At 45.3% G+C, this 224,030-nt stretch overlaps 8 protein-coding genes across 9 annotated transcripts; 6 read left to right on the plus strand and 2 right to left on the minus strand.

Annotated features, from left to right (window-relative positions):
- The first annotated feature begins 478 nt into the window (after nucleotides 1-478).
- On the plus strand, nucleotides 479-35,797 carry pparab (peroxisome proliferator-activated receptor alpha b). Its single transcript, XM_035427651.1, has 7 exons — nucleotides 479-683; nucleotides 20,273-20,515; nucleotides 23,403-23,560; nucleotides 28,074-28,212; nucleotides 31,469-31,671; nucleotides 34,383-34,836; nucleotides 35,470-35,797. The coding sequence occupies exons 2-7, from the start codon at nucleotides 20,308-20,310 to the stop codon at nucleotides 35,712-35,714; spliced, it is 1,407 nt and encodes a 468-aa protein (XP_035283542.1). The 5' UTR covers nucleotides 479-683; nucleotides 20,273-20,307; the 3' UTR covers nucleotides 35,715-35,797.
- A 6,669-nt stretch (nucleotides 35,798-42,466) lies between these two features.
- Nucleotides 42,467-44,701, plus strand: cdpf1 (cysteine rich DPF motif domain containing 1). The gene is made up of 3 exons (XM_035427568.1): nucleotides 42,467-42,799; nucleotides 42,898-43,009; nucleotides 43,227-44,701. The coding sequence occupies exons 1-3, from the start codon at nucleotides 42,684-42,686 to the stop codon at nucleotides 43,362-43,364; spliced, it is 366 nt and encodes a 121-aa protein (XP_035283459.1). The 5' UTR covers nucleotides 42,467-42,683; the 3' UTR covers nucleotides 43,365-44,701.
- A 131-nt stretch (nucleotides 44,702-44,832) lies between these two features.
- yars2 (tyrosyl-tRNA synthetase 2, mitochondrial) lies at nucleotides 44,833-48,346 on the plus strand. The gene is made up of 5 exons (XM_035427567.1): nucleotides 44,833-45,646; nucleotides 46,264-46,431; nucleotides 47,024-47,179; nucleotides 47,409-47,579; nucleotides 47,942-48,346. The coding sequence occupies exons 1-5, from the start codon at nucleotides 44,859-44,861 to the stop codon at nucleotides 48,099-48,101; spliced, it is 1,443 nt and encodes a 480-aa protein (XP_035283458.1). The 5' UTR covers nucleotides 44,833-44,858; the 3' UTR covers nucleotides 48,102-48,346.
- A 3,699-nt stretch (nucleotides 48,347-52,045) lies between these two features.
- LOC118232306 (cyclin-dependent kinase inhibitor 1B-like) lies at nucleotides 52,046-56,739 on the plus strand. 2 transcript variants are annotated; one of them, XM_035427193.1, is made up of 3 exons: nucleotides 52,046-53,262; nucleotides 53,909-54,039; nucleotides 55,193-56,739. In XM_035427193.1, the coding sequence occupies exons 1-2, from the start codon at nucleotides 52,788-52,790 to the stop codon at nucleotides 54,034-54,036; spliced, it is 603 nt and encodes a 200-aa protein (XP_035283084.1). In that variant the 5' UTR covers nucleotides 52,046-52,787; the 3' UTR covers nucleotides 54,037-54,039; nucleotides 55,193-56,739. The 2 variants fall into 2 exon arrangements, with proteins under 2 accessions (XP_035283084.1, XP_035283083.1); XM_035427192.1 differs by having other exon boundaries at nucleotides 52,050-53,262; nucleotides 55,188-56,739.
- A 20,130-nt stretch (nucleotides 56,740-76,869) lies between these two features.
- Nucleotides 76,870-207,429, minus strand: kcnq1.2 (potassium voltage-gated channel, KQT-like subfamily, member 1.2). The gene is made up of 20 exons (XM_035425258.1): nucleotides 207,259-207,429; nucleotides 203,352-204,041; nucleotides 193,787-193,877; nucleotides 187,448-187,574; nucleotides 186,616-186,694; nucleotides 185,867-185,963; nucleotides 183,254-183,394; nucleotides 180,169-180,279; nucleotides 179,408-179,503; nucleotides 178,061-178,189; nucleotides 177,315-177,477; nucleotides 173,591-173,617; nucleotides 171,860-171,913; nucleotides 170,932-171,046; nucleotides 168,219-168,287; nucleotides 116,518-116,593; nucleotides 115,762-115,856; nucleotides 114,633-114,673; nucleotides 113,564-113,625; nucleotides 76,870-77,532 (listed from the first exon to the last, which is right to left on the minus strand). The coding sequence occupies exons 2-20, from the start codon at nucleotides 203,828-203,830 to the stop codon at nucleotides 77,380-77,382; spliced, it is 2,205 nt and encodes a 734-aa protein (XP_035281149.1). The 5' UTR covers nucleotides 203,831-204,041; nucleotides 207,259-207,429; the 3' UTR covers nucleotides 76,870-77,379.
- On the plus strand, nucleotides 154,452-158,041 carry LOC118231450 (ADP-ribosylation factor-like protein 13B). Its single transcript, XM_035425257.1, has 8 exons — nucleotides 154,452-154,864; nucleotides 155,335-155,405; nucleotides 155,887-156,136; nucleotides 156,480-156,585; nucleotides 156,743-156,936; nucleotides 157,066-157,183; nucleotides 157,396-157,441; nucleotides 157,651-158,041. Exons 1-8 carry the CDS (start codon nucleotides 154,818-154,820, stop codon nucleotides 157,800-157,802), a joined length of 984 nt encoding a protein of 327 aa, XP_035281148.1. The 5' UTR covers nucleotides 154,452-154,817; the 3' UTR covers nucleotides 157,803-158,041.
- A 684-nt stretch (nucleotides 207,430-208,113) lies between the features above and the next one.
- mrps35 (mitochondrial ribosomal protein S35) lies at nucleotides 208,114-215,657 on the plus strand. The gene is made up of 8 exons (XM_035424910.1): nucleotides 208,114-208,294; nucleotides 208,556-208,608; nucleotides 208,729-208,896; nucleotides 209,244-209,304; nucleotides 209,455-209,594; nucleotides 211,710-211,819; nucleotides 212,027-212,096; nucleotides 215,044-215,657. Exons 1-8 carry the CDS (start codon nucleotides 208,147-208,149, stop codon nucleotides 215,332-215,334), a joined length of 1,041 nt encoding a protein of 346 aa, XP_035280801.1. The 5' UTR covers nucleotides 208,114-208,146; the 3' UTR covers nucleotides 215,335-215,657.
- A 1,691-nt stretch (nucleotides 215,658-217,348) lies between these two features.
- On the minus strand, nucleotides 217,349-221,572 carry LOC118232569 (mucin-2-like). Its single transcript, XM_035427633.1, has 5 exons — nucleotides 221,205-221,572; nucleotides 220,633-220,767; nucleotides 219,333-220,040; nucleotides 218,713-218,734; nucleotides 217,349-218,542 (listed from the first exon to the last, which is right to left on the minus strand). The coding sequence occupies exons 1-5, from the start codon at nucleotides 221,422-221,424 to the stop codon at nucleotides 217,885-217,887; spliced, it is 1,743 nt and encodes a 580-aa protein (XP_035283524.1). The 5' UTR covers nucleotides 221,425-221,572; the 3' UTR covers nucleotides 217,349-217,884.
- Nucleotides 221,573-224,030: the final 2,458 nt, after the last annotated feature.

The following is a 224,030-nucleotide window of genomic DNA, read 5'->3' on the forward strand; positions in this document are numbered from 1 at the left end:
ACAGTTTCATGTTTAGGTATAAACAGAAGTAAAGAGACCATGTTAGCATAGAAGGTGGACAATAAATTATAATTTCACTGTATATAGTGGGGTGTTTCAATATCCATTTTCACACACATCTTGCAACATTACAATGTAATGTTTTCTCTCAAATAAGCATTCTCATGCGATGCAAGTACCAGTTGCCTCCAGAGAAGCATTAATGCAGATTGTCCGTCATTAAAGCACCTCCATTTTTATTTCCCAGTCTCTAACATGCTGAATGGTGTGGGTAAAACGAACACCGTGGGCTGGTTATGAATGGGGCTCGACTGCATATCTCCGCTCTTGTCCCTTTCATTTAACTTCCCGACCAACTGCGCGAGCAACATGTCAATGTAGAGGGCGTCCTGCGCGAGGGGAAAACGGCTCGCGTTCCATTCGCTGAAATCATAGGTGTGTCAGTAGGTGTGTGCGTTCATCCCTCAAGCTGTCAATCATGTCGTCACTTCCGACGGACAGGGAGCGCTTGCAGTGCAGGATTTTGACAGCGGCACTGCTGTTCAGACAAACAAGGCCGTCTGTGAGGAACTGGCTTTTCCCTCCCCTTCTTCTCGGTCCTGCCGATGTAGGCATTGACAGCGCTGCAGTCCACCGCGATTCCGGACGATATGGCGGCTTCGAATCGGCCAGCCCTCTTTAAGGTAGTGACTCATATTTTAAATTAAGATTATTGCGGTGATTGATTTCAGTTTTAGTTTCAGATGTTGACGTATTCAGCAATGTCATAGCAATGTCTGAACATTTTATTTAGAAATTATTTAGAAATTTTGTTACGTTTCATGGCCAGCGTGCTCTTGAATCAATGAGCCACAATTGCAACTGGCTTGCTTGGCGGTTTTAGCGTGTTATCTTAATTGTTATGTAAGTAATTACAGACTTGTCGTGGCCACGCTCGGAGTATCAGTCAGATCCACCCGTTGCCGTAACCTTAGCTGGCTACATCTGTTAAATCTATTCTCAGTCCCAGTATTGTCACAGAGAACGTGTGAACAGTGCGTCTGCTTACCCGCTTAGCTATTCATAGCGTTTCTTATCGATCCTACTGAATTCAGTGGTTGTCGGCAGCACACTTGCTAGTTGCACACATGCCACAGCAACGTCAACATTTTGAGACTATTTTGTTCTCCCATTCAATGTGTAAAGATATCAGTGTCTTCGGTTTGTCCAAGTGTTGTTTTTTACGCATGTTTGTTGGAGACATACACAGATTGCGGCGTAATTCATGTATTTGCAGATGTTTAGAACCACGCATTCATGTTAATATGTATAACGCTGAATTAGCTCCTTTTTGTACGCGTATCTGTGTGTCGTTATTTTTATGTAGAAATTTTTAACACAGAGAATGCATGTGTATGGTTGCAGTAGGCTAATACAATATTTCACATTGGAGGGTCTCAGATACATCGTCCACAGAAGTGTTTCAGGTCTAATGCACAGGCGTTGCCCGTCGGTAATGTTGTATCCGAAAATGGGGTGAATTTAGGTCATCGCCACGCCAGATTTTTTTTGGGGGAAAGGCGCCGTTTTCTCCGCGAGCGCCCGCGGGATTCCCCTTCTCTACCCGCGTGGTGTTCGGTTACGTTCTGGTTATGACCCTTCTTAAAAGACTTCAAATGAATCGTCATCAGTGAGGGGGGCAACGTCATCATCACTGGTGTTCAGTCCTCCTGAGATACCAATGGGGTGTTTCACGAAGCAGGTTTACTGATTTAGCTGGATAACTGCATAACTGAGTAAAACCCAGAACAGCTCTTTTTACTTCAGTCCGTGTTCCAGATTTGGTACGGTTCCGGGTTTTACTCCGTGCAGTTAGCCAGCTAACTGAGTAATCCTGCTTTGTAGTAATACAGGCAACTGGACAGCGGTTAGTTGCGCTATGGGAGTGCAGTAGCTTCATAGCCATTGGTGAATGTATTTTAGACTGTCCGGACTGGAGGACATTTGAGATTAATTTACTTTCCCCCTTTTCTTTAATTTTGGAGAGGACTAATGATTTTGATCGTTTTATCGGGCTTTGTGTCGGGTGTGTAGGAGACTCTGCAGATGCATGGTCAGGAACTCAAGATTAGGGCCGCAAACCAACCGTCTCCTGCAGACCGGTTTTAGATTCACACTGTCCTCTCAGCACTTCGACCACAGAAACAAGGTCACGTGAATCATGATTCGTGCAGTTTCAGGGTGAGCTCATGTCAATGGTATTTCTGTGACACTTCAGTTTTCTGGGCCTGTTGCACGTAAAGTTATGCTAATCCAAATGGATTGGTGGTTTGTGCAGAGTTCGGTACAGTGTGGTCCTTAAGTATTTGGACTATGACACAATTCTTGTTGTTTTGGCTCTGTATTTAAAAAAAGAAAAACAATGGATACAAGGTTAAAGTGCGGATGGTAAGCTTTAATTGCACAATTGTCTGCTCAGCTGTTTTTTGGTCTGCTGTGTGTCTTTGCATCATTAGTTTGTGCACAAAGAAGCAAATAAAAGGTCTGGAGTTGATTCTAGGTGTGGAATTTGCATTTGGAGTCTGTTTCTATTGTTTCTCAGCATGGGGACCAGAAAAGTGTCAATGACAGTAAAACAGACCACAAGAGGTTGAAAAATCAGAAAAAAAATTGATCAGAGACATAGCCAAAGCATTGGGTGTGTCAAAATCAATGGATACATTAAGAGCAAGAACGCACTGGGGAACTCAGAAATAGCAAGCAACCTGGTAGACCACGGAAAACCACTGTAGTGAATGACAGGAGAATACTTTCAATGCAGGATGTAGGTGCAGAGGTGTCAAAAACTAAAATAAAGAAAAGACTACACCAATACCATCTCAAAGGTTTCACTGCAGGATGCAAACGACTGGTAAGCCTCAGGAACAGAATGGCCATGTTAGAGTTAACTAAAAAGTACATAAAAAACTGTAGAGTTCAGGAACAGTGTCTTATGGACAGATGGGATGAGTATTAACCTCTACCAAAGTGAGGAAAAGAGGAAAGTGTAGAGAAAGAAAGGAACTGCTCGTGATCCAAAGCACACCCCAAAATCTGTGAAACGTGGTGGAGGTAGTGTTATGTTTTGGGCAGGTCTGGCTGCCACTGGAACTGAGTCAGTTCAATTTATTGATGATGTGACTGCTGAGTGCTGACAGCAGCAGGATGAATGCTGAAGTGAAGATAAACAGCTTATCTGCTCAGATCCAACCGAAATCTTCAAAACTCATTGGATGGTGCTTCACCTTACAGCAGGACAATGACCCTAAACATTCTGCTGAAGCAACAAAGGAGTTTTTCAGGGGCAAGATGTGGAGCATCTGTCACCATGTTAATCGACTGTTCTGAATCCGACTGGACATGTGATTCACTTGCTGAAGATGAGACTGAAAGCAAAAAGCCCCCGAAACAAACAGGAACTGAAGATGTCTGCAGTCCAGACCTGGCAGAGCATCATCCGGGAAGATACCCAGCATCTGGTGATGTCTATGAGTCACAGACGTCGGGCAGTCGTCGTTTGCAAAGGCTTTACATTCAAGTACTAAATACGACAACTTTATTTAAGATTGTTTATTTGTCCAATCGCTTTTGATCCCCTACAATGGGCAAACTAGGCTATATATGAAAAGGGCTCTAATTCCTGCACGGATCACCCAATATGGATGTCAATACACTTCAATAAAATAATTAATTCAATTTAATTAATTAAAAAAAATTGAATAAAGATGACGCTTTGCACTTCAACCTCATATTCATTGTTTAATTTCACATCCAATGTGCTGGAGTACAGGGCCAAAACATCAAAAATTGTGTCACTGTTCAAATACCTACGCGCTGCACTGTAAGCTCATATCACGTTAGCTTGGGTTTAGCTTGAGTAAGGTTGTGGTGAATGTACTTGTATTGGGGTTAAGCTTAAAATGGACTGGATGTATCTATTTATGAAATGATGGCTTATATATACAGTGTCCACATATTTGTCAACACTTGTGTAAACAGCTGGGGAAATTGTAGAAATATGGAGGTGACTCCGTATTTGTTCCTGTGGATGCAATTGGCAGTTGGTGGGGTTGGGGGTGGGGCAGAGACATTATCATGGATGGAGAGGAGACCGTTTCCTTATCAGTCTGTTTTCTTTATTTCAACACACAGATCTGGAGTTCAGGAATCGGCTGGTTCTGACTTCAAGTAATGAGGTTATTTTGGCCATATATCCAAATGTTGGATTCTATATGCATTTGACCCTTTTATAGGGTTTTAACTGTCTTTTTACTCGCTCTGCTGCTTGGTTCTTTGTTTAAATATACACTCGATTATTATTATAAACTTTACTATTACATAGCTGCTACTAAAACAGCCCTTGGTTTTTAGGTTCATTTACTGTGTCACTGAACCCATCCTGAGCAGTTACTTTGCGGTTCATTACGGTCGTGCCATTTCGACCGTCTTTACAGATGGGCCTGCCTGTTTTTGCACTCTCCCGGTGCTGAATAGCGCAATTAGAGCAGCTGATCACACAGCTACATGGCCTCACCTCGCCTCATGAGCGTGACTGATGCGGCTTAATACTTACAGTTGGGTTTACTGCGATTGGCTGGGAAGCCTGAGCTACAAAATCCTGCTGTGTGCAAAGTCCACCCATTTCATTTGTACTGATTGCTGACTCTCAAGGTGTATTGCTGACTTTTAAGGTGGGGTGAGGTGGCTCTCTCCAGAAAACAGGGTTGGGTACCCCAGCAGAGCCTGTGGTTCTCCAGGACCAGGGCAGGGGATCCCTGGAACACTACCCGCGAATTTTGGCATCGCTGTTATCGTGTTTTTCAACTGGCTGGGGGGTGTTATCGGGGATGTTGTTGATGGGTCTGTAGTCCAGGCGTTGGCCTTCCGTAGGACACTAACATAGTTTATGTAACACACAAGTGGCATCTGAACTTAAGTTTGGTCGGGGGAAGGGGGGTCCGGATTTTCTCACATGGGTTTGTACTGAATAGCCAGGTCTTAGCCCTTCTCCTCTTACATTTATTGTACTAAATGGGTTATGTAACTAACTTTCAGCTTTCCCGTGTTAACTGACTCACCGTATTTTTCCCCGACAAAGCCACGTGAAGCTGTCTTTGTGTTCAAGGTTGGTGCGCTGGTTGAGTCACATATATGATGACATAAGCCTAATATTTGCCTTGTTGTTCCAGTGACCAATTGTAAGTCCTGGGAATGGGCTCTTGTGCTCTCCTGGTGCTTTTTGCTTTCTAGTGCATTCTAAAGGGTGAGTCGCGCAGGTTAAACACAGACACATTCTTTTAGTAACGGAGCATTCATTTTGACCATTAAGTTCCTGTGAATCATAATCCACTTCCTGTCCATGTCTCTTTATGTGGACCCACAACAATGTTTGTGAGCATATTTGCGTGCATGCATGTGTGTGTGTGTGTGTGCGCGTGTGAGTGTGTGTGTGTGTGTGTGTGTGTGTGTATATGTGTGTATATGTTTGCGCGCGTGTGTTAAACACTGTGACAGGGTCTCCCCCTCTCTGTCTCAGCTGTTCAGTGCTGGATAATAATAAATTATTCCACCTTGCTTAAGAGTCCCCGTGAGGAACCAGAGGAAGTAGACAGAAGCGAGCCACGTTTTCGGCACTTTAAACACCTGTTGGTCCGGAACCCGAAGGGCTACAGGGGTCAGGCAGATCACAGGATTGGGGTGGTATGTGTGCGGGGGTGTGGGGGGTATGTGTGCGGGGGTGTGGGGGGGTATGGTGCGGTCGTACATTTTCTGACTCTTTCATGGGACTCAGAGAATTCCAGCAGGCCTATATTATCCCAGAACCACCAGTATTTCAGCTTATATGGCTGAAATGTTTATAGATAAATAATATATAGTTCAATAATTTATCGCCCCCCCCCCCCCCATTTGGGACAGTCTTTGTCCCCTGCTTTCCTGTGTCCAGCGGATTTTATTGCTTTATTGTCACCCCAGTTTCCTCTGGAACATGTGATGTCAGCTACTGCTTTCTTAGCACACTGCAATGACCGAGTCAACTAGAGGGTTGGGGGGGGGGAAACAAAACGTGACTGAAAAAACCAAACGGCTGGATAAGACTCCTGTGAATAACCTGCGAAAGTCAAGCTGCTATATGGGAACCTTGCACCACAAATATCATTGGTTTTTATATGCAGTATAGATAAAGTGCTTGTTATTATTGTAAAGAAGTTTTGATAAAGAACCGGCCCCCATAGGTTGCAAATGTGGTGGGTTTCTGCTGGAGGACGCGGTCGGTGTCGAGTTCACTCTCCTGCAGTCTGACTGCAACGGCTGCGCACGTGCAGCAGTCTTCCGGTGCAGCAACCGCGCAGCTGGGCCAGCGGGGCCGCAGACTGTGAAAGAGAGCGCGTACGTCCTGCGCAGCTGCTTTTGTGGGGAGGGCTGATCTGCGGCTTCGAACAGAGCTTCGCTCAGACCGCTCTGTGATTGACACGGTGAACGAGAGTCGCTGCCTGTTCCCCCGGCTGTTTGTTTTTTTAGCACCGTGTCTGGCGAGAAGCCTCGCTGTGCAGCGCGAGGTGTGCAGACGCCTGGCGGCGGCTTCCCTCTCTGAGCAGAGCGCACACGCGGGGACGTGTTTCTCGCACGCCGACCAGACAATCCGTCCCTTTTCTCGGGAGGGTGCGAGTTTCGAATTTCACTGCCGGCGATGTGATTGAAACCCGGAATTTGAAACCTCCAATGAGCCCCGTTGTTAATTTCAGTTGAAAAGACAGAGGTGAGAGAGGAGGGGGGGGGGGGGGCGGGGAGAGAAAGAGGGAGAGAGAACAGAGAGAGAGGCACGTAGGCAGGTAGGCAGTTTTTTTTCTTGGTGAAACAGGATTAGCAGGTTTCGCTACCCGTTTCCAGCGGAGGGTATGACCTGCCGCAGCGAGGGTAAAAGCATGTGCCGTGCTTCTGCAGCTGGCTTGGACATGAAGTCACAAGTCCTACGGTGATTCAGGGCCTCCCCAATTTTCCCGAAATGTTTCCCTTGGCCTTACTACACGGCCCTCTGACAGGTGACAGATGGCTCCATCCTGCTACCCTTTAAGGAGCCTTCATGTGTCACAGAAACGCTTAGCTGCTCACATGCAGTTTTTAGGGTTTTTCAGGAAACAAAGACACTTCCCAGAACCTTCCATGTAATGACGGCTGACCACAGAACCCATAAATATCCAGTTTTGAATCAATTCTGACCAACCTTTCCTGTCTACTTTGCCTCTAAGTAAATATAACATTCTTTCACTGGGCGTAGTTGGCAGGAATCGATGAAAAACCTGAGAAACTGAACGCTTCTCGCAAAATGGCAGAGTGTTTGTGTAACATAAGAAGGTGTGAAACCGCGTTGGGAACTTCGTGCCTCTCCTGAAGCCGACCGGTCGGACGTGAGCCGTAGCTACATCGCTGTCGTACGCAGTTTCCCAACGACCGAGAGAGGTGGGGAGATGTTCCTCCATTCCTGGCTGTTATACTGAGGGTCTGTCTCTGTAGGTGCGAATGAGCGTTTTGTCCGCTAGCCCCCAGGCTGTGAGTAATGGGACAGGGTTATAGCCCCGTCGCTCCTGGCCTGTGGAATTCCTGTGTAACATAACCTGTAGTATCGTTTTTCACAGTCCTGAATCCTGTTGCTCGCCAAACCAAACAATGCATGTGCACACAAAACAATGTGCGTGCGCACATTGTTTAGTGTTTGCGCACGATTACTTTTGTAGAAATTTTGATGTCATCGTTTTCTCCCAGCTTAGAATTGTATGGACGCAGTCACTGTGTTCGAGCGCAGACGCGCATGCGCAGTCGATGCGTTCGAGCGCAGACGCGCGTGCGCAGTCGCTGTGTTCGAGCGCAGACGCGCGTGCGCAGTCGCTGTGTTCGAGCGCAGACGCGCGTGCGCAGTCACTGTGTTCGAGCGCAGACGCGCATGCGCAGTCACTGTGTTCGAGCGCAGACGCGCATGCGCAGTCGCTGTGTTCGAGCGCAGACGCGCATGCGCAGTCGCTGTGTTCGAGCGCAGACGCGCGTGCGCAGTCGCTGTGTTCGAGCACAGACGCGCATGCGCAGTCGCTGCGTTCGAGCGCAGACGCGCATGCGCAGTCGCTGCGTTCGAGCGCAGACGCGCATGCGCAGTCGCTTCGTCCGAGGAGTCTGCTGCACGGGCCACTGGAGCGGTCTGACTGCAGGCGGCCGTTTGATCCCTGGCCTTGGTCAGTTGGCCCCTCTGGTGCTGAATTTACATTATGCCCATACAGCAAGATACTGAAACAATGTAGGTTAAGCACCTTGCTCAAGGGTACAACAGCGTCCTTCCTGGGGCTCGAACCGAGCGCTTTAGTGGGACGAGCCACTTCGCTGCCCCCAGTGAAGGACTTTAACCCCTAATGGCCTGTGTGAGCTCCAGATATCGCCCCCAGGCTTAGCGTAAGCTGTGGCTCGGGAGATTGTCTGAGCTAATGGTAATGCGCACACATCCCACCTGAGCGCCATTGGCCGAGCGTTAGCATTAGTGCCCTTTGACCTCTGTAACTGGCGGGGGCGTGGCCTGGGGCAGTGTGACAGACACAGATCCGACAGCCCCTTGTTTGTGCAAACATGCCTGCGTCTGTCTGTCTCCCTTGCTTTCTCTCTCTCCTTCTCTCTCTCTCTCTCTGTTTCTTCCTTTGTCTTTCTCTGCCTCTCTCTCTCTCTCTCCGTGATGGCAGCAGGCTCTGCTGCGGGTTCGAGTGGACGGAGGAGTGAGACGAGACGCACCGTGCCGCCAGGAACGCGTTCTGTTCCGGATAAGAATGCCTCGCGAAGTCAATGTGATGTAATCTCCGTGTCACTTGACCTGCTTCCTCAGGCCACCTCATCTGCGGAGATAACAGTGAAAGAAGAGAACATGTCCCATAAACCCCCACTCACTAAGGAGACCAGTAAGAGAACGAGACAGGCCTCAACTTCCCCCTTCTTTAAAGAGCCAAATTCCTTTTCTGGCCAAATTATATATGTGTGTGTGTATGTGTGTGTGTATGTGTGTGTATGTGTGTGTGTGTGTGTGCTTGTGTGTGTGGAAGAGGAAGGGAAAACCATCGTAGCAGGAGATGTAGAAGGGAAAATGATGGTTTGTGGAGCACATGACAGCACTAAGTTGTTTTTCAGTCTCTCCGGTCTCACCTCCCACAATTCCATCCAACCACAAGGGGAGGGGGGTGACTGTAATCCAGCCTGTCTGTTTTTTGGGGTGGGGTGGGGGGTATAGAGAAAGCGTAGCAGAACCCCCACAGCTGTTTCACAGTAGGAACCATGCAGTGTGTTCTCCTAGCTTAGCTCCAGATAACTTGGCACAGACTTTATGCTCCCCCACACACACACACACACACATGCACATATGCACACATGCGCACTTACACAAATGCATGCACACACATGCACACAAACACGCACGCACACACACACATACACGTGTGCACACACACACACACACAAGAACACACACACTCATACATGCACGCACACACACACACAGGCACAACAAAACACACAGACACACATGCAGGCACGCACACACACACACACACATGCACACGCACAGGCTGTTTATGCTGTAATTGTCTCCAAAGGGAGAGGAGCTCTTTTGTTATTGAATTTGAATTTAGCATATTTTCCGACTCCCATGGCTGCGATCGCAGGCAGGGGAAATGGTGGCAGGAAAGAGCCACTCATGACCTGAACAGCAAGGACATCGCTGCACAGAATCCCCCCACCCCCCAGCTCCCCCCCTTTCCCCCCATTCCCCCCCACAGCCCCCCCCCCCTTACCCAGGCTCCTGGAGTGCAGCCAGTTAGTCCCCCCACTCCCCCCCCCCCCCCACCGCTGCCTGTTGGGCCCTGTAGTTTACTCCCCTCAGCTCACGGAGCTGCCAGATATAGCGTAGGCCCCGTGCCTATCCTAAAATGACCCCTGGCTTGCGGCTGCGTTCCCGGTGCTTACGGAGTGTCTGCTGTCTTAAGAGCGCCCTGCTAGCGGAGCACATGACTAGAGCCTCTGCAGCTGCCTGCGTAGGGGAAGGGGGACGGGGGGGGAGGCCTGGAGCTCAGCGGATTTGGGAATGTTATACTGAAAGGGAGAGCCCAGGAGCTGTGTGGATTTGGGAATATTATACTGAAAGAGAGATCTCAGAAGCAAAGTGGATTTGGGAGTGTTATACTGAAAGAGAGCCTTGCAGCTTGGGTGGATTTGGGAATGTTATACTGAAAGACAGAGCCTAGAAGCTTGGGTGGATTTGGGAATGTTATACTGGAAGACAGAGCCTAGAATCTTGGGTGGGTTTGGGAATGTTATACTGAAAGACAGAGCCAGAAGCTGTGCGGATTTGGGAATTGTATGGGTAAGGTCTGGGAATTTTCAGCACCAGTAGCCGCTGAGTGACCGCGGTTGGCCTCTTGGTTGGGCTCCACCGCGCAGAACTCTAACTGCAGCTTCACCGCTAAAGCCTACGCCGAATCCCGGCGTCGGCAGCGCGGTCTGGGCGCGCAAACCGGACGTTTCTCCGGGCGGACCGCATCGTTACGCTGCCCTGCTGAAACCCTGAGCGGCCATCGCCGCTTCGCTCCGGCCGGGACCGCAGCATTTCAAATACATGTGTACAAATAGCAAAATCATATGTGCATACTAATGCTCAAATACATTTAAAATGTGTGTCCTTGTATGTAGTCGTGGCCCTTGTTCTTTGCATGGTGTACAGTATACCCCTGTGCCACCTGCAGAGCAGCCTTCGACCCCCCTATCCCCCCCCCCCCCCCCCCTCATTTTTATTGTGGTTTATAGATGCGTTTTGGGGGGTATTTTGTCACAAAGCGCGGTTGAGTGCATTATAGCGTTCCTGGTGGATAACCCGAAAATGGATGCCTGTACTGAGCGTAATTGTGGGCCGTGAGTCTGAGGGTTTGAGCGCTTCTGACCGATTTGGAAATGTGCTGGACATCTGAGCCAAGTGCGAGCAAGAGATCACAGAGAGGGAGAGGAAGAGGGAAGAAAAAACATCTTGCCGTACAGAAAGTGAGCCTGGGCCCCGCGGTACGCGTGCGCTGGCAGTCCTGTGCCGTCATGTGACCTCCTCAGCCCAGATCTCGTTTTTTTTTTTTGTGGAGGATGGTGAACTGGTTTCAACCGGCGTTTGTCCTTATAAGTCCAATATGATTAAATGAACTGTGACCCAGGTCCTGAGGGCGCCAGAGTTGTGTCCAAACAAATATTTAACCAATGGATTCTGCTTATCTTTTGACCGGAGTCGATCATCATTCGTCGTTAACTTTGATTTTGCAAGTGAACGCGTGCGATTGTTCCTTGCATTGAGCTCACCAAGCAGTGTTTTCAAAGAAATGGCAGCTGCTTTTACAGTACGTTGCTTGTCAAACAGGAAAAATGTTGGTAGAATAGAATAGAATAGAATAGAATAGAATAGAATAGAATAGAATCGAAAATGGAAATGGAGTAGCTTAATTTTTCCCAGAGGGAACTTCTGGATCTAGTCCAACATTTCTCAGGTGAACTGTTGTCTTATTTGTCTTTATTACCAGACAGTGTGTGTGGACATTTTACATCAGATGAGTGTCATGACAAAATAAAGTGACGGGTCTTCAGACCTGATGCAGTTTCCCCCTGAAAGAGTAGATTGGCAAAGGTGTCTGACTTTAAGGTGAAAGAGCACAAATGTGTGATTTCAATGTTCTTATTTCTTAATTGAACATTCTAATGCTGATGTAACAACGTCCACCTGAAAGCAATGAGTTCCAGAACACTGGATTAGGATTTTGGAAAAACATTCCAAAGAACCTACTCTTTAAAGGGTTAAAGCGTAAGATCACGAATATGTGATTAGAAAATTCTTAACTGAACATTCTGAAACCCTCCTTCTACCCTACCCTCCGTAGCAACTGCATTGTGATGTCACAGCAGACCTGCAGAGCCAGGAAGACCCTGTGACACGCTATTAGTCACAATTTTAATTTTGTTTCCTCCTTCTCCCTCTCCCCTCCAGGCTTGTAACCGTGGTTCTCTATGATTCCCATTTCCTGCCTCTGATGTAATCACAGTGCTGGAGCCAGGTGTGGGGGCAAAGGTGGAGATGAGAGAGAGGCATATATATTCTCATGAAAGCTGACAATCGGCTTGTTTGTCAGAGCTATAAACATCTGTGTTGCTACCCTGGAATGCATTCCTTTTGTTTATTGGTCGTCGTGTTCCGGGGTTACATCGCACGGGCGGATGTTCGCGGTGGTGCGTCAGACCACTTCCCTGTCCATTCCGGCATCTCCAGCGTCATTGTGACTCCTTCTGCGTCAGTGGCGGGTAAGCAAGAAGCGGCTTGCCGCTCCCGCTCTGGGGTCTCGGAGGTCCCCTAGCGGGAGTGCGCGTTCGGTAGGGGTGACACAAGTGGTGGTGAGAACTTATAGCAGTGTCGGAAGAGGGGGGGCGTCACTGCCGTGTTCTTGTGCTTGTAAATCGGTCTTATGTTATGTCAGTCAGTCTCAGCCTTATGTGGTTTGTCACCCCTGACTGAACTTCCTCTGCTGTCGCCTAGTCACACGCCTCACCCCAGCTCGGCTCGAAACCCGCTGCGGCCAGTTTCTAAAGGCTGCGTCGTGTTTACCGAGCCCAGCTCAAGGCAGAGGGGTGAGGCGCGCGTATCTGCTATCCAGCGCTGACGTGCACAGCTGTTCAGAAAACGAAACCAGAATACTAGGCCGGACCAAAGGGCAGCTCCCTCTCCGGCCCGCCAGGAACGGAGCTGTACCCCTCTGCCCTGAGCTGGCTGTGGAGGTTTTCGGACGGCGCGCCGGGGGCGGACGGGGTAGGGTTAACCCCCTGAGCGAGCGCTTTTCCCGTGGGAGCGCTCCGGAGCCTCGGCGCGGCTGAATCACGGCCTAGCGCCCTGCGCGGCGCGGCCCCCGTCGTGTACTTTGATCCGGAACCGCGGCGGCTGAAGCACTCTGGCGGCCGCGGCGTGCGTGTGTGTGTGTGCGCTCGCTGATAAGTGCGGCGCGGTGTTTGCGCAGCGGTCACGGTAAACACGGGGCCAGGGAGAGAGGGGCCCCTTGAGAGCAAACAGGCCGGGCCAGGGCAGGGCAGGGCAGGGCAGGGCGGGCGGGCGGGGCGGGGGCCGGGGCCGATCCGCCCGGCCGCGCGGGATGGTCTGATCGCCCGGGCCCGCCTTGGCCGGGCCGAGGCCACCCGTGGGAATGGGCGTGCCGGCGGTTCGGACCACGGCGCGACGCGGTTAAACTTTAACCGGGGTCCGGTTAAAAGACCTCTCGTTTGCTCTGCTGGTCTAGTGGAGGACACTAGGAAACTGAATGTGTGTACCTGGTATTTTAATGCACCTTTCTCACTATGCCTGTACCTAGTATTTACATGCACATTTTACACTCTGTGTGTACCTGGTATTAGGGCGGCAGTGCAGTATAGTGGGCAAGGAGTTGGTCTCGTAACCTGAAGGTCGCAGGTTTGATTCCCCGCTAGGGCAGCATCTGCTAAATGCCTGTAATGTAATGGTATTTATATGCACATTTTACTGTGTGTACCTGGCATCAACATGCAGATGCCCAGGGAGATACGTAGGCTAATTTCATTTACATTTCATGTGTACATGCAGCTGGACATGTCAGTGAAGCGCTTCAAGTTCAAAACCAGGCTCACGGATACTAAGTCAGTGCCCCACCTGGGAATCTGTTCCTGGAAAATGGTTTTGTTATTTAGTGTAAGAAAAACACTCAGTGTGGGTGTAAAGTTAGATTAATTCAGCTTGCCACTCAACCTTGTGGTTACAGATTCAAATCCCGTACTCTTAAGCAAAGCTTACCTGAATGGAATCTTCTGAAGCCTCAGTAAATATCCAGCTGTGTGAAAACAATGAGCGTATCATTTTACCAGTAACATTGAATTATCAGGCCTTAACCTAGACTTGCTGAATTGGCTGAAATTTTCCGACCGAAGACAGGTGAGTGGGAGTGAGCGCTCCGTCCTGAGAGGCTCACGGGCGGAATTCTTGGCTGCTGTGTGTTTTCCAGCTGTTTTCCTGCTGACACACTGCATTTATCCCTGTTTCTCCAGCCAGGCTCCTGGCTCCTGAGTGAGACAGGTCCAAGCACATGCCGTCCTGTCCTTGGTATACTGCCAGAAAGTCTCACTGTACACACACAAACACGCACGCACACACGCGCACACACATACACACACACATACACGTGCACGCATGCACGCACGCATGCACATATGCACAGACGCACAAACATGCATATGCACGCATGCACTTGCACATGTGCACGGACTCACACACTCATGTACAGATGCACAGACACACACGCATGCACATACACACACACACACACATGCACAGATGCACAACCATGCACATTTACGCACTGACACACAGACACTCAAACGCAGACACACACACACACGTGTGCACACACCGATGCACAGGCACATACACACAAATGACCCCCCAACACACACTTGTGTACGTACATACACACACACACACCTTTCCCATCCTAGGCAGTGTCGTTGGTCTCCTTTCCCCTAAGCAGCTCAGAGCACTTAACCTAATTTTGCTCTGGATATGATGACAGGGTATTTGCACGTTTGCCTGGGGTCGACATCTCTGCTAACAAGTGCGGAACGTTCTGGTGCCTCTCCTTCGCGAATGCCTCTGTGGTGTCTGGGCTTCTCTTGTAAACCGTCTCTGCGCACGCCTGTGTTTGGCTTTGTAAGTAGCCCTGGGTGAGTGTCTGCTGCATGGACGTGTGCTGTAACATATGGAAATGAGTGTTGTGAGCTGGGAACCGTGAGGTAACGAGCTTCGTAATGTGAGCTAATGACTGTACTGCAATGCGCCCGGTGATCTTAATCTAATGAAGCACAATGCAATTTAATGTAATGGATGTAATTTAGTTTGCTGGGTGATGTATAGAAGTGTAATGTGATGGCTATAATGTAATGTGCCAAGTAATATAACATAAAAATGTGATCGTATGGGTTTTCTGGCTACATTCTATTTTAAAAATGAAATTGTTTTAAAACTAGCTAGGTAGCTTTGATTCAGATCTCATTGTTTTTGTTTGTTGTAACATCCGGTCTTCATATTCTTGCATCACTGAGTTAGTTAAAAAATATTTTTCTTGATTTAATTTTTTGTAATTTTTTTTTATTAAAATTTTTGGTGTTTTTTTAATGCAAGCTCAGCGGCACACATGCTCCACGTACCACAAACAGCTGGGGTTTTTTATGAATGAAGAACTTTTAACTGTGTTTTGATTGGTGCTATATAACTAAAGTTATTAATAATAATAATAATAATAATAATAATAATAATAATAATAATATTGTTATTATTGGGTAGTTAAAATGTGATCATACGGGGCAGTAAAAACATCCTACGGGGAAGTTCAAATGTGTTCGTACAGGGCAGTTAAAATATGATCCTGTGGGGCAATTAAAATATTGTACAGGGCAGATAAAATGTGATCTTATGGGCCAGTTAAAATATGATAGGATGAGGCAGCTAAAATGTGATTGTTTGGCATAGTTAAAATGTGATCATATGGGGCATTTAAAATATGATCATATGGGGCATCATATGGGGCAAATTTGATCTGATAAATACTGAGCAGTTATTTATGAGCCAACACTGAGCTCCATGGAGGTGGCTGTATCCTGAGCTTCGTGGATTAACCCTTTGCAGTACCACCTATAAGATCACCTTCACACCTCCACTGTGCTGTATTGGAGGTAATAGATATTATGCCATAGATATGTCTTCATTTTTACAAATAATTAATAAGACACTGGTCAGCTGGTGAATAATTTGTACTGCTGTAACTCGGTCAGGCCAAGTCGTGCTTTTAAACATGGCCGTGAGTGATGTTCCCTGCAAACAGGCGCTCTGGAAATAAATGGGTTCCCTCCCCCGTATCGAATTTCCTGTCATCGTCATGGTGATCCCGGCGGGGCTAATCTAGGAGAGTCTTTGTTGGTCCCTGGGGACGGGGGCCACCCCCCCCCCCCCCCACCGCGGTGGAGGACGCGGCGTTCGCGGTGACCTTGCGGTTCCTCGCTCCTCCCGTTTAATTGCGCTCAAGAACGCGCTGACCCCGGCGGGGGGGGGGGGGGGGTGACCCTGGCCCCGGGTTTGAATGAACCGGCTTGCCCTCTCCTAAGGCTGGGATTCCCTAAGTCCCGCTTTTGTCTGACCTTCCCGCCTGTGTGTTTGAGCTGTCCGACAGCAGCGGGAAGTCTCAGAGATGGATGAGTGTGTGTATGGATGGATGAGCGTGTGTTTGGAAGAGCGTGGGAGAGAGAACAATAGAAATGCGCTTTCTTCTGAGTCTTATCCATCCTTCTGTAACCAGAGATACGTTCAGTGATGTTTTAACTGCATTCTCCAAAAGGATGATATTGTTTTATTTTTGATCTTACAGTTAAAATGTCTTTCTTTTTCTCTACTCAATATGTAATTTGGACCAGGAATGTGGCACCGTAATAATAATAATAATAATAATAATAATATAAAAAATGTTTGACTTGAAGTCTGGTTAAATTCTATTTCAGTTTTGTCAATTAATGAAATGTACTTGAATTCAGTTGTAAAATGCCCACGGAACATAATGGCCATTTTTTCCATTCACAGATTGAATTTCAGTTGGTTTACTGAATTGACTGAATGGAAATGGAATCCGCTCCCACCCTCATAGCAGTAGCATTGCAGACGCATGCATGCTTTAACACTGGAGCAGGGGAAGGGTTAAGAGCTTTAGCCTCTGATAGCAGCGGCAGGCTGCACATGCTTTTTCCCCTCTTCTCATTTCATCACGAGCACACGGGCGACAGTCCAGGATTATGTTCCCACTCCCATTTGTAATCTTAAAATAATGTAATTACTGTCAGGGGGCACTGTCAGCATGAAGGAGTGCGGGGCTGCTCCTGTGTGTGTGTGCACGTGTGACTGAAAGTGTGTTTATGTGTGTGTGTGACTAGGTATGTATGTGTGTGTGTGTGTGTGTGTGTGCATATGCATACGTGTAACTGAGAGAGAGCATGTGTACGTGTGTATGTATATGTGTGTGTGTGACTGAGTATGTGTGTGTGTGTGTGTGTGCACCTGTGACTGAGAGTGTGTGTGTGTGTATGTAAATGAAGGTGTGTGTGTGAGAGAGAGAGAGAGAGAGAGACAGAGACAGAGTGCTTGTGTGTTGGGGGGATCTGAGAATACACTGTGATGAGATTGTCCTCATTATGATTGGCTGACCCACCCCAAGGTCACCTCACAGGCTCTGTGTTGATTGGCTGCTCCAGGCTCACTCTGCTCCTCTCCTTGCAGTTCTACTGGTCCCAGTAGCCCCATTAGATATATTAGGTAATGAGTGACTAATATGCCCCATTCCCCAGTTAATGACAAAATATATTCAGAAAAAATACACTAGACGACAAAAAAGTATCTGGACACCCCTTGGTCTGGGGCTGTTTTTCATGGTTTGGGCTAGGCTCCTTAGTTCCAGTGCAGACTGGATGCTACAGCATAAGATCACATTCTAGACGATTCTGTGCCTTTGGGGAAGGCCCTTTCCTGTTTCAACATGACAATGCCCCTGGGGACACAGCGAGGTCCATATAAAAATGGTTTCATTGAGAACGTTGTGAAGAACATGACTGACCTGCACAGAGCCCTGACCTCAACCACATCCAGCACCTTTGGGATCAGTTGGGAAGCCAACAGCGAACCAGGCCTAATCGTCCAATCAGTGCTCGACCTCACTAATGCTCGTCTGGCTGAGTGGAAGCAAATCCTTGCAGCAATGCTCCAATGTCTAGTATAAAGCCTTCCCAGAAGACTAGAGGTTGTTATAGCAGCAAAGAGTGGACCAATTCCATATTAATGCCCATAATTTTGGATGAGATGTTGGATGTCAGGTGTCCACATACATTTAGTTATATAGTGTACATTTTGTTTTTATTTTTCATTTGCGGTGAAGTTTTATTTTAATTAAAAATTGTTGCAGAGAGTAAAACGTCTGAGGCGAAATTAAATAACGAAATATGGGTCAATGTACATTAACTAGGGCAGGGATCTGTGTCAATACCACCCTATAATCCCTTCGCAAGTTTAATTCTGGGTGGATTTGAATGGATTTAGCCTATAGTGGGGAATGCTGAATTGTAAAATGGCAATATAACGTCTGGCAAAGATTCTGGAATCACTGGTCAATGATCATCTTAAGACATTTTTGTCTAGATTTTCCATGCTGAGCTCTTTTCGATCTGGCTTTAGGGTCGCAAATAGCATTATTACTGCTACTTCTCTTTTTAAAGTGATCTTGTGTCTGCATTGGATAACCAAAGCATTGCACTGCACTTTTTGTTGGTCTTTCCAAAGCCTTTGATACAGTGGATCATTCTTTACTGATGTTGAGGCTTGATTATGGTTCCAAAACTACCTGTCTGGCAGATTTCAGTGTGCAAAAATTAGCAATATCGATATTCAGTCATAATTTTTACATGTTACTGAAGGTGTACCCCAAGGATCAGTCTTGGGGCCTGTCTTGTTTACTGTTTATATCAAAGATATTGTGTTGGTGTGTGTGTGTGTGTGTGTGTGTGTGTGTGCATGCACGCACATGTGTGTGTGACTGAGCTGAAGCAGGATCCAGTAATAGCGTGTTCTGAGGAGCACAATATCTCCTCTGAATGTGCACGCTGCTGAATCAGCAAAATTACTGATATAAATTCATTTGAACAGGTGGCCGGGGGGAGGGGGGGAGATGGGGTGTATGGGAGGATAGGGTGAGGAGAGGATGTTCTTAGTGAAAAACATGCTCTTAAACTTCAACATCAGCTGATTGAGCTCACCCACTGGCTGATTAATTGATTAATGGAAAATGATAAATAGCAAACCTAAGATAGGCTATATGATATCATTTTTTTGCAATGTGCCATGTTGTATTTTATGCTGTAACGTCTTCCCCAGGGGTCCATTGAAAAAGTGATTTTTTTATCTCAATGGGACTCACCTGGATGAATGAACTATATACCCCGCACAAAGGTGCATCTTCCATGATTGACAGCTTGATGTGTTTTCACTATCCATCAATGGTTATTGGAGCGATTCTCTGTATTCATTTGCATGATATTAATAAGCCCGTAGCATGGTAGCAGTTTCGAAGCTTGGAAATCCCAGTGCCTTAGTTAGTACGATATTCAGTTTGGGATCCTGAAGTGCGAAGATGTTCACACAAAATGCCTTTCCGTGCTTCCAGAAGAACAGCTCACAGCGTTATCCAACGAAGGAGTTAAAGTTTACGCCAGGCCACTATAACCGCCTGTCACCAGTGACTATGTTGCTCTGAGTATGTTTATGAGTACAATCTTTGGCACTAACGTTTATTCTATTGTTGAGACGAGAGGAAGCGGCTGAGCTTTCACTGAGTAATACTTACACAGGGTGTGCCGCTCCTGGGGTGGATGTAACACAGAAAGCGCGCGTGTCCTGGCTGGAGGCTCGCTCTTTCCCAAGCAGAACGGGTTGATTTTGGATTTTTTCCTCGTGTAAACCGCCGGTAACACGAGGCGTTTTCTGCTCGGGGATATTCACCTGCTCTTAAACGCGTTGGCCAACGGGTGTGTGGGCTGAAGAGGAGTCAAGCTGCCGCAAAAAGCGAGCGGTTTGCTGCGCTGTCATCATCTGCTTCACCTGAATGCGCCTGTTATTTCACAACGTTTAATCATTTATGCTAACCCCCGAACCGCCGCCTGAACTGATTAACTGAGGCCGAGCGTATGGCCGTATACCAGAAAGGTTTTCCATTCGACAGGTTCTGTTACAACAGTGATTAACTGAACTGAGAGGTTGATTCAGAATGGAAAGCCCCAACTGTCTGTGCCTCTACTCACTCTGAATCTCAAATTCTGACTCATCTACAGGGAGGCTATTCTGAGTGTGTTTATTTAGGGATTTAGTTTATTTAGGAATTCTGTTTTTGTTCTCTTTCTCTTTCTTTCTTTCTTTCTTTCTTTCTTTCTTTCCCTCTCTCTGTCTATCTGTCAATCTGACTGTCTCTCTCCATTTTTTTTCATGGTGCCACTCTGTCCCCTTCCTTCTCTCTGTCCCTTTCAATTTATTTAACTTTCATCATGCATCATAAATCGCAAAAATGTTTGTAAAAATAAATGTTTTAATTGCATTTCTCTCTCTTCTCTGCAGTCTAATGAGTGAGACGGCCCTGGGCCCAGCCCATCATGGTGGACATGCAGAGGCAGTACAGCGCCCCCTCTCCTCTGGAGGACTCAGTGCTGGGCAGCCCGCTTTGTGGGGACCTTATCAAGGGGATGGAGGACCTGCAGGACCTCTCCCAGTCCATGGAGGAGGACGCACTCAGCTCCTTCGACGTGCCCGAGTACCCCTCCTCCGGCACCGGCTCGGGGTCCGAGGGCTCCGCTGGGCTCGGTACGGTATCTGTTCACACGCACGCACACATATACACACACGCACACACGCACACATGCACACATATACACACACATACACATGCACACATATACACACGCACACACGCACACACGCACACATGCACACATGCACACATATACACACACATACACATGCACACATATACATGCACGCACTCACACATGCACACATATACACACACATACACACATGCACACATACACACACATACACACGCACACACGCACACATATACACACACATACACACATGCACACATACACGCACGCACGCACACACGCACACATATACACACACATACACGCACGCATGCACACATATACACACACATACACACACGCAGACATGCACACATATACACACACATACACGCACGCACACATGCACACATATACACACACATACACACATGCACACATATACACACACATACACGCACATGCACACACATACACACACATACACACACACACGCACGCACACATATACACACACATACACACACGCACACACGCACACATGCACACATATACACACACATACACACACACACATGCATGCACATGCACCCACAGATGCATACTGTATATACACAAACATGCATGCACACACATACACACGCATAGGTACACAGATATATAATGTACACACACACACACCCACATATGCGCACAGACACTTACTGGGCATACACAAACATGCATGCACACACATGCATACGCACCCACACACACACACACACACACCGATACACTGAAATACATGAACATATAGGCTACTGTTCACACTGATACAGTCACACACACTCATATACACATTCATATATTGTTATACATTCCAACGCGTACACACATTGCTCAGTACGGCACCATCCACAGTCTGTTGGGATTAGGGTTACCCAAGTCTCGCACATGCACCTTTTCTGTTTTCTGTGGGGGTTTTTTGAGGGGAGGGCCAGGTGTGTTGCTGAGATCGTGTGCAGGGGCTGAAAGTTACCCCCTGGCGCTCCCCTCGCCTTGGTTCACCTGCATGAAAGTCGGGCAGAACAACCTATACACCTGTATTTTAAGCGTCTGGTTTTTTTGTTCTCATACGCAGTGGATTTCCTGCAGTCGCTGCCAAAGCCAAAAAACGTTTGCAGACCGTTTGGTAGCTGAGTAAAAACAATGAATCTTTTTCTGGTTCTCTGCAACCCAAGCCTTTCCCCACAGCTGTAGGTGAGGGTTAACAGCAGGACTGCCCTTACTGACATAACTCTTCAAATTCCTGTCCCACTGTTTTAATGCCCCAGGCCTCTCCATTTTTGTTGCTGATTCTTGAATTTTAAGACGTGCGGTGGACCAAGGTGATAATATCATGGAGAATCTGCAAACGTCTGAAGAGTGCATTTTTAGATCTTTTTTTGGGGGGGGGTGTGTGTCTGTAAAAGCCCCTGTGGGGGTGTTGCCGCGTGAATGCCTCGCTACCCCTCAGTTATCTGAGGGATGACACGCTTCTCCCAACAGCCGAAATGCGGAGCGGCGGGAGGGACAGGCCCGTACAGAGCGCCGTCCCGCCATCTCGCCGTCCCGCCTGCAGATGTTCATTCCACCCATCCTCCCTCTCCTCCGCTCACCTCCTCCTCTCTCTTCCCTCTCTTTTTAAACCTCCTTGTGACCGTCTCTCTCACTTCCTCCCTTATTAAAGCCCCTGTGGCATAATTTTTTAACAGTTACATATAAACTCCTAAAATGTTAGATCCTTTCCATTGTAGCAGATAAGACTGTAAACTTTGTGGAGCACAAAATGACCATTTATAAATCAGTTAGGGGGAAATTTTGATTACTAGGTGTTGATTAACTATTGTGAACTGGCTGGCTAGTTTTGGCAGATTTATTTTTTTTACTTTTGTTATTGTAGTAGGGAGAGGGACCAGAGTTGTTCTTTTTCGACATTCAGCAAGACGCTGCCTAGAGTATTGACCGAACTATAGAACGAAGTCTTCCGTTTGAAATGATTCTGACCTCCGGACATTTCATGTACACAGCGCACTCATGGCAGTGGACTGTGACCATTTTGTTTTGAGAGTTTCTATGCGCCCTGTGGCTACAGACTCCAGTGTGTTACACAAGACAACGGTTGCTTAATGCGTCATTTTCCGACAGAGCCAGTGTCCGTTTATTAGTCATCCATTTTAAGGTTTGGGCGTTTATCCAACTCCTGATCACCTACACTTATATTGGGTGTGGCTAGCATGCCGAGGTCGTATGGCAGAAAATCCGTTAGTAATCCGCAGGGTAAACATTGTTCCGGTGCAGTGTGCAGCTATGCTACACATCTCTTTATTTAGGCCCTGGCAGGGATATGGAAGGCCAGCTAGCTGCGGACTGTGAAGTGTGCAGGCAGGTGAGGACTGGTCGCTAGTGAGGGGATGGTAGTGAATTTCCATTGTTTTTAAACTCCCAGAATGCACTGCTGGGTTTGCCAATACCACAGAGCTCCTCAGGGCTATGTTTACACTTGTTACAGTCTGACTTTTTTTTTTTCATTTGAGTAATTTTCATGTTTGTCTAAGCCTCTGTTCCACTCCCTCTCTTCCAGGAAACAAACTAAATATTCCACAGCTGACCATGCGCAAATGCCTCTTAATTTGTACTTGTGTGCAGAAGAATGTGTGTGTGTCTGGGTGTGTGGGTGTCTGTGTGTGCATGCGCGCACGTGTGTGTGTGTGTGCGTGTGCTGTGTGTGTGTGTGTCTGTTGATGTGTGTGTGCGTGTCTGTGTCTGCATCTGTGTGTGCCTGCGCGTGCGTGTGTGTGCGCATGTGTCTGTGTTGATGCATGTGTATGCGTGTGTTAATGTGCGTGTGGTTGTGTCTCCTGCAGATGCTCTGACTCCAGCCTCCAGCCCCTCCTCGGGGGGCTGCGGGGGGCAGGCGGGGCAGGAGGAGTTCCCGTCGGGTCCCCTCACCCTGGAGTGCAGGGTGTGCGCCGACCGCGCCTCGGGGTACCACTACGGTGTGCACGCCTGCGAGGGCTGCAAGGTGAGTGTGCGACGAGCGTGTAGACCCTACGCACTGTACAGAACCAGCGTGTAGACCTTACACACTGTACAGAACCAGCGTGTAGACCTTACACACTGTAAAGAACCAGCGTGTAGACCTTACACACTGTACAGAACCAGTGTGTAGACCCTACGCACTGTACAGAGCCAGCGTGTAGACCTTACACACTGTACAGAACCAGCGTGTAGACCTTACACACTGTACAGAACCAGTGTGTAGACCCTACGCACTGTACAGAGCCAGCGTGTAGACTCTACGCACTGTACAGGGCCAGAGTGTAGACTCTACGCACTGTACAGAACCAGTGTGTAGACCCTACGCACTGTACAGAGCCAGTGTGTATACTTTACGCACTGTACAGAGTCAGTGTGTAGACCTTACGCACTGTACAGAACCAGCGTGTAGACCTTACACACTGTACAGGGCCAGCGTGTAGACCCTACGCACTGTACAGAACCAGCGTGTAGACCCTACGCACTGTAGAGAACCAGCGTGTAGACTTAATGCGTGATCACACAGCATGGTAGGCTAGCGCTGGGTCATCTGTGTGGCGTTCAGGGCAGTGTGTCATTTAGTGCGTTGTGCGGTCAGGTGACACGCTTGTTTCTCACTGCGCTGCCGCAAGTAGCGCGTGAGTTCGCCTGACGGGCTTGACGCTGTTTCCGTGGCGTCTCTGTTTACATGACCGCTATGTTCCAGCGCGGAGGGGAGGGGCCCGTGTCTGGGTTCAGCCAGGTCGGAATGGGGCAGTCACCTTCGCTACATTAAAAGGTTTAAAAACAGTCGAGGAGGACCATGTGATCATACCTGTACTGCCTGTAGTTTAGTTTTCCAGTGGCGCTGTGCCAGGACAGCCTAAAGACACATACTGTACATTAACTCTCCTCACGTTGTGCAAGTGCAGTGACTTGACGATAAGTAATTACATATTTGCACATTGATTTGTGGGCATGGTTGTTGAAACGTGTTATGCAGTGATGTTCACGGATAACAACAATGTGTCATGACTGACATTCATATTTATGGTCCATTTAGAAAGAAAGAGGATGATTCACTGACTGCAGATTTTGGCTTGCTTAATCAGAATGCACTTTATCTGAAATGACTATTGTCAATGTGGAAAACGATGAGGTTATCGCTCATTAAGCAATGATTATAGGGATATGTGCCAAAGGATGTTCTGTACTGTAAATACAGCACTGTAAACTGCCGTGTAGTTGTGTCTCTATGATTGACCAAAACTTCCTGACGTTAAGATCGCCGGAGCTGAATATCTGGTCGCCCTCCAGAATCTGTGGCCGTCCCCTCACTCTGGGTGTTACTCCAGTGGTGACCCTGGGTCCTGGTTTGTGCTTGTGTCCCTTCGAAGAGAAGGGAAAGATGTTCTCACGTCCTGAAAGCCAGGCCAGGCAGGGGGAATCTGTTGGTTTCCTCAGCTGTATTTTGAATCCCCCCTGGCCAGGCTACGCTTAACGTTGTTGTTTTCGTCACGCCAGCTTGTCGCCGTTCTCCGCGGTGGACGGAGTTCACGCCTGAACAGCCTGCGTGCCGTCTGTGTCCCGCTCGCTGGCTCACCCTGCGAAGACCTTGCGTTCCGGCGTGTGCCTGGAACAGAATCCGCATCGTAGCCGTGGCGACTGTGAGGGAGACGCGTAATTGGCTGTAGTGCCGCCCAGGGATTGGGGGGGGGTTCCGATCTGCGGGATTTTCCTTATCTCAGCTTGCAAGAGTGACCCCCCCCCCTCCCCCCCCTACTCCCACTGGTCAGTTGGGCACCTGTGCTTACCTGTCTGTGCTTTTCTGGTTGTACGGCAATGAGAGCAACCTAGAATTACAAGTGGACTGTCCAAAAAAAAAAAAAATTTTAAATCAAGGCTAGAAAAATATTCAAAGAACAAAAAAATATTTGAGTGTTATTGACATGACCTCTCTCCATGCAGAACAGGGGCAATGTAAGAGGAAATAACTCAACAATCCACAATACACGTGGCCTAATTATAATTTGGTGGCAGTGTAGTTAAACGGTTAGTTAATTGGACTTGTAACTCAGTGGTTGCAGGTTTGGACCCCAAGCTGGGGCAGTCCTATTGTAACTTTGAATAAGATACATGACCCGAGCTGCTTCTGTAATAATATTCAGCTCTATAAACAAAGATGGCTACTCCGAGAGAAAACTCCGCCTGCTTCCCTACTGACCAACCGTCTGATTCTATTTTGGACTTGACTTTGGATGACCTGACTGTAAGTACACAGACTAAGTTGTTATGATGGCCCATTAACCTTGTCTCCCTCCCCCCCCCGAACAAGAAGGGGTGACATTCTGGCCGTTCTCGCTCATACCGCGCATTTCGAGACGTCCCAGAGACCTTTTGACTTTGTTTACCACCGAGTCACAGATTAGCCGCACTGTATCTGGTGAAGGCGGGGTTCTTCACAATGGAAATGATCACACACACACACGTGCGGCTATGTTTAGCCCGCCAGCTCGTTTTGGCATCCGAGCGTCTCGTTGTCTGCGGGGGGGGGCGTGCGACGTTGTCTCCGCGGGCTCGTTAAAAGCGGGTTTGACGTTCGGCGTGCACGGAACATGCCTCTGGCGTGTTTGGGCTGTTTGGCGTGCTCCTGTGAGACTGCGCTCGTGTGCAGAATGTCGTAACCGTGTCGAGTGCAGAGGCGGTCTGGTTCTGCTGGAAATGCTAATTACCTCTTTTTTTTTATTAAAAAAAAAGAGAGCAGCCAGTCTGACCTCCTTTCCTCTTTTTTATTTTTTATTTCTTGCTTTATTTGGACGGGGAGAAAGCAGAAAGGGCGACAGACAGAGAAGAGATCAATCAAAGCTCAGAAGGTGCCGTAGTGGGGGAATTGAACCCACAGCCACGTAGGGGGACTTGTATATGGCTTGAGGACTGCACCGCACATGGTCATATCATTAATACTGTGTGTGTATGTGCATGTGAATAATACTGTGTGTATGTGTGTGTGTGTGTGTATAATACTGTGTGTGTGTGTGTGTGTGAATGAAACTGTCAGTGTGTCTGTCTAATGCCTCTGTGTATCCGGAGACCCATGTAATGTACGAATCCCTGGAGCAGTTCTACTGTATTGTTATCTTTGCAAGATATCCGGGCTCTTAGCAGTCCATGATAAAGTCAACATGTACACACACACTCACACACACACACAGGCACAGGCACAGGCACACACACACACACACTGTACAGTAGCTCCACACTTTTGCTCACATGATGCCACTTCATGCCTCCTCTGTGGTGACCTCTGGGAGTAAATAGAACTGGCAATGTGATTGCTGATGTCATCAACAAGTGCCCAATCACATTTTATTCTTTATCAGGCCCTGAGCGGGGGCCTCTTTGCTAAAACACACAGAACTGTATCTTTACAATAACCATACTCCAGACACACAGAGTAGTGTTTTTACTATAACCTTACTTGACACATACTGACCTTACTTTAACCTTACTCCACACATACTGAGCAGTTTCCTTACTTTAACCTTACTCCACACATACTGAACAGTGTCCTTACTTTAACCTTACTCCAAACATACTGAACAGTGTCCTTACTTTAACCTAACTCCACACATACTGAAGTGTCCTTACTTTAACCTAACTCCTCACATACTGAACAGTGACTTTACTCCAGGTTTATGACTGAGCATATCAGCTTAGTGGGTCAGTGACCTTGTAGCTGTAATTGCAAGGATTCTTGCGCTAACCTGTCTTTCATAACAATGGAAAAGGCCCCAGCATGTCGACAGCTAAATATGTTCTTCAGTTTTCCCTCTTCACCCTCCCCCCCCCTCATGTTTTTCTGTTCTTCCCAGCTGGCTATCATCACACGCTCTCGTTTACAGCGACCCCGCTTATGTTCTTTTCCCAGAATGCCGCTGTTCTGCGGCGGGGTGGAAAAATGGATGCGTAGCGTGTTTCCGCTCACATGATCCGCGTTTCGCAGACTGGTCTGACGCACCCGCAGTAATGACACCTTGTTCTTTTTTGCCGCTCTGCGGGTCCCGTGCGTTTATGGGAGCTGTTGTACAGCGGGGTAGGAGGGACTGTGATGAGCTGACAGCGTTGGCATAGCCTGTTCAGCTTGAATGTTCTGTATGTGGTTGTGACCACCATAACCTGGCAGCACTTTCTGTGCTCCTGGTTAAACCTAAAGCTGTTGCAAGGCCAGTGTTTCTTTCACCATCTATATGATTCCCCCCCCTTAGATCTGGGTTTAGTGTGTCATTTAACCCTCTAAGGTGCAAGATCACAAATATGTGTGGGAATGTTCTTAACTGAACATTCTAATGCGGATGTCACAATCACTACTGGTAAATGAAAGCAACAGAGTTCTAGAACACTGAAAGGTTTGAAAAAACATTCCAAAAACCTGCTCTGCAAAGGGGTTAAATATGTAACTCTTTAGATGTGGTTCCTGTACTCTCACACTGTGTCTCAGTATGATCTGGTTCCACCTGCAGGGCTTCTTCAGGAGGACAATCCGGCTGAAACTGGAATACGAGAAGTGCGAACGCAGCTGCAAGATCCAGAAGAAGAATCGCAATAAGTGCCAGTACTGCCGCTTCCAGAAGTGCCTGTCAGTGGGCATGTCCCACAACGGTGAGCCAATCCCGGCCGGCGGAACCCAGTCCCAGCCAATGGGAAGAACTTTTACTCGTGGGTAAATTAGGATTAGCAACAAAACCAGTAGCAAACGGAGATGACTGGGAAACTAACACTGACAAGTTTCTCTGGGAAGTTAGAATAGCTGCCTTTTTAATAAGAATAAAAAAAGTTATAAAGTTGCAGCCTTTCTTCGTGGAATTTGCATGTTCTCCCAAGTTCATGTGGGCTTCCTCCGTGTAGTCCGGTGTCCTCCCACAGTCCAAAGACATGCAGGTTTGGTTCATTGGAGAGTCTAAATTGCCCCTAGGTATAAGTGTGTGAGTGAATGGTAAGTGGATGGTCTGTGTGCCCTGCAATGGATTGGTGACGTGTCCAGGGTGTATTCCTGCCTCTTGCTCAATGCATGCTGGGATAGGCTCCAGCACCCCCTGCGACCCACCCTGACCAGGAATAAGCGGGTTAGATAAGGAATGGATGGATATAAAATTGTAAGTCATATTTCACACTCATATTAGCTTTTCTTTATGAATGTAGGTGTGAATAATAGAGTAACACCCATTCTTTTCTGTTTGAACAGTGTTTACACTGCTTTTGCTTTTCTCACTGCGGTCAGTGTTGACGCTAAAGCGAGCCTCAGGGCCTTTCTGAATACAGAGCTCTGTTCTTATTGATTCTGGATCCAGTTACTCTGCGGATAACAGAAAGGAGATTTTTTTGGAGGTGGTCTGTGGTCGGGTGACGGCAGTCGAACCCGCTCACCCCCATCTTAGGAGGATTACAGATGACCCCCGCCGATCTGCTGGTCATGTGACCCGTTGTATTTATACCTTGCTGTAACATAGGAGGTCACAGCCACTGTCAGCTGACATCTGTCAGTAGGGGAGCTGGGTGCACGGGGGAGAAGGTCATCTTTCCGAGCAGTAGGCAAACTCAATGACCTGTCACGTTCAGAAGCCCGTTCCACTTGTAATGATATGCTCCAGCTCCCCCCAACCCCACCCCCCTACCCCAGCCAGCAATAGCTCCGCCCAGAGGAATGCACCCTAGTCATCTTTACCCAAAATACGGGAGGGGCGCAGACAGTCACCTGTCCATCACAGTGCGCAGTTTTACACTTTAAGCAATTCAGCTCTTCTTAGCCAAATTGGGCTTACACAAGGGCCCATTCACATGGCTGGAGAGTTAGCACTGCAGCTTGAGATGGAAGATGGAACTGCAGTCAAGCCCGTGCCATCTTAGAGGCACGAGCCACAAGCCCTGCAAAACAAAGTGAGAGAATAGCTTGTCTTTTTTTTAATAAATGGAAAGGTGCGTGAACACACTTCCAGTAGAGTGGGAAACGTAAGCATAAGGCTGTATCAGTGTGTTGCTGTGGTGATGTGTCAGTGTGCAGGTGCTGTATCAGTGTGTTGCTGTGGTGATGTGTCAGTGTGCAGGTGCTGTATCAGTGTGTTGCTGTGGTGATGTGTCAGTGTGCAGGTGCTGTATCAGTGTGTTGCTGTAGTGATGTGTCAGTGTGCAGGTGCTGTATCAGTGTGTTTCTGTAGTGATGTGTCAGTGTGCAGGTGCTGTATCAGTGTGTTTCTGTAGTGATGTGTCAGTGTGCAGGTGCTGTATCAGTGTGTTTCTGTAGTGATGTGTCAGTGTGCAGGTGCTGTATCAGTGTGTTTCTGTAGTGATGTGTCAGTGTGCAGGTGCTGTATCAGTGTGTTGCTGTAGAGATGTGTCAGTGTGCAGGTGCTGTATCAGTGTGTTTCTGTAGTGATGTGTCAGTGTGCAGGTGCTGTATCAGTGTGTTTCTGTAGTGATGTGTCAGTGTGCAGGTGCTGTATCAGTGTGTTGCTGTAGTGATGTGTCAGTGTGCAGGTGCTGTATCAGTGTGTTGCTGTAGTGATGTGTCAGTGTGCAGGTGCTGTATCAGTGTGTTGCTGTAGTGATGTGTCAGTGTGCAGGTGCTGTATCAGTGTGTTTCTGTAGTGATGTGTCAGTGTGCAGGTGCTGTATCAGTGTGTTGCTGTAGTGATGTGTCAGTGTGCAGGTGCTATATCAGTGTGTTTCTGTAGTGATGTGTCAGTGTGCAGGTGCTGTATCAGTGTGTTTCTGTAGTGATGTGTCAGTGTGCAGGTGCTGTATCAGTGTGTTTCTGTAGTGATGTGTCGGTGTGCAGGTGCTGTATCATTGTGTTGCTGTAGTGATGTGTCAGTGTGCAGGTGCTGTATCAGTGTGTTTCTGTAGTGATGTGTCAGTGTGCAGGTGCTGTATCAGTGTGTTTCTGTAGTGATGTGTCGGTGTGCAGGTGCTGTATCATTGTGTTGCTGTAGTGATGTGTCAGTGTGCAGGTGCTGTATCAGTGTGTTGCTGTAGTGATGTGTCAGTGTGCAGGTGCTGTATCAGTGTGTTGCTGTAGTGATGTGTCAGTGTGCAGGTGCTGTATCAGTGTGTTTCTGTAGTGATGTGTCAGTGTGCAGGTGCTGTATCAGTGTGTTTCTGTAGTGATGTGTCAGTGTGCAGGTGCTGTATCAGTGTGTTGCTGTAGTGATGTGTCAGTGTGCAGGTGCTGTATCAGTGTGTTGCTGTGGTGATGTGGCAGTGTGCGGGTGCTGTATCAGTGTGTTGCTGTAGTGATGTGTCAGTGTGCAGGTGCTGTATCAGTGTGTTGCTGTAGTGATGTGTCAGTGTGCAGGTGCTGTATCAGTGTGTTGCTGTAGTGATGTGTCTGTGCAGGTGCTGTATCAGTGTGTTGATGTATTGATGTGTCAGTGTGCAGGTGCTGTATCAGTGTGTTTCTGTAGTGATGTGTCAGTGTGCAGGTGCTGTATCAGTGTGTTGCTGTAGTGATGTGTCAGTGTGCAGGTGCTGTATCAGTGTGTTGCTGTAGTGATGTGTCAGTGTGCAGGTGCTGTATCTCAGGGTGGATGGGTTCATTGTGTAGCGGGCCTAATCGGTTAGGCTCTGGGTTAAGCCGTCTGAGAGGGACGGGGCTGTTTTAGCACCGCTGGAACTCCTCTGTGGAAAAACAGCAGATGAAAAGAACCGGTGCTCAATTCATGAATCGAAAAAAAAAAATGTCCATAATATTCCATGTATGTGGATTTCAAAAATGAAATTAATTAATTTTAGTAATTTCTTGAGTTGTCTGAATTGAAATTCACTCCCAGCTCACTTTCACACACAATACTGGGGCTGACGGTGAGTGGCGTGTGTCTGTGGGGGTTACCCCCGGGACCTGACCTCTGCCGCCCCCCCGTAGCGATCCGTTTCGGGCGGATGCCCCAGTCGGAGAAGCTGAAGCTGAAGGCGGAGATTCTCACGGGGGAGAAGGGGGAGGAGGAGAACCCCCGGGTGGCCGATCAGAAGACGCTGGCCAAGCAGATCTACGACTCCTACCTGAAGAACTTCAACATGAACAAGTCCAAAGCGCGAAGCATACTGTCCGGCAAGACCAGCAATCCGGTGAGCCTCCTGGAACGTTCTGCACCTTTGTGTGTGTGCGTGTGCGTGTGCGTGTGTGTGTATGTGTGTGCACGTGTGCGCACACGTGTGAATGTTGAGTGTGTATGTGCTTGCGTGCATGGTCTCCTGAGCTTGTTGTTGTGTGTGTGTGTGTGTGCACTGAATGGTCTCCTGAGTTTGTTGTGTGTGTGTCTGCATGTCTGTGTGTCTGCGTGCATGTGTGTGAACGATCGGAGATTTATACGTGTAGCGCACTTCCAAGTCCAGGACGATTCACAGATGGTTAGGAAGCATAAGGACGAAGAAACCATATCTGCCATATGGAGGGAAAAAAGATATTTCATACAGTCTGTTCCATAATACTTACAAAGCGGGGGCCATCATTTGTCACGCTCTCCCAGTGTTGCATGAACAATCTCTTTAAATGCTCATGGGAACGCATCGCTTCCCGTAAGATGATTAAGGATGAGGGATTCCTCTGTCATATAACCAATTTGTACATTTAGGAATTCTTCTATCACATAATCTTTTTTCGTTGTCATAGTATCCGTGCTTCATTTAAACTTTTCTGGGGTGTGTTATTGGAGTGTTTTCAGATTTTACCAGCTTCTAAAGATAAAGTATTTCAGATACCTGTTTGGCCCATCTGATCCTGTCCCTAGACGGCTCACCTGGCTTGTCCACCCTACGTTATGTTTACAAAGTTAGAACTGGTCCCCTGGCGGCAGTATAACTGGTCCCTGAGGTTCTGGATCTGTTTCCTGGAGGAGCTGGAACTGGTCTCCTGAGGTGCTATAACTGGTCTCTTGAGGTTCTAGGGCTGGCAGTACCAATCCTGGCAATATAAACTCAGAGCCATGACCAGCACAGATTACTCCTGTTCATTTATAATGGTTGGCCACACATGGCTTATAGTACAGCAGTTAATTACCAATTCAGATGCTACTGTTGATTTTAGGCTGAGCAGAGAAAGCATTTTCAGGGCATCTTTGGCCTCAGACACATGCGCACACACACACACACACACACACACACGTCTAGCTCTTTTCTGCCTGTCATTCTACAGTAGGGCCTCTGGTCAGGTTTAATTAATTGAACTGAAAGGATTCATTTGAGTCTGTGCAGCAGAGTCCCAGGGGCTACAGTATTTCACTGCTCTCTCTTCCTGTTTCCTCTCTTCTGCTTGACTGCATGAAGGAAAACAAGGTCATGTGACGTGAAATACCACAAACCGAAACAGATCTTCTATCTCAACGACCACTGGCCAATATTTGTGTGATAGTGACTTATTTTATACAAAAGAGCAATTTAACAAATTTTACAGAGCATGCATGTTGGCTGCCAAAACATTTGTTTATGTATTGTGTGCATGTGCATGCATTTATGTCTGTGAATGTGCATGTGTATGTGTGGATTTGTTTGCACAAGTCTGTGTGTGCGCGTGTGTGTGTGTCTGTGTGTGTGTGTGTGTGCATGCATTTGTGTGTGTGTGTGCAAGTGTGTGTGTTTGAATCTGTGTGCGTGAGTGTGAGCTTAAATTTGTGTGAGCATGTACGTGAGTTTTGCATGTGTGTGTTTGTGTGTGCGCCCTTGCATTTGTTTGTGTGTGTATTTGTGAGTGTGTGTGTGTGAGTTTGAATGTGTGTGTGTGTCTGTGCATGAGTGTGCATGTGTGTGTGAGCTTATGCGTGAATATGCTGACTTGGCGTGCTCTGATATCTCAGTGGTACTTGGCTGCCTGTGTTAGACTGTGGAGGCGTGAGTGTGTGCACAGTTGTTTACAGTACAGGCTGCGAGCCTGCGCTCCTGAGCGTGCGGGCGCAGTATGAAATATCCACAAAAAGAACTATAAAAGGCCGGTAAACGTTTGTGGTCTATATTTATGTATTACAGTGTATATTTATGTATTTATGTATCAATGCTGAAGTGAACCATTTCATTGTTTTAACTAGGTGTTGCGTGCCAAAGCACTCACAGAGAGAAAACGGGAAAGTGGTGATCGTAGCGTATTTTTATAGTCTGAATCACCACCCCCACCCCCACCCTCTATCTTTGTGGGATGGGATATTTCTGATTTATGGTCCCCCTCCACCCCTAAAAAAAGAACAGAATGTATTCGGTGTAATTTATGGCCCGGGACGATCCCCGTTTCCTGTCTCGCTGCGGTCACTCCAGGCCAGGAGCTCCGCCGCTCGGTCCGTCATTGTTTTCCTTCCCCCCGGTAATAAACCTGCATGAAAACTCTGGCTACCGGGACACGCACTCCCCCCCCCGGGCTGCTTCTGCTTGACCACAGCTTTAATTGAACGTCGTTATAATTAAAAGGGGGTTATAATCTGAGCATTCAGCATAAGCGAATGGACCTGCTCTGCTACTCTAAAGTAGATATGGAAATATCAGTGAAAAACTAATTGAATTTGCTAGATTTGCTTGGTGATTTCTGTTTCTAAAAATGTAATTTTTCATGCCACAAAGTATAAAAGGTGATTTGTGCTAATAATCACCATTAATGTGTTTATTAGAGTTCTACAGACTCCAGGTAATTAAGAACAGTATTGATCTTCTTTGGCCCCTGGCAGCCCTTGTATCTATGGACATGTTCATTGATGAACTGATCCTGGATCAGTCTCCCTTGGCCATTGTTAGAATCAGTGCCCATATTTGTCAATGAATGCACTGATCCTGAAACAGTCTCCTCTGGCTCTTGGCAGCCCTTCGTCATCCACGACATGGACACCCTCCAGCTGGCCGAGCAGACGCTGGTGGCCAAGATGGTGGGGACGGCGGGGGGCCTGCAGAACCGGGAGGCCGAGGTCCGGCTCTTCCACTGCTGCCAGTGCACCTCCGTGGAGACGGTCACCGAGCTGACCGAGTTCGCCAAGTCGGTGCCGGGCTTCTCCGAGCTGGACCTCAACGACCAGGTGACCCTGCTCAAGTACGGCGTCTACGAGGCCATGTTCGCCATGCTGGCCTCCAGCATGAACAAGGACGGGCTGCTGGTCGCCTACGGCAACGGCTTCATCACCCGCGAGTTCCTGAAGAGCCTGCGGCGGCCCTTCAGCGACATGATGGAGCCCAAGTTCCAGTTCGCCATGAAGTTCAACGCCCTGGAGCTGGACGACAGCGACCTGGCGCTCTTCGTAGCCGCCATCATCTGCTGCGGAGGTATGGGGGGGGTGGAGGGCGTGGCCTCATGAGGGGCTTTTTTTAGGGTCTGCTGAAGTGCCCAAACCTGGTCCTGGAGAGCTGTAGGGTCTGCTGGTTTTCACTCAAGTGTAGCATTTAATTCATCAGTGAAAGTGCAGTTTAAATGGTTGGGGACCCCGGCAGAACACTCTGACTCTGTTGGGGATCCCAGCAGAACCATGTGACTCTCCAGGACCGGTGCTGGGGATCCCAGTAGAACTATGTGACTCTCCATGACCAGTGTTGGGGATCCCAGTAGAACTATGTGACTCTCCATGACCAGTGTTGGGGATCCCAGTAGAATTATGTAACTCTCCATGACCAGTGTTGGGGGAACTGCCTGCCTAAGAGCACACAGATAATCTGCTCCATTTTGTTAGCATTAAAATGAACGTGTCTCTTTACTATGTCAAAATAATTGTTTTGCTTAATGCCTGTATGCTTCTTGAGAATTAATTTAGTATTCGTATATTAACATTGTTTGACTTCAACACAGTGTCGTAAATTAACATACACGGTTACAAACTGACTAGATCTTGTGGACACCATTCTCCATTAGATTGCATTGTAACTGTCTTGTTCTTGTGACTTGTTCCACCGTCTTTGTCGTAGACCGGCCGGGCCTGGTGAACGTGCCGTACATCGAGCGCATGCAGGAGAACATCGTGCAGGTCCTCCAGCTCCACCTGCTGGCGAACCACCCGGACGACTCCTTCCTGTTCCCCAGGCTCCTGCAGAAACTGGCCGACCTAAGGCAGCTGGTGACGGAGCACGCCCAGCTGGTGCAGGAGATCAAGAAGACTGAGGACACCTCCCTCCACCCGCTCCTGCAGGAGATCTACAGGGACATGTACTGAGATGGGCGGGGGAAGGAGGAGAAGGAGAACCCGCACGGAAATGCACTGTGACCTCCGGGCCCATAGGGGGCTCACTCACAAGGACATGCGCAAGACCTCCACATGGGAGGCTGAGCAGACTGCTCTGCATCTATGGTGGTGTGGTTAGCCTTGGGGTTGGGCCTGCTGTGGATGGGCCTGCTGCAGATCAGAGTGCTGAAGGGAAGATGGGAAATGAGGAAATTAACTGATCTTCCCCTCAGGAGTTGGTGTCAGCCTCATACAGGGAAAATGGCCGGCTCTTCCTTACGGACTCTGACTGGCACCAGTGCCAGGGTTCTCCCAGCGCCGGGCACAGCCCGCCTGGCACCGGATTCTAATCCGGTTCGCACAGTAGAGACAGATCAGGAAGAAGAAGAAGAGAGAAGTGGCCACCAGCGCCGTAGAGACTCACTGTGGTGTGACTCCACCAGCGCCTCACACAAGCACCCTACAACGACTCCCTCTGTGACAAAGGATGTGTTTCCCCAAAGCATGACAGGAGATGTATAATATGTGTGTGTGTGTATGTGAGTGGTACTCATCTTGTGTATAGAAAGCGCAGTGTGCCAGGGTAAAGGATTTCACTCACACATACACAGATTATTCACACAAAACCCCCCACTGCACTGTGAATTTTTTCTTGACCGAAAGACCGACAAAAAACCCTGTGTCCCTTTTCCTTACAACTCCCAGAACATTGTAAAGCCACGAGAGATGTCAATCTAGCTTTTTCAGAGCCCCCAAGTGTCCTTTAAGTGGTCTCCCCCTCAGCTGTAAACTGGTGAATGTAACACACCATCGGGCTAGTCAAGCTGCAGCTCATCCCTAAGCCCAGGTTAACACTTTTACCACACGGAGCGTAGAATACCTGCATGTAAGGATGTGCCCTAGATGAACAAAGCAACAACCATTCAGGTTTTCGCCATTACTTTTTTTTCCAGAAGCACTTTAGTTTAGTTTTAGATTGCATACCCTGACCTCTGACCTCTGTTTTGCCATTGAAAATAATAGCATAGCATACCCCCCCCCCCCCCCCCCCCCCCCCCCCCCCGCCCCGCCCTCCCCGTGTAAGACCAGGATGCTCTGATCCTGAGTGCAATGAGATTCCCAGACTGCACAAAGCCGCTGATTCCAGGAGAGTGTGATCATGGACGACCTCGCTGGTGTACGCTCGTAACTCTGCACAGCCCCTGCATTAGGTCCTGGCAGCTGGCCCCCGTTGGCGGACGGAGTCTGCTCGGGAGTCCGTCTGCGCGTTTTTCCCATTTCCTGCCTAATTTTTCACTGTCCGTTAAGTCTGTTGTTATTTGTACTGGATCCCAAGCTACCTAAAAATCCCCTGGGTTTGTGCATGGGCTTGATAGTGCAGGACCCATATTCGTAAGGCATCTGAGTTGGAGAGCTGATCTAGGATCAGTTTTACCTTTAAGCTTGTATTGGGTGTGGTAAGGGTAATGCCAGGGGGAACCTGATCTTAGAACAGTGCTCCAACTCTGTGGCAGAAGAGTTTCCTTTCTGTACTTTTCTGCCAGTTCTCTTGGGGGGGAAAGTTTCTTTGAGGTTTGGGGCATTTAACTAATCTTCCAACCAAACATACATGCTCTCACTTCTACTTCATCCAAGACTTACTTTAAAAACAAAATGAATTATCATGCAATGTTTATACCCATCTTTAATAGTATGCACGCTCACATTTTAATACCAAATGGAAAGAAAGTCTTTTATGTTGTTTCTTGGAGTAGAAACTAACTAAAAAATGTTAAGGCTGTCTTTGAGGTTAAACTCATGGAAATATTTTTCTACCTTTTTAGAAGTTGTTTGTGTCCCCTTGATGTAAAGCAGACGTGTATTATTATTATCTAGCTTATTGCATCAGCATTAACATTAAGAGATAGTCTGCTCATAAGTAAGTGTGAAAGACTTGATATCTGACTGTTTGTTACCTCAGTAGAATTATTTTATCAGAACATGTGATTTTGATACTTAAGCTTCTTTTGATTGTAGCGCTAAGGGCTAGTACAAACTGAAACCGCATTATAACTTGTGCTAATAACTAATGCTGCTGGGCCAAGACCAGATCTCCAGACTATCTGCTGCGTGCGTTTCCTGTCTGCCTTCTCTGTCCTCGCCCCACCGTTCTTCAGCTATGCCTCAGGTGTGTCTGCTCTCATTTAACCTCAGGTGCGTCTGCACCCAATCAGCCATGTCTAGACGCAGTCAGCCTCAACCGTATTTTTACCCACATTCAGCTGCTATGCGCTAACTCAGGCTCAGCTGTGCGTGCACTCAGTCAACCTCAGGTGTGTCTGCACCCACTCGGCCAGGTCTAGACTCAGTCAGCCTCCAATGTCTTTTTACCCACATTCAGCTGCTCTGTGTTAATAGCCTCAGCTGTGCATGCCCTCATTCAACCTCAGGTGTATCTGTACCCACTCGGCCATGTCTAGACTCAGTCAGCTTCAACTGTCTTTTTACCCACATTCAGCTGCTCTGTGTTAACAGCCTAAGTTGTGTGTGCACTCAATCAAACTCAGGTGTGTCTACACTCACACAGTTTTGACTCCCTAATCCTCAATTGTCTCTACACTTAGCATCAGCTATGTCATATCCTCATTCAGCTTCAGCACAGTGCCTCTAGTGTCTCTGTAGAGTGGGTAGAAGAGGTTTTTCTACAGCTAGTGCAGTGAATGCACATTGGAATATGGTTCAGCAACCATTATATTTTTTTATTTTAATGGAAGAAGAGGGTTCTGGAGATTTTAGACATGTTTACAGAGATTTTAAATGCCCCTTTAAAAAAATTAATTGCCAGTCCACAACAGGAATAATTGTACAAGCCTGATTTAGGTCTACATATTAAAATATGCAGGTAATGTACAGAAACGGTTGCATCTAAATTTTTCTGTTAGATTTGGAGATTAAAAACAGCACCTCCTCTATCGTCACTAGCCATGCTACACAGAACTGCTGGAAGGTGTTAAATGCTATTTCATTTGATATTATGTTTGATCATGTAGGTTTGTAAGAATGAATTTACTTTCTGTAAGGGACTGACCATAAGGGACTGACCACAGTATTTCTTCCTTGATGTATTCCCAGGGATTTCAGCTGCTTTTTATCCACAGTGTTTGAAAATGTTTTTTTTGTTTTTTGTTTTTTTTAGACCATTTGGAAAAAAAATTTGAATTTTGTGTCCCTGCTCCTAAACAGTATACAAGGTACTACTGGGTAATTCAGTCTGTTTGTATCTTTCTCTTTTTTCTTTCTGTTAAAAGTGTTCAAATGATTTTGAAGAGCATTAACACTTGCTTCTGCACTACATAATATTTCCACAATTGTGTTATAATTTAGTTGGAACATATTCTTTATATACTGACACTAAAATATATGTGAAAATAAACAAATTATGTAAGCTCTGTAAGTACAATGTAAATAGAATGGTGATTAGCAAGAATATGTCCTTTTTCCGTAAAAAATGTAGTTGCATGGGGACATTCCTTTGCTGGTTCCCTGGCCAAACCCGCCAGTGAAGACCATTATATGATTTGTGAAGACTGGAGGTCATTTTTAGAGTTTGGAGAAATTGGTTAACAGACCAACCATGCTTTTTCTGGCCTGGAATTTGAATGTGGTTTAAAATTTCTTCTTTTTTTAAATTTCAGACCATCAATGTTAGAAATTCTGTAGCAGTGACTGAGTCTGTATTTCTTAGCATTTACTGTACATGTGTTTTGTTCAGCATTGCTTAAGTTTTTAAGTTTTCTGAAATGAAATGTATATGAAAAAAGAGAAAACTATAAGGATATGCATTTTAAAGTATGTCTAGGCTTCAAAGCTGGATTTCAAAACTAAAGCCTTCTAGGAACATCTAGACATTTTCTATTTACCCCAATATTCGGTGATACTGACTGTAGACACATTTAAAATGTAAAGGGTCTTTTTTGACGATACAGATAATCATACAATTGAAAAAATATGGGGTCTGGGCAAGCAAGAGTGCTAAGTCTTCAAGTTTAACAGCAGATTAGCCTGGGCGGACACACGTCCAATGGTTGATAGAAAAATAATGACAGCCAGCCCCCGGCATCCTGATAGGGCATGTTTAGGGATTGTCTGCTGTCCTGCAATCCCAGGCACAGGGTCATGCAGCAGTGAGGACGGTTATATGTTTTACAGTAATTCCTGCCTCTGCTGTGCACAGTCTGCAATGTGTGACCTGTCGTTTAGGCCCAGTCTAATGTCATGTCAGTGTTTGTTTTGATACTTACATTGAAAGAAAGAAAATCTGATCTGTGTCGCCTTCAGACAGACAAAAAATATTAAAAGAGGAAATGGATTCAGTGAGATGCAGTATATTTTCTATGACTGTCTATACTGGTCAGGGTACTGGGCCTGTACACAAAGTTGCTTGTTTGATTCACAGTTTGGGCACTGCTTACTTCACCTGAATTACTTAGTAAAATATCCAGCTGTGTAAATGGTTTGTATGTAAAAAATATAATCCAGGTCGGTCTGGATAAGAGCATCAACTAAATGCTGAAAAGGAAACATAACATTATGAATTAGTAGCGCTTGTGTTTTTTTTTTTTTTTTTTAAGCTTAGTTGGGGTGTATTTTGTGACTGTTGTCTCTGCGTTGTTCCCTAGCAGTCCGTTTCAGTTTAGTTCTTTTTTTCTCATGTGAGAAACCTTCCCAGTTTGCATTCAGGACAGTCAGCCCACTGTATTTATATATCAGGTTGATGCATACGCCATTTTATAGCATGGTATGCAGCTGGTGCAAGTTTCAGCCCTGTAGAATTCACGTGTTCCTGTTACGTGCAGTTCCAACAGTATGTTCTTGTTGGTGTAGTGCCACCACAGTCCCAAGCCGATGCAGTTATCAGGAGTCCACCGCACTGCTCAGTTGCTCATGCTATCTCAATTTTTCCTTAAAGACGTGAGTTACGGCTGCAGACTGCGTATGCATCCTTGGTGGAAATGTGCATGTGAGTGCGCAGCCGCACTCACCAAGTGAAGTCGTGCACCCTTATTATAAGACAAACCTTTTCTTAGCATACAAAACCATAAGGGATTCCACACTGTGCCTTCACAGCTGAAAATGCTATATGGTACGAAGTTGTATGTTAAATATATATGTTGCTCTCTCTCTCTCTCCAGCATGTTGTATGCCATGACAAATTGCAAAGACAGCCAGGGGATAAAAATGGAAGGGAACCACAACTGTGGAAAATGAGACGGTTAATAAACAAATTGCAGCCTCTCTTGACGTTAAGGTTAATGCCATTACCCGCTAACTCTGACAAAAAACAAGCACAGTGCCCAGTAGTATTTTTCTCTCCAGTACACTAAAGCTGAACTGTGTGAGAACGGCATGTAATGGGGACTGAGAACAACTTTATCTCAGGTTTACCAGCTATGCCACTGATGTATATCCAACCAGCCACTTAATACGAAATATTGAAGAAACTATAGCCTCAATGTTTTTTTTTTTTGTTTGATTAATTTTCAGTTTTCTTTGTTCTCACCTCTGCTCCCACCCACCCCCACCCCCCAACGCACACACACACACACACAAAATGAAGTTGTTTTGTGTTTCTTAATGTTTAAACCTACAAGGGATTTTTAAAGGTGTATCAGGGAATATTTGTCTTCCTGTGTGTATACTAGCTCAGGATACCTTTGGTACTGTTGACCTTATTTTCCTGCTCCTTTTTCTGTTTTCAATTTGAAACAGCCTGCCACCGCAGCACACACACACAAAAGATGATCAAATGCATACTGGATATCTGCACTTTATTTAATTCAGAAATGAATTTTAATTCCTAATATAATGAGAGAAATAAAATAATATGTGGGGCAGCAGCAATAGGAATCAGAGCTAACTTTTAATTGATCTCTCTCTCTCTCTCTCTCTCTCTCTCTCAGTTATTGGGAAATTATGCAGTGGTTTTCTAGCTAGCATCTGGAGATAGGACTGGCCAGTCCAGTCTGGCAAAGGTGGAATTGTTTAATCTTTAATTGTGGGTTAGTAACAGTTCTGTAAATGGTTGAAAATGTATCTTTAGACATGCAAACAAAACACAATTTGACATTAATGGATTTTAAATAAAACTTTTTGAAATTATACCTTGCATACCTGTAGTTTTTCCATTCTGAATGCTGAATTTATATCCTGATAAATACAATTTAAGGCTGATCCCACTATTCAATGCAAAATGGACACCCTCTATCACAACTAAATTTCTGTGAATATGATATTTGGTGTTTTGGTAGTATCCTAAATATAAAGTTATATTACTCATAAATAAGTACATCTTGAAGAACAGTCAGATCTTGTGTCTTCCAAAACTGTACAATCCTTGTTTAAATCACACTCCGATACACATTCAGAGTTCGTTGGTATATCCGTATCTCAACAAAAAATGTTTTCAACGTACAAAAATGCTGAGTTACGCATACAAAGCACTGTCTATAAGTCATTAATTAAAACTTGTAAAAGCTTGGCCTGCTATTAAAAGTACTGATATCAAACTGAGGCCAAGTCACAACAAACAATATTGGCTATCTTAGCTTACACAAATGAAACAAGTTCTATTCCAAAACAAATCCTACCCAGTGTCGCCTAAATTATTAATACACCAAACTCTCGGTGCTGTATAGGTATCGGCATTGCCCTTGGGCGACGGCGTACCTGAAAAAACACGTATCAAGTTCTCTATTCATATTGTCCAACCTGGCGTTCCGTAGTTAACCGGAAGAAAAGTATGCTGTTATTATTTTTATAACCTACAGATACCCACCGAAGTAAACGGATACAGTGTTATTAATACCGTCAACGGATATTTATTTTGTAACACTTCAATGCATCTCAGGGTTACTTCTGTTGTTTTTTTGCAAGCTTGCTGGCTTTAGACTAGATGAATAGGCAGGCGGTGGCGAATGCAACATGGAGCTGGGCGGTACGGAGGGGACCCCGCGTGGACTGTTCACTTGCGAGCTCTGTGAATTAACCACCCCTTTCACTTACTACGGACAAAAACCTCCAAATACCAGGGCTATTGTGTAAGTAATGACTTAAACCCGTGTCTACAGGCCTATTTTTCTTGCGTATATTGCATTTTTGGTCTGTTGTGATCTTATGAAATGTCTTGGATTCACAGGCTTCTGGAGGAATGTTACGTGATGAGGGATCCGTTCTGTCCGGAGAAGGAAAAGTTCTTGGTTCTCGGATCAACTTGCAGTCTGTGTCGCAAGACCGTCTGCGTCAGTGCAGTATGTTTTACTTGTTTAATCTAAGAACCACCTCCCATTTTAACTGTCCTTGCATAACACCAGAATTTTGGAACGCGTGTTATTCTGAAAGGCTTTGTATTGGGTGATACTGAATAGTCGTTCTGGTGTTTGCTTGATTGCAGGACGCAGAACAGCCTTCGCCAGCTGTTGCTGAATGGTCTTAAATCACTTATGGGTTTTTGTGTGGATCTTTCAGGACTGCAGTCTGTTCTACACTAAACGCTTCTGTCTGCGCTGCGTGAGGGAGCATCTGGATCAGTTTCCTCCTCAGATACAGGCGGAGCTGAGGAAGAAGAAGCCGACAGAGAAGACGTCAGATCTCGCGTCTAGCTGAGCTCCGAAACCGGCCCTGTCAGAGGGCAGCGGCGAAGACTACGGAGAGATCTGTGGACTTTTTCCTTCGATCAAACTTTATTGATGTAAATTCTTATGAACACAAACGATCCTGCATCTATTGGGAATTAATGGATTTTGAAAATGTCAGCTCTACATCATTTGCCTTTTTATTTTAATAATAAATTATCCTTTTTAACAAAGGTCAGGTGGAAAAATCTTGTATATGTTTCTGCGGAGCCTTAAAAATTGAAGATAGAGACCTGTGACGACTCGATTAGATTTTGGTTTCAGATTTCCCCAGCACCTTCTTTTAGAAGATGACTCCATAGGGCAATACTCCATGTTTACCACAGTGCAAAGAGACACATTTTCTCTCAAGAATCCTATGTGTATCTTTAGGTTCCTGTTTTTGCTTGGTGTAGGTTGTTATGCTACTGTTATTGTACTGACCTATTTTTAAGCAAGCTCTTATGCAGAGAAATGGCACGAACACAATAGCCCAGCTGAGATTCTGGTTGCAATCACAATTCCTGAACTGTTGCTACCCAAATGAACACATATTTTAGGTTTACAAACATGTGCTTATTTGCATTTTTATTTGTATTTAGTGTATTTACTGACTAAGGGTGAGGCCTGAAATACATTTATGAATTTGCAATAATGTAGGCCTACTGCCTTTTCAAAAACTGAAATTAATTACGGTTCTGGGACAGCAAACAATAAAAGCACTAGGCTACAGGTACATGTATGTGTGGGTGGAGTGTTCAAGTGACAAAGCACCTAGCCCCTTTTTCCCCATGTACCCCTTTGATCTGATTTTTTTAAAAAGAAGAAAAGAAAAAAACTTACATTGCAGGGCTCTGCAGTGCCCCCATTTTGGGGGCATATACTCCTAAAAATTGATGTGTGCTAACTTGAAAAATAATTTAGAAGCACATCTACTAATTGGGATGTATTAGTGTGCTCCTAAAATGTTCAACTTAGGAGCATGTGTGCTCCTTGGAAAAAAATGTTAGCATAGAGCCCTGCATTGTTTTCGTCATTAATGTTTATTTATTTTGGTAAAACATATTATGTACAATAACTGGGTGTGGTAAAAAAGAAAAGTTTTTCTTTTCTTACTTTGAGCACTATGCGCGGCCCTCCCATTGTATATAAACGACACTGTAGGCTATGTGGTGTTCATGTGCCCTTATCCATGAGAGCCATCTGCTGGCCAATGGGGTATATGAGCACAGATTAGTGCATATAAGATTGAGGCTGGGATCCTGATTGTCCTGACACAGAAATGCCGAAAAAAACAAACATAAATGTCTAGAGGTGAGATAGCTCTGATTTTACACAGTTCATGTTCATCGTTGTCATATATCTAAATATAAAGGAGAAAGTGTGTTAGAGAACGTTTCAGTAGGTGACGCTGACACCCCTCCATTTTAGGTGAATTACGCTGTCGTTAAAATGATACGCCCACTTCCGGGTCACACAGTTCAATATGGCGGCGCCTATGATAGCAAAGGGGTGGCGTTGGGCATGGAGGCACAGAGGTTTCATACTGAGTAAGAAAACTCGGTGTTTTTGCCTTAGGTCCGAATTCATCTCCACCACCAGTATTCGAAGCGGCCTTTTGTCTTCATTTAACAAACGAGGGATTATAAAAGATGCATTCCCTGATTCCGCCGCCCAAGTGGAACTTCCTCGGCTACTGCAGAATGCACCACAGACCGTGTATTGTGGATTCGACCCCACGGCCGACAGCCTGCACATTGGGAACTTGCTCGCTATAATCGGGCTCTTGCACTTCCGAAACGCCGGGCACAATGTAATTGCGCTCATCGGCGGGGCCACTGCTCAAATCGGGGATCCCAGCGGGAAAACGACCGAACGAGAAAAGCTGTCCAATGATGTCGTGGAGGACAACACGAAAGGCATCAGAGAGAACCTGCAGCGAATTTTTACCAACCATGAACTGTACTACTCCAACAGTGACAGTGGGCTAGGAACCTTTACCGTGCTGAATAACGCTAGCTGGTACCGCGGGTGGAACGTCGTGAATTTTTTGTCCGAAGTTGGCCGACATTTCCGGATGGGCACGCTGTTGAGTAGACATAGCGTTCAGACCCGACTGAAGAGCGCAGAGGGCATGAGTTTGACAGAATTCTCCTACCAGCTTTTTCAAGCCTATGACTTCTACCACCTGAACCAGTGCCACGACTGTAGGATACAGCTCGGCGGAACTGACCAGCTCGGCAACCTGATGTCCGGCCACGATTACATTCACAAGTAATGTTATAGTTATCTGATAAGTTGTATGGCATATTCTGTGGGGTGCTACGACCATTGGGCGAAGTATTTAACTGGAATTGTTTCTTTAAATTAAAATATCCAGTTGTGTCGGCCTAAATGGATTGTATGTGATATTTTATTAGCATCTGATAAATGCAGAAATGCATTAAGGCAAGTAAGTGATTTAGTTTCCTATAGACTGCTTGTCGGGGAAGTACATAGGCTATACTTGATAGACATCTTGTCATAGAAAGTTACTGTATCAACCCCCTGCAGATAATTCGAGCATTGCCCATCTTTGGGTAGAAGTTCTGGTTTCTTATTGTCTATGCTATGAATGTGGTCTTTTTGGCAAGGGTGGTTTGCTGCCTACATCTACACTGTTTTAGTTGCATATTAGACCACAGTAAGAATATACAGGGATGCAGATGCTGTCTTCATGAGTCTTTGTGGTTTTGTCAAAAAAAAAAAGGTGTACAAGTAAATGTTTTATCTTGTTAAAATACTCAAGAGCACACCAGCTCTTGTGCTAAATAGTCTAGAATTGGTTTTGAATGGTGCACTAACAAACAGTTGTGGTTTCATGCATCTTTTCATGTTTTCTGGTTTGTCAGGGTAACTGGGCGGGAAGTTTACGGCCTCACTGTTCCGCTGGTGACCAGCAGCACCGGGGACAAGCTGGGAAAGACTGGCGGTAACGCAGTGTGGCTCAGCCGGGACAGAACCTCGCCCTTTGAACTCTACCAGTACTTCCTACGGCAGCCGGACTCTGCTGTAGAAAAGTAGGTGTACTCTTGCGCTGTAAAAACTGTTTTTGTTTTTTTTTGTGGCACATTTTGTGTTTGAATGGTGCTGCCATAGCGCTGCACATGCCGCATGAGAACTGCTCACGCCATTGCTCGAAACCACCACCTCACTCAATTTATGGCCATTATTGTTCATTTTGGATAGCCTATATGTGGGAAAGCACAAGTTCTACATCGTTTGGTGTGCTAATTATGCTAATCATGTTCTGAATCTCGCAGTGTATCACTTTGTGATTTATGTTCATGCTATTATGACTGGCTGATTATGCTATATGAGGCTTACCCCTGAGACAGTGAGCCCAGAATCAGGTTTAACCAGATATCTGCACGTACTTTATGATGCATCGTTATGAGTCTTGTGTTGCAGGTCACATTGAGATTTTGTCAATATTAATGACAAATTTTTGGATACTGTGAGATTGATTTTAAAAAAGATATTCAGAATCAGGACATGTATTCATAAAGCAATTGAGTAAAAGTGCTCATCTTGGAGTTTTTCCTTATCGCTCATAATGGATATGGATAGAGAGTTTGCTTGGCCTGCATCTTACCTGCTCTCTGGCTGCAGGTACCTGAAGCTCTTCACCTTCCTATCCCTGGCGGAGGTAGACCAGGTGATTGACCTCCAGCGACAGGATCCAGGCAAAAGGCCGGCACAGAAACGGCTAGCGGCTGAGGTCACCAAACTCGTTCACGGCAAGGAGGGACTGGAGAGCGCTAAGAGGCAAGAACCCGACTGTTACCCAGGTTCCATCATTGAGTACTGACTGGGTTCTGTCTGCTGTTACTAGTTTTGAAGGGTTTCTGTATTCAGTTCTGACTAGGTTCTGTCTGCTGTTAGTTCTGGTGTTCTATATGCTGTTGTTGCAGTCATTGGGGTTCTGACCAGGCTCTGTGTGCTGTCTTCCTGTGTGTGTGTGTGTGTGCGTGTGTGCGTGTGCGCGCACCTGCAGGTGCACCAGCGCTCTGTTCCACAGCAGCCTGCAGGCCCTACAGCAGATGAGTGACTCGGAGCTGCAGGAGCTCTTCAGAGAGGCTCCTTTCTGTGAGCTGCTGCTGGAGCCCGGCACCACCGTGCTGGAGGCCTGCCGGCGTGTGGAGGCCGTTCCCCATGGAGCCCGGGGGTGAGGTCCCGCCCACTGACACACGCACACACGCTCACCAAAGCGCACGCGTATACGCTCACAGACGAGCATGTACGTAGGCCCACTGACACACGCATGCACGCTCACAGACGTGCACGCCCATACGCTCACACGCTCACAGACGCACATGCACGCCCAGTGCATAAATGCACAAATCCAGAAACTTGCATATATACAGAGCACACATTTGCAAATACTTGCATATGCACATGCATGCATTCACAGATACCTTTTGCTTGCATATGTGCATGTATGCACTCATACCTCTGCCACACAAACATCTGTGAGGCTGTTCGCGTGTGAATGCTCATTGTGTTGCCGCTGTCGTTGCCGCTGGGTAGGTACCGCATGGTGACTGAAGGGGGCGTCTGGATCAACCACAGCCGAGCGGACAACCCCGATCAGGTCCTGATTCCAGGCCAGCACATCCTGGCCAACGGCCTGACCCTCCTCCGCGTCGGCAAGAAGAACTTTTACATAATCAGGTGGCTGAACCTTTGAAACTGGAGGCGTTTCGTCCAATAAGGCTTTACCAGAGGCCAGGGGCATGCTGGGAACTGCTTATCCAGAGGTGTGGAAGTCAGGAAGATGGATTGTGAAATATCCCTGACCCTGGTTGTATAAAATGACCTCATCACTCTCTCTATTTATTTTATTTTTGCTACTTGCCTACCTTCATTGATGAAAATGAAGGGAACTGTAATCTAATGTGAGCTTGTTCATAAAATTGAAAGTTTAAAGTGAAACTTGCTGCAGCCCTGTTTTTCTGCATTCTGTTTGGGGTGTTTGTGAAGAGGTGGTGACGATAACGAGGATGAGGATTAGGTGAAGATCTTAATGTGCCATGAAAGTGGTATAAGTGGGACTGTGATCTGGTCTGATACATGACCCTGCTGGAGCCTATTGCAGAGGTGCCCATCTCTGATGCTGGAGAGCCACAGGGTCCTGCTGGGGTCCCCATCTCTGCTCCTGGAGAGCCACAGCGTCCTGTTGGGGTCCCCATCTCCGATCCTGGAGAGCCACAGGGTCCTGTTGGGGTCCCCATCTCCGATCCTGGAGAGCCACAGCGTCCTGTTGGGGTCCCCATCTCCGATCCTGGAGAGCCACAGGGTCCTGTTGGGGTCCCCATCTCCGATCCTGGAGAGCCACAGGGTCCTGTTGGGGTCCCAGTCTCCGATCTTGGAGAGCCACAGGGTCCTGTTGGGGTCCCCATCTCTGATCCTGGAGAGCCACAGGGTCCTACTGGGTTTTGTTTCACCTTCAAACTGGTTCAGACCCAAGATAACCAGCTCAGGTGAGTTACCTGTGGAATAAATGGTTTTATTTGACAAGTTAACATTGGAAACCTCTAGCTGTGTGGCTCTCCGGCACCAAGGTTGTGGAAACCTGTCTCGACTCTGTTAAATCTGTATGGTTTTCATTCCACCACTAGAGGTCAGTGACACTCTTTACACATGTTGGGAAAACTAAGACAAATATTTCTCCATGAATGAATACCAACCATGTACAAAGAACCAAAGTGATGAACTGGGAGATTTAGATAATAATTTTAAATGCAATTAAGTTGTACTGAAGATAAAAAAGCTTTTGGCACTTTAGATTGATAAATTATACAGGTAGTTGTACAGTTCACACATTTTTTCTGGATGAGCCTTTTGCCCATGCAGTTAAAATGGTGCTTTGTCCCTTACAAACATCCCACCTTTGTTAAAATATATAAAGAATGCTGTGTGTGGAGCGAAATCAGAGCTTATATTCATCTCAAATTTTAGCATTTAAAATATATATTATACACTGCATTTGGAATTATTGCTTGGAGGAAACTAACGTGTGACTAAGATAATATAGATAAATATGTCTAACTTCATATGTGACAGATGGGTTGTGCAGATAGCTCTGGGTCTATATCGTGATGAAATCACACTAAACACCAACAATTGTGGTCGTCTGTATGTTATGCGCGAAAGGGTCAATATTTAAAAAATGTAATTTGCTAGTTCAAAACAAAATCTTGTAGAACTATCTGATTACAAGGGTCATTACGAGAGCTTCCTGTCTGAGTGTGCAGGAAATAAAAGAAAGTGCAAAATAAAATTAGTTTCATTTTCAGAAATGTCTGCCGATAGTAAAAGGCCCCCAAAGGGGAAAAAAAAAGCATGGCTGGAGAAATGTAGGAGAGTGTCTACAGGTCTTGAACATTTATCTAAAAATATGTAAAATACAGCACATAACTACAGAGGGGCTAGAAGAGGGAAAGAAGGTTGCTTGTAAATATGCCAGTGCTTAGTAGTATATTGTTCATGTAAACAACTGTGGTGTTGGGGGGGGGGGGGGGGGGGGAACCCACTTCCTGATTGTAAATGAGAGTACATGAACCTGTGTGTGTGTGTCACAAATTAAATGCCATTTTCACTCCCATTGGCCATTGGATATAATGGACTGTAGTCCCTAAGGGGTTTAAGTATTTCAAAAATGATTTTGTGACCCAGATCTGCTGTTATAACTTTAGTGAAGATAAATATCTGTTCAAAGGTGTATAATAGTCTTTATGGAGTCACGACTGGTGGAAAGTGTTTTTAGGAAGACTTTTCTTTCTTATGAATAGGCCTAATTAATTTTTAACACGATTGGCCTGTTTGAATATAAGAAACAAGATTGCAGATAATGAATTGAACGCCTTATTCAACTAAAGGCATTATTGCTTACCCCCTCCCCACACACACACACACTAACAGCTGTTGTTGATTTACAGATATTGTTTCTTAATGTTTCTGTGGATAAAATCCACCCCCCCCCCCTTCCACAAAAGTCATGAGTTTGTATGTTTTTTAGATGGTAGCAAAGCCTACTGTCATTTTAAAATGAATGTGCTTGTGTGCATTTAACCTCACAGAGAAATACAAAATGGAGAATCTGTTTCATAATGGGAGATTTTTTTTTATTTTGCAGTACTCCACTGCCATGTCTCCTCGGACTATTGGGATGGGGGATGGGGGGGATGGGGGGGAGGGGGGGGGAGGGGGGGGGGGGTGGAACAAACTGGAAAGACTGATAAAAATTCCTATGAAGGATGGGCGAATGAAACGAGAGCAGGGAGAAACGCGGCAAAATGCGGCACTGTACAGTTACGACCGCAAGGTTGCAAATGAGAGCACCGTCAATAGAACACCCATTGTCTTCACAAATATGCAAAAGCTACAGAGGTTAGAGCTAGCACACCACCGCAAGACAAGCAAAACTATGTACCTTTTCTGAGAATGACCTCATCTTGCATATCGCACCATATTTCAACTTTGTAACCTCCAGGGGTTTGTAGCAAAACACTAGTCAGAAAATGAAAAAAAGGCCTTCTGCTGAAGGACTTCTTGTTCATTTTTAAAAACTGAAGCACAGTATTTGATGAAAATGAAACAAAGTTGGATACATTGTCAGATTTTGGCAACTTCTACGGAAATAATTTGAAGACCATTGCTACACTACACAATATGGTAAAGTTAACTTCAGACTGGTGATTATGTCAAAGGAGAAATTAATTCTGTTGAATTAGGTGAAAAATAAAGTATGGATTTGTTTTTTTGTTCTTGGTTACTGTAAATGGGTTGTAATTCCAACAGTATGCACTGGTGTAATTACGTAGAGAGTAATTTAAACTATTTTCACCAACTGATCACATGCTTAGAAATAAAATTTTAAAAATGTGTTAAATGCACAATTTAACACTTAATGGAAATGAGCTGTGCAAGAAAAGGGATAACGCATAAATGCTTTTTCCTAAGAAAATCAAATAGCAATATTGTAAAATTTGGTCAATCTGAGCCATGACAACATTGGAATGGAATATTATAATAAATGCAGCTTTTAAAACGTTATGCAATTAATATCAGTATATTCCAGTTTCGTACAATAAATGCACGCCTGTTCGCAACATATCGACTGTTAATTCGTTTTCTTTCGGCCATCATTAACCTGTATTTTTTTCTTTATTTAAAAAAAAAATTATTTTTTCCACTCACAAAATGTTATTTCCAGTCATAAACTACTGCTCAGTTCTTTTCTACAAAAAGCAGCTTCTTATGAACTTCATATCTATGAGTGTAATTCACAGTTGGATTATATATAGATTATTATATCCTATATATTTTATTTCAGATTCCCTCGCAAGTATGTAGCTTGGTGGTTTCGGGTATTTACTTTCTCAGAGAAGCTTTCCTTTCTTTAGTTTTATTTAAAATCAACTTTTGCATTCGTAGTTTGCTTTATCCGGTAGCACTGTGTAGTTATCCAGTGATATTGAGCGCGGTTGCAGTGGCCTGCGATGGCGCTCTTGCCCAGCTCTGCACCTTGTTTACGCTGCGGTCGTACTACGCTCGCCTGTATCTCTGATAGGCGAGTGACTCGCGCATAAACAGAGCGCTTAGATCATGGCAAGGTCGCGGCGACACGGCCCTTATTTTCATAAGTCACATCACGCATTAAGGTGGAATGTTAACCAGAAACCAAAAAAAGAACGGGGATTGGAAAAAGAGTAGCTTTCATGATTACTTAACATAACAGGCTGCGAATATGATCACGCTGTAAACCACGTTTTTGATGTTAATATAGTTTTGTTTTTTAATATATGCATTTAAACAATGTGTTGTTATTCCGACAGTTGTCCTATGATGTCCGAATTTTGGATTTTATTTTTTTACATTTGTTTTTCGTCAGAAAGGGTTCAACAATATTCTGAAACGTGTTCTGTTTTTTTTTCCTGTTAACTTTGTGGGCGTTAGAATGTTATGGGAGTTTAAGCTTGTATTTTCACCTTAAGAAACGTGGGCGTCTCCGTTCTCTTTAACCAATGAGTGCCTTTCTCTGTTTAAATAGCTTTCGCTGTCAATCACTTTTTTCCGAAGTCAGCCTCCCTTCAATCGCCATATTGGGTACTGAAAAGGCTCGTCTGTTTTTTTCTGCACTCTTACTACAAGACCGAATTGACAGGAGTGGCATTCGCAGCGCACTTTGTTTTGATGATCGCTGGAGATTGCTTTAACTCGCACTGTCGTATCGACTCGTGTATTGTTACAATTCAGCTTTACGCGTGGCATGCCTGCGTTTGCGTGTATCGCAGTCGGTTTTCGCCCGTTTTGGATCGCACTAAGTAGGTGGAAATACGCATTTTAATCGTTTGTTTTGTTGTTTTTTCGCATGCAGAAAATGTCAGATGTTCGTATTTCAAATGGGAGTCCACCTTTGGAAAGACCGGATGGCAGGCTGTTGGATCCCGCAAAGCCTTCAGCTTGCAGAATCCTCTTCGGGACGGGCAAAGAAGAGTCAACGAAGGATTTAAATGGACATTTGCGAGAGATGGAAGAGGAGATGTCCGCCAAGTACAATTTTGATTTTACCAAAGACAAGCCGCTCCAGCCCGGCAGATACAAGTGGCAGCTCGTTGATAGTAAAGATGTACCTGCGTTTTACAGCAGACAGCAAGGGGCACCGAAGGACATTTGTCTTTCTGGGAATAACAATGTGGATCTTAACGGGAATCATAATTGTCTTCTGGTGACTCCCTGTCAGAGCAACGAAGACAGGTTTACCGAGGAGAAAACGGAGAAGTCTGAAAGTGCAGTGGATTGTAAAGACCAACGCAGCGGGAAGAGAAAAAGACCAGCAAATCATGGTAACGCTAGACTATCTATTTAAACGCGGAATATTTTCACTGCAGTGGAATTTAACTAAAACCTTATTGGTAGGCTATTCGAGTTAACCTGCAAATGTCACAGAGTTGTATGACTGTTTACTAGCTGACGTTAGCTTAAAGTAGCGTAAAAAAGCGACGCCGTTGTACCATAAATATCAATATTTTTTATTCGCTTTAGATACATTGCTTGAAGCCAGTCCCGCATCTTAAAGTGTATGTATAGCGTGGTTTCTGAACGTATATGCCCAGTGATACAAAAGTCGCCAACATGTTGCAAGTTCGACAGGCATCACGGCGAAGTGCGCCGTGTGTGTGTGCGTGCATCTAGCCAGTCAAAGTTACGGGATAGCCGTGAAGTTCCCGTGACTTTGGCTTGATGCGAAATTAATCTAATATTACGCACAATGGGGATACCATCCTGTCCTGATGTTTTCCAAGGTTTGTACTACTGGGTGCGTGCAAGTCCAAACAAGGTGCACACTTGGAGCCTAGCTTTTGATTGATAGAAGTTAAAAAGGCAGCTATGGTTGTGTATTGTCATGCCATTTGGATAAATATGGGACTGGAATTAATAACATTATTTATGTTTGGCCAGCTAACCTGGATTGTTTCTTTTTTGTGTTAGACTCGTCCCCTCAAAATAAAAGGGCTCGCACCAGTTCGGATGAAGTTACTCGTACCCCAGCTCTGGCACGCTCGGTAGAACACACACCCAGGAAAACCAGTCCCAAGACACAGACACGAAACGTGTAAAAGGTAAGCTCACTCCCCTATTATTGACTAAGACAGCCGTGTCTAGTTTGTGATCGCGACTTATTTGGGTCGCGACTTGGCTGCGCGTGCAGCTTAAACTTTGTCTACCCAACGGTGTTTCAGATTGACATGTAGAGCGAATGTTAACGTACCTATCGGTCGTTGTCATATGTATGGTCTTACGGCCTATAAAGACCTCGTTAAATAATATCTAAACCGTCCTTAAATTCATAGTGTTAATATAGACCTGAAACGAGTTGTTAAAATGTACACTTGTAAAAAACAAATAACGGTAAAAATGCTTTTTTGGGATGTTTTGATGGTGAATAGTTGTTAATAAATGTTGCATGCTCACTCGGTGCAAGCCTACGAATGAACGGCGAAAAATGAATATTACCCGTGCTATCTGTGTAGCTCTTTAGAATGCATTGCATTTCAAGTGTTGGTAAGGTTATTTGATAGTTGGGAGGAAAACAGTTCGCTGCGTCATTATTCAAAGTAGCCTATGTTCATTTTCGCGATACAAGAAAGGGACCAATATAAGGGCAAGGTTAATTGCAGATATATTCTACGTTTAGATATTTGTAATGTTTCTAAAACCGAGACCAACATGCAGTACACGATTTACTACTCTCACTACTACTTCGCCGAGATTGAGTTTCCGAGTGACTGTAAACAAGCGTCGTCCACTGAATAGCGCTATAGTAACACGTCAGCACCTCGTTCTTTCACCAGCGGGGACTCGGGTTCGCTGCTGCTGTCTGGAAATGCTCAGGTGCCAGTAACGACGTGTCACTAAACTTTGTAAAATTGAAACCGCGTGCATCGTTTCTTCATTCACCGTGCTCGACTACGATACCATAGCCTATATGCTTAAAAGAAAGAAAATCTGTTTATGCATAGCTTACTTGTTGGTATAAATGTGTCTTATGTTGGACTTATTCATGTTCCTGTTCTCATACACTACACAAGGGATGTGATTGACTCGAATCATTTTTCTTGTGTTATTGTGATGCCTTGGCCTTTAACGGGTCGTGTTTCTGTTATCAGAATTGTTTTTCATACTTCATTGATCTCTTATCAATTATAAGAGGAATGTAGCTTGTTCTAATATATTTTTGTCCCCCCACTTTTCTTGACTTGTTCTACAGAGCAGATGTAATTCCCCTTTTCATCGAACTCTTCAGTCCTGGCTGACGGAAAGAGGAACTACATTTAATGAAAATACATATCGCTTCTCCCACGGATGGGGACGCTGTACAAGCACTGAATATAAACACTAAAGTTATGGCACTCGATTTAATGGAAAATAAAATAAAAGCAAACTGCCTCTAAAAGCAGTCGATGTAGCAGTGTGCAATTAGGGTGTTTCCTTTTTTGCTCAATGTATATTTACTACCTGTGTACATAGTTCCTCCTCATATGTAGCACATAAAAATTAAGAAAAATTCCTTTATATAAAACGGTGTGAATTTGATTTGACTTGAAGAATTGCAAATAGTTTTGTAAATGTTTTTTTTTTCTTTTCAAAATGCTGTCATTTTTTGAAGGTGGTGTGTGTTTTTTCTAAAGGCAATCTGCATAAAGAACACTTGCAAATTTGTTAATCAGGGTTTTGACAGTTCCCGAATATTGCGTATTCACTTGGTCACTGTTATGTGTCTTCACTATGTCCAAGTGAATCGCTGTACATTTTTTCTTTATTTTCCTTTGAAAAGCAGCTCATGATTCAGTAAAACTACAGGTTTGCCTCAAAATCCAACACAAGGCCCAAGAAATGGATTTGTGTTGTATTGAGAAGTAATGTCAGGACGTCTTCACTATGTATGGAGAAATATGTCTGATAACCACAGCATTAGTCCATTTTTCATATTCACTTGATTCAAAATGCCTATATATATATATATATATATATATATATATATTTGTTCTCTAGAGAGCTCTGCCTGAAATATTCAGGAGTTGAATAATTGAAGTTAATGTGTGAGGTCAAAATTTACAGTATTAATTTTACACCAGCCACTGGCTAATACACCGAAGTGTCCTGCTCGTGTTATTTAAACTTTTTTTGTTGTTGTAAATTTAGACCTTTTGATTTTGGTGAAATGTCCTACTGATTCAATACATTGTAAAATCATTTTGTAATATAAACAAATAATTTTTCCCCTCAATGTGCCAGGTCATGTGTATTCAGTGGTGTGCAGTTCAATATAAGAGCGGTAAATATGGTTAAGACAAAGGTTTTCTCGGTCCAGGGCTGACTGCACATTCCATAAAAAAATGTATGAATCCTGAATATGGCTCAACCTGTTGGCACTGTCTCCATTCGAAAAGGAAAGTGTCATGTTTCAAAAAGGAAGTTACACTGCCTGTGTATTTGTGTAAAACTTTGAAGTGTACCTGTGTACATAACGTTGTAAAAACACTGAGAAATTATACTAACTTATTTATGTCAAGCTTTTTCTTTCTTCTTCTTTTTTTTTTTTTTTTTTAGATAAATGGGTTTTTTGTTTATGGTTATTCCAAAGTGGCATTGTGCATTTTTTTATAAGCGCTTTTTTGTAGTTTCTCAATGTTTTTTTTTTTTTTAAATCATGTAAGGTTGCAGACTGAGCCTCAAAATATTTGACTTGTGCATTTTGTAATGTGTGTTTAAAAAAAATGTTGCAATCAATTAAAAAAAGGTGAAATTGAATTATCAGACAGCTGGCTTATGTTTGCCTTGGATATTGCAACATGGTTCATATTAACATGCATAATTATCTTAATTTTTTTAAACCACTTGTATAGGAATCCTGTTATTGCACATGGTAAGGTCATGCATATTTCCATGACATTGCATATCAGTCTATAAACATAGAAACAAGAGGCTTGTTCATTCGAAGAAATTTAACTCTTGGGAAAAATATTCATATAAAAATGTCAAATTCTGCAGTATTTTGTATTTAGGATATTGTTTTGAGAACATAGCTAGGGCTCCAGCCAGACACTTTGTCAATCCTGAGTGGTGTCAAGAGGAACAATTTGCCCAGCAAATGGTGTATAGACATTAAACGACTTGTACAGCTCATGCAAGAAAGGCTCAGACACGATTATTTCATAAGGCAGGACAGGCTAGAACGACAAATGATGCAAGATTTACACCTTATGTGTCGTCATGCTTTTTTTAAGCGTCCGTGCCAGAGGTTGCGCCCATACCGCACACTTCTATCTTGGCACAACCCGCCCACCCCCTCCGGTTAGTTACTGCAGTGCGTAAATGACAGAATCGTATTTTACTGCCAAGAACGATCACTCAGCACACGTGATGGAAAAGTATTCAGTTACGATACTATAGGCTACATTTACATGTAAGGCCAAATTAAATTAATATATGTATGCGAATATATCTATATTCAGACAACAGAATTGACGGATTGCAGGTCAGCTGACCTGAACAGCGAAGAGGCCACCAACTCAGAACCGACGAAATTTATTAGGCAATTGGTTAACAGTCGACATGTAGCCTAATGGCAGTAATGAAGGTAAAACAAAATCAAATATGATAACACATAACTACGTTTGAAATTAATGAAACGTGAAAAATGCTTGGTTTACACGCGGTAACATACAAACATAATATGTAATAGCCTATCTGACATGCAGAGTTTGATTATATCTATGGCTACAGGAAGAGATGGATTGACTTTAGTAGGCTACGACACAAAAAAAGGTTCCTCGTATATAGAGTGTAGGCTAGGCTTAACGCCTCATCTAGTGATAGCTATCATGTGAGCAGTCCGAAGTCAAGTAGGCTACATTAGCCTACTGTACGAACTACTATAGTAATGGAATTAAATTCCGTTAATAACATAAAAACACATACGAACCTCTCGTGGGTATTCATTTTAATGCAATAAAGGTTTGTGGCTTGTTCGTTCCAGGAACCAAAGTCAATAGCCTACTTGCCTAACTTGAATTTAGGCTATCGAACACAGGAATCGGTATTTGCATTTTTACCGGTGATAACCAATTAATATTAGTAACAGTGCTTTCACGTTGCATCTGAAGCACGTTATATTAGTCATACTGCTTCACTATTACCGCGCTTCTTTCAAGACAGGATTCACCAGAGGTCCTTGCAAGTTCTAAAGCGACCAAAAATTTAAACCCAGCCAACATCCCCACCCAATCTCCTCTTGTCTGCAAAACATATTCGCCCCAGTGCGTGAGTAAACCTATAGGCTACACAGCCTTTGGTGATACTTATCGATTATCTGTGTTCAAATCGCAATTTTTGGACGTAGAGTGTTATAATAAAAGGCAACAATCATAGCCTATGTAAATAGCATCTATTGAAAGAATCTACGAATTCGAACGGAGGAAAACAAAGGTACGTCATTCGGAAAAAAGAAAGAAATGGAATAGCTACTGACGTTACTGACATTGAGCTCATCCAATCAGAGACGACGTATGAAAAGCACACCACTTCAGACGACCACTAGCATTAGCCTCTTTCTTGCAGATTTACACAGTTTACATGCAGCCCTGCCAGAAAGCGGTACGGTGTGTACTTTGCTTGGAGCACATCCCGAGCAGTCACGTCCATTTTTCGCTGATGCAAGCAAAAAAAAAAAAAAAAAAAAAAAGCAAAGGTGTGGTTTTTTTGTCGTTTGCCCTCCGAAGTATCGAGGGGAGTATTGCAACTGAAAGCCGTTTTTGCCTGCAAGTATTGCGACTAACTCTGGCTGGTGACCGTTCCGAGAAGTGGGCACGAGTTTAGCTGAGTTCACTATTATTGTCCTCACGGCTGGTCGCTTAGTATTTGCGAGCGTGGTATTATCTGTGACGCTGCTTACTTTTTAAAAAGACATTATTTTGAAAACGGCATCAACGGTACATTTACCCCTCTTCCCCCTCCCTGACAACAATTGAAATCTGACAGTTGTTAGTGCAATCTTTGAATGCGGACGTGCGTCAATGTGTGATTCAGCAAGCCCCAGGGTCTAGACACCTGCTCTGACTTCCTGCTGATGGGATGGACCACTACATCAACTTTTAAAATTGTGACGCAGCAGTGATTTTTTTTAGCGATTTTGTAGTGAATTCAGGGGCCACCACTGTGGCAACTTTCACTGTAGCAAGTTTCTGTTTATGTTGCTTGGTTTGATCACATGTAGGCTTCCGTGCCACAATAAAGTAGCCTTTTTGTGATCTCTGTGAAGAAAAGTATACCGTAATGTTTGGGACAAATGGCTTCACAAGTGTTTGTGATTAGTGTTCAGTTACTTCCTTAGCGCAAGTATGAGAGCTTTCAGAATGTGGTCATTATTCTAGGCTTTTGACTGCCTTTGGACTCTATTATTGGTGCTTGTCATGAGGACCTGAGTTGTGTTGCCAACGAACATCAAGGAAGCCTGGCTGAGAAATAAGAAAAAACAAAACAAACAACAAAAAAGAAAAAAAAAAAGACAGTTTACATAGGGCAAACCTTAGGCTTACCAAAATCAACAGTTTGGAACATCATTAAAAACATTTCAGGCCAGCCCCCTAGTGGACAGGACGCCGGCGTCCTGAGATTGCTCAACTCAGACATTCAGTGCTTCTGCAACCAAACGATGAGTGCAAATGAATTCTGTGTTCTAGCTTTATCAGTAGACAATACATGACAACAAAGCCAAATATGGAGTTTCTAAGTGACACCACTGCCGTGTGGTTTGTCTACTTATCAAGCTAGAACACAGAGTTTGTTGTTTCCACTCGTAGTTTGGTTGCAGGAGCACTGAAGTCTGACTTGGGCAATGTCAGGACCCTGGATACGCATCTGAAACTAGCATGATACTGAACAATTGTATTTGGGACTAACTAATAGGCCTAGCTGTTACTATAGTGGCATTGTTAGTATACCCTGGGCAGTGTTAGCATAGTGGCTTGTAGTTGCCTGCTTGTTAAAATTCAAACCACTCACAATGAAATTGAGTGTCTTTCAAGAAGGTTACAAAATTCATATGCTGTAGTGTAAGAGTTCATAGGTGGCTCAGTCATGTGTTATGTTTGATGCACCAGTTTACCATAAAGCTAGAATATTGTCAACATTGTTCTGATGGTGGAATATTATTTTATTGTACATAATGTGGGGTATTGGTATATCCATGGAATATACTTATCATTTAGGACATGGACAATAGTCATTCAAATTTACTGTGTGCTGATATGTGCTAGATGAATGTAACATTTTGTAAAATGTCATCCCATCCCCATGCAACAAAAATTACATACTGTAGAGTACAGAAAAACATACAAGAATGATGAATGATTACATATGTAGGTACGTGTGCCACAGTGTGTCACAATGTTTTTGCATTATTTTTCAATGTGATATCAACGTGTTATCTTAAACCATCATAAAAAGCTAATTTATATCCTTTATATTGGACAAAAGCATTTTATTACATTTTAGAGAGGTTTTGGATAGGTTAACCAAACCCTAGTTCTAACCCTAATCATAATATTGTTCCCTTGGAGTCATCAAATAACAAATGATATGTCATTTGTCCACTAATTGGATGAAATTCTACTGATGAGATCTCAAAAACTATTAGAAAAACTAAGTATCATTAATTTCTAAACACATAAATGTGTTTGATTTATTATGAAGAATGCATTACATTGAAAAATATTTTAAAAATAGGGTTATGATGGTACATCCGAACATTGAACCATTTTGGATCATCCAAAATGAAAGCCTAATCCTCACGATAACCCCAAGGTCCTAAACATAACCCAAATCTTGACTCAACCCTAAAGGCTTCCGTATTCCTAACCCTAATCGTTCTGGAGTTCTACTGGATGTAATCGTCCAGGATTTGTTCAGAATTAATGTTTTCTCAGCTTGTGGCACATTGCACATGAAAACAATTAATTTTTTGTTCTACAGTTCCTTGTTTAGCAGTTAATTGGGAAGGTCTATAAAGGAACTAGCTACAGGCCATTTTCTTTTGACCAAACATGTTGTTTCATTAAATGCAAAGATGTTTGAGATGCATGCATATTTTTTAAAAATGCATGGTTTCAGAAGCAGGTTTCCTGTTGAAAACAAATAACATCTGTAGCCTCTTAGGTAATGTTCCAGTTAAGATTTAAACGGACCTGTTATAGAGGCGATATTCCAACTCCAATTCCAATATGGAGATGGTGTTTATGGTCCAGTAGGTGACACTCTTTCCACCTTTTCAAAGATCCAAATTTATATTTTAAATATTTTTAGGACAGTATTATATATTGTTTAAATAATCTTTCTTTTCATTCTTTTTTGTTTTTCTCAAAAAATATACATCAGACACACATATATTTAGCAGCATATTAAGCATCATTGCTGCAGCTTAAACAATTCATATTTGTACTTCCACCAAGAACGTGGTCTCTGCATTCCTATAAAATTAACGTAAGACGGTCATGTACACTATTCCCCCAACAAAATGCAACGAAATCTAACAAATAAGAGGTTGATCGGATTTGCTACTGATAATTTAACCCTAGTGATATGCAGACAGAAGATATGAGTTCTGGTAGATAATGGTACATTGATCCTGTGGATCAAAAGATGCATCTCTTGTTGCCAGCCAGTCACACAAGTGTGTAATCAAGTGCTGCTGTCATGCTGAGATAAGGAACAGCGTACTGCATGCAGTATCTTCTGACTGAAATTTCCAAGATTGTGTACGAGGTAAAGTGAACTTCTTGAAAAATGCAATTTCAACCAATCAAATGTAACAGAGGATATGATGTGATAATACCTCTTGTATCTTATAGGGTGTAGAAGAGGGAAACAAGCCAGCATTGAAATAATAATAATTAGATTGCGCTACAGTATCAGTTAGCTGCTTCGTGGATCCAGTAAGACAGTTGGTCTATTGTAGCAGCCTTATGCCTTTTTCAGTTCTCCCCAAGACTAGAAAAAAGATAAAGACACTACTTTAAATTCAAACCCCTTTTTCTTTGATGTATATGTAATATTGGGGGTTTGGAAATACCCTTCATAGGTAGGCCCAAAAAAAAGTGTGCAACAAGGCCGGCACATATTCAAACAGATGAAGACGGTGCAGGATAAAAAAGTTAATTGTTTGTTAACAAATCACTGGGACCATTGAAACGGCATATGGGTGTGTTGAAAGTAACACAAAAAGTGTGTTTGATATTAATGCATCCTTTTTGAGTGTGTAGTTAACATTTAAGATGGAGTCTATGAAATGCTGTGTACCCTGGGGACTCAAAACTAGCTGGCTCACTACCGTGTCTTTCCATGGAATCTGAATCAAGCACACAGCCTGCAGGTCAGGCCTTCCAAAAATTATATTGTCTCCCTGCGGTGATGTCACAACTTCTTAAAACAGAATCACGCCCATTGAAGGGTCTCCCTGTGTGGCGTTTTTCAAAGCTGTGCATAACGACAGGAGTTGCGGTGCAAAATAATTTACTGTTCACTTTTATTGTAACTTTACTTTTTTACCTTTTTATATTTACATAAAGTTCAAATGAAACACTGAGGCAGTTATTAGGTGCATGCATTTCAATTAAAAAAAAAACACTTTAAATTGATATCTGAAAATACTGTCACTGTTAAAAAAAAAACTGTCTCCAAATATAATTCAACAGCAAATAAATGGCTTCTTTTTCTATTTCATTTACTCAAACAGTGTTATAGATCAGTCACATGGGTTTTTGAGCCAGTTTTGTCTGCTGTGGATTTGTGAGACACTGGAAGTATGTATAGAGTGGGATGAGTGTTCAGTGTGTGTTTAAAAAAAAAAAAAAAAACCCCTCCATGACACACAGAGCTTGTACACAGTCCTGGGACTGTAAGCTGCAGTAAGAAAACGGTCAGAGAAACATGTTAAAACGATTGCTTACGCAAGGTCGCAGGTTCAGAAAGTTTAGAAACTGCTGTTCAATTGGCCAGAAGCCCCTGGAAAAAGAGAAAAGGGAGGGTACCTCCCTCCTGAAAAGACTGAAATCAGGAATGAAAATCTTTCCCGGAAATGTGAACAGAAGAGAACAGCAGAACCTGTCCTCGAAAATAAAGTGCTGTCGGCCAAACCCTTTGTATCTTGGTGTGGCTTAATCACTGTTCTTCTTGTGTTTCCCCATTCTACAGATAAGGACATTCTAAGGAATGGGAATCTGGTAGCAAATGCCTTGTGAACTGCTGCCTGATTTATATGCTGGTGTTCTCTCCTGGAAATGCAAAGATTCGGGCCTGTATTCTTAAAGAGCCTCTGGGTATGAACATTGCTCTAAGATCAGACTTCCCTCTTTCACGTCCAACCCTTATCCATTTTAAGTCGAAATACTGAACTCCTTCTCTGAGGCACTGTAAGATTATGGACCTTAGATGTAAAATTTTGCCTGGTGTAAAATGTCAGTTGTGGTGACCTACAAGCACGGATTCGCAAAGAGGTGAAACAAGTGGTAGGCATGGCCTCTTTTATGTTCAAGACAAAGAGGTTAGTGCTACTTTCTAGGGCAAGACATTTTAAAAAGAATAGAATAAAAAAAACTCCCAAAGTGATTTTTGCTTCTTAGAATGTTCAGGAAAGAATATGAGGGAATGTGAGTTTGGATGTTCTTCATCGCTTGTTATCATCAAATTATAATTGTGTTCTATCAATAATTAATCTTCTCTTGTAATGTGGACAGTACCCATATTGGGTTGGCCAGAACAATTCCAGGAATTATAATCAGTTTTAACAACTTTTTACGACGTTGCTAAACTGGTAAATATTATTTGACTAGTCAAAGTAGACCTGTACTATTTTTTGTGTTGAAATATTCAAATGAACGAAAGGAACATGAAGAAATTTTAGCATGAAAAAATATTCATATTTGTGACTGTACTTTAGGGGTGGCAAATCTTACCTCAGCAGACTCCTGCTTAACCCCATGTACCTGCTCAATTTACCCCCCCCCCCTCCCCCCCCCAGGCCAAGCTCAGGTACTAAATGTTCTTTTTAAATTCATTGATCAATCACTAAGTGTATTGATTTAGTGTGACTATATAAAGTACACCTGCCAGCCTGTTGACAGATAGAAGCACATTCTCCCTGTGACAGCTGTAATAAATGTATTTTAAAATTGGGTTACCTTACTACCCTGTATCCCCTGACGCAGCCATAAATTCATAACAGTTTCTTTTCTGTTCTTCTCTTTTTCCCGAGTAACTTTTCCTTTTGCACTTAGACTGAATAACATACTCATGAAACCTGGTCAAACAGACTACTGACAGAAAATATAAATGACCTCACAGTAGATTGACAGAAACTGCTTTTGGGCGGGGCCGGACGGCAGGCCCTCAAAACATCCAAGGCCTGCCTGTCATAGAAAGGGCATAAATCTAGGCCTACACTTCTAAAATACTGTCTGAAGCCCCACCTGACAGAGACACAAGAGGGAATGAGTTAGGTGGTTAAAACTAGTCGTGAATTCAAAACCTGCATTCTGCTTGTTTTATCTATTTATATATTTTTGCCTATCCATTCGGCCAGGTAGATCTTTTGGTTTCTTCATCAGGGCTGACCTGGAGAGTCTGCACTGGACTGTTCAGCCAATGAGAAGAGGGAGGGGAGGAGGGAGGAGGGAGGGGGGAGGGGGGAGGGGGGAGGGGAGGTTAGGTAGCCAGACGAAGAGATTTTGTAAGAATTTGATGAGGACACCTGTGTGTGCAAACACCCCAACTCTTAAGAGCAAAAAAAGAAAAGAAAATATGGTTTAAAAATTGGTTCAGAAAATATCATTCTTACGCCTGTGATACATCACACACGGTTGGAAAAATGTCTTGATGGCTGGCTGGAGCTTGGGCCTGGGACCGCGAGGCCAAACGGAGAGACCTCCGCACCGCGCGCAATCGTGGAACCGGGAGAGGGACGCCGTCCTCCCGCCACAAATGCGGTCTCGCTTCCTGTAGCCGCCGCTTAGACAATTCAGCACTGTTGTTCTGGACAGCGGGACTTGAACCCGTGCGCTAGCGGACGCGGGACGAGGCGTCCGCTCCGGGCCAAAGCAGACGGAGCGGCTGCCAGCGCGTCCATCAGCACTGGGACCGCGCGTTCCCGGGGGCCGGAAGCGAGGCCAAACCAAAACGAAGAACAAACAGAGAGGAGAGCGGAGGAGGAGGAGGAGGAGGAGGAGGAGGAGGGGCGGAGAGAGGGGTCCGTTTGCATGGCCCCCTGCTTGTGCGCATGCTGAAAAAACTGCCGCACTGTGCTCCCTTTCAATAATTAAAAATACAGCAATATGTGGAGATAAATTATATCACACATTTCTGAAAAAATATTGCAGTACTTTTATGCAATATATGGCCACATATAAAATGACTGCGGCTTTAAAAACATAGCAATATTTTTAAAAAATAGAATAGAAAAATTGGCCTGAAACATATTTATCATTTCACCTTCTGCATATTTATAAAAATGTATTAAATCCTTTATTTAACCAGGGAAGGTCCATTGCGAGCATGTTTTGCCCTGGGAGAAATGCCAGTGAGGGAGAACAGGGGAAAAGGCCCTGGAGCAGTTTCTTTTTTTGGGGGTTTAAGGGCTTTGCTTCAAGGGCCCAACAACAGAGTTCTTTCTTTTCATGTCCAACTTCATCTCTCCAGATACAAGTCAGCATCCCTATATGCCCACCAGGGGCTTAAACCAGCAACCCTACAGTTGCCAGTCAAACACCCTGCCACTAGGCTACTATTCTAGTAGTTTTTAAATCATTGGTCATACTTGATAAAGTGTTAATGAAGAACAAGAGGAACCTTTATTGTCATTTATTTCCCAAAGTCCTGCATTTCTGCCTTTCTCTAAATCTAGAGTGTGGAGGTGAATCATCCTTCAAACGAAGCATTTTCATTGTCTTACGCAAGACCTTTGGTTTGTTTCCCACAGACCACTTCAGAGAGCTCGGCAGTCTAAAGTACTGTAACTTCCTTGTTAGGAACACTTCAGTTTGTGAAGATTATCATTACAGTTTGGGAGAAACGGAGTAGTGTGCCAATGTAGAATTGAGAGACGTGGTAATTAATTCATAAAGAACATAATGTTGAGACAAAATGCAGAAAGAAAATTCATTTTGAGGATTTTAATACAAATGGCAAGCTGTGTGATTATGTCTGTAGGAGGGACACCACACAGGTGTTCCTTAAGCTAATATATCGCTTCAAAGCTGGTCACAATGAGCGTGCGGCTGTCAAATTGAGGAATCACAGGACCGTCCGTTTGACAAGACCGTCTGCATTCCTGTATAGATATCTGTGCAAGTTCTGGAATACGCTCCTTCAAGCTTTCACTGTTACATAACACTCACAGAAGCGTAAGACTGAAACTTGTCTCAGTGCCAGGACCCACATTATCATTTTTTGGCCACTGTAATGTAAGATAACTCCCCCTCCTCTGTCCCTCTACTGTTCCGCTTTTGCCTCTCAATTGTCCCTCTAGTGTCACTCTCCTGCTGCTCTATTGCCTCTCTACTATATATCTACTGTTGCTCTAGGGTATCTCTACTGTATCTATACTGTTGCTCTAGGGTATCTCTACTGTATCTATACTGTAGCTCTAGGGTATCTCTACTGTATCTATACTGTTGCTTTACGGTAACTCTCCTGTTGCTCTATTGCCCCTCTACTGTACCTGTATTTTTGCTCTAGGGTAACTCCACTGTTGATCTATTTCCCCCCTACTGTTCTTCTACTCTCCTTCTCCGTAACTGTGTCTTATGGTCTCATAAAATAACACAGTTAATGCTTAAAGAAGAAACTAACCTGAATTCAGAACGAAGGTGTGCCAGAATGTGTTTAAAACACACATAACAGGTGATTACTACAAACACCTCCCATACAGCTTTCGGTGTTGAAACCTAGCAGTACAGTATTTCACAACATAAAAGCTGTTTTTTTCCCTCCAAGTGGACCAGAGCTCATACAGTTTCCGATAATATTTAAATATAAAAACAAAAGAGGAATTTAAATTTTAAAGCATCATCTTGAAAGTACAGCTGAAAACACATCATGCAGAAACTGGTCATGTGGGAGAGGCGACAATGCCACTGTTTTCCTGTCTGATGGTATTTTTTACATGCACACTTAGACTAGAGGCAGAAAGTCACATGACACAGGTTAGCAGTGAAATAATGTGACTGAATAATAATAAACACTGAATAACGTGACCACTGCAAAATACTCGAATCATCTTGTTTAACCCTTTCAGGTATAAGATCACAGATGTGTGATTGCAATGCTCTTATCTGAACATTCTAATGCTGATGTAACAATTAATACTGGTAACTGAAACCAATGTTTCTGGAACACTGACTTAGAATTTTGAATATACATTCCAAAACACTTAACTCTTCATACTCTTCTAATTACCATGAGGGGACATCATACACTTTCTCAGTTCTAGCCAGGCCGAAATAGACCATTCGTATGTCGATCCGGGAGAGCGCTGGTCTGACACGTACTGTCATCTGTTGCCAGTCAGTGCCGTGCGGTTTTGCGCAGTTGTGATTCCTCGTGAAGTGAATAGTGATATCTTTCCTGTAAGCCACAGGTTCTGTAGTTCATAGAAAGCCTCTGTTTCCTCCTACATGTTTCCTTTTGCTGACCACAACTGTCGTCACCAGAAAACCCCTTCGTACCATTCGTTAGCCCGTTGAGGCCAAAACTCTGCAAACTCACAGCTGAATGTCTAAATATAACATATTAAACATGGTTGCACAAGCTTATCTGATGCAGATTCATATACATTTCAGCTCAGTCCCGAAGAGCAATTGAAAGTACCAATCGGCTTAATGATGGGCTGAAATAACATAGGGCTGAAATGTTGCGGTGTAATGTAATGTAATTCCTGTGCGTACAGAAGTGCATGCTAATTGGGGCGAGGATGCTAATTTGGTGATGGATGATAAATAATACAAATAAATGCTCACACCTGTTGGTTACCTGGCAACCCTTAGCAGTATCTCCTCAATGTCTCCAGAGCTTTGGCTTGGCTCAGCGTTGCCTTCGACATGCTAAATCCTGAGATCTGTAAAGATGCAGTGAAGAACATCCTGGTCTTTTACGCTCACTCACTATCTGATGAAATTTCCTGGAAATATAAAAAATACTATAAGCACACTTTCTGAGTTCTGTTGAAAACCAACAAAGGAGGTCAATTATAAGAAGGGAAGGAGAAGTATCAAGTGAAGATGCATTTCCTGAAATATATCACATTTGATCTTGGTGTTTTACTACTTATAGCCTTATGTGGTAAGCCAGTTATTCAGACCACATTACACATACATATTTGTGCAATGTATACATTTCAAGAGATGTAATTGTTCTTCAAAATGAACATTTTTAACAAAAGTTATACCTGGTAGTGTAGTACAATGGCTGAGGCACAGTGACTGATTTTTATTTTTATTTTAAACTCTTTTTGCGGTTGTAGGTTCAAATTCCAGGAGAGGAGAAGCTGGCCATTAACACCTGAACTGTTTCAGTAGCTGTCCAGATGCATATATTCATTTGTGAAGAAAAAGGCTGTGCAAGCCACTCTGGAAAAGGTGCTTGCTATGAAAATTAATAATAACAGGAATACTGAGAATGTGAGCAAGGATGTTCTGTGGTCAGCCATTTGGTGTCTGATGTTAAGACTGCTCATGAATGTCTGCTTTGCTTTGACCAGTTTGTTGATATACAAACAGGCCAGACTCAACACCATGACTCAACCACCCCCCCCCCCCCCCGCCACACCTCATCACAATTGACACCCCTAGTTAAGCACGTATGCTCTGGCGAATGTGTTCACTAGTTCGCCAGCTGTACACAACAGAGGAAGCAGCTACGCATGTGCTGGTAGATCACACAGATAAGCATCTGGACTTCCCTGAAATCATCTTCTCTGTAGTTGCAGAAGTTGTAGTAGTATTATTAGCCAACCCCGTGGATGCGACCGTTGTGCTACTTCCACTGCTTTGACGTAAAATGGAAGACTCAGAAACCCAGAAAAAGACATTTGTTCTCTGACTCAGGAGAAATGTAACAAATAATGAAACAGTATTGGCTCTTTTTCACATTAAATGCATAAGGCATCCCATTTAGATGATATTTTCATTATGATGGGTAAGTCTGTCTGTCTGAATGCAGTCTAATTAAAGCTAAATGTTGTCTGAGGTGAATAAGAACTGTCTCTCGTCCTGATGTGTGAGAGTTAGTATATATCTGAAATAACTTTAAATTCATAACGTTTTCACTGAAACGTGTTGCCAGTGGTGGTCCTTGCCTATTTGGTGCCCTAGACAAAATTCAACCGCTCTTCCCCAGAACTTCAAAATGCAATTTAATTTTCTGACATAAATCTATGAAAATATAATTATAAATAGGGGGAAGAATCTCATCACAAATTTGATATTACCCACATTCAATATTTTTCAGCACAGAATTCCAAAGGCCACATTAAAGTGATATTTCACTTAATTTCAATTGTTTCTACATGGGTATTAGCTCCCATTCACTCCCATTCATTTTTTAGCGCTGTGCTTTAAAACTTCATTTTGGCAAGGTCTTGAAAATGGCCAGGAGTGAATGGGAGCTGTGACATGGTGAAGAGATTTAGTTGTTGTTCGATCCAAACATTAGAATGGATAATCCAAGTGTGGTCCAAGCGACTTTGACCATAGTATGATAGTTCGATAGTAGTAGTTCCTGCATCTCAGGAACAGGTGCCCTCCTGGGAGTACAGTCTCCACAGTTTACAGAGAACGGTGTGATTCTCGTGAGAAGCAGTCCTGTGGGCAATAACACATAGTTAATTAGAGAGGTCAAAGGAGAACGAGCAGGCTTGTTCAAGCTTACAGAAGGGCAGTTAAATAATAATAATTAAAAGTAGGAGCGAACGCAAGCATTTTGCTCACACTGAAGACCTCTGTTTGGTTGCATATAAATTGATAAGTTGCACAGAGGAGTGCACTAACTTCACGTGGGTCCGAAATGTCCCCTAGCGACGCCCTGTAAGTACCCTAGCCACACCCTGTAAGTACCCTAGCCATGCCCACCGGCTTAGGCACTACAGCCTACTTCACATAACGTGAGGGAAAGTGAAATCCGTTCCCAATGCGGACAACGGGAACGCACGAGGGACACGTTTTAACGCCAGGCGTAAACACACGGTCGTGGCTTTCCGAATGCGGACTTCTGTTTTTAATGCTAGGAGTAACAGTGTGTGATAATGCGTAATCCTGCGAATACGACGTTTCACATCCTGATGCTCTGAGCACTGTGTCGATCGCATGCCGAGCGCTCTCCCAGCGAAGGCGTGATGTGATGGTACATGTGGCAATAGTGCAGTTTCCTATCACTTCAACTCACATTTCTTCTTTCTGATGGTGACTGAGCAGAGGTTGAGCAACACTGGTTTCAAATAAAATGATGAATATATTTTTTCAAGGAAACTGCAGCAGGTTTCCTATGTGAGGTCATGCTTGAGGTCTGACTCAGTCATTCATTAGATTTATCAGATAAAATTGTACTATAAATAAATAAAGCCATGCTCCCGTAACTTGAATGGCAACAGTGCAAAATCAATCAATCAATAATCCTTTTTTTATATAGCTCAGATAAGAATTTTATCTGTTCTTTTTTTTAATTAAAGGAACAGATAAATTAAGAAGATAAAAAGGCATTAAAAATATTAATAGGAATACAGCAAAGTGCAAAAAAGAGGCAATGAAATAATACCAATTAAAAAAATAAACAATAAAAATAAAATATAATAAAATAAAATAGTTAAAACTGAACCAGTAAAAAAAATGCTAAAAAGACATGTCTTGAGTTCCTTTCTGACACTATATAAGCCCTTAGGCCAGGGGTCCTCAATCTTATCCAGAAAGAGCCGGTGTACATGCAGGCTTTTGTCTTAACCAATCAGTAACACACATGATTCTACTAATTGAGGTTCTCAGCAAACACTCTAGTGGTTGATTAGTAGAAGCAGGTGTGTTACTGCTTGGTTGAGACAAAAGCCTGCACCCTTTCTGGATAAGATTGAGGACCCCTGCCTTAGACCCTCTGGCAGACTATTCCAAAGGCTGGGACCATAGACACTGAATGATGCCCTGCCAAAAGGGCAGTACTGTATCTAGGTATGAGATATAATAGTTTACTGTCAGAGGATCTGAGCCTGTTGTTGGGCACAGACCTTACCTAAGCAAATAAGATAGATAGGGGGTGCTGGGCCACGAAGAAACTGAAGAAGAATTTAAAATCAATCCTAAAACAAACAGGTAGCCAATAAAGAGTTACGTGCGCTCTCTTTTTGGTGGCAAAATTTTGGACTAACTGTAACTTGGACTAACTGTAATATAGATAATGGACAATGACAGACCATAAAAATGGCATTACAGTAGTCAAATCAACTCATAATAAAAACAAGTATTAGTTTCTCAGCACTCTCCTATGTTGAGAAAAGAACACAGTCAGTACAAAAATATGAGAATAAAACAACTGCATGACCTCAACTGTAAAATATATAAACACATCCCCAGGATAAAATTAGCACAGGACTACTTTCACCACAGGTCAGATGACGATAAGAAAAGGATGGTAAAATAAGCAAAATTTTAGGATTTTAAGACTGTTTTAAGACTATTTTAAGAAGTCGGATTGGGAGAAGTTTCCAGCCAGACCCAAAAAAATGATGCAAAGCCTTGGAATTTCCCTTGAGGAAAAAATGTTTACGAATGTCCATTTTTATTTTGGAAATGTAATCTCACATCTGTTTTGCATTAAATGAAATCATTTTTAACAAGGTTGTAAAAAGCTTGTTAGCCCCATCTCTGTCCAGTACATGACACCAGGGACTGAGCTGGATTCTCTTGTGACACATCCAGCTAACACACAAGCTCTCAGTGTATATGCTACCGATTAAGTTTATAAATTATTTAAACTTTACTTTTTGGGCCTTTTAAAATAGATGTCAAGCATGGGTGGTACACCCTGTAAAAGGTGATGTGGACTGCATGTTCTGGAATTTAATAATAATAATAATAATAATAATAATAATAATAATAATAATTATTGTTATTATTATTATTATTATAACTGTTACAGGCAGGCTGCAAAATAAACTGTTAAATGGACTCTGACAGAGCACATTGTGCTCTGAGTGTTTTTGATCCCTATTGGACCCGTTATATAAACTGTTAGAACTGGCTAAGCGCTGGACGTTTTCAGGGGGGGTTGCTGGGGAAACAGACTCCCCATCCTTCCTCACTGCAGTTCTCCTGGCATTGATTTAGCCCGGTTCGGCCAAAACGTGCACGGCGAAAGATATAAACAACCTGGCATGCCAAAGGGAGACCAAAAAAAAAAAAAAAAGTCCACAGGAACCTTGTGCCTGGATGTGTGTAAATGGACTGCATTTATATAGCGCTTTTATCCAAAGCACTTTACAATTGATGCCTCGCATTCACCAGAGCAGTTAGGGCTTAGGTGTCTTGCTCAGGGACACTTCGACACGCCCAGAGCGGGGATCGAACCGGCAACCCTCCGACTGCCAGACAACCGCTCTTACCTCCTGAGCTATGTCACCCCTGTGTGAATGAAATTATTTATTGTGATGTTTGTGCTTGCTTAGGGTGTCAGGCTTACAGAGGTGTTGACCTGGTCAGAGGTTCTCACTTGATCACATGGCTTTGGTTTCCTTGGTAGCGCCCCGGGGTCCATCACCGCATACGTGCACAGGAGAAACATGGTTTAGAATAATGAGAAACGGGCTCCTGAGGTGCCCGGTGCTCGTGTGCGCGGTAACCAGGAACACGTGTTTCCCTCCACGTTACGGGAACGCTGCTGGAAAGTGCGGCAAGCTGATAACATCAAAAACGATCCTGCAAACAGCCGACGCACGACCGGTGTGTGAAGATACAGAAATCTACGGCTGTTTTTGATATGCAGTGAGAAAGAAGGGATTGGAGTGAGTAGATTTGCACACGCACACACACATACACACACACACAATCTCACCCATGCACACACTCATACTCACACACTCAGTCTGTCTCTCTCTCCCTCTTTCTCACACCCATACAAACACACACAATCTCACAATCTCACACCCACACGGCCTTGCACACACTCATGCACACACGCTGTCCAGGTGTAGTTCCCTGTTGCCTCCACACCTCACACACTGGCCCATCCAGCCTCAACCATCCTCCCACCAGCCTCCAACAACCCCCCACATCCCCTCTCTCCCATTAGCCTCTCTCAGTAGCATCATTAGCGCTCCGGTTCGATTCGGAGCTTCCGGTTGCCGTTCGGAAAGCCATCACCACGGGGGACGGCACAAACAGCCCGGAGGAAATCTCAGAAGGTCAAAGGTCACAGTGGGGTCAAACTAACCATCCGCTCTCCGGGGTGATTCATCTCCCCGGGGTGTGCGGCAGGCTGCAGCCGGCTGATTGGACGATTCAGCAGAGGTCAGAGCTGTTGTCTTTAATGAGGGGGTTAAACTGGGGTATCCCTTCTGCACTCAGCACCAGGTCACCCCTGAATTTTAAAAATGGTCAGTGACTGGCAGGAATTTCAGTTGGTGTCCAAAGGGTTTAAATGATCTCAGAGAGAATACTTGACCCAGATCTTGAATGGAAAAGCCTGCAGATGGTAACAGTCAGTCAATTCCCCAGGGCTGATGTCGCTTCATTTTTATGGATGTGAGTGTTGTCCCTGTAGGGAAACCATGGCGACAGGACAGGCAGGACAGTTCCAGCTGCTACCAGGCCTCAGTTATTTAAGGACCGGAGAGGGTATGTCTGGGGTCAGCTGTCCCAAAATGATCTGTACTGCCCCACTGTACCCCCCACCCCACACACACCTGTTCACACACATGCCCATACAAACATACATACACATATGTACACTCACTCTCACGCATACACACACACCTCCTGTGAAATCAGCAGGCTGACCCACAGTGGGAACCCTGTGCCACTGTAATCAGACACTGACCCTTTGTGGGTCTATCCTGGGACAGACCAAAATCACCCCCCTCTCTGAGAAAACGGGAGTTCCCTGCCTTGTGAGGCTTCATATGAGATCTCCCCACATCATTAACCCACCAACCTAAATGTCTCTTGTCCATTCGAGAGACCACAGACAAGAGCAGGTAGGTAGCGTTAGCGCACAAATCTTAGCAGACTGATGGAAAAGTCACTCAGTCCAGCCCAATGAAACTGTCCCCCCTCTGGGTCAAATTGTGCCCAATCCTGCACAGCTCTGCCGGGCTGTGGGCCTTCTACCGGTACCAAATGTTTCTGTCAGATGACCCACCCTTGCCCCAGTTGCGATAATTATTTTTAAAAAATTGTTGAGTCTAACAAAGCTCTCTCAAACATTTAGTGCTAAGCGAAACGCAGCCGTTGGGCCCAGCCGAGCCGCGTTCAGAAGAGCAGCGCGTTGTTTATCTTCCCGGCAGAGCTCGCGCACGAGCCCGCGGTCCCAGCTCGGGGGCCGAGCAAGCGTTCATCTCTGACATCAAAAACCCCGTTTGAAGTTCGGGGGCGGGCGTTCGACAGATCTGCACATTAAAGCAGGGCAGGGCGGCTCGGCGGCGCAGGGCGGCTCGGTGGCACAGAGCGCGCTCTGTGAGCCAGCTTCTCGGGGCTCGCTCCCATCTCTCCCATTAGTGACATGAAACAGGGCGACGTCTTGCCGCCTCCGCGCCCGTCTCTGTGTAACTGAAAGTGCCCTCTCAGAACCCAAGCCTCCAGCCTTCCTCTTCCTCTCCCTCTCCCGGGAGTCCGTGCACTTCTGGGCCTTGTTGTTTTTGGACATCCGCGAGAATCTTGGGCCTTTTGAAGAAAAATATAATTGAGAGGTAATCGGAGACGCTTTCTTTTTTTCTTTTTCTCTTCGCGGTTTTTACGCAATGGTTCAGGGGGAAAATAAAAGTTCAAAGGCAGACTCAGCTGTAGGTAGGCGGGAATATTTCTGTCTGATTACAGTATGAGAAAGATTTTTTAGAAACTGTAACGTTCCTTTGAACCCCAGAGAAGGACATAAACTATGGTGCTGAAGATCTTATGTACGGTAAAATAATAAAAAGGATTTGTAACTTTAGAAGAAGGAAATCACTAGAGGGCGGAACTAGGGAAAGTCAGGAAACTCATAAACATAAAATACATAATCATAAAAATTCACACGTTTCTAATTAAAAGCAAGTTTTATTTACACCATGCTCCAAGAAACAGTGATGTACAATTTTTGCAGAACCATGTTTGTCTCATAAATAATTTAATTCTTCTAATCTTTCATGACTTGTTCACCTTCATCTTAACATCACTCAGATTTTAATTTTGCTATACACATAAGGCAACATTATTTACATCACTTACAAAACTGTACAGACGGCCAAATGGCCAGATGGTTTTACTGTATAACCTTGTGCATCCTGTCTCACACGCTTAACAACTTTAAAAGTCAGTTTCAAAAGTTCATTGTATAGGGTGCCGATTCACTTTCAAATGCAATGTAACAAATGAAATGTGGAAATCCTTGCATTATTCACATTTTGTGGATTTCACAGAATGCTCTAAAGGTCAAGGGTTAATTATACAGAATCCTCATTGGTGACTGTGACATACTTTATGCCCCCTCAAAGTGACCGAAAACAAATATTTGGAACTTCTATTGAATACGAGCTACAAAGAAGATGCCCAAAGTGCTCCAAACCAGCTAAATAAAAGAGGACTGGATAGATGCTCAACAGCAAGGACGATCAAACTAGTGTAAAAAAAAACTCCTTACCCGGACACTTCAAGGCGACTGGCCAGAAATAAGGAACACTAGAGCACATGTCCCTCAGGGCAAAATACACTGTTTCAACGAACAGGGTGGCAGCCGACAGGGTCTAGTGGAGCAGTGCCTGTGAGCTCATCTTAATTTGAGCCGTAGGCACTGCCCTTCTCAGCCTTTCACCCAGGCCAATGCGCTTACAGAGAGCCATGTGGATTTTCAAAGACTTTTCTCTAAATCTGACACGTTTCTGCCGCTGTTTCTCTTTCATAAATCATTCGCGCGCCCTAATCTCACGGTGGAGAAGGAACCCGGCGCAATTTCCCCCCACGAGAGGGAAAATAATCGCAGAATCCGACGGGGCACTTCAGCTGCAGACCAGGGAAGGAAAATAATAATCTTTATACATTAATATTTTGCAGAAAATCCTGGCACCCGCCTCTATATAAACTACACAGCCAATCATAACTCCCTCTATTCCGGTCTGCGCTCCTGAAATATTATATTAAGCTCAGTTATGGCTGCTTTACTACTTTGAGTATCGCAAGCAGGCCATAAATCACTTCCAGATTAATACTTGCAGCATGTTTGCATTGCTGTTTTGCACTGACATCAGAACTGAAAGTCCTGAAATTCAGCAGATAACAATAACCCCATTCCTACACTGTAGCCATGAACATGCGCAAAGCATTTTAATGTCTTAAATTTGCATATAATTTGGTGGAAATATTAAAATATTTAGTTTGGCGCTCACGTTCCAAAGACACTGTGTTCTTCTGAACACTTTCAAACAGTTTGACATTTGAGGCCAGACGGCCTCGTTAATTCCAGCGTGTTACTCCGCTCCCATCCGTTTTCATTCTTTTAAAACTGCTCTTGGATCTGCTCCGTCTATACAAAAAATATTTTTATGTTTAAAAATACAGCGTCTGACACTCATTGTCCAAATAATTATTGGAAAAAAAATATTTTCATACCTCTATTATAAATAATAATAATAATAATAATAATAATAATAATAATAATAATCTGTCATTTGCACTTATTTCTAAAAAGTATCAGTTTTCTCCAGCGATATTTTTTATTTTCCGTGCCTTGTAGGTGTACCTGTGTGTCCTTCAAGACGAACTTCTGAAGAGAGACAGAGAGTGAGAGTGAGAGAGAGAGAGAGAGAGCGAGAGAGTGTGTGAGAGAGAGAGAGAGAGAGAGACGGAGAGACTCTCACAGCGTAGACTCCCAGAATAGGCTTTGATTCAGGCTCCAGCACTGCCAGGTCTCCCTGCTCCTCTCTCTCCAACAGAGGCTGGAGGCAGCGAGCGTCAGGCCCGGGTTTTCCTGCTTTTGTTTTTCCCCCCTCTCGCTTTTTCTGGGGTCAGAGGTCATTGCCTGGTGATTTTTCACTGGAGTGGGAGGGGTGCAGAGACTGGCAAAACTCTCCTGCCAGCTGAGGGGGTGGGGGCTGGGGGGAGGGGCATGTCTGAAATTAGTCTCATCCCACTGGTGATGTCACAATTTGCCACTGATGATTTCCCAACCTTCTGCTGATGATGTCACAGGCCCTCATCCATGCTGACACCCAAGTGCTTCATCACAGTAATGCGGGAGGTGAAGGGGGCAGGAGTTGGCTGGGCCTGCGGGGCTGGCCTGAACTGCTCCACCAGGATCTTCAGCATCTCCTCCATCTTCTGGTCCATCTGCACCACCTTAGGCACCGAGACACACATACAGGATCCATTATATATTACTACTGCTAATATATCCATGATTAATATCACTGGAGGTACTGAGATGCACAGAGAGGAGCCGTATCACTTCTCTGGTACTAATATTTTAATTCATATCACCTTATGAACAGACAGACTGTTGATATACATTACTATGGTAACATATAAGGTTTTAGAGACAGCAGCGGAATACAGAATACTTAGCAGGTCGTCAATCAGAACAAATCCATTATGACATCACAATCAGGATGCTCAACAGATACACAGTACAGCACAGTAGAGAAACAGGAGGCTAATACAGTCAAGTCTGACTGAAGGCTGATACAGATTAGCCTGGGAGCCCCTGCAGGGTTCTACAGAGGTAGCTGAGGTTTGTGCAAGAAGCCGTTTGTGTCACAGTTTCTGACACGGCGCCCTCGCAGGTGTGCCACGCCACAGAGAGACGTCTCAGAACACCGGAGAGAAACCAGCCACATGCAGATCAAAACGCAGACGTGCGCAGCAGCCAAAAACGACATCGTTTGCCACTTCACACGCCCGCACTTCAAACGCCACACCTGACATCAAAGCCCCCCCTCCTCCTGTCTCATCAACATCCTACACCTTAATGAATCAAAACAGGTATAATATTGGAATATGAGTCCAACACGTTGCTTCCATAAAAAAATAAATCTTGCCCTCCCCTTCAAAAAAACATTTTCACAAGTCAATCAAAAATATTAACAATATTTGCTCACGGTTATTCAAAACCCGAATACCAGCATGCTGTATGTAGAGAAGGTTGGCAAAGGGCCTAAATCAGATAAGAAATAGCAATAAATAATAAGTGACTGGTGTGAACCGGGGCCCGTGTCCTAGACAGTTTCCTCAGCCAGACCCAGTACAGCTCTGTTACGTGTAAAACTGGCAGGAAACAGTTAAAGGGACGGAAGCCCGTGTCCGCTTCATCAATCTTCCTTCGGTATAATAGACACAGAAGTTCCCCCCCCCTCTGCTAATATGTGCTGTGCGTTCTGGCACAAAATGGCCACCATGCATCGCCCAGGTGTGGGGGCTACACATTTTCAGTGGTTGAGTTTCCCCTCTCTACTGAAAAGCACTGTGAGATCATGAGAATAATAGGCGTTGCATACACACAGCAGCGTCTCTTACTGAATATTATGGACACACTTTGAACCCGTGACTGTGATAACCTGACAATAATCAGGGGTGTAATTGGCTGTAATGTCAACCAATGAGGGGGAAGACTTCAGTTGATGGGGACAGTGCAAATCTCATCACAAAAGAACCAAAAATATTAAACCCACCCTGCCCTGGGCAGGATAAGATGGGTATCGTCCTACCACCGCAGACTCCTGGTTTACGTTAGCCACAGACACAGCTGAGGACGGACCCATGTTTATTTTATTATGGGCTGATTCCACAGATACGTCATTGGTTTTCCAATTTCGTCAGCCTGTCGACCATCTGAGCCCCTGGAACACTCGTGCGTTTTTCTCATCGCTTGTTATACACGAGAGACGCGAAGAGTCTGTTTAAAAGCAACAGTCATTTCAAGGAAGACACGCAGCATGCGATGACTGTAGAAAGCCACTGCACAGACCACACCAGACGGCCAAACTACTGCAGGGCAGGCAGACGGAACGCTGTGCATTCGAGCAGCGTAATCGCTGCTCATGCCCAACGTATGATTAGAAGAACAGGCGACGTAGAAAAAAAAAAAAGAGAGAGATCTCTCCAACTACCGTCTCTGACCGCTGAGAGATGTCTGCACCCCAGAGAAGAAAGAAATCTCTCCGCCTGGCGTAAGCTAAATATAAATCCGTGTCGTAAATATGTCTGAAAGCGCTCCCGAGTCATCTGCATTCCAGCCAAATTTCTCCTTTCTTTTTTTCCCCCATTTTTTTTTTTCCCGGGGATGAAAAAAAAAAACCGCTTTCATTTTCTCTCGCTGAACCATCTGACCTACAAAGACCAGCGAAGACTGAAGAAAAACAAAACAAGAGACGCCGTGTCTGCATCATTTATCACTCCCCCCGCTCACTGTAACGTTGTCCGTTCGTTTCTTCCCTCTTTTCCGTGGAGCGCTCCACGCTAGATTCTTTTCATCTTTAACCACCCACCCCTCCCAACCGCCACATTTAGACGAGCAGGCAAGATCCTGGCCTGAGGGACCAGTGCCCCTCCCCAATATGATATGAGGGCAGGTGACCCCCCCCCCCCCCATAACCCCCCCCCAGCTCCCACTTGAGCTGTCTCCAAGAAATAGCACAGACAACATTATCAGATTGACGAACAACCCAACCCCCACTGTTCCGAGGACAGCCGCATCCATTACCCCACCCCGCCACCAACCCCTAGCTGTTTCACACCCCACCCTCACTCCACCCGTATGGGAGCATGCAGCAAGACCTTGAATAACCCGATTAAGTGAAAAATATATATGAAATTCAATTCAACATTCATTCATTGGCAAGTCCTCATAAGACATTATGAGAGCAATTTTCAGTTCACAAACCACGTTTCACTTAATTTCCTGAATTGGCAGAACTATAATGGAATTGACCCTATTTTTCAGAGATGGCGTTTTCTTAAACCACTATTCCTAAAACCATTCCCAAATTCCGGGGCGTAGCCAACAGGTGACCCCCTTCAGACCTCGGTGTCTGTAGGCGCGGGACCGTAGGCCTGGCGAACGGAGCCCTTTGTCCTTTGTTTAAGGACACACTGGAGCTGTAAAGGGGAAAAGGCGCAATAAAAAGCCTAATTTATGCCGTCGGATCGTAAAAACATCCACGCACACAGCCGGTGTGCTGTTGAACACGCGGAGATTATGCGCTTATCAGGCTAATGGCAGGCAGATTAAGAAATATCCATCTTGTGGAATGAGAACATTACATTCAAGGGGGGGGGGGGGGGGGGGGGGAGGGTGAGAGACAGTGGCGCCAGGGCTCCTGCCTGTACTTTCATGCTACAGTGCTGATATGATGCAGACGCGGGGGGGGGGGACTGTGGATCCGCACAGCGGGTACAGACATTTGGGCCACAGATAATGGGCTCAATGGGTGAGCGGCATCCAGACGGAAAAGGAGTCCTTCATATGCCATTTGTAAAGGGAGGGGAGGATTATGGGTACTGCGGTGTAGTCCTGGTTGTTACCTCTGTTACATTGAGATTTAGCATTTGGGAGAAGTTAGGAACATGGGAGAAAATCGTTCATCGGCCTACACATTTACAGAAAAGCCTACAACTATTGCAGCACTTTGGATCAGTGTAATGTTGCCAGGTAGCTCTAGAAAGCACCGTCTCTCTTCCCTTATGATTCTGAAACCCAGATCAAAATAGTCCCTTCCAAAACCGAGAGCTGCTGATGTAATTTCTGAGGCAGTACTGAAGCACAACACCACATAGTGCTCCAGAGTGAATGCCCGCACACACAGGAATGCGTTAGCAACGGCAGTGATAGCGCCCTGACAAGCCTTCGCTCTCCATGAACCTAAAAAAAGCCAAGCGCCATCTGCTGGTTGACCACAAACAGGCCGTTGCGGGGAAGAGGAAACAGTGACCCCCCCGCCCCCCCCCCCCCCCCCCCCCCCCCCCCCCCCCCCCCCCCCCCCAAGCTGAAGTAACCTGAAGTCACACTGTCCTGAAATGACTACGCGGAAACAGGACGGCGACACGTCCGCACGTCCTTACGGCGAACGCGCAGGGCAGCAGCGGAACTTTTATTGGCGTGGAGCGCCTGTTATCTGTGGGCAAGGAGCGTGATAAGAAACGATTACGACATGCGTGCGTGAGGCCCAGGCACGCCCTGATAATCCGATTCACGGGACAAGACTCACCGAGCAAACAAGCGTGCCGTTTTCACAACGGCCCCGAGGGGGGATGGGTAAATGGATATCCCTGAATCGATACCAGATGAATGAAACCACAATCTCTGTGTTTTTTTTATTATTTTATTTTTTTATTGGGGAGAAGTTGGACAGCACGCACGGGGAGCTGAGATGCCAGATGGAACTCAAACTAACGAGCTGCGGAATGTCTTGGCATCACTGAATAGAAAAAGTGTTTACGTTTAAAAAAAAATGAAAAGAAGAGAGGGAAAGAAAAGCAGGAATCCTGACAGTGCATTCCGATCGGCCCCCCGATCAGACGCGCGAAGACAGAGGGGCCTTGAAGAAGAGGAGACGGCGAAAGAGGAGGACGGGGGTGAGACCGACGCCGTCGGGGGTTCGCCTGGTCGTTTCTCCTCTCCCCGCGCGACCCCAGAATCCACGGCTGAGCCGCCGCCGCCCCCCCCCCCCGCCCCCCCGCCCCCGCCACGGCCTGCTTCCTGCCGCGGGGTCGGGTCAGGTGAGCGGAAGAGAGAGAGAGAGAGAGAGAGAGACCCCTCGTTCGCCCAGCTTCCTCTCGCGGCGACCTGGCGCTGCCAGGCTTTTTCCACACAATGGGGCGCTTTGCCGAGCACGCAGGGCATCTAAGGGCTTGTGTTCATACAGTACGCGCAGGTGGTGGGAGAGAGAGGGCGTGAGAGAGAGAGAGATAGATAGACAGAGAGAGAGAGAGAGCGGGCTGTGGAGGTCAGGTGACGTACCAGCATCTAATGGCCAATAGAGAACAAAGGACCAATTTAGGAAGCTTGTCCTTTTCTGTACAGCAGTGCACTTTTCACTTCATCCAGTTCAGAAAAATCCAATTTTAAAATTCCTTTGGAAAATTACCAGAATTTTTGTTTTTGATTAATTGACAGAATTTCTGTTGATTTACAGAACTGAAATGGAATTAACCTACACCCTGATTACCCAGTGCTGGCCTCTGACAGATGGTAGTTTGCTAAGTAACAGGCTGGGGCGAGGTACAGGTATGTGTGATCACACAGGTAAAGCAGCTGAACCGCGCTTGGCACTGTGCTGAGCGTCATAGCATGGTGTCGTTAGCATAATAAACTGGGCTTGTTACTAGAAGGTTGTCACCAGTGCCATTGTACCCTTGAGCAGAGGGACTTAACCTGAATTTCTTCACTATAATGTCCAGCGGTATAAATGGATTGTAAAAAAACAAATAAATAGGCAGTTGAAGTCACTCTGGGTGAGTCTGCCTTCTAAATTCCTAAACGTAAAGAGGTAAATGCTATTCAGACCAGAGGTGAAGGTACGTGTGATCCAATCACAAAGGTTACAGAACCTCCCAGGAAAGGAATGGAGAGAGGGAGTGAGAGAGGGAAGGAGAGAAAGAGAGAGAGATCCCAAACAAACATGTCTCTGCAGCTCAGATTCTCATTGGCTGGGGCCAGCTGGAAGTGCCCCCCCCCCCCAACCCCGGCAGCCCCAACCCCCCAATTTTTCAAAAAAGTACGCCCTGCCAAGATGCATGGATTCAGTTTAATGTTGGCAGATACAATATGTTCTTTGTATTTGCAAAAAAAAAAAAAAAAAAAGAAGAAGAAAAAACCGGGTAGGGAGAAGGAGGGGATAGATATAAGGGTGGTTTTTTTTGGGGAGGGGTATGGAGGGGGGGGGGGGGGGTGGGTTTAAAGAGCAGGAAAAGCAGCTAGAGCACCTGACACACATGGTAAGTGTGGAGGCCCTGTGCCACATGCTGCTAGAACTGCAGCCAGAGTGTTCACGGGGCCTGGCAGTTCTGCTCCGGGTTCTGCGGTTAAACACTTTCATTTGAGAGCTACTTCCACAGGAACAATCCTACAAACAGTGAACTGGCATGCTCATGCCCTTTTCCCTTTTTCCTTTTTTTTTTTTTTTAAAAAAGGACTGTTAAAGCTGTACAGTTAAGATGCTATTTGAATACAAAGCTAAAAAATGAATTTGGAAGGCTAAGCGGAAAAACAGCAGCAGCCTCAGTTATATTTAGATTCAATATGCTAATCACTGTGAGGGTGTGTTAACAGATGGGTAAAAGGCGAAGTTTTTCATACAGGGAGTTGAACACGAAACAAACAAAATGTCCCTGACTCATTGAAACGTATGCCAAAAATCTAACACAGTCTTTCAGGGTAAAAGAAAGTTCGCTCACTATAAGACTGTACTTTCCAGATGTCACCGGCAGTCGCTGATAGGGGAACATCTTTCCAGGAGCCTGGTCGGTAAAAGGGGATGAAAGGTAAGCGATGAAAGTCTGGCTGGACTTGGACGCCTCTTGGACGCCGCGGTCAGAGAGAGTACGGGTCACAAAGAGGGCTGCTTAAAGGAACAGCTGCCGTCCGGCACAGCACAGCAGCGTACCTCAGTACCCAGCCACGCGCAGTACACACCCTATGCTGCATGAACCACGTCATTGCCAACACTCTGATAGGCCAGGATCTCTGCAGCCTAACCAATCAGATTAATTCTTTCAAAACCTAAACATAAAATTTTCCATTTAAGTGGCCCTAACATCCCTGTTATTTAGCTGTAACTATAGAGGTAGGAACAGTGAAACGATTATATGCCTACCCGTAACACCCAACGAACAACAGCTAAACCTCTTCACCATGCCTGCAGAGTTCATATACTGAGCTGCAGCTGCATGATTCGCTGTGTGGAGAAGCAGGCTGTACGCGTTAGCAAGCACGCGTACCTAATGAAGTGGCCACTGAGTGTATTTTTAGACGAAAGTGGTTTGAAAAAAAAAAACAAACAAACAAAAAAAAAAAGCTTTTTTGGCCAGGGAAATGAAGTGAAGGACTGGTAGTCTAAACATGCGGTCTGGCGTGTTGCACAGAGTTCGGTAAATATTCGGCCAGTTGCCTTCTTCAACATTTGTCAGCAACAGCTGTGTCTCCCCTCCTCCCTTTAATCATCCCCAGAGTGGCTGGCCCAGGGAGCCAACAGACCCCCATTCAGAGCCCTCGATTCAGGCCCAGCTGTGGAGGTGAATTTGGCCACTCCCACTGGGATATCTACACCAAAAAGCCTCATAAACTTTCAACACTGACAGGTTCAGATATTATTTAGATAATTCATACACATTTTTAAAATTATGATTAATCACTCTTACCCAATAAAGGCTAAATCTAAAAGATTTCAATTTCAGAATCAATTTGACTTCCAGTTCTCTCCCTAGTACTATGTACTTTTTTTCTGAAACTAATTTAAAATAAGGCCTGTAGCAAATTAGCATGAAAGACAAGAGCCTGGACTCAGTTACCTTTTGCGCTTAAATTAGACTTACAAATTATTGCACACAATATTTTTATTTAGTCTTGAACGCCGTTGGGCGCGTTTGATAAAGTTAATGACAAACGTTCCTTGACTCCAGGCCTTTTGTTTCCGTGACAGCCAATATGGACTCCGAAAGTTTGCGCCACGTACCTCACTAATCGGAGTATTGACTCAGGAGTTAAGAGTGTGTTTACAAAAGATTTGAGACACGTTCCAATCCCTGCCTTTAACCCTCTGGCACACAAACAGGCAGCACTTCCACTATGCGAGACGACAAACGCACTCACGCAAAAAAAACAAGGAAGAGCAAACAGTGGCAGTCAGCTGACGGCCACAAATGTCATAAGACTGGAAAAGACAAAGAATCATGTGCTGGAAAAAAAAAACCCTCCCTCAGAGATAAGGCTAATGGGACAGGAGTATCAAAGAAAAACACTCGGGCTGTTATCTCAGCCGCAGATACTTTTCATACCTCCGATGAGTGGAACTTGTCACTGAGGAACCTGTACATTTTTTCTTGCCACACTAGTGTTGACTTTCTGTGGGGCCCTTCCACACACTGAAATGGAGCCTTAACAGATACCAGACCATGGGGCCCATCAACACACTGGAACAGAGCCTTCACAGATACAGAACCAGACTGTGGGTCCCATCGACGCACTGGAACAGTGCCTTAGCAGATACCAGACCATGGGGCCCATCCACACACTGCAACATTGCCTTAACAGATACCAAACCATGGGGCCCATCAACACACTGGAACAGAGCCTTCACAGATACAGAACCAGACTGTGGGTCCCATCCACACACTGGAACAGTGCCTTAACAGATACCAGACCATGGGACCCATCCACACAATGGAACAGCCCCTTAACTTAACAGATACCAGACCCATGGGGCCCATCCACACAGTGGAACAGTGCCTTAACAGGTTGGACACCCAGCACCCCCTAATGGCATATTTTTGGAATAACATCACATGGCCTGAACAAATTTGGATCCCCCCCCCCCGCCCACCCCCTTTCCTGCACGCAGGAATACTACTGGAATTACTACTAGTAGATCTCCAGAATACCAGGGCTGAGCCCGCAGAGAAAAAGGTGTTTCTGATTATCCGCTACACGCGAAAAACATTTTACAACAGAACCCATTAAATCACCCTGGCACGCGTCACCATAACCCCCAGCTAAACTCTAAAATGAAGGAAAAAACAATAAAGTGAAGAAGGCAAAAAAAAAACCAAAAAAAACGAGAATCGCAAAAAAAAAAAAAAAAAAACGAAACAAAATGCGCTTTCAGAAAACAACATCGGAGGAGATGGGAGACGGAAAAGATAAAATTCCACGTCTGTCCGCTGCTCGGCGTTCCCCGGCAGTGCCGGCGGCATTCCTGAACGGGCCCTAAACTCCGTGCCAAGGCGAGCATGCCAGCTGAGCCAAGCGCGATTGGAGGCTGGCACTCCGTAAGAACCATTAAATCATATAAAGCCCTTTTTATGTTCTCCGCGTCTACCAGGCACAGCTGTGGGGCGGAGGCTGACTTCTTACTGATGACCCCCCCCCCCCTCCCCCCCGTCTCCTGTTTTCACACAAACGAAGGGGAACTGTGTTACAACACTGACTAATGTTGGCGCTCTCCATGTCGTCGATGCTATAGCTCGCTGGAAGGGTTGCCAGCTCTCCCGTATTCGTTTGCCAAATGCCCAGCATTTTTCGCCAGAAAATGGCTATGGAGCAAACTCTGTCACACAGTTCGTGGATTCTGACATCAGTGATTTTTACTTCCTGTTTTCTGGTTGCAGCATGTTTGCTGTGTGCAGCAAATGTACTTAATCTGACAACAATTAATCCACAGAGCTCAATTAACAATGTACAATCTGGTTTATTATATTTTTTATTATCTTTCTACATTTATATGAACTTAGGTCTTATCCAGAGTGCCTCACACAGCTAACATTCTAACATCTTATAACCTCGGTGTTACAAGCTTTTTTCCAAACCATGGGGCTGCACTGTCTCCTTAGCATCCATCAGTGGGTTGTGTCCAGGGTGAAAAATTCTGGCAGCCCTATTTCTTTGGCATCCACAGATAAGGGTGGTCTGTTTGGCGCTCCCCCCCCCCCCCCCACCCACTCCCCAGACTCTGGGTTTGGTGGAGGATGGGGACAGGGGCAAGGCCATTCAGACACACCTCCCGATACAGAGAGAGGAAAGACAAGGGATTCAGTGGTTGTCAGGTTGATTAATACTGCTGAAGCCCAGGGACGTAGATTAAGAGCATAACTCTCCCATGATTAGGAATCACATCCAGACTGCGCCAGCGCTGAATGTGGCTGGCAGCCACGCAGGACGGCACAGGATTGGACACGGTGTTGCTCAGAGAGGAAGGGCATTGGTTGATGGGACTGTCCTAATCTCAAGAGCATATGGATTGGCCACTATGCTTTGTCCAGTGCCTCTCCAATAGTATGTCACAGCCTGGGCTCTGTTGAATTAGCAGCTGTAAGACTTGGGCACAAACCCAGTCAGGGATTCCAAATTTGGATCAAACTAATGCCTTTCAGAAAGAGCCGGCGCCCCTTGCGGGTGTGGCTCACACCTCTCGTCCAATCGCAGCGTTTGCTCTCCTGCAGAACCGCCCACATGCAAACCGCCAGAACCTGTTTCCGAGGTTAGCCAGGGTGTAATCACGTTCCAAATAAATCACCTTTCTTTCCGTCTAATTAACTCGGGCACAGCGACGCCCACGCCTCGCGCCCCACGCCCCACGCCCCACGCCCCGCGCCCCACGCCTGCCGCGTGCGTAACTGGAGGAGCCGCCGAGCGAGACGCCGTTTGTGGAACCGTAACCCGGGCGACGGCCCAGTTCGCCACGCGCGCATTCCTCCCGCCCCTGGCCCTGATAGCAATCTCGCTTCGGGAAAAAAAAAAAAAAAAAACACCCTCAGGAAGGGGACTTAACGAGGCCATTAATAACCCGCGCTCCTCGTTTCCGCGGTTTCCGATATCCGCGCGTTTTACGGGACGGACCCAGAGCTGGCGGCTGAAGCCCCCGCGCGGCGGCCTGTCACTCGCCGCCCCGTCGCCCCGGGAGCGGCTCGGTTACCGTGGCAGCGGCGTTCTTTTGCCGTGCGTAGCGCGAGGCCCGGAGCTGGGCCCGCGCTGGCACGCAATAACATCCTGTATCGAGTGCGTGGGGAACGGGACCCGACTGGAACCCGTCTCTGGGCTCGCGTTTCGCTAGCGTCCCCTGCCAACGAGCTGCTCACGACTTCTGATAGCTTCAATGCAGACTGAGTAACTCTGACAACCTGGAAAAACTTCTACATTTCCCTTTTTTTTTTATAACCAGCACGCTGATGATGCCAAAATTGTATCATATCCATTAAATTTGATATGTTTTGTAAGTAAGCCAATTCCTGCGAATAATTTTTTAGGGGTAGACTGAAACCGGGTGTGTAATGATGACTTCCAGTGTGACTGTCAGTGTGTTAACTCTTTGTGTGTGTGTGTGTGTGTGTGTGCTCTCACACCATGGACCACATTTACAAACCATAACAGTACAATACATTACATTACATCACAATCACTTAGCAGTTGCTCTTATCCAGAGGAACATACTGTAGTGGGGACCAAGAAAAATATGTAATGTGGGTGTCAAGGAAGAATAATCAGTAAACAAACCTTGATGCAATGAATTGCAATGTTAGTGTCTGCATGTTTTTGTAGAATTACTTACAACTCCCCGTCCTTTTCAACATGCCCCCCACACCCCCAGACCACCAGACGCATTTCCCTTTGAAAGGCGGCCTACAGTGGAGGCTCCAGAGGATAGTGGCTGCCCTTTGTACAATTCCTAAATTTCCGATTGTGTGAATATATGTATTTTTAGCAGGCCTATTGATGCCCTTTACTAAAGTAAAGGACAGTCAAAGGACCTCCCCCCCCTCTCTATGGCTGTCTCCTTCTCCCTCTTTCACCCTCTCTCTCACCATCTCTCTCCCTCTCTCTCTCCCCCCCTCTCCCCCATCTCTCTCTCTCTCTCTCTCTCTCTCTCTCTCTCTCTCCCTCCCCACACACCTCTGACAGGTAGTTGTCAGGGGAGATCACAGGGTCCGGAGTAATCCTACTCAGGAAACTACAGTGCAGATACCCACTTTCAAGTCGACCCGCTAGCCCCACACCCTAAGCCCAAAACCCACCCCCCAAAACTCCATCCCGCCAAGCCTCCAATCCGAGGGCTGTATTCGGCCTCTCTATAGTTAATCCCCAGTTTACACAAAGCCATCACACCGTCTTCCTGTTAGCCTCTTCCTCTTACACACAGGTGAACATGAACAACATCACCTCAAACACAGAGCATTTTCAGCCATTGATCACAGGTGCATCCTGTGTGTAAATTCCAGGTGATTCTGCTGATATGACACACCCCTTCATAATGTCAATATCAGTCACAAGCCTACTTTTAAAACCAGAGCAGGTAACATGATCGGTGTGACATCACTGCGTACTGCGCGTGCGCATGCACGCGATCATATGCTAGTGACCGTGATCGTGCATGTGCTTCGTGCTCTGACGGAGCATGTCATTGATTTCCTTTCTACGCACAGATCTGGTAAAGTGTATAAATAAGATAAAAACTAAAGTGAGCAACAAAAAGCTTGGGGAGTCAAATGTGATGATATCAGAATTTATAGCTTACTTACTAAACTTGTTATGCAAAGCTGGTTATTGTGCGCATGACCATAAAAGTCTAGTTTCGCTAACAACAACAAAAACCACAACTGCTAAAAGACACACATTCTGTGGTAAGACTGAACCTTTATCTCACAGGAAAAAGAATAAGGTACAAAAATGGTCTGAGGAGCTGTCTTCTTACTTGTAGAAAGCTTTAGAGAAGAAATATAAAAGAAATAAGAAACGCTCATTTGTGTTTCAATTAAAAAAATACCCCTCCATGATAATAAAATAGAGGTCAGGTAAAATAAAATTCAAATTCAGGAACATAGTTTTAGCTTTTAAATATAAATATCCTTCTCCTACAATTGAGGCCTGTAAACCCCAGCATGACCAGTGTTTTGGCAGAATAAGCTTTTGTAATTTGGCATGGGGAAACTTGTAGAGGTTTGGCTGTTATGGGTTAACGTAGACTGTGAAATACAGTTTAACTCTTGGAATATTCTCCTCAGTTTTATTTTATTTAAAAGTTGTAAAATATGGAACAATGAAGACTAATGTAAGGCAGTCATACAGAGACAGTCACGCTCACGTTGTGAAATAAACAATCCAGACTCCAGCACCTGCACAGAAAACATTTCGAAATACCCCCCACCCCACCCACCCCCTTTCCTCTGGCCTACAGGCCTGTGTTTCTACAACAGCAGCTCATTAATTATGTAACAGGACTGTGAGAGTCCGGAATTGGCACACTTTTCTAAAGGAGTGCAGCCAAACACAGTCAGAACTACCGGAGATCTTTCAGTTTTATTATAAATTTATCATATTTCAGCACTGAAAGACTGATTTAAAAAATACATCCTGTCTTGAAATTGAATTTATGCATCTTAAACAGTTCTGTTTTCAACTTTTTGAAAACCTGTTCATTTCATTATGCAACTTGTGTAACAACTCTACAAACAACAGCTTAATAAATATGTTGCAATGAAACTATGGTTTCTTTTTTATAATAAAAAGGTGATTTCACAACCAATTTTGGATTTGGTTGGGATAAGCCTAGCAATGGAAAGAGGTTTTCTAAAAATGCCGAAACAAAGACGAAAAGCAAGCACAAACAGCTTCAAACAGTTCGAACACTTTCAAAATCTTCAAACGGAGCCACATTTGAAACCCAGAAGAGCTTTTTGTGAAGTTTGTAGGACCCGTGAGAACCCTGCAGTGGTGGCTCTGAAGGCCTTTTGAAGCCGTTTGAAGCTGTAAGTGTGGGCAGAGGAAGCCTTTCCTTTCTGATGCAGTAAGTGTGGGCAGAGGCAGCCTTGGGTGTCATCCTGGTCAATCACATGACGCGCTGACTGAAGATTCAGAGGGCCTGGTCCAGATGGTCCTACACGCCTGCGTTTGATGGTAGGCTGGAAGCCACCTCGAGGGGCGCTTCTGGGAAAGCATGTCTGACCCTGGAGCATGAGTTCAGTCCTCTACAGTAACTGAGGCAGGAACCTCAAACACCAGTCATGGAGGGCCACAGCGCCTGCAGGTTCAACTCCAGTCCTGGAGGGCCACAGTGCCTTCAGGTTCAACTCTGGTCCTGGAAGGCTGAAGTGTCTGCAGGTTCTACTACAGCCCTGGAGGGCTGGAGAGCCACAGTGCCTGCAGGTTAAACTACAGTCCTGGAGGGTCACAGTACCTGCAGGTTTAATTCCAGTCCTAGGGGACTGTAGTGTCTTCAAGTTGTTTGTGGTTTCCTATCAATTAGATGATAGGAAGATGCCCCCTGAAGGAGGAGGAGAGAGAGGAGAGCTGCTCCAGAACTCTCTTTAGGTGAGACACCGCACGCCCGTGAAGCTGGTTTCAAGGTGTGCCAGTGACCTCCTGCTCCAAATGCCTGTACTTTAATCTTTCTGATAACTAAAGATAATGGACATGCCTTATGATTAATTATAAACAGATTATAAGGTGATTATAAACTAGATTTTATGGTGTTTGGAAGGACTTTGTGTCTGAGCTTTGCAGAAACCGTTTCAATCTATTCCTTGGCTCAGCGTTGCCATGACAGCCAATACTAAACAACATTAGAATACTAAAATCTGTCAGAAAAGCATTCGTATTGTGTATTTCATTTTCATTCATTTATGAGTACAATATAAATAAATAATAAGTAAATTACTAAGGATATTCTTTCTTCTTCAATAATGACCTGGCCAATAGCTGTGAGCCCTGACAGTCATGTGACCATCAAAACATGCAGTGTTTGTGCTACAATGGCAAAACAGAGTAAAGGACACAGCTCGTTAACTGTACCACAATCAGCCGTGCGTGCTAATGACGCGACATGGATGTCCTGAGGGTATATTTAGCCACGGAAATCAAACTGTCAAAACAAGAAGTCGCTCAAAATCGGCATTTATTTCTTCTGCGGACAGCACAGTCAAACAAATGAAGGGTGTGTAAACAGCCTGCTGGGTGCCATGGGATACGCACAAACAAACAGCACAGGAAGGAAAGCACTGTTTATTTTTTCCGGAGAAAACAAACAAAAAAAAGAAAAAAATTCTTAACAAAAAACAAGTCAGGTTTGTTTGCCTTGCCCGCTATTTGACCCTGGTACTGTTCATCCCAAAGGAACCGTGGCTATTTTACACCCTACAGGCCAAATGGCACTACAGGAGAGCCAGTGACTATTTTACACTCTTATACACCACACAGAACTACAGGAGAGCCAAGGACTATTTTACACTCTTATACACCACACAGAACTACAGGAGAGCCAAGGACTATTTTACACTCTTATACACCACACAGAACTAAAGGAGAGCCAAGGACTATTTTACACCCTTAAACATCACACAGTACTACAGGAGAGCCAGTGACTATTTTACACCCTTATACACCACACTGTACTACAAAACAGCCAAATCACTATTTTTTACCCTAAAAGTAAAAAATATATATATTTCAGACAGACAGAAAGACAAGTAGGCAGGTAGACAGGCAGACAGACAGACAGACAGACAGGCAGGCAGACAGACAGACAGACAGACAGACAGGCAGACAGACAGACAGACAGGCAGGCAGACAGACAGACAGGCCTCGATCTGCGAGTAGCTGCTCTGCTGAGGCTGGAGGCGATGCGGAAGACTGGAATATTCCCTGGAAAAGGATGAATCCGCGTTTATTAAGGGTCTTGTTCACGGGCCTCTGCATCACAGCAGACTATAAAAGCAGTGTAATTACACAGCGTGTGAAGCGCAGACTGGAGTCTCACAAGTTAGGGTGGGACCTAGTCCCTGGAAAGCCCGGGTTCGGCTGAACCCCTCCTTCCCTGGCTGATCACAGGACAGACCAAAAAAAGCCCAAGAGACTCGCCCCTTGACAGCGTTAAGCCAGGTTCTCAGGGCGTAAATATTCAAGCAGTTAAACTGACAGATGCGCCTTTAAATCAATATTCATTACTACATTAAAGAAAGCGGAGGAACAGAAAACACACACACACACACACACACACAGCTGAAGCAACTGTACGGCATTAACTAACATAGAACTTTCTGGAAGTTTCTGGAAGCTGCTCGGGGGACTGGGGGTTGGATGGATGTATGGATTATCCCTGTTTTATTTTGGACAAACCTTTCATTTCTCAGACACGTAAAAATAATTAAGAAACAAAACAATACAATAAAAGCAATAAGTCATACGGGACAGTTTTCGTACATACGGGACACCCCCTCCTGTCCCCCCACTCCTCTCCCCTTAGCGGCCGGAGATGACAGGCTATCCATCATCCCCGGGCCCAGAGCGCACAGATCTGCGCGGAGGACGGGAGACGGCGGGGCCTATTCCGCGCGTCTGGCCGCGGTTCGCCGTTTCGTGTTTTCGCTCCGACGGGCCGCGAGGAGGAAAACTCAAACGGAGGGGTCCTCTGGGCCCCCCCCCCCCCCTCGCCAACAGCCCGCAGTTTCACAGCTGCTCGCCCTGTTTTCCTGTCAGGGTCATTAACGCTTTCACAACCCCATCAAAACACCAAGCTCACATAAAAAGAGAAGAGGAAAAATTTGAATGACAGAAAATAATATCCACGGAGATATAAAGAGATATGATATGACTCATCTCGATTTTCAGATATATTACAAACATATTTCAGTTCTGTAAAGTCATTTTGCGGTGTTCGAGTGCCCTCAGTAGATCTGAACCTGGACACACAACATAACTTTGACTCATAATTAAAGATTCAGTGCCCAAAATAGTAACTAACCTTTTTTCCTCACATCTGTCTCACATTTGTCCACACACACATATACAGACAAAAAGAAACACACACACAGAGCTAAATTCGGACGGGGAGATGTGAGCTATTTGAATGCGTGGGTGCGCAGGAATCAGGAATCTCTTACTGGACCAGAGCATGACGTCAGTGCACGGCTAATGCTTTGTGTAAGTTTCCTGCTTTATTTATTTTCTCAGTAGGGGAGGGAGGGGCAGCATGGCTACAGACCTTTCGCCCACGCAGCAACTGTGTTTATAAAAGCTGAAAATAGAGCAAACAGATAAAAAACACATAAAAAAAAAAAACGGCCTGAATCATCAGTGAGATACAATATCTCAGAGTACCAGAGACGGAAGCTGCAACCTTTGGTTATAAAAGGAAATAACTTGAAACCGATGGTGACTGTTGAGAAATTCATGTCTTTATCTATTTTTTATTATTTCCTTTTACAAATTTGTGGAGCAGAAAATTCCAAATTAAAATTTAATTAAAATGAAAAGAACATAAAATACTGTACACACTCTGCATGTGCTTTTGTGGAGTGTGTCAGTCTGAGAGTGATCTCACTGGTACTACCACTGGCATTAGCCCACAGAGCATACAAGAGACTAGAGACAGGAGGTCAAAAACCAATAAAATAGCTGCAAGCACAAAATGGGTCCTGTCTAAGGAACAAATGGAAAGAAAGACTGAATGAAAAGGTAGACATTGGGTGGTTGGCTTGTCTTGTGAGGGTCATAGTTCAATACAGGTTTTGGAGCCTATGAAGGGGATAGAAGAATTCCGCATCATCCAATCCTATCACAGGCTGCTGTCTTTAAGACCCCACCTACAAGTTTCTTTTTGGAATTTTATGCTCTGCACCAATGAGCATGGGCTGTGGGACTGTGGGTGTTGCCATTCACAAAGGCCACTTCTGCTGGGAACTGGGCAGGTGTTCATCTTCTTTTTTCAAAAACTTCAGCCTGGATTAATTCAACAGCTGTTCTTGACTATGACCCAAAGTCAAATGCAGGTGTCAGTCTTCAATTTTAACCAACACAGTGGCACAAGTTCAACACTTAAACTTTGATCAAATATGTTTGTGAAGAAAGAAGAAAAAATGAAACACTTGCATTTAATTATGAGTGAAAGTTAAGGTCACACAGTGACTGAAACCTAGCCTGTGTGTGCTTTGATTCAACAGGTTATTAAAAGGATTTGACAGCACTGTTTGCTTCACATCTTTTGAGGTGTGATGTAAGTTCTAACGTAATGTTGGCACTGCATTGGTGTAGTCATTGTTTTGGCAGGAAGAATGTCAGTCTAAAGTCTCCCATGTGGAACTTGTAGTATCTGTAGTATCTGCAAGCAAATAAAGTTTTATCTGTAGGCTAATAAAGGCCACAAAAACACCGTGGCCACATAACAGGAGCTAAACACATTTATAAAGTACCATGAATTCCTTTCATTTTCATTCAGTTTGTTTGCATCTTGGGCCTTCAAGGTGTCTCCAGTAAAATAAAACCAAGATGGCAACAATCCGTTAATTTTCCCATAAGCAGAGTGTTGCAATATCCTGATTATATATTCTTGATAGCTGATCTTGACAATATGTACTTCAATGTATTTTCTGTATATTTTCATCCACGAGGTAATAAACGAGATGCATTTGTATTACTTATTCAACAGAATGTTCGCGTTAACGCTCAAAGATGTAAAAGACGAAAACTCGTTAATTAAAAAAAAAAAACGGACTTCGTCTGTGGCGGGGTTGCGCGTAAGCCGGTTGTTTTCCGGCGGTTCATCTCGCCGCTCGTCGGCCGTGGGAAACGGCGAGGGCCCCTCAGAAGACTCTCCTTCCCCCCTTTCTCGGCCTTTCGTTTCTCATTAAACCCACAAAGGCGAACCCCGAGCCGGAGCGGAGCCGCGGGCCGACCGTTTCACAAGAGCGAAACCGCGGTAATGAGCACGTTCGAGCGCACCAGCGTGCTGGCGGCGGCAGCCTCGCACCGCGCGCTGGGTCCAGGAGCGCTAAGCTTGTAATTGGGGCGTAATTAAAAGGACGTCTGCGCGTCGTCTTCTCCACTCGAGCTGCCCCGTGCCGGGAGTCTGCGAACGTACACCCCCCTTTTTTTCCCCCCCGCACTATAATTAGACTGCCGTCAGTCTGGAGTCGCGCTGGAGCCTGCGAGCAGTACGGAGGGACACTACTGCACTGCCGTCTGTGTGCGCCACATCTGTCACTCTTAAGCTGTCTGCAGTAGCCTCATCATTACACACACAGACACACACACAAGCATACACATATACACACACACACTGGGTCACTGTCTCTCTCTCTCTCTCTCTCTCTCACACACACACACACACACACACAAAGACCGGGTGAAACGAGCTAGTTCTCTGAATCACTTGCTTTAATTTATCCGTTAAGTGCTGAGTAACAGTGAAAACCAGCAGAACAGCCTGCGGCTCACCAGGACCCAGGTCATACACCTCCGCGCTACGCCCCGAACGAACGGCTCATCATTTCAGCTCAAACAGCAGGAAAGGTAACCCCCCAACACTCATACCCAAACCCCACACCGACAACTCATCGGCCACATGCGTTCAACGTGACACACATTTTAAACCTGATTTATGCTGTCTCACGTTTCCTCCAGTCAGCAGAATGCCAGGCCCAGATGATCAGGTTACTGTCCCTTCCATTTATTCACACTTTGTCCTGCAGCTAAAACATAGTTTTGTTTGGTCCAGTGTCTGGGTGTATTTACAATATGAGCGATATTGGGTTTCATGGCATGAAGACTAATAGGGCCCAACTCTCTGGACACCTACATGCTCAAACGAGGACACACACGCACACACACGCACACACACACACACACACACACATACAAGCGCACATGCACAAATATTAGCGCACATACACTCACGAACGCACACACACACACACAGACAACCATTCCGAGGAAAATTCTGTTTGTGGTGGACTGGGGGTAAAAAATACTAAAATAAGCAAATGGAAGAAAACCACAGACCTTGCCTGTCACAAGCTTCTCTTATGACGGCTACAGAAATGTCTCTCTCTCCCCCTCTTTTCCAGTCCCTCCTTCTCTGTCCTGCCACCCCCCTCCACCTCTCTCTCGCTCTCCCAATCCCCCCCACTCCCTCCTCTCATTCTTCATCTCCCACTCTCTCTCTCTCTCTTTCTCCCTGTCTCCCCCACTCCCACTCAGTCACCCCCTCATTCCCCACCCCGCCCCCCTTTCCCCCTCTCTCCTCTCCTTCTCTTTCCTTCTCTCTTCCTTCCTCCTCTCCTCAGGGCAGGTGCCCAGAGCTGAATCACATGTGAATCAGAGGGCATGAGCTCACGAGCCGTAGTTTAGCTTCCCCCCTCCCCCTCCCCCCACGCCTCTGAGGTGGTATTTCACAAGCGCTTCTGCCGTCAGCGCGCAAGGCGGGTTGGGAAACGGCGCGACCCCGGTGACCCGCGGCCGTGCGGCAGGAGTACGGGCGGGTCTGCCAGGGCTACGCGTCGGCTGCGACTCGCTGACCACATTCTTCTGCCAGGGGTTCCGCCCTCACACTTTAACCCAGCGTGCGTGTGGGTACTGGCATAGAGGCGCTGCTGGATTAGTCTAAAATTCTCCACAACCCAACGCCACCGTTCACTCGACAGGTTTTATTAACTCTGACGTAGTACTAAATACGATTGCGGGTTTTCTTTAAACAAACTGAAATTTCGGCAATCACCAAATTTACCTCACCAAACCATGTTTCTAACAAACGTTAATTAATTAATTAAGCTTAAACCAAGGACCCCTGCACTGCGCGTGCATATCTGTTGTAGGTACACTGTGTCGTACGTAATGTACTCTCCATGTGCTGTCGCATCAATAACCTGACGCGGTTGCACACGAGTTATTGAATAACCATGCAAATAGCTTCAAACAGTCATTAAAGATCTTTGGCAGAGGCCGAGCAGCATGACACAGAGCAGGTAAGGAGGCCATTCTGGCTGATAAAGGGAGATTAGCGGGGCTGGCTGGATCCCAGGAGGGCATTCTTCTGGATTTACTGAGGGAACGTGCGGCGCAGCAGGCGTATGCGAGCGTGTGTCAGAGCGTTCAGGTGTGTTTGCTCACGTTTGGGTGTGTGACAGTCCAGGTGTGTTTCGCCTTATGGGGAAGGATGATGGAATCAGCCAGCCTCCTCCCCACCCCAAAATTACTTTTTGCAGAATTGAGCAGTGTGCCAAAAACCTTCTGGCTCATAGCACCTTATATCACTGAATCCAGTCACCTGAGAAGCACATTCACCTGGACAGGCTGGATGCACCTTAATTTGACACAGGTAAAGTTGTCAGAGAGACACCTGCAAACTCACCTCAGGTAAAGAACAGATACAGAGATGGAAAAAATTTGAAGCCACTCCAGAAAAAATGTCTTACAATGAAAAGGCGGTTACCCACTACCGACGTCTTTGCCTTTCCGAGCATTCCATACGAGATACCCAACACGACATAACAGACGCTGGCGGCCACGTTTCTGAAATAAAGCACCTCGAATTGCGGTGGTATCACCATCCCTCTATGCCCACTGGAAACATCCTGAACAGGGAAGAGACCAAAATTCCCTTTAGGGTGTGTGACCCATGCCAACACACACACACACACACCTAAGGCAAGCAGCACAAAGAGAAGGCATGAGTGACAAATGGAGTATCAGTGACACGCACTGGGGTAATGGAATATCCTGCTGGAAGTGCTGTCTGGCACAGCTAATCACAGGGAGACCTGTACAACACGCCATTTCTGTTCCGAAATAGCTAGCTAACAAGCTATCGTTTCATTTACTCACTTTACAATGAAAATAACAAGCTAAATGAAATATATTGTCCTGGGGGTAATTTGCCTTTCACACAATGAGCACTGTAATGCGCACAGGAATATGACTGCTTAATACGAGTGCACTGTGGACCCCCACTGAGATAAATGGGTGGGAAAAAAAGACAGACAATAGTATGTGAGCGGCGATGGGTTTCTCTCATCCGTAAGAGTCAGCAGAACTCAAGACTCTGTGCACCGACCGGCTCCAGTCTCAAAGTTCAAATCGTGTGACCACTCACATAACTCACAGAAAGGAAATCTCTCCTCAGCGAACTATAAACCAGATTGCCTGAGGGCTCCATCAATCCAATCCTTGCATTTCTAGCCTTTATACTAAATACAAAACACCAGATATGTCTATCACTTTAGCTGAATGCTTTTTTCAGGGCAGCCGACTATGCTAACCAGTATAAATGCATCAGGTTAGCTGACTATGCTAACCAGTATAGATGTGTCAGGTTAGCTGACTATGCTAACCAGTATAGATGCATCAGGATAGCTGACTGTGCTAACAGTATGATTCTAGCACCTCTTACTGCCCTGTTTCGAGTGTTCATTTTCCTCTTCTCATTGTACTTCTGCTTTCACCACGCTATACGAACGCACTTTTGTTCTGAAAGTTGTTCTGGATAAGATGTCTGATAAATGAATGTATCAAAATGCAACATAATCCCTCACACAAGCAGAATGTACTGCAATATACTGAAATGAAACTTGATGATTTAGCAACATTTCACAATACGAGCACACAAATGACTGCTGCCTTCAGATATCGATATGACTCCGTGTCTGAACCTTGATTAGTAATGTGCATGAGTCAGATGCCCACCGCAAATGCTACTGTGTCGTTGCCTGGCAGGGACAATTTTAAATACAGTGCTGTGAAATATATCTATCATTATATTTTCCAGAAGTCCTCATATTACTGTGGTATATGACATATCTGTAAGGGATGTAATGCAGTATAACTGAACACAGTGTCATGATGTGTGGAAAGGGGCAGTGGAACAAGCCTTTGGTAATCACCCTGGCCCGTTTGGAATGAGCAGACCTTGTGATTAGCTCAGTCCTACAGCTGATAACTCCCCACTTTGACCCTACAGAACACCCAAGATTGGCCTCTCAGTACTGTCGGCTAGCAGGACTGGCATGGACAACACCTCACCTCCAATGCTCTGAGGTGAACATCGAACGCACAACAAATGACATTCAGCACTCTGCGGTGAACACCTAACACACAACTCTGGACATTCAGCACACTGAGGTGAACACCTAACACACAACTCTTGACATTCAGCACACTGAGGTGAACATCAAACGCACAACAAATGACATTCAACACTCTGAGGTGAACACCTAACACACATCTGACCTCCAACCCTCTAAGGTGACTATCTAACAGACAATGCCTCACCTCCAACACTGCCCATTGGTGTAAATGTGTAACCGTCCTAGAATGTCCTGGTAAAAAGAGGAACCAGCGGGTCCCGTGGCTCTCCAGGACCATGCTTGGCCCTGCCTGATCTATGACACAGTTACCTTGCACTTATCCACAGTTCCCCCATTCAGTCAGTGTTTAGAGATAAGGGGAAACGGTAAATCTGAGTAACAGCACGTAAGAAGAATACAATGTTCCATGTTCGGAGCACACCCTCCCCCGACTCTGCCGTTGGAATATGATTGATGGGTTGTATGTTTGCCGCAGGCTGTCATCTTCCCATGGTTTCCACGTCCTCCCAGTCTCACCTGTTTTCGGTGCCTGCTAGTCAAGCTCTTTAAATGAAACTATGAGTCTTCTGCCTTTGATGCATGAATGGGGTAGACCACGCCAGTCTCCTCCCATAAACAAGGCATAGATCACAACTTGAGAGACAGGAAACGTCTGCAGTTTCAACAGCAGGACAGTCGCCCCTCACAGTTTAACAGTGGAGACAGTTCAGGACTTCTCCCTTTGTGATATCATCACAATTGAAGAAAGGATTGCTATGACATCACTGTCACCATGGGAGAGAGAATCACCATATATGACATCATCATCGCCATGGCAGTCAGTAACAGCATCTTCCACAGGGCAAACCATACCATTAATCTAATCAGTGGAAGAGCATCTAAGCAAAGACCAGCTGGGTTTGTTCACCCCTAAGCTGCAGTATGCCATAAAACTTTACATTTCCCTGACGATCCTCTGTTTAAAGCCAGTGCTTGATATTGGCAGATACTGGGACACAAAAACAATTTTTTTAAAGTACAAGAAGGGTAGGGGAAGAACATAATGTCCCACATTCAGCTGTGCTGGGGCAGGAGGATGGAAAAACGTGTGGTGCACATCACGTGTAACAGTGTCTGACGAGGGCACGCTAAAATCAACAGACTAAAGCAGGACTGTGATCAAGGATTAGGCCAGAGAAACCTCCAGGTGACCTTTGACCTCTTCATCTTCCGCATATGTCATATCACATGGGGGTGTCTGTCCATGAGGTTGGGAATGAATGCAGACTGAAGGCTGGAGGCCGTGCGCAAATGAGCGTTTACAGACAGCGGTTAACCGACCACCATTACTGACGCTAACCCTGAAATGTCATACCGGGGGTTTTCTCTCACAATTAAAACTGCTGTAGAGGTGAAGAAAGCACAGCACTGCTAAATAAAGAGGCAGGCAAATTCAGAGCATTCAGAAGCAGAGCTGAATGCATTAAACTACGCTCCAATAAAGTACCATACATCACAAGGAAGAACACAGTAGAGGAACGACTGCATGTCAACAACGGCAGCGATCGTGTCCTCAGATTACTGTGCTATTTCAGTCTTCCCTCTTCAATTGTATTTGCATATAATAGTAATTCAAACCTGCGAGTTTCCTAAATACCTTCCAAGCCTCGGAATCGCATTCGAGCGTATCGTTGGAAACAAAACAACATTCAGCCCCAAACAAAAAAAAAAAAAGAAAAAGAGGGAAAAAAAACATGGCCCCTCCCCTCGTATTCTCTCACGTGTGGACAGTTAATGAGTGACAGGAGGTTAAGAATGCCAAATGGATAACCCGTTCCGTCGGTTACTGAGTTTATGACCTGCGATGCACTCCATCGCCCTGTTAATTGAATAACTCGATCCACCGGATTTCCCTCGTCACGCACACGGCACTGAAATTCCCGAAACGGTAACAAGCGCGGGTCGGCTAGCCATTCGCGAGCCGTACGCAGGTGGGCACGGAGCAGAGAGTCTGCTGCTCTGACGCTTTCTTTGTTTTCTCCGGCTGCTCAGAATGAGAAAAGGTTCCCCTTTTAAAAAAAATAAAACCACAGTAATCTACAATGGCTTTCATCTTAAATAGGTCAGTTCATTTTGAAACAAGTGATTGCTTCACATTATGCAATGGCGCTGATAGCACACAGTTCTTTAGGCACTCCAGATTACGACGTTATCTGACCAACTGTTTTCCTCTATGGTTAGGTTGCTAATAAAATAAAAAATGCTTGCTCTGGACAGAAGTATGTTAAAGAGATAAAATCATCTTTAGCACATGTAAAAGAACCAAGGCTTGAAATTAAAGTGAAAAGCAGTCTGCCAGACATGATTCCATCCAGCTATTATAAAGAGAAATAGACTGATGCTCAATAGTCCGATCACTCTTTTTCAAAAAGAATTAACGGTGGGTAAAATGAACTAACCCAAAAGAATGAGGAAAGCTTCTTGTTTGGCTTAGTCTTTTTTAAACTACCCACGTAAGAATCTCTATATGTGGGCCTTGAAACTATTTTAATGAAATTTATTTAGCCGCTTAATAAAGCCTATTTGATGTTAACCTGCATATTGGTAAATCTGACAGGGCTGGTAGTTCATTTTCCCAACATGGAACAAAAATGGACAAATGTTCTTTACACCAAATCATAAAAAAAAAAAAAAAAATTAATCTCCCCAGACGCTGGAAAAAAATATCGCACTACCACCGGAGTAGATTCTACTTTTAGCATTTTTCACGTACATTTTTCTTTTTCTGTCCCCACTCCGCCCCTCAGGTTTACCGCAGGCTAAAATAAAAGAGAGCCGCAGTCAGACGAGCGGTAATTTTGCGCGTGATGAAAGAGGCAGGCGGCCCTGCTGTGTTTAGCGTGCTCCCCGTCCTCCTCCTGGGCGCGCCGCCGCTAATGGGATAATACCAGAGTGGGCCTGCCGGTCCCGGACAGACAGGAGCCTGGCTAATGTTCAGTGGATGTTTCTGGAGGCCCGGCACGAAACATCTAACCTTATCTCCCTGAGAGACAGAGAGAGAGAGAGAGAGATGGGGGGGGGGAGAGAGAGAGGGAAAGAGAGGGGAGAGAGAGAGAGAGAGAAAGAGGGGGAGGGAGAGAGAGAGGGAGAGGGGAGAGAGAGAGAGAGAGAGAGAGAGAGAAGGGGGGAGAGAAAGAGAGAGATATGGCAAGGAAGAGGGTGAAAAAGGGAGAGGGAGAGCGCAAGAGAGAGAAAGGGGGGGGGGGGGACTGCCAAAACCACCACCCACTCATTACTGCCCCTGCCCACTGCTCAACTGTTCCACTAACCCTCCTCCCCCAACACAGCTACATATTTAATGACACCAGACTATTATGGTGCTCTTTTGGCTATTTTTAGGAGCACCACTCACCAGAGGTAAGGATAGGCATTCTCTGGATCTCTGTGAATGGGAGAGACCCACAGAGCCACAAAATGGAGAGAGCTTTTGCAATGACCACAGCAACACACACACACACACACACACACACACACAATTAAAGTGTTCTGAATAATAATACTCGGACAGCTCCATACAGCTTTATAATTCAATTTAATCTTTAATACATTTGTATTTTTCTATGTACATATTTTAGATGTTCTGCTCTTTTTTATTTAGGTTTTAGGTTGGTTACATGTCTTCCCAGTGACAGCAACACACACAAATAAACAGATGTGTCTGCGGTTGCAGGTGGTCTAGTCATTGTGTCATTGTCTAAGAACCAAACGGGCAAGACTGGGTCCACAGGCTTGAAGCTGTGGCAACACAACAAGGAAGTGAATTTTCAAACACCGTTCCATCACCCCCACAGTATTAGTCATTCCCTGGGACGACCATATATGGAGGCAATGTGTGGATGGCCTGATCAGTTTCATCATCCTTCATCATCATAGGCTGTACGCACAGCCGCATTAACCAATCGCACGGGCGCACTCGCATCAGCACATGGGACCAGGGTGTGGTCAGAAAGAACTGGAATGAAATTGAATGGGGACTGCGGTCCAGTCTTGCGGTACGGTAAATCCTGTGTCATCATGTCATTGAGTATCACACCGCGGATGTAAGTTCTTCACCGTTCTTTGGATCAGACGTTAGGCTGAGGTCCTGACTCACTTCAGTCATTAAGAGCACTTTTTCAAAGAGACAGGGTGTTAACCCCAGTATCCTGGTCAAGTTCCCACAAAAAAGACAGATCCTCGGGATAACTTCTGCTCTGGCCACCTAATCTTTCTCGCATCTGATTGGCTGCACAAGCCCATGCACTCCCCGCAAGTAAGATTCAACCAGGTCACTGCCGAAGAGAATTTTCACATGACCCTCCTGGTCAAATAAAGAACAATAATTTGCAGGTTCAGGGATGGGTGTCATGGTTACTTACTGACCACATTTAGTTTTGATTTCAGCGCTTGGGAAATAAGGAGATAGGTAGGAGTGTACAGCTTGGTGTTAAGCACATTGGTGTCATAATCACATGAGCATGACCTTGAGAGAAAAAGCACCGAAGAGCCATTTTAAGCCTTTAAACACTCAGCTGTGTCAACACTCCATGGTGACTCCTGAAGTGGCGGGGGAACAAATCAAATAATAAACTCATCCAATGAAAACAAGATATCATTGGATGGCAGGTACAATGGAAACATGGGTAGCAAGTGAAAGGTTATCCTCAAAGCGTTTCATTCTGAGATGCAGTGAACAACAGCGCTTGATGAACATGTACTGAACATCTCCTGAGCATTTGATGACCGTCTAGTCAGTGTTTCACAAATGTTTGTTGAGTGTTTGTTGAACACTCTAGCAGAGCATACAGCACCACATTCTGCACAGAGCAAGGACATTCTTCTTCTTCTTCTTCTTCTTACTATTATTATTATTATTATTGCTGCTTTTTTCTGTGTACAGGTGCTAGGCCAGATGGTTTTGTTTGGTTTGTGACATAAAACAGAGAAAATGGAATTTTTACATCTTGTACTCTCCAGAGAGTGTCTGTGTCACAGCTGTACACCCCAGCCTACAGCGAGGACACCGCCCCTCCACGCAAGACTCCAAACAGACAAGACAAAGGCTACAGTTGTTATTCTAGCTGTCTCTGACTCTTTTGACCATATAATCTCTTTGGGTGGAGTGCATATCGAGTTACCAAGCAACTCCTGTTTTTTTTTTTGTTTGTTTTGTTTTGCTTCGCAATTAGCTTCGTTCGCCGTTGCTTTAAAATTTCGACGTCATTTTCGCTTGTATATTTTTTCTTCGCTTGCCTCTTCTTTTTTTCTCTCACACGGACATTGTCGCAGAAGCACGACGCAGTGTAACACAAGTGGCAGTTAACTTGCAGGGATTGGGACAGACAAGGGGCCCATTAAAAATAGAGGCTGATTTCATTTCATTCCCTTCTGTGTTTATCCAGTAGGCTGGAATGTTTCCTCATAGATCTCAATGGCTGCCGGCATCTATTTCGGACTATTTGGGCAGCGATTCAGCGTGTATTTTGTGAAGGTATTTTCTCGCTGGCAGCACCAAGATGGAATTCCAGACGTCTTCCCGCTCGCCAAGGAAGCAGACAGCGATAATAATGTTTCTTTACTTTTTTTTCAATGACTTCAGGAATTCAGGGATTCTGATCAGAAGAACTACTGTCATTGTACGAAAGACAAAGTGTCACACAGTGACTATGGGAGAAATGCTTGCTATTGGGTCACGCAGACAGTGTAGGCGGAATATGTCTGATTGAAATAAAACAGGCCAAACGGCAGTCACAACAAGTAACTACTGTGCATACTAAATACGCGAAAATTTAACTCCACCAATATATATATGTAAAGTCTGAACATATAGAGTTTACTCATGTGGAGAAAATGTATTCACTGCCATGCATCAGGAATCAATTCAACAATTTTGATTGTAACAAATAATAATAATACATTTTAAACACATGAAAGCTTCTAAAAAACATTTTATATTCATGCCATTTTTGAAAATATATTGAATTTGTAAAACTGAAAAATGGAAAAATTCTGCTAAAATTAAAACAACAGCTTTTGAACTAAACTGGTTTTTGAACTAAATCTTTGAAACAAGTTTGCTTCCCCATTTCCACCAACCACAGCTGAGAGAGCCAGCACTTAATCCGCAGTCATCCTTTCCTCCGAGTTACAGAAAAACGCAGCATTTCTTTCCCCCTTCGCAGAAACACAATGGCGTGACTTGAGCAGACCACCAGAATTAAGCGAGTGAAATGTGTTTGCGAATGAAAAGAAAAAAAGGGGGGACAGAGTTAGGGCAGAGTTGAGGCCGGGGCGGTGATTCAGCCCCCGTGCGTGCAGGCTCAGTGAATGAGTCAGCGCAGGGAGGATGTGAAGGGCGTCGTCGGGGACGGCGAGGAGTGGTTGTCAGGGACGACGATGGGTCACTGTCGAAGGTGACTCCCTGCACCTGTGCTTCTTCGCGAGGGAGAGTGTGCAGATTCAGCTGTCCGAGGTGCCCCCCTCCCCCCCAGCCCCATCTTGTCTTGTCGGTAAAACTGCTAAGGGGTGGTGGGTGGGGGGAGAGGGCTAGGAAGTTGGTAGGGGAGTTTCCAGCTGAGCTAGCAGTTATCCACTTATCCAAGTTTAAGGTGATGAATGACGCCGTGACCCCACCCTGAGAGCAGATAGCAGAAGGGCTGACAATTTACAAATAAAATACATCTGTTTTATATGTACACAAATCTTCCTCTCACACACACGCACACGAACGCACACACACACACACACGCTCACACACGAACATAGGCGCACACACACGTAAATGCACCCACACGCACACATACAAATGCATATTCGTGCATTACATAACTAAATCAATTGATAAATAAATAGATAAATAAATACATTCATTTAAATGTACTCATTTATACAGGTGACCCTCCAGGATCAGTGGCTGCACAGATTGGCTGGCCCCAGCCATGACAGCAAGTCTGTCTCTTAAATGACTGTGGTATGATTTAGACACATATTCCAGCATGCTTCTGTCCTCCCCGTGCCTAATATCCCAGCATTCTCCTCTCTTCAACATGCCTCATATCCCAGCATGCCTGTCTTCTCCTGGAGCCACTGCTCACGTCCCACTTTATCCCTACGGGGCATTACACGCTGGAGGCTGTTCATCAAGTTTAGACAAAGCTGTATAACCAATCGTGCTTTAATAGCAGCAGCATATTTCATTCATGGAATGAACACAAAAGTATTAATAAAACAGATAGAACATACGGTATGAAAGCGCCAGGAGGGAGTCCTATTTTACAGCGCTCAGTAAAAACACTGATCTGATTCACTTTCAGTGGCAAATAAAGCTGATTTATGGCAGGTTTAAAAAAGCAGATTAGGTGCTTCTCCTTATCGCTTTAACTTCTCAGTCAGACAAGACAGTCAGACTCATTTATCTTCCCCTTTCCCCCGCCCCCCCCCACCTCCCTCCCTATCTCCCTCAGACAGAAGGCATGAGGCTCTGTCTGTCCGTAAAGCACGAGGGTTTGGGGGGGGGGGGGCACCTGAGGCCGTTCCGAACAAGGGACCAGACGGTCACGAGACGGGACGCAGACGGACAGATAGAGCAGGAAAGGAGCAATAAAGAGGAATGAGGACGTGACAACACGCGGGAGTCTCATGAAAAGACGAGGGTGACTAAAAAAAAAAAAAAGAAAAAAAAAAAGTTTTTTTCCCCCCAGTGGCTTGCAGCTAGCTGTGTTCGTGCCTAGTCACACGCTGAGAAACATCACACGCAGTTTCAGACGTCGGGCCTGGATCAGGCCGGAATCCGGCCGTGTGGATGAAGCCATCTCCAGCAGTCAGTCGGACCGGAACCGTGCGCAGTCTGAACCGCGGAACCGCGCGCGGTGAGGGCACGGTTGCTGACTAAACGCTTGAGAAAAAGGTGAGAAAAACGTGTTCAGCAAAAAGGAAATAAGTGTTCAGAGGCCTGTAGCAGAGTCACGGATTACGATTATGAGCGCTCACTCAGATCGTCTGGAAATGACATCACGTGACAACGCTCACTCAGATTGTCTGGAAATGACATCAGGTGACAACGCCCTCTGGCCATTCTGACGCTATGCTGTTCAATTCCAGCTTTTTCAGAGCACTTCTACTGAATTTCGCCTGAAATAATCCTCCATTTTAAATGAACCCACTTCAGGTCCGGGTCTGTGTGCAGAAGGACAGAAAGAAAGAAAGAAAGAATGAAAGAACGGAGGGAGAGCAAAGCAGAGAGAACAAAGGAGAGAAAGCTCTGTCAGAATTTTAAAACCACGGGGAGGGGGCATCTCTGTCTAGAACATTCTCTCGCCTCCTGATGACACGCTGAGTTTCTGCGGGGGCTATAAACCAGGCAGGAATTAGGAACAGGTGCGTGATGAGACGCCATCGGCAGATCTTCCTACACGGTTTAGACGCAGAAGTGCTGCCTTCATTTCACGGGTCGCACTGCTTTCGCTTTTCCAGTTCAGAGTGGTGTCGGTGCGGGAGGAAAGCGGCACGTTTCTGGTGAAATATTTTCAGGCAGGTATAAGCCGTATTTAAGCATACGTTTAAATTCGAAAGTACAGCAGGAATGACAAAATTACAACACCAAATGGCCCTTTCATCGTAGTCTGGTAAAAAAAGCAGATTTATGGGTATAGTGCATTTACAGGCTCCACTCAGGTCATGTATAAGCAAGGTATTCATTTCACCCATTCATCTCTCTCTCTCTCTCACTCTCTCTCTCTCATTTCTGGGTTCCACTCAAGTTCAACATCATTATGCTTTGTAACCAAAGAAGAAAAAAAGATCACTTAACTGCAGTAAAACAGGCTGATTTAAATGCTGCTCAGAAGTATATGGAACTTTAAATCTGCAGAAGTACAGAACGTGAAAATTATGTTATGAGACTAATTTTATTTTTTTTAAAAAGGGCCTGTATTTCTCTTTCAGTACACTGACCCTCACTTGAACTTTTCAGCACGCGCTCCAGTTTTCTGCATCGGCCACCCCATGCAAAAGTGCAAAATCAGCCTTTTGACTCTGACAGAGCGCGTCCAGTCCCTGCAGAAAACCCTTATGTACAGCATGCAGACATCCTGGCTGCAGCAGTGGCCAGTGCAGCTGGCAGACCTGCATCACTGCGCATATGCAGCTGCAGCGTTGCCGGGTTACAGTCAGCAGGAACGGCCTCGCCACACCCCGCACACAATCATCCGCATGTCATTTCTAAGCTCACTTTTAGTCCTTCATATTTTTATTATCCCTGTGAAGTCATATAACACAGTCATATTTACAGCACAATCTGACAGGCATGCAGATTTCGGACAGCTCATTTTGAATTAAAAACACGACTGAATTTATTTTCACCATAAATCACAAAACCTCTTTTTTATGGTTGTGCATTTTGTTTGGTGACACTGTCCCATTGCAGATTCCCAAGGATCCGTGGGAGTGTTTTTCCGGATTCTAGCGCTCCTGCAGAGTCGCTGGCAGAGGAGTTTTCCCTTAATGTGTCAGGACAGGATGTGAGTTTGCTGGGGGGAGCTGCGATCACACCGCACGAGTGTAAAAGAGCTTTACTAACGAGTGTGCAAGGATTTATGGGATACGCGCAGACAAGGGATGGGGAAACACACGTGTGCCACACCATAAGGTCACGGTCAAGTGAGTCATTTTACTGACGCTCAATGAAAAAAAAAAAAACATATCATATGTGAGTTATAGCATAAATTAGCTGTAGAAATGAGTTATTGAAATGGTTCCAGCTGATTAAATCAATCAGTGTAAGTTTGGTATCAGGAGAAAATAATTGTGACACACATGAGCGGAACATGCATTGTTCTTTTAGCAGAAAAACACAGTTTTTGTAAGATATCAAGAATAACTTGCTCAGCAAGCCAGTTAGTCAGAATCTGTGAGTAAGTTAGTCACACTCAGTCGGTCAGAGAGTAACTCATGTCAGGATGCAGACGTCGATGGCGATAGTGAACAGCTCAGCAATCGAGTCGGCATTCCCCAGCCACTCGTTTTACCAGCAAAGAAAAAGAAGGAAAGAGAACAGACTTTGGTGGTGTGATTTCACACCACAGATAACATTTCATTTTAAAGGCTATAGACATGTCACAGCCATGGACTTTGTAGTGGTCACCCCCCCCCCGCCCCCCGCCCCCCGCCCCCCGACAGAGCGTGTCCTTCGGCAACCCCAGTCCGGAACATCCACAGCTTGTCCCCATTATGACATCACAGTTACAGACAAGCTTCGGAGCTTCAGTCTGAACCTGAGACAGACAGGGTCACTGAGCTCACTTTGTTAGCCAATGCAAAATGACTCGCAGATGTCACACCATAAACATCGACCGCGAAACAGGAACTGTGTGTGCCGTGGTTCCGTGTGTTCCAAAGTTCAAGGCTGCGGGAAAGTACTGTACATCTTTTTTTTTTTTAAATGACACAATTTAGCACTCATTTACCGCTTTTACACAAGCTTCAAAAAGTAATACTTCCTTAACTGCATAGAAACATTACTTTAAACGCTCATATCGAATTTCTGCAATCTGCACATGATGGGGAATGATTTTTCCCCTGAGTGACTATTAAAACAAAAGCCACACGATATGCACTAATCTCCTGCCCTTGTTGAAGTTGAAGTGTCAGCAGCAAATATTGACACATTGGCTCTCAAATGAAGCCCAGCCAATAGGGAGAGGCAAGGAATGAAGGATATTCTACAACAGGCTCTCCTCTCCCTAAAAGCAAATGCACCATCAGGCACTGTTGACACGCAACAACCTTGCCTGCGTCACACCAACACATGGATACAAGCCACCCGGTCGGATTCTCCTTCTCGTATGTTGGATTCCCAACTCCAAAACTGAAGGGGGAAATCTTCCTCATATGAACCAAATATGAGAAATAAATATTTGACCAATAAAACCAATAAAAAAGACACATTACTGCTATTGTTCTTGTCTGACAAGCCTTGTAATGTGATATTTTAATGGTTGCAATAACCTACACTGGATTTCTAATAAATTACAACAGTGTTTTAGCACTAGTATGACTCATGTGGATGCACTTCTGGTTTCTTGAATTGCTCGCTCTGTTAAAAGAGAGTTGGTTAAATGAATGTTATGTAATGTAACCGCTCACCCTTTCCAGATCATTTATTGATCGTTACGCTACATGAATATGCCAAATATGGCATTTATTCGGCTATTATTAATGTCGATTCCCTCGAGGTAGTCCTGCAACGCTTGCACAGTTTGTGCTGTTTGCGTCTGGCACTGTCTGACACAGAAACACGATCTATCTTCATATAACTGGTTATAGCATTCAAGCTAATCTGCCCTCTCCCTGTCAAAAAAAAAAAAAAAGCAAAAGAAAAAAAAAACACATTAGCTGGACGAGTGGCTTTGTCACGGTGGTATAAATCACTGTCCCCCCCGTGCGACTCGACAGACATTAACAGGGTATCACTCACTACGCCGGGCTGAAAATCTTTCAAAACTCGCACAGGGGGCAGGGGGAAAAAAAGAGAGAAAGATTAATGCTCCTCTGGAAATTCGGAGGAAAGAAAAATCCAACTCCAATAAGCGCAAGTCTGTCAGGGAGCGGCCCATTGTCCGAGCCGGGCGAGAGCGCCGCGGACCTCCGCGCTCCAGAACAATGCGGAAGGCCTGACCGAGACGTCCGCTCAGAGAAAAGAGGGGGACCCCGGTACACACACATCCACAAAGGGGGGCGCGTACGAGGCGTTTGATTAATAACCCTGCGGCGCTCCCTTGGAGGAACGTCCCCTCCGGAGGCTCCAGCTCCGCGGGTTCCCAGAGTTTGGGCTGAGGGGAACGGGTGGGTGGGTGGAGGCTCACTGGGGAGATCAGTGGGGTTCTCCTGGATGTACGGAACCCCACTAACTGGGGAGATCAGTGGGGTTCTCCTGGATGTACGGAACCCCACTTCTCAGCACTGATCTGAATGGGTCCTGAGTCATCGCTACATACGCAGTAATATTTCAGGGCATAAGGAGACAGCCTGACATCTGTCGTTCAGGAGTGAAACTGAGAGAACTGTTTCAATAAATCTCTGAAAATATATTGTACACACACACACACACACACAAGCATACACACACACACATGGGTTCAACAGAACTACTATTACAACAAATATCATAAGGCAGACTGCTTTTATTTTTTTGCTTTGGCAATGTTTAAAAGCTGGTCAAGGAAAACTTACATAAAGGAACAGTGATTGGGTCGATTTCCCCCCTATAGCTGATGTTAGGGCGGATGTGTAATCATGGGAGGAAGGCCGGTTCATTGCAGCCAATCACATCCAATCCACACGCCGCACGGCCCTGCCGCGTTTTACGGTAATGTGTGCCAGGCTCTCGTTTATGGCTGAAGTTACGCGGCCAATCGGGAGATCGCAATCGCCCCACACGCGCACGCACGGCCAATGAGCCGTGACGTTGCCCCGCGAGCGGTTCGATGCGGTTCCCCTTTAGCCTCCAGAGCGCCATTCCAGCCACGGGACACTTCCTGTACTTCTGAATGCGTGTCCAGGAAGCCTCCTGCTATCCTGCCCTTTCAAACGCCACTGATAACGCTGCCCCTTCAGAAAGCAGAGGTGAACTGAGACGCTCTAAACACAGGAAAGCATAAATAACTGGTGAATAATAAGACTATGACTATGCAGGATGGTGGGACACTGTACTGGACACTTTCATGTCTGCGAGAGGCTGCTTGTTTCACTCCTTCAATGATAAGGCAAAAAGTGACCTTCAACATTCGATGGCAAACGGGTAAGAGGGGCCATGAGTGACACACACACAAGCACACACAAACACAGACACACACACACAAACACAGATACACATGCGCACACATACAAACTCAGACAGACACACACACAAGCACACACACACACACACACTCAAACACAGACACACATGCACACATATAAAAACACAGACAGACACACACACACACCACACACAAGCTCAAACATAGACAGGCAAACATACACAGATGCACACACGCACACACACACGCACACGCACAAGCACACACTTACTGAGAAACACACTTGTGTGATGCGAACCACTCCCCTCTACTAAGAACCATGGCTGACTGGCTGAACAGAATCCTCCCACAAAACACAGCTGGCCTTTATAGACCCATTTGCTGAAAGCCTACTTTTTGCACAAGTTATATATATTTTTTCACACTGGGTCCCCCCTTTGAGAATGTAAATACTTCAGATCTTTCTAACCAATCTTGACTTACTTCACTCCTGGAATGGGAATGATTTTCCTAGTTTTACGAGCCACTAATTCAGCTTCTGACATGTTTTCTTTCTTATTTACTTTGGGTCAGAAAGGGCCAGCGTTGGCACTGCTTTCTCACTTTCACATCTAAATGAAATCTATATGAAAAGTTTCTTTGGGAATCTCTTTGGGACGAGAAAGAAAAAGAGGAACATTTCTATGGTACTGAAAACACTGAAAGTCCCAGTTGAAGTGCTTGGTGGCCCTTTTAAAAAGCATGTTTGTGCCCAGGCCTTGCCTCTCTGACAAGAGAAGCAACTGAACAACAAACCAAACAAACTAAAGAATAGTTTTCATAGAATGGGAAGTAATTCAAAGGCTTTGGAACTGAATGCAAAGCCACAGCCTGTCTGACATACTGTATTAATGTCTCTCACATACATATAACACATACTGGTAGCCAGGCAACCTCAGATACTGAAATATCTCCAGCAGGTCTGACCAATTGCAGTCCTGGAAAAAACACCGCTTTCTTACCTTATCCTCCAATCGGATCAGCCTGGCTCCAATCGTGTAATATTCCTTATCGACACCTTTTTCTAAAAGGGGAAAATAAGGGCAAAAGATGATGTGATGCGCTCTGTAAGGAATGTATTTTGTTTAGCGCTAATGATGAAGAATTTTCCACTAGGACCAACAAGGTCCACCCATATTTTTTTCACCATTTTGGACGTTTTTTGGCATTGATGTGACACTCGACTCATTGCTTCCCATGCAGCTATTATTATCATTATTAGCAGTAGTAGTAGTAGTAGTAGTAGTAGCAGCAGTAGTAGTAGTAGTAGTAGTAGTAGCAGTAGCAGTAGCAGTAGCAGTAGCAGTAGCAGTAGTAGTAGCAGTAGTAGTAGCAGCAGTAGTAGTAGTAGTAGTAGGAGTAGTAGCAGTAGTAGTAGTAGTAGTAGTAGTTGTTGTTGTTGTTGTTGTGGTAGCAGTAACTGAGCATTTCACAAAACTACGTCAGATAACTGCTGGCTGACTTTTTTTTACAATAATAAAACATTATAATATATATAAACAACATAAACGTAACAGCTGTCCGTGACTGCAGTGACCCAGCTGGCGGACTTTTTTTTTACAATAATAAAACTGAGAGACGTGCGAGGTCCTTATGAAAACAGCAGCTGTCCGTGACTGCAGTGACCCGGCCGGCTCGCGAACCAAACCGTCCATTCGGATTCTCGGCGGCCGAAGGGGACCGTAATCTAGTTTGGGCCCATGTCGAGTGCGTTAAACAGAGCCGAAGCACGTGCAACTGATCTGGGTCTCAGACAGGTCCGTAATCGAATACAAACGTCCCGACGTGTAACAGATTAACCGCGTTAGAACAGAGGGCCAGCCAAGAATGACACTCGCAAATGCAATAAAGAGAGGGGTCTACACACACACCACACTAGGCCGTAGTGTTCTGCAGCGAGCGAGAGTGCAAGAGCGAGCGAGTGAGAGAGAGAGAGAGAGAGAGAGCCAATCACTTCTCCTGAGGAGAAACATAACTGTGCTCAGTGCAGCACATCCACAGAAAGGTGAAAGGTATGTCAACCATTCTTACCTGGTAGAAAAATTCCCGGTTTTCCCAAAGAATGGTCCAGCCTGTTGGAAAAATGGAAACGATTAACCTGTTAACCGCCACATGTTTAAAACAGCAGCTCAAATGCAGAAAATAATACACAGTATTAAGAATATCACTAATTTACTTTGTGGCTCAAAATGGCTTCCTTTGTTGTTATTCATATATATGAATGTGCTTTAATGGGTTCAGCTTTAAAGCTTTGTCCCAATACTAATCAGCATCCATTAAAATAACACCCCTGGATACAGAATACTGTCAACAACCCCTCAAAAAGAAGACTTTGGAGCCAGAATTCCCATAATGCAATAGTCCATTATGTTTGAAAATGAAGAACTCAGTCATTTAATAAGTGTAACAAAAAATATATATATTTTGAAATGGGAACCAGCTAAGAGGTATTTTCTGAATTTTTGTTTTTTAAACAGTTCCCATTAACGCAGGAAGTTGCAGAGATGCTGAGGTGCTATCAGACATACGGATCTGAGCAGGGCCAGTGAAGCACAGCCCCCCATAACTGTGTACGAATCCCCATCTGCAAACATCTGTATTAACATGCATTCATTTAGCAGACCAGACTTAGCTCATACAAATGTAGCTCGTACAGACTTAGCTCACATAGTTTAGGTTTGACAGATAGATTTAAAAATGGACTGAAACACACTTCAGTGTGACACGGTATGCCTGACATGCTGAAACAATCATGTCAGGCATACCGTGTCACACTGAAGAAGACATTTTAATATACCAACTCTTACTGCAGGAATAGTGTGTAAGAACCTATTTTTATATGGTCAATGGTAAGAACACAAGTAAACCCTGCTTCACAAAACATTAAAAGCAATGTTACTCATTTCTTCATAATAGTTTTGAAAGATTCATTTTCATGAATTTACAAAACTGTTTTGCAAAGAAAATAGCAATGAAAAGTTAAGGACAAATATTGATTGAATCAAGGCCCTTCCTCCCAAACAGTTTCTACTTCTTTAAAACTTGTCCTCAGATTTCAACAGCCATTCAAATCAGAACACGAGGAGGCTGGGAAGCTGGCAGCAGACAATGTATGATTAAACATTAAACATTGTTAAAACGCATAAGTATGGAGCCACACCTCCTCTGCAGCTCCTTAATGCGGACCGTCATGTTGAGGTGACCCTGGGAGTACTGCTCGATCACGTCCCGCACGTCGTACGGCTTCCTCGCTTGCTGTGTGGAGAGTGGAGAGAGGTGATGTCATCGAGGTGATGTCACCTTCTTTGTGGTGCGTTAACACCCACCTCTGATAACACATGGCAGTACTATACAACGCTTATTTAAACAAAGGTGAATTATAGGTATAAATAGATATGAGAAGCATTACAGGTATGCAAAAGCGGGAGATGCATTATACAAACAAAATAAGTAAAGGAGGTATATTACGAGTGTAAAGCAGGTGTAAGCGGTATGCACAGTAGTTATAAACAGTCATTACAATTATATAAAGAAGTATTTAGAGCAGGTGTAAACGGTATGTACAGTCACTATGAACAGTTATTAGAAGTAGATGAAGCAGTTTTGAGAGGTATTCAGAGCAGGTATAAACGGTATGTACAGTCACTATGAACAGTTATTAGAGGTTTATAAGGAAGATTTGAGAGGTACTTAGAACAGGTGTAAGGCACATATGAGAGTTTTGGGGAGAGGGTCCCAGTGTGGCATTGGGGGACCTGGATTTCAGGCTTTGGGTTCATAGCAGACGGACACGGTCTCAGACTCACGGCAGAACCCCAGCCACATGTATCTGCCCCCCAGATACACCCCCACCCTGATACACCCCCACCCTGCCGCCGTACTGGATGGTTTATTGAACCCATTTCCCATCTCGTACCTGAAATTTCCGCCGGGCCACGAAGTACTGCATTCTTCGGATAACTTTGACCGCTGATCTGTGGGCGTGGGACAACCTGGGGGTGTTTTGGGAGGGGGGGGTGGGGTGAGGAGGATGAGAGACAAGGCAGCGCCACATGAGAAAATGTCCCGTTCGCTCCGCTACCACGGCAACCCAAATTGCCTCCTTCCCCGGAGAGCCGAACATCTGTAAAATGACACGCTCCCAGCGGCACGATTTGTTCGCTTCGCTGGTTTTTTTTCCCCTTCTTTTTCACAAGAAAATAAAAAAAACTTTATCTGTGCCACGCAACTGTGAAACTACACGCATGCTTCTGGGGAAAATAAAGCCTACAGGCCGGTCATCAGGGGAGAACCCGAGGAAAACAGAAGATGATGGACACGCTGTGGCATCAGAACCTTTTTTCTGCTTTTAACAAACCTGAGCGTTATTTTATCAGTCCCAGTGACTAAACAGTGCATGAGCTAATTTGCATATGTACTTAAGTTATTCTCATTCATTGAGCTCAGGAAAATGTATAAAAATGAACTTACTAATTATAATATTAGCTCATTGGGATTTTTTTTTCCAAAGCCTGTTAACCCAATTTTTCTATCCATTTCCTTTCATTTTTCTAAGTAGAATAGTTTCAGACAAAAAAAAAAGAAAAAAAACGGACAACACTGAGATCCAGAATGCACCCTGTTCCCTTCCGACTGTCTCTACACAAACTGCAAACTGGCCACAAAGAATACCCACATCAGTCCGTGACATCTGTGCAAATCAAAGCTCGCACATTCCCATGGGTAATTCCCACTGGGGGCGGCTCTTGTGTTCCTAATTGACTGGTGTTGGCAGGATTACGAGGATAGACATATTTGTACATATTATTACATATGCTATAATACTATCCAGACCTCCTCCAGTCAGACCTCCAGAAAATTATATGCTTGAAATACTTTAACCCTTTAGGCACCCTTAGAATTCCTGCTGCTTGCTGAACATTTTTAAAGAGACTTCTTCCACCCGATATTCGGAAAAAAAATTATTTTGACTGTATGAACATACTTTCACATGACAAACATATTGGTTAGTAATATATTTGGCCGAAAATTCTGCAGACATTTTTTTTTCATTTCATCAGAATGTGAAGAGTATTTGCAATTGACCCAGGCCAGGTATTTGATCCAGGCCTGGTACCAGCGAAGAGCTTTGTGAACGTGTGTGTTACCCCTTGGCCTTTATAATAATTTACAAACAAACTTTGCTAAACAGAACACCAGAAATGTACCACATCTGGCTCAAAGGCTCAGAGACACTTGCAAATTTTCCTCTTTAATAAAGCACCACAGAATACCCATACTCATGCATGCACACGCACACACACACACTCGTGCACACATGACACACAGGTGCGCGCACACACACACACACTCGTGTTCATATGACACACGGGTGCAAAAACACACACATACACACACACACTTGAGCACACATGACACACAAATGTACACACACACACACACACGCACGCACATGCACACACACACTCATGGTTTGCTTTCCGTTCTTGCTGTTGTTAGCGACGCAACCGTCTCAGTTTCTCAGCGAGAGGTACCGGCCGCTTCGTCAGAGATCGCTGCAGAAAGTCCCCGTCTCCGCGCGAGCGCTACATTTGGACCCGTGCCAAACCGCCGCGCTCCACCGCGTGGGCCCCGCTCATGCGCGACCGGCCTGGAGCCGCGCTGGGGCCCCCGGGGGCCGCACGAGGACCGCGAACACGGCTCCACGCCTGCTCAGCTAACGCAGGACATCTCAAGAACATTAGAGAAACATGTCAGTTTGGCTGTGAGGCGACATTATAACAAATGTTAACCCCCAAATAGACTCAGAGCACATTTATTCACTTTTATGTCAGGCATAAGTGACGGAAAAACATTCCACGTATTCCTGCCTCTCGCCCGTTGTACGCTGGGATAGGCTCCAGTACCCCCCGTGACCCTGCCCAGGATGAGTGGGCATAGATAATGGATGAACGGATGGATAGACGGGATGATGATCCAAAACTTTCAGGGAATATTCAGGGAACCAAAAACTGTTTGTTGGGTCTCTGCCCTGGTCTCCCCAGCAGAAGCTGTTTATGAACCAGGGATCAGAAACAGATTTCATTCAGTTTTGTTTTTCACTTGGAAACAACCAAAAACTGCTAGTGTGACAGGAGCAGAAATAATAATAATGAAAATCTCTGGGCTCATAAATACATTTCGTTATCAGACATGTAATTATTTTGCAAAAACACACTGATTGCACAGAGACGAGAGAAAATTTAAAAAATCTGAACGTGAAACAGAGATACAAATAGGAAAAATATAGAGTTAAAATGATTCAACAACTGTAGAGGCCATAAAGGCGCTTTTAGCTTCGTTTGAATGCTTCACGCCATGAGCGACAGCATAGGCGTAGATTTTGGGGGGGATGCAGGGGATACGTCCCCCTCAATATTTAGAACACGTGCATTTGTCCCCCCCCCAATAAAAACATGAAAGAAGCATAAATTCCACCATAAATTGATACAGAAAAGGCACAAACTGGTGCATAAAAATTCACCAGAATGCAGGAAATGAAGCGTTTGACGCTCAGAATTTCCTGGGTGCGTCAGGAGATGAATCACTCGACGATGAGCGGTGCCCCGCGGAAAACAGATCCCTCGCCCCGTCGGTCGGCCCCTGCGCGCGGCTCGGCGGGCCGGAGTTGTTTTGACTGCGGGCCTCTCCGGGGTTTCAGAGAGAAACGGCTTCCCAGCGCCGGCCCTTTCGCGGAATCAACAACTTAATTAGAGGCCCGGGCGGCGGGAGCGCGCTGGGTATGGACGCATAACGCGCGCGGACAAAAGGGAGCCTCAAACGAGTCTTTCCTGTTTCCAACGTACACGAGGAAGCGTGAGCGAGCGATGCAAATCTCAGACAAAAACGAAGGAAAAAAGAACAAAGCAGGACGCTTTTTTTTTTTTTGTTTGTTCTCTTTGCCCCCGAAGTTCATGAAAAGACGTATTGTGTTGGTTGAAGATTTACCGTAGCGGACAAAGGCAAACACATGACCTACATAAAACCACGCTGGGCTGCGTGGGGCAGTAAATCAGATACAGTTCCTCCCTTCACAAACTAGTTTTTTTTTTTTTTTTCGGTACATCTCGTTGAAAGTCTATTGTAACAAAACATCTTATTTAAGACGAGCCCCTGTTGACATCAGCCTCTTCAACAGAGAGTGTGCAGCTTAAGGCTCCCCAGATCCGCTGACTGTTTTAATCGCTCAGGCTTGACAAACAGGCCTCCCAGTGACTCAGCGCCGCCGTTTGCGTTGAGTCGCAAGCTCCGCTCCACCAACGGCCACGCGTCCACGGAAACGCCCTGCTGCGTCCGAACAGAAGTGTCGTCTCGAGTCAACGCGGTGTTAACGTCGCGCGGGTTCACCTGGGCTCTGTCCAACACCGCGTAATTCCACAGCGTAACAGAAGCGACGCCCTGCCGTGTCCATGAAAGGCTGGTATGACAGCGAAGAAAGAAACTGGCAGGATCGCTATTTACACGAACGCAAGGCTGACTCACTTGACTTCTATGGCTCGATTCAGTAATACTTTGGCCCTATCAACCTGCTGATCAAAAAAAACAAGGTTAACCAGTCCTGGGGTTCAGAAAATCACGTTTCCCCGAAACATGTTTGTGTTTGAGCCAACGCTCTTTGTCTTGCATTATGTTGAAATATTCTAGAGCGTTGAATATGCTTATGTTGTCACTTTTTAAAACATTACATTATAGGCATTTAGTAGACACTCTTATCCACAGCAACTAACACAGCATTTACATTGTATCCAGTTAACAGCTGGATATACACTTAAGCAATGCAGGTTAAGTACCTTGCTCAAGGGTACAACAGCAGTGTCCAACCTAGGAATCAAACCTGTGACCTTTAGGCTACAAGACCAACTCCTTACCCATTATAGTGCACTGCCAACCTACAGGCCCTGTCCCTGAACACTCATCAAGCAAGATTCACTTTTAATTCCAGGGAGATTACTTTTTTATTTTTTTATTTTTTGCCAACAAATAAATTATATAAAGTGATGCTTATTTTCCTCCCCAGACACAGTTTTGCAAATTCATTTGAGCCATCACTGGACTCATTACACCACAGCTGCACAGTAAAAAAAGAAAAAAAAAGAAAACTTTATTCTGGAAATGGAAAACTCATTTGAACTTGATGACTAATGTTTGTTAAGTCCAGGCCATCGCAGCGTGTGAAGAAAAGTAAAGATTACCTACTAAAAATTCTAAGGTCACAAGGAAGTTCTGCCATAGGCCTTTCAACCTGACCTTTGACCCTGTTCTCAGGTTTTCAGATGTCACTGACTGTTGCTCTTCTGTGGTTAAAGTGTCCCAGAGTGACCAGCGGCTTCTTCTAACCTAAACTGCTCTGAAGGTGGGATATCCACCTTCCCCAAAAGCCCTTAAACAAGGACAACACGCCCAAGTCCCTCTCCATAGAGCCATTTATTCATTTCTATGCATCTATCTATTTACATATCATAGAGCATCAGTTATACATTTTTACCAGTATGTCCACATTCTCAAAAGTAATTGTAAACTAGCTGACCAAACAGAAAGCTCTGTCTGCCTCCATCATGTAAAATGAAACACTCTTTGTACATAAAAACCTGTGTGAATAACAGTGTTCCTTACACTGACATATATAGAAGTATCAAAAGAACAGAGAGGTAGACTTTTCATCTGGACAGGTAAAAGTTGCCATGGATCGAGTGGTTAAGTGCACTGAGAAAAAAATGTGCAGACGGTTTTTTGGGGTTTAATATAACCGTTCTGAGATTACTCTGAACACTAGATAAACAATAATCTCACTTTCCCGTCACAGTCTGAGGAAGACAGACGCTATCTTGAGTGGACAGGCTGATGTGTTTCACGTTAGTCCATCTGAGTACAGCCAGAAGATAACAGGATAATGTTCTTATCTTTTTTCTCTCTCTTTACTGGTAGCTGGGGGAGGGGTCACCACCACAGAGATACCGAACTAAGCAGGAAATGAAACAAACCAAAATAATTTCGGCAGGGGGTGGTTAACGTTTAACTCCTCTGGTGTGTGGACCGTATCGTGGGTGTTAATGCAGTCACAGAGAGAACAGATCCTGCTTTTTGTATTTTGACAAGTAGACAGGCAAAGAACAGGCAGATCATAGGCAGAACGTAGACAGAACGTAGGCAGACTGCTGGTAGAACATAGGCAGAACGTAGGCAGAATGCTAGCAGAACGTAGGTGGAGGGCACCATAGGATCCCTGCAGCATCTACAGCCCCCTTTGACCCCCACCCCAAAAAAAAAAAAGACTTCCTGAAACGCACTGGTCTGTTTATAATTAAAACTATGAGAAACACAAGCTCTTATTTGCCGTCTGATGCATTCTGAATTCACGTCCCAAGACACTGTCGACGGCAGGGCGAGTCGAAGCGGCCTTGATCTGAAGACATTTCAAGCAACGGCTCTCACCCCAGCAGCTAAACAAGCAGATCAAAGCGAGACATTAATAGCCAGCAAAAAAAAAAAAAGAAAGAAAAAAAATGAGCTGTGTCATTTTTTCCCCTCTCTCTCTCGCATCACGCTCTTTCACCACAGAAACGGCACGCACATCTGCGACACATTTATGTCTCCCGTACGCAGTGCGAAAACAGCAACACACACACGCACACACACGCACGCATGCACACACAGCTCTAAGCTACAATAAAAGAATGCTGCGGTTTACTGGTAAATGGCCATTGTGCTGGTGGGAAACTGAGAAAGAAATGTCCACAGAGCAAATGGCCACCTTTCGGATATGACTAAAATACGAACAGCGCATTTGATTTATGCCAAACAATCTGCTGGTGCCGGGGGGGGGGGGGGGGGAAATTACTCCTGTATGTGAACTGTTCACATAACAACAGTGGAAAGAACGTGGTATCGTCACGAAAAATGCACTGCAGATAATCTCCACAACACCCAGAGTTCCTATCATTTCTCAATCACAAAATCAAAACAACTTGTGGTAAGCTGAGAGTAAACCCTGTTAGTAATGAGGATTAAACATATAAAAGTACCACTAGCCACTGTTGGATAACAGTGGTTAACTTGACCCTCTGAACTTTCACTGTTTTTTGAAGCTCTGTTCTTCATTCTCTCTTATTTCTGTTTCCACACAATGGGTCAGATGCACAATAGCGCGCTAATATTTTGATACTGCTGGAAAAAAAAAAAAACAGTCCCTTTCTCAGACAATGAAGGAAGGATCATTAGCGCAGTGACAGGCAGGGCACGGGTTGTCTTTGGGTGAGGTTAGCGCCGAGGCTAAAGGCATGCAGTAATTCCAGCACGCAAAAACGCCTATTAATTAGGAAATTACAGTCATCAATTATCAAAGGCAGCCTAAAGGGGATCAGGAGAACAAAGGGGACGGTTAATGCCAGCGCAACGGCTAACGTTTCTGGAGAGAGGAAGAGGAAACGTCTGCGGCCCTCCTTCGGCATAAACACCAGAATAATCAGGATCCCCAAACCCGCAGCAGACGGGCTAACGCAGACAGGAGGACGTCTGGACAAGCGCACGCGCCAGACATACACAAATATACACTCACATACGTGCACGCACACAAATAGAGTACAGGCCAGAAGCATTAGGCCACCTGTGTTTTCAAAAAGTATTTAAAGAATTTGTGCACATTTATTGAATGACAAACCAACGTACAAACAATTACTTAAATGATTTTTTCTCAATTACTACCTAAAATAACACAAAAAATTATCTTAGACATGACGAAATAGCCTCCTTTGGCTTTAATTACAATTAAACAAATTATTGGAAGTCTATTCAATCAGCAAAATATTCAGAGCAGTCACGAGAACAAATTTCTTCAACAAATTATCTGCAATTGTAAAAGACTTCCACCCGACAAACAAATGAAAAGAAACTTCAAATCCTGCTAAGAGAAGGTCCAACAGTAGAAAAGCACATCTTTGCCTGTCATAATTTGAGAGACAATGGTTGACTACCAAATTAATTAATTAATTTTGGCATTATTATTATTATTATTGCTGGTGTTGTTTGTTATCACAGTTAGATATAAAAGATGTTCTGTTCAATTTATGTTCATGTTCTAATGTATTTCTGCATTTCTGTGTGTACGCTTTTGCAAATGTATTATCATGCCAATAAAGCATACTAAATTTGAATTTGAAAGAGAGAGGGAGAGAGAAGGTGGGAGTGATGGCGAGACAGTGTGTGTGTGTGTGTGTGTGTGTGTGAGTCAGAGTGAGTGTGAATTGATTGCATCATCCAGGCATGCCCTGGCAGTCATGCTTCCTTAAGCCCCCTTCCCCCCTCTTCCCATTTCTGCTATACAATTAACACCCCACCCCTGCTAGAATTCGAGCGTCATGTGACACAGGGTAGGGTCAATGGGTTCGTTTAGGCCTCCCCCCCCCCCCCCCCCCCCCCCCCCTCAGCAGGCCTCTGTTCTCACACAAAGACTTAAGTCTTTATTAAAAACTCTCCCTTTCGAGCCTTGCCTTCAACTTACTTTGGACATTGCTCTCAATTTTAAATTTTATTTGCTACTTTTAGTTATTCTTTTTTGAATATCTGTGACGTATACTTTTTTATTTAGTGCTTTCTCCCTGTAAAGTTCTTTGTTTCTTAACTTTGTGACTGATTCTATTTGCCATTGTGAAGTGTTTCATACCCCATGTATTACTGGTTACTATAATAATAATAATAATAATAATAATAATAATAATAATAATAAAATAAAATAAAATAAAAGAAAAAATAACTTTTATTTTTTCACCATTATTATTATTATTTTTTTGTTTTTAATTATTTTCCAAGGGATGTTAGCCCTCATCTGATGAGAATAAAGGGAATTTCTCGAAATGACAAAACACCCCACCCCCTCCCTCTCCACCAGCTACTCCGGGGTCAGGGAGTCCAGTCCTCGCCGCCGTACCCCTCAGTTCCGCGCGCTGCAGAGGGCTGTTTTTGGGGATCAGATGACCGCGCTCGGAGACCCCACGGCCCAGGGAGCCAGGAAAGACGATATGAATGTTTTCAGAGGGGAAACAAGTTTGGGAAAGTGACCTCTCTCACCCTGACCTGGGGACGGGGTCGTGACTTTCACAGTGCATTATTCATTATGGTGCGAGGAACCACCGTGACCTCACAAAGGCATGATGTCATCATATATATAAACTGTATACACACACACACACACACACACATAAAGACAGCCAATAACTTGTGATATACATATAAATGTATTAGTCATTTTCCCCATATTTTGAAGATACCTTTTGTGGGGGATTAAAACTGCTCTTAAATTTTCACTCTGTGAACTCTCCCACTGGATACCACGTAACCTGCTCTAGTTCAGGTGAGAACAGGTGAGCAGGTAAGGGTGTAGCACACACTGCCCCGCCCATACAGAGTGGACACACCCCTAAAGGGATCACAGCTCCGGTGAATGACAAGGGAAAGATCTGGGGTCTGAGCCCCTGAAGATGGACATATGTTTAATTCCTGGGTTTTCACCAGTCGAGTGCAAGCACAGTGCCAGTATGCAGTCCCAGTGCGTGAGCTATTTCGCACAACGCAGTGGGTAAGCGATGGTTTGGACAAAACTCAAAAACAGCACAACGCAGAAACCGTGGAGCGAAACCAAAATGAATGTTGATACTGGGGCTCGGGGCTCCAGTTCACGATGGGTCAAGGATTTTAGGCGCGCAGTTTGTCAGAAGAGAGAGAAAAAAAGAAACGGGCGCAACCGTAGAGCAAGGTAACGCAGGCGAAACGTCCTTCCAGCAAACAAATCCAATCAAGAACACCGTGCTGAAACAATCACAGCAACCGCACCATTTCCAGACCCAGCTAAAGTCAGAAAAGTCAGCGTAGCGTTCAAATAATCGCTCTAATTCTCATTGGCTGAGGCTGAATCTCCTCCCCCCTGCTGTGCGAGACTCGGCTGGCTTGTCCAACACAAACACCCGCAGGGATCACCACCAGCTTTGGGCTGGAGACTGCATCCTGTTTCCAGTTCCCCTCAAAAAATCATCCCGAATTTGCATGACCCTGAGAATCTTCCTCTAGGCCCATTATCAGATTTAGCCACAGTGCAGCCATTCAAAACAAAAATATCCCACCAAGTTAAAATAAGAAGAAAAAAGAAAAGGTCATAAAACAGAGTAGTTGTTATTTAAAATTGATTATTGAGGAAAAATAGGAGCTATTCCATGTATGTTTCACACAAATATACATGGAATAGCTCCTATTTTTTAACAGTCACGCCACGGCGGTTTTCATGCCAAACTGAAATAGTGATGACATGAGACAGTTATTTGCCTATGAAATGGACACAGAGAACAGAGATTAGCATGCACACATAGCATGTGAAGAGATCCTCCAATAACACGACACGTATATCTGATTAGCCAAAGCTTTAATACGATCCTTGAGACCTAAAATGGGATTAAGTGTCCTAGACGTGTTCACAGAAACACTGAAAAACATCACACCACATTACAGAAAAGATGCAGAGGAATTCCCCTGTGGGAGGAGTTCACAAGATAATCCCTCCCACCCCCAGACTCAAAAAAACAATACGGTTAATGAAGGGAGACATACACGGGGTTGCATTTGCACATACGGAACAATGCAGGAGCGTAGCTAGGGGCTCATGCACGGGCAGTGGTTCCCCCGCCCCCGAGGCCGAATTGTACAGCCAGGCGTAGCGTCCCGGGACGCCGGAGAGGAGGCGAGAGAGCGGGGTTTTCGCAAAACCGGCGCTACGCGGCAATAAAAATCGCCTTGGCGACGGCGGAACTGGGAGCTGAGATTAATGGGCGGATCCGCGGCGGGCGTTAGCGCTGCTCCCGGCCTCTCATCGCGCTCCTCAGTCCTGCTCCCCCGTGGCGCTGCTCAGGGACTTTGGTGGGGGGTGGGGAGGGGCCCAAATCTCTGTTTTGGGCCGTGTGATAGAAAGGTATTTTTCTTTATCCTGAGGGTAGTGTTCCGTGCGTCCGTCTGTCTTTATATCTGCCTGTCTGTTTGTCTTTCTGTGTACATGAAAACTGAATTGTCTTTGATGCGTTCATTTCAATCAAAATCCTTACTGTAAGCCCATCTCTTAATAATCATTGCAATGAGTAAAACTATTCAATGTGAATTTTACAAAGTTTTCTCATGCAGCCACACACAACACTGAGACAATTAAACCAACACATTACTTTCTTGTGCGAGTGTGCGTGAGTGTGTGTGTGCGTGTGTGTGTCTGTGTGTGTCAGGGAGGGGGAAGGGGTATTTTTGAAAGCATTCCAACGCAGATAGAATTATGATGTTTGGTCAGGTGATATAGAAAGTATACTCTTACAAGCCAGGAGTAGGAAGGTAATCTGATTTGACTGACTCGGCTGCCGTTAGTGCCAACTTAAATAGGAATCTGTCATCATGGTAACCTGGCCAGCTCCCACCAGCACAGGAGGAGAACAATGAGGGCCTGACAAGGCTGGATACAATGCCTTACTCCAGCCACTGCAAAGAGTAACTCTATCAATGCCCTGAAGACCAGCTCAGACTTAAGAGATCCTGAATTAAATTAATGTTAGACACAGTTAGGTGGAAAGCTCTGAAGAAATTAAAACTTTGTTTAAGGCTGAAAAAAGAGTGACTTTCAATTCATTTAGAGAAAAAAAATAGCTTAAAGCCACAGTTAAAAGAAATCCAGAATGAGGATGAAAACAGAGCAGGAACACAGAGTCTCTTTGACATGTTTATAGATGCGCTAGTGGGGGTGGGGGGGGGGGGGGGTCATGGAGAACACTCCCACAGTTAAACTCCCCCCCTACACACACCCTTCAACACTCTGCATCCACTGAGAGAGAGAGGAACAGAGAGAGAGAAGGAGGGAGGGAGGGAGGGAGGGGAGAGTTGGCAACTTTGTAACTCCTGTTATGCTAATATAGCCAGTCTGAATCTCTAAAGTCTAGAGAATGAGTGCGTGCTGGTGAGCGAGGGAAGAAAAATAGAGGAGAGAGATAAGAATGGACAAGAAGGACAGGAGGGAGTTGCAAATAAAAAATGGAGTAAGAGAATGGACAGAGGGGGGAAGGAGAGAGAGAGGGAGGGAAAGAGAGATGTAAACCTCTGTGTCTCCTCTCAGCACACACGTGTGCAGTCTTAATCAGGCCGACGCCAGAGAACCACATGTTCACATCAGCCTCTGGCCCGCTGCCTGACCGGTTCCTCCAGAGGAGAGCAGTGGCCGAGGGGGGGGGGGGGGGGGGGCGAGGGGGGGTGGATTTGGGGGGGTTTGCCATAACAGATGCGAGCGCAGAGCCAGGGGTAGGCGGACAGGAGGGGGAGAGGGCAAGACACTGCAGCGGCAGCAGAAAATGAAATGTTATTATCAGGCGCGCAGAATCCCCATCTCACAATTTCTTCTACCAAGAGCACTCTGCCCCCACCCCCAGACTCCCCCCCCCCCCCCCCCCCGTCTGCAAACTCTACAGGTTCCCTCCGCCCCGTCTCTCGCTCTGCAGAGAGGGCCGGGGGCACAAACAATAGCTACGGTTTCAGAATCAAACCATCTGACACATCTGTTCATTAGACAGGCAGCCCGAGCACGCCAGGCCTCCAGTTACCGCAGCATCACTTAAATCCAAACACACACGCACGCACACAAAAAAAAATCGGTTTGCAGTTACCGTACACTCCGGTATATATCCCGTTTCCTTAAGGGAGGGGCGGGGGGGGAGGAAGCGTGTCAGAGCGGCGGACGGGACGGGCGCGCGCTCCGAGCGGACGGCCTTACCGCGGCGGCGGCGGCGCACGGCGCTCGCGAGCGGCTCCGCGGGTTTGGCGAGCGAGGGCCGATGGAGCCCCGGCGGATCACAATGAACAAGCGGCGGCGGCCGAGCCAAGGCCGCCAATCACGACGGGCCGCCCGCCGCGTAACGCAACACCTGGCCGCAGGTGCGCTGGGAGGGGAATTTAATTAACGCGGCCCGGGGCAGAAAACAGACACGCGCTTGGCTTGCGTTCTGTCGAAACCCCCCCCTTCCCCCCCTCCCCCACCCTCCCCACCCCCTTTCAGGAGAGGGGGTTACCGTGCCGACCCCACAAAGCACGCCGCTATCCCGTGTCATGTTACGATCGCTCATAACTCTTATATCATGTTATGACCAGCCACGGCCTCTGTGATTACACAGTCATGTTTATGTGTGGCAGATTCTTGTGCCGCGCGTGATTTACACAGCCTTAAGAGTTTTTACTGGCTTACTTAAGACTGTGACCCGGTAAAGCGCCACGCTCCAGCTTTAAAGGGGAGCTTCTTAAGGGAATCTGCACCCAGGATTCTAAAAACCCCTGAAACTCCAGAATCCCGTGATCAAAGCAGCGTGTCCAGGCCTCGCTCCTGCAGACCAGCTCCCGCCGAAAAAATAACTCATCGCTCTCTACTGCATCAGAGCTCTCAGAGTTAGCGGAGAATCTCACACACACCAACACAAAATATAAATATAAAACATTAAAATATACAACATTCCTCAGCTTGTGTTTGGTGAGAGAGTACATTTGGCGTGGGTGGAAATTAGCAAATGGTAAATCACACACAAATATGTACAAATGGTTTTTTCTCCGAACAGAGTTGTCAATAGGAAATAATGCCATATAATCTGACGCAAAGCTCTGATACCTTAGCTCTGATTATGAATAAAAATGCATGAATAAATCTATAATTCATGATTATATAATAATGATTCTGGTTATTAAAAAATTGCCAAGCATATTTTAAGACCATCCACATGCACATAAATACTACTCAAGCACATACACAGTACATACGACTCACAGATTTTCATACACAGACGTACTACTGTTTTATAAATAGCTCAGAAGAAAATGTTCGGCCCACCTACGCCGTTTTTTTATTTTTTTTGTTATTATTTTTTTAATAAATAAATCTGGCCTCCATGAAAAATGAGTCAGAAAGCCTGGGTGTAAACCCTTTTAGCAGGAGCGACGGGCACCGAACCACAGAACGTTCTGGAAGACAAGAAGGTGCCTCTGTCCCAGGGACGGCCCAGGTGCAGGGCTCTGTGAACCCCAGCACTCTTAAAAGCCTGGGCTACGGGGGGAATTTAACATGACTGCCATGCCAGGGCTCCAAACTATAAATACTGGGATTTCCAAATGGCTTCTTTCCTTCCTCCAGTTGGCTTTTTCTCCCCTGTTCCTGTAAATTATTAGTCGTTTAATACATTTCCTCCAAAAGGTGCCAGGTATTGCCAAGTTTCACGCTCTCGGGCATCTGGTTTTATTGGCTAATTATTTTTGGGAATGAAAAAAAAAAAAGAAACAAAAAAAAAAACAAACACCAGATGCAAACACAGGTTTATTTATTTTTTTATTTTTTTTAAATGACGGAAAGGATCATTTCCTTCAGATACAAATACGACGCTCTTTATTCTGTCCCCGAGGCACGAGAAGTCAAATAAAAACAGTCTAAGTGAGAAAATAATTTCTCTACCTCCACCGTAGCATACAGTACTAATCACATAATGACGTTCAGGCATGCTAAATAGCTTCAACTTTGCTCCTTTAAATAGCTAATGGCTTTGAAGAATAGGGCTCTTTGTGCGCCGTTCGCCCCAGTCAGGGAGTGCAGTGTAAGGAAGTCCGAGCGCTTCCAAGTATGGAAATTATAGACAACAGAGATATGTAAATGAGGCTAAAAACGGCATTTTGTAAGTCACTGACTCTCCAGCTTGAAGAGCCCACGGCCTGTTTAATAAGCAACTCAGTGCACTGTCTGTGACCAACGCGCCAGCTTCGTATTAAAGTGTACTTAAAATGAGATCCAATGTGGAACTGAGGCATTCTGAATGTCAACTGCAACTGCAACTGCATGTGCACCAACCAAGGCAGATACACTTCAACTTTGACGCAGTGATGGATACTCCACAGTCTGTTGGTAAAGGATGAGCCTAGATGGATCGTATTTTTATGTTCTTATGCTCTAGATGGGCTCCTTTATTTTTATGTTCTAGATGTGCTAAATGGCCTGTTGCCCTCATTATGTGTTCTTATGCTCTTAAATTCTATATGGGCTGAATGGCCTGTTCTCTTCACTACGTATTCCTAATATGCTCTTATATTCTATATAAGCTGAATGGCCTGTTCTCCTCATTATGCATTTTTATGTTCTAGATGGGCCGAATGGCCTGTTCTCCCCATTATGAATTCTTATGCTCATATATTCTATATGGGCTGAACGGCCTGTTCTGAGAGCTCCATAATTCCAAGCTTCTGAGCTGTTGACGTCCCTGTGCATTGGCACACAGCACCACGTTTAAAGGGAAATGAATCTGAGCCATCCTGGGGGGTGGAAACACAACAGCATTCCCTGCACAGTGGCTGAGGAGCGCTATCAGCACAGCGATCACAGCCAAACGCACGCGAGTCCCCACTGCTCTCCCTCCGTCTCTACAGTAGGCTACCGTGAGGGCTCAGGAAATTAACTCTGACTTCAAAGACCTGGGGGGGGGGGAGGGGGGGGGCATTGCTGACAGAAAGGAGGCTCTGGCCATACCACCCCCCCTCCCCCCTCCCCCCTCCACAGGAGTTGGCTGTCACATGACCCACATATCGCCCACTCTCCGACACAAGATGGAAGAGGGTCATCCTGTTTTGACGCTCTGAGAAAGAGAGAACAGAAACGGGGGATGTGTGGAGGGTAGAGCGAGTGTGTTTAGTGCCCTGATGATGTCATCAAACAATAGGTACATCGTCCCCCCTCCCCCTTTTTTGTTATTCAGGATAATGAAGTAAACAGAGGTGGGGGTGAGGGAAATTTGAGCATTTAGAGGTGGAGAAAGTGGTGGAGCGATGGTCTGTACAGGAATGCTGATGTTCAGGCTGTTACCAACATGGAACGAAATTGACACTGTGTGATCTGAAACCTTTTGGTAAACACAACGATTTCCCAGCAGCCAGTGGGGCCAGGATGAGGAGATGGACTCATTAAACCAGCGTGATCCTAAGGACTCCAATAAGGGGAAAAATAAAGATCAGTTGAGGATACTGTTTGGTCCCGGGGGTCTGTGTCATTGCTGTAGCAGTCTTTCCAGATGGCAAATGTTCCAGAATAACACACACAATAAAAGGCCATAGTACATAACAAAGGGAAATTGCTTGGTTTTGACTGCACTGCCCTATTGACCTCCAGGAACTGGAAAGAGAGAAAAAAATCTTTGGAAAAGAACCACCATAGTGTTCTACAATGGAACGCATATATTGGCTCATATATTGTCTTGAATAAGAGAAATATGTACAGACATCTTTAACACACAACACGTGTACATCTATGGTTATTTTATATGTCTTGTAAATCATGTTACATGTATGCAATAAACGAAACATATATGGTTATTATACACGTCTTTTAAATGATGACACATGCGTAATAACCACGATATGTGTGTAATAAGCACGTGTATGAAAACTAAGCTAGACTACCTACATCAGTGACAGAACTTCTAAATATAAGCTTTGTCCCAATCGACGTGCACATGAAATAGCACACTTCCGGCTTGTCACAACTTTGCGGCTAAACATAATGATGACATCACCATTACCAATGAGAATTTGATGCGGACTGTGAAGTCTTTTCTCAGAGACAATTAGCGAATTCATTTTTTTTTTAAACTACCCAGTGTTGCTAGGACTGCTCTTACAGTGTTGTTCTAAAATGGGCATTAGCACGGAAATGTCTCAATTTTCAGCATTTTTGTCTCCATTTCACCATTTTGGCTGTTTTGGCCATTTCCCATCAGAGAAAAGGTATAATGTAGTGGTTACGTGACTCCTAATGTAACTGCACTCCGTAGTATGCTGTAACATTACCCTGAGGCATCTCCACATGCCCTAAGGATCTTTCTAGTGATACCCTGACTACGCAGTCAGCCTTTTGGCCCCTGGACAGGTGTGTCAACAACAGGTTTATGTTTCTCATTGTTATGCCCTCTTCTCTCAACTTGTGTGTACAAAACAGAGAGAGAAATAGAGAGATAGAGAGGGGGGGGATAGATCAAAAGGGAGGAAGAGAAATAGAGGAGGGGAAGTAAAAGAACGATAGAGGGAATGAAATAGACTGAAAAAACACCCAGCTAAAACATAAGATAGCATAATGATGCTTGGACCCTTCAGCCCAACAATGTTTGCCATTTTCTTAAACCTAAAGGGTACCTATTGCTCATCGTTTACCTACAAACTAGATAGTATCTAGCACTGTAGTATCTAAAATCTAGGAGAGAGGATGGAACATTGCATTACAATGCTGACCCTGTCTAGCAAAGGCCTTTGGTAACACTGCCCCCTACTGGCAGCACCAGGACCTGCTCTGTGCCAAGGCTCAGACGCAGTGAGTCTTCACCATGCAGCCAGACAGTCAGAGAAGCGGTTTAAACCCAAGCCTAGAAGCTCTGGCGGCCATGTTTGTGCACTTGTGTGTTTGAACAGAGCATGCATACAGAACCACATTCACAAAAAGGCACAGCCAAATGTTCACCTGAAAATCAACTCTGATAGTGTACTTTTAACTGACAGAACAGATCTGGTCTCCATTGGAGAGGGAGAGAGAGCTGGGGGGGGGGGGGATCCAGGTGGGAGAGGGAGAAATGCAGTAAGGTTGCCACATCCAGGTTTTTGGTAAATGATTGGTAACCTACACCAGTAAAATCCACATAATGGTCAATTAATACACACGCTGCTCACAATTAAACCTGCAAGGACTAACAGCAGGGGAAAGCAAATAACCTTTCCTGCATTGACAAGAGTTTGCTTTAACCCTTTCATGCATGGTGTCCACTACAGTGGACAGGGCTTTCAAAGTCTATGTTTACCTTGGCAAAAACATTTGTGATCTCCAAACTGCTTGATGGCAGATTCAATTTTCAACACCCTTTCACCTGTCCTTAAAAGTAAAAATCGATGTCAAAAAAATGATTACTCCGTTTCGTAACAATTCATGCATGAGAGGGTTAAACAGAGGAACAATATATTTGCTGGGGAGTTAAAAACCATAGGGTAATAAATACATATACGGAGCCAATCCAGGCTTTGTCTTTCCTGTAGTCTGTAGGCCGTGCATGTAGCATAGTGTCAGGCCTGGACTTAAGCACTCTGAGAATTGCAAATAGCCCGAGTTGCCATATTCTGACCAAGGTCGGGGGTGGGGTGGGGATGCGGGGTGAACGTGGGGTGTCAGGGTGGTAAAAAGCACCTTATTGCCCCAGGCTCCTTTTTGAAGGGTCTCTGTACAGCAGGTATCATAACTTGGGATCATTCTGCTATAATTCATCACACATACAACTGTAAACATTTAATGTAAATACAGTATAACAGTTCAATCTGTCGGCTTCTCGATTTCAGACTGCTGGTGCCAGGTCTCAATTAGGAACTCAAAACCTCTCTGTCAGAAAGGTCGGAAAAATGGGATTCAGACAGTCTGCCAGGTGTCTGGGAAGAATGAGCATGGAAGTCCACACCGTTCGGAAATTCCCGTTCTGGTTTGGTGATTGGTTAAGCAGGCCAACCACATGGTACTATCAGCCTGACTGGGTTAACAATCCGAGGGGAGACAATTCCACCCAAATTCTGCGGTCAATGGTCAATTACTACCAATCAGATGTCAGGAAACTAACCGAGTGAGTGAGTGAGTGAGTGAGGGAGAGAGAGAGAGAGAGAGAGAGAGAGAGAGAGGGAGAGAGAGAGAAAGAGAGAGAGAGAGAGAGAGGGGGATTAATGGACAGGAAGTCTACGGTTGTTTCCCTGAAACCGCATGGCTTTTGTCCCTTTGATTATCCATTGGCAAGAGGTGCTGTGATATCATCTAAATACCTTAAAAGTATGTTTCTGAAACTGGAACGAGCACAAGGGCTTTTGGTCCACGCTTAATCTTGTAATCACTCTTTTTATCTTCAGAAATGCAAGACACGTGCGGTTTTCAGTTTGGGTTCTTAATAACACACAGAGCGTGATCTGTGCGCAGTCTAAGCCAACTTGCTAACCTTTTGGTTTAACCGATCAAAGACCAGTAATATTCATGCAGATGGCCGACAAGAAACACCTCTTTTCACCAACATTCAGAACAAAACCCTTCTTTCACATGCTTGTATGTTTTAGCTAGTGACACGTGCAATTGAGAATTCTCACAGATTTGCAGAAATGTTTTAAAATTGTACTGGAACAAGACCAGGTCAAAACCTAGTATATGGCTGGACCAGCGACCAATGGTGTAACTTCATAACTCAGCCGACCAATGGTGTAACCTCATCACTCAGTGACTCAGTCACAGACATTCGCATTTGTAGGGCAGGCCCCGCTGTTGCGGTCCAGCCAAAAATTATACAGTTCAAATGGAGAGGTACTTTAAGTGCATCCCTGAAGGGAATTTATCTTAAAATTTCATTTATAAATAATTCAACATTTTCTGTACTAAAATGGGCAGATATAAATCTACTACTTACTGCACTTTTTTTGACAGTTTTTGGTTGAATGAACAGCTTGTCTGCCGTGTGTATTTATTTATTCAGTAATTACTGCCTGTCCCTTCTTTAATGGCATTGCAGAGGGCCTTTCTAACACAGCAAAGGCAAAAGATTATGGACACAATGTGTAATTATCCAAATTATTATTACAGCCGATGAATCAAAGGGCCTTCAGCAGATGCTAAAAGGGCTCTTTGTCAGAGTATAGGGCCTGAGGACACACATAAGCCAGACACGTCAAAAATAAAAAGGCTTTCGACAAGGAAAATTAATATCTCATTTCACAAACTTAATAGTAACCTATATTTCTTAAAAAGGGGGGGAAGACAAAACAACTGAGAATCGGAACATCAGAGGTGGACTGACAAATTAAACGATGACCGGGCATGGCTGGCTTTGAAGATTTTTCTCTCTCTCTCACTCTCACTCTCACCCTCTCTCTCTCTCTCTCTCTCTCTCTCTCTCTCTCTCTCTCTCTCTTTCTCTTTTTAGAGCAGTGGACATAGAGAAGTGAGAAATAGAAACCTATAAGGCGACGCTACCACATCTGTGTGGGTTTATGTGATGGACGCAGACTGCTCAGAACGAGCACAACGTAGCGACTCGCTAACCACCACAGCTCTGATATTCTGGCCCGTCGGCTTGAACGCATACAAACTATAGCATGCAAAATAACTCAGCCTCAACCCATGCAGAGCGGAGCCTCAGATATGTAGCTCATTTAACGAGAGATTTCAAATGGAAATATACATTTTCTCGAACGCACTGTGAATACAATGTGAAAACAGCAACGCTAACCGTTTGGCGTCGGCCAAACATCAACAACCATTTGTTGTGCACTACCTATATAAACCCTGTACTACAGCACCAGAGAAAGTCATCGGCATCTCATAACCATCACAAAAAATTCACACACGGAGAAATGAAAATGCACAATATTTTTTGCTGAAGCGAACGACTCTCTCTTTATCTCCCCCCGATCAGCCGTCACCTGTCTGTGTCTTAACCAACTTGTGTAAGTTGCTTTGGCTGAGGTCCTGTGATAAATGTAACGCAGCGCGAATGCAAATGCCAATGGAAATGTAACCTCTTCCATTAGGCAAAACCGACTCTAGATTAGGGCCCATTATTAAGAAAAGTGAACAGGAACACTGAGCTAAGATCAGTTTTCACCTGGACATATCCCTGCCATATTCAATACGAGATAGAACAAAAAAACGAATCCTAGATCAGGGCCAAAGCGTGTCAGAGTTCTTTAGAATGAATCTCGCTGTCCAGTTCATAATGGAATCAGCTATGACACAGGTAGGGGGAAACTGATCAGAGTTCAGCACCTCCACTGCACAAGATGTTTTATGAATATGGACCCAGATTCTCATCTCTCTCTCATGCGCGGACCGCCCTCTCATTTTGTAACAGACGCCAGAAACAGCATTGTGTCCGCGGTGGCTATGAGGGGGATTTGGCTAAATCAACACCCCTCCCCCCACTCCCCGCCTGGATCCAGCCAGTAACGACAGCCCCCCCCTCGGACAAGGGTGGAGTCGGGACATCCCACGGTCACCACGGAGACCGGCAGATTACCCTGTAACAACACCTGGGAGGTCAGCACCCCGGGGGCTGTTTTTGGGCGACCCTTCCCGCTAGCGGGGATCTGATAACGAGCGTGCGACCGGACGTTATCTTTATTGTTCGCTCTGGACGGGACAGGGACGCATTTTCACGCCCTGATGTGAAAGTGAAACTGTCATCATAACTCTGGCAGCCCATAGTGCGGAGCTAACAAAGGCTCGGGAAGCTGGCAAGCATTTACAATCCCTAAATCAGCAAAAGACGGAGTGCCACAATGATAAGATGACACAACAGTTTTTATCGGGAATCTTTTCTGAATCCACGCTTAAGGCAGCTCAACACAATGTGTTATTAAAAGCACTTTCTAAAAGCAAGTGTGTGAGCTACATTGTGTTAAGAGTCAGGCAAAGTAGAAAGTCACAAACAACAATGGACAAGATTAAAAAACTGGACCATTCTGACTGCGGCACTGGAGTTGAATGGTGAAAGCCTAGAATTGGACAGGAAGTGGACAAAAGTGCATAAGTGGACAAGAAACAAATGCAGGACAGGAAGTGAATACCTGCAACTGGAGAGGAAGTGCATGTCTTTGACAGGAAACGAATGCTTCAGACTAGACGGGAAGTGAATGCCAACCACTGGACGGGAAGTGAATGTCTTTGGCAGGAAACAAATACTTCAGACTAGACAGGAAGTGAATGCCAACAACTGGCCGAGTAGTGAATGCCTACGGCTGGACAGGAAGAGAATGCCCACTATTCACAGGAAGTGAATGCCTTCAAATGAACAGGAAGCAAATGAAAATCAAGCAAATAATCCATGACACAGCAGGCCTGGTTGAATGAGACAGCCCCACAAGTAATACAAGCAGCTAGCCACTGTGTTAAATTATTACATATCCTAGAGGCTACCATGTGCACAGACAAAGGTAGTAAGGAGCAGGCCATTCAGCTTCAAGACTCCTTCCTGACATGGAACAACACATGGCACAGCCACGCCCTTCAGCTGCTCTGCGTAGTGACTGGCTGCCGTCAACAGCAGCCCACAATTAAAGGGCCCCGGGTTAAATATTCATTAGCATCACGCGTCGCTTTGTAACGCGATCCTCTTACGCAGCGCTCCAGCGCTGTCACGCGGATCTTTCACCGCCGGGCCAGAGAGACGCTTTCCCCTCCGCGCGATCCCTCTGAAGCTCGGCCGCTCGACTGCCCAGATGTTTCCTCCTCTTCGGTTTTTGTCTCTTTTACACATTTCACACAACGCAGGAGACGCTGAGCCGAGCCCACAGCAGCCAGCTGCACCGAGTGTGTTTTTTATTAATGGGGATACAGTCTGTTTCTTAGGCTATTTTTTTACCCCAACTCTGTTACACTTATGCGCCTGACAAGTTTGCCTTTTATTAGGAGCCAATTCTGCAAACAAGAGAAAACTAGGGGGAAAAAGTCTACAGGAGCCCAGCAGACACCAAGGTTTATTACACCCAAATGGGACACTCTCCTTCCCTCCGGTTCTATGGATCTTTTCTTATTTAAATTTTAGACGCACTATCAGACACCATCCGCAGGTGTTGCTTTACGTTTTAAGCCCCCCCCCCCCCACCCAAGCCCCACAATCCATCCCCGTACTCCACAGTATTTGTGACAAATTATTTCAAAGATGAACTAAAGACATGTAAATTATGCAAAAAAAAAAAATGCAAAGAAAATTTTGCTTAAGCCTGTTAGTCAAACAGCATGCAGCCGAGCTGGAGACTGAGCGTGCCCAGTAGCAGTTTCCCCACCCCACACTGCGTGCGCTATAGAAGTGAGCTGGCTTTCGGGGAGCCAGCCTTACAGTAGAGTGAAGCAACAGCTGATCATGCCCTCCACCCCTTTCCCAGTCTGTGTAACTCAATCCTGACCCACCTCAATCCAGAACAGACTTGTAACTGTATCTCCCCCCGCCAAGTCAAACTGCAACTCCACTCCATAACATTGCACAATTCAGCAGATGCTCTTTCCCAGTGTAACTTACGCAGAACACATTTTACATGCAATCCATTTACATGGGCTACAGGTTTCCTGAAGCGGCTGAGGTCAAGTTACTATGTCCAAGGTTACAACTGGCAGAGCCCCTCCAGGGAATCAAACCTGCAACCCCCAAGTCATAAGTCGAGCTCCCTAACCATTGGGGCCCGCAGCTGGCACCCTGTAAACACCCAAGAGCATCTATAATGTATGCCCACAAGAGCATATGCAGACCAGCCTAGCTGTCCTCTGTGCGAACACACTGCCCATATGGTGAGCAGAACACATGGGAGGCAAGGGCTATCACTGGAGCTCCCAAAGCTAGTCCTGGAGAGGCACAGGGTCTGCTGGGGTCCCCAACCCTGATACTAGAGAGGCACAGGGTCTGCTGGGGTCCCCAACCCTGATACTAGAGAAGCACAGGGTCTGCTGGGGTCCCCAGCTCTGGAACTGGAGAGGCACAGGGTCTGCTGGGGTCCCCAGCTCTGGAACTGGAGAGGCACAGGGTCTGCTGTGTCTTCTTCCTCCTCATCTGAGCTATGCCATATTTTAACCGTTGGTGCATGCAAGACCTGACAATTTGAAAACCCCATCTCTCCACCAAGCTCACTGGTGTACACCAAGTACACAAGAAAGCATTTCTGTTGCAACTGTAAAGAAAGCATTTTTATTTATTATTTTTCCATTTAGAAATATAATATCACATATTACAGTAAGGCAATCCAGTAAATCGAGTCATGCTGACATTTTTGGGAAGGTATCAATCTTCCTATGACAGGGATTGAATGACAAGGCAGTGTGTCGCATGACAGAAGTGAAATTTTGAGATAAAACATCTCCCACGCTTCGTCACTGAAACAAGATCATAACTTCCTGTAGTTCTACAGCCAAGCAATAAATGTATGCAATATTTCAACACCCAACTGATGGTTTCACCATGATTTTTTGGTGTAATGACGACATTGGTCCTCGTATTGGATACTGTGTGAACTACCGTTTGCGTAAATGTTTCCCGTCATTAGATACCCAATAGGCTCTGCAAACCTGCCACATTTTATGCGCATCTGAGGTACAGTGTAGATTACTTAACATCCCTTTTCAAGAGACTAATACTCTGGGCTAAAACAACAAGAGTGCCTTACCAGCAAATTCCTGGCCCCCTAAAAATGCATGGGAACAAGCTGTAAAATATGTATGTGATTAAGTTACAGAAAGAGGAACCCTGTGCTCCTGTAAGTGCATGACCTCCCACCCCACAGAATGAGGCACTTAAACGTGCTGACTTTCAGTGTCAATTCAGTTTCAATACTCAATGCTTCAAATTATTTGCAAATTAATCAGAAAATAGAACACTCTGTAACATCTCATGGGCATTTTTCACCTGACCTTGGATTCATTTCCCCAACCCGACAGAACAGAAACAGAACTGACCCTGCTCACTTTACGCATCATTTCTGTCAGGGTTCCCATGCTTTCAAAATGACTGCGTGATTGGCATGTCTAACCGCCCCACCACCCCCGCCCCCTCGAAGAAAGAGACACGCTGACCGTGTGAAGGAGAAGGTGTTACTGGAGCTGTGAGAAAACTGACAGAAGCCCTGAGGGCCAGTTTACAGGGTTCATAGGGTTACAAGACACACAGGTCCTGCCCCATAGCTTCCCATAGGCCAGCACTGTACAGAGAAATCCACAGGCTCAGGGCTCCTTTCTATGCCTAAGGGGCCTCTATCTGAGGTGGGCCTCTACCTGCAAAAGGGCCTCTGTCTGTACAGGGCCTCTATCAGTACAGGGCCTCTATCTGCACAAGGGCTCCAGCTGTACAGGGCCTCTATCAGTACAGGGCCTCTATCTGCAAAGGGCCTCTGTCTGTACAGGGGCTCTATTAGTACAGGGCCTCTATCAGTACAGGGCCTCTATCTGCAAAGGGCCTCTATCTGCACAGGGGCTCCAGCTGTACAGGGCCTCTATCAGTACAGGGCCTCTATCTGCACAGGGGCTCCAGCTGTACAGGGCCTCTATCTGTACGGGGGCCTCTATCAGTACTAGGCCTCTATCTGTATGGGGCCTCTATCAGTACTGGGCCTCTATCAGCACAGGGCCTCTATCTGTACAGGGTCTCTATCAGTACAGGGCCTCTATTTTTATGGGGCCTCTATCTGCAAGGGGCCTCTATTTGTATGGGGTCACTATCTGTACAGGTTCTCTACCTGTACGGGGCCTCTGTCTGTACAGGGCCTCTATCTGTACTGGGTCTCTATCTGTACTGAGCTTTTCGAGACATATAAGCAAACTGGCCAGCTATGAGGAAATAAATATGTGTGTGTGTGCATGTGTTTGTGTGTGTGTGTGTGTGCCTGTGTGGATGTGAATGCGTACAAGTGTGCATTTCACTACTTTACAGTTCAACCAGTTCAAACCGGACTGGAGATTGATGTAGGTTAGGGAGGTGGGCAGTTTGGGAAGAAGGGCTCAGGGGGTGGGAGAAGTGTACTGCGATATGATCTCAATACATCACAAACTCCCCCCTGTGACACAGAGAGGGTGAATGGGGGGTTGCCAGACTGCTGCCAGACTCCCCCACTGTTCCCTCGCCCCCTCTGAACGTGCCCTGTTTGCACTGTCTACGCAGCCCTGCACAGTTTGCCCGTGGGGGCGGAGGGGGGGGCTTAAAACGAATGGGTTCTCCATTAGTTTTATGGCTCACTCCCATTCACCCCTATAGGCTTTGACAAATGAATGAGATGAGGAAAAAAAGCCATGCCTGGAACTCAATTAACCACTGAGTGAGCAGAAACAGAGGGTGGAGCTGGGTGGGGCAGGATGGGTGCTCTAACCATGGAGGAGAGGAAAGAGCCATTTCTTAAGTGAGATTTACTGGCCTGACTCTTAAGGATATCGGCTAAACCTTCCTGTGGTTCAAGTAGCTATTCTACTCAACACCTGCTGAATCAGCAAAATTACACAGCCAATATAAACTATACACAAAAAAATAATACCATATTATAAAATGAAAGTGCATTGCACAGTAACACTAACACTACAAAAATCTTTTCTAGAGCTATGATACGCGACAATGAAAAAAAAACACTGAAAGAGAAGAAGATTCATCATAATCGTAGTAAAGATCATGCAGACATTTTATTACGTGCTCCACACATAAAAATGCAAACTACACTTGAAGCCAGTGGGTGAGCCACACCCGCGTACGTGACAGGCACAGGGTGTGAATGACAGTGTGGGGGGGGGGGGGGGGGGAGACAGAAAGAGAGAACTGCAGTACTGATCATATCAATCCCCATGAACAGTTGTTTGTGAAGCCATTCACTCTGGAGACTAAAGCTCAAGTTCATTCGGGTTCAAATAAACCTTGGGCGGGGGGGGGGGGGGGGCGGGGGCGGGTGGGCATGGTGGGGGGAGGGGGGCTGTCTCCATTCTCCCAGGGCAATTTGTAAATGGCTCCCCCGGCCCCCGTCCCGGGACGGCCCGACAGCGATTCCCGCACGCTGAGGCGTTGACCTCTGTCAGCAATCCATTAACAAACACCCCCCGCCAACAAAAAAAAAAAAGAAAGCTGGGCGCCTAGCAACCGGGCGCCTGCCATTCAAATTAATCAGTCCTGACAGCAGCTGAATTAACTTTGAGGCTCCGGGCCTGATGCCGGGCTGGATACTGTAGTTTTTTAAGTAAAGGACAAGACTAGAGGACTAAAGCCCATTCAGGCCGTCTAGAACATAAGAACATAAGAATACATAATGAGGAGTACAGGTCATCCAGTCCATCTAGAACATAAGAATATTAGAATGCATAATGAGGAGTACAGGTCATCCAGTCCATCTAGAACATAAGAATATTAGAATGCATAATGAGGAGTACAGGTCATCCAGTCCATCTAGAACATAAGAATATTAGAATACATATTGAGGAGTACAGGTCATCCAGTCCATCTAGAACATAAGAATATTAGAATACATATTGAGGAGAACAGGCCATTTAGTTCGCCTAGAACATGAGACCAAAATATGACATGAGAATAGGCCAAAAAAAAAGTGTGCAGATCGCTAAACTTCAAGACACTGTGACAATATTTTAATAGAGCTGAAAAAGTTCACTTATTCTGCACCAATCAAGGATGTGGCTTCACACTTCGTCCTACGAAAATGATCATACATACAGACAATACAAATAAAATGATGTAATATGGCTGGAGGAAAAGACAGATCCATGCAAATGAACATGACTCTGAAATGCCACAGGATGCCTGTCATGTCGTACAGCTGTTACACCCTTTTTGTGTAAAATTTGCTTGACTGCATGACAGTAATTTAACTGCACGGTAAGATGAAAATGTGCAGATTCTTATAACCTGAATTTGTTTAAAAATGTTGAAAAGGTGAAGCAGCAAAGGGGGAAAAAATGCAAGCAAGACCTTGTGAGACCTCATTTGCTTCTTGTACAGAAGGCCAGAGAGCACGGACGCTCCCTCATTAATTGCTGTTTGTACTGTACACCCTCAGGGTAAAGATTTTAACCATACTCAGGCCTGTCGTTAAGCGGGAAAGATTTAATTATATTTTCATAACAGCTTCTGATTGCTCTTTACGATGTCGAAAGCACATTGCATTATTTCGTATTTAAAGCGTATTCCTGAATGCAGTTCAGTACTATTTGACACTTTTGTCGGGAAGCACACGCTGCATACACAATCCAAAAACGCACTTCGGCCTAAATGAAGTACCTGAGTAGCGTCGGCCTGGCTGTTGACCTTGCCAAGCTATGGCACGATTGCCATGGCCTACTTCCTGTTCCTTAGAGACAGGGACGCAGTGAGGTGCTTTCCCTCAGAGATCAAAGCTTGACGCTCCGAGTCTTTCACTTCTGGTTCTCTGCACAGGTTACATAACCCCCCACTTTCACTTTTATCTCTTAATACAAAATACAGCATGACATTTGAGAGAGAGGGAGGGAGAGAGAGCAATAGGGGGGAAAGGACTGAGAGAGAAAAAGTAAGAGAGAAAGACAGAGGGAGGAAGAGAGCCATCGTTAGATGTGCATCTGATGTCACGAGGTCTACGAGGATGGGGAGATGCTGCAAATGCAGTCAAGCTCTGAGCACAATTATACCAGATCAAAAAATAACACATGTTGTATGTTCGCAAACACGTTTAACACACATTGCAGTTCACAGGGATCTATGAGGACTGTAGTACACAGGGTTCTATGTGGACTGTAGTACACAGGGTTCTATGTGGACTGCAGTACACAGGGTTCTATGTGGACTGTAGTACACAGGGTTCTATGTGGACTGCAGTACACAGGGTTCTATGAGGACTGTAGTACACAGGGTTCTATGAGGACTGTAGTACAGATTTTTGTAAGGACTGCAGCACAGAGTACTATAAGGACAAGAGCACACAGGGTTCTATGTGGACTGTTGAGCACCACTTCTCTTGTGTGTGTGTGTGTGTGTGTGTGCGTGTGTGTGCTCGTGTGTGTGCGTGAGTGAGAGAGAGCGTATGTGTGTGTGTTTAAGAAACAGAGTGTGTATGCACACGTACATGTGTGTTTGTCTTTATGTGTGTGAGACAGAGAGTGCGTGTGTGTATGTTTCTGTGTTTTTGTATGCACTTGTGCATGTGTTGCTGGTAACACTAAATTAACCGATCACAGCACCGTACTTCAAAAATACATGTACCACATAGGAAAGGTTAAGCTACAGTGTGTCTCTGCTCAACACATGACAGTGTGCCTGCGAAAAAATCAGAAAACGAGAGGACCGCTCAGGCAGAAAAGGGGACATTACATGACAGCAGAAAGCCACATCAAAACCTGCGGTAGCCATAACACACAGCCATGACCTTCGCAGGGCAACACAGAAGAGTACAGTTCTGCTGCGGGCAGGTGGAATCGAAAGGGACCAGAGCCGGGGACGAAGGGTGAACTCCGTGACTTCAGAACGCTGCAAACAGGGGGGTGCAGATCCTGTGGCAAAGTACGCCATCGCCAGCTTTCTGCAAAACTATGAACACCGTATGATTACTGCACCTGAGACAGGTTACCCGAGACACCAAAATGAGAACTCTCATGATACTGGTTTGAAAAAATAAAAAAGTTTTGTTTTTTTGGGGGCATTTTCACTGAATACGAACCCAAGGCTAAGTGGCGTGGTTCTGCTACAGACACGCGCTCCATCCGTACTGACAGACGGTTCCGTGGCCACATTGCTGGACCTTATGCAGCGAACGATGTCTCCGCGAATGAGATAGCTAGCTGCGTCGAAACCACCGCCGGTGACTGTCAGTAACGCCTCTCTCTCTCTCTCTGCGCGCCGCTGGAACAGAACGTCTCCTGCCTGACCCGCAAAAACGCGCGTGCGTGCGTGCGCGCGTGCGGGGGGGGCGGGGGGGCAAAGCGAGTCTCGGGTCTGCGGCGTGCGCTTCCTCCCTCGCAGGTGCAGCAGCTCGCTGCGCGAATTTAGGTTTTTTTTTTTTCTTTTTCTTTTTTCGTTCCCCGCTCGGCTGTCGCCTTTGATGTGAAGTCGAGGCGCGTAGACGAGCGGTGCTCCGTTCTCGCTCGCGCCCACTTCTCTTTCGTCTAGATCTGCTCGTCGGCACGCAACGCAAAAAAATGAAAAATAAATAAACATACTTTTTTTTTAAATCGTGAGGAATGACATTTGTGAATATCACCGGCAACGTGTTCCCCTCACCACCCAGCCCCCCCCCCCCCCCCAACCCCCCCCACCCCCTCGACTCCCCCGAAACTCCCCCTTCCTCACCTCTCAAAGCCGTGATCTCATCGACACATGAAAATTATGTGTTCTCGTTCCCCCACACCTTGTGGCAACACTTTGAGTAATGAATCAAATCAAAGGCCCAGGGGCGCAGGGTTGGGGTCTCGGTCCTGTCAGTCTCGCGCAGGGCCCTGCTCGGGGGCCTCCGGGGTTCAGGCGGAGGTCTGCGCAGTTTAGGGCGAACTTCTAACTTCGGCCTCGACCGCTACGGTGCCAGAGTACAGAATGAAAACGATGTCCCAGCGGAGCTAACAGGAAAAGACCGTGAGCCGTGTTAAAAACACAGCAAATTTTTTTTCTTTCTTCTCCCCCTGACACTACGCAGACCCTAATGCAACACCTTGTCAGAGCATCGCAGATGATAATCTGTTCGTCACTCCGAACGTCGTCGACACGTTTACGTTTCCACAACACTGCAGTGAAGAGCAGTGCAGGCGCAGGATCCAAATCGACGGAACATTAACGTGTTACTGCACACGTGATGGATCTGCGGTTTTTAACAGCATTAAAACTTTTTGCCTTTATTTTATTCACACTGGTTTATATACTGAATAAATGATATTCACCACCTGCCACCTTCTTCCTCAAAACAACACAAAGCACACTTAAGAATACTCGAGGCTTTGGAAGGGCCTTGATCTGGCTAGAATGTGCCATAAAGCCTCTGGACCTCGCCCAAAAACAACATGCCACAACAAACTCTCCCAAGGAACACTGCACGCTTTAAAAATGTTCAGCTGCTGATCATTTTTCCTCTCCGAAAAGCTCCTGCTTTGCATAGGTTTTTAGTATGAACATGCCTCTTTTTATACCCAGTTCAAGTAATAAAAGTTGAAATCAAATTCCTTAATTAAACGCAATCTGTAGTCAAGATCTCCAATAACAATAAAAGAAACCCTTTGGATGTATGGTGGGGACAGAATTATTAATTATTTTCCTAATTCCAGATGCTCAAGTCTTTCATCTTTCATTCAAACATATTTAGAAACATATGCTGAGGACAATATTTAATATTGCATGATTACTGCAATATGAGGCATTAAAATCTGGCTTTGTGGAAAAAACCCCAACACCTCAATTTGACAGTAAGGCTTGTCCCACCCCTTAGTTTCATCCACCCATAGTAATTTGTTACTTTAGAAAAAGTGAGAAGATTCTTTTTTTCCCCTTTGCAGTGGTGAGCTTGAACAATCCCTGGTTTCCTGCTCATGTGATGTCTGTGAGCTTCAGACAGACGGAGGGACAGACAGACGGACTGGATTTGCTGTGTGGGCATAAAAAAAAGCGTCGGCGGATGGTTTGATGTCACGTTGCCGCTTCAAGAACACTCACCGCTGAAAACAAGGGAGCTGCTGACCGCAATCAAAACCACCCAACGATTCAAAGAGGGACCACAGACAGCGTAGGCTGCAGGGACAAAAACACACAGATCAGACAAACTGCAACATCTTCTCGCTGGTGATAAACTGAGCTGAGCTCCACCAATCCTGAAGTGCCTCGGTAACAAACCGATGGAACAATGCCAGCTCTGATCACTGGATTCTACTGTCTAGACACCGGGTTTCCTGAAGTATAACCAAAAAGTTTCCACCAATGACTGTCAGTGTTGTTCTAGGTGATGTTACCATTGAGCTCGATGATTGGCCCAACCCTTCAAGGTCAACCTACAGCCACGGCCTTCACATCTTCAAGGTCAACCTATAGCCATGCCCTTCACATCTTCAAGGCCAAACTATAGCTGTATTTTTTTACTGGATTCTCAAAGGGAAAGATGAAAGAAGAGCAACATGTCAGAAGTCCATCAAAGTCAGAGGCTATAAAGCTCACAGAGTTTATTTACAGTCTGGGTTTTTGAGACTGTTTGTGTTGACCTCAAGGTTCAAGCCACATTGTAGCTCAGTTACTCCAGTGATGTCACCACCAGACAATGCCCCCCCTCTCTCTGGTTAAAGACACTTCCATCAAGGCTCACATGTTTAAGTAAAAGTTACTAGCAAATTTAGAACAAGGGTAGATTAATCCAAGCCCTATTTTTCAGTTAATTTCATAGGTCATGGCATGTACCTATGCAATCATATTTTCATATTAAAGTTAATCAGATATGAAGCTTGGCATCTACTCTTAATGTCAGAGCAGTAAAGATTTATTCCCCACCCTGTGCATCCGTACCAAGTCTCTCAGCATCGCCCCCAGGAGGACATGCCGTGCAGCTGCACACTTCACCTGCATAAACAAGTTCCAGTCTAAAAATAAAATCTAGGTTACGACACCAAGCTTATCCTCACTTCCCCAAACAAACAGAACCATTCAGGAAACCGTCGTTTCTGTAGTTCACCGCAGTCAGACCAAGCCTTGCTTCGCTCTGAGACAACAGCGGCAGTTGAAATGCAACCGCTCTCCCTCTCACTGCTAACGAATACAATCGAACCCCCAGAGCGCAGAGTTTCACAGTGGGGTGGCCATTTGGCTGTCCTGGTTAATTTGGTTATCAGCGAACTTATTTTTAAAAAAACCCACCCATGCCAGTGACTAGTAGTGCTTTCAAACAATCCTGGGTTAGTGCACAAGATCTCCTCTGTCACTGGGTTGTCGAGAGCCCTGAGATAAGCACATGTATGTGTGTGTTTCAAGCTTTAATGAGGTTCACATTTGTGTGTGTGTGTGTGTGTGTGTGTGTGACTGTCTGGTATCTGCTTGTGTGGCCGAGTTTTTGGGTGGCTTCGCAAGCGTGCATTCGGAATCCATCTCTTACACCAAGTAATTTGTTTCCACGACCACCGCCCCCTTAGAAAAAAAAAGGAAAGGGCTTTAAAAAAAAAAAACACATTGCTTGTGCTGTCCCGGGAGCGTAGTCAGCCACACCTGCGCATTCATCCTCGAGCAAAAAAAAAAAAAAAAACAGGCACAGAGAGACCACCAAGCTGCGCACCGTTGCGTTCTGCACCGCCGCGTGACCGTGGCACGACACGCGTGCTTTCACCGCCTCGCCACGCCCCCCCCCCCCCCCTCGCTCCACAACAAGGGGCTCGGAGACGGCCGAGCGGGGCTACGGCGACGCTGCTTCAGCTAAATATAAAGCCTTCACTCATCTCTGTCTCTCTAAGGGCCCTTTGTGTCCCCCCCCCGTCGAGGCACCGGGGGGACTCCTCCACACTGACACATAAAGGAAGATGATATAAATTCATGTTGCCAGCCTTCAGACTTGAGACAAAAAAAAAAAAGAAGAAAAAAAAAATCTTAGGAAGAAGGAACTGTTTGAATGTCCGCACACAATCGAAAGGCCCCACAAAGAGCCATTCTGCTCCCCGAACGTTAATGTGAGTCCCTCAGCCATGCAGCCAAGAGCGCTGGGGTCTCCTTGTTTAACCAGCCGAGGGAACTTCTGGCGAATAAATGAACTTTAAAACAGACGGATGACGAAACACGGACACCTGGCAGAAGAATAAACTGAGTAATTACAGCTAAGTGTGTATATAAGTGCATGAAAGTACTTCTGACTCTCCTAAAGAGATACATGAGAGGAGGAAATCAGAGGTCTGACAAACATAAACCTAACTATTTATGCCTAATTATGCCTCTCCTATTTAACAATTCCACGTAATCTCTGACATCCATAAAATCCACCGATCAGCATTTGCTTTATGTCAATATGTGGGAAAATCCACCAATCAGCATTTGTTTTATGTCAATATGTGGGAAAATCCACCAATCAGCATTTGTTTCTGTGTAAATATTAGAAAATGCCTGAACCATCATCCTGGAGTCTTGCAGAGTCGGCAAACTTTACCACTGTGTGCTTGCCATAGAGGGATTCATATAGTAACCACAGTGTAACTAAATGAATTGGTATTTTAATGAAAAAGCATGAAATGTACTACAATTAACTATTGAAAGCACATCCAGCTCTTCATAACCATGCAAAGCCCACAGTTCCTTGACTACAGTTTTTCTCAGTTAAGTTAAAAAATATGTTTCACTCCTTTTTAAACTCTTGCTCTGTAATCTGTTCTGTAAAATACTGACACATCAACCAGAAGATGATGGGTTGTGACAACGATGATTACTGTAATACAATAATGGCCTGGATTTAATGAACATTTCTCTTTAAATCTAACATGCAATTGAATTGCTAGTGCTAGTTTCTTCTTCCCATCACACTCACACACACACATGCACACAATTGCATTGCTTTTTTACGGGCATTCAAGCAAACAATTTATTTCGAATGTGAACGCAAGTGAGCTTTGTGAAGGTTGCCGTGTTACGCGATTGGCTGGTCATATACTAGGTTCGCAGTTTGGTCAGACGAATGTGCGAAACAGAAGAATTCACTGCAGCATGGACTCTCCTGCCGTTTTCCCTCCAGTTTAAAGTTTAGCCAAGGTTGATCGCTCGCGAGAAGCACAGGTCAGAACACGAGGTACTCTTTAATGGATTTTGGCAGCTGTAGAAAAACGGAACGCAGTGGGCTATTGTTTGACAAGCGCACCGAGTGACTCATTTACAGTGACTTACGGCACACAGAAATCAGCCTGGCTGGATATCTGCGGAGCACAGGGCTCTTTTATTTCCCGTTACACAAAACGGAATGGAAGACATTCTAGAAGCGCAGGGCTTTGTGTTCAAGCAAACGGAAACTGAAACAGAAACGTGAAAGTGTGTTTCAGTCGCACATACTGAAAAAGACGTGTTCTGGAAGTGCAGGGCTCTGTGTTTCAGTGACACAAACTGAAATAGAATTGTTGGGGGAGTACAGGACTTTGTGTCGCAGTAACAGAAACTGAATTGGAAACATTTTGCTATTAGCCTTTTATTGTGCCACATTACTCACAGGAGCTGCCATGTTAAAGGTTATTTTAAATGCTTTCAAATCCTGTCCTTTATAATCTTAATGCACACAGTACTTTGTGTATTGCACCCTTTTTGAGCACTGTTTCTGTGAAACTCAGTCAGTCTCAGAGCTAAGGTAATGCCTGCCGCTCTCTCTCGCTCTCTCTCTCTCTCTCTCTCCCTTTCTCTCTCACACATTCTGATTAAAAGAGGGAGACACAACAGCAGCATGAGGTTTCTGTTCATTTTTACCTCTTTAGTTTCCTAGCAACACTGAAGCTTTTTGGTGACCCCAAATCCTCCCCTGAAAGAACCCTCTTACCTCAGCTTTCTCCTCTCTCTCCAAACCTCTCTTAAAAACATGTGCCTCTATCAGTCTTCCACTTCTTTCCCTCCTTTTCCCTCTCTTTATCACTCCTCCCAGCACAGTCACAGCATCTCTGCTGCAACTAACACCAGTGAGCAGGACATTCGGGAGCATAAAGTCATGGCACTCTATAAGCCCTTTTGGGAAGGTGTGCATTAACAGACCATACAGGCCACACAGTACTACAGGTGAGCCAGTGACTATTTTACATCCTACAGGCCACAGAGTACTACATGAGAGCCAGTGTCTATTTTAGACCCTACATGCCACACACTACTACAGGAGAGCCAGTGATTATTTTACATCCTACAGGCCACACAGTACTACAAAATAGCCACTGACTATTTTACATCTAAAAGGCCACACAGTACTACAGGAGAGTCAGTGACTGTTTTACACCCTACAGGCCACACAGTACTACAGGAGAGCCAGTGACTATTTTACACCCTACAGGCCACACAGAGCCAGTGACCATTTCACACCCAACATGCCACAGAGTTTTACACAAGTTTTTGACTATTTCACACTCTACAGGACACACAGTAACATAGGAGAGAGCTACCCAGCTAGCACAAAATGTTTTTCCAAATATTTACAACCTTATTAAGTTTTTTAAAATATTGTTTATACTACTTTAGCTGTAGTGCTGATTGGGAGAGAGTATCTTGTGGATGATAACCTGATATCGATAGAAATTTAGAGCTGTTTGCTCCTCTGAGATGCAGTGTTAGCAGGCTGGATTCATGTGTATATTCAGGAGAGGAAGAGTAAAGAGCATGGGCCAGTGTACTACAATATCCTGTTTGGACTGAAATGAATCAAACCCCAGGTTTAACTCTCGTGGTTATTTTGGTAGTACATCAGATGCAGGCAAGAGGAGGAAAAACAGACAGTCCGTTATTGCTTTCTTTGGAATCCCAAATTGTCCTGGAGTTGTGTCATTTATGAAAAAAAAAATGAAAAAATATATTTTGTACCGCAAGAAAAAGCTGACAGGCGGCCAGATCTGCAATTCGTAAAACAACTGAAAATACAACAAAAACAAAACATGTGCATGCATGCACACACACACACATTTGCACATGCATACACATGCACGTGCACGCACACGCACACTCACACACGCACACATGCGCACACTTGCACACACACATGCCCACTTGCACACGGACACACATGCGCTCACACATGTATGCACGTTCACGTGCACACACACACACACGCACACACACACTAAAATCCCTGGCAGGGTCTATGAGTCACCTGATAGGCCGACAGATCCCTGGCGGGATCTCTAAGTGATGTGATAGGCTGATAGGAGTGGTAGGCCAGCAGACTGTTTCTATTGGCAGATGCTAGCTCGACTGTGCAGATGCTAGCTTCTGTATTAACAGAAAACACCAGGCCTCATCCTTCACTGGCAGAGAGAACCGGCAGGCATTCCCGGAATACGCCTCACTTCCCAACATCATGCATACTTCCTGAAACAGCTACAGAGCGTGCCCAGAACCAGACCGACACAATTGCTGTCATATTCCCGGGTCTGCATTCTGACTTGCATTCTGGAGGGGCTCATTCATTTGCTCACTGTGAAAAACACACTGCAGGCTAAGGGCTCTCACTGTCCCCACTGTATAATTTACCTGCTGAGAAGAAATCCTTACCCATCCTTACAAAGCCTGCAAATGTAGGCCGGTGCATTACATTTAAATAGGTTTTATCTAGCTTTATAAAATGTATTTGACCTGCAAATAGTAAGATAAAATCCCACTTCCTTCACCATTCAACCATACTGCATGATTAGGCTAAGGTGTTTTGTGTTGTGACATCATAAAGGGGAATGTATAATGATACTCCTCTGGTCTGTCATAATAATAACCCGTAGATTTACAATTCCAGATTTCCCTTTGTGATATCACAACTCAAATCCCATAGCATTCTACAGAGTAGGACCATAGAAAGGGCTCAAATTTCTTCACCTTCTGAATAATCTGCTAATCACAAGTGTATTAAATAAATAGTACATATTACACATATTACATAGCTCGTTCTTTTCTGACCAAAAAAAATGAAAGCCCCCCCCCCCCCCCCCCCCCAACCCCACAAAAAAAAAAAAACACACACAAAAAAACTGCTAAATATGTTTTCAATCCAGTTATTGAGCAATTTTGTGCATTTTCATGTACCTAGGGGATGGACAACGATAGTAATTCCAATTGAGGCCTAGCCATTGTGACTGTAGATTAATGAAGTCTCTGTCCCATGGAGGCAGAATTGCTTTGACACACCCTATAAACCCTGGAAACGCATGACAAATTCACGCACTCAGACTTTCACTCCACTTTGTACTTAAGTGTTTCCTTTTCTTTTCGGGTGGAAAATTTTCTCTTGTGTCTGAAAAAATATTCAGTCTGCTAAAGGGGAAAAAATAAATGAATAAAAACTTACATGGCTGCACATTTGAATATTTCTCTTCTAAATTTGCAGCCATCACATGATGCTGTTAGAGTGCACCCTAGTGGTGATGTAATACATTTCCCACATGCACATTTCCCCCTCCACCTCCCCTTCCCCATACAAGATTAAATGCTTTATTTTAGCTCAGGGGGGGGCTGTACCTTGGTCCTGAAGAGCTGCAGGGTCTGCTGGTTTTTGCTTTCACTGTAAGATCCAGCACCAATGCAAACCCAAGAAACCAGGATATATGCAGTGAGTTAAGTGTGTAATGAAGTGCTTTAATTAATCTGTTTAGCGCAGGGGAAACAGAAAAAACAGCAGTCCCTGCAGCAGTCCAGGAACAGTGTTGGAGACCCATACATTTGTGCAAGAGAGAGAGAGAGCGAAACAACTATTCTCTCAACTGCTGCTTCTAAACAGTGATCTGGAGAGCACATAAAATCATATAGTGACCGAAATTCTGCTTATTTGACCGTTTCAGTGTTTCCCCCCACTTTGTCAGTCACCAGGATATCATTACAGAGAACGAAGGCCAAAAACCTCCACCGTAAAGCCACAAGTCACATGGCCAGGAATATCCCATGCGTTACAGTAATTAGCCCCAAATCAAACAGGTTGACACTTCATCAGCCACGGAAACCTGCAGCCTCACCAGCGTCTGCCTGTAAGAAATCTGTTCTGCAACCGTAGAAGACCAAAGCAGAGAGCACCGAACCACAGCAGCTGTGATCCAAGAAAATAAACATTATAGAGGAAATAGTTCCATATTACACATTCCGAGCAGACTGTGCACACTAGTGGCTCCGCCTCTGTCTGTCAAAGTAAAATACGAACTCTTACAGTCCAAGCATTTTGCTGTATTGCAAACATATGCTATGTAGTACTTCACTCCGTTTTTAAAAAAACATGCAAGAGTACTAAAGTAGAGAGCACACACTGAAAATCCATATGAAGGCTGAATGAAATGAGGGCAGGTCTCACATTGATGACATCACAATGGGGTTCACCCTGGTATTCTAGGCTGTGACGTAACAATGAATCAATCAAACACTGCGTGTCAATCACAGCACAACCAGAACAATATTGGGTTTCATACAATAAACTTAATGATTTGAGTTTTACCCCTTAATCGACTGCATACAAACGTCAAAGAAAAGCCTTCACAATTAAAGAAGGAACAAATAGCTTCATTAACATTCTTGCACACTCTTAAAAATGAGCATTTAGGGTATCATGGTATACACAAGCAAAATTCCAAAATGGCAAAACGGTGAAGCTTTCTGCAGAAATGCCGGGCTGTGTGATTCTTCTCTACAGTAGCAGAGATTGCTCAAACCACAGCTAAGCACAAGAGTATAGTGAATGTCCTATGTCCAGAACGTTTGCCTAGAAGAAACCCTGAATATGTGTGCTGTTGATAGAATCTTTTATGACAGTGGCATTCTGTTTCTTATGTTACCAGGGCAATAGAATTATGATACTGTGACATCATAACATCAAAATCAAATCAAAAACTATTTAAGTGTGGGATGTCCCATTATCCACCAGTGTTTGTGCTGGAGATCATCTGTATTGAGCTATTCTATTTCTGCTTGTAATTGTGTCATTTCAATCGTGTAATTGATTTTTTTTTTCATCCTGATGGAGAACTGTTGGAAATTTTTAAGAAAACGTAGAAGGCCTGAAAGGTGAGATTAATTTTTTTTTACTATTTTGCAATTGGATCATTATTGTCCCAGAAGCAGGCTTCAGAAACAAGATGGTTAAGTCATAACTACCAGTCAGCTATCATTTCACAGGAATCTACTCAGAAGACATGTAAAAACAATCAAATAAAGGAGGGCCAAAGTAAAGGGAATAACTGAAAGATAGCTAATGTGTGCAATATAGCATATCTACAAGAGTGGTGGCTAATTGTGTGACAAGATTGGATACTCCTGTATGTATGATTTATTATTATAGCTATGGTACAAGCTGTGCATTGTCCCTGATGAATAAATCAATACATAATAAATAAAGATAACATATTGAACTTGGCCAAACTAACCACCAGAATGAGTCGGGATATATTTTGATGAAAGAAACTTTGTTGGGTACCTCACCATATAAGTTGCAATTCATAAATAGCACTATAGCTTGTTATCTTTTCAACTTCTAGGAAAGTTACTTTGGCCATTCTGGGGCTTGATAATGCGGGGAAAACTTCAACAATCAGAAGCATTCAAGGAGGTAAGGTTTTATTTAAGTATGCCACATTACTTGCTTGTTTATATTAACATGCTTAAAATATAAAACATCTATTAGTTTAGGGACCCAACCACAAGTTTTAATATAATGCTTATGCTGTGAAACACTGAATACTGCTTTGATTCTCAGCAGACTCAAAGTATTTTGAAATATTCAAGGCATGTAATATTCTAAACCTCATTTGTACTCTAAACTAGACTGTAATATTGCCACAGTCCTAGTGGATTCAAGTACATAGATGTAGCCTATGCTGTTCTTTATTTAAAGTGTTGTTCAAAATATGTAAGTTTTAGTGAAAATATTATGCTGGATTGGAAATTTAAATGACTTAATTAAATAATTTTTTGTACCAGAGCAGAATTATTGTGATACACAGAAAAACCTTCACAATGAATGGATTTTTCCCCCCGCTTGAAACATTAAGATAGGATTTTTTTGTTGTTTTATTTTGATCTTCCTATAGAAAACCCAGAAGACGTATGGCCTACCGTGGGATTTTGCCCCGTGAGCCTGAAACAGGGGCAGTATGACGTGTCCATCTTTGACCTGGGCGGAGGGGAGCACATGCGTGACATGTGGAAGCACTACTTCGCCGAGTGTCACGGCTTGATGTTTGTGGTGGACTCCAGCGACGGCCAGCGCATGAAGGAAACCGAGGACACGCTGGCCAAGGTTCTGAGCCACCCCCTCATCAAGGGGAAGCCGCTTCTCCTGTGAGTACAATTAGCTGCGCCGAATATGACACCACCTGTCCTAAAGAGGGAAAGGGTGGTACTGTACAGAGAGCGCAAACAAGTTAAATAGTGTGAAATAAGTGTAAAATATAATTATTGCAAGCGCCTCTGAGCCAATTAGTGAGTCAACCAGAGAATGAAGAACATGAAGACACAAATTCCAGGGCTGTTCAGTCATAGCCCAAAAATCAATTAAATCATAGTTAATCATGAAAAGATAATCTCAATTTAGGATGAGAATATTGCTATGGATAATTTATTCTAATGGATTATGTTTATGGGCGACATTTGGAAAATATACAAAATGTCCCTTTTGTGTTAGCCTGGCAAACAAACAGGACAGAGAAGAAGCCCTGCGGGAGGCAGATATTGTAGATCACCTGTCCCTGGAGACACTTGTGAAGCAGAACAAATGCCGCTGTAAAGTAGTGAGTATTGTTAGGAGTCTGATGGAAAGGAGATGACAACCTTGCAGTGCTGTTCTGATGCAGTGTTTGACAGCGCTGTAGTATTGGGCACAATGTGTGCATCATGTGGCTGGAGGAGACAGCATCAAAGCTTCACGAGGCAAAATCAACATTTCAGGTGCCGTATTCTGCTGTGATGACCGTTGGCAAGAAGGCCATTGAGGATGGACTGGAGTGGCTTCTGGAGTCTGTGGGCACAGCCTATGACAACATCAATGGGCGCGTGCAGAAGGACACGGCCAAGCAGAGGGTGCAGGAGGAGAAGTTCAGGAGAGAGCGGGCAGAGAGGGTGCGCAAGGTTCGAGAGGAGAGGTAAGAGCTGTACCCCCTCCGACAAGGCTACGTAGACATATACGTGTGCATAGATGGGCCGATCCATGGACCCACTATGAAATTACTTGTGTTGTGTGATTCAAAATGATTTAATATTTGAAATGACAGGGAAAGGAGACAGCAGGAGGAGGCTGAGCAGGAAGAGGCTAAGACTGCAGAGCTGGATCAGGGGGAGAAGGGCACCATGGGAAACCCTGTCCAGCCATTTGGAGACTTCATCCCAGAGGTGAGAACACAGCTGGCTATAATAACTTATACTAAGAGATCAGGGATGAGAAGGCTGAACACAACTCAGTTGAATATACAATGAAACAGGGAAAGATATACCATGGATCTGACCAGAAGACTGTACAATTCACAATCAAGACTGGAAAGAGTCATGACTGGAACACCTGTGGTTCAAATGTGTTCACGTGCGTGCTTGTGCTCAAAATGTAGATGAAGACAATGAAGAAGACAGAGAGCAAGAAGGACAGTGACCAAGGTAAGTGTCCCTCCCCCTCAGCCTCTCCAATGTTACACATAATTGTCAAATAAGGTACACACATTTTTCTTTAGCCCAATTGTAACTGTAGAAGTATGCAGATGCTTACTTTTTTAGAATGAGAGGAAATATAGGGACTGGTTTATAGGAAACGCACATTTTACAGAAAAGCAGTAATGATCCTATATGTAACCCCCTACCGGCTCCAGCAGACCACAGCCCAAAGAGGAAGAGGAAGCTGAGCTTCTGGAGGAAGAATAATAGAGTGGCACCTCTGACTCCAGATGGCCCCGCCAAAACACGCGGCTGCCTCAAGAGCTGGTTTGGCTGGCTCAAGCACAATGTGGTGACGCCACAGTGACAGGGCTCCTCCAATCCCAGCCGCCAAACCCTCCCACCTTACCCCCCCAAGAGCTCTGCCATAGAGAAGCAAAACAGCCATTACCATGTTTCCACACAACTATACTGTTTATGTAATCTTTTTTTGCTTTGAGAATTTGACCATCCAATTTGAAGTGTTTATAAGTGTTTAAGAGTTTTTAATTTATGCTACTACTAACCCTACTAACACTACTACCACTACTGCTACTACTACTGCCACTGCTGCTACTACTGCTACTCCTACTACTGCTACTACTACTACTGCTGCTACCACTGCTACTCCTACTACTGCTGCTACTCATACTACTGCTGCTACTCCTACTACTGCTGCTACCACTGCTACTCCTACTACTGCTGCTACTCCTACTACTGCTACTACTACCACTGCTGCTATTACTGCTACTCCTACTACTGCTGCTGCTACTGCTACTACTATTACTTCAGCTACTGCTACTACTGCTACTGCTACTACTGCTGCTACTACTGCTACTCCTACTACTGCTACTACTATTACTACAGCTGCTGCTACTACTCCTACTGCTACTAATACAACTAATACTACTGTAGTAGTAGCAGCAGTGGCAGTAGTAGTAGCAGTAGTGGTAGTAGTGTTAGTAGGGTTAGTAGTAGCATAAATTAAAAACTCTTAAACACTTATAAACACTTCAAATTGGATGGTCAAATTCTCAAAGCAAAAAAAGATTACATAAAGATTACTACTGCTACAACTACTGCTAATAATAATAATACAAATTGCTAAATTATACAATATGGTAAATGTCTGTGAATGTGCTCTTTTATTTAATAAAGTTCCTTTCAATGCATTATTTCTTTTTTCGTCAGTGGAACATTCATTCTTAAGCGTGGGTTGCAATTTTAATGCCATATCCTAACTGTCCCAGACTTATGCAAGGCATTTTACACATTTTCAGCACTTGCTCAAAAAGACAACACAGCACTGATTGCCAATGACTGCACGTTTTTGGAAGTTGTCCTTTGACTCTGCCTGCATCACGTCATCTGCCAGGGTACACGCATCTTGATTTTTTTTAAAAAGTCACAATTGTAATCCACTGCGGAGATGGTCAATAGTAGAATTCTGTAGACAGTAACAGCTGGCAAGAATGAAGGAGTTCTACAAACCAGGGAAACCTGGCTAACAGCATTTAGGGTTGCAATTCACCCGGACATTGATAGAAGTGACTGTGCTCTATTTTCAATCGGATTTTTACAGATATGAGCAACATGTTCATTAGATTAGAACAAAAATGCATGCCATGATTATGTAGTCACAGGTGCCTTCGAGGACGAATGAAGTAGTTCACACCCTCCTAAACTGATATTTAAGAAGGAATGAGTTTACAAGTACAATTAGACATCACTAAAAAAGACAGAATAAAAACCTTTCATAAAGAAATATATAAATGCACACGCACACACGCACACACACGCACACACAGGAGAAGAAAAATAGAGTGTGTTTTCAACACTTTCCACAGACTTATCCAGAGTGTTATTGGTTCCACTTACACCCGTGGCCCCCCTGGGTAGGCTTTAATTAGGCCTGTGTGGGCTTGGTTAGGCCGTTAAAGTCCAGAAGAGTTTAAAGGACGTACAGGGTGCAAATGCTTACCCTAAATGATCCCAGTTTTTTTTTTGGAACACAAAAGAAAACATCTGGGTTTAATGGCAGTAAACCGTCACCACCTGTGGCTCCTTTACTGTTGTCCATTACCCACAACATTCCCCTGTGATACAGACACTAGACTGCCCCCCCCCACCACCCCCCCCCCACCCCTCCCCGGCCCCAGATTTGCTGGAAAACAGGGATCCTGTTGACCACAGAGGTACCAGGCTGTAAATTCAGAACTCCTCATCATAAATATGACCACAGACTTGGTCATGGGACAAATGCAACATTAAGAAATACATATGGAATGTGTAAAAATAGAATGCACGGCATGCAAGGCGATAGATGTGAGCACTAAAGACCAAAAGTGATGCGATGAATAAAGGGAAACCTGTTGGGCGCAAGGGATAATGTAAGATATGTACTCTATTAGACAACAGTTTGAATCCATGGTACTCTTATAATTCAGACTGTTCTGCATTATAGTCAATGTCCAGTCAGTTTTATTTAAAGAGTAAGGTTTGCAGACCTGGTCATCTTAGAGATGCAGAGGAAAACATTTTTTTTATCAATTCAAAAAGACTCTTATATCTTGCACAAACTCTTCACCAGACAAGTGCTGTCTGGTAAAGACAATCAATCTTCTCTGAACGTACACCGGGGGAGAAGCAAGTCTGAAATCATTGTCCAATACGTGTTTGCACAAATCGCCGTCTGTGGGACTGTTTCCTTTCTGACCAGTCAATGAACAGTAGACAGTGAGAGGCTAACCCAGCGAGCTGAAGCTGTTCCTCCGAGCGGGATCCACGTGCCTTTCAGATAGACCTGTCACACTGGAGAGATGAGTTATGAGCTATGAGCCTAAGCCCGAGCACCTCTCCTCCCTCCCCCCCTGGCAGCAGCACTAATCCAGGAAGCGTGCCTGGGAGGGTTGGGGGGGGGGGGGGTGGGGGTGGGGGGGGGGCGGTCTCGTAACCTTGTGAGCGTAAGCTGTCCGTAAAACCTGCGGCTCGCGGTCAGAGATCTCATGATCACGCAGCGGAATAAAGGCCTTATTCCCTCCCGCTCTGCCGATTAAAATCTGAATGATTTCCAGTTACTTCCCCCGTTCTGTTGGACTTATAAGGCTGAAACACACTCTCCTGTGACCCTGCACCAATGCACTGCACCTCCGGGACGCCGCGCTTCAAAGCTTCAGGTGACTGAGCTCATTTGAGTGATTCTGCCTCAGATGAATTTGCCAAACTACGTGGGGGAAAAAAGTACTTGTGTTTAATCATGAGTTAAAAGTTGAATCCAGTCCTCTCAATACTCTCCTCAGTCAAGAGGCAAGCATGCAGAACAATTAGAGGTGGTGTGTGATGCGTATCAGTGGATACAGACATGCACACAAACAAATACAAACACAGATAGACACAGACACACACACATGCACACGCATGCATGCACACACACACACACACACACAACACACACTCACACACACACATATTTTGCGGGAAGTAATTCAGGTCAAGTGCCTTTGCTCACAAGCACAACAGTAGCACCTCAACATGGGAATGAAACCCGCAGCCTCTCAGATACAGCCTCTCAGAAGCTGCAAAAGCTGCACTAATGCACACAATTAACCCTGGTCTCTCAGCAACTTTCAGCTTTAGGAAACCGAGCAGGAACGGCATTGTTCTCTGCAAAACGGCCTCCGGAGATCACCGTAGAATAACACCCGCATGGGCTAAGCCGCAGGGGCACGTCCCATAAACCAAACTCATCATTAGGGGTGGTCAGGTAAAATCAAAATACACACGTCAGTAATTTCAAACATGCCCCCACCACCAACCCCCCACCCCCCAAAAAAAAACCCCACTGATATCGTTCAGTGTTCCACGAGACATTTTGCAAAAACAGCAATTTCCTGTGTTTGTTTTTCTCTTCCCTCCTTTTTTTTCTTTCTCTTTTAATATCTGTGAGATAGGTCTCGGTAACAGGAGGACAAGGACAGGTTCTGCTGCCAAACGGGCCGAGCTGTTAGTTTAATGTCGCTCTCCGTGGGGGGGGTGAGTTTGGGGGAAGTGGGGGGCAGAGGCAGGGCTAATATAAACAAAGGGAGTAAAGATCTGCCATAAATCTGCCCCCCAACAGACCCATCGCTTAAAGAATTAAACCCGCAAGGGACATGGCTCTCAGCCACGGCTTCATTCGCCAGGCTATGTAATAATAATGATAACAATAATACATTTGTACACTTTATAATAATTCTAAAAAAATAATAGGTGTATGAAATGTTTAGCATACAGAGAGAAGCAGCAGCACTGTGTGCTGGGAACTGTAGGTGGCACAAGCACAGGCTCTGGGCACCCGGGGTGGGACGAGGGGGGGGGGGGGGGGGGTAGTACGGGGAGCCGGGGGGCATCTGGGTTCAATCTTAAAAACTTGTTAAAGATGCTAAAACCATCAAACATGGCATTACACGGATGCCTACTTGTTAATGGGCTGAATGCTGCACTGTGGCACAGCCCCCCCCCCTCCAATAACGGAAGGCTGCGCTCTCCAATCAAACCCAAATGCTGAACCCCTCTCCCCCACTCCCGGGGTGGGGGGGGGGGGGGGGGGCACATCTGCCTCAGGGTTTCAGGCCTACTTCTGTTCTTATGCATTTACTTAATTCTGATCATTTGTACAATTTTGTATGTTAACGCCATTTTCTCAATGAACTCATGAGGGTCAGTTAAAAACTTTTCTTGTGTATTCTTTACTGTGGCCTGACCTGTGGGAGAGCTGGCACTGATGTTTACGGCTACTTTCCAACCAGGGTTCCTGGTTAGGCTGGCCAGACGTCCTCATTTTCCCAGACATTTCTTCCTTTTGGGACCACAAATATCCATCTAGGCGGGATTTCTAAATTCCCAAAAATGTCATTACATCATTTCATAGACCGTTTATAAACAAATAGCCCCGTACTATGTTCATAATGACTGCCAGTTGCTGTCCGCTTTTTTAGAAATCTGACATACGTTCAAACTACTACTGGTGGAACCTAGAACCTGCATGCACACCAGGAAAGGGTTCCAGACTCCTGCTACACCCAGGCTGGCATTCTCAGGAACAGGCAGAACCATGGAGACGAGTTTAATTCGTAGTGCCCATGTGCAGTCTGGAGTGTAATCACAGTTTAGTGTGTTGTACTGAAGACTCTGATAACATAAGAGTCCTTTTGATAACAAAGGACTCTTTTGTGTGATTGCTGCTGTTTTTCCACACCAGGCCTTCCCAACAGTAATGCTTTAAAGGGTCAGTCACAAGATCTTGTAAATCATAACAAAATCCAATGAAGAAGGAGAAAAGGCAGGAGCAGATATAAAAGAAGATTCCCAACTTGCTTCAGGCCAGCTAAATAAAAGAGGATTGGACAGATGCTCAACAGCCAGGATGGTCAAACCACAGTAAAACTCCTTACCCAGACAGAAATACTGGAGCACACTTTGTTAAGGGCAAAAGACACTGTTTAATGAACAAGGTATGACTGATGTTACTGATGTGGAAATGTCAATCCTACCCTGTTCAGTGTCTTTTGCCCTTAGCAAAGTGTGCTCCAGTGTTCCTTATTTTGGGCCAGTCCCTGTGAAGTGTCTGGGTAAGGAGTTTCACTCTAGGCAGGAGTGAATGTCAGTAAGGAGCCTAGCTGCTGTATTTTGGACCAGCTGAAGAAAGGGGACGCGCTAGAGTATTTATTGTGGGGACCGTCACCTATGGCCCCAACACGGTTTGAATAGGCTTGTTTACACATCCATGCTAAAGCTAGGAGAGCCTCCTGGTTTTCCAACCTCGCCCAGTGGTCCTGTCGTGCCCTCCTGATGACTCAAGCCCACAGTTTTGGGCCTGATTGTCTCCTTGGTGCTCATTGAGTCGGTTGAGGTAAAGGGGCGTGGTCGGGGTCAAAGACAGAGTTATCACAGGTGGCTCCATTCTCGATAGAAAAGTTAGCGGCCATCTTGGAATGGGAGAATGAGGCTAGTAGGTGATGTATGGGCAGAGGAGGGGTGGGGGGAAGTGGGTGTGCTCTGGCACCTCTGAGGCCCAGTGGTAGACAACAAACAGACCAGCCGTCTGAGTCTCTGGAGTGAAGCTTTAGGAATGAACTCATTCAGGCTTTTGTCTCCGTCAGGCCAGCTCGTCTACGTAAACGTGACGACCACGCTCAGCGTTCCAGCCCACAAGAAGAGAGAGAAAACAGACCATCGCTCATGCAGACATCAGAGGGCTAAAGGGATATTTTTATTTGGAAGCGCTAGTGAGGTAGGTTTGCCAGGTAGGGCACACACAGGTAGCAGGTACAGATAGGGGGAAAAAAACAAGGGAATTATTATCTATCCTGAAACCTTTTAAGTGCCGAGAGACTCTGCACTTCCTGGCTCTCTCTCCAGGTTTTAACCCCTCGCTAAAATCCTGAGGTAAGAGATCATTAAGCAGAATTCCTCCGGGGAAGCCCGTAAATAAAGAGCCAGTGACACTGGGGATAAACACCCAATTTTAACAAACAACAGGAGACTTCATTAATCCGGGGGAATCCGACGACAGCACCCTCGTGTAAACGTACTCTTTAATTAAATCCTTTGTGGGGGAACGTTTTACTACCTCGGCCTGACTTCCAGTATACCCAAGTAAAAAAAAAAAAAAAGCTTTTAATACTTTTTTAAAAACTTGTTTGGAATTCATTGTTCCGCGTCCGATGAGTTGGCTCGCCTTCTGCTTTTTTTACCTGCGCGGTCCTCCGGCGGAGACAAGCTCGTTAATCACGCCGTGAGCTTACCGCTCTGGCCGGAGCTCGCAGATTCGCGTTTTTGTCACGCAGGTTTACGACCTGTGCCGGACGCGGTGCGCGCTCAGTCGTGCTGTCTTTCTGGTCCGTCGTGCACCGCGCAGTTTTTTTATGAGTAAAACAGACCGCGGTGGTAATTACCAGACGTTCAGCGAGGCGCAGAGAAAAGAGGGCCCGGCGATTAAGGACAGACTACACCCCTTGAATCAAAAAAATCGTTTCGGGCACCTGAGTGCTGTAAAGAAAAGCATTACTAGAAGAAAAAAATGTAGTCACTATGTCTACTTACAGCAGTATAAACAAGGAATATAATTTATGTTCATAATAGATTTTTTTCTCTCTCTCTTCTCTCTGTCTCTCTCTCGCTCCCTCTTTCTCCCCACCCTCTCTCAGTCTCTCTCTTCCCCCTCCTTCCTTCCCTCTAGGGGTGCTGGAACACGTTCCTCTGCTCAGGAGAGTAAATTTCGGCGTGATTCCTGACATAGCGCCCACTGTTTTCTCCATCATAAAGAGAGTCCCTGGCAGCCCTGTAAATATTAGCTATCCGCGCGGGTTATGGCGAGCCAGACTTCAGGCCACATAAAGAACGAAGGACGGGTAATTAACTGCCGTCTGAGAAAACTCAGATTCAAGCACGTGTATATACTGTACGCAGGGAGACAAATCCAGTGTGCTGCCACTTCATTGTGGAGCCTATGAGGGATGTGTTTTTTTTTTTTTTGGTTTTTCTTTTTGCTTCTTTTTTTTCCAGAAGCTGGCTGCGTTTCAGGATGCCGTGGCACGATTTTGTTCTTTTCATTCTTCGAGCGGAGCCGCAAGAGAAAACCCAGCCCCTGACACCGCCACGCACGGCAAACACGCTCGCCATTTCCAGCCGTCGCCCGCATTGCGTTTCCCAACGTCTCCATCTGCAACGAATCAGCGTTTTAACGTCGCGCAAAATCATTATTTTGTTCTCGTGGCGCAGTGTTTAAAGTTGATGGTTAGAATAAATAAAATGAACATAGCCGTTAAGTTAAAAAGAAAACCCTTTCTCCTAACTACTAATGTACGAAAACTAGAAGAAACACTGGTAGTACCGCAGAGTATAGTGCACATTTTTTAAACAGTGATTCTGGCTCAGCTGACTCAACTACAGTCACCAGACTTTTTTTATTATTTATGCTTTAAGCAGAAACATAGCCACGGAGCACAGTAAAGTGCCCTTTGATGCCGGCCCTTTGCGGTCTGTTGTGACAAGTGCAGCCACAAACACACATGAAAGCGCATCTCAAACAAGATAAGTCAGAAAAATGGCTTTGAACTGCAGACAAGAGGTGACGCTAATACCGAATCCCTGTCAGTCAAAAGGATCAAAGGACTCAGAGGACTTCAGCACACACCCATATACTGTATGCAAGCACACTCAGCATGCATGGAGACCTACCTTATATATTATATCTATTATATTTCAATACGTGGAACATTTTTACGTCTGAGACTTAGAGAATCAAGTTTTATTTTCTGGCAAAACACGCAAGGCAGGAAATGACAATACTCCACTGATGTAATTTAAATTTTTAGGACATTTTAAGATACATATCATCATACAATATATCATAAATCACCAATGCCCTAAAAGTTTAGTTTAATCACAAATGAATCCAATTCTTCAAGCAAGTTGCTTTCATAAATCCTCAGTTTTTGAGTTGAAGGAAATTAAGTGGGGCTTACAGCCGAGCATATTCTGCTCTTTTGAGGCCTTTTTAAAAACCGTTTTTGTCTGTTCGTCTGCATCCAGCCCGTAATAAGAGGAGCCCCATTAGGAGCCAGCTAAGCTAAATGACCCGGCTCCCGGTGCCCCACAGAGAATTTTACAGGTTCCCCCGCGAGCCCTACGGAGCCCCTAAAACCGTGGGACGGCAGCGCGCACCCCCTGAGGGGCCTGAGGACGCGGCGCGGGGCCCGGAGACGACGGGGCCCGCGCCGGCGTCCCGAGCGGCGGTAAAATGGGGAGACGGCACCGTCGTAAAAGCGGGGTTTTCCCCGGACCTTTTGTTTGCGGGTGCACTTAAGAACAGAAAGCCCCCGCCCCCATTCCCATCCCAATGGGAGCATTCCACACTTTGTGCCTCTCACAAATTAAAAGATTTGTCTTTCTGGCACGCACTATTTACACCGCTGAGGACTTCAAGCATTCTTTTAAGTGCATGCAGTTTATGCAGTGGAGTATCTCAAACAATCCTTTAACAATTTACAAGGAGACAGACATTAACAGCATAATTTGTTTACTTAGTGTGTCAGCGGGACAGACAGAATTCCAGACAGACAGAACCACAGCCTCATTAACTCACACGAGCCAATCACAGAGGAATCCTCTGAATTCCAAGGTGAACCGAAGCAATGGTTTTAATTTTATCTCTTATTAAAACATGGCTCATAATGTATCAAACACGCAAACCTGGACAGCAACACTGTCCACCTGAATATGAATACGTACTCTTCCATGGTGTTTATGCTCGGAATTCAGATTATACCATCCAGGACCATTTGTATGTATGCCCCCACCCCACCCCCAACACACATGCACACACACATACACAGTTCATTTCAAATTACTCTTATAGCATAGCCTGGGTCATCCCTAAAAAGAAGACGACATGCTGCAGGTTCTAGGCAAGAGCCCTACGGGTTTTTTAGTTCGTGAGTGCGTCTTATTACTGTTTTCTTCTTTTTTTTTTTTTTACAATGAAAACATCAGAAAATCTTGCTCTTCCACTTAAGGAATGAGCACAGAAAACCGCTGCCCTTTTCAGAAGCCCAGAAGCTTCTCTGGCTTCTCAAAAACGGGGAGGTTGAATTAATTTGAGGCGGGGTGCTGGCGGTGCCGTCTCTTAAGGGACAGCGCCATCTATTGGCAGCCAGAAGCACTGCAGCGGACGCGAGGCGACTCTCGGACTCGGCCGCGAGCTACAGAGCTCTTCAGTTCTATCACTGGAGACGGGGCGGGTCATTCTCACATGACCGATTCCTCGCCTGCGAAAGCGGCTGCGTGTTCACTGCGTTCTGCACACGACCGGCACGAAGGAAGAAGGGCGGGGGCGGGGCGGGAGCAGGGGAAACAGGTCGGGATGTCCCGGGACTCATTGAATTCACCCTAATCATCTCCTCTGCCAAGTCATAAGATTTAAGCGCCCTGCTGATAAGCCTGCGAGCGAACGTGCAAAGCAGCCCGTCAGCCCGTGACGTCCCGCGACCCTGCATTCAACCTAATCTGAGAAGCTCGCGATTGGAACACGCTGTTCTTGTATAGCATAATGCTATGACATTCTAGATATATATACATATACACACAGACACACAAGCACACACGCACGTACATACACACGCGCGCGCACAAACAGACACACATGCACACACGCACGTACATACACACACACACACGCACAAACAGACACACATGCACACACGCACGTACATACACACGCGCGCGCACAAACAGACACACGTGCACACACACACGTACATACACACACGCATGCACGGACACACACACACACAGACACACACACATCTGCATGGGCAAAAGGTCAGACAATGACACAATCTAAAGGGAATCTAAAGGGTTCAATGAATAAATGCATTTGAACAAAAATGTATAATTTAGTCATAGGATCTGAAGCTGAGTGCTGCACTGACACTTATAGAACACTGATTATGGAGACAAACACAGTGAAGGTCAGATTCAAACCACAACCAACATTCTCCTCTCGTTCAGGGCTGTAATGCAGATTATAGCTCAATTTAAAAGCAATTGCAGATGGTCAGTATAGCGGCTACAGTACAGTGAGCTATAAACTTGAAATAGAAATAAACACACAAGATGTCAAACAGATAAAATATGTTGATTGAAGTATATTGGGCCAATAAAATAAAACACAAGTGCACGAAAGCATAAACCACATAAATACCTTCTCGTGTTCAAGACGTGCGTGGAGACAGAGTCCTGGACGTTTGCCATGAATGGGCTTGTCAACAGACTGGAAGAGAGAAGCAATTTGCCTTCTTTTTAGCAAAAGCCTTCAGCAAAAGTTTGCAGGCATCACTGGGGCAGGGGAGGTGGACAGGAGGTGATATGATCGGTTTCGGAACGGGGGATGAAAGGACTGTGATGGACAAAAAGCTTTGTGACCCATGGTGAGGGTGTGGCCCAGTAAGACATGAGAGAGATAAGAGCGCATCCCGACCCATTCGCCTTTGGAGACCCCATGGCAACGGTTTCCGATATACTGCACACATATGAAAACAACACATACAAACAACAGGACACACACATACATCTACATCACCAATCACTCACAACAACTCATGGTATTTGACCAGGAAGATGCTAAATTAAAATAAAATATCCAGTATGATGTGTGTCTGAATCTGTATATTAATGGTGCTGAGCGTGTGATTTCAGTTGTGACACTTCAAAAAGGTTGAAATTGGTAAAATTCTAAATGGACACGAGACCAATAGCTCACGTGGGACTGGGAAAGCACAACCGACGATCAGAACAACAACTGGTGAGAGACGCGGAAATTCTGTATTTATATTCACATTTAGCAGTGGGAACAATGTACTGGGTACAGTACATCAGTCCCAAAAATCATTTATTAACAAAGAAATAAATAAACCTGCAGACCATGAAGGTTCACACACAGAGAGCCTTCGGAGTTGCAGTGGTTGCGTAGCTTTTTATTTTTGATACAGTATAGTTAACCAAACAAATCAAACATGTTAAAAAAGTACATTAATGTAAGTAATCGGTAATTCTATTCACATTATATCTAAATTCTTCTGTGCGTAAATTCTGTATTGAAAGTATAAAAAGAAATTTCAGCATAAATGTGTTCTAAATCTAAATGAATCACTCGTTCGACTCGATACATTACGGCCGTTATATAAACTGTTCTTGTTTGCGACGCGCAGGATTATCGTGTGCAGAGCCGTTCCGCTCCGCCGTTCCAGACGCTGATGAAGCAAAATCCGGCACGGTCTCGTTACGTTATCATCACACACGTCTGACTGATAAGCGTGTCCCAAAGCTCCTGTTCTTGAGCAATCGTTTTTTAAATAGCACACAGGCTGTGCAAAAGTACGGGTCATCTCGGGGCTTCCGCCGGTTATGCGCACGGAACCACTCCACCAAAAAAAGTACGTAAGCGAAGAGTGACTCATTCGGCCGGACAGCAGAGCGGCACACACTCTCGTCTGATGTGGTAGAGCGAATGCACGAAGCTCAGTACACACCCTGCTTGTCACAGGACAATGCTACACGAAAACACCAAGTAACCAAGTAAGATCCAAGTAATTAAAATATGTAGTACAAAATGCATCCACTCACCCTGAAGACATTAGTTAGACTAGACACAAATAAACCATACTATTCATAAGTTATATGAATATTGTGTAATATTAATTTTTTTCCAACTATATCACAGTGGCCTATCATGGGAAGCACACACAAGTAATTTGGTCAGTTAATTAAAAAAAAATACATATATAACAAAGATGAAATATGAAATGAACACAAATAGCTTAAAGTGTTTTTTCCGTGCTCACGGGTGCTAAGAACACAACCAGAATACTTTTACTTTATACTTTATACCTGGAATTACAATCAAGTAATTTAGCCCAAAAGTGTAAGAAAATTGTTTAATGAAATTCATGGCGCATATGGATAGTTTCATTAAAAAATTGCTCTGGCAAACCGATTCCACAATGAGACTGTAGGCAAATGCACTACAATCCGCTTCGCACTTTGCTCTTCGGCAAAGAATTATTGACAAAGGAAGGTTTCAGAAGAAATTTGCGCCTTTTTCTCACAGGAAGACTGAAGAGCTGAACGCTGATTCACAGCTGACACTGGCCTTAAATTTGAAGAGTTTCTCGTCCCCGTTGAAAGGACCTTCTGACTCCTCTCACCGTCAGAGGACGGTCTCGGTCACTGCACAGAGCCGACACGCTCCTTACACGCCCCTTAACTTTTATACGGTGGGGGGGGGGTTTGAGCTGACAGCTTTAATTTCATGGGAGTTATAACCAGAGCAAAAGACAGCGTGCTCACGCGTCCCCCAGAAACACCATCGCATGTGCACACTGCGAGTGATTTGACCGCACAATTCAGAACCAAGCCAAGATGCAGGGGACAGTTTCGGAATCCTAACCCCTTTTTGTGCACAGGTAAGGGCAGGGCTTGGGCCCCCAGGTTCAAAGGGACTGGAGAAGTGGCCCCTGTACCTCCAGGACACACACTGACATTTGGGCTTTGCTTTAAACCAGGGGCCCCCAAGACCTGGTCCTGTGGAGCAGCAGGCTTCTGCTGACTTTTGAGTTCACCTTAAAATCAGAAACCAGTCCGGACCCAAGAATCCAGGGGAAGTGAGTTACTTGTATATTCAAGAAGATTAACTGTGTAAATAAGTGCTGAGGATCAACAGAAACCAGCATGTCCTGCGGCCCTCCGAGACCAGGGTTGGGGACCCCTGATGTTGGGGAAGATAGCGATGGAATGGCGCTAAGCAGACATGGCGGCCATGATGAGTAGATGGGTGGTGAAGATGAGTGAGGGAGAAAGGAGGATGGAATTAAAATGGGGGGGGGGGGGGGGGGGGGGGGGTAGAGATACAAACTTACTGTGCTGCGTCAGTCACCACCGGGAGGGGGATCTCCTCGCCGGCGAAGTCCATGTCGTCCGCAAAGCTGTTCGTCCGGGAAATGTCTATGGACGGGCCCTCCAGCCTTTTCTTGACTGCGCAAAAACAAGGAAGATATTTTTACAATAAAAATAACAGCGCCTGAAGACTGAAGCCATAAGGGATATGTCTCGTCGGGACAGGAATAATTATCGGATACAAGTTTCCTGGCAGAAGAGTATTGCATTTAAGGATGAGTTTCTGTCAGAAATTATGAAGTTGGTAGGCCAAGCACTTACATTACTCCAGCACTGTGTCTCAGTCAAATCTTATCCGGAAAGGGCCAATGTGGGTTCAGGTTTTTGTTTTTGTCCAACTCTACAACACTTTATTCAACCAATGACCAACCACAATACCCAGAGTTATCCTACATTGCTTTATGGTGTTGGGTCTCAAGCCCATGACAGTGTAGCTACAGAGATGCAGCTGAGTGGATTATTTGAAAGCTGCACATTGAGGCTTAAATTATTTGCTCTATATAACTATTCATACATATTTAACATGTTTAGAATCTGCCCTTATCCAAAATGGCACAGCTAGCATGTTACCACATATTTGCTGAAGCAATTCAGGTTGATTATTATGCTGAGGAAACAATGGCAATGCCTCACTTGGGATGTGAATGTGCAACCTCTAAGTTACTAGTTGTTACCAGTTATTACCTATTCAAAGCCCTGTCATGGTGACTGTCATTGCAAGTAGATTTTCTCTGTTGAGCAGCACATCTGTGCACGCGCGCACACACACACACGCATCAAAGTGTATGATATTTATTGTTATCTATGCACATTAAGTTATATTACGGCATATGTGTGACAGATGTGCAGAACAGTGAAGGTTTAGGGAGATGCAGAACAGGCCACATTTACCTGGAGAGGGAGGACAGCTCAGATTGAAGGAGGACCAGGAGTGCTGCTGACCAGCTGTATGGACAGTCATAAGCAACAGCCAGAAAGAGAGAGAGAGAGAGAGAGAGAGAGAGAAGGATGGAGGGAGAGAGAGAATGAAGGAGAGAGTGGGGGAGACAGAAAGGAAGAGAGACAAGTAGAGAGGTAGTGAGAGAGAAGCAGACTGCATGAAAAGAGGATAACTCAATTCAACATTGGCCCTTTTTCATTCATTTCTAGAGCTGCTGGCCTCGTGCCTAAATGTGCCTCTAAAAATTAAAACTGAGCAGCTGCATTTTATTTGCAACCTCGGCCCAAGGGACTCCCCTAAGATCAGCGTAAGCAGGAAAAGCAGAAATCAGATTGATGGAGGTTGGAGTCTATATTTTGCAAAAGTACTTTACCCTCTCTACAACTGGGATCAGGAGGAGTGGGAAGCTGGTTTTGGCAAAAAAACCACAAAACCCAGAACCACCATGAGACACACCGGAAATCAACACTATACTTGGGACACTAACACTGGGTTTGTTTCAGTTAGCTTCTGATATGTAGCTCCACTGTGTTTAGAAAGTTTAGGCCACCTGTTTTTTTGCTTTTACTGTTAAAGTAGCTGAATGAAAAAACACAGAGGAGCACAGCAAATCATGGGCTTACTCTACTGTGGACCTCTAAAAGGGCAATGTATCAAATCTGGACAGTGCCAGCAGCAACCGCAGCCAGCAGTGGTAACACGTGATTGGCTGTCATGCTGTCCAGGCGGGAGAGGGATTCAGAAGATGACCGTGTCTCATGGCTCACCAGCGACCCCTGCTGGTCATTCATGCACCATATCAGCTCGTGGATTACTGCGGAGGGGGAGAGGCAGCGACTCGACGTCACACGTTTGGGAGGAAAGCGCGCGCTTGTCCGCGCGCTCCTCCCCAAATCAAATCCGAGCGGGGTGTGGAGAAAGGAGCGCTGCTGGCGGGAACGAACCGGGCAGCCCAAACTGGGACACAGAGGGGAAGTCACATGACAAATTACGGTAAGCTGTAGGCCGAGGAGAGCCAAGACCTCCCCCCCCCCGGCACCCCCCCCCCCCGCCTCCTCCGCCCCCCCACCCTTGGCAGATGCAGACCAGCTTATCAGTCCTGTGCAAAGAACGCTGGCGTATTAATATCTGCCCCATTTCAGCAAACCGGCTGGGTTTGGAAGTCCAGGCAAAAGAAAACAAGGAGGGAGGGAGGGAGGGAGGGCTGAGGGGAGCCAGGCCAAAACTGGGGGGGTGGGGGGGGGGGTGTCTGGGGGCCAGGACAGTGAAAGTCCATTCAGAAATTCTCACAGCTGGGGAGAGGCAGACAGATAAGGGAGATAAGACGGGGACAGACGAAGGCGAAACAATGGAGAGTTTATTTCTGACAAGCGGAGTTCCAAAATGGCTGCTTATCGCCACTCCTTTCTTCGCCAACGGCCCCACCCACCTCCACCCTGCTCCATCCTGCCCACCCCATGTCCTGCCACTCCCCAACCCCCATCCAGATTTTGTGGATCTTTTTGACTTAATGACATTTTGATTCAAAGACTTAAACAGTTCATTGATGAAAGACACTAAAAATCATCAGCCAATGCAGCCCAAAATATAATATTTATTCAGTGAAGCACGGTGGTGCATTGAATGGTATTTAATACACTAGTATGGTGTACTAATACTTCTCACTGCGGTACAGGACGTACCTGTCTGCCGGAACATCCTCGCAAGTCCTACAGAGGAGAGACGAGGGAAAAAACATTCAGATCAAATTTGAAAACAGTGTCTTCAACATGGTTTTCTTCCTCAGGAAAGCCTTGTAACATCAGCTTAGCAACAAACCGTCTTGCAACAGTACAAACTATTAACACACTGGTCACCAGGAGGGGGGTTTGGGGAGTGGGGGGGGTTCTAATGGAACACTATGGTCCACAGAACCACAGTTTGAGGCTGCATCAGATGAGTGATTATCCTCAGAAAAAACAAGAGCAACTTCAGGGGGATAAAATTTTTGAGTAGGAAGCCCCATCTCAGAGGGTGGGGGGGGGAAAGTGGGAGGCAAAGGCTGTCAGGTCTTGTTTGTCGAGCGGTGATATTGAACAGGTTCGGCCAGCGGCGATGCGTCAGGGGATCTGTCTCGTCCGCGGAGGAAGGAGGCGGAGCCACACATCGTTTCTCTCCCATCTTTCACGCCGAGGCTCTTACTGTACAGTAGAGCACACGGAGACAGCACTGCGCGATGTTTATGTATTCAAGGCAACAATAATTCACTTCTCAGCAGCTGTAGCAGTCGAAAAAGCAGAGGAATTATAGCGAGAGGGCCACTATCCCAAATCTATTTCTAGATTGATGCATTTTTTTGTGGCTTTTTAAAAAGAAATTACACAAAGTCTGAATTATTTATTAAATGTTCTGTCAACAACGGGACTCATTCATCATTCATATAAATAACCATAAATAAAATAACCAACAGACAAATTTAAACCTAAATTGTGTTTCATGTCTGCACCATGATAATCAGGAATTCTGTTATATTTCCCCAAAAAGTTATGAACAGGATGATAAAAAAAAGATGGGAGGGATATGACTGCAATTGGTGTTTAGTTCAGTACAGGGTTCATAAATCTGTACGTTCATTTGGAAATGATAACGAGCCAGCGGGGAAGGCTTTGTCCCAGCTTTGGCTCAAACCCGTGTCCCCTGCACATAAAAGAGGAGAGCTCGAAGGACCCTGCCCCGCAGCGGATACCCCCGTCTGAGGGCCGGGAGCCACGGAAGGCGAAAGCTCTTCTGTCTTGTTCCGCTGGCGGCTTTCAAAGTTCAAATTTAACGGGTCAGAGCTAACCGCGGGCAGCGAGAGAGCTGGCCCCTGTATCTCACCACAGTCAGAAAAGGGCACTGAGGGGCAGCAAGTTTAGCTGGGGAGCAGAAACTGCTTAAGTGTACATAAGTGTAAATTTGAGGACTAAAATCCTGTCTTTTTCACCATCCCCCTCCCCCCCCCCCTTCGGTTTGAACAATATACTTTCCTTCATGCTGGCAGGCCCCCCCGTAGCAACGTGTTTCCCCCAGCCCAGTCATCCCCATGCATTGGCATTTGTGCATCGCCTGCTTGTACAGAGGGCTTGTTGCACAGTTTTGGTCAAGCATATCGTTGCCCTCTAATGAACAAACAGCATACTAGTTTCCCTTCACACTGTTCACCTCATACTCGCCTTATTGTATAGTTAAGACTTCTCTTCGATCGTGCAAAAAAAAAAAAACGGAATGAATTTGTTTTGATGGAAGAGGACGGACCGACGGGGCCTAGAGGTGCAGTTGGGACGTTTTTTTGTGGGGGAAGAAAGAAAGAAAACATCGGTGTTAAAACGCGGGCTGAAAAATAAATCACATTTGCGCTTTGAGGGCCCTTGGTCTCACACAGATGAACTGCCCGTAAACAACTGGAAGACCCCAGAGGCGCGACGGGGAGGCGAAAGCGCAGGGCTTTGAAAAAGCTCAGCACATTTTCTCTTCGGGGACCGTTTCTGGAATTTTACGCTGAGCGGGAGTCTCACGCAGGATTTATGAAGGGCCTGGAAACCCGGAGGTGCATTAAAACGCTGATAGAGAGACACACGGGAGACGTGTTAATTTTGATCACATGTTCATTTTATCACTAATGCTGGTAACATTGAAGCCCTGATATCACCTCTGCTCTCTGCCTGAATATTAATGTACGTATGGTCTGTTTTTTTGAAATGCACGTGTGATATAAATGTCATTGTATGGGGCTCATACTCAACTCTGCCAAGACTTGTAACCTGGCAAACTATGAGCTAATTTAAAAATATAAAAATAAGGCAAATTTTGTGTCCTACAGCACACTTGTAAACATTACATTACTGGCATTCATCAGACTCTATTAACAAGAGCAACTTACACAGGGTTTGCATTTTTTACAAAGTATACATTCACACAGCTGGATACATACTGAAGCAAGGGTAAGTACCTTGCTCAAGGGTGTGTCTCACCTGGGAATCGAACCCACAACCTGATTACAAGGCCAGTTCCTTAACCATTGTGCTACACTGCCACCCAAAAGAACACAGCACAGAGGACAGGAAGGGGTTAAGATGGCTGCGACTTGTCCAGGTCCCACTTCCTGAAGTTCTGCTCGATTCCTTAACCATGAGCTCAGAACCCCTCACCAGCCAAGTCCACTATATATAGTGATACATTTTCAATGCATAAAACATTGCCCCAAATGACATCACCCATGGGCCTTTGCATTGCTTCAGCATATAAAATTTTAAATGAAAAAACCATTTCATTACCCCCATAGTTCACTTCAGAAAATGCTCCAGCTAACCACCGTTGTAGCGCAGATTTGCTAAATGTTGAGAGACCGACACCCGACAGCACTGGCTAGCTTGGGCTGCCTCCATAACACCTTTGTTTATATTTGCCATGAAGTGTTCAGATGATGTGTGATCACACGTTACATTTGGGCTGAATTTTATCGACTGTTCTTAAACTAGAGCAGTTTCCTACACAGCTGGCCAGAGCTGTTCAGTGCACTGCCTAGTACACCAAGTGTACTGATTAGTTCAGCTAGCACTGCAGTGGACTGCTTAGTAAAGATAGTACTGCAGTGTACTGCTTAGTACAGCTAGCACAGCAGTGCACTAGTTAGTACAGCCAGCACTGCACTGCTCAGTACAGCTAGCAAAGCAGTGCACACTTTTAAGCCTTTTAAGCCATGCTGCAGGGGAAACCAGAATAACAAGCTAGCTCTGAGTAGGCTAATATCCGGATAAATTCAGAGATTACTGCATTCTGATACACACATACTTCTCCTTAGACCTCTGGCACCAGCTCTGTTTTTCATCCCTCCCAAAGACGACACATTTTTCATCAGCTGAAACATCTTACCCTCGCAATAACGATCACCTGACAGCCATTTCCTTTGACTAATCCCCAATCACAAAAAACCACATTCATCTTGGCAAACGCGAGCAGAGCTCAACTGCAAACTATTTCAAGCATGTCATTATCCACCACTGTCGAGGCTGAAGGTCTCGCAGCGTCCCAGTGACTGAAAAACAACTTGGCCTGGTGTTCTTGTATGATGGCATCTACAATCCTCCCCCACCCCCCCCCCTCAAAAAAAAGAAAGATTATCTGAGGGGGGTTTTAACCACACATACAAAGAGGAATTCAACTTTGTTTTTTTCACATTTTGTCTACCATAGAAACCTCGTGTGGCCTTAGTGCTTCTTGCTGTTTTGTAATGCCTAAATGAAAGTCGTGGATGTCAGGCTAGGCTGCAATAATGTCCCAAACCCACCAGCTCAACTGACGAGGTTTGCTGAGAGTGAACAGGAGCACACCTGTGTGGGAGGGGTGGGGGTCGGGGGATTGAGGGGGGGCATAATGCAGGTATTGTACCTGGCGGCTCCTCCAGGAAAAAGGGCACCTCTTTCTTCTCGTCCTTGTCGTCGATGTGGTCGAAGGTTATGTGGGGAATGGACAGGGCCTTTTCGGTGGGGGTCATGGGCGGGACCGAGCCGTTGTCCCGCAGGGACTTGGCTTTTCTTTTGGATCGTTTGTTCTGAGGATAAAAACAATAATGCAATCATAAAGCAGGAGTACCGGGATCAGTTTGCCCTTTTAGTTTATAATGAATACAGTTAGGATATAAAATAGAGGAAACTGATCCTGGATCAGCGCTCCCGTTCTACAATGCTTTATGACTACAGGCCTTTATCTTGGACTGCTTTTTGGGTCATTTAAGGGCAGGAAATTTTATTGGCACGAGAAAAGAAGGAGAGTGAAAAACAGCTGTGGCATCATTTGAGGTGACTGCGTCTTTGTGCTCCTCAGAGAAAGGAGAGCTGGAGAGTCACTTGTCGTGGCGGGGCATAAAGTTTGCTCTTTCAACCGCGTGACCTCCATCTCAGAGATTCGCTTAAAAATGTTTGATTAATTTTGATTAAATCTTTTTTGGTCACACAGTTACCTCAACTGACCTGGCCTCTTGGGTCTGAACTGAGAGCTGATTTTAAGGTGAAAGGAAAAACCAGTAGACCCTGTGGCCTCCAGAGCCAGGTATATGGGCCCCTGTTATACGCAGCCACGGCAATGGAGAATACTTGAATTTAACTGAACAGAACTGAGAGGGTGGTGGTGTTCACCAGTAACTTGAAGTTTGGGCTGGAGGTCTCAGAGCTGGTGGTGGGCACGTAGTCGCCGGTCAGCACGTACATCTTCCACGTTGCTGGGCAACCTCCCGGCTTTTCTGCCGCATAGCATCGCCACAGCGTCTGAGGAAGAGGTAGAGCACACCATAACCGTGACAACCTCCAAAGATTTCTCCCTTCATGTTGCCAAGCAGTTGCAGCACAGACTATGTCTGCGAATCACATTATATACATTTAGCAGACATATACCTAGAATTTATTACACACTATCCATTAATGCAGATGGAAATTTAATTGAAGCATCTCAGGAACTTTGCTCAGGGGTACAATGACAATGCCCTATTTGGAATCGAGCCGGCAACCTCTGAAGCATAAGCCCAGTTCCCTACTTCCCTACCCACTAAACCACGCCGCTGTATAAACAGGCTCTAGCCGCAAGCTGAGCAAATTATCCCAGACATCTCCCAGCAGCGAGAGCGGAGATAATGTCCGTAAATCTCCGGGAATGACACCTGGCGGGTCCATATAGGGAATTTCATCACATTAAGCCATCGCCGTGTTTTCCTTTTGCATGTCTCTGAGCCGCAAATGAGGTCATCTGGGCTGACGTATCCTATCCGCGATAATTTCGTGCCATCTTGGTGAATACGCTCATTGTGATCCTTCGTTCACCCCCCCCTCCCCCACCCCGCCCCCCCATATTCAAATATTTGAAAAATGCCAAATATTTGCCTGTTGTCTCAGACAGGGAGCACATGACAGTTCACCTTTACCGAGGATGGAGATAGATCATCCAGACTATTTGTTCTCCACTAGCTTTTATAGAGTTACATTGGCACACATCTAAAGGAAAAAAGTTGTTGCAAAAGTTTTAAAAGGGGTGGGGTGTTTTTCTAAAATTTATACTAAAACACTCTGACATCAGAGAGAGACTTTGCACAAGACCTGAAGTAAATGAAAGATGAGTATTTGTCCAGCATGCTCGTTCACACCCTGTCAGGAAACACAGGTCCAGCACCATTGTTCTTAGTCACGTACTGCAGCAGAAAGGTAAGAAAGCAAGGCCAGGCCTCTGGCCTCGCAGAGAGCAGGAACTACTGTTAAATCTCACACAGCCCATATTCTGGCTCTGGTCAGAGATGAGCGCAGTTCCATTTCAACTCATGGAAGTAAATTCAAGAGATCCATGAAAAAATCCTCACACAACATCATACTCATTTTTTTTTTGTAGTGAACCTTGTACCTGAATCAATGGTTCCTAGTCTCTATACTATACCAGGATCAGCGGTTTCAGTCTCTACACTGTACCTGGATCAGTGATTCCAGTCTCTATAACTGTACCTGGATCAGGGAGGCAGCGGCAGGAATCTGTCTGTTGAAGTGTTTCTGTCTCTGTTTCTGTTGGACCTTCAGGGCAAATCCTGAGCCCAGAATTCCCTGTAACAGCACAGAAAGCCTTATTTCACGCAAGCTCCAATCCCAAGCAGATGGCTTTTCAGTACAGTCTGTCATCAGCAATTAAATACTGCACTTCTTAATCAGCCAAACTTAAGGCCAAAGGAAGTGCATCACTCTACTAGAAAAAGTATTTATTTCAGACTAAAATAAATAAAGTTTCAGCCATTTGGATGAAGGCTACGGTCAAAACATTATACACTTTTCCCTGAAATGAATCATTTTTTCTTGTACTGCACCTCCTTTGAGTTTATTTTTCACCAAATTTCTTTTGGCCAGAATCTGGATTTTGTGTCATTTCAGGTAAAAGCTGTGCTCCATTAGTCAGGACAAAACCCACAACGAACACAGAAGTTGAGGTTGTGTGCCCATGTCCACGCAACGTTTTGGTCCCGGTTTCTCAGGCCCGGGTTTTGATGTCGAGAAAAGGGATTTACAGGAGAGCCGCTGGGTGGCATTACGTGCACTCCCCACACTCAGCGACTGCCCTTGGGTGAGAGCGTGCACGTGTCTGTGCTCTTCAACACTGCCAAGGGACGGGCCGATAAGAGGACCAGCTCAGGAACACAAGAGGGCATCACATATCGAAGAAGAGAGAATAATCGAGAGTAAAAATAATTTTAAAATAGAAATAAAAGTTTGTTTACGGCCGGCAGGGCGAAGAAGGAGATGGCGAACACGCTGAAGCAGGAGGCGATGGTTTTCCCGATCCACGTCTGCGGAACTTTGTCTCCGTAGCCTATCGTCGTCACGGTGACCTGCAGAGAGGACGCAACGTGCTCGGACCCAGGAAAAACATCCATCTGACCTGCTTTCAGTCAAACCTGCAGAAGCTCACTGAAAGTAGTAAAATCACTTTTACTAACCAAAAACATACATCATATGAAAGGAAAATTTGGTTCTCGATAATGGTAAAAAACAAAAAAAGGCGTTTAATGACTTTTAGTAATTTGCTGGAATCTTATTGGTGTCTAAACTATATTAATATTAATAATATACTATTAATATTGGGCATGAAAAAATAAAAACAAACATATCATTTTATAAGCCGCTTTAAAGGTGTCAGTTTAAATTAATGTTCTTGTTTATGGGAATTCAAAAAGGGCATAAGTGTGTATGTTAGCGTAAATAATTTAAGAATTTTGTTTTCCTTTACTCCACTTCAGCAGCTTATAAAGACGCCAGCCCCCTTCCCTGTGCGTGCGTGCGCTGCTTTTCACAAACTGACTCCTAGCGAGAGAAAGTGACTAAGAAAGGACTGAGGGGGAACTCTGCCCTAAGATCTTAAATCTTTGGTATGTGCTGTCTAACCTCAGAATAATTGGCACTGGTTGTATTTCATGTGTCACACACACAGGTCTTCTGTTAACATGGCCTTTATTTACCTCCACACCGGGTGATAAATGAGTCTTGATTCACAAAGAGCCCTTTTTAAGTGGGGTGTGCCCCCATCACCCTTCACCCCCCCCCCCCCCTCCCCCGAATCCTGCGGTTGAGAAAAGGGTGTAAGGTGAGACACGAGGGTTTTCTTCTTTCTTCTTTTTTATTTTCCTTTCTACACTGATAAAATGGGCCCTTAATGCATGAGTGTAAATGTGATGAGTGTCAGTGGTGCAGCAGCAGTGGGGATTAGAGCGACTCAACAAGTCCTCCAACCAGCCTGAGGCCCCCTCGCATGCATGCACGCATATCTGCATGTAGGCACGCATGCTCACACACGCACACATGCTCCCACGCATGCACACAGGCATGCTCACACACACACACATGCTCCCACGCATGCTCGCACACACGCTCCCACGCATGCACACACGCATGCTCACACACGCACACACACGCTCCCATGCCTGCACACGAATGCTCACACACACTGTGCTTCCTCCTGCTTACATTAATGATAATAATGATGGCCAGGCTGAGCCAGAATGACAGACAAACCAACAGACAGACAGACAGACACACACACACACACACACACACACACTATCACTTTTTCTCTGTCCCTCCCTTCCTCTTAGTGTTCCAGACAGAGGGACAGAGAGAGAGAGGGAGAGACAGAAGGAAAACGTGGAAGAAAGACTGACTGACGGAGAGAGGGAGATAGAGAGGAAAGACAGAGAGAGACAGAAAGAGTGAAGAAGAGTGTATGAGAAATAGAGATAGGGAAGGAGAGGGAGAAAGAATGATAAAGAGGGAGTACGGCAGAGAAAGAGAGAGAGGAGAGACAGAGAGAGCAAGAAGGGGGTGAGAGTATGAGACTAAGAGAGAGAGAGAGCAGAGAAAGAGAGAGCTAGAAGGGGGTGAGAGTCAGAGAGAGAGAGAGAGAGAGAGAGAGAGGAGAAACAGAGAGCGCGAGAAGGGGGTGAGAGTCAGAGAGAGAGAGAGAGAGAGAGGAGAGACAGAGAGCGCGAGAAGGGGGTGAGAGTATGAGACTAAGAGGGAGAGAGAGAGGAGAGACAGAGAGCGCGAGAAGGGGGTGAGAGTATGAGACTAAGAGGGAGAGAGAGAGGGGAGGGGGGATGTTATGATTCATAGGGCTGGCGTGCGGCATGTCCACAGCTGTGCTCTGCACCTGCAGGCCCCCGAAAATGTGAAAAACAAGCCTCTGATGGGAGCATGCGAGGAAACGACCACCCCCCCCCCCCCCCCAACTCCGCCCCGCCCCGTCGCAGAGCGAACCCGTTTCTGTAAACACAGCGGCCGCCAAAACCGCTGGCTCTGCACCTCTTAAGTCCGTGCCCAGTTCTGCTAAAGACAAAAAGACGCTGAGAGCCCCTACTGTGGTTTCCTTTCGGTTGGGGGGAAGGGGCGGGGGGGGGAGGGGGGGGGGGGGGGGGGGGGTAGCACGAAACAAGCCGCATTTCATTCACAGGCCACGGGGGGCCACTGGCAGGGACCCCCAAAACTTGCCCAAACAAGAAAACAAGGCAGCCGCCCCCGCAATCGGGGGTTTAGATTAAAGGAACCTGACACTTTAATGCACCGGGTCTTAAATGTCTTTCAGCCATGAGGAGAGGCTAATGCCTCATCTTTTGCAAAGCGTAAATACCACTTACTGTAGCTGAGTGGTTTTCATTACCGAGCACACTGGGCTAAGCGGTTTAATTACCGTCAGGGAGCCGTGGACTCTGAAAGGGATTAACAGGTTGAAAATCTGAGAGGGATTAAGAGGTTCTGCCTCTCTGTATCAGTGACAATACCCTTCACCGTCAACAAACAAAGAAATAAAAATGATTTTACAGGCTTTTTTCAGAGGTTTACTGCAACAAGGTGACCACATATTTACAGGGTTCCTGGGATGTCTCTGCCCCTAAATTTTGTGGAAAAATCTAATTTGAGCAGGTCAAAAGTTCACCAAAATCCCATTTGTCTCTATAACCACTGACAGGACAATGCATTTCAGATACGATGCACATTTTCACACCTTCACTATCTTATATTTCAGTATTAGCATAGTTACCATACTAAGTATTTCAGTGTTATTTAGCTTTAGCATTAGCATAGTCAGCATAGTATATATTTCAGTGTTAAATACCTTTAGCATTAGCATAGCATAGCATAGCATAGCATACTTCAGTATCAATGAGCTTGGGCATTGGCATAGTCAGCATAGTATATATTTCAGTGTTAAAGAGCTATAGCATAAGCATAGCTAACATTGCATACGATTCAGTGTTAAAGAGCTTTAGCATTAGCATAGTTAGCATATATTTCAGTGTTAAAGAGACGTACCACACCCCACCATAAGGCATCAGCATAGCTGGAGAAGCCAGTCCTCCCTTCCTCATCCACCGCATCCTTCTCAGCCAGGTACACAAAGTAGGAAGAGAAGATGAGGCCAAGGAAGCCGATATACAGGGTGGTTATCAGCTCCTGGAACAGGCAGAAAAAAGAAATCTGTAAGAGTTTACAAAAAAATCCATTTTTAATGCTTTTCCCCTTTTTCTCCCAATGTGGAAGGACCAATCACGTTGCTTCTTTTCAAACCACAGTCCACATTCTGCTTTCACAAACATGAGCTACATGTATGTACAGCTTGAGCAAGCAGAGTGTGGGTGTCTGATTGACCGATGGAGAGCGTAGGGGAGCAAAGATGGTCAACCCGACTGAGTCCTTCCCTCCCTGTATGATGCTACGGGCAGTTATACCAGACTGTGTGGCCCATCCACACACTGGAACAGAGCCTTAAATGATACCAAACCTTTGGGCCCAACCACATACTGGAACAGAGCCTTCACAGATACCAGACTGGGGAGCTCATCCATACATGGGAACAGAGCCTCCACAGAAACCAGACTGTGGGGCCCATCATCACACTGGAATGGAGCCTTAACAGATACCAGACCATAGAGCCCATCCACACACTGGAACAGTGCCTTAACAGACACCAGACCATAGGGCCCATCCACACACTGGAACAAAGCCTTAAAAGACACCAGACAATGGGGCCCATCCTCACACTGGAACAAAGCCTTCACAGATATTGTACAATTGTACCAGTATTTTTGTCTCCACACTTTAAAAGATATGGCTGGAATTCAGGGTGTATTTTTCCATAGAATATTCATCCATTATTTTTCCTCCTCCTCCCATATTCACCCATATATTTTTTATGAGCTCGTTCTTCACCTCTTTTTCATTCTTAATAGCTTTTCCAGATGAAACATCTCTATAGACATTTCCATTAACTAAAACGGTAAAACTATTAACATGCAATATTTTTTGGGGATATGTCTGCATGAAGTAAAAATAAAAACTTTCACATACACATTCTTTTCTTTACGATTGAGCCCCGCCTCGTTTTTTGGTACTTTTTCCCGCTCTTTTTTTTTTTTTTTTTTTTCAGAATCTCTAGTGTCAAACGCAGCCTTAAAAGGCTGGGTTTTCGCCCTCCCTTTCTTCGCCCTGCCAGCTTTCTCCTCGCCCTGCGTTTCGGCCGGAGATCAAAAGAGCTCAAAGCTGAAGTCACCCCGCCTCGCTGGACGCTTTCCTGAGGGGAACTCACATCACGAGCGGAGAGGCGAACAGCGGCGACTGAGCGGGCAGCCTCCCGCTCCTTACAAAGCAACACCTCTATTACAGTGCAGACGGAGGCAACACCGGACAGGCAACTGCGCATTAATATTCAGCGCAGCAGGAGCCTCATTCTACAAAATTTTTATTTCCATATGTATTTAGCTGACACTCTTATCCACAGCAACTTAACTTACAGAGCTTACATTTTCTATGCGCTATCTGTTTATACAGCTGGAAATGCACTTAAGTAATTCAGATTAAGTACCTTACACAAGATTACGATGGCATTGCCTCCACCTGGGATTTGAACCCGCAAAACTTAAGCGTTACAAGGCCGGTCATTATACTACGCTGCAGGTACGACATTGAACATTACAGCCTTTATTTACTTGCCAGACAGTGTTATTCTGGGAAGCTTTGCATGATTTTATCATTTTAAATGCATCTACTCTCTGGACTGCCAGGAAAAAAGGCAGAAAGTTTCTGGTGATGAGCCCGCTTTCCTAACCACAGCCCTGCAAACTACGCAGCCAGATGTCTGTTACTACGGCCAGAATTCAATCAACGTTTGCCCTCAACCTTTACATAAAGCGATTGTTTTTCTTTTCTTAAAATGACAAGCAGTTTGACAAGTTAATTCCTAGCAAGTGCTGAACTTGGCAAACAGATTGTGCACTTGCAAAAACAGCACTTGAACTTGATTGTGAGTCAAAGTTAAGGACGGAGAGGCAGCACCCGAACCTCAGCCACTGGGAGAATGTGTGCCTGTTAGCGGTTTACTTTGAGGCCTTCATGCAGGTGCCTCACCTGGAACAGCCCGGCTGAAATGGCCAATTATCTGATTTCCAGAAATTTCTAGCATTTACGGGAAAGAAACATCACAGAGATTTGGATCAGCAGTGCTGCTGACAGCTCTGGCAGTTCCCTGGGCTTGGACTAATCCTCAAGGTCATTTCTTCTTACTGCCAATATCGGTCCATGTCTCTGAATTTGGCATGTACAAACATTTTAAAAAAAAATAACTGTCAAGGTAAACTTGTGATTGGGTAACAACAAAAAATAAAAATCTTTATGAAGCTGTTTTCATGAAAAAAATGTTTTTTGAGGCTGCTGTGTCTTCATTAATTTACCCCAAAGAAAGAGGACTAGGGCCCGCATAAAGTCATTCATAAAGTGTCTCAGACCTCTGATCTAGGATCTAGGATCAGTTTGTCCTTTTAGTTTATAATGGAGTAGGTTAGGATACAGACAGATGAAGCCTGACCCTAGAACAGCACCTCTAATCTGAGGATGCAGATCTGCCACATGCTTCCGTTAGCTGAGACTCACCTGTCTATGGATAAAGACTACAGATCCCAGAAGCCTCCAGGTGCCTCCCTGCCGGTCCACATGCAGCATTCGCAGAATCTGCAGGAAGCGGATCCCTCTGGAGGCAAAACATATTCACAGTATGACCTTCAGCTTTCAGATCATCCAGTGTTCACTCTGCTTTTCTCACTAAACCTGTATAATAACAACCTGACATTGCAGGACATTACATTAACTTAGCAGACACACTTATCCAGAGTGACTTATGAAACAAAGTATATACCAGTATATGCATTTGATTGGTCAAATGCTATGACCTTGGCAGGGATTTTGACAACTAGATTCTGGTTATAACTGGAACAGCTGCTCCTAATCCCACAGATTAGAACAGCCACTCCAGTTGTTACATAGTTCAGGGACCTAGTAGACCTAAGTCAAGCATTAAGGCCGCACTAAGGTCATTGAAAGGCCAAATACCATTATGAAAAGCAGAATAAGGGCAGTCTGTCACCACAGAGAGAGTCCTCAACAGTCATCACAAGAATCCAGAACAGTGAATTTAAAGTGAACATTTAGTAAATATTTTGCCCTCTCTCTTCTGAAGAATAGGTCGATGAAGAATATGTACATTATGCGGTGAAATACTAGATTTGCTAGATACCAGAGATATTTTAACCCCTATATCTAATTGACTGTACATGAGTTCAAATACTAGTATATATAAATGTGTATGATCAGGCCGTTCCACCTCACTTTAACATGTACAGTACCTGATGGCAGAGGTTGCAAACACCTGGCCATTGGACCCCACACTCAGTACAATGACTGAGGCGATAACAACAATCAAATCTGGAGGGGGGAAAAAACATTCAAAAAATCAATTACTTTACAGTACATTAAGGTTATTTGTCAGACATTCTTATGAAAAATGATAGCCAACAATATTAGAGACAGTGCCAGCACAAACAAGGCCAAATACAATGCACTTTAAACATTAAAGAGAAGTACCTGCTCAAATCTTCAGTCATAACTGAATCTGCATTTTTTCATATAGAAACTCTTTTGTGTGGCCTTTGAAAATTAGGGTCTGACTGAAAATAAGAAACTTTGTTAAAAGAGCCTAACACAGCTGCTCCAAGATTAAAGTACCAATTTTCTTTAATTTTGTTAATGACTCCTCCTGAACTTCAGGAATTGTCTTTTTCGGCTTATGAAGTATTCAAGCTGGAGAAAATCCCTTTTAAATTAAAAGGTAAGAGAGAACAACCTTAGTCATGCGAGTGAGTTTATTGGGTTCTTTTTTTTCTTTTCTTGGCGGTGCAAAAGCTACAACCGCTTGAAGAGAGCTCAAAAATGAGAGCGGACAGAGAACACTGAGGCCTGGCTGAACACCTGGTCTCAGGTGTGTGCTGCACTTTTAAACCTCAGCCTTCTTAAGATCTTATATTATTTACCAGCCATTGTACATGCAGCGCTATTTTCTGGGTTCTCTTTCAACCCAAAGATGGGAATCCTATCGTGCGATTGGTCGGCGTGAGGCGGCATGTGAGGTGAAGGGTGGGGTGCGTAAGGTCAAAAAGGAGGAGCGGCAGGCTGACTCACCTATGATGGAAATGGGCTTCCTGGCGAAGCGGAGCCGCCCTCTGATGCCCACGTATTTGCTCCGGCACCCGGCGGACCACAGACGCACCACGTACTCTGTCCCGAAAAACAGCACCAGGACGATTTCCTGCGGGCCGAACCGCGACAAAATAAAACAACCGCCGTCATTTCTCTACTTCATCTGTCCTTTATTTAACTGGGGGATCCACACTGAGATTGGAGATTTCCATTCCATGTTAGTTTTAATTTCGAAAGCAGCATACCAAGGTTTCACATAAAACAAATACAAGTTACAACACAATGGACAATTACAAGTACAGTTTTGGCCATTAATAACACATATAATGTTAGCATGGGTTAAAATGCGAGCAGACAGGGTTTAAAGCACAAGGAAACCATTGGATTATACCTCCGTTGATTACAGCTTCATGTTTCCATAATATTTACAAATGAACTTTTGAGTTGACATGTGAAAACCCGAACTCATGCTCAGATTAACATTCCTGCTACGGTCACGTAGTTAGCGCTTCACAATGGCTGCTTTGGCAATGGCTGGTCACTCTTAGATGACTGTTGTTTAAATCAATCTTGACTTGCCCTGCACATGACTTTTTGAAGGGTGGGGGGTGGGGGGGGGGGGGGGGGGCAATTCCATCAAACCCAATGAACCTGTTTAGCGCCAGGAGGCTGGAGTCTAATCAGACGCTGAGATCTCGCGTCCTGCAGAGAACCCCGGGGGCCTGACAGGTGCGCTGACGGACGAGACGGCTCGGAACGCCCGGGGGGGCAGGTAGCCGCGCGCGGAAGGGACCACACACGCCGACGCGCGAGGAACCCGCGACAACATCTCCGCCGACAGGCTGCCTCCTGTCCGCGACGCCTGCTCATTAAGACACGCTTCATCCGCTCAGAGGCAGGCTAACGGCTTGCGCAAACACATACTGTAGCAGACGCCTTCGACAGGGCGCTCGGATGTGCACACGGAGATGGCCTCAGCGCTCAGACATCTCCCCTGTCAGCACGATGCTGTACGCAGACTAACCTGCCTCACCGATCTGCTGGTTATCTGCAGTGCTCAGACAGTGGAGGGGTGCATAATTCATTATTACGAGTATTAGTAGCAGTAGCAGTGGCAATAATAATAGTAGTAGCAGTAGTGGTAGATTTACTATAGTAGATGTAGTAGTAGTTGTGGTACTACTGTTGTAGTACAGGTACTGCTGTAGTAGCAGTTGTAGTAGTAGTAAGAATATGTCCAGTTTGATGTGATGCAGTTCTCTGAACTGTAGCAGAGTCTTCTGAATTGCACATCACTGAACAGCAATGCTAATAACAGACGCAACACGACTGAGGGCGACAGCGTTTCATTCAGCACTGCAGACCTCCCAGAGGAAAGGAGAATTTACCACCGAGTTTCAGCTCATCACTGAACACTTTCCCCCGGTGCCTCCTATCCGGACTGAGTCACGTTCTCTCCCATCTCTCCCTCCCTCCGCCCGCGAGCGCCGCGGCGGCCTAAGGACCCGCGTGGGTGGCCGTTCCGGGGCCCGCTCTAAAAACGGCCGCACTCCGGCCGACGCGGCGAAACGCGATGCCTCGCGCCGAGCGTCCGTATCTGCAATACCAGGCCGGTGTCACTCACCCGGCCCAGCGGGGGGGGACTTACGCACGCACCGCCGCTTCACTGTCACAATGACCCGGAATCCCCGACGGAGAGCTTCTCCCCGCCGGCCGATGGCTTGTTATGAAAATTAAACGCACCGCTCGCTGAGCCTAATCTACCGTAGCGCATGTCAGGGACACAACGTGGCAGACGTCTCCGTCGCGACAGACAGGATATCTCCAAAAACAGATCACGGGGTCACGAGCCGCAGTCTCTTCTGACAGAAGATTAACTTCATTCAAGAAAATACTGTAACACTTTGCACATTTTGGAATTTAGAACTGACGAACTTTGGAATTTTCTTTGCTTAGTTTAAATGAACTTCGGTTCACTGTGACAGTCCAGACAGGCCACCCCTGAGTTTTGGGAAAACAAGGAAGGAGGATGGGGAAAGACGGGGAGAGAGGGGGGTATGGTACTGTCCTCAGTTAGACTGTGTTCTCTGGCCTCAGTGAAATAGTATTGTCCTGTCATAATGCTGTCTGACTTTTAAACTTGAAATGTGCTTGCAGGATGTGGAATAATGCTAAGAGCAGGGCTGTCAAACTCCAGGCCTGGAGGGCCGCAGTGTCTGCAGGTTTAACTCCAGTCCCGGAGGGCCACAGTGTCTGCAGGTTTAACTCCAGGCCTTGAGGGCCACAGTGTCTGCTGGTTTAACTTCAGCCCTGGAGGGCCGCAGTGTCTGCAGGATTAACTCCAGTCCTGGAGGGCCGCAGTGTCTGCAGGTTTAACTCCAGTCCTGGAGGGCCGCAGTGTCTGCAGGTTTAACTCTAGTCCCGGAGGGCCACAGTGTCTGCAGGTTTAACTCCAGGCCTTGAGGGCCACAGTGTCTGCTGATTTAACTTCAGCCCTGGAGGGCCGCAGTGTCTTCAGGTTCAACTCCAGCCCTGGAGGTCAGAAGTGTCTGCAGGTTTAACTCCAGTCCTGGAGGGCCACAATGACTGAAGGTTTTTGTTATTCCCTTTCAATAAGCAACCAGTTTTGGCATTCGGAACAAGACTCATTTGCTAGTAAATGACTTGAATACTGAAACACACAGAAAACCTGCAGACACTGCGGTCCTCCAGGACTGGAGTTAAACCTGCAGACACAGTGGTCCTCCAGGACTGGAGTTAAACCTGCAGACACTGCAACCCAACAGGACTGGAGTTAAACCTGCAGACACTGCACCCCTCCAGGACTGGAGTTAAACCTGCAGACACTGCGGCCCTCCAGGACTGGAGTTAAACCTGCAGACACTGCACCCCTCCAGGACTGGAGTTAAACCTGCAGACACTGCGGCCCTCCAGGACTGGAGTTAAACCTGCAGACACTGCGGCCCTCCCGGACTGGAGTTAAACTTGCAGACTACCAGGACTCCAGGGTTTTGTGATCCCTGGCTTAGAGATGTAATAAAAATCAAAATATTGAATAGTTACATGAATGGGATTTAATTACAATCAGGTCTGGTCCAGATGCTGGAGTCATGAACCCTTAATATTTTCAGACAAAAAAAATTTGGAAGCAATGTCATCCCTGTTCCACTAATCTCATCAGGACTATTTCAGGCTGTGGATTTACCCCATCAAAAAATGATCGGATTGTCTCTGATTGTTCACTGTATAAAAAAATAAACGCAGTTAACTACATTCAAGGGTGGTGAAAGGATTAAATTGGCCTTTAAAACAAACAAACAGAAAATGTGATAATTTTCCAGTGCTGCTTTTCAATGAGAAATGTATTAGTTCATAAATTCAACCGCACTTGAGAGAGATCGATGAGCCTGACCTGGGTCAATTGCTTGCTTTACATTTTAGAAATAAACACAATTAATAGAACTAAAATGAACTGTACAATGTTAACCCACCTATTGTAGGAGAGAGAACATCCACATTAGCCAAAAATAACATTCTTCCGCTCAGTTCTATGCGCCTGTAGGTGCCAAGCACACTATAGTCCAGTTTTTAACAAGACAGAGATGATATATTATCAGATTTAAGCCAGACGGCAAGGATACTGTGTAAAAATACAGAAGATAGCACTAGCAGATCTGTGTTCATAAACCCGATAAGACCTTTTAAAAGATCTGTTCCCACAGACTTTAGCATGATGCATGAAATATATGATCTAAGACGCACTGGGATAAGATGATCTAATGGAAACTATGACCAAAGATAATTTTTTTTTAAAAAAAGAAACGTTTTAGTGAATAACTCATAAATACATGCAGGAGGGTTGTGTTTCAAACTGACACTGGAAACATTACAAACTCCGAACTCAGGCAGCTTGAGAGTGGTCTAATACAAGGCCTCCTCCGCGGGTATCTGGCTAAAGCTCAGGCTCTCAGTGCAGTGGGACACCTCCAAAGTCCAGAACTGTAGCCTGTAAAAAAAAAACACCCCCTTTGTTTTTGGTCCCCAAGGAAACTGAAAGAGTAGAATGACTGCTGGCCTCAGCAGTGAGAAACTTCTTTGCTGTTCTCGAGTAGATGAGAAAGTTTTAACACTGATTAGTCTATCAGTGCCAAGATCAGTACCTAGTTAGATGAGTGTGTTTTAGCACTGGTCTCAGATCAGTGCCTTGGAAGACGAGCGTGTTTTAGACTTCCAGTAAATGAATGAGAGTAAGTGCAGGCGATGAATCGGTGACCAGTGAGTGTGGTAATGCTCTGTGGCGTTCCAGGTTTTCCCAGGTGAGGAAGCTGGAACAGCCATGCAGCTGGAGGAGACACGTACGTGTGACACAACAGAGACCAGCGGGGCCGGGGTTCTTTACTTTGGCAGAGGTCCTGAAAGCCAAACACCCTTCACCCCGCGTCATCCAACACAAGCAAGCTGAGATTCCTGCCTGTCCGCTAACCCTGAGACTGCTAAGCATAGTCTACAAACAGGGGTGCGCACACACACACACACACACACACACACACACACATGCACACATGCATGCACACACACACACACATATACACACCACACACATGCGGACACACTGCATTTCGTACAAGAATAATGATTTTTCTCACAAACACATAGATGCATATGGTACAGAAACATACAGAACACAGAAACTCTAAGAGAGCCTTTTTTTGGTTCCAAACTGAAATTCTGGACCGTATACTGTAGACTTTGGCAAGTAAATGACAAGAGGAGACAGAAATAACGGCTAAAAAAAACTTCATATTTGTAAAAATACTGCTCTCAGCGTGGTACGTGGGTGGCAGAACAAGTCTTGTCTCATTGCTATGCAATTTCAGTTTCAGTCTTGGAACCCTACAGTGTCAGCTAATTTTCTGGTGTGTTTCTGCCATTACTGTATGTGTTTATCTTAAACCACTAACTGGCTGAAGAGTCCATAAACCTTGATTCCATGGCATAAATTGGCTGCTAATTGAAATGAAACCACACAAAAAACCTGTGGACAATGCAGCCCTCCAGGAGCTGGTCTAAATATACAAACTCAGAATCTGGCCATTCAATCCCAGCAGAAGCCAAAACTTCATGGTGTGTAAGTATTCATGCTTTCCCTGCCCAAAAATACATTTAAAAAAATGCCCCCAGGCCACTCTCTGAAACATTAGGGTATTATCTTTCTAAACACTGCTGTTATGTGCTGCCTGTGCTTGATTAATTCAAAGCAGTACTCAGATGCAACTGCCAATGAGGTACAGCAAAGTGAGCAACTGGAAATGGACAATAAATGGGCCAGTGCTGGTCCTGCCTTGGCATCCATTAAAACAACAAAATCTACATTCTATGAACGGGAGCATTTAATATACCGAACGCACAACATGCAAAAAATATTGGCAAAGAAATGCAATCATCAGAAAAAATTGAAAACCCTTATCCGGACCGAGTCACGTTCTCTCCCATCTCTCTCTCTGCCCGCGAGCACTGAAGCACTGAAAACAATGTCCTTATGTAAAATTATATTTTCATCCCTTCAAGGACAGCAAAACCTTTCTGTGTATTTACATTTCTATTGCAGAAATGCAAACAAATACTTTTTTTTTTTTTAATTACCTAACACAAAAATTTCCTTTAAAATTCTGTATATTCCAGGTTTCCAAAATTTAAATTCTGATAAATCCTTCTTGGTGATAACTTTGAACGACTAAAAAAAACACACCCACCCGTTTAAGTGTTAATATATAGCTCTTTTTTTAGAATGTTTGAATTATAAATGCCCACTGCTTTTGTGTCACGTGTTTGTTGAAATAATACTGACAATTCTAGGATTCTAGGATACCAAGATGAACTATTGCCCTCATGTGGTTGACTATGGTATTGTAGCTTCAAACTGACTGTGCGGGACATGACCCAAGGACACCAATTAACCCCCTCAATCAACATCTACACAAGATATTTTTTCTTCCATCCGTTGTCATGAAACCATTAGTACTGCAAGACTGGTCCCTGCATGAGTTCATATTTGTAAAGGGTGATGTCAGCGATAAATTTGGTATTGTAAAGGCTATGTTATGTAACAGACATGGGCAGTGCTTTTACCGACAGGGACACTATAAATGCATTTCTCTAGAAATACAATGTGACTCTATCTCATGTTGGTAGCACGCACACAAAACACACAAGACTATGACTTGGGTTTGCCTTGTTTCTGTAGAGAAAGGGGCAAGCACATTCGGGGAGGGTAGTGGAGGGTGGGGGGGTTTGTGAGGGGAGTGGGGGAGGGTCACTCACCATCCAAAAGAGTGTCCCACTGGCAAAGTCGGCATACTGCTCAATCGTGGAGAGGACACTGAAGATCAAACACACCAGCACCATTAAGAACCTGCAAAAAAAAAAAAAAAAAAGACTGGGATCAATCAAAATCCCTGTTTAAATGTCCCAGGACTTCTGTACACGATGTACAGAGATCTAAGCCTGGCCGTTATCCTTTAATGTGCTGGTTTATTTTCACCAGTATTGCTATTCTTTTCTGCATCCCTCTATTTTCCCCAACGACTTCCGCTTTATTCCCTTTCTAAGGCATAGATGAATTATTTTTATTAGCTTCCGGTGCTTGTACAGTTACCCGTGTAATTTTCACTCGCGGTTCTTTGACATCAATGGCCTCGCAAGTCGCCTTGGACAAAAACAGTTTGCAGAATGAATGCGCGATGCAGCGTTCTCACCCATACAATTATCCTGTCTTTGAAAATAGAACTTTTCTTCCTCAAAGTTACAATTATTGCCAATGTTTCCGTACTGCATAAAGAATTCGACATAAGCGGCGCCATGATGCAATAGCACGTTCATATATGGGTGTATGTCAAACGTCTGTGAAGGGACGGTGCGTGCCTTTTGTGCACGCGCGTCCCGTGTTTAAAGAAGAAACACGCATAACAAACAGCGCGTGTGTGAATATTCGCATGTCGCATGCACATACGAGTACATGCAAGGTTATTCTGCCGCTTATGTAACACGTCTGATCTCTTCTGATTTACTGGGGGCCCACAGCACAGCCCTACGAGAATGAATGTCCGCCGGGGCAGATTAAGAGTGGAGACATCAACCATTCAGCCACAAGCAGACCTGATCAGATAATAGTAATGGTGTATTTTAACCCTTAGTCACCGGTCACGTTCCTGCAGATTACTGACCCCTTTAAAAGAAACCTCAGTTTTCAGGCTAATTTCAGAACACAAGGTATTCTTTCATATTAATGCACATTTTTTTCTGTTATTACAATGTTTTTTTGTATGTTTTTGGATGGACCGCAATAGCGGGGCCAGCCCTACAAACGCGAATGTCTCTGACTGACTGAGTGACTGAGTGAGTGATGGAGTTACACCATTGGTCGGCCGAGTTATGAAGTTACACCACTGGTCAGCCGGAGAGGTGCAGTCATATACTAGGTTTTGACCTGGTCTTGTTTTTATTTGGTATTTCAACCATCTGCTTCACCTAGGTGTGATAGAAAACACCAGCTGACTCATCTAACTCCAAAAATGCAATTCCTTGTGGTAGGTCACCCTGCCTTAAGAAATCCCATCGGGCTCATCTTAAGACTTGCAGAGTGTATATCAGGACAACACGTGATCTCTACTAAGGAAGAAATTTATTTTCCAGAAATTCTTTCTCAGAACATCAAGTATCTAGGATGAATTGCTATTATTTCTCTTTTTTTCGTATTTTGGTGTTTTTTTTTCAATTGTCTGGATTAAGAGATGGTGGGAAAGCATGCACACACACACACGCACACACACACAGTAGCAGCTCAGTGATCATAATGTTCCATCTTGCAGCCGTCCTGTGGTGATAAAGAAGGGAAAAGATATTGGTTGAAAACAGCATCACACATCACACCAGGTCTCCCAGAGGTACAGCCATCAAACATGAACAGGTTTGCAAGATGTCATATACCTGCCCTCAAAATTCCTTCTCTTATGCCAATCATCATTTATTTTTGGATTAGCACACGTTCAGGAATGAATTTGTAATGTTCAAATATTTCCCCCGTATTTTATGCCAAGTATAATACATAACAGCTCAAATTTAAATATAAAATGATTTTAATTTGTTTCTTCCAGCCTTCTATAAACGGAGAGGTGCAGAACGGTGCCCAGTAGACATTCTGTAAATAAAGTAATCCCCGGCTACGTCAGAAAAGCTGTCCCTTCGATTTGGCCGCGTTTCGACTTGGATTTCCATCAGCAGTCTGTTAGGTTTTAACACGGTTTATAAAGATCATAAAGATCATGGATTATTATGATAATCCAGCACTTTATATTAAGGACATTATACAACTATCTGCAAAACGGCTTGCACGTCCAGCCACGTCCTAAAGTTATCTGGGGCATCCCTATCAACTACAGCATAAAAACAGCCTCTAAAAAAAAAGAGCAATAATATGTTTTAGATGACAATTAAAAGATCGAGGTTAGCATGTGCTGTATGAGTTTTAAATCTGTGAGTGGCATTAACAATGCAGAGGATTCACTTTAATTCTGGCAGTCGGAGGGTTGCCGGTTCGATCCCCGCCCTGGGCGTGTCGAAGTGTCCCTGAGCAAGACACCAAACCCCTAACTGCTTTGGTGAATGAGAGGCATCAATCGTAAAGCGCTTTGGATAAAAGCGCTATATAAATGCAGTCCATTTACCGTTTTCTTACTGCTTGATATGACAGTAATAAATAAAGAAGAACGGTTGTGTAGCAAGTTGTGCTACTTGCCTCACAGAAAGAAGGCACAGACTTTCTGTGTGAAGTCAGCATGTTCACCCAATGTCTGCATGGGTTATCTCCGGGTACTCCAGTTTCCTCCCACAGACCAAGGACATGCAGGTTAGGTTAGCTGGAGAGCCTAAATTGTCCACGGGTATGGATGTGACACTTCTGCTTTTTTATACAGTCTTGCCAGGAACGACAGGCCCTCCTCCGAAAAAACAAGCCGATTAAAACAGAAACAGCTGGTGGTTTATCTGGAATTACCAATCGTGGAAAAACAGTCATATCTCTCTCTCCCTGAAACCCAACATGCCCCTTTCCTGCAGGGCCAGGTAAGGCCAGAGATATCATGCCATGGAGAGGAAGCCCTAATCCTCCCAGAATGCACTGCATCACATGGGGACACCATCACACGGCTGCCTGTCCATCTTCGGTTTAGTATGGAGGCTTTGCTGCCTGTCGGGGCCAATCAGTTTCAGGCCACCCATTGGCTAGTAAATCACATGGTCAAAACCTGGGAAAACTCATTGATGGATGATTCTTTCTTTGGCCTGGTGGCTTTCATGAACTTTTTAGCGTATTTGCTATGCTACTGTACAAGTGGAAAATAGAATGTGGTATGACCCCTTACTATGTGGCTTTGTACCTACGAAGGACTGTGGCAATGCAGGAGTTCAGGGAGTTCGTGAGCAGGAGAAAAACTGGGAGATTTTCATCGGTAACGGCAGCTGGTGTAGGTCTCACAACAGTGTTCCTGTGACTGCTGTCTTATAATAGCACATGCACACATCTTCGCTGCTATTTTCACTCATCGTTCGGTGGAGTGGTGCGATGTTCTTTGAGCTGAGAATGCACAGGGCTATCAGCCTGGTTCCTCTCACAAATGAATGGGCGCCTGCGTCTGTGAGCCAGTCTAAAACACACCATGGCGCTTACACGCATAGAGCAGTTTGGTTTCTGCCTGCATTATGTTCAGATCATCATACTACGTTTACACTGAAATCCCTTCCCCTCCTCTGCATAGAATACGAATCCATCAGAGAGGAAGATTAACCGTCATTCATCTAGTCATGAGCTTAATGAATCTTCAAATATATATTTATACATTTATTCTGCATTTTATCTAGGAACCAGTTGTAAACTGAGAGCATTATACTGGAGCGAAATGAAATCCATGAACAGAGGAGAAACCTGACGAGATTTGTAAAGCCTGTCTGCTGAATGTATATGAAAATAAAAAAGGATTAAGGCTGGATATCTGAACAGTGCTTGGTGGGTATTTGGCTTCATACATCATTCAACTTGATACTAATGAGGTTATGGCAGAACACAATATTAACACAAATATTGCCCCCAGACCCTGAGAAGACCCAAGCATCCCCCATACTTTTAAAACCCTGGTGTTTACTTTAACAGAGGCATTATTATTTGCCGTTTTGGTTTCTGTGTCATTAAGTGGAAAGAACAGCATCTTCCTTGGAATCCTTATCTTCATCGTCAACATCCTGATCTTTAATACCACTGCCATCATCAACATCATCATCATCATCATTGTCATCATGAATGTCCTCAGTTTGATTCTTACTACCATCACCATTATCACATCTCCATCATCACCACCACCACTGTCGTCACTTTCATCATCATCATTAATGTCCTCAGTATCATTCTAACTACCATCATCGTCATCACCACGCTCATCCTCGATGTGTTATAACAGCAGTACAAGGCAAATCCAGGGCCCAAAAAAACCTTAAAGCTGTCTCTAGCTCCCTAACTGTGCCCCTCCTCCTCTCCGCTGAGCCACCCCGTTCCGCCCCGCTGACAGATCGCCACCCCGCTGCCTCCGGCGCCCCGGCGTCATTACCTATTAATGCCGATCACTTTCCACTCCTGTTCCTTAGAAACGGAGCATGACCAACAATAATGCAATCTGGAGGACTCCTCTCCTGTCACAAGGCATGAATCAAAAGTGTGACTTTTGAAGAACTCACAGAGCGGGGTTCATTACTGAGAACCTGGCCAACAGTTACAGGAAGCCTGCTAACCAGTCCTGCGACCGCACTGTGTTCCCGTAAGCTTCTAATTGAAGTGGAGATGCCGACCCATTAGATAGAGCAGCGCAGTTTGTTTTTATAAGGTAGGAGAAGAAACAGGAAAAAATCAGGAGACGACGAGCAGGTATTTCAGATAAATATAACACCTACTATAAGGACACAAGGAAACGTAAGCTTACTTTAAATCAAGAATAACGAACAAGACTGTCATAGGGGGGAAAAGTTTCTGTAGGAAAAAAAAGGGAAATCAATATTGGTTTAAAACATTTACCATGTGAAGCATATTGAATGTACAGGGGAAACTTTATCGGCAGTGGGTATGTCTGACATGTTGAATTAATTGCCATCCGTAATGTAGTCTAATGGTCTGGTGTCAGTTTTTCCAACAGACAGGCAACAGCTCCAATATTCAGTTACAATGTAGATCAGCGATAGCGTAAAGAATGGTCTTACAACATTAATTTGCATGCAGGTATTGTATATTTATAGGCAAATATGGAGGCAATACCTGCTCTGAGGTCACATTGGCTTTTCGCCTTATGAACAGCAGGAAGTCATGAGGTCCAGAATTATGTGCCTCTCTGTATGAAGTTTAGTAGTGTGCTTTTTTTACTGAAAGTTGAAGGAGAGTGTTTTGTACTTGAAGTACATGGTTACACACAACATTAAAGTGTTGATTTTGTTCTCATTATTTATGTGGTAAGAATGTACAGTATATGGATACGCACGCACGCACACACACCTGTACACACACCTGGGGTTCTGGAGAATTAAAATAAGCGGTTGTGAGCAAACAGCGGCCGTTTTTCGCTGAGTAACTTAACGGCTGCTGGCGGTTTGTGGTTCTGGCACGCCGTCATTTTACCGGGTGATTAGGTTTAATTCCGCTTTAGCGGATTAATATTACCGCAGAAATATCAGACGTCCTCCGGCCGCGTGCGAGTTTAGCGGGAGATTACCCCGCGGCGTCATCTGGGGCTCACGCTCCATCCTGGTTTATCCGAGCGCCACAAATTATAAGGCATAAATTGCTTGTGTGTGCTTAAAGCACCGCGAGTGTGGATGTGACCGTAAAATGAAAAATCATAAATATACATTGTCTCTGGGAAAGTATATTGGATATACCGTGTTGGCACAGACATTTTTCATTTCACCAGTTGATCCAATGACCCACCAGAAGAATGTAAAAGTAGATCTCGGAATCAAAATACTACACATTTGTCATCTGCACTTTTTTATTACAAACTATTGCCATGAATTTACCCATGTAAACATCCACCCCGCATAGCATAAACTATAAACCTAGATCAGGGGTGTCAGAGGCAAAAAATGATTGTCTCAGTGTTCCAACTTCAACATCCAATAAATTAAGAAAATGAGTTCAAAATAAATGAATTAGAAACTCCCCAAAGAACATTGTGGAAAATGTTCAACTTATTAGTTGGCCCTACTCTTGATAACCCGCCAACCACAGTCTTAAATACTTCCCCCCAGCTCAGATGCTAGTTAAATACCGTACTGGTATGATGACCCAGAGAAAATTCTATCATGCTGTCACCCCCCCCCCCCCACCCCCCCCTTCCTTCCTGCACTGATACTGTGGAATTAACAGACATTGACACACCAGCCACACCAGCCAGACAGACAGGCTGAGATTAGCCCACTGGCAATTACCACCGAGGGTCTTACTCGATGCGCCATCAAGCATACCCAAGGTCAGACAGAGAATGGGGAGGGTAAACAGATGAAGAGGACGATGGGGAGTCCGTTACCCATAACAGCGGTCATTATCTAGATATATCTGACCACTGAATGCCTGAAGTGACCAATCAGAATTGAGCATTCAACAAAGCCGTGCAATAAGTAAGGAATAAACCACGATGGGCTGTCCTCGGCTTCACCTCGGCCGCATTACCACCCCTGGCTTTGTTGAATGCTTGATTCCGATTGGCTACTTCAGCCATTCTGCAGTCAGTTATTTCTGTATAATGACCACTGTGAGGGTAACAGAGAGTTTAACCTATAACTCCTTCGTAACACTCCGCAGAAAGAAGCCTTGTAAATCTAATTGGTATTACAGTTATTACTGTATGATTTATGCTAGCTAGCTATACAATCCCTGCGGGGCTGCTGTCCACAAATACCAGACCATAGAGTCCATCCACACACTGGAACAAACCCAAAAAGATACCAGATCATGGGGCCCATCCACACACTGGAACAGAGCCTTTACAGATACTAGACTGTGGGGCCCATCCACACACTGGAACAGTGCCTTAACAGATACCAGACCATAAAGTCCATCCACACACTGGAACTGAGCCTAAACAGATACCAAATCATGGGGCCCATCCACACACTGGAACAGAGCCTTAACAGACACAAGACCATAGGGCCCATCCACACACTGGAATAGAGTCTTAACAGATACCAGATCATGGGGCCCATCCACACACTGGAACAGAGCCTTAACAGATACCAGACCATAGAGTCCATCCACACACTGGAACTGAGCCTAAACAGATACCAGATCATGGGGCCCATCCACACACTGGAACAGAGCCTGAACAGATATCAGACCATGGGGCCAATCAACACACTGGAACAGAGCCTGAACAGATACCAGACCATGGGGCCCATCAACACACTGGAACAGAGCCTAAACAGATACCAGACCGTGGGTCATCTGAATAAGCAGTCATTACTCAGTCACGGCTTGGTGCGCACGGCGCATTAAGAGGCCCGGCGCTCGTGCCAGCTCGCCTCAGGTGGAGAATGAAGCCGTCAGAGGCGGCCGTCCAGAGGCACGGGTTACTTAAAGAAGCACAGAGGAACGTCACTCAGGGAGGGGTTTAATTTTGAACGAGCTCGGGTGCGAGCCCTATTCACTGCTCAGAAACACTATAGCCCCAATTATCATGCGAAGGGGATGGAGAGAGCGGAAAGAGAAAGCATTAAAAAAAAAGCTAACGTTAAACAATAAAACAAAAGCGGATGCGGCCTCCGTCCGTCCGTCCGTGCGTCTGTTTCTTTTTTCCATCGCACGGTGCCATCGGCGAGCCTGATTTCCTTCTCTAATAAAGGAATAAAGGCTCGGCTGGATGTTGTGTTTGACGGTCCGAAGCAGACGCCGGGCTTCACAGAGACAGCTCTGGATCAGGCCTCTTTCAATCTCTCCACAAAAGCCTGAAGTTCAGCTCCATAAGATAAAGCCCCATTATCCATTTTCTCAACAACTGACTCTACATGTCCATGTCGTATCATATATATATAGAGCGCACACACACACACACACACACACACACACAAAGCAGTGGGAATAATCTGTAGAAAGCACTTTAAAAATAGATCCATTTAGAGGAATTGTGTGTCGTTAGCAGAAGTCAGCATGAGCACAGAATAGGAGAGAGAAAAGAGGGCTCCCATCTCTCTTAAGCAGTTAAAGTAACAGTGGTTATTGCTGCGATTTTCACTGCCTGTCACTGCATAGGTGTCCAGTGTGTATTCACACAGGTCTCAGCTGTAACCCAAAGGGACCGTGTGGTTGATTAAAGCCTCACACAAACAAAAAAGAAACACATCATGCAGTAAATAATTGAAGCTACGCTGTTGAGGAAACACAGTCTCCTGTTCCCCTCCTGAGACTCTTATTTATACTTATCTCCAGTTATTAGAAATAACTAACCTGATACTTTATACTCTATATGCATACTTCATCCAGCCCTGATGCTGTCCATGCACTGACCGCGTAGGCACCAGTGAGCCAGGGTGGGCCACAGCCACCTGACTAGGATCCTGGTCCCCCAATTCACCTTGGCTGAACCACCACACCCAACTGTTAATGCCCAGTAAGGCAGTTCTGGCCCACCTAGTTCCATGAATGCCCAACTGTATGAATATTTCTGGCTATGCTGCTACATGGACAATCAGGAAGAACATGGGTAATAATAATAATAATAATAATAATAGCAATCATGGTAAATGGACTGCATTTATATAGTGCTTTTATCCAAAGCGCTTTACAATTGATGCCTCTCATTTACCCATTCACACACACACTCACACACCAACAGTGAAAGGCTGCCATGCAAGGTACCAATCAGCTCGTTGGGAGCAATTAGGGGTTAGGTGTCATTTTAATCTCCACACCCACGAGGTTGGCAGATTTGTAAAGTTTAAGCAAGGGGGCAAACGGGCACACAGGTCAGCTGAACAGGACCTGGTGTATGTTTCTGACGGCATTCTTAGACACAGATCTCTGCTCAAGGCTCCACTTCTTCTGTTACACTGATCCAACGCATATTCTTTACACCGAGTGGAATCAATGGTAATTAGCACTGTGGTTTGGATCCCGTCTCAACTAGAAAGCATTGCACAAAGGGGCACAAAATATCTAGAAATTAAGAGTATGTTCATCAAGGTTTGGAGCATATTTCCCCCAGAATAGCACATAATGAATATTACCTCTGAGAAACTAAGGAAGTTTTCCCTCTGACAACACAAAGCAAGCATGGACAGGAAACATTTTGTTTAAAGATAAACTAAAATAAACAGTGTCTTATGAATGATTGTAGCAAATAGTGGAATACAGACAGATTTGGTTTGGAACACCATACATATAAGCCGGTTCTACAGGTCATAAATCAGCTGGACTCTCAGAAAGATAATATAAGCACTTACTTAGCCACCTATCCACCTTATTTAATCTTTATAAATTCTAAATTTAAGCAAAAAAATTCACACGTGTGACAGTGTGGTATACTAAATTTTATCCTAGAAAGTGGACAGAGATTCTAACTGTTCCCACAGTACTTCAGATGTAACAGACTGAGTGCTAAATACTCCTACAGTACAGTAGTTGACCTAACATGGCTGTTTTCCCAACCGCCACCTGATATCGCAGCTCATGCCCTGTTCCACTCAGGGGAACAGGTGTACAGTTGTACGGGCGCACGGGCGCCCCATCCAAAAGTGGCCCATTAAGCATGCATGTCATCGGAGCTCAGCGCGGCTCGGCGGGAGCCAGGGCGGGCGTACTCACACTAAGAAGTGGTACAGGAAGCACTTCAGCCCCGCGGGTCTCTCCAGGAAGTTGTAGACATCGCCCTGCATGCTAGTCTTGGTGCGGTACGGGTGGTTGTGGAAGCGCTTGGGCGGGCGGGCGGGGTGGACAGCGGCCGCGGCGGTCGCGACGGGAGGAAAGGAGGAGGAGGAGGAGGAGGAGGGCCGGCCGTCGATCTGCAAGGCTGGGTCCTTTGTGTCGGCGAGAGGGCCGCGGGGAACGCCTGATCCATTATTCACCGCAGGGTCCAGTTCCAGTGAAACAGGAGAGTAGCACGCTCCGCCGGCGTTAGCGCTAGCGCTAGCGTCGCCGGGGGCGTCGTCTCCCTCCTCCCGGCCGGTCTCCACGGCGATGCAGGCGCTGGCGTGGCCGTTGGGCCCCGGGGCCTTGCGGTGGCGGCCCCCGACCCTGCGGCCCCTGCAGAGCAGGGACAGGGGGCCGGCCCGGCGCTCGGCCATCCTGAGGCGGCCTCGGGCGCGACCTCGGCGACCCTCACCGCCCTCGGTCGCGGTCGCGGTCCGGTCCCGGTCGGTTGGGGCAGGCGCGGCGTAGAGAGTCCGTCTGTAGGGAGGGCTCTCTAAAAAATGACGACGGTGGGAGACCAGGTGTCCGATGAAGCATGTGCACCCCGGTACCAAAACCCGCCAGCGGTCACCTGCCGGTCCACACCTGAAGGGGCGGCACAGGTACGGACAATCAGACGCTGAGTGACCAATGAGAGGCGGTTGCTACGCATGACAGCATGGATCTATTAATGCAGTTTAAAAATAGGGCAGCTCCCAATTGTTTTTATACATTTATACCATAATTCAAAGTATAACATTTTGAGCCCTGGCAGGCTCTTTGTCAGGTATACAAAAGGAAACCTATTAGGCATCCTCATGTAATGAGAATGTGTTTTGCATGATAGAATTACTTTCACTGAGAATGCAGCAGGTTTATTGTTTAACTACATTAAAACACGAAATTAAAAAAAAATGTAATTAACTCAGCCACATTTGACATAGTCCGTTTGTCTTTAAATGTAAAAAATTGATACCTTTTATTACATGCATGCATCTTCTCAATGCCTTCATACATTAGATACAATCTATCATGGAGCTTTGTGGTTTATTACAAAGACCTTCCTCACCATTGTTCCCAGTATGCTAAAGTGGGATGGTCTACACTGTCCACCCATAGGCTTGATCACTGGTATGCTTTTGTTTATAAAGCAACTCTTGGTCTCCTTCCATCTTACTTAGGTAATTATATACAAAAGAAAAGTGTAGGAAGTTACTATTCTTGCCTTCTCTCCTCAAAGCCCATACTGTATTGGGCTTTGATGCATGCTGCTCTGTTTGGTTGGAATTCATTGCAGAAGGTTTTAACCCTCCGGGAGCTGGTCTCACTAGGAGCTTTTAAGTGTAGGTTGAGAGATTCAGAGGCAGGTACAGCAGGCTTTCAATGTTTTGTTTAAGCTACTTGCCCCTGTGCGTCCTATACTCAAATGATGGCTTTCCGATTTTTACAACTGTGATTGCTTTTTTCTGGCTTTAATTTTAAAAAATATATTTACCTTGTGTTCTGTAATTTCTATTGACTGTAATTTGTTTTATATTGTCTGTCTGAAACCATGTTATATGCACTGCTGCCTGTCCGGGCCAGGACACTCTTGAAAAAGAACCTCCTGGTTAAATAAAGGTTAAATAAATAAAAAAATTTTAAAATAAAAACATTTTTAAAAAAGCAGATGCACATTTTAAAATGTGTTACTTTTCAAAGCTCACATTTATTAACTGCAGTGAGCGAAATGTTTTTAAAGCATGAGAAAAAAAGATGACATACAAGGCAGACCTCATAAAATAAACTTTCAGATTTTGCAGAAGAGAGGAAACAAGGCGCTCCAGTGCCATTTGAGCCGGTTCAAATCCACGGCATTCATAAATGGAGATAGCTTCCTCTTGAAAGACGACTATTACCAAACGGTAAACTGGAAACATTACCTCGCAATGAGTCAGAGCGCCCGTAAGGATCGGTGTCCTGGTCCATTTTGCCTGATTAATTATCCATGCGGGACAGACAGTGGACACGGACTGTGATGTAAATGAGTCGCGGTAACCATGATGATATTACACGCTGTTTACATGCAGAGATGGCGGATACAGAGAATGATGTTTAAGAAGTAGGAGAAATATGATGCTTTTCATACAACGTGATTTTTTTAAACATACATATCCATTTCACAGGTGCACAGATATTGCAGGTTAAGCAGTAAGAACATAGGTCAATGATACATCACTCAGTCACTGTCCCACTACTGTTGCAAGAACTGCAGAAATGAATTTGCATAGCCAGAGAATAACCTATGTTTGCGATAGCTGCGTGCAACAGACTAGGTGTGGTTTATAATTCATTACCAACACGCTCAGTGATTTACATCAGTTACTGGTGTGAACATTCTTCATATTTCTGCATTAGAAGGATAAAATCTCATATTAGGACTACCCATAAAATGAGAATACAGAAGACACTGTGCTTGTTGCCACTAACTACCTAATCTTTGGAAGTCATATTAAAGATGGCTCATCCAAGTTAAAGCACATACAATTTTCCTTTGTAGTAAGACAATTATGCAAAAATGCTTCATAAGACGAAATATCCAGATCATTCGGTCTGAAGGATACTGAGTGGGAGTATGAAACCAACAGTCATGCAAAGCGATGCAAAGTGAGTTTAAGAAATAAATAAATAATCACTTAACTCAACTAAATATATATATATATATATATACAAATATGAGAAAGGAATGGCTGTTCTACTGTTCAGAAGAAGCCAACCCATCAGAAAGGCGATGGAGCAGTTTTCTGTATGCAGCTGTTAGGAAACCTGCCTTTGTGCAAGAGGAGCTGCATCGACTCCATTCCTCTTCACCTATCAGTCACTCAACACTGCAGAAGACGGCAGGTGACTGCCTCCATCAGCGTACCTGGGCCATAAACCCGAGCCTCTGCATTGTTCATTCCAGATGGACAACCTAAACTGTGCGGTGCCCCTGTCCCGGGTAACATTCCCGAATCTCAAGCGGGTCCGGTTTTGATTCAACACGCTCTGTCATCGAGCTGTCAGTCACTCTCACAGAGAGTGCTGTGTTCTCCACTGCTGACCGAACTGAATCTCCATGAAAACGACACCCTTACGAAACACCGCAATTTATTAGCATGTTAAGTTCTCGGCCTCGAAAGACAAAATAAACAAATAAAAAATGAAGTGTGTGTTTGTTTGTGTGTGTTGTGCTGAGATTGCTGGTACAACAAGTATCAACTACTCCATATATCTGTTGGTGTTGCATTATCCTGAGTTATATTCATATTGGAGAACATTTGCTGTGGGAAGTTACCCCAAAATGGTCTGTAACTCTATGTAAGCAGGAAGATGATTTTCAAAGAATCTGGGAGGTAATATCCTCATTCCTATTATATACAGCGTAACATTTATATTACACTTCCACTCTGTAGTATGTAGTGAGGTGATATCACCGAACATTAAGCAACCGTACTTCTTTATTAGTGGAGTTCCCGCCTGCAAATTAAATGTAAGAAGCCATACAAAAAAACTACAATCAATTACGAGATCATAATATCAATTTCAAATAAGAATTTTCGATTTAAAAAAAGACACTGCAAAATTCCCATCAGGTTTTAAATATCAACAATTCGTGTTGTAATAAACAGCAGCACTTGGGTCTGAAAATGATATAAATAAAAGTGTTGTGCAGAATATAATGTCAGGTTTGTTCAGCAGAATATTGGTCAGACAATTCAATGTATTAAACATTCAGTGCAGAATTTTGAGAGAGTCACTGTAAACTGTTATTGACCACTGAAGAATCAAAAGCGTTATTTACCTTTCTCATCTGACGCACGAAGGCGCGCGCATTCTGCCGTTGAAAGAGATGCCCTCGAGGCTGTATTTCTCGCTGTATCGTTCAGCACCTTGGAGAGGGAAATGGCAGAAAAAATGTAGGAGAAAATAAAAATAAAACTTATTCCACTGACTTGGCCATTCCGGTTCTCTCTTTCTCGTGTTATCTGCGTGTTATCTCCCACTCCGTGTTTGTTTCAACTGCAGCAGCTGCTCGCGATGCAGTGTGCAGCACTTCGCGCACGTGGACAGATTCTTTCAGCGCACGTTGTGTTTTACCCTGTCGGGATATCAGCTGATATCTTCAACATCTTTATTAATGCACACGGTTTTTCGAAAAAATAATTATGTTTTAACTCTTCATTGAAGAAAATCCTGATCATTTCCTAATTCTAAGAAAATCTATTTTACAATTAGCATACGATTTAAATTAAATTTAAATGTTAGTTTGGTATAGCAACAGTAACCGTTATTAGTCTATTTTTATTGCACGAGCGTTCACATAATCTACAAACCAAGGACTAAAGTTTATGCTTGCTTGTTAATGTAGTGTATTGTAATAATGTAATAATTGCATGCAAGGTCGAAATGCGGACAGTGTAGAACAGAGTGAAATTTTGAATGCATTTAGCGAAGTATACACCCTCTGTTTAGTCAATAGGGTGTCAATGCACCGTTACACGATTCTGTTCAGCATTTTAAAGTACATGTTTAGTTTCTTAACCGTTGCTTGGCGTAGCTACAGTCCAGCTTTTAAAACTCTTCTCCGTCTGGAGAAGGTGACGGTGATGCCAGTAGACAACGCATTGCGAGCATTCGTGTTCTATGTTTGTCCATACAGAGTTGCCGTAGCTGTCTCAGACTCAGTTTAATGATGGCCGCTTCCACTGCAGCCACGGTTATGTCGTCCTTTTGCAGAAAAGGCAGCCACTTAATAGGATTTCAGACACAAAAGCATGTATATACGCGGGTAGCGTATTCCTCAGGCCTGTCAGTAAACACCGATACATCAAACAAAGGTACGACTCACTGCTGAATCGGTGGGGTTAGCTATATTAAGCTAGCAGGTCACAGCTGCATGCTAGGTCGCTGTTCGTGTGTCATGTTAGCGGGCTAGCTTAGCTAGTTAGATGACCTGCTACTATCCACTGTCAAATGAAATAAAACGCGACTAGAAGTACCAAATGTACAACAACAATAAGAATACAAATGGATACGTCGTGTTTTATTACATTGTTTCATGTCCATAACCATTGCCGATAACAAACTGTCAATTTTAGGTTTTCCCAGGCGAGGCAACAGGGGCCCCCCTAGACGGGTATTCAAGAAAGAGGCGAGTACCGTAGCTTACTAATCAGCTGCGCAAACCGACCAGACGCTTTGTTTAGAAGAGTCGTGCAAATTGTTATTTGACAGCTTAGCCAGAATTTTGACTACTTCATGACTCTTACAGAGTGGAGAGCCACGGACGGAAAGGATGGCCGTGGACCAAGACTGGACCAGTGTGTATCCAACCGCCGCTCCGTTCAAGCACGCCACGGTGCCACTGCCTGTCCGTATGGGTTACCCGGTAAAGAGAGGCGTGCCACCGGCGAAGAAGGGCAACCTGGAACTCATTAAGGTGAGAGAGCATTGATCTTTTACCCAACAGTATTATGGGGCGAATGTCCACCCTTGATTTGACCCAGTGTTGTTATAGTTGTGTAAAGATGCTATAGCTGTGTATAGGTGTTTACTTTTATTCCCAATACCAATTAGAGGTTTGTGCCGCTAATTTTACACTCGTTGATTATAAATGGGCCCCTTTTTCCTGTCCAGGCATTCAGTTCATTCCTGGTGAAACCGTGGTCTCAAGATTATTTTAGAGGAAACCCTTTTGACAGTTTTTGCGATGTGAATGTTTTAGTAATTTAGAATCTTTATATTTCATGTTCTGTGCATTTGACCAAAAACTGACATCTCTTTCAGATTCCAAACTTTTTGCACTTAACGCCAGCAGCTATAAAGAAACATTGTGAAGCTTTGAAACGTAAGTTATTTTATTTTATTTTTTGAAGGCTATGAGTAACATTTGCATTGATGTATAAAGTCAGAGCAAGGACAGGTGTTAATGAGTCCAAGCCTCTTTCTGAGTGTGGCCCCAGGCCCCTGACTGACTCGTTCACTGTTCTGTTCCCAGCTTTCTGCACTGAGTGGCCCCAGGCCCTGGACTCTGACGCCAAGTGTGAGGAGTTCTTTCCCATCCGTCTGGAGAGCAAAGATTTTGCTTCCGCCGGGACGTCACTGAGAAACCCCCAGGCTCGAGTGGTCACACTCAAAGTGGGTATTAGAGAGGGGTGGTGCAGGGGGTTGGTTCAGGGAGGGGGGAGAGGGAGGGGGGCAGAGATAGAGAAGAGAAAGAGGTGGAAATAGGGGGGGAGAGTTGGAGGAGGGAGAGAGAGAGAAATTGTACTTTTTTATGTGTGTCTATGCATAATTGGCCATAGCTCTCCAGGGCTTTGTCGAGCTTTGCACAAGAACTCCATTGACTCAATCAAACACCTGCAGCCTGCTACGCATTTGCCGAGTGAGCTGCGCCGACTGTACAGCTCAGCTGGTGGACTGCGGATCGAAACAGATGTGGCGGCTGGCAGTGTGTGCTCTGGAGGAGAGCGTGTGACCGTCTGAGAGCGTGTGACTGCCTCCAGCTCTCCCAGAGAGGAGAGTGCGTGACCATCGGCCTTCTCCCAAATTAGCGAACACTGCACCTATGAGACTGCCCTCAGTTTATTACTTGGCATTCCAAATCTGACATAAATGTATTACTTTTTAAATTATTATGCATATCGTGTATATGATGTCAGAAGGCAGGGCTTTACTGGGTCAGTAAGGTGGTTGAGGGCGGCTGACGTGCTAGCGGTTCTGTACAGATGGCTCTCCCCTGGGCAGAGCCGGCACCTCTTATAGCAGCTCTAAAACCGCGGCTGACGTCGAGCGCGTGACGCACACCCTGAACATCTGCTGCGGGAGTGTGCGTATGGGATAAGCGTGTCGGCACTACGCAGCTACGATTCCCTTCTGCAAACGCAGCAGTCGTCCCTTCCTCAGCACGGTGAAAAAATAAGAAGTAAATAGGGTAAAATGAACAGGGATTGCGTTTGCCGCACAGCCGATGTCCGTACATTATCACCGGCTTTTTTCCCTTCCTGGAAAATCCCTCTCATTCAAACTGTGGCTGATCTGTGGGGGAACAGGACAGCGGTTTGCCCTGCTCACCGCACATTCTCCCGCACATTCTCCCCGTGTCCGTGTGGGTTTCCTCCCACAATCCAAAGACGTGAGGGTTAGGCTAACTGGGGACTATAAACTGCCCGTAGGTATGAGTGTGTGGGTGAATGGTGTGTGTGCCCTGCCTATTGGCAGCCTGTCCAGGGTGTATTCCTGCCTCTCGCCCAGTGCACACTGGGATAGGCTCTAGCACCCCCCGCGACCCTGCTCAGGATAAGCGGGTGTAGATAATGGATGGATGGCGGCTCACCTAATGTTTAGAAAAAGACAAAGAAAAAAGGGAAACGAGAGAACTGAAATCGCCGTTTTAACTGAATTCTCCCGCGAACACGTCAGACACGTGCAGAGGAAATAAAATGCTCACTCCTTTAATTTATTACAGTCCTGTATCCTGAGTTTTATTTCTGGAGGTGAAATATGCGATTGGGCTTAAATCCCCCTCCATCTGCTGCTCCGACACTTTGCGCTGGGCTCACCGAGGGCTTATTTTAGATAATCTATGCAGATTAAACCAAATGCTGGAGGTGGGGGGGGGGGGGGGTGGGGGGGGGGGGGGGGGTTGAGTCAGGAGAGAAAAAATAAACGGCAATAAAAGCAAATGGAAGGCAGTCAGCCAGCAGCTCCTCCCTGACCTCCCTCCTCCTCCCTTTCTCCTTTCATCCATTCAGAAAAACACACCCCCCCCCCCCCCCCCGCGTGTCACCGATGACAAAACCGAATCAGCAGAATTCTCTCTCCACGTTTATGATCTCGCCCGCTCCCCGCATGCAGTTGAGGATGTAACACACTCGCACACACGAAAGCATCTTAACTGCTGCCGTACATGTGCATTAATCTCTTTTGTGTTCGCTGGTCACAGAGAGATTAGGAACCCTCCCTCTGATCCCTCAGTGAGTCAGAGTCTCAAGGGCTCCTATGATTAAGGGCATGAAGGGGCGTTCGCTTATGAATTGTAGCTCTATAATCACTTCACAGTGTCGGAAACATGATATTGTTTTTATTATTATTTTTAATGGTTGATGTACTGTATGATGTATGTGCCTATGGGGTGAGCCACAGTGCTAATGTGACCTGCCATATTTGTAGTCCTGAGTTTATGGGTTTGGAGCCACCACATTTGTAGTCCAGAGTTATTGAGTTTTTCTTGGGGCCTTACACTTGCTTCAGGTGAAACTGTCCAGTCTGAACCTGGACGACCATGCGCAGAAGAAGATGATTAAGTTGGTGGGCCATCGATATAACAGGGACACCGACGAGCTTACCCTCAATGCTGACAGGTACTATTTTACCTATTTAACACAGACTCGCTGTATCTGTACGTTTGGCTTAACAGTTCATCTACATCTGATTGGCTGCGCAATCCCTTGCTTTCCGTACCCACGTTGATTCCCTTGCTCCCCGTTGCAGAAGGAGGAGGTTCTCAGATAGCCCGTTAGCCAGGTTCTCGCCTGTGTTGACATCAGCGCCTGTTTCCACCCTTACAGGTGCCCCCTGAGAAAACAGAACTGTGACTATGCCATGTACCTCCTGACCGTGCTGTACCATGAGTCTTGGGTGAGTCTTCTGCTTCAGCTCTGATGACTCATTTCACACCGTGAAGGTCTGTTTATTGATATTTATTGTTTGTGATGCATTATATTTTGCCCATTGTTGTGCATCGGTTGTAGTATAATGGTTAGGCATTACGCAGAGGTTGCAGGTTTGATTCCCAGGTGTGGCACTACCAGTGTACACTGTGTACTTTTGGTGTAACTGTAGATGTTAGTGTATTGCATGGCAGACTGCTATGCCTCTTGATCCCAAATTCTTACTGAAAGCCAGCTTACGGGAATAGGTGTGTGTGTGTATGTGTGTGTGTGTGTGCGTGCGAGAGTGTGTGTGTCTGTGTATGCATGAGAGCGTGTGCGTGTGTGTGTGTGTGCGTGCGAGAGTGTGTGTGTGTCTGTGTATGCATGAGAGTGTGTGTGTGTGTGTGTGTGCGAGAGTGTTTTGAGAGTGTGTGTGTGTGGGGGGGGTGGTGTGGTAATTCCGAACAGCGGTTTTCCGTTTAACGCGCTGCCGTGCCGATAAGTGCCGGCATTCCTCCGCTGGCATTTCTGACAGGAATCGATATCCAGCCTCAGATTCTACCGCTGGCACACGGCCAGAGCTGCCAACCCTGGCCAGCTCAGAAAGCCTTCAGTGGGGGGGGAGGGGTGTTGGGCTGGGGGGGTGCTGGGGGGGGGGTTATTCACACGACAGCAGGCCCTCGGCGTGTTTGCGTTACAGCACGGACCACAGATGCACAGCTGGGCACCAGACCTGGGTTAAAAACACATTTGAAATACTTTAACCCATCACATACTGAAGGCCTGGTGAAATATGAAAACACTGCCTCCTGAAGAATCCGGAGATCTTTCAAACGAACCACAGTTGCGTTTAAACCAAACACCTGCAAATAAGTTGCATAATTTTGTGAAATGGTGAATAAATATTAATGGTAAATGGTAAATGGACTGTTTATATAGCGCTTTTATCCAAAGCACTTTACAATTGATGCCTCTCATTCGGCAGAGCAGTTAGGGGTTAGGGGTTAGGTGTCTTGCTCAAGGACACTTCGACATGCCCAGGGCGGGGTTTGAACTGGCAACCCTCCGAATGCCAGACAATCGGTCTTACCTCCTGAGCTATGTCGCCCCATTTACCATTTACCAAATATTATTGTATTAACGTGAGGTGCTTCTTTTAAAATGGTCAGTAACCTTTGGGAATTGTAGAAGTACCTGAAAGGTTTGAAGCGCTTAAGATAATTATTTGACGCAGGCGTGCGCGACAAAGCCCCAGTGGGCTTTCAGCCGGCATTATGATGTTGTTCCTTGTGCTTTGCGGGAAGGCTATAGCCCTGCGTGTTAGGGACAGGCCGGTCCCACTCTGGGTTTTGGGGAGGGGAGTGGGATGGGTGTAACCTTACTCCCCTGTACCCTTTGAGCGCACAATGGGGTGCTTTAGCCGTGGCCGTGGTGAGCGGGTGCGGTCCCAAGCCCCCTCTGGCGGTAACGCTACACCCGAAAGGAGCCCATTGTTTAATTGCCTTCATCCCTCTGATGCTATCTCCGCTAGCCTCGCTGCTAGCCAGCCTGTACCCGCCGACACCGCTGCCACAAGCTGACTGGGCCTACGCACCCTACGCAGCCGAGTTGCAGCGGTTTTCTGCCAGTTGCAGCTTGCCCTGGTCACCAGCGTGTGGCGCTGTTGGAGACACTGCTCACTCTATTGGTGCCCTTGAGGCTAAACACTGAAGCCTGGCTTTGGATTCATTGACTGCCTGGACCTGAACACAGCAAAACTGTGGGGGGTGGGAGGAGGGGGGAGGGGGGAGGGGAGGGTTTCTCTAGTCAGAGATGATTGAATAATCATCAGTAATTTAAGGGCTTTACAACCATATTTACCCATCTAATAAAAAAGGGAATAACTGTCCCAGAGTGAAGGGTTTGGAGGTGGACGGCCAAAATAAATAAGTAGTCCTGGGCTTAAGTGTCACAGCTCAAGCTTAGCCAATCAGAGAGCCAAAAAGGCCCATCTCCATGGATACAGTGCTATATTACGGGCCCCAGATAGTCTGGTGTGCCAGGGGGGCGGGGGGGGGGGGGGTAATCCTGTCGTGGGACCCCCCTCCTCTAGACAGGGTGGAGGTTATTACAGGCCGTGAACATGTAATGACAGTCATTAGCCCCCCGCGCCCCGCCCCGCCCCCCCATCGGTCCGTAACAGTGTTTGCGTCCCCTCGCACAATCGGCCCCTTTGTCGCCAGGGCAACGCGGCGGGAATCAGGGTAGCGTGAAGGCGGGCCCTCAGGAGCGACACGCAACAGGAAACCCAATCCCTGTGAGAGACACTCAGGGAGAGGAGAGGGGAGGGGGGGAGAACCCGACCATCACTTTCCCAAATCCCAGCTAAGCACTGTCGCTACACCCTAAAATCTGTTTTTAGGGTCATTTTTTTGTTGATCTATCAACCAATAACATGCTCAAAAATGTTATGAAAAAGTATTTGCCCCCTTCCTGATTTCTTCTATTATTGCATATTTGTCACACTGAATGGTTTCAGAACTTTAGACACAAAATTCAATACTAATCCACCTATATCGCCCATGTGAAAAAGTAATTGCCCCCTTAGTTACTCAATCAGCCAATTAACCTAATTTAATTGGTGGATTCAGCTGATTGAACACAGCCAGGCTTGATTGCAGCCACCCCTGTTGAAATCCTAAACTCCTATTGAACCTTACCACTTACAGTGAAGTAGTCACCCCAGACTTTGTACAAGCACAAAATGCCACGATCAAAGGAACTTCCAGAAGAGATGAGAAAATATTTGTTGAGATATATTTAGTCTGAAAAGGTAACAAAGCCATTTCTGCACCTGTAATGTATCTGTAATATACCCGTGCTGCACCAGTAAAATACCTGTGCTGTATCAGTAATGTACCTGTGCTGTACCTGTGTCTCCTGGCTCTGTGCAGAAAGTGGAGCCGTGGGAGGAGGAGAAGACGCGGGAGGACATGGAGGAGTACAGCTGGGAGGACAGCCCGTCGCAGAGGAACGTCCTGGACAGCCTGCTGCGCATGCGGGGGGCGGAGCCGGGCGGGGCCGAGGGCGGGGCCGGGGGCGGGGCCGGGGCCGGGGCGGAGCTGCTGGCGTCCGCCGAGGTGCAGGCGTACGGAGAGTCCGTCAGCAGAATAAAGAACGAGGGAGAGAGCGAGAGCTCGGTGCTGCAGTACAGGGAGGCGGTGAAGAGAATGCTCAATCTGTGAGGGCCTGTAACACACACACACACACACACACACACACACACAGTGTACACACACACACACACACAAAACACACACTCACACGCAGTGTGTGCACTCACATATACACACCTGCGTACATATACATACACCAATTACTCACACCTACATATACAGAGAACATGCACTCATACACAGCTCTCTCACACACACAGTACATATGTTTGTACAGACTACAGACATATACTGTTGTATATAAGTTAAATGCCTTTAAATCTTTCCTTTCCCTTCAGTCATGCATCATGTGTATTTGTAACAATAAAATATTGAAAATGCTTAATTTTGTACCGTATGTTGCCGTTTCTGTTTTTAATGACCTCATAGTCCATTTAGCTTTTTTTGGATTGACCAATTTTTAAATTAAAAAAACTGATTCATGGCTACCATGTTAGACAAAAATTAACATTGTTCCTGATCCCTGTGCCGGACTGGGAAGGCCAGCACGTCCCCCCACAGGAAGCAGGGGGTTGGGACGTCCCCATGAAAGGGCACATTGAGCCACAAGCCTGGATGAAATACCACAGCGTTTTCGGGGAGGGTGTCGGGTCCTCGCCCGTGCCGGGACAGGGGGGGGGGGGCGGGGAAACCTGAACCCTGAGAGAATGTTCTGGAGAGCCGGTCCAAACCCCCCCCCCACCGAAGCGAGCGCCACATTTAACGCCACGCTGGCGCTCTCTCCCCGAACAAAACCCGGCCTGTTCGCCGCGGCGTGGGAGCGTCCATCGGCGCTCTCAAAACCGCCACACCCCGCCAAGGCACAAAGCTGTGCTCCACGCCCGGCGGAGTCCGCTCCTGTGCCCCCCCCCCGCCTTCCCCCCCGGCTTGGACTCACCTCGCGGCACTTCGGCGCCACACCTGAGGGCCTCCTGGAGCGGCCTCGTCTGAACACGTACGCCTTCAGTTTTTCACTTCGTTGGGCCCAAACACTGGGATGCACTGTGAACACCGATCCCAATGCACAGCACTTAGAGCCCTTCCAAGTGTTGCTAGAAGTAGGTCTCAGAGCGCTGAGTGAACGTTTCCTAATGGCGGCAGACAAGCCAGCTTTGGACGTCGCTCCCGAGTACGCGTTTGGAATATGATTTCCTTATGAGAATGAGAAGAGTGGACATGATTAGTCATTCATTTCGAACCTGCTTCATTCATTTGATTTAATTGGCTAAAAAAATGTTCTCTCCCTCCAGTGGAGCTGCTCAGTGGCCAACAACAGAGGATTGTGGTTGTATTGGGCAGCTCCCAGGTGTGAATGTGAATGTGAGGGTGAAGCAGGGCATTCCTGCAAAAGAGCATCTGTGCTCAGTGAACCTACCCTGGGTAAATAAAGGTTAAAATAAAATAAACTTGGATTCACTGAAAACCCAAAATACCACTCTGCTGCCATCTTTGAATTGCTAACTACAAGCACCTTCCACCATTACATACTGTGACTCCAGCAATACGTTAAGATGTAATTTATGTTTTTGCAGATGCCAAACATCTCAAGCACTGTAGACAATGTGAACTCAGTGGAGAAAAAGATGAAAAGTACCACACTCATGCTTTCAAAACAAGAACAATGTTAAAAACATTATTAGCTACGGAGTCTCATTGGACATTATCAACAGTATCCTGAAACTACATTAGTACAAAAGGTACAACTACTTTGGCAGCACTGACAAAGTACAGGTGTTAAAAATAGTAGACCAGCATAATTTATATTTTCAGAGTCACCAACATAAAAGGTCACTGCATCAAAAGTGAATCATCAAAAAGCAAAATAATGACAGCAAAGCATTTGTGCGTCACAACTTTGTTTTTAAAAAAGTAAAGCCTAAAATACTCTAATTACAAAGACTCCTCTTTTTACAGTTTCTCTCTGGACTTTGTCGCAATCACATGCAGACCAGAGACATTAAAAGACATGCATTTATTTATGTTTGATCTTTTCTATGAAAATGATCCCAAAGCAATAATTCTGAACGGCAGTTTGTTTCCACTACAACACAGTCTAACAGAATACTTCCAGGGACATTTTCACACCATTTTCAGACTGACTCAACATGTTTAATCAGGAATGTTTGCACATGCAGGGATTGAACATATTCCAACAACAGACCCAAAAAAGATTCCAGGCAAAGTTTTGTCCTCGGCAGGGTAACACATCCCACCTTCCCGCCAGAACCCCATTTTGATTAATGACACAGACTGTCATTATTGGCAGCTCAGGTTGCTGCCATGGTGTCTGTTTTTGTCTTAAGGTATTGATATGAATGACCAGTCAATGATCATTAAAACAAGTCAAAATCCTGGGAATATAAATTAAACTGTCAGCAACTTCAGGAGAATTTCCCCACCTGACCCAAGATCTTCTGTAAATCCTCCATAACATCTTCCCGCTTTTCACAGAGGAACTCTTATTTGAGAAATTTGCCACAGAAGTGAATATACTTACACCTCCACATGAAGTCCTTAGTAGACACATCAAGCAGAAGATTGTGGCAAAGGTCAGAGTTCAGGTGAAGTCACATGATTGGCTCACAGGCTCTCCCTGACGATGACGTACTTGATGAGGCGCATGGAGCCCCTGCCGTTCCGTCGGGAGGCCCTGTAGCGGCCTTTCCTCCTGCAGCGCATACCGACCGCCATCAGGACAGTGCAGCAGCAGGCCAGCAGGGCGGCGACACACGCGATCACAGGAACCAGCAGGGTGTTGGCCGCCAGGTGCCAGACTGGTGTCAGGTTGTGGGCGGGACTCTGGTCTTCCCCGGCCTCGGTCCCTGAACCCAGCCCCACCCTCTCTCCCTCCCCTAGCCCCGCCCCGTCCACCGTGGTGAGGTTACGGCTGACGTAGCCTTTGGTGTCATTCTGGGAGTTTTTCCCTCCATCGAGGTTGGCGGGAATGGCGATAGTGGAGTATGGGGTGACCGGCAGGGTGGTGGAGGAGGAGAGAGATGGATCGGTGGAGGTCTTGGTGGAGGAAGCAGCGTAGGTCGGAGTGTTGGGTGTGCTGGGGGTGTGGGTAGGAGAGGAGGGTGTGAGTGTGTTGGGGGTGTTTGTGGGGGAGGTGGGTGTGCTGGGGATGTGGGTGGAGGAGTTGGGTGTACTGGGGATGTAGGTGGAGGCGGTGGGTGTGCTGGAGGTGTGGGTGGGGGAGGTTGGTGTGCTGGGGGTGCGGGTGGAGGACGTGGTTGTGCTGGGGGTGTGGGTGGGGGAGGTGGGTGTGGGTGTGCTGGGGGTGTGGGTGGAGGAGGTGGGTGTTGCTGCGCTGGGGGTGTGGGTGGAGGAGGTGGGTGTGCTGGGGGTGTAGGTGGGGGAGGTGGGTGTGGGTGTGCTGGTGGTGTGGGAGGTAGGTTTTCTGGGGACGTGGGTGAACGATGTGGGTGTGCTGGGGGTGCGGGTGGAGGAGGTGGGTGTGCTGGGGGTGTGGGTGGAGGAGGTGGGTGTGGGTGTGCTGGGGGTGTGGGTGGAGGAGGTGGGTTTTGCTGCGCTGGGGGTGTGGGTGGGGAAGGTGGGTGTGCTGGGGGTGTGAGTGGAAGAGGTGGGTGTGCTGGAGGTGTAGGTGGGTGTGGGTGTGCTGGGGGTGTGGGTGAAGGATGTGGGTGTGCTGGGGGTGTGGGTGGAGGAGGTTGGTGTGTTGGGGGTGTGAGTGGGGGAGGTGGGTGTGCTGGCGGTGTGGGTGGAGGAGGTGGGTGTGCTGGGGGTGTAGGTGGGGGAGGTGGGTGTGGGTGTGCTGGTGGTGTGGGAGATATGTTTGCTGGGGGCGTGGGTGAAGGATGTGGGTGTGCTGCGGGTGTAGGTGGGGGAGGAGATTGTGCTGGGGGTGTAGGAGGTGGGTGTGGGTGTGCTGGGGGTGTGAGTGGGGGAGGTGTGAGTGGGTGTGCTGGGGATGTGAGTGGGGGAGGTGGGTGCAGGTGTGCTGGGGGTGTGGGTGGAAGTACTGGATGTGCTGGGGGTGTGGGTGGGGGAGGCGGGTGTGGGTGTGCTGGGGGTGTGGGTGGAGGAGGTTGGTGTGCTGGGGGAAGTGAGTGGTGTAGGGGAAAACAGGATGGAGGGAGAATTGCTCACCTGGTGGCTGGAGCTTTGGGTGGGTGTGCCTGGGACTGGGGATGATCGAGTGGAGGCCCTGGGGGTTAGTGAGGTTGTGGTAACTGCCACTGTGGTAAATACCACAATAGTAGTTACTCTTAGTGTAGTTGCCCCATGAGTTGTTGCCCCAGGGATAATTGTTTCGAGAGTATTTGTGCCAGGGGTAGTTGCCTCAGGAGTAGTTACTGCTGGGGTAGTTTTCTCTTTGACCAGCAGTGCTGTAGTAGTTACCTCTGTGGACTGTGGTTCTGTGGTAGTTGCCCGTGGGGTAGTTATCCCTATGGCTAGTGGTGCTGGGGTAGTTATCGCTGTAGTAGTTGCCCCTGTGGTAGCAAACTCAGGCATAGGTACCCCTATGGTAGTTGTCCTTGTAGTAGTTGTTCCCGTGGTTAGTGACACTGTGGTAGTTGCCCCTGTGGTGGCTGTGGTGGGTGGCTGTGCGGCGGTTGTGGTTGGGGGGGTTGTTGCTATGACAAGGGGGCGGTTGAAATTGCGCTTGTCAGAGGCCAGGGGCTCAGATGCGTTGAGTCTGGAGGAGAGGTGGGGCCAAACCCGCACACTGGAGGTGAAGTACTTCCCAAACACCAGCAGGTCGGGGTCCACACCTGAAACACAGTTTACTTTGATTATATTTGTACTGAACTTTTTTACAAAGACACTGTCACAAAGACTCTTCACAGAAAACCAGGAGAAAGGAAAATTGGGCAAGATCCAGTCTGAATCCCCCCCAAAAAAACACTCACTAGGGCTTAATCCACGTGAGAGGTAGACACATGTGAAACATACACTATGTCAGCAAATGAACACTACTATCAGACCAGTGTTCGAATTCACCACTGGTGGGAAATATATTGTAATATTTACGATTACAGGTAAGAAGGATATATAAATGTTTCGACACCCCCGACCTGTTGTTTTTACCTCTTTTGGGAGGGTCCAAGACTTAATTAGGGGGGTCAGACACCCCAAATTCCGCCCGTAATTCGAACACTGTATCAGACCTGATGTAGCCTACACAAGTAAAAAGTAAATGCACCTGAAGTACAACCAAGAGAGGTAATCAGGCGACATGTTGCCTTAATTTCCAAACAGAATAAAAGGCTGTTTGGTGTGCCAGTATTGGCTAAATGACCTGTTCTTGTCATTATGTATTGTTAAGCTCTCATAATCGATGGCCAATGGAGGGCTGACACTCACCTTTGGTCACATTGTAGAGGACAACGTTGTTTCTGCGCCTCAGGACGCAGCTGTCCAACTCGGGGCAGCGCAGATGAAAGCAGTTGACGCTCTCCTGGACGGTGTCATAGTGGAACACGGCCAGGTTACAGGAAACTGTGGGAGAGACGCGCACTTCTCACTTTCCCCCGACCTTTGGGTCTCAACGGGAAGCCACATTAAAATGACAAGCAACGGCGTTGTTATGCAGCCGGGTATGGTTTAAACTGGTACGATATTGTCCGGTGTTGGTTAAGGCCAAGCTGGGTGTTAACTACTCCCCCCGACCCCCAACAATGTTTTATTTCACACAGCACATAAGTAAAATATTCTAAAGTTCCATTAAAATCATAGTTTAACATTGGATTTATATAGAAAAAAAACAACACCAAAAAATCACATTTTAACTACAGATGCGAAAATCTTCGTATTTTATATAGGAATTTGACTGCACCAGGGGATTGTTAAGGACGTTTGGTAGACATCTTTGGTACTATTGAGATCTTTTCGGACGTCAATTGCGTAAAATCCTGATAGTTATGCAGTAAACTTACAGTTTCGTGTAATGCAACAGGTGCGGCTGCACTTCAGCGCCGAGTCCTCCTGGTAGAATTTCAGGAGCTGGGCGCCCCTTCGTTGAGACTCGTCGATATCGATAAATATCCCGGGGAAACGACGAATCCAGCAGTTTTTATAAAATGAGGTGGGAGAGCATTTTGCCTCAGAGTTGGAAACTAAACTCAGGATTACGAGCAAACCCCGTGCCAAAGTCATTGCGCGAGGGAAAAAACAATCCAAACACGCGCAAAAGCGACTCACAAATCACGTGAAGTGCATTAAAATAAACATTTCTGATGCCTTATAATCTTTTTATGATAGCCTTTGAGAGATCTTCCGTAATAAACGTCCTCTGCCAAGCCACGGAAAGTTAATTAAGGCGCAGCCTAGTACAGGTAGCTACGTTACAGGTGACTACGTTGTTTGAAGAGCAGAACTGAACGCCTACGTGCTCCAGACATTTCAATCATTCACGCCCCTCATCTCTTTTCGCATTTGTGCCCATTGCGTCCTGTAACCGCTGAACTGCAAGACACCGAAAAAAAGACAGCGGTTCGATGTGCAAGACTTTCTCAGTTTATTGTATAGTACAATATCATAATAAAAATATAAACAATTAAACTTATTTCATGCGACATTTAAGATATGTGGATTAGAATATGCAAAATAATTTTTGCTTCTTACATTTATGAATTTACATGAAGGTGGGAATGAGATAACAAATAAGACCGTATCACTCCACATGCAATGGGCACAATACCGTTGTTTCTGCTTGGAGAATATGCATAGTCTTTTTACAATTCAGGAAATTATTTTCGTTTTTAATGGGTTACATTTGAAGTCCCCTCCCCCCAGTCTCGAGAATCGCATCTGAGGGTCGACCTGTGGTTTTTACAGAGCTGCAAATGGCAGACATCTAAAAGCTGAAAAATGACGCCGAGATCAAACAGGTGAGTGGAGTACAGAGTAGTTTCGCCTGACCCAGCCCAAGGTTTTTCCGTTCTGAGCGCTGGCGTTCTGTTATGAGCAACAAAGCCAGTTGTGATCCAGGCTTACTCTAATAATTCAGACAGAAGTTGGAAACCATTTCTGTATTTCCCAGTACGTAGGCCACCGCCAATCAGCCAATCAGGGCTGACACTTCTCCCCAAATTCTATTTATTGGCAAATTTATTGAAGTTTCCGAAACGTCACCCATATTGTACTAAAACATATACTCGTTGTGATCGGAACTGATAATACCTGTGGATAAAACGTATAGTTTTTATGAATACGTTTTTACTAGGCCTATTAATATTATCTGCATTATTGTGATCTATACATGCAAAGGAAATGCATTTCTGAGCATCCAGCAATTATCATATTTCACTATGTTTCCTCTCTCAGTGGCGTCTAACGCTAGATCGTCACACTACCGTATTTAGATTTAATATCGTCAGCTGCTTCGTCACCAATACCCAGCGGCTCCAGCCCCGGTAGCTAAATAGCTCAACTGCTGTCAGAGGTCAGCTAAAAAGGCTTACAAAACGCATCGCCATCGGACTCCCGGATAAGGGAGCGGATTTGAGCTGAGACAAAGTTCTGCCAAGCTGCCTGGCTCGAGAGAAACTTGGCCTGCTAGAGGTGGATCTTTCAACAACTTTTCAGTCTAAGAGCTTTGGGAACATTGTGCTGAATTCAAACAAGTGCTGCGTTTTGCATTCTTCCAGTCCTTCGAGTGCATTCTTATATTTCGTCCATTTCAATTACTTCAGAACTCACGATTACACGTACGAAATGAACGGAATTATCCCACCTGCCCTATTTTGAGTTGAAAGCAAAAAAAGCAAACTAACTAACTAAAAGGAACACATGAATGTGTTCTAGAACATTGTACTAAAGCTCCTATCTGTTGTGCTGTTACTCCAGACATAGGCTAACATGTGCAGTACACAGATTTAAAAATGTGAGCTGTTTGCTCATACATATATATGGATAAAGTCATATTAAAGTGAAAAGCAAGTTTAAATAATACCTGAAAGGTAAAAATGAAATGCACACATTTAAATTTCCGCATGAAGTGAAAGGCAAAAATCACCTACTGTAATTTTATTCCTGTATACACGCCAATGTGACTGCGGACCTTCAACTACTGCTTTAGCACCGAACCACCACTAGATGGAAGCATTAGTACAGAGATTGCCTCCGGTCTAGCTACGCCTCGGTTTTGGTTTGCGCAGGAGAATGCTACATTACTGTTATTTCAGACCCATTGGTTAATATTTAAAAAGGCCGTCCTATTTCTACATATTTGTTTAAAAGGAAAACAGCATATCCTGGTCTGGATATTGCAGCCAACGCGTGAGCTGCTTCTGAGAAACACGCTCTCAGTAATAATAGTCGGCTGTATCAAATGAAATCCAACAAGCTTGCCAGGCAAACTCACAAACAAGTCAAATGTGTCATCGCCTTTCACACTTACTCAGAATTTATTAATGTATTTTGAAATATTGAAGATACAAATACATCTACTCTTAAATGTCACACTGTCCCTAGATGCGTTTAAGGTGAATAACCTCTCCAAAACCCGTTCAAACCTTTACCTGTGACTACAACTGGGAGCTGTCCTGTCTTTATCACCTTCTAAGCGCACAGGGAAGCACCGTCTAATTTTCCCCAAAGTGACTCAGTTTATTATTTTTGATGAACCACTGTGGAGCACTATACTGTGCACTATACACTATATGATTGTTTCATTGGTGCCTTATAAAAATAAAGACTGATCGATTGATTGATTGATTGATAGTACATATTTTGAGGTCAAGCACAGGATTCGTGTATTG

Source organism: Anguilla anguilla, chromosome 7 (genome assembly GCF_013347855.1).
Source record: "Anguilla anguilla isolate fAngAng1 chromosome 7, fAngAng1.pri, whole genome shotgun sequence".
In the NCBI taxonomy this organism is placed as follows: domain Eukaryota; kingdom Metazoa; phylum Chordata; class Actinopteri; order Anguilliformes; family Anguillidae; genus Anguilla; species Anguilla anguilla.

Bases quoted from the DNA above. Each gene is read 5' to 3' on its own strand.
- LOC118232306 (XM_035427193.1), top strand. From the start codon at position 52,788: ATGCAGAAAATGTCAGATGTTCGTATTTCAAATGGGAGTCCACCTTTG. The intron at 53,263-53,908 runs GTAACGCTAGAC...TTTTTGTGTTAG, and splicing joins AAAAAGACCAGCAAATCATG to ACTCGTCCCCTCAAAATAAA.
- cdpf1 (XM_035427568.1), top strand. From the start codon at position 42,684: ATGGAGCTGGGCGGTACGGAGGGGACCCCGCGTGGACTGTTCACTTGC. The intron at 42,800-42,897 runs GTAAGTAATGAC...TTGGATTCACAG, and splicing joins CCAAATACCAGGGCTATTGT to GCTTCTGGAGGAATGTTACG. The intron at 43,010-43,226 runs GTATGTTTTACT...TGGATCTTTCAG, and splicing joins AGACCGTCTGCGTCAGTGCA to GACTGCAGTCTGTTCTACAC.
- yars2 (XM_035427567.1), top strand. From the start codon at position 44,859: ATGGCGGCGCCTATGATAGCAAAGGGGTGGCGTTGGGCATGGAGGCAC. The intron at 46,432-47,023 runs GTAGGTGTACTC...CTCTGGCTGCAG, and splicing joins CCGGACTCTGCTGTAGAAAA to GTACCTGAAGCTCTTCACCT. The intron at 47,180-47,408 runs GCAAGAACCCGA...GCGCACCTGCAG, and splicing joins GGACTGGAGAGCGCTAAGAG to GTGCACCAGCGCTCTGTTCC.
- kcnq1.2 (XM_035425258.1), bottom strand. From the start codon at position 203,830: ATGGCCGAGCGCCGGGCCGGCCCCCTGTCCCTGCTCTGCAGGGGCCGC. The intron at 193,878-203,351 runs GTGAGTACGCCC...TTTTTTTTGCAG, and splicing joins TTCCTGTACCACTTCTTAGT to GTTCTTAATGGTGCTGGTGT. The intron at 113,626-114,632 runs GTAAGAATGGTT...TTCCCCTTTTAG, and splicing joins ACCGGGAATTTTTCTACCAG to AAAAAGGTGTCGATAAGGAA.
- LOC118232569 (XM_035427633.1), bottom strand. From the start codon at position 221,424: ATGACTTTGGCACGGGGTTTGCTCGTAATCCTGAGTTTAGTTTCCAAC. The intron at 220,041-220,632 runs GTGAGTGTCAGC...ACTGTGTTTCAG, and splicing joins CCTCTACAATGTGACCAAAG to GTGTGGACCCCGACCTGCTG. The intron at 218,543-218,712 runs GTCCCCAGAAAA...CCACACCCCCAG, and splicing joins CACCCACATCGTTCACCCAC to CACAACCACGTCCTCCACCC.
- LOC118231450 (XM_035425257.1), top strand. From the start codon at position 154,818: ATGGAGAACTGTTGGAAATTTTTAAGAAAACGTAGAAGGCCTGAAAG. The intron at 154,865-155,334 runs GTGAGATTAATT...TTCAACTTCTAG, and splicing joins AAACGTAGAAGGCCTGAAAG to GAAAGTTACTTTGGCCATTC. The intron at 156,137-156,479 runs GTGAGTACAATT...CTTTTGTGTTAG, and splicing joins AAGGGGAAGCCGCTTCTCCT to CCTGGCAAACAAACAGGACA.
- mrps35 (XM_035424910.1), top strand. From the start codon at position 208,147: ATGATGGCCGCTTCCACTGCAGCCACGGTTATGTCGTCCTTTTGCAGA. The intron at 209,305-209,454 runs GTAAGTTATTTT...TTCTGTTCCCAG, and splicing joins ACATTGTGAAGCTTTGAAAC to CTTTCTGCACTGAGTGGCCC. The intron at 212,097-215,043 runs GTGAGTCTTCTG...GGCTCTGTGCAG, and splicing joins TGCTGTACCATGAGTCTTGG to AAAGTGGAGCCGTGGGAGGA.
- pparab (XM_035427651.1), top strand. From the start codon at position 20,308: ATGGTGGACATGCAGAGGCAGTACAGCGCCCCCTCTCCTCTGGAGGAC. The intron at 28,213-31,468 runs GTGAGCCAATCC...GCCCCCCCGTAG, and splicing joins AGTGGGCATGTCCCACAACG to CGATCCGTTTCGGGCGGATG. The intron at 34,837-35,469 runs GTATGGGGGGGG...TCTTTGTCGTAG, and splicing joins CGCCATCATCTGCTGCGGAG to ACCGGCCGGGCCTGGTGAAC.